Source organism: Heteronotia binoei, chromosome 2, assembly GCF_032191835.1.
Source record: "Heteronotia binoei isolate CCM8104 ecotype False Entrance Well chromosome 2, APGP_CSIRO_Hbin_v1, whole genome shotgun sequence".
In the NCBI taxonomy this organism is placed as follows: Eukaryota; Metazoa; Chordata; class Lepidosauria; order Squamata; family Gekkonidae; genus Heteronotia; species Heteronotia binoei.
In genome coordinates, this window is record NC_083224.1 from 171,728,757 (window position 1) to 171,972,549 (window position 243,793).

The 243,793-nt window shown below is 42.0% G+C and overlaps 4 protein-coding genes and 1 long non-coding RNA gene across 10 annotated transcripts; 4 read left to right on the forward strand and 1 right to left on the reverse strand.

Moving 5' to 3' along the window:
• The first annotated feature begins 9,259 nt into the window (after window positions 1–9,259).
• RABGAP1L (RAB GTPase activating protein 1 like) lies at window positions 9,260–227,921 on the forward strand. 6 transcript variants are annotated; one of them, XM_060232466.1, is made up of 26 exons: window positions 9,260–9,343; window positions 12,903–13,057; window positions 13,704–13,887; window positions 15,246–15,456; window positions 16,189–16,363; window positions 18,759–18,919; window positions 20,457–20,567; window positions 33,269–33,335; window positions 33,832–33,934; window positions 36,114–36,280; window positions 45,369–45,513; window positions 45,802–45,895; window positions 47,140–47,290; window positions 117,167–117,280; window positions 130,171–130,245; window positions 131,676–131,801; window positions 133,000–133,143; window positions 140,949–140,990; window positions 159,550–159,678; window positions 202,633–202,725; window positions 215,823–215,933; window positions 218,249–218,353; window positions 219,949–220,032; window positions 220,456–220,527; window positions 222,486–222,683; window positions 226,437–227,921. In XM_060232466.1, the coding sequence occupies exons 2-26, from the start codon at window positions 12,923–12,925 to the stop codon at window positions 226,617–226,619; spliced, it is 3,180 nt and encodes a 1,059-aa protein (XP_060088449.1). In that variant the 5' UTR covers window positions 9,260–9,343; window positions 12,903–12,922; the 3' UTR covers window positions 226,620–227,921. The 6 variants fall into 6 exon arrangements, with proteins under 6 accessions (XP_060088449.1, XP_060088450.1, XP_060088451.1 ...); XM_060232467.1 differs by lacking the exons at window positions 215,823–215,933; window positions 218,249–218,353; window positions 219,949–220,032; ... (1 more) ...; window positions 222,486–222,683; window positions 226,437–227,921 and adding an exon at window positions 202,957–203,156; XM_060232468.1 differs by lacking the exons at window positions 9,260–9,343; window positions 12,903–13,057; window positions 13,704–13,887; ... (13 more) ...; window positions 133,000–133,143; window positions 140,949–140,990 and adding an exon at window positions 150,639–151,269.
• On the forward strand, window positions 62,879–66,429 carry GPR52 (G protein-coupled receptor 52). The gene has a single exon (XM_060232464.1). It carries the CDS (start codon window positions 64,910–64,912, stop codon window positions 66,002–66,004), a length of 1,095 nt encoding a protein of 364 aa, XP_060088447.1. The 5' UTR covers window positions 62,879–64,909; the 3' UTR covers window positions 66,005–66,429.
• Window positions 215,268–215,751, forward strand: LOC132567690 (uncharacterized). Its single transcript, XR_009555114.1, has 2 exons — window positions 215,268–215,371; window positions 215,610–215,751. It is a non-coding gene; the product is annotated as an uncharacterized LOC132567690 (long non-coding RNA).
• A 3,403-nt stretch (window positions 227,922–231,324) lies between the features above and the next one.
• CACYBP (calcyclin binding protein) lies at window positions 231,325–239,046 on the forward strand. The gene is made up of 6 exons (XM_060232472.1): window positions 231,325–231,794; window positions 235,044–235,239; window positions 236,003–236,099; window positions 236,961–237,060; window positions 237,403–237,497; window positions 238,747–239,046. The coding sequence occupies exons 1-6, from the start codon at window positions 231,786–231,788 to the stop codon at window positions 238,904–238,906; spliced, it is 657 nt and encodes a 218-aa protein (XP_060088455.1). The 5' UTR covers window positions 231,325–231,785; the 3' UTR covers window positions 238,907–239,046.
• Window positions 239,047–240,135: 1,089 nt separating this feature from the next.
• Window positions 240,136–243,549, reverse strand: MRPS14 (mitochondrial ribosomal protein S14). The gene is made up of 3 exons (XM_060232473.1): window positions 243,427–243,549; window positions 241,860–242,018; window positions 240,136–240,549 (listed from the first exon to the last, which is right to left on the reverse strand). Exons 1-3 carry the CDS (start codon window positions 243,463–243,465, stop codon window positions 240,367–240,369), a joined length of 381 nt encoding a protein of 126 aa, XP_060088456.1. The 5' UTR covers window positions 243,466–243,549; the 3' UTR covers window positions 240,136–240,366.
• Window positions 243,550–243,793: the final 244 nt, after the last annotated feature.

Here is a 243,793-nt window from a genome sequence, read left to right on the forward strand (position 1 = left end):
GCAAAGGAGTTCATGTTCCCAGATAAGAGCCCACACACTTAACCACTACACCAAACTGGCTCTATGATTATTCCCAGGGGTTTTTTTGTAGCAGGAACTCCTTTGCATATTAGGCCACACACTCCTGATGTAGCCAGTCTTCCAAGAGCTTACAGGGCTCTTAGTACAGGGCTTCTGTGAGCTCCAGGAGGCTACATCAGGGGTGTGTGGCCTAATACGCAAAGGAGTTCATGCTACAGAAAAAAACCCTGATTATTCCTAAATACCCACTTCTGTGTGCTGTTTCTTATTTGTCTCCATGGCATGCAGAAGAACTAGTGGCAGTGAAACAGCAGGGGCAATGAGTATAGTGGTATTGGAAGAAAACTTTTGCTGAGGTTGGCTAAAGTCCATTTTAGTGTTCATTTAGTGGTGGCAGAGAAACAACACTTAACCATCATTGCAGTCTCACAGTGCTGTTCAGCAATGTTCTTTAGGGAAATGAGAGGCTTTGTACATGTGGACTTGCAGAAACAATTAATGGACCCCCCCAACTGCAAGGATCTTCAATCTTTTTAAGTCTGTGGGCTCATTTGGAATTCTGACACAGCACGGTGGGTGCAGCAACAAAACGACTCTCACAAAATGGTTGCTACAGGAGGCAGAGCCAGGTGCAAAATGATTTCCACAACTTAACTTCAGTAGCGTAGTGTAGAACCTTGGGTTGTGGTGGCAGCTGCTGCCAAAACAACATATTAAAAAAATCCTCATAGCCAATCAGAAGCCTTGCTGAGCAAAAGCCCTGTCTGACCCTACCCACAACCTAAAAACACTTGGGCACCAGAAAAGGTGTCAGCAATATGAGGGACCCCTGCTATACAGTTGTGACCAGTTTGTGAAGCATTTCCTAGGTAAAATTTCTTCTATTTAGTCTGGCTTGGACTGCATATTTATTTATTTATTTATCTATCTGTATCCCACTTTTCTTCCAAATTGGGAGCTTAAGTGACTTATAATACAAAAGAGAAAATGCAGTGGAAGTAAACAATATAAAAACTGGAGGGGAGGCCATACAGAGCATGTCATTCCGGCTTTAATCTCCCTCAGGCGAAGAGCCAAAAGACAAGAGCCCTTTGGCTCAACCATGCCTTGTGAAGCTAGCGGTAGCAATCTTTATAAGGGAAAGCTTGGCTCAATTGCTGTGTGCTGTTAAAAACTGCTCTTCTTGATGATCTGCTCCGTTTGGCCCTAAGAAGCAGTAAGAAGACTGTTATGAGAGAAGTCATCTCTAGATTTAATTGATTTGAGTAATTATTGGCCTATGCAGTCTGTCGTTTTTGAGCAAAGCATATGAAACTGATTATCTGGACCCTTTACTTGATTATGGTATGAAAAGTGCCCTGGCTGATTTACACCAGTCAGCTGGTGATGGAATGTGTTGAACCTATTGGTTCTGCTGGACCTCTCAGTAGTATCAACCATGGTATCTTCCTGGGCCTGAATTGTACTGTCTTGCATTTAGTTTAATCTGTTTTCAGAGGTCATGTCCCAGAAGGGGCTGCTGGAGTATTACTGTTCAAGGCATTGGCATATGGGCTCCCACAAGGTCACAACTACATGAAACTGCTTGGAGAGATCATGCAGAGATTGGGGGCAAAGTGAGGCAAATATGCTGATGTTACACAGCTGTCTGTTTTTCCATCTGAGTAGTACTGAAAGTGTTAGAGGCTGTGAGGGACTGGATGTGAGTGAATAAATTAATATTTACTAATCGTTGATATGGGAATAGGTGCAGAGTGCGTTTTGGAGAGCAGTAGTCTCTTCCTGAAGTAGCAGGTATAAGGTTAGAGAGCTAGTTTGGCGTAGTGGTTAAGTGCACAGACTCTTATCTGGGAGAACCAGGTTTGAGTCCCCACTCCTCTACTTGCAGCTGCTGGAGTGATCTTGGGTCAGTCATAACTCTCTCAAGAGCAGTTCTTGAAAGCTCTCTCAGCTCCACCTACTTCACAGGGTGTCTGTTGTGGGGACGGGAAGGGAAAGGAGATTGTAAACTGCTCTGAGACACTGAGTGAAGGGCGGGGTATAAATCCAATCTCTCTTTCTCTTCTTCCTTGATGCCTCACTGTCCTTTCAAGAGGCAGATGCCAGAAGTTATGAGAGGTGGTATTTTCCAAGTTAGACTGGTTTAGCAGCTGTAGCTGTTCCTGCAGAAGACCAGTCTAGCCTTCATCCTGTGTGTTTTGATAAAACACAGATTAGATAGTTACAACGTGGTCTATCTCCTGGAAATCCCTGGGCCTAAGGAGGCCAAATTTAAAACAACTAGGGAGCTGGCCTTCTCTATAAAAGCGCCCCAATGGTGGAATCAGCTGCCGGGGGAGGTGCGGGCCCTACGGGACCTCAACCAGTTTCGTAGGGCCTGCAAAACTGCCCTCTTCCAAGAAGCCTTTAAGACGTAACCAGAATGAATATTACGCTGCCTGGATAAATAGAGACTGTAGCATTTTTAGCTTATTTTTAAAATTAGTTTATATTTTGTATTTATATTGTTGATTGATTTTATCTGTTATTGTTATACCATGATACTGTATCATGCTCTGTAAGCCACCCTGAGGCTGCCTCGGCGGGGAGGGCGGGGTATAAATAAAAATTTACTTACTTACTTACCTATGTAGGGCTGCTCTTGAGAACAGTTCAGATACTTCAGCTATTGCAAAATACAATAGCTAGGGTCCTTACTGGGACCTGTAAAGAACATACCAAACCTGTTGTGATGCCTACCAGGATCCCAAAAAAATCTGGGATCCCAGCACTGCTATAGATTTTGGAATTGGTTGGGGGTTTTTTTAATCCCCATTTTTCCCCAGGTCCAGTAGACCCGAGAAGAAGAAAAATGGTGGAGAAAATGCACACCCTTGATGGGTTACTTGAGGTGGACTCTAGGTGAATGGTGGTTGATGACCTTCTGAATACTAGACAGGAAAAGCTACCAGGTTTTGTGAATAGTGTTAAATGTTGCCTAATTAAGAGCCCCATGGCGCAGTGGTAAAGCTGCAGTACTGCAGTCGGAGCCCTCTGCTCACGAGTCACGACCTGAGTTCAATTCCAGCGGAAGCTGGTTTAGGTAGCCGGCTCCAGGTTGACTCAGCCTTCCATCCTTCTGAGGTCGGTAAAATGAGTACCCAGCTTGCTGGAGGGAAAGTGTAGATGACTGGGGAAGGCAATGGCAAACCACCCTGTAAAAAGTCTGCCATGAAAACGTGAAAGCAACATCACCCCAGAGTCGAAAACGACTGGTGCTTGCACAGGGGACCACCTTTACCTTTTTAATTAGGGTAAACATGGCTAAGGGGAAGTGAGGCTGGGTCTTGATGAGATAAATCCAAGGTGAGGCAAAGTGTTCTCTGTCCTAAATTAGGCATCTCTCTAGTGTGAGGAGGAAGTTGTTAGCAGGCCAGCCACTCTTCCCACACTTCTAAACTATATATCTAAACGTGTTCCTGGCTGGCATCCATTTTCTGTCATTTTAGGTCAGGCAGTGAATTGCAGCCAGGGCTGAGCCGGCCTGCTCATTAGGCAAACTAGGCGGTTGCTTAGAGCGCCAGGAAGTGGGGGGCACCAGATTGGACTCCCCCTCCCGGTGCCCATGGCAAACACCTATTTTGCCTGCCTGCCTGCCTCCCTCCTCTCTGCCACCACTGCCACCCTCCCTCCCTTCGCAGCGCTGCAAGCCAGTGCCATGCTCTGTCACTGCCCCGCCCCCCCGTGGCTGGTCCTTACTGGCTTTAATGCGGCTGGCATGGCTTCTAATTCTTTGAAGAGCCCGCGAGAGGAGACTTCACTCCCCCTCACTTCCGGTTCCAAAAAGGGGGGGAAGTGAAGTTTCCTCTTGCGGGCTCTTCAAAGGATAAGATACCACGCCAGCTGCATCGAAACCGGTAAGGACCAGCCACAGCACGGGGGGAGGGAGGGGAAATGGAGCACAGCGCTGGGTTGCAGCACCGCAGAGGGAAGGTGGGCGGAAGTGGGAGGGGTAAGAACCAGCCTCAGCAGGAGGACGATGGAGCGCAGCGCTGCCTTGCAGCATGCAAAAGGAAGAAGGGTGGTAGGGGGTGGCAATTGGCAAGGAGCCTGCCTGGGGCACCATGCACCCATGGGCCGGTACTGATTGCAGCATGGCATTTGAGCTGAGGGGTGTGTGTACGTATTTTAGGAAGAGGTTTTTTGGATTTTCTGTCTATAAACTGCCCCCCTCAGCAAGAGAAGTCTGACAGCAGTGCCATGTGAATTTGTATCTGCATATGCACTATTTACTTAGAAAAATTGTACGTTGCCTCTCCAGAGACCTGCTCAAGGCAGCTAGTGTAATACTAGTATGGATGCTAATTTGTTTTAAGTCCCCGGGGGAGCCAACATTAATTGAGAAACATGGTGTAAATAGAAGAAATTATAGCAGAACCAAAAGAAGTCTTATTTGGATAAGGGGTTGTGCTATTTAATACAAAAATCTTGACTAGATTACTTAACTTGATGAGTTAATGTTTGCACAGTCATCCTCATATTCTTTGACTCTAAGAGGCCCTGATCAGGAGAGTTGCAGACTTGCATTAAATTACCAGCAAACCAGACAATAAGTCCATCTTTCCAGGTGTACATCTGCTACGGACAGCAATTCTGTAGGGTCTCAGGCAGAAGTTGTTCACATCCAGGCCTGTAGCCATTGGGAGGGGTTTTTTGGGGGGCAATGCCCCCATGGATAAGCACTGTCCCTGCAATTCCCCCCCCCAAAAAAAAATTATTTTAAAAATGTAAGATGCACTTGGAATTTTCAAAATGATCCTGGACACAGCCAGGGAAGCTTCAGTCTCACTTTCTTTTTTCTGGGCAGGAAATAAATAGGTGTTTTAATATGCAAAATAAAATAAAATTGCAAAAGAGGGAGAGAGAGCTGGAGATCCCCCCCCCCCCCCACGACTCATGTAGATGAGAAAGCCAGTAGAGTCATGAGGGCTGTGGGTGGGCAACCATTCAGCTGGCAGCATCTAACTCTCTTACTTCTCTCTAGCTCTTTTCCCCCTGGCTCCTTTGCACCACAGGACTTCCCAACACCCCCCCCCCCCGACATTTTCTGGCTACACCCCTGTTCATATCACTTGCTACCTGATTCTTTTAAGTGTTACCAGTTACTTTACAAATTCACTGCAAGTATAAAGTTCCCAAAGTCTTAATTCCCTTCCAGCTTTTATTAGGTGCTATTTCATATTTGCAGTGGACTTTATCACTTGTATTTCTGGCAAATTTAACATTAGCCTCCTTGAAGGTTCATTACCTGAGAGATAGTATAAAAAGCTTTTTTACAAAATCTAACTATAAAGGTTGATTTATTCTAGAACATTCCTGTAACTCTGGTGAAATTGATTTGTGTATATCTGTCATAGGTGAAATTCATTTTCCAGGAAAGTGACAAGATGTAAATATAATTGCCTGTTCTCCTAACTGTCTGAAATCTGGCACAGATGATCCTTGATAGTTTCATCTCAGTTGGCTATACAACAAAAAATTCATTAGTAATGTGTTTCCCATTTAACTGAATGGAAACAAAGAACATACTAAACATAACAAATAATGATAATAAAGAACAAAACAAACTGAATGTAAATAGATTTTTGGTGTGTATGCCTCTAGGACGGATGTCATGTAGTACCAATCTGAAGAGCTACATTGGCTGCAGTTTATTTCCAGGCAGAATTCTAATTGCTGGTTATTCTCTTCAAAGCCTTTCATCCTATAGGGTCAAGATATTTGAAGAGAACCCTTCAGCCATATGGCGCTAAGATACCCTGCTTCATTTACCCCACCACTGGAGGTAAGGGTGGTAGTGACTGGAGACTGGGCTACTCACTGGGAATGTTTAACTGCAGACTAGTTCCCTTCTTACAGAAGCTAGCCCTAGCCAGTTATATTTTAGGTGCCAGACAAACATTTTGTTTGCTCAAACATTAGGTAAAGTTGCCTTTTAATACTTGGCTGTTGCTGGTTTCTACTCCTCTTCTTATTGATTTTATAGGGCGTGGGTGGGTGTTAAACTGTCCTACTGCTCTTATTGGGTTATTTCAGCATTGAACTGACTATAATTATTCTATTTGACTTCTTTGATTATTGTTGTTTTTAAAGTTGTGAACCACGTCAGGCATGCCTTATAAAAACATTAAATACATATTTTCTTGTATTTAGGCTACACTGTATTATTTAAAAATAAAATTGCTCTTCTCAGTCCTGCTTTGCCATCTGTAAAGAAACAAAAATGTTGATGGTTTCAAATAAAAGATGCATCAGGAAAGAATAGAAAGAGTGCTAGAAAATTTTTTACTCCATTGATCTGTGGAATACATTTAAAATGAGGCTGAATTTATATTGAAATCTCTACTTAAGTCTTTCAGAGGGAAATCCGAAATATCCTCCTTATTTAAAAGATTATGCAGCTTTGTCCTGTTGCATGTAGCGTGCAGTGAAAGTAGCTGGGCTAAAGTACTACTTTTGTAATCCCAGCTGTTTATGTGGCATCTGGGTATCTGACGAGCTTTGACTCATGAATGTTTACACCCTGGAAAAATTGCATTGGTTTTTCAGATGCCACTGAACTCAAATTATGTGGCATGATGCCATTACATTGGAAGGCTAGCATATGACGTGTCCTTCTAGTAACAGATGAGTTTGTTGTAATTATAATTCCTGCTACACTAGAACATGCCAAATCTTTGCCAGTCCTGTAATTTATAATGCCTTGGAATAATCAGATATTAGTAAAACACTGTTAATGTACTGCCAATTCCTATTACAGACATCTTTTCCGTTATTTATAAAACAGTATTTAAACATTACAAATAGATTTTTTTTCTTTGAACAGCGTGGCTTAACTTGAAGAAGTATGTATGCATATGAAAGCTTACATTCGGAATAAAACTTCATTGGTCTTAAAGGCGCTACTGGACTCCTACTTTGTCTTAAGTTGAATGAGCCTTGATGTTGTTGCTTTGATGCTGTTGAGTCAAAATGTCATTTTAATTTACATTACCTCTGTAGTGTCTTTCCTTATCCATTCAAAAACAAACAAGAAAAACCAACACTCATCTGGTCTGTATAATAATAAATGGAGAAATAAACATCTTGTCTTTCAAAAGATAATTAGTTTGGGGGCAGTTTTTGGGGCGGTGGCTCAGATAAACTAGGTGATCCGGGAATATTACATGTTTTGAGTCTTCTTTCAAATCAATAACTTAACAGACTTGTATGTAATCCTCCTTGGTTGTACATGGCACTTAAATTATAATTTGTGTGTATGAGAGTGCCTATGACAGGAGAGAATACATAACTATGGACTGCTTATCTATAGCATTTATTTATTAGGTTTTGGTCCAAAACACCAGAGTTGTATAAATTGTCCTTTTCCACTTTATCTTCATAATATTCCTGAGTTAAGTTAGGTCTTGTGAAAGACAGTGAGCGCCCCAAGATCATCCAGTTAAATTCATGACATCTTGTTTGAACCAGGGCTTTTAAAGTCATAGTTACACACTGTAACCCCTTGCCAAGCATTGTATGGTGGTAGTTTTCAGAACTAAATCTCAGACCGACTAGGCTTGTTCCAGGTGGAGAGCCCTTTTGCTTCTGGTGCTTCTCTCCGTTTTTGCACAAGCTGCTGTGGAGCTTCAAGTTGGCGCACTGCTTTCCCATAGCAAGCAGGATCCTTACAAGTGGTTTCTGCTTGCTGCAGAAAAGCAGTGTGCCAACTCGCAGCTCTGCGGCAGCTTGTGCGAAACGGAGATAAGTGCTGGGGGCAAAAGGGCTTTCCACCCGGAACAAACCCTAGTCTCAGTGTAAAATGCACAACTGGAGGGAATGTTTTCACATACTCTATGCTTCCTTACTTTAAAACTGTTGCTGACATACTTTTGGGGAGAAAGATAATGTGACTTTTCTGAACCAAATGTTAGTATTCTGTGGGTGTCTGCTTAAAGGGATCTTTTATATAGGCAAATATTGCACCTATCTCAGTGTAAAAATGCACTCATTATTTTCAGTTTTTCACAGAACTTTGTTAGGGATTTTTGCCCTGACCATACAAGAAGGGTGTATGTGGGGAGGGGGGAGGTATTTGTGTAGTTCCTGCATTGTGCAGGAGGTTGGACTAGATGACCCTGGATGTCCCTTCCAACTCTGTGCAAATAAATTCTCTGTGTAAGGTATTAAATGGCAGGCCCTGATAATTAGTGCATTATAAAATGAAATCAGGTATTCATCCAGCTTCACAGGATATGGTAGAAGAAGCAGATGATTGAGCATGGTGTTGTCTGAATGCTGCAAGTGCAGTTTTGTATGGGATTCTTCAGCTCCCCAGTTCAGTTACCAATAAAGATATTTTGGTTAGAATTGTATCTTTATTGAACCTGAAACCATTGCTGAAGATCAAACAGATGCAGAAAATTTAAAAAAAAACCCTTTAATCTATTCTCCCCCTTCAGTAAAACTTCCAGTGTTTTGCTGGAAGGAGATGAGATTATTCTAATTAAGGCTGTGGATTTTAAAAAATTGTATTTTACTAACTGGCTTCCATTGTTTGAGGCATCATGGTTTATTGAGACTAATGAGGTCCATTATATTCTTCTTCTTTTTTGGTCCATTATATTCTATGTATGGATTTTGGAATACATGAACATTCATTCATTCATTCATTTATTTATTATTGATTTATAACTCACCCTTCCTTCAACAGGCTCAGGGTGGGGAACAACAATTAATAAATATACAGAGTTAAAATTAATTCATATAATAAAACAATATTACAATCTTAAAAACAAGTCAAATCCTGCAAATGGTGATATCAGATTGCATCCACTCCTTCCATACATCCCCCAGCTGGTATAAGGCAGATGACATAGCCTTAATGTAGTGGGTCGGTCCAACAGAATGATTTCAGCAGGGCTGCTGCAGCAGGGAGGCCCTGACAAATGTTCACCACCTTAGTTGAAAGCCTGGTGGAACAGCTCTTACAGACTCTGTGGAACTGCAACCATGAGCAAATATTTGGAAGCAATTGGTTTAAGTTGGTCTCTTCTCAACTGCTAATTCTATTAAGCTTTGTTTTGCTTTGTTTTTGGGTAATCTGGACTCTCAGGCAAAAACTGTCTTTTCAAAATTGCAGTTGCATGCTTGAAATGGAAGGTTTTTCACATTTACAACTTCCACATTTATAATTTTGTCATGTTGATCTCATTTCTCAGGTGTTTACCCCCTCTGCTTGATCTTTGGTCTTGTTTGAGCCCTAAGATGGATAGAAGTTGAGGAGTCTCTGCTTCGGCCAGAAGTAGGTTTTCATGGGTTTAACACTGGCTATAGAGTGTTCAATGTTCTTAATCATTTGTAAGTGCGTTGTGTGGCATGTTCAGATGGGGCCTATGGAAAATTTCAAAATCAGTTCTTCTGTACAAGTCTCTGTAAATCTTAGGGACTGTATCTTTATTAGTATTTCTCCCACACCATTGAATGAGGAGAAGCTTTGTGTTCAGTCTCTATTGTGAGGAATAAGGTCTTATCTGTGGTGGTATTTGGATTGTCTTATCCAGAAAGCTCTGATTTTCTTTCTTCCATTGTGAACATATTTCTATATATGGGAGTTTTTCTGTCTATTTGATTATTTATTTAATTTATTTTATTCGATTTTTAGCCCACCCTTCCCGTAGGACAGGCTCAGGGCAGGTTACATCATAAAAACAATCAGCAGTAAAAACAATACAAGACCAATTTAAAATATATAAAATCTAAAACTACGGAGTGACGATAGAGACTAAAATGGCAGGTTCTGCCTCACAGACATAGTCTATTGTCCAGGTCCAAGAAACTATTGCTCATGTTTTGTCTGGATCCAGGCTTTCACAAAACGGAAAGAGTTCAGGGAAGCTGTTTTTCCTTGACTTCCCTCTGTAGGAATGGAAAATGATCAGTAAAATCAGTAAATGTCAGTTTTTTTCATCTTGGTCATTAATTTATCAGGTTTTTTTTTTTAAAGGCCAGTAAAGTTAGCATACCTTGTAAACATAAGGATAAGTCAGGAATCAATTGGTTTCTTCTCAGCTACATCTGTCAGTGGTTCATCCTGGTGCGTTGGAGGAAACTAGTTCTGGTAGCCACGCGGTGGCTACAGATTGCAAAGGAACTATTCTGCTTTACAGTGTCAGAGGTAGTGCAATGAGTCCAGAATTTATCTGGATAATGAAAACAATTTCAGCTGACTTTGCTTTTGAGCCATCTTGTGAACATATTGGGGAAACTTTCCAGTTTATGTTTCCAAATGCAGTGCCCCAACATTTTTCCCTCTCAAGATTAAAGGCACAGTATCTAACAACAGATGTCCTGGCCCCATTCTTCAGTTGCTGAAGGACTTTAATGGTGCATATTACACTTTGTGCTATGATGAAATCACCAATGCAGCTTTTTACAAAGAGTTGCAGGTAGCTGTTAGATACTGGTCATCAACTGAATAAATGATTGTGACCAGGCACCTCCAGACTTTTTTATGGGTTTGGCAACAGCTAAAGTTATTTACCGTAAACTGGATGAAGCTTTGGATTTGGCACAACTGACTAGGTCAAAACTACTCATGCTAAGTAATGATGGGCCAAATGTCAGTAAGGCTGTCACTGAACTTGTGAATGATTATCTTATTTTGACAGAGCGATAGCCTATGGTACATATTGGCACTTGTAATTAATATAGTCCATAATGTATTCTTGAGGGGCATGGCAGAACTGGGAGACAATGCATCAAATTTAATTTTCCTTTTTCATTATTTCATCATGATGGGAGGATTTCACAAAAATTTAAAGAGATCTCAGTATCCCAAATCATCATTTTTTAAAACATGTTTCTTCTAGGTGGTGATCACTAGGGAGTACTGCCACAAGACTGAATGAACAATGGACCAGCAGTTACAAAGTACTTTAAGGACTTTGTTCCTAAAAGTGGTTTGGTGAAATCTTCCACAAAATATAGAAACATAATTAATCAGGGTTTTTTTGTCAGTATTTGGGCAGGTTTTTTTAAAAAATTTTGGTCAGCAAAATCAGTAATTTTGACCCTTTGACTAGCTTCTGGCATCATCTTGGGCCTCACCACTGCTGAGGGTTGGAGTGCACATGAAATATGAGGCACTGCAGCAAGAAGGCTGTTTTTTAATGGAGAAAAATGAGGGTGTGTGAAAAATGGGAGTAGATCCAAGTGGGCAGCCGTGTTGGTCTGAAGCAGTAGAACAAAGCACTAGACAAGTGCACCTTTAAGACCAAAGAAGTTTTATTCAGAATGTAAGCTTTCGTATGCACTAAGCCGACTTCAAATACTCAAATAAGGGATATGGGCTTTTTATCTCATTACATATATTAACCCATCTCCCACTATATTTTAATGTACCCTTTTTTTTCTAATGGCAAACTAGAATGTATTTCTGTTTTAGAACAGTGTATCAGAATAATTTGGTTTTTTGTAATGACATACTCAAACAGGGATATTGATGGTTTATCTTATTACATATATGAACCCATCTTCCACTATATTTTAATGTATTCTTTTTTTCTAATGGCAAACTGTATGAAGTTATAACCTCGTGTGATACTATGCCCTCCATTTAAACCCACAACTAACGAAGCCAGAATGACACCCAGATTTATGGCACTTCACACCTATGACATGTCTGCTTTTTATCACCCTCCACTGTTGTTACAGCTCAGTTAACAATACTAACGAACACAGACCCCAATTTGTGATTCTTTTAATCTGCTGAAAACATTCCCATGATTCTACATACCACCTCACTGCCCACTTATAATTAAGTACTGCTGCTTGCCATTCCAATTTTTTCTGATGAAGTCTGCTTAGAGCATATGAAAGCTTGCATTCTGAATAAAACTTAGTTGGTCTTAAAGGTGCAACTTGTCTACTGCTTTGAAAAATAGGAGGTAAAAGTTATGAGCAACTTTAGCCAATGATCTTTGTAAAATGAATGACATTATATTCACTGTTGTCATCTTCAGAAAGCAAAAGTTTGCCCTTGGGGTGTTATTGTTGCTATTATATTTCAGATTGTTTTGATCTTGACATTCTTGTTTGAGCCAGTCAGGGTGATAGTCCTATAACTGATCACACAGAAAGTACACTCTCAACTGTTTTGTTCATCTTTTTTTTTTTTTTTCATTTGGGTTGTCAAACTGCTAAGCTAATCATATTGCATTTTTTTCCTTACTTGAGCTGTTCCTTCTAGGAAATAGGTACTGTGCAGTTATTAACGTCTGCTGAATGTAGTGTTTTCTGGAATCTTAATATTATTTTGTGTTTTCTGGTTGATCCCTCACAACTCAGGAAATGCATTATTTGCCGAGTTTCTTGTTTTGTAAACACTAAAAATCTGTGTGAAAAAGTTTAAACTATTGATCTTAGCAGAAGAAAAACTGCTATATTAAGACGGTCAATTTGAAAAGCCTTGTTGCTGTTGCACAGTCATGTTTAGGTTGTTTTGCCCTTTGCCAATTCTTCTTTTTTTGTACGTGATCTCCATATATGCCTTTTTATTACTTTCTGTTTTGGTTTTGTTGGTTTTGGTATTATCTGTATGTATATAGCCTTAAATGTATTATACTTCGGAGAGGAGTGTGAATTTGATACCATTCTTAAATTATATAGGGTATTTGTTTATCTTTGGAAACTGTTCAGTGGTTGGGCAGAGTTCTTTGTATTAGCTTTTATCCTGTTGAATTTTCAGTTCATCATTTTGCAATGATTATTTAGGTTTCTTAATACTATAAAAGGATATAAGTTACTTTTAATTCCAGCGGCAACAATGGTATTTTTGCATTTGGTTCTGGTTCATATCACAGGAAGGGATCAGAATTCTGAAATGGAAGTTGGATCTTCATTTGTCGAAGCCAGCCTTTCTTCTGAAAATGTATCAGTACAAAATCATGAAGGATATGTATCGGTTAACAGGCAATCTGAGGATCCGTCTGAAAAAGATGAGAAATTCCATTTGAAGGTAACACTTTCTCATTTTGCATGTAACCAGGAGCTACTTTTAACATCTCCCATGAGTGCCATGATTAGTTTTAAAATGTGCCTGAATTAATTCTAAAATCAGTGTGCGTGATAAAATGGGAAGTGCAGCATTTGGCAATGCATTCTTTTCTTTCAGTTATTATCATGTGCATGCTTGCTTTATCAGGGCAACCATTTATTTAAAATAGTAGGTACCCAAAACCTGTAAACTTGATGTAAGCTCCATGATTAGGTTTTTTAGTTATAACTTTGTGTTAAAATTTTCATTTTATTGGTTGAACATTCACACAGGGTTGAACAAGGTTATATTTATTTATTTCATTTATATCCTGTCTTTCTCCAAAGCAGCTTAACTCATTCTACCTCTCCTCCATTTTATCCTCACAGCAATTCTGTAAGATAGGGTAGGCTGTCTGTGTGTGGCTGTGGGTGTCACCCAGCACGCTTCCATGGCAGATTGAGGATTTGAACCTAGGTCTCCCAGATTCTAGGACAACACCATACTGGATAAACAAACAGGCTACACACACACCACACTGAAGAACAGATTTGTAAATTTCTGGAATATTGTTGCCTACTAAATGGTTTAATTGCAAAAAAAAATGTGTGCATGTGTCTCTAAACAGATGTTTCCAAATGAAGATGAACAAATGGAGAAAGCAACAGAAGAGATACTGAAGGATTCTGATAAGGGTCAGAAATGGGATATTGTTGATTGTGAACATTTGAGCGGTGATTGCAGGCAGTCACCTGAAGATGTTTCTGATAGTCAGTTCTCTATGCATCTTCTGCTTGATCCTTGTACCACAGGTACTTTGAAAACATTTTTTTTTAAAATTAATATCTAGGGGAAAATGTGGCAACCGGAGGTAGAAGTGGGAAAACTAGGAGGTCTGGGTTTCATTGTTCTGTAAGAGAAAATTTGAAATTACCATTTCTACCTAAGCCAACTTCCTTAGTTTTGCATTTCTGTTTTTATGTACATTTTGTTTGTGACTGAAAGGGGCAATGATGGTGCAGGAAACTGCTCTGCATATACTTTCTGTGAACCAGCCCAGTGTAAACTTTCCATGGGTTGACTTTTCATGAAAATGTAGTCAGGTAATGTAGGCAATGTTAATACCTAGAAAAAAACCTTACATAACAATATGCTGTTAAAACAGATAAAATGGCAATACTAAAAGGAAAAGCAAGAACAACGAAACGCCAAGAGCCCTGTGGCACCTTACGTTGCAATAATGTATCAAAAATGGTTCCTCTTTTTGTTTTTCTCTAGCTTCTGAAAGAAAATCCAAACTAAGGCCCCTTAAAGAAAATGATCAGCTTTTGAGCATCCAGAGGAGTTGCTACCAAATACACCTCCTTGATGTTCAGAAATAGTACATGAAAGTAAACAGGAAATATTAGGCACTGATAGTGACAAAGAAGTTGTTCTTAAGAACATAAGAATATAAGAGAAGCCATGCTGGATCAGGCCAATGGCCCATCCAGTCCAACTCTCTGTGTCACACAGTGGCCAAAAAACCCAAGTGCCATCAGGAGTTCCACCAGTGGGGCTAGAAGCGCTCCCACTGTGCCCCCCCAAGCACCAAGAATTCAGAGCATCACTGCCCTGGACAGAGAGTTCCAACAATACACTGTGGCTAGTAGCCACTGATGGACCTCTGCTCTATATGCTTATCCAATCCCCTCTTGAAGCTGCCTATGCTTGTAGCCGCCACCACCTCCTATGGCAGTGAATTCCACGTGTTAATCACCCTTTGGGTGAAGAAGTACTTCCTTTTATCAGTTCTAACCCGACTGCTCAGTAATTTCATTGAATGTCTACGAGTTCTCGTATTGTGAGAAAGGGAGAAAAGTACTTCTTTCTCTACCTTCTCTATCCCATGCATAATCTTGTAAACCTCTATTATGTCTCCCCGCAGTCAACGTTTCTCCAAGGTATATTTCATAAGGTATATTAAACTCTACTGGTTGAAGTAAAACTTGTGTTTGAGAAGTCGTGGAGGCCAGTGCAGGTGCTGCGTTGGAGTAAGCCGTGGTATTGTGCTGGGCTGCATTCCAGTATCCTTCAGGCCTGTTAATGTAGTCAAGATGATTTGTGTACAAATAACTGCTGCAAGGAAGGGAGAAAATGTGGATAACATGTGAATTTCGCTCAATTTCAGAAATTTTACCACCAGGACCGTATTCCCCTACTGTACCCTCAGAAGAAGACAGTGTATTATTTAACAAACTGATGTATCTTGGATATATGAAAGTGGCTGCTCCTCGCAGTGAGCTGGAGGCATTGCATGCCATGGCAGCTTTGAAAAACTCAAGTCATTCACCTTCCCCTGTAACTTTATATGTTCCAAATATTCCTGATGGCTCTGTTAGGTGAGCTTTTATTTTCTGTTGATTCAACAAATGTGCTTATTGTATCATGTTCTTTCCAACATTGATTTCTTATAGTGATTTCCAGCATTGGCAAAACATCAATAATAAACATTAATATAACAGTAATCATTAATTTTAATGTCTGTCTCTCTCTCTCTCAGTATAGTGTGTGTGACTGCATGCCATGTTATCATTCCCCCATTAGTACAGTGGGTGATTGTGTTGTCTTTACTTCTTTTTTGTGTGTGTTCAATGCAAAACAAACCTAGCACAGCTGGAGAGGGAGGGTGAGGCAAAAATATGTTATTTTCTTAGCTTCTTTCTTTAAACTAATTTTAATTATTTGAATTTAAGATATTAAAACTTAAGCCACTGTGAGAGGGAATCTGATATTTTGTAGAACCAACCTTTAAAAATACAGTTGTTTGTACACAGAATGCATATATTTTTAAAAAATCTGTTCTTACACATGAATGGAACTTTAGTTTAGTTACAAGGCTGCTGTGCCATTTTTGGCAAGAACATAAACTATGATTTTTCCAATCAATGTCAACTCTTGAATGGATTTAGAAGACATCTAATTAATACATGATGAATTAAAAGGAAGTTTAAAAGCTTATAAAACTCTCTTAAGCATCTTGAGTAGTTGCTTTTTTGTGTGTATCAAAAATGGTAAGATGTCTTCACCTTGTTGACTTTATAAAGCTCTTTGTCATTTTCCTTCTTGTTTAGGATAATAGATCAGTCCAGTAGTACAGAAATTGCTTCTTTCCCAATCTACAAAGTATTGTTCTGTGTCCGTGGGCAAAATGAGACTCCGGAATGTGACTGCTTTGCATTTACTGAAAGCTCCTCTGGCACTGAAGAGTTTCAGATTCATGTCTTCTCCTGTGAAATTAAGGAGGCAGTGAGTAGAAAGCAGAATTATTATTTTAAATGTTGTAAGGTACACATTTCAAAAACTTAATGAGCATCTCAGAAGATTGGGACAACATTGTAGACTGTTTCATCATCTCCAGTGGAGGGATACCAAAGAGGTTTTATGGAACTTTAGGTTAAATTTGTTTATTGAAGCATAATCTTTCTGAAGCCAAAGACTGCTTCATCAAATGCATGAAGTGAAACTGCAGCGCAGCTAGGTGGGTGTGTAAAAAATGCAGGGGAAAGATGACTGCGCCAAAGATGGAGCAAAAGTGGTGGGGGGAGTATGGTATAATAAATACTTGTTTTATTCAGCTATACTGCCTCTATATATACTCAGTACATTGAATAAAACAACTCTTTTCCCCACTGCACCATTTCTTTTCCTTTGCTGGGTGGATAAAAAACAAAAGCAAAAAATGAACACAGTGGCAAAGAAGATCATGAAATGCAAGAAGCATCAAAAGTGTAACAACCTCCTATATCACATTTAACTGTCACACAGAATAATCTGCAGATTGAGTTCACTTTATGCATGGGATAATGCAGGTTCTAGTCTAGTCCGTGAAGCTTCTTGTTTATTCTGCAGCAGACTAACCAGACAGCTCCATTGAATTCTGTGCAGGATGAATCCTTGTGTTTGGCATCTTTGTACTTACACGTTTCAGAACACAGTTTCCCACTATACTTGAATAAGGACTTCTTTGACTTGTTGTTCTTCAGTCTGGCATGAATGAGCCATACCAGTTTCTATAACTCATGGTTTCTGACAAAACAATCTGGTGCAGTTTACTTGATGTTTGTTATTTTTAACGTAGTCCCTTTACCCAGATCACTGTATAACAGACGAGTCTTATTTTAGACTCAGGAACTTCTAATCATCCCTTATTTGTGAAAGTGGTTTAGCAACTCTGAGTGTAGTCAGCATCCCATCTGGTAGTTTCTACTTTCTGATCAGATGCATCATGAATGGAAACTTCTGATGAGTACTCTAAAAATATACATACTTGGGGCTCCCATGGTCCCACATCCAGATTAATGATCAATCCACACCTGCTTAGTTTCAGCAACACTCTGTCATATGACTGCTTTGTGTGGCATGAACTTTTATGACCCAGATCCCACTTGATCAGAGTATTATGTTTAAAAGGCAGATATGTGTGTGTGTGTGTGTATGTATATATATATATATATATATATATATATATATATATATATATATATATATATATATATATATATATATATATATATATATATATATATGGTGTAAACGCACTGGGAACCACAAACAGTAGAAGGGCAGGGGTGGGATTTGTTTCAAAGAGAGGCCAGAAGGCCTAGTTTCCCAGGGTGAAGATGTGTTTCATTACATTGTAAAATGCAGATGAAAACATAATCTAGTCAAGATTAAAGGATTCAAGCAGAACCATTCCCGGTGATTTAATGAATTAGTACAAGTGAGTTATGTGACTTCAAGCATATTGCGTTCGTAGATGCTGTCTTCCTTTTGAACGTTGCAGAAAGCACTGTGTAAATAATTAGAACTCTTAGGCATTAGTCAATTGATTCTCTTTCCTAGAATTGCCCTTGGTACCAGATGGGGTTCAAAATTCAGAACTCCAGGATTGTAGTTCTCCTCATGCATCCAATAATCTGCTGGGAGATTCAGACTGTGATCATCTGTTTTACTCCTAGTGGACAGGGTCCTCCTGGAAGAACATCATTTTCAATTCAGCATCTTCCATTTTCTACCCTTACAATGAAAAAAAAGGCTATAATTCTTCTTCCCCCCCCTCCCCCGTTTATATTTTCTGTGCCACTAGGCCCCTTCTCCAGTATATTAGATTATCATCCCTTTCTAAAGGATAAGAACACATTTACTATGAAGGCTTTTCTCTGTTTGAAGGCAACTCTGCAGAGGTTGTCTGATTCACTTAACTTTGGGAACACGTAGTCGCTGACAGTCTTTAAACTTCAGAAATCTAGACATTTTAATTACTTGATTCTGTACATAGGCTGTAGCTTAAGAAGCGTTGTGGCAAGACTCCTTAGGACAAAAATGTAACTGGCATTGTTCTCTCTTAAGAAGTTTGACGAATTGCTCAATCTGTTCAGGGTGTTGTGAGCAAATCTAGTCTGCTGTGATTGACAGATGTATCTTTGCTTCCAGTTACTTGCTAGAAGGGGAAGAACTATTAAAAGGGGTTGTAATTTTTATTTAAGAAGAGGTTTTCTGTAGCAAAGGTTATTTTTTTCTAATAGTAATGTAGAATGGTTACTTGTGCTAATATGTTACAACTGTATGTTTTCCTTTGTTTCATAACATTTTTGGTTTATCTGCCCTTCCTCCCTCATGCCAACTTTGAATCCAATTTTAGGTCAGCAGAATTTTGTATAGCTTCTCAACAGCATTCAAACGGTCTTCCAAACAAGCATCAGATCATGTAAAGGATACTATTTTCCCAACTCCGGACAATGATGTATTCATTTTCAATGTTTCTTTGGAAGTCAGAGAAGATGATGGTAAAGGAAACTTCAGGTAATGTATTTATTTATATACATTTTTAATCACACCATTCCTCTAAGGAAATTAGGTGGAGAATGTACTTCTGTGTTCCTCACAGCAACTGCAGTGTGGATTAAGTAAGAGATTGTTAGGATGAGGAACAACTGGTTAAAGGTCACTAGCAAGCTTCATGGCAGAGTGAGGGTTTATACTGGGTCTCTACGATACCAGTCTGATACCCTAGGACAGGGGTGTCAGACTCATTTGTTACGAGGGCCGGATTTGACACAAATGGGATTTGTGGGGCCAAGCCATGCATGTCGTAAAATATAATGCCAAGTAGCGGAGATATAAACTTCATAAAGGATACAGATAAACACAATTAAGGATGTTATTTTTTTAAACTTAACAATACAAACATGCTTGAAACTCTTGATTTTGTTTAAAATGGAAAGGTGGGGGAATAGTGGGATATGGCAATGCAGCTTTTAAAGTAAAACATCAAGAAAAAAGTACAGGGATCACAACAGAAACTAAAAATATAAGTTAAAGATATGAAATGCTCTGAGCTCAGGGAAACGTGAAATGGCTGGGCACTGCAGACTTCTACCATCTGTTCAAATTGACAATGGCTCATCAGTGTAATATCCCCCTTTGGCTGTGGGTTCCCAGGTTAGAATACTCACTAGGCACCAGTTCTTAGATTCATTCAGCAGAGACAAGCTGGCTCAAAGCATCAACTCTTTATTTGCAAGGAGCTTCAACTGGCCATAAACACTACAAAAGTAAAACTGCTTTAGCTCCACTCCATTGAAATACATAGTAACAGAGACAAAGTTGCAAGGAAAGCATGGAATAAATTTTCCATTAAGGTCTCTGGGCCCAGATAGACTAGTCTACCTGGGTTGCAGAGACCTTAATAGAAGATCTATTCCACATTTTCTTTTGCAGCTTTGCAAGCTCAGAAGAGCTTCCAGTTGAAACAGGCAAAGACAAGGCAGAAGGAGCTGGGAACTTCATCAGCAGCCTCAGAGCTTCAAAGGGTGAGGACAGGAGAGGGGAAAAAATTGCCATGGGCCTGATTGAAGCCCTGGATGGGCTGTATGTGACCTGTTGACCAGGAGTTCGACAGCCCTGCCCTAGGCACCATACTGTGCTTGCTGTCTCTTGTAAATGGAAGTAGTGAACAACAGTACGATTATTAGTAATGCAGTTAGTTAAAACTGTTCACTTACGCTTATTTTGCTTAGTTTTTTCCCCCAAGAAAGTGCTCAGAGCAGCAGATATTTCTTTGTGGTATGGTGATTGCTCGGTTTTATAAACAGAATATTCTTCTGGTTTACCTTCAAGATATAGACTTTATTTTATGGGTTTTGGCATTTGTATTCAGGTTTTTTTTTTCCTGAAGTAGATGGAACTGAATTTATCTGTGGTTTTCTAATGACCTTTTTTCTTAATGATGTTTTTGGTTCTGTATCTCTGGTTTTGTTCAGAACTTCACTAGTTTTCGTGACTTCCTTGTTTACGTGTGTTCTTGTGGGATTTCATTCTTATACTTTTTCCCCTTTAGCCCAGTGCCAAAGGATAGAGAGAAATTGTTCTTCAAACTAAAGCAGGGAGTTGAGAAGAAAGTTGTGATCACTGTGCAGCAGATGTCCAACAAAGAATTAGCCATTGAAAGGTAATGATGAAAACTGAATGGAAATATGAAAGTGCTTTGTATTAATATCTTCAGTGCTCTTTAAGTATCTGTAGCAGAGCAAAACTAACAGAACTATGAATGAATAAATCTGCCTTTCTCTCATTCTTTGGAATTCTTTGATTGTGATACTGTTGTTAACTGTGTCATCTCTTAGATTTCTGTGTCACTGCCATGCTAGTTGGGTTAATCGGCTAAAGTGTTGAGCAGAGCAGCCAGTTTGGTGTAGTGGTTAAGTGCGTGGACTCTTATCTGGGAGAACTGGGTTTGATTCCCCACTCCTCCACTTGCACCTGCTGGAATGGCCTTGGGTTAGCCATTGCTATCACAGGGGTTGTCCTTGAAAGGGCAGCTGCTGTGAGAGCCCTCTCAGTCCCACCTACTTTACAGGGAATCTGTTGTGGGGGGGAAAGATATGGGAGATTGTAAGCCGTTCTGAGACTCTGATTCAGAGAGAAGGGCGGGGTATAAATCTGCAATTCTTCTTCTTCTTGTTTGCTTGCCTGTTTCTCCAAGTAGCGGCTGACTATCCAGATCTTCTTCGTGGTCTCTGTGCTTCACACTCATGGGATAGTGCGCCTGCGCCGATCCCCGAATCGGTAACTGAAAAAGCCCGGGATTTTTTCGCGCTCGGCGCCAGTGAGCATGCGCACGCGACCCACTGCGCATGCCCACCAGTGCCCGCGCGACAATCCCGCCAGTTCCTTTCTGACCGCCGCGCTAGAGAGGTTCACTTTCTGCTTTCCCGGTCGGTGAGATTTTTCTTCTCTCGTTTTTTGCCCGTTTCGCTGTGTAAATAGTTCCTTAGTTAGTCATAGTGTATAGTTAGATAGTTAGATAGTGGTTAGTAAAAAAAAAAAAAAAAAAAAAAAGCTTTTTTTTCCGTTTGTCTGGCGGCCTTGCCCCTTGGGGCGCTCCGCTTTCGCTTTCCCCCATTTTTTCTCTCAGTCGTTTTTTAACTGAGAGTTTTTTCTCGGGCGGCTGCTTATGGAAAGTCGCTGGGGGTTTTTCAAGCGCTGTCGTGCTTGCGGCAAGAAGATCGCCCCTCCGGACGGCCATTCCCTTTGCCTGCTGTGCCTTGGAGAAACGCACAGGGTAGAGTCGTGTCCGCATTGCCTTCGGTTCTCTAAACAGACTAGAAAGAACCGCGCGGCTCGATTATCGGCAGCACTGACTGAATCGGCGCTTCGGCCTCATCGACCGATGGAGTCATCGGCACCGAAGTCGACCAACACCCCGGCACAGGAGCTCGCATCGGCCGATGCCGCTCCGATATTGACTTTGGATCTGCCGGAGGAGCGTGGCGCTACAAACCGTTCCCACAAGGGCTCGAGTACGCCCGCTGAGAAACGCCGAGAGGACTCGGGGACCCGAGCTCCTAAGAAGGCGAAGGCGAAGCGCAAGTGACCCCGCACTCCTTCCCCGTCGGGCGATGCATCGACTTCGACAAAATCGTCAAAGTCGGCGCGGGTCTCTCCGATTCGGAGTCCATCAGTCCGTCAGCTGCCGGCGTCGGAGCACGAGCCTGAGATCAACCTCACACAACGGTCCTCATCTTCCGGCTCCCGTCGGCGGTCAATCAGTGATTTGGCGTCGGAGGTGGATGCTTCGGCACCGGTCATAGACCCGCCGTTCAAGCCCCGACAGAGGCGAGAGCGATTTCCCGTTCTCCAGCGCTTCCCGATACCACCATGGGAACAGCGCAGGTGGCAGCCTCCCTACTCCAGATATGAATCCGTTCGTTGGTACCCCGACGAGTATCCGGACTGGGAGCAAGCGTCGGAGTTTTCTTCGATGTCGAGGGTTTTGCATCGATCCCGGAAGGCGTCGGCATCGGTTTCGGTTCCCCCAGACCGTCAGCTGGTTCCGATCGAGACCCCGCTAAGACCACCGCTGACTCAGCTTCCACCTCGAGAGTCGACCCCGATGCTCTCGGAGCACTCTACCCAGCGAGACTCCTCTTCGTCGGAGTCGGAAACTGAAGAGCAGGAGTTGGAACCCTCACCGGGTCCCCAAACGGCGGAAGATCTCCTGATTTCGCCGTCGGAGGATCTTAAGTCTTACGGAGACCTCGTGAGGCGAATTGCTGCTACTCTCAAACTGCCTGTGACTCAGCCGGAGCCTGTAGTGGATGACAACGTATTTGACATCATGCAACGGAACACGTCCACTGCAGTGGCCCTGCCGGTCACCAAGGTGATCCTTCAGGCCATCAAGGAACCTTGGAAGAAGCCTTCTTCGACACCGGTCTCTTCCAAACGGCTGGACCATATGTACAGGGTCCAGGAGGCAGGGGCCGAATTCTTATTTACCCACCCGCGTCCGAACTCGGTGGTGGTCTCATCCTCATCGAAGGCCAGGAAGGTGCATTCCTCCCCGCAGGACAAGGAGGGCAGGAAGATCGACGTAATGGGCCGCAAGGTCTATTCAGCGGGGGCACTCGGCATTAAGGTGGCCAACTACGCTGCATGCATGGCCAGATATCAGTATGCAGTGTGGGAACAGCTCTCCCCCTTCCTCTCCTCTTTAAGCGAGGACAAGAAGACGGCGGCAATGAAATTGCAGAAGGAAGGCCTCGTTGTGGCCAGACAGCAGCTGGCCGCGGCGAAACATATGGTTGAGGCTTCAGCCAAGGCTATTACTTCGGCAGTTTGCATCCGCCGGCACTCCTGGCTCAGGTCAACGGCACTTCATCAGGACACCAAGACCTTTATTGAAGACTTACCCTTTGAGGGTGATGGACTTTTCAGCACCACAACTGACACGGCGCTGCAAGAGTTTGACAAGAGTGTCAAGACGTCTAGGAACTTGGGTGTCCAGTCGTCCTCCAAGTCCCCTAAATCCAAGCAATGGTCCAAACCCTGGTCCAAAAAACCGTACCAAAAGTTCTCCCCGGAGCAGTGGCGTCCTCGTTCTCAACAGCCCGAACGACCATCCTACTCCGGTAACGGCAGAAACCGTTACGGGGGCCAGCCTTCTAATAAGTCTAAAGGGGCCCGGCCACAGAAGCAGGGGGTTTGACTTCCCGCTGGCACGTGTCATCGCTCCCACTGTCGACTCCTCCATCCGTCTACGCCCTTTCCTGCCTGCCTGGGAGTTGATCTCCACAGACAGGTGGGCTCTGTCCATCGTGAAAGAGGGCTACATAATAGAATTTATTCAGACCCCAGACCAGTCCGTGGTAGTTACCACTCCCCCTTCCCCACCTCTGCTGGCGGAGGTGAACAACCTCCTACAGAAACAAGCCATAGAGGAAGTTCCATTGGAGGCCAGGACAGGAGGTTTTTACTCCCGCTACTTCCTGGTCCCCAAACGGGACGGGGGCCTGAGGCCTATCATGGACCTTCGGAGTCTGAACAAATTTATTCGGTACCAGAAGTTCAGAATGGCCACGCTGCAAACAATCCTGCCCCTCATCAATCAAGGGGACTGGATGGCGACCCTGGATCTCAAGGATGCCTATTTTCATGTCAGCATTCATCCTGCGTTCAGGCGTTTCCTAAGGTTTGCCGTGGGTGCTCGGCATTTCCAATTCAGGGCCCTGCCGTTTGGACTGTCTACTGCCCCTCGGGTGTTCACGAAGCTGATGAGTGTGGTGGCTGCCCATCTTCGTCTGCAGGGAGTCGTCGTCTTCCCATACATCGACGACTGGCTTCTTGTGGCGAGGTCGAGGGAGAGTCTAACAACACACATTGCTATCACTCTGCGCCTTCTCGGCACCCTGGGGCTGCAGATCAACCTGGAGAAGTCCCATCTCACTCCTTCAAGGACAGTCCAGTTCATAGGGGCTCTATTGGACACACAGCAGCATCGAGCATTTCTTCCTTCGCAGAGAGCGAAGGACATCATCGATCTGGTACAGCTTCTTCGAAGACGGCAGTGGGGCACAGCCCAGCAGCTCCAGCGGATGCTGGGGTTGATGGCTGCGACGACAAGTGTGCTACGCTTCGCAAGACTGCACATGAGAGGCCTACAGTTATGGTTCTTGCGCCATTTTCGACCTCTCAGAGACTCACCTCGAAAGAGGTTCACCATTCCACTGGGGACTCTCCGCTCACTGCAATGGTGGGGAGTAGAGAGCAACATCTGCCAAGGGGCTCCTTTTCATCTGCCGACCCCTACAGTGACCATCGCTACCGATGCTTCCATGTGGGGGTGGGGAGCTCATCTGGAAGATCTATGTGTGGGAGGCAAGTGGACACCAAAACTGAGCCGGTGCCATATAAACTATCTAGAACTGCTGGCGGTTCACTTCGCCCTTCGATCTTTCCGCCCACTGTTAGCGGGAAAGACTGTGGCATTGCTTACGGACAACACCACTGCCCTGTGCTATATAAACAGACAGGGGGGGACGGTGTCTCGCAGGCTATGCTCGCTGGCGATAGACCTCTGGGAGGAGTGCCTCCAGTGGGACATTTTTGTAAAGGCCACACATCTGCCGGGGGTCCTCAACATACAGGCGGACTCTCTCAGCAGGGGGGGAGCCTCCCCACACGAATGGGAACTGCATTGGAGGTTCCTAGAGCCAGTGTTCCAACTTTGGGGCTACCCGCAGTTGGATGTTTTTGCCACAGCGCAGAACAAGAAATGCCCCTTGTTCTGTGCAAGGGGAGGTGCGGATCCGGCGTCCTTGGGAGACGGACTCCTACTTCGGTGGGAGGGCTGGTTCCTGTACATGTTCCCGCCCTTACCTTTGCTGACGAGGGTGGTTCACAAGCTAGTGCAGGAGAAGCCACGCTGCATCCTAGTGACTCCGTGGTGGCCCCGTCAGAGCTGGTTCTCGATTCTGCTCCAGCAGTCGAGGGGGACCTTTTACCAGTTCCCGGCAGAACCGGACCTGTTGTCGGCCCAGGGCGGGCACGTGCTCCATCACAACGTGCCTCACCTGAAACTGACAGCGTGGTTCATCGACCTCTAGACTTCTCCTCTAGGGTCCAGCAGGTGCTCCAAAGCAGCAGGAAACCTTCCACCCGCGCCTCTTATGAGAGGAAGTGGAAGAAGTTTAGCAAATTTGTGGCTGACTCCCCGTTGCCGCCCGCCTCGGTCGGGCTGTCGGCAATCTTTGAGTTTCTTTTGTCTTTGGTGGACGAGGGACTGGTGTTCTCCTCCATCAAGGTCTACCTAGCAGCTATTTCTGCTTTCCATGATTCGGTTGAGGGTTACACCGTTTTTGCTCACCCGCAGTCAAAAAGATTCATGAAGGGGCTGTTTCGCCTCCATCCCCCTTCTAGATCCCCTCCACAGTTGTGGGACTTGACTTTGGTTCTGGACAAGTTGACTCGCCGTCCTTTTGAACCTATGGCAACGTGTTCCCTGCAACTTTTGTCTTGGAAGACTGCATTTTTGGTTGCCATCACTTCAGCACGTCGTGCGGGGGAGCTCATGGCAATGAGGTGTGACTACCCATACCTTGCCTTTCGGGAGGCTGGGGTTTCTTTGGCTCCGGACATTATGTTCCTCCCGAAAGTGGTTTCCCAGTTTCACCTTGACTTAGAAGTCTGGTTGCCTACCTTTTTCCCTAACCCTTCCTCGGATGAGGAACGCAGGCTGCATGCGTTGGATGTTAAGCGTGCCCTCCTGTTTTATTTGAATCGTTCACGGGGGTTTCGTAAAGATAATCAGCTTTTTGTCTCCTACTCTGCCCCCAAGTTAGGGTCCAAGATTTCGTCTCAAAGACTTTCCAAGTGGCTCACTGAGACGATCAAACTTTGTTATTTGTTGGCTAAGAAGCCTTTACCTGGACCTGTTCGTGGACACTCCACAAGGGCGATGGCCACGTCGGTGGCATTCCTGAAGGGCGTGTCCCTGTCTGATGTCTGCAAGGCGGCTACCTGGTCTTCTCCGCATGCCTTCATGAAGCACTACGCGCTGGACGTGCATGCGCAGCAGAGGACTCGGTTGGGAGCTGTGGTGCTACAAGCTGTTTCTTCGGGCTGACCGTCTTCCCACCTCCAGGTATGCTTGCTTGCTAATCTCCCATGAGTGTGAAGCACAGAGACCACGAAGAAGATAGACAGGTTGCTTACCTGTAACTGTGGATCTTCGAGTGGTCATCTGTGCATTCACACTACCCGCCCTCCTTCCCCGCTGCTGACGGTCTCCTTCCAGCAAGAGGCTCTCGGCGGTCAGGAAGGAACTGGCGGGATTGTCGCGCGGGCGCTGGTGGGCATGCGCAGTGGGTCGCGTGCGCATGCTCACTGGCGCCGAGCGTGAAAAAATCCCGGGCTTTTTCAGTTACCGATTCGGGGATCGGCGCAGGCGCACTATCCCATGAGTGTGAATGCACAGATGACCACTCAAAGATCCACAGTTACAGGTAAGCAACCTGTCTTTCTGGCTGCCCTGTTTCCTTAAGATGCTGTGCAAACACATACACAGTGGAGTCTTCAAAGGAAATGCTTGGATTGGGTGCGAGTAGTTCTTGAGTATAAGAGAAGTGTATGGGAGAGGTGGCTCTGGGTGGATCTGAAGTAGTCTGAGGACTGAAGATGCAGGAGATGGACACTTTAGACAGTGCTGTTGTAGATGTAAAGAAGTCTGGTATGTAGGGGACAGTAATGCAGTAAAAGCAAGTGACAGCTTGCTTTTGGTGTTGTTGGCATCCTCTCTTTGTTGTTGCAATAAATATACTGGGCTAGCCCCTGTACTTAAATCAGTTGAATGAGTTCAAAGATACACGTTTCCTTCCTCTTGTGGCTTTGTGCACTCTCCTCATGGTTTTGCCAGGGGAACCTCCAGAGCATAGGAAGCTGCAATAAGAAGAGTGATTTAGCTGGACTGACCGCTGACTTTTTCTTCCACAAACAGAACTCCAGTTCTAGGCACATAGGAGGGGGGCAGGGAGGCTGATGCCTACTGTTAGAAAATAAGTGCTCCCAAATCACCCAGTGAGCTTCATAGCAACAGCCAGTCCAACATTCAGCAATTTAGAAAGCTCTTTTGCCGTGACTCCGCTTGTGTGACTTAGAATGCCATCCTTGAATGTGTAGCTATGATTAGTAAGATGCAGGTAAATAAACATAATAATAGGTAATAAGTAAATGCTGGCAATGTTAATCCTTCTCAAATGATGTCCTCTCCCATTTAGAGCCAGTTTGGTGTAGTGGTTAAGTGTGCAGACTCTTATCTGGGAGAACTGGGTTTGGCTCGTCCACTTACAGCTGCTGGAATGGGTTAGCCATAGTTATCGCAGGAGTTGTCCTTGAAAGGACAGCTGCTGTGAGAGCCCTCTCAGCCCCACCCACCTTACAGGGTGTCTGTTGTGGGGGGAGAAGATAAAGGAGATTGTAAGCCGCTCTGAGTCTCTGATCTAGAGAGAAGAGTGAGGTATAAATCTGCAGCTTCTTCTTATTTTAAAATTGGATGAGGACTAGGATCCTGGGTTTAAATCCCTGCTCAGAGTGACATTCATTGGGTGATCAAAGGCTAGTTTTTTATTTCAGCATAACCTACCTCACAGGATTCTTGAGAAGATTTTTATTCCTTTTGATGGATTTAGCCAAAGAATTTGAATTATGAAGGGGTCAAGGCAAGCAAGCATGCATGTCAGTATAATCCAACAACTTCTACATTTCTTCCAACCAGTGGCGTACTGAAGGCAGGGCAGTAGGAGTGGTCTGCCCCTGGGTGCAGGCCTTAAGGGAGCGCCCAGAAGCCTGGTCTCCATATCAATTTAAACAAGCCTGGAAACCTTCTGAGAAACTCCCATCTTGCAGCTAAAAATGCTAGACCTGCCCAAGGCTGAGCCAAACGCCCCCTCCACCCCCAGTGCCTGGGTTGTTTTTCACACGTGGCTGTCCATAAGGAGGAATGTGATCTTTCTCTGTATGGAGAGATTGGAGGCCCGTGGCTGCATAGTGAATCATGGCAAATTTGCACTGACTCCAGCAGGCTGCAGGGAGTGAAGGGAACTGCAGCTGCTGCTGTGCCTCTCCCACAACCTGACCTGAATAGGCTGAGCTAAGGAACTGGAGTTTGGCTCCTCTTCTCTCACAGGACCCCTTCAGCTGATCTGGGCAGCTGTCGAAGGGATGGGGAAAGGGCAGCAACCGATCCACAGCCTGAGCCATCATCAACCCCAGTGGCTGAACATTAGGCCATCTGAAATAGCTTTACGCAAACTGAATCAGGTGGTGAAGGAGGAATTGTCTTTACAGATGCTGCACACAGCAGACTTGAGGGGTTATTTACAGCTCGAGATAGAAGGAGAAACTCAAAAGCCCTGCTTGATTCAGGATGCGTGTCCAAGACTAGGCGGTGGTCCATCTAAAGTAAGCTTACTTGGGAAGTAATTGACCTAGAAACCAACTGAGACTTAATTCCAAGAATCTCAGTTGGGTGAGAAGAATTGAGTGCATGAGAGACTGTAGGGATCTTTTCAACTTGAAGCAGGGTGGAATTATAACTAGTTTATCCTCCTATCTAAAAGAAGATGGAGATATTGATTGGGGGTGGCCAGGTACTTTCCTTTGATATCCCGAATATGGCAGGCAATGAAGAAACTCAGTACTGAGGTTTTTCTGTCTTTTCTTTTCAGGGTTGTCAACTGAACAAAATGTCCTGTCACTTTAATAGAGGTTTAATGGGGTGTTGTTTACCAGATGATGTTTTCTATCTTCAGGTCATGAAAAAAATTCAGCTGCCCTTTTCCACATATTAGCCTCTGTTAAAGGGACAGGGTGTTTTTTTCCCCCTCTAGGCTATGAGCAGCTGTAAGCTCACCCCCATATTGGGGAATTTTGTTTTATCTACCATATTTTTTAAACTTTTGAAACAGGCTTTGCAGAGGTCGTGATTTTCCTCTAAATGCAATTTGATAATGTCTGCAGTTTCCTTCCTGCGTAAAAATATTATTTAAAAAATAGTAGATGTAGAGATTTCTGTTTGGGGGGAGGAGGGCGGTCCTGTCGTCTGACTTTTCATATTTTTAGAAGTTTGACTATTCTTTTGCGAAGAGCTCCACATTTTTGAAACTCAAGCATGAGTGGGGGAGAGAAAAGAGTGGCTGTTTTACAGTTCAAAGTAAGAATCCTAAAGGTGTGAGAAGCTGACACTTCCTGCATGTGGGATGTTTTCACGTATTGGTTTACTGGAAAAGTAGCCAGGGCAGGAAAAGACAGATGGCCCTCTGAGGAGCAGAAATGACCACAGTGCAAAAACTCATTTGCTCTGGGCCAGCTCTGTCCAAGTAGTGCTTGGGTTGAAAAGGGAGGGGGGCACCTCTCAATCTCTACTGTCCTGTTCCTGTGAAAAACTCATCTCTTGCAAGCCTGGGGCTACACATGAGGAGGAGCGAAAAGCTGCTGGCTGCTGGTGGGAGACTGGGAGTTGGGGCTACTGGTGGTCCACAGCCTGCAGGGAGGCCAGAGTGCCCAGTGCTGTTCTGACCGCAGCGCAGCGTCTTGACCCTGGGAACAGCAGGCTGCCACTTTCAAAGTCTGCCCAGCTAGGAGCCCTGCTGTATCCAGGGCCCCAGCCACTCTTCTGGAATCTGCCCTCCTCAGACTAGGACCTTTCTGGAGAGAACAGAGCAACTGCCTTCTACTGAAATGCTGGCTTTGTATAGTTTGTACAAAATGTTGATTTTGTGTACTGGAGCCATTGCAGACACTGTGTGTTTATTTCATGCTGAAATGCTGGGTTTGTATAGGTTGTACAAAATATTGATTTTGTATACTAGAGCCATTGCAGAAACTGTGCGTTTATTTCATGATTATTACTGAAAATAATTTTGTTGTGCAGAGAAGGGGTGTGTGTTAAAAATAATCATTTTAGGGTGTCAAATATGTGAGGTACGCCACTGCTTCCAACATTTATTATAGCTTAATTTATTTATGTGCTATAGTAATATTAGAATGAAATACCAAAAAGAAACAACTTTTAAAATTATTTTGCTCCTTGATATTATGGAATATTTGGTACATTTTAAAGATTTAAAGCTACTGTAAGGGTTATCCATGGCACAGAGCGGTAAAGTTGCAGTACTGCAATCTGAACGCTCTGCTCATGACCTGCGTTTGATTCCGGCAGAAGCTGGTTTCAGGTAGCTGGCTCAGGTTAATCAGCCTTCCAGGGTTGGTAAAATGAGTACCCAGTTTCCTGGGGGGAAGTGTTGATGACTGGGGAAGGCAATGGCAAACCACCCCATAAAAAGTCTGCTGTGAAAACGTTGTGAAAGCAACGTCACCCCAGAATCGGAAACGACTGGTGCTTGCACAGGGGACTACCTTTACCTTAAGGGTTATTCAAGTTGTGCTTTTATAAAAAGCTCCACCAGATGGCAACCCTCTCAAGATTTTAAGTAAGGATTCAGTAGAAAGATGAGCAAGTTCTTTAATAATCTTTGAGTGATGTTTTTTCATGGTGTTTGTACAGCTGCACACAAAAATTCTGAGAATATACAGAAACAGCTTTTGAATATTTTAAAGCTTTTGCCAAAAAACTGGTACTCAGGTCGCCTCACCTGAGGATGAATTTTGCCTCTCTATGCATGTTTTCTGACCACCATGTTAGAAACATCTCTGTGAGTGTTGTCTCCCTAAGATTATTAGGCTCTTTTCCTCCTACTTTCCTTAGACTTTCATTTCTTACTAAAGGAGCATCTGGGTCCTTGTCTTATTTCCTTGGGTATCTTTATTTGGTTTGTAGAAGCCAAAAGCAGTTCTTTGGGATATTTTCCTCCTCTTCAGCTTCCCTTTCCCTGTTTTTAATTTAGATTTTCATTGCTATGTTGGAAGAAGTCGGGCATTTGTTCTTATTTTATTCCCACAGGTGATTTTTTTTCAGCCTCATGAAGATGGTGCTCTTTTAATTTTAAAAGCAAGCTTGAGGTTATCACATATCTTGCCCCATATGTGCTGCCAGAGCAGTCTCTTATGTCTCTTTCATATACAATTTTCTTCTTTGACTTTGATGCTTGACTTGCTTAAGCCTGCTGCTGTAGCTTCCTTGTCTTACTGTGCTGTAATTAGCTCCATACCTGTTGGTTCTACTCCTTGCCAAGTTTGTGCTTTCTGAGAGCTGGCAGCCTACTTTTGTGCTGCCATGTCATGCCCCTCTGCTGCATAAAAGGAATTGCTGACTAAAACTAGGCACACCTGGGCAAATGGTCTCAATTATGGAAACATTTGGATTGGTCCTCTGTTCCATTGCTGATCCTGGATGTTTGCTTCTTTCCTTTTGCTTATTCCCAAGCTATGTGCATTCCTACCATTTAGGTCTTCAAGGTTGCTTGCAAATAAGTTTGGGGAAAGCTGGTTTCATTCTTTAGGCAGGACAGGCTTTCTCTTAGAGATCTCCCATGCTAGAGTGTCCAGATTCCTTAATACTATACCTGGTGTCCAAGCTAAAAGCCTGAAGGCAAATATATCATAAGGCATGTGTGAATGGGGTAGCCTCAGTGGGACAAGGAAAGAAGCCTTCCCCTGGAAACACATATTTCTCAGATTGGTCTGAGAGCAGAGCAGATGACTTATAGGCAGGTCAGGGGTGGATGAATCAGGGCTTCTCCTGCCACATAGTTGTCACAGCAGGCTTGATGACAGAAAATGCACAGGAATGGGCATGGGTTACATGTTGTATAAATAGAACTTGCACGGTCTGTGTTTGCACGTAGATAATAGTGTATTTAGTGGAATCAGGCATATAGGGAAAAGACTTAAGATGATCATATTAAATGAAGCTCAAACAATGATCTTGTAGCGGGGAAAGAGGGTTGGTTTAAAAATGCGATAGGAAGGGGCAAAATGTGATGTAAGGGAAAGAAACATACAAAACACAGCACACAGACTTTCAAAGTCAAACAATAATATTTCCTTAACTCGGTTATGTGCACATTACTTAGGCTGTAGTAGGTTCCTCAGAGTATGTACAAATTTTTGTGATCATTCCTCAGCATGTACAGATTCTTGTGGGCATCAGGTTTCATACTGCTTGGAATGGAGGCCGAGAAAGATCCTGAACTCCCAGATATTTCTGAGCAATGGAATCTGACTTAAGACTTGACTAGTTTAGCCAGTTCATTGCAAATCCCCATCTCTGATGGCTGCTGTTACGAATCAGAAAATTATTAAAATTATAGTACCCCTCCCCCCAGGTATCTGTTAATGGCCCTGAACTTCCATGACAAACAGGTGATCTGGCTCATGCTGGTTTGCCTTTGTCCAAAAAAGATTAAGTTTGGCTAGTTGCCCCAGTGTGGAACATTACAGTGTAATAACAATGTATACCCCAAGGTTCCAAGATTCCAGATGCTCTAGATAGCACTCAAGCCCTAGTTATGTTTTAGGGGTTCTTTCCCAGGTTTAGGTCCTAATAAATGCTTGGACAGCCATATGACTTTTTTCACACAAGACCCTGAAAATGTATTAATGTACTTATATGCTGCTATTGTTCTCAGCACTGCTGGCAGAAGTTGTAAAAGAATCCATAAACACAATGTTGGTAGACTCCAAACTGTAGCTAATATCTAGCCTAGCCTTCCAGTAGATTTTCTAGCTGTGTTCGAATACAAGTTAATGTTAGGCCCAGAAAGGGGGCCAGTCATGGTGAAAAGCACCAGTGTCAGTTTATACTGTGAAGTTCTTGTGTTTATATGAAAAATGGTGTTAAGATGTTGTTTATAAAATCCAAGTTTTTTTAAACATTACTTTCTCTTGTATTTACTTTTTAAATATCATTTGCAGATGCTTTGGGATGCTGTTAAGTCCAGGCCGAAATGTCAAAAACAGCGATATGCACTTGCTTGATATGGTAAGAATTCTCTTGTAGAAACTGGGATGGAGGGGCAGGCAATACAGTTCACTTATCTTTTCAAAGGGGGTGCCATTAAGACATCCAGGTATCTGGTAAAACCCACCTGAAAGTTAAGTATCCACTCTTGAACTATGGAATGGAAATGTTTCCTTCTCTAGAAAAGCATGCTTTTGTACGTAAGGGCTAAAACATTATGGCATCTGAAGCATGCATGCTTTTAAGGATGCCTTTCAATTGGCTGTTTTTCCTAGGCTATGTCCCAGTAACAGCTACTGTATTTACTCTTACATCCTTTGTGGAAACGTTGTTTAGTGCTTTACTTCCAGGTTTTATTGCATAAAAGTAAGTCCTTTATTAAAAAGACTTTTTTGCAGTGATCCAAAGGGATGCCTGAACTGCACATAAACATCAGTTATACAATTGGAAATCATATCAGCTATACAATTGGAAATTTCAGATTCAGTTCTGAAGAAGCTAACGTTTGTGTTCTCAGGAATGCATGGGGAAAAGCAACGATGGAAAAGCATATGTTATCACTGGAATGTGGAATCCTAATGTGCCTACCTTTCTAGTCCTGAATGAAGAAACACCTAAGGGTAACTGTGTTCAAAATACTGTTTATTTACTTGGCACTTTATATAGTCACATGATTGCAGGTGAATTAAAGAGTTAATGTAACTTGTTTCTAGGCAGGATTTTCTGTGTTCTAGGTTATGCCACAACATATGCAATATTTGCAGGAAAATTGCAGCACGGGGTGCTCTTCCAGTAAGTTACATTAAATGGAATGAAAGAAATCCTCCTCACAAGCTTATGATAATAAATCCATTACACACATTCTCCTGGAGGGTCCTTTGTATATTAACCTTAGAAGACACTATATTTCTCCTTGTTTGTCAGCCTGTTCTAATTTATGTCCTCATATGAGACGGTTTTCCTGTTTTACCTGCCGATAAGGACCCCCCAAAAACCCTCTAGCATTTGCACATTTTTTTTTTACTCCTTTTGTCTGTTGGGTGACAAATGATTCATAATTGTTCATTGCTCAAGATCTATATATCATAGAGCATTTATTGGATGAAAGGAAAGGATAAGAAAAACAAGGACTATTATGTGAGGGGAAGAGGCACAAGAGGGTAGGGAAAGAGAAAAAGGGGCAGTGGTCAGAGGGAGAGGTATGTTTCTTTTTAAACTGGAGAGGATTCCAACCCTTACAAAAATAGCAGCTAAAGAACAGAATTGGAAGGGTTAGTATTTAGGTGCTGAAGATAATCTGATTTCATCTGAACTGCTCCAGGTCAATTTTACAGGGTAGATGAGGTGATATGTTTTTTAGGTTGGTAAACAAGAAGTTTACTAGTTTTGACTTGAAGTTGCTACTGAGAGGCACAAATAGAAAAGATTCCCTGTTGTATATTGGTTTGTCCTCTTTGTCCACTCTTTTATTCTTTCTAAACATTTTTGTTTTCTAATGCAAAGATATAGAAACATCTTTACATTGGCACACTGTAATGCCCTTGTGACAGTGGAAATGGCAGGACTGTCTTTAAAAACACCAGTTATTAATCACTGATGTAAATGTGATACAAATCAAGTAGAGCCATTATTTAATGTAATGTTATACTGCTCTCTGTACAATAAACTGCAACATTTATTATCCCTTGGATAAGGAATTTAGATGAAACATCTAAGATCCAAAGGATACATTTTCTCTTAAATGGCTCCTTACAGAAGATAACTATCTACGTCGGGGATGGGGAACAGTGACTCTCCAGATGTTTTTTGCCTACAACTCCCAGCAGCCCCAGCCATTGGCCATGGGCTGGGGCTGATGGGAGTTGTAGGCAAAAACATCTGGAGAGCCACTGTTCCCCACCTCTGATCTACATAGTGAAGTTTCTTTCAGCTGCCTTTTTTTTATAAGGGAGAAAAACTTCTCTTAAAGTCAGCAAAAAGTCACCTTTTCAACTAATAAGCATTAGGAATAGGAACAGGTGTGTTTCAGATATTAATTAAACCCTTGCTGGAAGTACCTGTGTTGTAGTTAGAGAATAGTAGGCAGCAAGAGCAGATTGGGATGTGAAATACTAGTGCAGGGGTGTTGAACTAATTTGTTATGACTGGATCTGACATAAGCAAGACCTTATTGGGTCAAGACATGTCAGGTCGGGCCGTATATGTACCTATTTAAGGTTTGGTAGCAGACATATAAACTTTGTGAAGGATACAGGCAAACACAATTAAATTTTTTTTTAAAAAAAACCTTAAAACATGTTTAAAACATTAGCACTCGTTGGTCTTAAAGGTGCTTTCTTTGTATCGCTCCCATGGGATCCAGGGGACTGGGCAAAGGAAGCTCTGGCTCTTTCTTTCCTTCCCCAGGGAACCAGGAGGGGGAGGAGCATCAGCCATTAGACGGAAGAGAGGCTTGGCTCAGTAGCACTGCTTTGCGATTGAGCAAGCCTTGCAAAGCAAGCTGTAATGCAGAAGGAAGAAAGAGAGAGGGAGAAGGAAGCAATGACAGCCAATTGTTCGGGGGGCTGATAGGAGCCCTCTGGGGGCTTGATTTGGCTCCCGGGGCACATGTTTCACATCCCTGCACTAGTAGATCAGCGGTTGGATGAGAACTATATAATTAGAACTGAGAAAAAAACAATGGTAAATAAAAAAGTTTAAAAAGCAATTTTAACCTTTACTTATAGACATTATATAGTGTTACAGTGTTTAATCCTGGGCTCCTGTGTGTAAAACTGAACTTGCTTTTTCATGGAACAGATAAACATGTGTACATGACTGTGGCAGTAGATATGGTGGTCACAGAGGTGATAGAGCCTGTTCGCTTTTTGCTGGAAACGCTTGTACATGTGTATCCTGCCAACCAACGCTTCTGGTATTTCAGCAGAAAAACCTACACAGAAACCTTCTACATGAGATTGAAACAGGTAATTATTTTTCCCTATTAAGTGGGGGTGGGTCTGACTAAGACAGTTCTGAACCATACTTCACTACTTCAGCATTTAGTTTTGTATGGGCAGCCAAAACAAAAGTGCATGGATAATGTGTAAACTATTAATTTGGCTAATAAAAGCTGGCCGAGAGGAGCTACGAGTTCCCCTAAGGGAGATTGTCAACAGATCCCTTCTTGAAGGAACCTTCCTCCAACCTCTAAAAGAGGCAGTGGTTCGCTCCCTTTTAAAAAAGCCATCTCTGGACCCGGCTGAATTGGCTAATTACTGGCTGGTGTCTAACTTGCCATTCTTAGGCAAGATTATTGAAGGGGCTGTGGCAGTGCAGCTTCAGAGTTTTCTGGATTATGCTTCCGTTCTTAATCCTCATCAATCCGGTTTTCGTCCGGGTTACGGGAAGGAGACGGTTCTGATCGCCCTCACAGATGACTTCCAGAGGCACCTGGACAGAGGTGGCTCAGCAGTGCTGGTGCTGTTAGACCTGTTGGTGGCGTTAGACACGGTCGACCATCAGCTACTGACCTATCACCTCACCAATGCTGGGAGTCAGGGGTTGGCCTTGAACTGGCTTTCCTCCTTCCTCCAGGATCAGGGATGGGTGGCTGGTGCTAGGAGACGAACTATCCCGATGACACCCACTTATAGGTGGTGTGCCGCAGGGAGTGGTTCTTTCTCCGATGTTATTTAACATCTACATGTGCCCCCTCGCCCAGGTTGCCCAGAGGTATGGGCTGGGTTGTTACCAGTATGTGGATGACACCCAGCTCTATCTGTTGATGGGCGGCCAGTCTGACTCCACCCTAGAAGATCTGTCTGCAGCATTGCATGCTGTGGCGAGGTGGCTCAGGCTGAGTAGACTGAAATTAAATAGATAGATAGATAGATGAATTTATTGTCATTGTTCTCAACAAAAAGAGAGCAACGAAATGAGGTGCTCTTCCACAAACATACCAACACATCAAACACACATATTCATAAACCATTTAAATACATCTGAAACCATTAAACCATTTAAACCATTAAAACCATTTAAATACATCTAAAACGGATAAACATTCATAAAACCATTAAAACCATTTAAACCATTAAATAAACATTCATAAAACCATTAAACATTCATAAAACCATTAAAACCATTAAAACCATTAAATACATCTAAAACAGATAATCCTTCATAACCCTGCATTTAACCTAACCACAGCACTTGGATAGAAACTGTCCTTAAATCTGTTTGTCCTAGCCTTCAACACTCTATATCGTCTACCTGACGGTAAGATCTCAAAAAGCAAATGGCCCAGATGAGTATGGTCCCTTAGGATCATTTGTATCTTCCTTTTACATGCCATATTATACAGATCCACCAATGAGGGGAGAGAACATCCACAAATCTTTTGTGCTCTTCTCGTCACTCTTTGGTGACGAGACTGATGAAGACTGAGGTCCTGTATCTGAGCTGCCACGGTCCAAGACTGGAGGTCCATTTACCGACCTTTGATGGAGTTCAGCTTACGCTGGCGCCCAAAATTAAAAGCTTAGGGGTGCTCTTGGATTCTTCTTTAACAATGAAAGCCCAAGTAGCTGCCACTGCTAAGTCAGCCTTTTACCATCTGCAGATGTCAAAGCAGTTGGTCCCCTTTCTGGAATGCGCCAACTTGGCAACAGTGATCCATGCGATGGTCACCTTGAGACTTGATTATTGCAATGCTCTCTACATGGGGCTGCCCTTGTCTCTAATCCGGCAACTTCAGCTAGTGCAGAATGCTGTAGCCAGGCTGTTAGTGGGAGTTCCTCCATGGGAGCACATTCAGCCTGTGCTGAAAGCGCTGCACTAGCTACCGATAGGGTACCAGATTTGCTTCAAGGTGTTGGCCATTAGCTTTAAAGATGAGCCCCACTCTGAACGTGGCAGCCCCGTTGCTGCCAGGGAGCATGAGGGTCAAGAGGGAACAGGGCACTGAGCTGAGGATAAGGGGAATGTGCCCTCTTCTTCAGTTGGTGAGTGGGAATCCTTTTGCACCATGGAACCATCCCTGGGCAGGGAGAGAGGGGGAGGGTCTTGGTAGTTGGTGATTCGATCCTTAGGCAAGTAGACAGCTGGGTGGCAAAACCGCGTACTGACCGAATGGTGACTTGCCTGCCTGGTGCGAAGGTAGTGGACATTACGCGTGTAGTAGATAGGCTGATAGACAGTGGGAGACTTAAGGCCAGGACCTCCAAGGTAGCCATCTCAGAAGTGCTACCTGTTCCACGTGCAGGGCTGGAGAGACAGGCACAAATTAGAAGTCTCAGTGTGTGGATGAGATGATGGTGTAAGGAGGAAGGGTTTAAGTTTGTTAGGCACTGGGATGCTTTCTGGAACAAGCGGGAGCTGTACAAAAGAGACGCTCTCCACTTGTCCCCAGATGGAACCAGGCTGCTGGTGCTTAAAATCAAAAAGGTGGCAGAGCAGTTTTTAAACTAAATTTTGGGGGAAAGCCGATAGGAGATGAAATGTCTCTGGTTCGGGAGGACTCCTCTCAAAGAGATGAAGGGTTAGCTGTTACTTTTCTACCGGGTAATGGATCAGAGTTGTCCACTGAGATGGTGACAAACAGAATGGACTGCCTGCCAGAGTCTCGAGGCGGCAGGAGGAAGGTGGCGGGCCTAGCTTGCCTGGGAGATTATAGGTGTTTGTACACAAATGCTAGAAGTCTTCAAAGTAAAATTGGTGAGTTGGAATGTTTAGTGTTGGGAGAAAACATAGACATTGTGGGAATCTCAGAAACTTGGTGGAATGAGGAGAATCAGTGGGACACAGTGATTCCCGGATATAAATTATATCGGAAGGATACGGAGGGAAGGGTTGGAGGTGGGGTGGCTCTGTATGTCAGAGAGGGTATACGGTCCAGTAAGACTGAGGTCAGAGAATTAGATTCCCTTCTAGAAATGCCTTGGGTTGAAATAGAGGGCTCAAAAGGAAATTTAACTATGGGAGTTTGTTATCGCCCACCAAATCAAAAGATAGAGGACGACTATAATATGATGGAAGGCTTAAACATCGTGGCTAGACGTAAAAACTGTGTCGTCATAGGTGATTTTAACTACCCACAGATTGATTGGGTCAATATGTGTTCTGGTCGAGAGAAAAAGATTGAGTTTCTAGATGCTCTCAATGACTGTGCTATGGAGCAGATGGTCTCTGAACCTACCGGGGGTGGGGTGATCCTGGATTTGGTCCTAAGTAATGCCCAAGACTTGGTGAGAGATGTAAAAGTGATTGCACCGCTTGGGAGCAATGACCATAATGTTATTGTTTTCACCATTTGTATAAATAGAGAGTTGCCCCAAAAGACCGCCACAACCACGTTTAACTTTAAAAGGGGTAAATTCTCTGAGATGAGGAGGCATGTGAAGAGGAAACTGAAAGGAAAGGTAAATAGAGTCAAAACCCTTGGGGAAGCTTGGAGGCTATTTAAAACTACAATCTTAGAAGCTCAGATAAAATATATACCACAAGTTAGGAAAGGCACAAACAGGTATAAGAGAAGGCCTGCATGGTTAACAAACAAAGTAATGGAAGCTGTAAAAGGTAAGAAGGACTCCTTTAAGCGGTGGAAAGCTAGTCCAAGTGAGATTAATAAAAGGGAACACAGGCTGTGGCAAATCAAATGCAAGACTGTGATCAGGCAGGCAAAAAGGGACTATGAGGAGCATATTGCAAAAAACATAAAGACCAACAATAAAAATTTCTTCAAATATATTAGAAGCAGGAAACCAGCCAGGGAGGCAGTGGGGCCCTTGGATGACCGAGGGGTCAAAGGGTTACTGAAGGAGGACAGGGAAATGGCTGAGAAGCTGAATGCATTTTTTGCCTCCGTCTTCACTGTGGAAGATGAGAAGTGTTTGCCTGCTCCAGAACCACTTATATTGGAAGGGGTGTTGAAAGACCTGAGTCAGATTGAGGTGACAAGAGAGGAGGTCCTACAACTGATAGACGAATTAAAAACTAATAAGTCACCAGGTCCGGATAGCATACATCCAAGAGTTCTGAAAGAACTCAAAGTTGAACTTGTGGATCTTCTGACAAAAATATGTAATCTTTCATTGAAATCTGCCTCCGTTCCTGAGGACTGGAAGGTAGCAAATGTCACCCCCATCTTTAAAAAGGGTTCCAGAGGAGATCCGGGAAACTACAGGCCAGGCAGTCTGACTTCAATACCAGGAAAGTTGGTAGAAGCCATTAGCAAGGACAGAATGAGTAGGCACATTGATGAACACGAGTTATTGAGGTAGACTCAGCATGGGTTCTGTAGGGAAGATCTTGCCTCACTAACCTGTTACATTTCTTTGAGGGGGTGAACAAACATGTGGACAAAGGAGACCCGATAGATATTGTTTACCTTGACTTCCAGAAAGCTTTTGATAAAGTTCCTCATCAAAGGCTCCTTAATAAGCTTGAGAGTCATGGAGTAAAAGGACAGGTCCTCTTGTGGATCAAAAACTGGCTGAGTAATAGGAAGCAGAGAGTGAGTATAAATGGGCAGTCTTTGCAGTGGAGGACGGTAAGCAGTGGGGTGCCATGCTCTTTAACTTGTTCATAAATGATTTGGAGTTGAGAGTAAGCAGTGAAGTGGCCAAGTTTGCAGATGACACTAAATTGTTCAGATGAGGTTCAATGTGGCCGTGCAAAGTAATGCACATTGGGGCCAAGAACCCCAGCTACAAATACAAGTTGATGGGGTGTGAACTGGCAGAGACTGACCAAGAGAGAGATCTTGGGGTCGTGGTAGATAACTCACTGAAAATGTCAAGACAGTGTGCGATTGCAATAAAAAAGGCCAACGCCATGCTGGGAATTATTAGGAAGGGAATTGAAAACAAATCAGCTAGTATCATAATGCCCCTGTATAAATCGATGGTGCGGTCTCATTGCACTCATACTGTGTGCAATTCTGGTCACCGCACCTCAAAAAGGATATTATAGCATTGGAAAAAGTGCAGAAAAGGGCAACTAGAATGATTAAAGGTTTGGAACACTTTCCTTATGAAGAAAGTTTAAAATGCTTGGGGCTCTTTAGCTTGGAGAAACGTCGACTGCGGGGTGACATGATAGAGGTTTACAAGATTATGCATGGGATGGAGAAGGTAGAGAAAGAAGTACTTTTCTCCCTTTCTCACAATACAAGAACTCGTGGGCATTCAATGAAATTGCTGAGCAGTCAGGTTAGAACGGATAAAAGAAGGTACTTCTTCACCCAAAGGGTGATTAACATGTGGAATTCACTGCCACAGGAGGTGGTAGCAGCTACAAGCATAGCCAGCTTCAAGAGGGGGTTAGATAAAAATATGGAGCAGAGGTCCATCAGTGGCTATTAGCCACAGTTTGTGTGTGTGTGTGTGTGTGTGTATATATATATATAAATTTTTTTTGGCCACTGTGTGATAGTGTGTTGGACTGGATGGGCCATTGGCCTGATCCAACATGGCTTCTCTTTTGTTCTTATGTTCTTAAGCTTCTTTGAGGGATGGTTTGTTGAGATGGTGGTTTTGCTGCCCTATGTCTATATGGTGAATTGAAGCTCTAGTACAAGTCTGGCCTGCTGCTCTCTTCTTGAAATGGCCTCCTATCAAAGCTTGACCTGAGGTGTATACTATGGAAGTAATCAATTGCTGCAAACTGGCAGAGGTGTGTCATATGTGCACAACATTTTTAAGATTCTCATGTGTCTGTGAGTTACTCCCAACAGTCATGAATTGTGCAGTGATCAGAATAGCAGATGAGGATTTGGGAGACTCCCCATTCAAATCTCCCCACTACTGTGAAGCTCACTGGGTGACCTTGAGCTAGTCATGCGCTTTGCAATCTAACCTTACCTCACAGGGTGGTTGTGAGGATAACATGGGGGAAGGGAGAACTATGTTCGCTCATTGGAGGAAGTGCAGCATAAACATTTTATTTATGTTTTAAATAACCTTTGGAAAGAAAAGAATGCCAGTAGTCTCTTCTGACCTCTGGAAAGGTGGTGCCCACTCTGTTGCTCAAAAAGGAAGGACAGCAAGGCAAAGGAGGGAGAGAAAAACCACTCTGATGTTATTTTACTCCCAAAGAAGCACAAAATGGTGGTGCTTTATCAGCTCTTTTATGTTTTGGAAGACTCTGGTATTGACAGTAATATTTCAGCCTTCAAGTATACTATTGGGTACAACTAAGGATGTCATGGTACTACTAAAAACATGATTTTCTATGTGCATTTTGTATATGTAGCAATTTATGTCTATACAAAATTTGACCACATTTATAAAAGGTCAAAGGTAAATCTAATCCCCTGTGCAAGCACCAGTTGTTTTCAACTTTGGGGTGATGTTGCTTTCACAGTGTTTTCATGGCAGACTTTGTTACGGGGTGTTTTGCCATTGCCTTCCCCAGTCAAGCTGGGTACCCATTTTACTGACCTCGGAAGGATGGAAAGTTGAGTCAACCTTGAGCCAGCTACCTGAACCCAGCTTCCGCTGGGACCGAACTCAGGTCATGATCAGAGCTTGGACTGCAGTACTGCAGCTCTGCACCACGGTGCTCTTTGAGAACATTTATAAGAAAGCAAACAACCAAAAAGCTAATTTAAACCCACCAATGACTACAGTGAACTTAAACCCACCAATGACTACTTGAGGGCTGAGGGGCTGAGAAGAGGGTTTTCTGTTCAACTGTGATTAATTTAAAAGAATCCCCCACCCCCATATTCTGATAGGATATCTCTAGGGCAGCACAGTAGAACCACCAACAGCCACAGTGGGGGTTTCTGTATTATCTAGAGATTTCCTAGGAATGCCAACAAATACTATTTTAGAAATTAAAGAAACTCCGTGATAGAGCATGTTTGTTTTAGAGAGTCCGCAGAATGTTGAGAGCAGTTGAGTGAGTTTCACAGGGAAAGGAAAGGAAAACCAGGTGCAGAGCAGACACATAACTGTCCCAAACCCGTTATTGCTTATATTTCCTTGGGTGGGTGGGGAATCCTGGATTCTTTTCACTTTAAATACTCTTGATGCCTTCAAAAATAAGAGACTCCATAGAGGAGGATTCATTAGGATTGATGAGACAGTAATTCAGCCATTCCCAATTCATTACCTCCCCCAAGATCTGTCTTCAGATGCCAGGGACGGTCCATAATAATGTAAAATGGGATGGAATGGTGATTAAAACAATACCTCCTCAACTCCCCTCATGCAGCAAAGGAAGAGAAGATAAAAATAGCACCCTTTCCAAACTGTTGCTTACCTAACTGCAGACCTTAGCACTGTAGAGCTGAGCTGGGTCTTAACACTTCTGCACTATTGAGGAAGGAACTGTTCACTTATTTTGGTCCTTATCTCCATAGTTCCTTAACATTCCTAAGATATATGTTTATAAAACTAAATGCAGTAGTGTTAGTTGAACAACTAATTAGGATTGACTCTGTTCTGGTAATATCTACAGTTCTGAATTCCCATCGATTTTGTTCAAGGAAAGCAGAGTTCTGTGATTTACATTGATTATGGAAATTATGGAAGATGTGTAAATATTCTACCCCTGTAGTCTCTTATATCAGGATGGCTAAACTTGCTTAACGTAAGAACCATATAGAATAAACATCAGATGTTCAAGAGCCGCAAGACGTGCATATCAGATGTTTGAGAACCACAAGACAAGGAGGGAGAGGAGGAAAGAAAGCAATTTTTACTTTAAATACATACTCCAAGCTGCAGACTGTCTTGGCTTTAACGAGAGAAATACCTTTGTCTCCTTTAAAGAGAGAAATGCCTTCTCCAAGCCGGCTGATGGGGTGGTGGTGGCTTTGAGAGCCATGCAATATGTGTGAAAGAGCCACATGTGGCTCCCAAGCCAAAGTTTGACTACCTCTGCTCTATATATTCAACTGCTTACTGAAGATTTTGCTACAAAAGGCACTAAAGCATTGCACCTGGTTATATGAAACTCTCCTCAGCTTGATGAACCACTCAGCTTTCTGAAAGTTTGCCAGTCTTTGCTCTAACCTTTTAATGTCGGTTTTTGCATCCTTAAGGATGAGAGACTTTTGATCTCTAGTTCTAAAAGTGACAGATTCTATACTCAGTATATTCTTTTAAAAATGCAAAAAACACATAACATTCTTCTGTAGAGATTACTGATTCCTCCACTTTACCACCAAGTTTGTGTTCTGCAACGAGTGGTATTACCAGGTTAAAACCTTTTCTTCATGAGAATAAGACATGATAAATATCACATATTCCTTGACACTGCACTTCCAGAATAGCTTATAGACTTGTTTTCTCATTGTCTTCGAAATAATCAGGTGATTTCATGAAGCAGGCTTCTTTTGCTGATGGAGTTAAATTCCAGCAAGTTATACTCCATGCCCTATAAGAGATTCCATTTTTCATGTCAAGTATTTCTTTTGCATTAAATGTAACACTGTGTTCTTTTATTTTTGCACAATCGCTCTTTTGATGCTGAACTGACATTCCTATCAGATTGGAGAAAAGTAACGTCCATTTTTACAAGCTTAGGAAAAAATTGTAAAATGCTGAGGTGTCCTAGAAACCCTGAGCTTAAAGTATACTCTTAACCTTTTCCTCTTGATGACTCTATATTAATATTATTCCTGATACAACCATGTGAAAATGTATGGCGATGGCACTTGGGAATGGGCTATTAGTGATTCTTTTCTTGCTGGTTTTAATCATTTTCCCTTTCTCTTAGAAAATTTAAAACGTATTGATACATTAATGAGTTTAAAGTCTGGTTTTCCTTAACTTTTATACACCCAAGTTTTAATTCAGGAGTGCAACATTTAAGTTTTATAATAAAATGTAATATTAAATATTCAGCAACTAATATCTAAGCACATCGTCTCTGCCTGCAGCCTTTCAGGGAAAAGGCCAAACACATAAATAAAACTGAAGCCCAGCAATTTTTTTTTTTAAAGTATGGGTAGGGGAATGTTGGTGTTCTGTGATTCAACTTGTGAAATCCAAAGCCTACTTTTACAAACTTCATATTCTTGTAATCTTAGTGGCCTGTGCTTGAAATATACTTTCTTATTAGTGCGAAGGGAAGAGTCATGCAAATGCAGGAGATGCAATTTATGAAGTTATGAGTCTGCACCGGGAGTCCGAACGGGATGAAGAATTAGTCAGCTCGTCAAGTGGCGGTGATCAGATATCTCCACAAGAGGATGATGTTGAAGATGGTAAGAGGAAGATTAAATGCAATTCCAGCTTGGAATATAATGCCTCATATTAAATCCTGCTTTTTATAATTATAGCTCAAGTAGGAGAGATGTATTATGTTCTCTCAGTCTATTCTAAATTAAGAAATGACGGCTGTGAGTTTACATTGCTTTTGGCAATTAAGAACTCTGTTCACTATAGCACTGCTCACTGTATTGTTCACCTCTGGCTCTTAAGATGTGCAATGGGGGATCAGTATGTATCATACCATTGACCAGTCTTCTAGCATGTTTTTGTTTGTTCTGCAGAGAGTGATAACGAACTTTCAAGTGGTACTGGTGATGTATCAAAAGATTGCCCTGAGAAGATATTGTATTCCTGGGGAGAGTTACTGGGAAGATGGTAAGAGTTAGTAAGGAGATGATTATCTGCCCTTCGAAAGAGACAATGCAGTAAGAATGCACTAGCTAGAACAATAAAGATAGAAAAACATTTGTCCCATGGATCATATACAGAGGGTAGCTGTGTTGATCTGCAGTAGAACAGCTAGCTTAGAGGCCACTAGCACCTTAAGAGACCAAAAAGATTTTCAGGGCATGAGCTTTCAAAGGGGTGGCTTGACTCATGGTGGGCTCAGTTTGTGGCTCTCCTGCACAGTGGGGTGAGCCAGCAGGCAACTGGTGACTGCATCCTTCAAGGTGCACAGGCTGCTTGGGGGGGTCGGGTGGCAGCAGCGTCAGGAAAACATGACCCTCCCCTTCCCTGGTGGGCCTATGATGGGGCCTGAACTGGGCCTGGAGAAGGGGGAAAGGGATGAACCACTATGAAGGGATGAAGTAGACTGCACCTCCTGGCTGCGTCAGCAGGAGGATGTCTTGCTTGTGGTGGTATCCTTGTGGTGGTATCAGGATAGGGGCAGATCCATTTTAGGAAAACCGGCCTGTGTGTCTGTTTTTCTGCATGTGGGGATCCCCTTAAGGGATCTTGGAGTGAGGGCTTTTAGGGGCATGCCCAGCTTGGGTGCTGCCAGCAGGTTCCCTGGGGCTTGCTGTGTACATACATGCTAGCACGTTGGAGATTCTTTTAAAGATTTTTTTTTTGGTGGAGGGGTGGGGACCTACTTGGTGTACCAGCCCTAGTAAATAAAAGATCGTTGAAAGACTTCAGTCTAGGTCATTCACATGAACTATAGAGCATGATTTTGTTGAAACGAACTGCAGGGTGCTTTTTGGATTGGATAGGATAGGATATTGGATTTATATCTCATCCTTCACTCTGAATCTCAGAGTGGCTTACAATCTCCTTTACCCTCCTCCCCCACAGCAGACATTATGTGAGGTAGGTGGGGCTGAGAGAGCTCTCACAGAAGCTGCCCTTTCAAGTACAGCTTTGCAAGAGCTATGGCTGACCCAAGGCCGTTCCAGCAGCTGCAAGTGGAGGAATGGGGAATCAAACACAGTTCTCTCAGATAAGAGTCTATGCACTTAACCACTACACCAAACTGGCTCTCTTTAAAAAAAAGTTTTCAGAATGGGTTTTCAGCAGCTTCTTCATTCTGTAAATAGGTTGGCCAGGGATGTGTGAGTGTGTATTTCTCAGCCTCTTGTTATTCAGTCAAACAATCTGTCTCTTTTTCTGGGGGTTAGGCACAGTAATCTTGGTGTGCGACCAAAAGGACTGTCTTCATTAGTGAAGAGTGGTGTTCCAGAGGCACTAAGAGCGGAGGTATGGCAACTGCTGGCTGGATGTCATGATAACCAGACAATGCTGGAAAAATACAGAATTCTCATCACAAAGGTCAGTCTTTATTTTAGTTTCCTTTAGTATGTTTGTGTCTGAACGAATAGTTTTTTTATTCTAAAAGATTTATTTGGTATGTAATGTCTTGCTTTAATCAAGAGAGGACTCTAGTTTTTTGCAGTTACATGACAGCTAATATTCTATGCAGCTGCTAAGAATCCTGTTGCTTAACATTAAAGTGCTACAGATTCTAAGAGGTAGCATTGCACATAGTTCTTAGCCATTATCTTTATCTTTATATTTAATTCCGAATGTGGTCTCAGAGTGTGGGTCAAAAAATTCACACAATGGAACAGTAAACAGGTAGGATGGATTCCAAAAAGAAATGGCAAGCTTCCACGTGCCATTTTTGGGTTCCCTAGCACTCTTAGTAAATAACACTGCAGTATGCATCACCTATAGCAGTCAAGGAGGACCTACTGGTAGTAGGTTGGGGGGGGGCAGCTATAGCAACAGTGGCAGGAAAGAGGGGACAGGCAGTGGCAAGGAGGAAGACATGGTAGTGCTGGAAGAGCAACAGGTGATGGTGGGAGGAGCACCATGGGAAGGTTGGGGAGAGGAGAATAAGAGAAGAGGATAAGGTGAAACAAAGGAAGAAATAGGAACGGACAGGGATGGCTTAGGACTTCTTTATCCCTGCAGGTTATTTGCAGGTCCTCTGTTAATTATTTGGTGTGATTATCGTCAGCTGTTAGAATTGCTGTTGATAATTAAGTGAAGCCTTCACATTCAGAAATAGCATGCCCCTAAAAGTGCCTGGTCTGCAGTAGTAGATGTCTTAAGGACATAAGAGAAGCCATGTTGGATCAGGCCAGTGGGCCATCCAGTCCAACACTCTATCACACAGTGGGCAAAAACCAGGTGCCAAAAACCAGAAGCCCTCCCACTGTTGCCTCCCCCAAGCATCAAGAATGCAGAGCATTACTGCCCCAGACATAGTGTTTTATCTATACCTTGCGGCTAGTAGCCACAGATGGATCTCTGCTCTATATGTTTATCCAATCCCCTTTTGAAGCTGTCTATGCTTGTAGTCACCACCTTGCAGAAGTGAATTCCACATGTGAATTACTCTTTGGGTGAATAAGCACTTCCTTTTATCTGTTCTAAGCTAACTCATTAATTTTATAGAGTGCCCAAGAGCTCTTGTATTGTGAAGGAGAAAAGTACTTTCTCTATCCCATGCATAATTTAGCAAACCTTTGTGATGTCACCTCAGTCAAAGCTAAAGAACCCTAACCTCCTTAACCTTTCTTCATAGGGATGTTGTTCCATCCCTAATGCTGTAATATTGTTTTTGATGTGTGGCGACCAGAACTGTACACAGTATATGAGGCCGGCTGCACCATAGATTTATAGGGGTATTATGATACTGGCTGATTTGTTTTCAAATCCGTTCCTAATAATCCCCAGCATAGCATTTGCCCTTTTCATTGCAGTTGTACACTGAGTCAACATTTCCAGTGAGTTATTTACCACAGCTCCCAAGATCTCTCTCCTGGTCAATTACTGCCCATTTGGACCCCATGAATGTATTTTATAGTTAGGATTTTTTGGCTGCATTGTGCATTTCTTTGCAGTTGCCCACACTGGACCTCATTTACTATGTTGATGCCTGATCACCCTCTAGAGTGCCTCATAGTACTCCCTGGTTTTCACTGCCTCTCGTGATTCAGTGTCTTCTGCAAACTTAGCCATTTCATTGCTTACTCCCAACTCCAAATCATTAATGAATAAGTTAAAAAAGCACCAAACCTAGTACCGAGCCCTGCAGTACCCCACTGCTTACTACCTTCCACTGTGAAAACTGCCCATTTATACTCACTCTCTGTTTCCTGTTAATTAACCAGTTTTTAATCCACAAGAGGACTTTTCCTCTTATCATCACTGTTGCTCTGCTTATGAGATTCCAGAAGCATCTCTGCAGTCACTGTTGGGAAAAGAGGTGTGGTTTAGATGGACCTTGGTCTGATACAACAGGTCAGTTCTTGTGGGAAGCTTGCCAAATTTTGGAATGATGGAATTTTGTGAGTCCTTCATTGACTACTTTAGAGATTTAGTTTGGGAAGGCTGTTCTCTGTATGGTTACAGTGCTATCTTTATCTCTGATCAGATGCTTTTGTCTGTTTATTATTATTCTGAAATCCATTTGAGTTGCTGGAACATGTAGTTTTAAAGTTAGAAACAGGGTGCTAAAACTGAGATTTCAAGGTTATTTCACTGACAATAGCAAGCCTATCTCTTGTCTCTATGTAAGGTAGGCATTCAGTGACTGTGAGCATGAATGAAAGAGGCATCTGCTTTTCTCAGTTCCTGATTTTGCATTGGTGTCAGAGTTCTAAAGCTATCTTACTTCTTGACACCCACACTGACAGTTTCCTTTGAGACTGGCAAGAATCTTACTGATGCATGTGAAATGGATTGATGCCAAGTAATGCCGAAGTGTGTGAACTACGTGTCACCATTATTTCCCCTACAGTGGTTTACCTGCTAGCTGGACATTAATGCAGCTATTTTGAGTTTACTTTAAGGCATTTTTCCCTTTTAAAGCCATGGTATTTCATTACATGGATTCTCGATGAATAGCATTGCTTCAGATTGTTAATGTAATCTTCAGGCTAGAACAAGATAAAAACAAGTTGAAACAAACTGGGATTGAAGTTGAGGCAAATAGTCACATTACAGTGGAGTCACCCAGCAGAGAAACACTTTGAGACCATGTTAGCTGAGGACCTGATTAAGAACTGATTTATAGCTCAGTTTCTATAACTTGAGGATGTTAAATCAGGCTGGAGATTTGGGGGAAGATACAGTCAGCTAGGATTTCTGCAGAAATTAGTATTATTCTTCCAAAATCTTTTCTAGTCTGGAGGTAGTTTTAAGCCTCCCTGGAAGAACGGGTTCAGATCATGTGAGCCTTATGCTCTTGAATAATCGTTAGTTTATATTATGGTGGTTCTTTTGCTCTGCATGTTTTTAGGCTTTGGCATCCTAATTAAAATTAGCTTCATTAAGATGATAAAATATGGAATGAAAAAAAAATTATTCCATCACTTAATTTACAGTTGTCAAAATGCTATAAAATTAGTTTTATAAGTTGTCATTTCTGGATGAATTATGTTCATGTTCATTATGCACGTTGGAGATGAAAAGCAGGAACTTAATATTTCATGTGCTGAAAGGGCATTAGGAATGGGTACAGAAGTGTATCTTAAATCACTTTTGATTTACTTTCGATGTACATTAATCTGTTTGAAGCTGCCTATGAATTGTATTGTAACAGAGGATACACACAACTTGTCAGTCTTGTAGCGGTAAGGCCACTCGCCCAATTAGCAAGGTATTGCATTGCAAAGATATTGCTTGATGTAGAGGGTGCTTTCTTTGAAAATTTCTCATTGTTTTCTATTCTTGCAAGTTTTAATTCTCTGCAGTTTCTCAGCAAGGAGGGATGACTTCTGTTTCTGTTGGTGGGCCATGCATGCAGGGTGGCTGCTTAAGGTAGTGGCACATCAGAAGGCATCCTGCTGCATTGTGGCATAAAAGCAAAAGGGACATGTTCCTTAGGAAAGGTGTTGCTCTTCATGCTGCCAACGATGAGAAATGACTGAGGTTTGGGGCAAGATTTTGGATGCAGAGAATAGGAACACGCAGAGGAACAAACATAGAGATAAAAATGCTAGCATGATGTACGTTTCTAGTTTGATATGAATTTGGTTTCTAGTTTGATATGAACAGATATCATTCTGTGCCTGCTGGGCAGGACCAACCCAAATTCCAGCAGTCCCCACACTGTGGGGGAGGTGTCAGCTGTGGTTGGGGTAAATGCTGTAAACTTGGTAGTGCAATTGCACTGTCATGTGTTCTCTTGAAAGCCAGTTCGGTGTAGTGGTTAAGTGTGTGGACTCTTATCTGGGAGAACCATGTTTGATTCCCCACTCCTGCACTTGCACCTGCTGGAATGGCCTTGGGTCAGCCATAGCTCTTGTAGGAGTTGTCCTTGAAAGGGCAGCTGCAGTAAGAGCTCAGCCCCACCTACTTCACAGAGTGTCTGTTGTGGGGGGGAGGTAAAAGGGGATTGTGACTGTTCTAAGACTCTGAGATTCAGAGTATAGGGCAGGATAGAAATCCAATACCATCATCTTCACCATCATCTTCGTCTTCATCATCTTCGTCTTCTTCATCATTGTCTTCATCATCTCCGTCTTCTTCATCTTTGTCTTCATCATCATCTTCGTCTTCTTCATCTTTGTCTTCATCATCATCATCATCTTCATCTTCTTGCTTTGTTTTGAGGGGGTACTCTCAGATTAAAATCACATACTTGGGAAAACTGTTTTGCTTTCTGTGTGGCAGAGAAGATTGATTTAAATCATTGATTTGCATCTACAAAATTAAATCCAAGCTTTAAATCAAAATTTTCTGTTTATTACTTAGAAGCTTCCAGATAAAATTGCACTCATTGGCTGCCCTAGCTATATTTAAAAATAACAAACCCTGACACCTCAGGACATGTTTATTTAATAATTTTTAATAATTTAATTCTTTAGTTTTTTAGAAACTGATATGCAAGCATAAACACAATTTCAACAGGAAGGAAGAGAGTTTAAAAATGAATAGGGCCTGGTTTCCAGTCCTGAAAAATACAAAATGCTCTACAGTTTACAACAGCACTACGGATAAGATTAGAATTTCAATAGCCAATCCATATACAAAGAACCTCCTCAGGAAAGCTCATCCATTCGCATGTCACAGCCTGGGAAGCTCCTACAAGATAATGTCTCAGCCCTACCCCACCTTCCTGAGTAGATATAAATTACTTGCCTACCATCTTCTTCTCACTTTGACCCTGAGAGAAGTCCGGTTTTCTGGGTTATACCTCTGAAATGCCAGTTGCATTTGCTGGCGAAACAGCAGGTCTCACAATGCCAAGACCATAGCCATACAGCCCGGAAAATCTACAATTTGTGATGAACTCCAGCCGTGAAAGCCTTTGACAGCAAACTGATATGCAGTCTATTGGTTATTTTAAATGGTTTAATGCTCATGACTTAAAATAGGGGTTGACAACCTGTAAGTATGATAGTTTTCTTTTTAAAAGGAGAATGTGGTTAGAATCCATACAAAATTCTTCTTTCCGTTGTTTCTTTCTGCTTAAATCCTTTATTATATTACTTCTGTGCCTCATCTCTACTTCACAAAAAGTTAATCATCTCACCTAGAACTGCCGATCTCATTTATAATAAGAGTACTCTGGCAGTGTCAAGTCTTTAACAACCAATTAAAGAGATCAGTTACTTACAAAGCATAAAAAAGGAGAAAAAAGGTCAACAAGATAGATCATGGAATGACACCTGTGGTGCTTCACTAGTTCCTGAATCCCCAGCATGAAGCCAGAGAAGAAATACGTACATTATTGTGCTGCCTGATGATGGACAAAGAAGTTCTCACCACCAATTCCTTGCGTGCAAAGGAAAACAGCCTTTATAGCTTCATTAGAAATTACATGTTTTCATTAAGTTCAGGTTGCATTTCAGACCCAGTTATTTTGAAATATTTTTTATGGTATCTAAAACTTAAAACATCATATTTTTTTTTAAAAAAAATCTGGTTCAATTAATATGTTGATAATTTTTTTAACCCTCCTGGGGTGAGTGCGAGTCATGACTGTAGTACAGATTTCCTGAAATGAATTGAAGTTTGGGGAGGATTCAGATGTTTTACACATAACTGTGTATTTGAGGGTGGTCATGAGTGAGAAATGTGGTGTCTGAAGTGGACTGGTCCTTCGTGTATGTATATTTCCCTGTCACCATTCTGACTCATTCTCTATTCCTGATACTTTCAACTTTTCCCACTTGTTCTCCCCCCATCCCCTCCCCCCCCCAAAAAAAGGTTTGGTAGCACTAGTAATGGCCAGATTTCTGAAACCTTATGTGGAGCTTCAGGATTTTGAATTGGAAATCTGATGCAGCCTCTTTCATATCATATCTTATCTGAATTTGTGTGCATGGGTATGTAGCAAATCTATTTTGTAATAAAAAAAACCCCACCCTTCTTGAAAATCTGAAGATAATTAAATGCAAATAACCAATTTATTATTTTTCTCTTTAGTACTTTGGTGTTTGTATGCTCTATTAAATATCTGTTTCGTTGCGTTGAAAACTAATTGTGTTCTCCAGAGGGAAATGTATTAAAAGAAGAGTATTTGAATTTCTTTTGGAAGCTGAGTCATAGATGTTATATTTCAAATTGGCTGACTTTGGATTTTATTTTTTTACTTTTGACTGCTTTTAAAATTCCAGTTGCCATAACAACTTTGCTACCCCCTTTTTTCTTTTATCAAATCAGTTGCCATAACAGTAAAATTCAGCTTTATGAATGTGACCATTTTTCTTTTTGTCTTTCTTGGTTGGAGGATAGAGGCTGATGTGTGTGAGAGAGAGTGAGAGAGCCCAGTGTGTGTGTGAGAGAGAATGTGGGAGAGACTGGCATGTGTTTGTGTGTGTGTGTGTGTGAGAGAGAGAGAGTGGGAAAGCACAGTGTGTGTGTGAGAGAATGTGCAGAGTGTGTTCACCTGCATTCGCTAGAGAGTGAGCGAGCTTTTTATCCTGTGTTCAGCAATAGTCATACAGGGGTAGCCAGAATTGAATGAGTCCCAAGTTTATGGCAGCATTGGATCTCAAAAGTATATACTGTCTATTTTCAAGCTAGCTTGTAAGCATTGCCCAATAAGAGTTTTCATATGGATTTTCCCAAGGATGGAACTGAAAAATAGCCATTGCCCCTAAGTGAATTTAGTAGATTTCATTAACATGTGTCTAGGGAAACAGGTGAATGCTTTTGTTGTTTGAAAAGCAATAAGTAATTAAATTACATTTTACTTTACTTGGTGGCTTAATATATCACCAAGCTTACAGGTTTTTCCTTCTAGTACAGGGCCTATTTCCTTCTTGTTTTAATATATGAAAAATCCAGGTAATAAGGTTGTTATAGCATTATAAGAACATAAGAATCATAACTTCAATAGTGGTTCTTCAGCTGATTTAATAGAGCCTAGTCCAGTAGTTTCTCCCCAAGGCCCTTCATGTGACCCTGAGCAAATAGGATTCAGACCTAACATTAAGAAATTGAGAGATAGCCGTTAGGCACAATGGTCTCACTGGAGGTATGCATTTGTATTTTTATGCATATATCGTAAATATACCTTTTATAAAGAAAATCCCCTTGTCATATTTTTTTATTTGTGACTTGGGGAGCATTCGACAATAATGTTGTGCATTTTGGCAGGGTACTAAGATTAAGGATCACTCTGTAATCTGGAAGTATTTATTTGGAGCCTCCAAAATAATCATACTTTGTATTGCCTGACTGTGTCTGCTGCTGTTGAAGATGCTGCTGGTTTCATTTTCTCACTGGGTTGCAGCTTTAGGGTCATCTTTGAGTTCTCCCCTTATCCTTTCTTTCCTTATACAAGTGATTGCTGCATATTTCTTTGTTCCCTATATCCTGTGGTCATGACTACATATCCCTCCTCATCTCTCCTTCATGCCTACGTATCTGCTGTCATCTCTCAGTCTCCAACTCCTACCTGAGGGGTGTTTTTTTTGGTCATTCTACTGTCTGTTCCTTTGCCCACTAATACTTGTTACTGGGGCTTTAAACTTTTGATAATCAACACATTTTAGATTTATACTTCTTTGGTTCCATGTACATATATCTAATATGCAGAGGAGCTCCTGCTAGAAAAAGAGCCCTGGCTACAAAGAGTGTGCAATTCTGTTTGGTATGCAAAGAGGGCAGTTGAAAAAAAAATTGACTTTTAGTTCTTAAGTACTTTTTCTTGAATCACTGAATAAATGTCAATCACATAGCTAGAAGCAGAGGTTAAAAGCAAAAAAAGATACCAATAACATTGTCCTTGATAATTTTGCCAGTGGCACTACTAGTTCAACTTTGTTGTTCTGCCAATTATTTCAGCCTATGCCAAGAAACACAACTGTTGAAATACACTTAATTATGTTGCTGTGTGGTGCTACTTGTTTATATTTGCCAGTACACACATTTCCCAAAAAGCTATTGCAATGTAGTAGGAAGCTTTTCAAAGAGATTGTCAGGCACTGATCTCTTGTCTTGCAAAGGTTGTGCTTTTTCTTTTGTTGTCAGATAGTGCAGGCATCTGCCAGATGAAACTAGAAGCCCAGCTTTGTAGCTGCATCACTTTTTGGGGGTGTGTGTCTTTAACTAGCCTTTCTGGGGAAATGTTCATACCGGCTTTAACTGAAGTTTGCTGTTGGATGTGTATTTGATCTGCATGCCTTTTCATGCAGTCCCATGCTCACTGCCTGCTGCTATGTGTGATAAGTAGAGAACAAAGTACAGTCAAAAATTTTATTTAGAACAATTGTGACCAGTAATTGAAAAAGGCTTAGATGGCTTTTGACACAGGTAAAGCAGAGTTTGAAGTTCTGTACCAAACTGAACTATAAAGACAATGGAGGGCTTTTTTTGAGAGGAGATTCTCTTTATACAGTGAGAGCTAAACTGGTCAGATTTCTGAAAACTAAAAGGTGATGACATTCAGGGGGATTAATGACAACCAATGTTTCTTAATGAAATTGCCTAGTTTTTATGCTATGATTTGGCTGTCACCCTGGAAAATGACTGCCATTTTTCAGATATTGCGCTGGAAGTTGATGATTGGTAGGAAGCAAGAGTTTCTTAATTAAATAAAGCACAGAATAAAAAAAAACTGGGTTCCCAAATGTTATACCTCCTTTATGGTGCACCATCTTGGAAAATGGCTTCCCTTCATCCAAGATGGTGACCAGTGTTCCCTCTAAGCTGAGTTACTGTCAGCAAGCTTACAGTTTTTTAGCCTTCCGCTCACCTGTTTTTGTCTTAACTCAGGAAGGATGGCCCCAGAGCAAACTAATGTATGCAGTATCCAAATTGTTTGCTTACAACTTTAATGCCAGTAGCTCACAAAGTAGAATTTTTGCTTACAAGACTTCATAGCTTAGAGGGAACATTTATGGTGACCCAACTGTGAAGTGTAACATTTTACTAGATGATGATGATGATGATGATGATGATAGTGAGAATTTTTTCGTCAGGAAGCATATGGTTGCCACTCCCCCCCCCCCCCCGATGCCTTTGCCAAGTTTCTGGAAGAGTTTTTTGGACTTCTGACCATAATGAGTAGCTGTGATGTTCAGTTGAACTATAAGAACAGAATGTATGGAGATGCTGCTTGGTGTGACAGGCATCCTCAAACAGTTTGCTTCACATCTGTTTAATACATTATCAAATTATAAGAGAAAATATGTGCATGTAAGCGTGAGCATCAGGCCTCAGATTCAGTGGGAGCTCACAGGAGCACAGCTCCTGAACCTTTCTGAGAGTTCCACCTCCTTGTCCATTGAATAGTATGTGCATAACAATCCCTGGATGAGCTCCACCACCTATTCTTCTACAAAATGACCCCGGATGAGCATATTAATATTCTAATGGTTAAATCATACCAATTGGCATCTAATATTGGAAATCAGAAGGTACAGCAACTCCTATGGCTGTAAAACTGTCCAAATTTGTAACTGTAGTTGTCATGTTTTATCTGACAAAGGGAGCTCTGAGTCTTGAAAGCTTATGCCCCCCAAACCATCTTGGTCTTTTGTGTCACTTTCTGGCAAGGAGTTTATATGGAAATGTCTGTGATGAATTTTTGTATGTGTTATATGGTAGATTGGTTATGTTTTCGTAGCAGTTACAGTGAGGTCTGTTTATAATTCTCATAATTCTCTTTGCATTCATTGTAAACAAACTGCATTTTTTAATTGTCTATGCATAGTCGTTTCTGTTCCGCTCATTCCAGCAGCGGTGTGTTACATTCATTGTTCAGATGAAACCTTGTCTCTACCCAGCAATTTCACCACCAGCAGCATCAGCTCTTAGTGTTCAGCCAAAAATATTCATCTGGTTGTAACCTAGAATTCTATTCAGGTAAAAGCAACAATGAAAAATGGTAGGGTTTGAGGTGACAGCTAGAAAATGATCCTAAGGCTTTTAAAGGATGTGGAATGGTAAGCCTGACAACCTCTGACTAAAGACTATCCATAAAGTGTGTTTAACAGAAACAAAAAGATTGCCAGAAAAGAGATGGGGCAGGGTGTTTAAAATCAGCTCCCAGTTTGCAGGAACTGAGCAAGGCTGTTAACAACAGGACATTTTGGAGGCCATTAGCTCATAGGCTCGTCGTAGGTTGGAAGTGACTTGACAGCATTTAATACACACACACATGGGGCTGTGTTGTGTGTGGAGGGATGACAGTGTTCAAAATTGTGATCCTTTTTAATGATGGCCATAGAGTCCTCTTAATTTTCCTTAAAAGTCTGTATGCATGAATCGTAAGACCTGACTTGTTTCTCACAGTTAAAAATCCTGTGTTCATTTCTGCCATCCATGGAATTTCACCACACAGTCATGGTACAGTAATTTTAATAAAGCGCAGCAAGCAAACTCTTTAGTCATGCTGGACTTTTTTTTTTTTTTAAGCCCAGGCATTCAGAGCAAATACTTTTATCACTGGACAGATGTGGATTGATTCAGGTTACAGACTACAACTAGGCATTTACAAGATCCAAAGTTTCCAAGGCATTTCTGCTCTATAAACCAGGTTGTAAGAGGGGGGATGAAATGAAATTAGCACAAATCTCATTTCAGGCTTGCTTCGTATTTCCATTTAACTGAGTGTTTGACTGTTCTTAAAAATATTACAAGGCTGCCCAAAACTCAGTTGTGTGGCTGGGGACCTTGATAGAGGTAATGACCTTGACCTTGTCATAACTTTCAGCCTTGGCAACTGTCAGTTTGCTGTTTCAATGGCACATGTTTATAAACAAAAGGCAGCTAATAGGAGGTACAATAAAATACTTTATTTTTAAATTCTGCAAAGCTGCTGTTAGGTACTCTTCATCAATATTGCAATAATGTGGAATATGAAGAACTGCTGCTGTTAACTCTACAGGCTTCTGACTGAAGATCTCTGGGATAGAATTTACTGTCCTATCAGTAAGAGGTAGTATATCAACCAGGGTCTTTTTTGGTAGAAAAAGCCCAGCAGGAACTCATCTGCATATTAGGGTACACCCCCTGATGTCAAGCCAGCCGAAACTGCATTCCTGCTCAAAAAAAGCCCAATATGAACCTTTTGGACTCTGCCAGAATTGAAAGTAACTATGGGAAAGAAGTAAACTTGAAAACTTAGTTCTTTTGTATCCCTGCTGGTATCTTGTGAGAATAAAATAGAGTGGGGAGGTTTATGTTTTAACAAAAACATAAACCTCTTTGGATCTTCATTTGTGTTGGGGGGGGGGGGAGTGAGGTATGAATGAGGTAAATAAATGAATAAAACAAATCGGGGGAAAATAGCCCTTGCGCTAGCCTTTGCACTATCATTATAGCTGAGTTGTCCCTATTGTCTTCCGTTCTCGTTCAGACCTCTTGGATCTAGCTCCTACCAAGGTCAAGCAGATCCCGCTATCAGTGCTTGCTAACATATTGTGTTGTGTAAAAGGGGTACCAACACAAGGCATTTTGAATTCTGAGCCCCTCTCCCATGTGATGGTAGGAAGTATTGTCAAATCATAGCCAATCTATGGCAGCCCTGGGTTTCTTTGATGGTTTCCCATCCAAGTACTAACCAGGGCCAACCCTGCTTAGTTTCCAAAATGTAACAAGATCAAGCTAAGCTGGGCTGCCCGAGTCAGGGTATCATCCCTGAGAGTCCTCATTTGCTCTGTTTTTCTTTATCAGATAAGGAAGAAAACTCTTGTAGGGAAAAAAAATATTGTTGGCAGAAAACAGTGACTTTGACCAAGTAAGGTAAATTTCAAAAATGTATTTTCTTCAGACTTAGCTCAGCCATATGACTCTATCTTTACTGAGTTAGGCCAAATTGTTGCCATTAGTGTAATTCTTGGCTTCTGTGACCCAAACACAATACTTCAGCAGGCCAGCGATTAATAGACTGTAGCATTAAAGTCTTACCGTTGCCAATTTTCAAGTTTTTCTTGTGTGTTTCTGTACGAGAAGTGTGAGTCACTGTGAACTGTAAAGGCCTTCTCTGTGTGGGCTCAGTGCATTTTGCATCCTGAGCTGTCTTCATCTTGTTGATTCTAAACGTGTATACATGCAAAAAAAAAACAAACCCAACAAAAAATCCTAATATAGGAGCCAGTTTTATTTTTGTTTCTCCACAAACGGTTGAAGAAGATGATGATGATATTGGATTTATATCCTGCCCTCCACTCCAAATCTCAGAGTCTCAGAGTGGCTCACAATCTCCTTTATCTTCCTCCCCCACAACAGACACCCTATAAGGTGGGTGGGGCTGAGAGGGCTCTCACAGCAGCTGCCCTTTCAAGGACAACTCCTGCAATAACTATGGCTGACCCAAGGCCATTTCAGCAGGTGCAAGTGGAGGAGTGGGGAATCAAACCCGGTTCTCCCAGATAAGAGTCCGTACACTTAACCATTACACCAATCTGGCTCTCAATATCCTCTGACCCAAAATATGAGAATATCCTCTGACCCAAAAGGTGCCTGGGTCTTGCTTTCCACCTTGGCTTCATTGTGGTCTTGAGCAGGGCTTTTTTTGTAGCAGGAACTCCTTTTCATATTATGCCCACACCCCTGATGTAGCCAATCCTCCTGGAGTTTACAGTTGACCCTGTACTAAAAGCCCTGTAAGCTCTTTGAGGATTGGCTACTTTAGGGGTGTGTGGCCTAATATGCAAAGGAGTTCCGGCTACAAAAAAAGCCCTGGTCTTGAGGGAGGGAGGTGCGTTCTGTAATCCCTCAGCAGCCTTAGAAGTGGATCTCTGTTGGCTGATGCAGAAGTAGCATCAGTGGGACAGGTCTTTTCTTGTTCTGCTCCCTGCACTCTCCAGCCCAGTTTTTCTTGGGGGTTTTCTTTCCTAGGAGCTTGCGGTCAGTAGTCAGCTTGATATTACTGTCGCCAAATTAAGTAGTATCTTATAATGATGGTGATGATCTAATATTTGTAGTATTGATTGTTTTCAGATTTATTGCTTTGCTGTGAAACTTGCCCTAAAATAAGCCATATCGCATATCATAAGTTTGTGGAGGTTGAAGCATATCATAAACACTGGACAACTATATTGCATGCCTTAAGTGCCTGTCCTGTCTGTCTGTGACTAATGCTTCCCCTTATAGAGCTATGAAAACATTTGTCAGACCATTTTAAAACTTGTTGGTATTCCATCCCCTTCCCAACAAAGGGCAAGGGGATGGGACGGGGTTTGTTGAGCAATACAAGAGCATCAATACACCAGTTCATGCAGGCATGCACTATAGGGTACTGTGCAGGAGGAGGCTTATTTAAAGCACTCTCACGCTGCTCCCCTGCCACCTCTCTTAACCAGTTTAAGCTGTCTTATTCATGCTGTATTGAATGAAATTCTAGACCAGGGGTCCTCAAACTATGGCCCGCGGGCCAGATGCGGCCCGCTGAGGACGTTTATGCGCCCCGCCGGGTTATGGCAAAATCAGACTGCGTTAGCAATGCACACTTCCGGCACTGGGCTGAGGCGGTGGAGACAGAGTGTGAGGTGATACTGAGGTGAGGTGAGTTCCCAGGCCGGGGTGTGTGGTGTGGGGAAGGGAGAGAGATGCAGAAGACGGAGAACTGACGGCCCGCGGCCTTGTACAGTAACGGCAGTTTGGCCCTCCAACAGTCTGAGGGACAGTGAACTGGCCCCCTATTTAAAAAGTTTGAGGACCCCTGTTCTAGACCATCCCTTCAGGTCAGGTCTTTCTGCATAGACAAAGGGGCGTCCATGAGAAAGGAATGATGGGAAGAATCCTGGATGTCCAAGCAGCATTACTCATGCAACTGTATGGATTAGGCAGCTGGGTGCCCAAGCAGCATTGCTTAGGCCACTGTATGGATTCCATGTTTTCTCAAGCCCTTTTAGCACTCAGGTGACTTGCTCAGGGATGTACCAAGTCCCATCAAAGCAAGTAAACCAATCACAATGAAAAAAACTATGACTCTTCTTTTTTCCAAGGCTCACTGAGATACTAGATGTCAGCCATGTGTTGCCTGATGTCTTTGAACCTACCTGTGCTATTGTAGGATACTTTCTGAGAGGCAACTATAGTGTAATATATAAATTAATGAAAATTGAGGTTTCAAAAATAAAACTATATAATATATAGGTAAAAACTATATTAAAATAAATACCCCAAGTTAAAATTGTTGTTAAATATAATTAATAAATAGAGTCAGCAAATGGTGTGAAGTAAAAAGCAGAACAATCAGACTTCCCCAGATGTCTGGCAGAATGTAGGAGGGTTTACCAGGTTCCTGAATAGGAAGGACTAATTCCCTCAGTGGTGATGCCATCACTGAGGAGGCTCTGCTGTGTCTATTTACTGATGTTGTCTCTGAGGAGAAGCCTCCCCTAAAGTATCTTAACTGTCTGGGATTATTTGCTGTTTCAGAGTTGTAAATATGGGATGTTACATTACTATTTAAATAAAATCTGCCTGTTTGTCAGAGGAGGACAAAGCAATTACTTAAAGGCTAGTGGTACCAGGTTTCTTTATTCCTAGGCCTGAATACACATTGCTGGCTGTATATGAATGCTATCACTATTGTAAAAAGAAGCTGCAGTTGTCTTGCATGCTTGTGTTATGTGGCCTGTGCTGACTATTTTACATCTAAATGTCAAAATATAACTATTGTGCAGTTATCCATCTTTAATTTGGTAATCGTAGTACAATGTAATTGCAGTAAAATGAAAGGGGATATTATTAGCAGTAACAAACTGTATAAAATAGGGTTTTGTGATTTGTACTGTTTCAAATTTCTACAAGCCTACTCCCAATTGGTATGCATTTAGGGACTTTAATGAAGCAATTAGTGCTCAGTTGCCTCTGTTCAAATTTTTGAATCTGGATTTCCTGTAAGTGCTGTAAAAATATAAGTAACATTACTAATACATAGTTAATGAGAGATTCATATAAAAGCTGTGGTAAGGCATAATGCATTCTGCATATTTTTTTTTTAAAAACCCGACACTATTCTGAGTAAGGTGAATTAATCAGGGAGTTCAAGCCTTAATTGTAAGTTAATTTTCCGTGAATGGTTATGTATCTAAATGATTTTTACAGCAGTTCTTTATTTTGTGTGTCTTATTGTGACCACATTAGTTATTGAACTTCGCAGGGATGTCAAGAAGAATTTCAGTGTTTAGTAAGCACTGCAGAACAATGTGTGAATGTTTAAAATGTCAAGGAGTTGTTTAACTTCATGAAGGTTTTCACTTATTTTTGAGTTTAATAATTAATAGGTTTGTCTTGCCAGTGAGGATTAGATTACTGCTGACTTCTGTTTAAGTGGCACTGGTTATCATAGTAAAGATAGTTTCTGTGTTGGAGGATACAGAGTTATTCCTGTGAATGTTTTCAGGGTTTGTCAACAGGAGCAAGGTTAACCCCACAAAAACACTTGGTTCCTAAAATCTTCAGTGTATTAATTTGGATTGGTCATTTCCATTGTCTTCCTTGTCATTCTTATTCACGGCTTTCTGTGGAAGGCTCTAAGCCGGGCATTGTGCCTGGCAACTGTTACCTAGTGACAGTTTCAGCTGCAGTAGCCATTGGCTGTGCTTTTGATTGGGGCTGAAGGACCGAGTCACCTTTCTGATGGCAAGTTCTTCTGCATCAGCTAAGGATGAAGAGGAGGGGCAAGCTTAGGTGCAAGCTGTAATAGCACGAGAGAGCATGTGAGAAATAGCAGGAGCATTCTCAAAACAGATCACAGCAAATAGGATTTCTAGGTCTTTACCACAGCATCCGACAGAGCAAATGTATGTGAGAGACTCTGCCTTATTGCTGTGACAAGATAATTTACACGAGACAGTATTAATGCTGAATGGAATGGACGGCTTAGAGAGAAGAAGTGACTAATGGGCAACATTGTGTGGATATTTATAAAAGCACAAGGACAGCTCAGCGTGATGATGAATGTGAGACCTGAAACTTAGAAAAGGATGCTTTCTATCCCGTTGCTGCAGCAGGAACAGAGAAAAATCTTTTCTATGCCTGTGTGAGGAATTCCTTCAGAAGACGCAGCAAGGACTATACAGAAACAGTGAGAACTCAGCACTTTTAAAAAGCCGTTCCGCTGAACATTTACGTAAAATTGGAATGACCTTGGATTGTGATTTTTTACAAAGCTTTGGTCAAATTTGGTCTCCTGCATCTTTACATTATTAAAGAAGCATTTGATTTGGATATGGATGGTTGGTGGGTTGAAAAGCAAGACTGCTGCATATACTGAATGATCCATATAGTAGCCAAATACCTTCTTATTAGTATTGAAAGTGCTTTTGTTTAACCAATGTATGTGGCGTAACTGCAGATATAACGGCTGTGGTCATATGTTTGGCTGATGAGCTACAGTTTTGGAAGCAGATGTTTATCAGTTTAATAGTCTAAAGAAAAGGCATACAGAGCAACTAAAGAAATGAAGCCAGAAGACTACTAGAGGAGTATAAAATTGACAGTCTTTCTTTTTAAGCCAGCATTTCATTAGCTTCACAGAAGACTGTAGATGGAAGTTTATGATCTCATTGTGTCTGAGGCATATGGAAAAATGTGGACATCGTTACAGAGGTGAGAAATGAGATTGGATAGAGCTGTGAACTTCAACAATATTGATCACCCAATGTAGCAGCTGTGGCATTGTTTCTAAAGACAATTATTTAATTTCACCATTCCTGAAAGTAAATGCAGGGCAGATTTGTGTGTTATGACAAACTTGGATTATTCTGCTGATACTTAATTATTGTAATGGATGACACATGTTTCAAACAATTAATTATTGACTGGAACTTTAAAAAACTCATCCATTTGTTGCTTTTCTTTATAATGCACTGCATTGTGAACTAAATGGAGAGCACATCATAAATCGACGTTAAGACATGGCTCGTCAGATGTCCGCTACTGTTCAAACTCATTTCTTCGCTAAATAATGGTGACATTTTTGGCATTAATGTGTATGGAGTTATAATTCCAAAACTGAATGAATTAAGAAGATACGGCATTACTACTTGAAGAGATCCAAAGGGTATGATGTATGTTAGGATGATATTGTTGGAATTTTTGGACTCTTCATTCTTAAACAGAAATTGTTAGGAATTAGTTTTAGAAAAATTATATTGCAGATTGTTTCCATAAGGATTGTTCTTCTTTTTAATTTTTTGAAGCATTTCTCAGGAAAATGCATGTCCAAGATTTTTATCACAGTACTGACATTTTCTTTTCTTTCCTTGTCCCATTTGGTATTTCCACCTTTCCAAAGTATAGCTTGAAGGACATGCTTTGTTTAGAAGTGCCTTGGTTTCCTAAGAAAGAAGTGAACACAGCAAGAAGCAGACTAATGGCCCTTTTGCCTCTTCTCTGCGTTGCAATATTAACTCTTCAGAGGCAGTTCCAAAAACTACTTGGAGAAACTGAGCCACAGAAAGGGATTTAAGTGGTGATTGACGCGTCACTTAATCACTGGAGTTAAGATCATATTGTTATGTAATGCAAACCATGAACCAGTCCATGTGGGTTGAGTGGAAGACTCTGAATACCAGCAGTGGCGTTGTGAATGTATCCGAGCACCACTCTTGCCCATTTGGATTTGGACACTACAGTGCCATTGACATCTGCATTCTTGAGACTATCATTATTGTCTTACTAACATTTTTAATTATTGTGGGTAACTTGACAGTAATTTTTGTCTTTCACTGTGCTCCACTCTTACATCATTACACCACCAGCTATTTTATCCAGACTATGGCATACGCTGATCTCTTTGTTGGGGTTAGCTGCTTGGTTCCTACCTTATCATTGCTTCACTACTCTACAGGTGTCCATGAGTCCTTGACTTGTCAAGTTTTTGGATATGTCATCTCTGTGCTGAAGAGTGTTTCTATGGCCTGCCTTGCTTTCATTAGCGTAGATCGCTACCTTGCTATTACAAAACCACTCTCCTACAACCAGTTGGTCACACCTTGCCGATTAAGAATCTGCATAATTTTGATTTGGCTGTACTCCTGCCTCATCTTCTTGCCTTCTTTTTTTGGCTGGGGAAAGCCAGGTTATCATGGAGACATTTTTAAATGGTGTGCAACCTCGTGGCTTACTAATGCCTATTTCACTGGCTTTATTGTGTGCTTACTATATGCTCCAGCTGCCTTCATAATCTGTTTTACATACTTTCACATATTTAAAATATGCCGGCAGCACACCAAAGAGATTAATGACAGGAGAGCTCGTTTTCCTACAGATGAAGTGGATACTGATGCTGAAACGGGACATAGCCCTGACAGTCGCTATGCTATGGTTTTATTTCGTATAACCAGTGTGTTTTATGTTCTCTGGCTCCCCTACATCATATACTTTATGCTAGAGAGCTCTAGGGTGCTAGAAAATACAGCCCTCTCTTTCTTAACAACATGGCTTGCTATAAGCAATAGTTTTTGTAACTGTGTTATATATAGCCTCTCAAACAGTGTTTTCAGACTGGGACTTTGGAGACTATCAGAGACAGTATGTTCATCTTGTATACGTAAGAAAGACAGCATTGTTCAAGATCCAGTTCCTAGAAAACGTGCTAATTCTTGTTCCATCTAAAGAAAACTGGGACAGTGAATACATCTGATGTTGTGGCTAGGTAGTATTTCATACTTCGGAATGTAGAAATTCAACTTGAATATCTTATTCACTGTAAAATGCATTATGGATTGAAAAGGTGGCTTGTAAGAAAGAGATTTCTCTACTAATGGACTGTGGAAGAGAACTGAAATGGTGACAGGCATACTCTTTATGAAATTGTGGTTTGAGAATGAGTCACTGCTACTTAAGAGGGGAAGCTTCCAGTGGTATGAACTAAGTGTGTCGGAGCTGAAGAACAACTTTACCAACATTGTCAAATTGTCACATATTATATATGTGGATGAATATGTAGTAATTTGTTGTATTTAAGATGCATCTTCTTTAAGAGAGTGGTATCAATGACGTACTTAGTAGATGAAAAATAAATGTTTCAATATAAGACAGCTTTGAACGTGTAGTTTTTGTGTAGTGTGCAAAAACATTTAAATCAGTTAGGATTTTTGCAGTTTAAAGATAACAATGTCCTTGGAGGAAAATAGCTTGATAAATGAAACATACACATGTTCATTTCTCTTTTCTTCTTTGGAAATCCATGCCCTCGTTATTTATGACAGATCCATTCTGTGTTGTCTCCCTTGCACATATCCACTGACCTTGCACTCAGAGTGAGGGTTAGGCCTGGGGACTGCTCATGTCCTTTTTATGCGTAACCTTTGGGCAAAATCCAGGATGTGACTCCTGTTCATCCAGCAGTTGGAATCACAAGGGATTGATTATGTGGTAGGTACATTTTGTGGAAGATTATATCATGTGAGTGAAACAGAAAACTCAAATGAATGAAATGATTCTGCATTTTCTAGTGTATTAAATTAGCACAAATCTATGGTATCTTCTTGTGTTATGCTTTTGCTTTGCAGGTAACATGGAAACAATAACAGCAGCAGGATGGCTTAGCTTCTCAGTAGCACCGTAAAATGAGAGTCTTTAAAAAGCCGGCCTACTAACCTTGTTAACGCTCTGTGTGAATTCCATATGTATATATACTATATATATATATTCTTAAAATGTCAGTTTTGTACTTTGTGCCTAAGGACGTTCACTGCATATTGTTAAACCAAAGTTACTTTAAACTTAGGGCAAATAACATTTTAAATAGGCTTTATAAAAATATTTTTTTGTGAAATGTTAAATAAGTAGTAGAACTTTTTTAAGTGTTCAAAATATTTTAATACTGAACCCAGTCTCCCTATTTACTGGATAATTAGCTGCCTTTTAGGGGACATGCAACTTGGATAGAGAATTCTTTCTGGGCTTCTGTAATGAATTTATGCAGGCTCATGAAATATATTGTATACAGTTCAACCAAAATTAAGTATTTCTGAGTCCCGTTGAGTTCAGTGGGAGAGAGATGTGCAAATGCTTAAATCTTTCCTAGTGAAATCAGTGCTGTTGACAGGTGTTTAGTTTGAGCTGAGTTACATGCATAGTTACTAGTAAAGTATATAAATACTGGTTTGGGTGCCAATTGCTAGTTTCTGGCTGATGGCTGTTGCTTGTATTCCATATACAAAATATTAACTTATCATCTTTTGGTAAAATATATAATGAAATTGTGCTTACATCTTTTCTGTACTTTTGTGGGTGTTGGTATATGACCTCTACTGCTCAGTTGAAAAAAGGAAAGAATTTGAAAGTTCTGAAGCGTGGTATTGTGTTCCAGAGCTGAAACTGGTACACCTTGAGTTTTGGTACGTGTTCTGGTTAGAGTACATTTAAATTGCAAGATGGAAAAAGTATATTTAGATTGCCGGATGAAAAAAGACCAAAGCTTTGTATGGTCTCCTTGGTTACATGTTTAGATCAAGGGATGTCTCATTTCCTTCTGCATAACTGTCTCTGTTCTTTGAATCCAGCGGGAAAGCCTTTGACAGAGAGTTCTTGTGATGCAGAAGGAGTCCTGCAGGTAGAAATGGTATTTTATTTTAGCTTCTAAGTATTCAGGTTTAAGTACTTAACCCTCTTGAAGTGCAGGACATGTTTATTTTTAAACAATCTGGTGTAGTAGGTAGAGTGTGAGATTGGGATCTGGGAGACCCAGGTTCGAATCCCTACTCTGCTTGCTGGGTGACCTTGGGCGAGTCGCACACTCTCGGTCTAACCTACCTCACAAGGTTACTGTGAGGATAAACTGGAGGAGAGGAGAATGGTGGGAAGACCCTTTGGGCCTGCACTGGGGATTAAATAAATCAATTTACTTGTGTGGAGTTTCCTCAACATGGCCTAAGTGGAAATTCTGCAGGCAGGGCCTTATTATTTAACTTACAGTTCTTAGTTATTTTAGAAGCTTTAGAAGTGAATTTGAAATAGTAAATTAGGCTAGGATTAAGTTACAGAGCCCTCATGTGTTTGATCAATTCAGATAGGTATTTGAGAAACTTAAAGGAAATGCAGCATGTAGTTTACTTACTTAAAATGTAAAGGTTCCAACTTTATTTTGAAACTGAAGTGAGAAATTAAGTAAAACCTGTGCTGGTAGCTTTTGAGTTTGTTTTTATATTGTTTCCTTCTAAATTTTATTTGCCTCTGAGCATTTTAATGGAAGAACAGTTTATACATTTTATGAAGAATTTAAAACTTGTTATGACTAACAAAATATTTACAAACAAAAGTCAAATCAAAGTGCTAAATCCACCAGCTGCTATGTGTATTGATTGCATATTTTGGGGGAAGTATTGACTGCTTAATTTGTCCTCAGTGCCCTGCGGTTTAGTGTATACATGTGTCATACTTGGAGCAGATGAATGGTAACTGGTCTCCAAGCAGTGTTTGTTTATGTGCTTTTTCAGGTAGAATCAAATGGAAGCTGGACCAGCAGATAGCCATTGGAATTACTACGTTTTCTTTAAGTGCATTTTTGGTGAGAACGTGGAACAAATGCCCATGGTCTAGGATTTAACTGCAAGTCATGTCTGGATCTGTTGCAAGGGCTTTGTGTCAGATGTGTGCACTTCTGCCTCCCTGCTGAAAACTTAGTTCTCAGGCACTCCGTTTGGGCCGATTTGGATCAGGACCACAGCGTGTGGGGAGATAGAGCTTATCTTAACCCTCTGTACTGTTTTAAAAGCTGAAATAGCCCTAGGGTATCTGCCCCATTTGAGAAATCTGCATTTGGGAATCCCTTACAGTACATGTTTCAGATCAAGAAAATGATGTAGAGGGGAGGTTTTAAACATCCTTTCCATGTACATTATAGTCTCTATATGGATTGGGCCTTTGCATGTCTGGAAATTGAATCTAGTGGGGAGCTTGCAGGTAGAGTTTTGAAGGGTACAAAAGAAACTGTTTTTACTTAGGACTTTTCCCAGTTTTTCTGATAGAAAAATCAGGGAATGTGGGAGAGCACTAAAAAAACCCAACCTCTGCTATTAAATCCCTGCCCCTTTGGAATTCATAAAATTCTTTTTTAGACAAGGCTTTACTCATTCCAGTTGTATTGCATTCATTGCCTCTGTTGGAAAAATTGAGAAACTGGCAAAAACTGAAAGTCCTATGAAACATTTTTTTTCTTTTGGAGATGAATGCAGTATGCTAAAATAGCATACAGTACAGCAGTGTGGAGCATTTTGTTGCTTTAGTGTTGGGTGTATATTACATATTTTAGGTTGGTAAATAGAAACTATAAGAGCCCCGTGGCGCAGAGTGGTGAAGCTGCAGTACTGCAGTCCTAAACTCTGCTCGTGACCTGAGTTTGATCCCGGCAGAAGCTGGGTTCAGGTAGCCGGCTCCAGCTGGACTCAGCCTTTCATCCTTCCAAGGTCAGTAAAATGAATACCCAGCTTGGGGGAAAGTGTAGATGACTGGGGAAGGCAATGGCAAACCACCCCACATAAAGTCTGCCGTGAAAACGTCGTGAAAGCAACGTCACCCCAGAGTCGGAAATGACTGGTGCTTGCACAGGGGACTACCTTTCCCTTTTTAAAAAATAGAAACTAGGTTTAGGTTTGATAAGAAAATTGGAATTGCATATATTTTAGTTTCTTCCAAAATTTATCTTTTTTCAAGAGAGGAAAAAATGTTTCTTTTTCCAGTGTTTTTCTTTTCCCCAAAGAAATGGTTCTTGGAAAAGAAGTTATGTAATTTTTTTCCATCTCTGCTTAGAGATAGAAAGTCCTTGTGGTGAACCTAGACATGGTGGAAGGACTGTGTAGCATGTAGCTGAGCCCCATAAAACCTAGATGTGGAGTCAAGATCGGCTGATTTAGTGGATGATCTGGGCTTGCTCTATATAATTTGTGAAATTTTAGACTCTGACCTTTTGTATGGAATCTTCATGCAATAATACATAGTATTTCCCCCCTAAAAATCCTATAATTAAAGCATGCATTTAACCAGCAATGATCAGAAAAACTCCATAATATCACAAATGAGTAAACTCTGTTCCCAAGTCCCTCTACAGCAGTTATCCTACATTTTTGAACTTGTGGGCACCTTTGGGATTCTGACATAAGGTGATGAGTGCAGCCACAAAATGGCTGCTGTGGGAGACAGAGCCAAGCAGAAACTGTTAGGGAGAGAAGTTTTGTATAACTTGAATACCCGTCTCTCTGAAGCCATCGATGAAATTGCTCCCGTCCCAAATTCGCTCCATGGTATTAGTGGGATGAAGTGGGAGCGACTAGAGCGAGTTTGGCAGTGGTCTCATGACGAAGCTTTAAGAACATCCTGTAGGGCATTTATGAAGTCCTAAGAGATGGTGGTGAAGACTTCTAGAAAAGAATTTTATGCTGTCTCCATTGCATCTGCTAGCTCTTCCCAGCTCAATTATTCAGGATAATTAGATATCTAACCTTTTTTGATGAGAGAACACAAAACATTAGAAATTTGGCTTTTAACTGTGATTCCTTTGTGAGCCTTTTCACAGATAAATCCTTGTCGCTCTGCCATGACGTGCCTGCCAGCATTGATACAGTACATGAACTGGAGGTCCCTTTGGCCCCCTTTTGATTCTGCATTTGAACACCATTTTGGGTCGATGTTGACAGGATTCTAGGTGCTGCTAAGCCCAGCCTCTTAGACCCATGTCTGTTGTGGCTGGTGAAAGCTAGTGGAGATGGAATATAGGACCCTGCTGTATAATCTGTCCCTTAGTTTAGGAGTCTACCCGGGGGAATTAAAAGAGGCAATGCTGATACTGCTCTTAAAGAAGCCATCCCTGAATCTTACTGATTCTTCCTGACCAATCTTGAATATTTCATTTCTGGGCAAGGTAATGGAGAGAGAGGCGGCAGAACAGCTCCAGAACTTCCTAGAGGGTAAAATTGGCCTTAAATCCATTCCAGTCTGGCTTCCACCCTGGCCATGGGATGGAGGCTGCATTGGTTGTTCACAGACAGCTGGACTGAGGTGGGTCAGCGCTGCTGTTATTACCTGATCTGTCAGGTATTACCTGCTGTTATTACCTGATCTACCCAGATCACAAACACTGCCAGACTGGCATTCTTTCAGTTATGCCAGGTCAGACAACTGGCCCCCTTCTTGTCTTGCCCTGACCTGGCCACAGTAATCTATGCAACAGTCACCACTCGGCTAGACTACTGTAACTTGTTCTATGCCAGGCTGCCCTGGAGACTGACCCAGAAGTTACAGCTGGTCCAGAAAGCAGCGACCTGGGTTGTCTCCAAAACACCTTTAACAGCACATATCCAACTGGCACTTTGCCAGGTGTACTGGCTCCAGGTTGAATACAGGATCGGGTTCAAGATTCTGGTACTAACTTTTAAGGCCCTAAACGGTCTGGGTCCAGTGTAGCTTTGGGACTGCATGAGTCTCAGCAGAGAAAAATCTACTGGTGGTCCCTGGCCTAAAACATATCTGGCTGTTCTTGAGCAGAGCCAGGGCTTTTTTGGCCCTGGCTCTGACCTGATGGAACTAGCAACGTCCATGCCCTGTGGAATGTACTACAATTCCACAGGGCTGGTAAGGCATGGATGTTCCATTAGGGTTATTGCTGAGGACAGCAATGGCTCTTACTTAGTCTGGCCCACTTTTCCCTCTCCCCCCTTTGGGAGTTAGGAGGACAAATCTGGTTTATTTAAGGCACCGCCTGGAATGGGTATTAAATGTATTTTATTGTTTTTGTTTTAAATGTGACTATCTTTTAGATGTTGTACACTGCCCTTAGCCCCAAGTATGGGAGAGGGTGGTTTAAAATCAAATTTATAAATAAACAAATTCTGATAAGAACTTTTCAACATTTCAGACAGAAGCTCTGTTTAACAGGGAGCCTTTCAAAACAAACATATTGTGCTGTGATGACCGCGGCCGCCAAATCAACTTAAAAAAATTTGTGTATACAATCAAATCTTCACTGGCTAATGAGAAGCTCTGCTGGACAACAGGCCCACCTGGTCCCTCACACTTTCTAAAAACACTTGGGTGACAGGAAGGGTGCTGACAAGCACCATGGTTTCCGTGGGCACCATGTTGGGGACCCCTGCTCTGCAACTTACCCCTCAGGCTGGCAGGCAGGCCATGTTTTCCTGAGGAGGGTTGTCATCAATACTCCCTCTAAGCTGTGGAGTCTTATGAGCAAAAATTCTACTTCGTAAGCTACTGGCATTAAAGTTGAGAGCTACTGCTTAAACTAGCTTGCTCTGGCGCCATCCTTCCTGAGCTAAGACGTAAATTTGTGAGCTGAAGGCTAAAAAAACTGGGAGTTAGCTCACACTAACTCAGCTTAGAGGGAACACTGGTTGCCATTATTTTTCTAAAAGGCAGCTTTCTGACCTTAATGCCATACTAAGAGGTAACTTTCTGCTGATTTGTTTTAAGCTTTACTATACTGTTTTAAAACTGTATGTCTACCAATCATTTTTTGCATAATCCATTCTGGTAATGTTCTCAGTGAGTCTTGGAATCTGGCTTGATCTGCAGTACCATTTGGGGTAGGGCGGACTGGGTGTTTATATACAAATATGTGTTAAAACTACTTCTTAAAAAGAGTGGGTGATTGAGAACAGAGAATTAGCAAGGGCAGATTTTCATTGCTCCTACTGAGTTCTTTGGTGGCTTCCCCCCCCCCCCCCACAGGGGACAAGTGTGCTCACAAGGGCGTTCTTGGTGTGGGTGGGGGAGGGGAACCACTAGAGGGCAGTGTTATTTGAAAACCGAAATTCCTTTTAACAAATATTGCATACAGAAATTACAGTTCTGATTTCCATCTTCAAAGGACTTAATTGCTACTTTTACAAACTTTAAGAACAAGAGTCACAGTGGAGGTGGTCCTAAGTTTAGACTTCATTGTTATTGAAATCTTCATGAATGATGGATGTTTAATTCACATTGCGAGTATACTGGATTTTTAAACTTGGATGCATAATATCTATTTTAAAATGTCTTTCTCTTTGTTTTATCTATAAACATGAACTCTAAGCTGGTTGCTTATATAATGCTAAGAAAACTAAACACTGGCCAGCTTGGATTTTGAAAGAACACACTATGTTATTCTTGCCAACTTCAGAGCAGTAGAATAGAGATGTAGAACGTTTCTGGAAAATGTGAAGTCTTGGGTAAAAAATGGAAATGTTGTGGAAGATTGAAATATATACAATACGTTCTTGTCACACCTAAATTTATTTATTTCTTTAACAACATAAGATGCATAATTTTAAACTTAGCATATAAAATTGTATTATTTGTCATATTTATGGAATTACTTCTAGTCTTAGTCTTCTACAAACTAATTATACCCAGTATTGGATAGAGAGCTGTAAAATGTTGCATTCTATGCAATCTTCTCATATGTATCTTAAATTCTGTCAACTGATGAGTATGAAAAATAAAACCTGAAATTAGAAGACAAATTTTATAGTAAATAAGAGTGCATTATTCGGAAGAAACAGTCTCATAACAGTCATAGTGGGATTACCAGCATATTTGGATATCTAGTTAATATTTTAATTGAGAGTGCCATGTTTTCAGTGTTAAGTTTATCATTGAACATGTTATGACATCATATTTGTTTGCCAAAATTATTTGCATTTTAAACAAAACTGTTCTTGAAAATGCATTGCATATGCTTACAGTATACATATGAATTATCGATCTATCTAAATCTCAGCATGCCCAAATTTGTGCATACTTAGATCCAGAGACTGGGACTGTGAACAGACAAGACAGATCTTTTGACAACCTGAAAAATCTACTAGGCTTTCAGAAAAATATAAAATCTTAAAACAAAATAAACAAAAATGGGGTGGGAGGAGTTTGAAAAACTCTCAAATAGAAGCATGCCTGTAGCTTTAAGAAACAAATGCCCTCAGGGATCATTGCTAGGCAGCCACAACAATACTGCCAGCCTTTGAGCCTCAGCAGGGTCCATTGCAGGACAGTTTTGGCTGTTGAATAATGACTGATTGGACCCAGTCCTGGCAGCAACCACTATGTGACCTGGTACCATATGTCTTGCATGAACAGAAGTGAGCACCTGGTCCTGGGTAAGTCAACAGTTGCCAGCCCAATGTGGTTTATTGACTAGAGTTTCAGACTGGGATCTGCTGTGGAAACTCACTGGATGACCTAGGGCCACTTGCACACATTCTCAGCTGAACTTGGGTTGTTGTGAGGGGGAAATGGAGGAGAGAATGATATAAGCTGCTTTGGGACCCCATTGTGGAGAAAGGTGAGCTATAAATGAAGTGAATAAGTAATATAGTTGAAAATGGGGACAGCAAAAAAGTTGGTGGGTGGGTGGACAGGATAGGTGGGGATATGGAGGTTGTGAGGGAGAAAAGTGGAATAGGGCATGCAATGAGATACAGGGGGAAACGGAGGGGTGCCACCTGAAAATTCTTGCAGTTCCCCAGCATACAACTGGATCTGTTCTTGTCTCTGGCACTGTACAACTTGGCTGGAGTTTCAGGTAGAGGGTAGAGGCTACAAAGGGGAGGAAAGAAGAGAAAGCTGAAGATGAGAGGGAAAAGGTAGTTTTGACTGGTGGGTTGGAAGAGAGAAGGAAGTAGAGAAAGAAGAAGAGGCCATGTGACTTTTGAAAGAAGAGGAGAGTTGTATCCTATTTTTCTCTATGTTAAAGAGTCCCAAAGCAGCTTACTATCACCTTCCCTTCTTCTCCCCACAACAAGCACCTTGGGAGGTAGGCAGGACTGAGGGAGTCTGAGAGACCTATGACGGACTCAAGGTCACCCAGTAGACTTCATGTGGAGGAGTGGGGGCATCAAACCCAGATCTCCAGAAGGAAAAGAGATAGTGAGAGAAATGGGATGGCCCATGCAAATGCTTAGGGGTACCTCACTTATCATTAACTAATACTGTAAATTGTCTTGCACAAAACTTTTCATGCTATATTTTATGAAGGCGTAAAACCTAATCTCTACCAATAATTTTACTCCTCCCAAAACAGAATTTTTTTTTTCATAGAATTTTTTAAAGTCCCCCAAAGTTCTCAGTTTTTCATTGGGAAAAGGAGGGGGTAGTGGAAATCCTCAGGAAGATAAAAATGACACCCCACCTTCTGGCTCCCTCCCCTCCCCCCCAGGCATTTGTATGTCTACAGGCATAGCCAGTTTCAAGAGGGGGTTAGATAAAAATATGGAGCAGAGGTCCATCAGTGGCTATTAGCCACAGTGTGTATATGTGTGTGTGTATATATAAAAATGATTGGCCACTGTGTGATACAGAATGTTGGACTGGATGGGCCGTTGGCCTGATCCAACATGGCTTCTCTTATGTTCTTACATTAGAAGTATATGGAAGTTATTCTGTTGTCTTCCCTTTGTTTTTTGTTTTTCTGAAAAGAGCCTTAGGAACTTCTTTGAATGTTATATTTGTAGGTGCATATCTAAAATGTGAAGTGTGAATGTGACAAGCACCTGTATCATCATCACCATCTTTCCCTGTTATGAAGACAGGACTGGCTGACTCATTGGCAGACCTGGCTGGCTGGTATATCTAAGGAAGTAGATCTCTCTTCTCCTTGCTTGGTGCCATTGACAGCTGACTGGCCTGTCCTTGGTTTTGAGGTCCCCATTCTGCTCTCCTTGAGCAGTGGAAACTTAGTAAGGTGTTGATTGCTGTTGGAGAAATCCTGCCCGCTGTGCATCCTAATTACTTAAAATGCACTTGAAAGGTGAAGTGAACAAGGAACAGAAACTGGCAACCATCCTAGTTCTAAGGTCTGTATGGAAAAATACTGCAGCAGGCCCGAACACATTTTCTTCAGCTCTGGAAGCCACCTCAAAAATGTAGGCACTAGACTTAGTTTTCAGCCTTTGCAGCTTTATATTTTAATGACCATACATCCTCATTATTGCTGCTATAAAACCTAATCCTAAACTCTTTACAGTTTTGGTCATTTTTAAAAAGTTCTAATGAAAGCGAGGTGTAAATAAATATAGGGTAACCCTGGTTGAGCTAACAAAAAGCTCCAAGAACTATTATGTCCCTGCTGCAGTGATGGTATCGAACCTGTAGTCTGTGTCATATTTGACTGTGAGGCTTATAATGATCATCGTGAAGTACTTCTATTTTCCACAGCCATACCTTTTACCAGTAGTCAAAAACTGCAACTCCTTAAGAATCTTCTTGACAATAAGAACGCTGAGGTTACATACAAATTAGCAAAATATAGCTGGCTTGCCACAAGAATAAGAAAAACTCTAATAATTCAGTCAGGAAATGGCTAAATACCTTTTGCCAATCTGTTCGCTGTAACTGCCATGTTCTGTTATATTTGTAGCAACAGTATTTTATGCCTTTTTAATGTACGATTTTATGGTCATTCAGTTTTAATTTTGTATGATTTTACTGTTTAAATGCTGGCTTAGTCTGGGAATAAACTTTCAACAACTTCTATAAATAAGCTTTGTACTTCTACAGAGAATCACCAGGAGGCTCTTACGGTAGATGACTGATGAAAATACCAGGCAGCACAATGAGACTTCTAGGCACTTTGGCACGTGGGATTTGTCAAGCCCTGCCAATTGCCATTAATTATAACCCTGCTTCCCTTTTCTTTCTTGAGTCTTTCTAATGTGACCATACTTTTACCTTTAGAAGTCACTATAAAGTATGTCTTTATATTTAAATTTTTGTATACTGCTTAGTGAATTTGGGTTTTTATCAATTGATAACAAAGTAGGTGATATGCCAGAAACTTTGATCTCTCTATGTGTGTACATTCCAGATGTGAAAGAATTAGAGAACACCCACTATAACTGTTATGAATATTAAGACTCCAGAGTGTTACTTAACTTGTTCTGAGTTTGACTACTTGTTCATTTGTTTCAGGCTTTGCTTTGGGAGGCTTTGCATATTTGGCACCTGAAGTTTGGATCTGTAAATGTCTAAATAAAAATATTAATGTTCTGACCAGTGAAGGGATTTATTACTGCCAGAAATAACTGAAAATGATAGGAAGCAGTTAAATTGTTTTTATTGGTAGACTTGGTATTGTTGGAGACTTGGTATTGAACTCTTTTGTTAATAGCTCTTCAGCTTGCTCGTAATTTCAGATAATTCTGTATTGTTGTATGTCTTGTATGAAAGAAGCCACATTGGTGAACAGAACTACATAATGTGGTTGTGCCAGGAAAAAAAATTAGGTTGGCTTATTATGAAACACCCACTCACTTTATGAACACTCACTGACTACAAGCCCCAGAATGCTTTGCAGGACACAGCTTGCTCGTAATTTCAGATAATTCTGTATTGTTGTATGTCTTGTATGAAAGAAGCCACATTGGTGAACAGAACTACATAATGTGGTTGTGCCAGGAAAAAAAATTAGGTTGGCTTGTTATGAAACACCCACTCACTTTATGAACACTCACTGACTACAAGCCCCAGAATGCTTTGCAGGACACAGCTGCCTTGGGAGTGTAAGTTAGGACATTAAAGGTAGGATAAGGCCATTTAGATGGGAGGGGGACCGAAAGGCGCATCATTGGCAGGAATATTGTTTAGATTTACTAGAGCTGGGAAATTAAGTTTATCAAGATTTTCTCTCTGGACATTATCAGTTTTAGTCCAGATGGCATCAAAAAGTACTGGAAATTATCCAGCACTTAAGTGCTCCTGTTCTCTAGTTGTTGAGTGATATGTCAAAATAATGACTTTATCAGCAAAGTGTTTGTAGTTAAGAAGTCTTTGATGGTAACTGGTTCACATGTTCTGATAGTATATAAAGGCTGGGTTTCATGCCGTATGTCGCTGCCATGTCAGAGAGCTGAACTCTATGATTCTATGTTTTAGTGATCTTGAAATCTCTTGTTGCATTGTTAGCCACCTTGAGTCTAAGGATATGAGGTGGAACATAAATATTTTAAATGTACTGTTCAATTGCTTTGAACTCTGGAAGGAATTTAGGAAGGATATAGACAACCTGGCACATGTTCAGAGGAGGGCAACAGATGGTGAGGGGTCCGGAGACCAAGTCCTGTGAGGAAAGGTTGAAGGAACTGGGTATGTTTAGCCTGGAGAGGAGATGGCTGAGAGGTGATATGATCATCATCTGAAGGGCAGTCATATAGAGCAGGGGTCCCCAACCAGTACTGGTCTGCGGACTGTTGGCAACTGGGCCACATGAGAGTTGATCTTCCTCCCCACTCCCTCTGTTTGCAAATGAAAGTTGGAGCCGCCTGAGCAGGGTCAGGAGAGCGCTACTATTTTTCTGGGGAAGACTATAGTTTTGTAGATTAACATTCCAGTTTTGTTTTGTGGACTCCCCCACTTCAAGCAGCACTGAGGCATCAGCAACAAAGTATTGCAAGACTGTTAATGTTTTGTTTGTATTTAAAGTAAAAAAATAAAATAAAATGGTGTGCGTGTTGGGCGGGGAGTATTTGTGATTTTCCTAGAAATAGTGTACAATTGTATCATCCCTAAACCATCACTCCCCCCACCCTGTTCTGTGGAAAAATCATCTTCCACAAAACCGGTCCCTGGTGCCAAAAAGCTTGGGGACCACTGAGAGGATGGTGCAGAATTGTTTTCTGTTGCCCCAGGCCCAGAAGGTCAGACCAGAACCAATTGATTGAAATTAATCAAAACAGTTTCCAGCTAAACATTAGGAAGAACTTCCTTACAGTTAGAGCAGTTCCTCAGTGGAACAGGCCTTCTTGGGAGGTGGTGGGCTCTCCTTCCTTGGAGGTTTTCAAACAGAGGCTAGATGGCCATCTAATAGCAGTGCTCATTCTGTGAATTAGGCAGATCATGAGAGGGAGGACAGGAAGCATTGCATCAGTGTTTAATTCTCGTGGCCCTTTCTTACACGCCCAGGGAAATGCTGATTGTCTCTCTGGAGTCAGTCAGCAATTTTTCTCCAGCCCTGTTTGGCAATGATTCCTGGAAGGTTTTTTTTTCATATTCTGGGCGTGGAGCAGGGGTCACTGGGGATGTGTGTGTGTGTGTGTGGGGGGGGGGGTGAAGGTATTTATGAAGTTCTTGCCCTGTGCAGGGGATTGGGCTAGATAACCTTGGAGGTCGCTTCCAACTCTGATTCTATGAATTGAAGAAAAAATACTGAAAATGTCAATGGCATGCTCTAGCAGGCTGTACAGCAGGTCATGCTTTGTCATGGTATTACAGATTCATGGGCAAGTCACAGGCACAATTTTATAGGGAGCAAGCAATACGGAACTGTCCAAGATTGAGATGCTGCACTGGCATTGCTGCTGCATCAGTTTCAAGGCAGGTTCAGCATCTTGCTACATGATCGTTTGTATACCAACTCCACTGCCTATTTCCAGGTGCATACGGCTACAGCCTTGAACTGTTGGACACCTTCATGTCAATTTTTGCTGCCTCCAAGTATGACTGGCTATATGGAGTTCACTGGTTTCTATCAGAGGGGGGAGAGATCAACAACCACTATGAACCAGTACAAATGGCCATACTAGCAATCTGAATTTGGTGAGAGAAGGTCTGGCTGGCAGAGAGAAAGACCCTGAAAATCTGTAAGGTAGTTGAAAACTGAGGGGAGGTCCTTGGGGGATTGAGAAACTAAACATTAGGGAGCCCAGAAGCCATGGAGAAAGAGAGCAGAGTATTACAGTGGTAAAAATATTTCCAATTGTAGGTTTTTCTTGTTCTTATCTTTAAAAAAAAATTTCTAGTTGTAGGGTTTCCTTGTTCTTATCTTTTTAGTAAACTATATGCATGATTGTAGCTTCTGGTGATGCCATGGAAGCTTGTAAAACTATTTTTAGCTCTCCTCCTTCCTGAAATTAATTTTCTTGAAACCTGAGAGAGCTTGTGTCCTTTGAACAAATGTACCTTTGCCTAGCAAGCTGCACACTTTCTTTTTTTGTGCTGTTTTTCTCTATTAGTTGGTTTACTTAGATGAAATCTAATTAAAGAGACAAAAGTAAAAGGGGGGGAAAAGAAGAACAAATACAGATGGCTGATTAATTAGGGGATTACTTTAATTAAACCTGTTGACTGGTGGTTAAATCTGCCAGGTTAGGGATTAAATTGTTGTGATAGGCTGTGTAAGTGTACCTTGTATTAAAACACCTGCCAAGCGTTAACCAAATCTGCTGTGTCTGGAAATTATTGTAGATAAATATGGTACTGTACATTTATATTGCCAGTTAGAGTGATATGGTTTTAAATAAAGAAAATGGTGAACAGTGTACTGAAAATCACTGTGCAGCAACATTGGGGTTCCTAGATTTGGTTTTACAGGTAAAGCAAACTTGCTAGAATTTATAAGATTGCTGGTCTTTTTGTGACTCCATTATTATAATGTTGATTAATACTTTCACTATTTGTAAGCCATCTTGAACCGCTGAGATATAAATATTTTAATAGACAAATAAGTAATATGCTATGCAAGGGGTTACAAGTGCAATACCTGTGTTTTTGTTTGCATTTCCATGCCTGAGCCCAAAAGTCATACTTTGTCCACCCACACTTCGAATACAGAAAAGATGTGCACAGATATAATGTGCATAGCCAACCAGTGATAATGCTACCAAAGTGACACTGCTGTCTTCTTGATTTGCTTCTCATTATGAATTTCCTTTCCCTTCTGTTTGTAATGTTGTGCTGAGGGTTTGATTCTCAGCGGCTAGAGTATATAAAGGCATTGCAGTAGCTGGTTGTCAGAATCTGTGCCATGCCTATTATGTATGCTGCCATATTACCTTGCCAACTTTCTTATTCCAGTCTCTGTAACACATTTATTGTCCTTGAGGAGAGTTGTGAAAACACAAAAACATTCCTTTGTGACTTGTCTGGAGGCCTGGGAACACTCTGCTGCTTCCTCTGGGTACCATCTGAGGGAAGGTGAGAAACGGCCTTCGATAACTCCTTGAGGTCTTCCTGAACTGTGATCTGTTTTGTTTACCTTAGTGAATAACTGCTTTTTTTTGAATGTTTATGCTACAAACCTTTGTGGGAGGGTTTGGGAATTGGGGTTATCTAGGTCTGCATGAATTAGTTACTTTCATTCCTCGCAGTGCTTCTCCAATTAGAAGAGTAGTGTGTTAGTGACAAATCAATACATTTTCACCTATATTCATAAAGAGGAAGTCTATCTGAGTGTTACTTGATAAACCGCACCCCTGTACATCAGCTCAGGGGCAGTATAAAATACAGAAGCTTGTACACACCCCAGCTTTTGATCTTTTGGGGTAAATAATGGTTCTGTTTGAAAAAGAGAGCAAAAGTGCATGTTGTGTGCTTTCTGAACATCATAAACAATTGTTAACTGTGATAAATGCTTTGAAATGATGCCCATAGGCTCAAGCAGTTGGATTCTGTGTAAGTTGAGCATTACCTGCTCCTACTTATTCCCTGGAACAAATATAGGAAAAAGCAACCTGAGTTTTGGGCACTATGTGACACAGTGTTGGACTGGATGGGACATTGGCTTGATCCAGCATGGCCTCTCCTATGATTTTATGTAATATGGAGGTGTCTTAAAAATAAGGCTTAGAATGTGGTGTTCATGCTTACTCACATATAAGTAAGTATAAACCTATTGATGCCGTTCCCCAGACAGAACATTTCTACGTTGTTGGAAGAGTTCAAGTGGTAATTATATCGTAAACTCTAAGAGGGGTTTATTTTGTGTGTGGGAGCGGGGAGGGGAGGTATGAGGGTGGCTTTTTTTTTATTAAGGAAAACCAAGGTATAAACTTGGAGTTCTTAAAGCAGAATTCAGACTTTCCTATGTATTACTAGCTGATATTGGAAATGACATTGATCTAACTTTAAGAAGGATTATTCACTTTAAATGTTCTAAAAATTAAGCTTTTTAAGTAATATGAATACATTTGCTAATGTGCGACTTCAATTAAAGGTGTCTGGCATTTATAAAGTAATCCTGTTTTAAATAAATGAAAAATTTGCTAATCCAATTAATGTTGGTTTAACTTTTTACCGTACTTATTCTATTTAGTGTCATAATAAATCTCTGATATTCTTGTAAATGCTCTGTTCTTTTTATCCTTTGAGAATTTACACAAAAGGAGTGGGGTAGACAGGTGATATTTTTAAACATTTTCAACCTGCATATGAGGGAGGAATATAAATTTTTCTCTGCCCAAATGCAAGGTTTCTTTTAGTTTCTGCTCCTTTTTCATGTTTCATACTTCTTGCTATGATATAATCGACAAGGTTTTCAGTACTTCACGAGTTTTATTAAAATGGTGCTTCAATATATCCCAGCCTAACTAATTCACTCTTTGATGTCAATTTATAAATGGGAATAAATGAATTCAGGACCTTGGACAGTTATGTGGCTGCTTTGAAATAGTAATGCTCAAGAACCCTGGGCTACTGCGGGAGCTTATCATAGTGTTCAGAGTTTTGTCTGCTCTTTTGGACTTGTCCTAGAAGTGTTGGAGCAGTGAGGATCCACTTCATATTAGGGACTCCTTAAGAGGAATGGATATGAGGTTGACAAAGAGGTCTGGACCCATCTTCATCCTCAAGAAGCTGCTCTAATCCAGCTGGCAAGGGGAGAGAAATGAGAGACATGATTATCTCTGAGTTCAGATGGGTTTTGTTTCCCTGGATGAGGGGTGGGATTTTCCCATAGTAAGGGCAGGGCTATTCCACTCCTGCTGGCATACAAATTCTTTTTTTTTTAGTTTATTGAATACATAAAGGATTTTACAGAAGAAAAGCAAAGAAATAAGAGGGGTTCGGGAGCACAATGAAAAGACAAGATCAATATAAGTGCTAATCCAATACAAAGGGAGCAGTACATAATATGCTAGGTATTAAGAATGGAAAAATAGCCTATAATCCATTCAATTAGGCAAAAAAGATTCTTTTCCCCCAAAGAATTCCAAAACCGGGGCCCAAAGTAAATTGTAATTTATAGCCAAATCAGTATCATTACTGAAGAAAGGGTTATCCATTGTCTTTCCCATTACATACTGGTCCCATAACTTATCATACCACATTTCTGTTCTGGGGGTATGTGGTGGTTTCCAGTTTTTAGCAACTGTCATGTGAGCTATTGCCAACATTGTCAAGATTAAAGATTTCTGATCTTTACTCATCAACTTATCTGGCCAGATATCAAATAAAAGAAGTCTAAATTCTACTGGAATGGTTAGGTTGAATATAAGTTTTATTTGCTCTACCACTATGTTCCAAAAAACTGTTGGACATTCCCACCACATATGATATGGGGAGCCTTTAGTTTTACAGTTCTTCCAACAGTCTGGACTTAAGATCCTCGAAATTTTACTCATTGTGACAGGGTTTAAATACCAAAGTGAATACATTTTTAAAAATTGGAGTTGAATACCAATAATTTTAGCCTTGATGGAAGGGGAGTTCCAGTTCATTTCCCAATCGCTTTCATCTAGCCCTTTAGGTAGCATTAAATTCTAGAGTTTAATATAAGAGGGTGGATTTGAGTGAAGAGAGTCAATTCAATAATGATAAATTTTAGAAAGCAAACCTTTCTTGCCTTTGCCCTCCTCTTTAAGAAGGACCTCAAATGGCATAAGTTCATATCTAATAGTTTTTTTCCTCTGAAGAGAGTGGACCAAGTTCTGAACTTGAAGGTATTGGTACCAATTGATACTAACTCCTAATTTTTCTTCTGCATGTTTCGTACTAATAATATTATTTCCTTGAATCCACTCCCCAATTCTATCCAACCCCCTAATCCTCCATGGATGGCTGGAGATAGCCTTTATGAATTGTGGGAACCAATCTTGGTTGAAAAAACTACCTACTGGGGAAATACCCAGCAGTCAACAGCATCTTGGACATACTCATCAGTCTTTAGCAAGGAGCTTGTCCAGTGAAAAGCAGAATTACACTTCAAATCCAAGCGCAGTTTAATCAGTCTATCAAGGCAGCAAATTAAAAAAAGAGGGGCAATTACAGGATTCAGAGTTGGGGCATAGTCCAAAGTTCACGAGGAGGAGGCAGATACAATAAATCACAAGCTAACAGACATGATGAACAGTGCTGAAAGTATAAATTAGAGAATAATGTGTTGCTTCTGCACTAGCCTGTGCCCAGACTGTTGCTTATAACCCACAACCAATCCTTGGTTGAGTTTCTTTACCACAGTTGTAAACCATTACAGTGCACCAGAGTACCTAACTGACCACAGTCTCCCTAATCTGGATCCTGCAGAGACTCATTTGCATTAGCAGGGATTTAACACAATTTAGCTTCCAGTGGGCACTTTGGCACTCAGCCTGCACATTCCTCTTCACTTTTCTAGCACTCCAAGGGCTCAGGTAATGATGGAAGTGATGCTGTCTCTGTGCTGTTTCCACTCTGGTCCCAACCTCAGTGGCTGCAACAGCAGTACACCAGCCTTGGGCTCAAGTTCAGTGGGGTAGGGCGGGATATAAATTGAAATAAATAAATAAATAAATAAAATAAGTTCTGCTTCTGAAAGCGAAGGAACCACTTCCTCTGGTGGAGCACCTATTGTTAGTTGTAAACCTGGGCCTGCCTTAGCCACCACCACCTCAGCTGAGGAGGCTTCTGCATTCAAGTCCACGGCTCCTGGGCAGCCCAGAATCATTAGCACCAAACTGCAGGTTTCTCAGCAGACAGTTCAATGCTGAAAATGGTCTTAGAAAGCCTGGGAGACTCTGTGATGAAGAATAAAATTAGACCGAGTTTAAACCAGCCCAGAGATGCTTGTTTAATTAAATGAAATTGATGGGCATAACCAATCAAAACTCTGAAGTATCAGTATTATAGATTAATTTTGCATAGGCTGAGTCAAACAAAATACTATGTTCGGGAATGCACGAATCAACAGAATCGGGAATGTTCGGGAATGCACGAATCAACTAGCCACCCTGAATAATACTGAACACATCATAAATTGCAAAGGGAGCTACCCTCTAGAATTACAATAGGAAGTAAATTTATTCCAGGAAAAGTCATCATGAATAACAAAAGTTGCACAACGAAACCAAGTAGCATAACAGTAAATGATTTCCATATAAATGAATAAATGAGCATACTTTTAAGTGAAACGCTAAATGAAATCCTGAAGGCTTAACCTTGAGATTGTTTGAAACTTGTTTGAACTAAACATGTTGACCCTACAGATAAAAGTAAATTTAACTTTACCTTAACCATTCCTCAGTGCTTAAGCATCAAACGTCCTCCAGAGAAAGAGTTCAGCACTGCAATTGCATAGCCTGCCAGTGACGAATTCCATTGACTATATCAAGTTGGAGTCTTGTGCTACCACAGCAGAGTCCAAATCATAATATCAGCTTTAGAAACAAAATAACATAGTGATAAGATTTGTGGTATGCCCATGGGACTTTGTTTATTCTGCTGGTTTTTTAGCTTGTCATCTTTGCTGATTAGCTAGTTTCTAGGTTTTAAATTCTGGTTTTATGTAGAACAGTTTTTATCTGTCTTATTGATTATTGTAACCTACCCTGAGCCTGCTGGCAGGGGAGGGCTGAATAGAAGGCTCAAGTACTAAATAAAATAAATAAAACAAAAAGCATTCCCACAAAAACCTTGGCCTCTACGAGCTACCAATTGCAACGCAACTCATTGACAATGCGGTAATGTGTGGGAAATGGAGATTGCTCTTGTGGAATGGTTTGCTTGTAGTGGTCAGTGTTTTTTGCTCTAGTCATTCTTTAACAAAATGAAATATGTACTGCTGCTGTTACTACTGCTACTACTTTTTTCTCTGCTGAATCTACCTCACCCCCACCCCCGGAAATCCAAGGACCTCCATAGAAACATACACAGTGTGGTGACTGGGCATGTAAGGATTCTGCATGTCTTTCCTGAAAGTCTGCTGTGGACCAGATTCTCTCTAGGGCAGTCTGTTCTCACATTCTGTCTAGCAGCAGTCTGTTCTGTGGCATGGCACTCCTGTCTATGGCAGATTGACTCATCCAGAGGGCTATAGGAGGACAAATTCCTCTCTTACCCACATTGGCTGTGCCTCTGTGGCATTAGGCAGGGTTTTGCTAGCATGCTATTCAAGGGAGGCCCAATTTAGTGTTTCACTGTGAAAGGGGGGAGGATTTCCCTCATCCAGTAACTCCATTTTGTTAGGTTTAAGAGAGAAGATCCACCCCTGTCTCTAAGGGTGAGCTACACCAGGTTTCTCTTTCTTTTGAGGGCAGAACAAGGCCTAGGAGCTATCTTGAAATTCACTGCCACAGGAGGTGGTGGCGGCTACAAGCATAGTCAACTTCAAGAGGGGATTGGATAAACATATGGAGCAGAGGTCCATCAGTAGGCACAGCATATTGTTGGAACTCTCTGTCTTGGGCAAGTGATTCTCTGGGAGCGGCAATCAGTATGAGGACTTCTGGTGTCCTGGCCCCACTGATGGACCTCCTGATGGCACCTGCATTTTTTGGCCACTGTGTGACACAGAGTGTTGGACTGGATGGACCATTGGCCTGATTCAACATGGCTTCTCTTATGTTCTTGAGGTTAGAAAACAAGTATGCTCTTTCCTTAGAGCCAGAAATCCATTGAGAGACATGGTTTCCCTTCGTCTCTAGAAGAGGCTAATTCTGAGTGGCAAAGACAAAAGTAGTTCTCCTTCCCTTTCTGAGGTGGAGGGCAGCACCAAAGTAGCACACTGCAGTCTGACTCGCCCCCTTCCCCATCACACTGAGGAGAGGATTAGTGATACTGCAGGTTCAGCAGGCAAGCACCCCTTATGAGACTGCTGTGATTGAGCCTTGCATCTCCATACCTCAGTAAGTATGGCCATGAGTAGCTGCTGAAATGTGAGTTGCCCTGACAATGAGGCTGCCAGAAGTCCCTCCCATGGTTGCCTGTCTCCCATTACCACTTGGTAAGCCCCCACACCATCTCTGTTACAACAGCGGGTCTTTGTGGAGGAGAGGTGAGATATGGGGCAGCTGCCAAGAGGCTTATCTCAGTTCTTATGTGTTGGCATGGTACGGGACATGCTATGTGTAAGGAATGGCCCATTGATCTGGGCTGGATAGTAGAGGAGCTCATCAAGGCACTGGCTCCCTGTTTCTGATGGAAGTGAGCAGAGAGGGTGGGTGTTCAAGCATTCTTGGTGAGTGCACCAAAACAAAACATTTCAAACTTTCTGGAATAACGTGTTGCCCATCTTTTCATTGCTGTGCTCTAGTGGCACTTGTGAGGACATAAGCAGCTTGTACTGGTTGGAGGAGACTTCATAGCCCACCCCCTCACAATTCTGTGCAAATCCCCCATAGTCCTGTTTTCTTTGATTGTATTAAAAGGATAGTAGCTAGAAAGATTCAGGAAGAGGGCATATGAGGTCTCTCTCTCTCTCTGTGATAAGATGTAGGCAGTGGATCATGTGATGTGCTCTTGGTGGTAGCTGGAGGCATTTAGATATCTGTCAGTGAATTTACGGATAAAATGGTGCTTGTCCATTATGTAGACACTCGGTGGTGTCCAAAAAATGAATTTACTTTATGGAGTGATCGACGCTCAGACAGATGGTACATTCAATTGATTCACTAGATGCACCCTGTCCTGGAGAGTAAGAATGCAGCTGTTGTCATGAATGCCTATAGTCAGCGCTGATCTAGTTTAATGCATTTTGTGTGGGACTGTCTTTGAAGAGGACCCCAAAGTTCCAGCTGATTTGCAGTGCAGGAGCATACGTTTTAGGGCAGTGGTCCCTGACATTTTTGAGCCTGCAGGCAAATTCAGAATTCTGACATGGCATGGTGGAAGCTGCAACAAAATGGCTGCTGCAGGAGGTGGAGCCAGCCAGAAAATGATTGACACAGCTTAACTTCAGTAACATAGTGTAGATCCTTGTACTATGGTGGCAGCTGCTGCCAAAGCAACATTTGAAAAAATTCTGCGCAGCAAATCAAATCTCCCAATACTCATTCAGAAGCCTTGCTTGACAAAAGGTGTACGTTGCTCCACTCTTTAAAAATGCTTGGTGGGCACTAGAAAAGGTGTTGGTGGACACCACAGCACCCGCAGTTGCTACATTGAGGAATGCCTGTTTAAGGAGATGCCTGCATTAGGAACACATGTTACTTTATGAGACCTACCAACTGACACTTTGTTCTACGCTAAGTTCAAGATATGACCTTTAGAGCACTCTATGACATCCGCTGGAGAGAAATGGGTGTCTTCACTGCATTACTGCAACGTATCTGCCATCAGTCTATATATCTATATCTATCTGTCTGTTCAATGAAGATGTCTGGATAGTGGAAACCTCTTTCCAGCTGTGTTATATCGAGGCTTTTTGATTACTAGTGAAGACTTACAGTTCAAGCTTGCAGAGTTTTTTCATAGATAGCCTAGACCAGGGGTGGCCAAATTTGCTTAACATAAGAGCCATATAGAATAAGTGTCAGATGTTTGAGAGCTGCAAGACATGAATGTCAGATGTTTGAGGGAAGGAAAGAAAGCAAATGGATGGGGAGAGGAAGGAAGGAGGGAGAGGTGCAACTTTAAATGCCTTCTTCAAGCTGCTGGCTGACATTTTTCTCTTTAAATCCTTCTCCAAGCTGGCTGACGGGGTGATAGAGGCTTCAGGAGCCACACAATATTTGTGTAAGACCCACATGTGGCTCCCAAGCCACAGTTTGGCCACCCCAGGCCTGGACTATTGATATTAACAATAAATGTACTCAGTTTAATTGGTTTGATATGTTTTTGTATGTTTTGTTTTCTGCTCTCAATCGCTTTTTCTACTAGCCCTTGCTGGTAGAAAACCAAGCCATATTAAAATGTAAAGGGAAAGAAGATGCAGCCCAGGTAAATGAGAGAGATTGCTTCAAGTGATCTTACAAGGAGACTGCGAGGATTGCGGCCCTGTTACTTCAGGCTTTTTGTGTCCTGCCGCTTCACCAGAAACCGAAACTTCTCACAAGTTTGCCACTGGGACCAGTGTTCCCTCAGAGTCTTGTGAGCAAAAAGTCTACTTTGTGAGCTACTGGCATTAAAGTTGTGAGCTACTGCATAAATTAGTATGCTCTGGGATCATCCTTCCTGAGCTAAGACAAAAATGTGTAAGCTGGAGGCTAAAAATCTGTGAGCTAGCTCTTGCTAACTCAGCTTAGAGGGAACACTGACTGGCACTTAATAAGTCTTCATGATCTCTCACCTCATTGATGAGCTGCATACTGTGGTTGTTGGGGACCTTATGCTTCTCAGCTATGACCTCCTTGGTTTCCCTCCCTCTCCAGCATGCTAGGGAAAATTTAGTTCTGGATTTGAAGTAAAGAAACCAAAGATCAAAATCTAGAAGTAGCTTGTTACAAGCTTCTCTCCTCTTCCCCTGCTTTCCAAAAGAAAATAACCACTGTGCATATGGCTACCAGCTAAAATCACCACTTCAGTGGGCAGTGTGGGATTTACATCATATTTCATCAATTCCTGAAAGGAGGCTGTATGTACAACTTCCCAGTATGCAAGCTGCGGCAAAGAGATTGTTCTGCAGTTTGCAGTATACATGTCAAATCATTTTAGATTTAAAAAAAAAAGTTTTTATTTAAATCCTGATTACTTAAATCTTCCCGGATGCTCTCTAAGTGTTTTTGTGTATTTTGAGTTCACTTATGTGAGATAAATAACATAATGAGGTCTCCATAGAGATATATTTGTAAATTTAAATGTGCTGAGTTGTATGAGAAGGGCTGAGCACAATCTATTTTGGGGGAAGGTAATTACAGCGTTACTGTAGAGAGGAGTTCTTTAAAAATAGCTGGCCTCAGATGGTGTGGGAGAAAGGTAATTAAGGCATGAATAATAATGATAAATGCTGCTCTTTAACCGCTTCGCGCACAGGCACTCTCCACGAATGACTCTTTCAGCAAATCCCACTGAAATTATGGTGTTGCGCAGTTCCAAGGCACTGTGGTCCAGCCACAGATCTTGGTGGACCGATTCCAGTGGTTTATTCTGTGCCAAAATATAGCTTTCCAGTCAGGGAACCCTGAATGCATGAGGCCAGTTTGCTGCTGATTTTGATTGCTGTTGAGACAGTTGGCAAAAAGGCACAGGCACAATGACCGTAAACCCTTCTGTGTGCTGTTCCTGCTGAGTCCTGGTGGTTCATATATAACAAATCATGGTTTGTTAGAAGACAAATGAATCTGTGGGAGCGTTAGTCATGTACCCTGTCTCTCTTTCTCTTCTTTCCCTGCATAGAGCTGAAAAACCAAATATTTTCACAGCAAAGCACAATTTGTTGTTCGCCTAAACCACAAATTATTTGTTCTCTTCCTTCCAAACCAGGTACACTTTGATCCAGGATTGAAGGGAACAGAACAAACTTATATGTGGTGGAATCAGGGTTATTTTTGTAGCAGGAACTCCTTTGCATATTAGGCCAAACCCCCTTGATGTAGCCAATCCTCCGAGAGTTTACAGGGCTCTTATTGCATGGCCTACTGTAAGCTCTTGGAGGATTGGCAACATCAGGAGTGTGTGGCCTAATATGTAAAGGAGTTCCTGCTACAAAAAAAGTCCTGAGTGGAATGAGTATTTGAACCTGAGTCTCCTATGTCCTGGAATAATATTTTAACGGTTGTGACACTAAGTGCTGTTAATCAGAGATAGGGAACACATTTAAAACTTCCAAGTTTTGTGGAGCCTCTTTGCTTATTTAAAATCTTTGCTTTCATTGTGTACAAACTTGATGTCTTCAGATCTGATAGGCTAAGTGGGGTCAGCCCCCCCCCCCCCGGTTAGTACTTGGATGGGAGACCACCAAAGAAATCCTGGGTTGCTGCACAAAGGTAGGCAACGACAAACCACCTCTGTTTGTCTCTTGCCTTGAAAACCCTATGGAATAACTGTAAGTTGGCTGTGACTTGATGACAGTTTTCACCATCACGAGCAAATCTTTAATTTTCATAGGAAATCTAGATAGAGCTGAAAAAAAGCAAAAAGTTTTAAATTCATTCCACAAAGTAGATGGAATGGGATAGCTTCTGTGTTTGCTCAGCTGACTTTATATCTCAACTTGCCTTAGGATACTTGCTGTACTTTCCTGCATGGCACAGATTGTTTCTGAAGTGCGAAAGGCCTCCTAGATATTGTAGAAAACAGTTTGTGGCATCAGTTATCTCTTTTATTTATTTATTTACTTCGTTAATCATCCAGTTTTCATGCTGAACCTCAGGTTCACCCCCTGAGGCCTGATACATACTGCATTAAAAACATACATGAGTATGGAAGTGAAAATATGGAAAAACTATATCCTGATATAGCCCTGGATACTAAGATGATTCCTATCCTTGCAGTTGATCGTAATTTGCTTGAGCTGGTTTTACATGCTTCTGCTGGGTAATATTCTCTTGACAAAAAGACATGATAATTGGGATGAATCAAATTAGGCCGTTTGTGTTGCTGCAGATTCATAGTGTTTTAATGCAGAGGGATCTTTTGTTTTCTGTGTCTCAGAGAGCATGTTGTGTATACTGGGAAATGCTAGAGCTCTGCAGAATTTTATACAAATTGATGCCACATGAAACTTAACCTATATTCGTTCTGAACAAGTTCTGATTTGTTAATGTTTTTGAGTAGTACTTAATCTTGTTCTCTTCTTTTGCTGCTGCAAAACAAATTTTCGTCGGATTGTCAGTCTCACAACACAGTGTCCAGAACTAGGAATAGTTCTAGATACGCTTTTAAAATATTTTCTTCGTGTGTTCTGGAACCTTTGTTTCTGATAATGCCCCCTTACATTGAAAAGCTAGTTACATTGAAGTTCTAATGTTACAATCAATTAGAGGTTTCCAGGAAAAGAAATGCATCTGAAACAGCTGGAAGTCAGCTGGAGGACTAGAATTAGGTCAGCCTCAAAACAGCTAATTAAAAAGGGTAGCATGTAGAATACACTGCAGCATATTATGTTAATGCTGCTATACAGGTAATACAAGTGGTACTATGCTTGGTTTATCGAGTAGCTTTTTTGGAAACGCTGTAAGTCAGAAGAGTGTAGGCAGGAAGGAGGGATTTCTGCTTCAGAAGTGTTGCTTTTGTTATCCAAGAGAAAAAAGAGGACATTGTGGGTTCTGTCCATCTAAAGAAGGAGTGTCCATCTAAAGAAGGCTCCTATCAGGCCCCCAGGCAACTGGCTGTCATCTGCTTCCTTCTCCTTCTCTCTTGCTTTCTTCTGCATAACAGCTTGCTTTGCCAGGCTTGCTCAATCGCACAGGAGCTACAGAGCAAAACCTCTATTTTCTTCATTGGCTGATTCTCCTCCCTTGGAGAGGAAGGGGGGAAGGCAGAGCTTGTTTTTCTAGGCTTTCTCAACCCCACAGCAGAGCTGCTGAGCTAAGTATCCCTTTTATTGGCTGAGGCTCCTCTCCCAGTCCCCTGGGGAAGGAAGGAAAGCTACAGCTTCCTTTGTCTTGTTCCCTGGATCCCAGGAGAGAAATACAAAGAAAGCACCTTTAAGACTGAGTGCTAACTTTTTAAGCATGTTATAAGGGTTTTTTAAAAAAAAATATATAATTGTGCTTGTCTGTGTCCTTTATAAAGTTTATATCTCTGCTGCTTAATATTAAATAGGTATACACAGAGATTGGCCCAACATGGCCCGGCTCAACAAGGTCTCATTTATGCCCTCATAACAAATAAGTTTGACACCCCTGATCTAAAGTATCTTTGTACAGATTTTTTTTTAACACATGAGAACATTAAAAATTCAAATTTCCGTGAATGTGCCCCTTCATTCTGAAGTAATGCAGTCCATTCTGCCATATCAGCATTCTGTTAGCTCATTCTTTACATCCATTTGTAAAAATCATGCCTGGTTCTATTTAAGATGAGGTAAAAATGGCTTGCCGCAATATCTTCTTTTACAAGTTGAACTTAAAATACCAAAAATATTTATTGGCCATGTTTCTGAGGCTGACATTCTGCACATGAAGGAGGTTGTAGAATTGAGAGTCAGTTCATTTTTACAAGTTGCTCTCTTGTTTTTTGTTTCTTCTGTTTTACCTCAGCCAACTCCCTCTCCTGTAATTTCAAGCTAAAATCTTTCCTAATTTCCTAATTGTAATTTTGCATTCTTCTTTACTGTTGCAGTATCTAGAGCAATTAAGGTTGCTAGCCTTCAGGTGGAGGTGACCAAAGAGAAATCACTGGATTAGTAAATAGAAAATGATCAGTAACAACTGTAATATATTTATGAAAGACTATATAAAAGTTGATAAATAATACATTACTGTGTAGTCACATAGACATAAACACCACGGAGCGACTCTACAACGTTAACAACCACAGTCCGATCATCTGAAGCTTCTCTCTGTTGCAGGAGACTGCTCGGTCCTATTCATCACAAGCATCATCCAATGCAAATGAAATGCAATAGCCAATAAATGTTCTTTGTGTCTTCCTTGTACTAGTGCTAGGTTGTAGACAAGTAGCAGAAGAGGTCATGATTCTACAAGACAGGCTTGCTCAAACACCTGTTTCAGTAGGCTTCCTCAGAGCAGAATACAAGTAGAGTCTCTGAAATCTTTTCTTGTTCAGCTTCTTCTCTGCATGTTCCCTCTTGGCATAATGCTCACACTCTATGAAATCTTTTCCTGCTCAGCTTCTTCTCTTCATAGTCTCTCTCAAACCTTAGATAGGTGGAAGCTGGAGTTCTTCCAGAACTGATCTCCAGTCGAGAGAGAGAGTTCCCCTGGAGGAAATGACTGCTTTAGGGAGTGGGCTGTAAGGGATTACACCCTTCTGAGCTCTTTCCCTTCCTCCAAACACTGCATAATACAACTCCAGTCTAATGCTTTCAAAAGCTGGCTAATACTAGAGAACAGGAAGAAGCTTCTAAACATCTGTATCCTGTAGATCTTTGTGAGAAAGTTTCTTGTGACATGTTTTTCACCTGAAATTTTTCAACTCTACTTTGGAAGAACAATCTGAACTACCTCCACTTCCTTATTTCATGAAGGTGCAACTGCTTTTCACTTAAGTGTGCATAGCCCTACAGGATTATTTGCATACCGTCAGTGATTTCAACAGAAGCTAAAAGTAGTAACTTCTTGTCAAAAATGGTAGCCCTTCTCCTATGGGACAGGAATGATTAAACCACCTAGCAAGAAATATTAAAAGTGGGGGGCAACGCTTTGGGACATAGTATAGAAGCCCCAGTGTGGGCAATGGTCTAATTTCAGAAATGTAGAAAATGTAACTTCAGCATTTAAAATAGAAACTCATGTGATGGTATGTATGCAGTGGTTTTGTGGTATGCATTACAAGTTTGTGTTGCCCCCCAGGGGGGCAGTGATGGTTAGTGATGGTAGTTGGCTGACCTGGCTAGTGTTACATCTCATATTTGGGTTTTTCAAGGTTCCTGAGCTTGCTGATTGTTTCAACCATACTATTGCATTTTAGTGATCGTATTAATCAAAGAAGATCTGCAGAGAAATAGAATGGTTTCCAGTTGGCAAAGGTATCAGACAAGTATGTTTTTATGCTCCTGTCTCTTCAGTCTGTATTCAGAATCATGAGGAATGCTGGATTAGATTTAGAAGAAAGTGAACTGAAAATTGGTGGGAAAAATATTAACAATTTGAGTTACGCAGATGACACCATGTAACTAGAGAAAACAGTGAAGAAACAACTCCTAATGATGGTTAAAAGCAGAAAGTGTCAAAGCAGGAGTACAGCTGAACATCGAGGAGACAAAGCAATGACTGCTGGGGAATTACGCAACTTTTAAGTTTGACAATGAAGAAACCAGAATTGTCAGATTTTCAGTTCCTGGACTCCTTCATCAATCAAAAGGAACACTACAACCAAGAACTCAGAAGGAGATTGAGACTGGGACAGCCATGAAGGTGCTAGAAAAGATTTTTCAGTGTAGATTAGGGTTTCCAGGTCCAATCCAAGAAATATCTTTGGGTGTGGAGCTGGGAGCCAGGGTGTGACAAGCATGATTAAACTCCAAAGGGAATTCTGGAAATCACATTTAAAGGAACCACTCAGCTTGTAAATGCCTTACCTCCATTTGGAAATAATGAAGGATAGGGGCACCTTCTTTTGGGGCTCATAGCATTGGACCCCCTGGTCCAATCTTTTTGAAACTTGGCGGGGGAGGTGTTTTGAGGAGAGGCACCAGATGTCATGCTGAAAATTTGGTGCCTCCACCTAAAAAAAACCAGCCCCCCTCCCGAGCTCCAGATACCCACAGATCCATTTGCCAATTCCCTATGGGAATTGGTTTCCATAGGATATAATGGAGTGCTCAGCAGAAATTTCTACCACCCCCCACTTTGTAATAACCCTGAAGCAGGGGGAGGGCCTCCAAACCAGGGGATCTCCTGCCCCCAACTGGGGATTGGCAACCCTAAGGTCAAGTTAATTCATGCTGTGGTATTCCTTTTTACTATGTATGCATGTGAAAGTTGGACAATGAAGAAAGCCAACAGGAAGAAATCTGACTCATTTGAAATATGGTGTTGGAGGAGAGTTTTGCAGATACCATAGACCAGGAGTGTCAAACTAATTTGTTATGAGGGCCGGATTTGACATAAATGAGACCTTGTTGGGCCGGACAATGTGTAGCAGACATATAAACGTTATAAAGGGCATGGACACACAATTAAAGATCTTTTTTACTTAAAATAAAACATGCTTAAAATATTAGCATGCTTGCAATATTTTGTTTTACAGTCTCTAATAAATGTCACCTCTTGCTATGAATTATTGCATCAAAAACTGCAGACAATGTTTGTGGTGTACCAGTCTTGAATATGTGCTGTTCAAGTGTGCACATCTGTAAGTTGCAAACCTACTTTTGATTCATTGACATTAATACAGACATCTCATGGTCAATGCTTTGAGCCTAAGACCCAGAGGAACATGAAGCAGCTGGGCACTGTGGGAAAAGAGAGGGAGGAGAGGGAAAGGCTGCTTTGCTGCTCTGGCCTGTCCAGAGAGAAACACAAAACGGCGACCAAAAAAAGCAGGCAAGGGAAAATGAAGCAGAGGACAGCCAGTTGCTGGAGGGCCTGATTAGAACCCTCTGTGGGCCTGATTCGGCCCGTGGACCGCATGTTTGACACTCCTGCTATAGACTGCCAAAAAGGCAAATAAATGTCTTCTAGATCAAATCAAGCCTGAACTCTCCCTAGAAGCTAAAATGATGAAAAGAAAGCTATTGTACTTTGGTCGAATTATGGGAAGACAACAGTAACTAGAAAAGACGATAATCCTAGGAAAAGTGGAAGGCAGCAAGAAAATAGAAAGACTCAACAGGAGTTGGATTGACTGAGTCTAGGAAATCATGGCCCCACTGGTGGACCTCCTGAAGGCACCTGTTTTTTTTTTTTTACCACTGTGAGACAGAGTGTTGGACTGAATGGGGCATTGGCCTGATCCAACATGGCTTCTCTTATGTTCTCAGTCTGAAAGGCTGTTAAAGTGGAACATTTGGGGTGTCATTAATTCATAGGGTTGCCAAAAAATTGGAAGCGATTTGATGGCACTTAACATGAAACATAAGGGCATTTCTGAAATCACAAAAATTCTAGGTTATTATTGTTAGTTTACTATAAAGCGGGTGTCTCTTGCCAATCATGAAAGCAACAAAACCAGGCCACCCACAGACAAGGAAGGGATTTCTGTACACACAAAGGGCTCTCCAGATCAGTGTGACTGTAAATTAATACTAAAAATACCCCACCCGAAATAGTCTGTCTTTTAAAAAGCCCAAAATGGTCTGATGAAGATTGAGCATGCTTCAGGAGGCAAGGAATGCTGAGATTGGTTTAGAGGCAAAGGAAAAAGAAACCAGGTGCTGGTAGGAAAATTGGCATGTTAAGTGACCAGGGGATCCACAAGGAATCACACATAGATATCCTACCCCGAGATCTCCCCTTCCAGTCCTCATAAGGGGAGATCTTGGGGTAGGATATCTATGTGTGATTCCTTGTGGATCCCCTGCTTGTTCCCTTCAGTAACAGACCTTATGTTCAATTGGCCAGTAATGATGGCAGCAACTCTGTAACTTGGCAATTGTTGATGCATGCTTAGGCTTCCCGACCCCCCCGCCGTGGCGGGGGACCCCCAAATTTGCAGCCTCTTCCCCCACTCTCAAAAAATCCGGAAGCGGGGTGGGGGGAGAGAGAACATACGTGTAGGCATCATGTTGTTGTAGAGCTTCTGATCCGTTTGTAAAATGTGTGCCCCTTTAAGGCTGCGCAGGAAACAGGAAGAGCTTCATTGGAAAGGGTCAGTAAGTTTCCATGGAGAATGGCCCCTCCCTTTCTTTTGCTTTCGTTTTCACAGCAAGCAAAGTTCTGCAGGAAGAAGATCTAGTAAGTATTTGTGTGTGTGAGAGAGGGAGGGGGCAGGGGATTCCCTGGTTTGGAGGCCCTCCCCCCCTTTAGAAAGCGTGGGGCGGGGAGGGAAATGTCTACTGGGCACTCTATTATTCCCTATGGAGAACGATTCCCATAGGGAATAATAGGGAATTGATCCGTGGGTATTGGGGGCTCTGGGGGGGCTATCTTTTGAGGTAGAGGCACCAGATTTTTAGTATAGCATCTAGTGCCTCTCCCCAAAATACCCCCCAAGTTTCAAAACGATTGGACCAGAGGGTCCAATTCTATGAGCCCCAAAAGATGGTGCCCCTATCCTTAATTATTTCCTTGGAAGAAAGGCATTTAAAAAGGCGTGCTGTCCCTTTAAATGTGATGGCCAGAACTCCCTTGGAGTTCAATTATGCTTGTCACATCCTTGTTCCTGGCTCCACCTCCAATGTCTCCTGGCTCCACCCCTAAAGTCTCCTGGCTCCGCCCCCAAAGTCCCCAGATTTTTCTTTAATTGGACTTGGCAACCCTTTGCATGCTTGGGGGACTGCTAAGTATCTGGAACAAAACTAGTTTCTAATTTTAAAAAAATACTTCCTCTTGAAAGCCTAGTGAGGAGTGAGCATGCTCATTCCTCTCCAGGTAGCATAGAGTGCTGAAATCATTTGCATTACAAGTGGGAAAAGGAGAGCAGAGTGGATTGTGGAAATTGTCTGCTTGAGCCCTTAGTGACTTGGGATATTCTGGAGAAGGGAGGTTTGAGTTGGGGAAGGGGCAGTTTTTCAGCAGCACGCCCTCCCCAGTGCCTCATAGGCTCTCAGTTTGCAGCACTGCAATAAAAAACCCCAACCTTATCTTACTGAAATAGCTAGCTGTGCTTGTTCTGTTATTGTACAATACACAGTCAGTAGATTCTGACTGGTCACAGGTGCATTATAAACCCTTTTTAGATCAGGTTATTAAATTTGGTTTCCAGGGTTTATATTCTGCCAATGCAGAGAGGGTTTTTGTTTTGTTTTTTAATACTGGTGAATATCAAAGCAGCTGTTAATTATAGTGGTAGGAGTTCTACTATTTCACCTCATTATCCCTGTCTTGCACTTTTATTGTCTGTTGCTGCTGGCTGTACAGCACCAGGCCTGGCACCGCTGAACTGTGAACACAATGCTAGCACTGGAATAGAAAAGCAGATGGCAGAATGCTGTATTTATAGCTCATACCAATATGCTTGAGGCGAGTGCTGCTGAATTGGTTATCAGGGATGCTTTCAGTAGTTCAAGGGATGGGGGGAAATCCACTTAAATAACCATTGTGCATTTCTGGTTTTGGAGAAATTGAGGCTAGGAAGATAGATCTAAATATATACACACTAATTTTATTTTGGGGAGAAACCAAACAATTCTCACTTGCCTTTTCCCTATTGTTCTGTTATCAGCTTTTTAAGTTCAGCCAAGTAGCACTATTCATGGCTGAGTTTGAAGTGTACTCTTCTGTGGAAATTCTGCCTCCATAACAACTTAGCTATATTGAATTTTAATTGCACCACACAATGTAAATCTAACTTAAAGTGGAATTGCACCACACAATGTAAATCTAACTAAAAAAGTGGAATTGGGGTTTCTGGCTTTCCCTTGGATCTAATCTGCTTGTAGATGTAAGAAGAAAAACAATTTTTTCCTGCGCGAGATTTTTCAGGATCAGGTATTTTTAAGGTAGAATGGATTGGCTGGGATGCAGAACTCACCTTGAGACTTCTTCCCTCATTGGCTTCTTGTGAATGTTTCATACACTCAAAGTTCTGTTAGGTGTTTGTTTCAGTGCATCTTTATGGGTTTCTATATTGTGAGATCCCAGCTATATAGGCACCATGTAGTAAATGCGGTGATGTAACAAAACTGTGTAATGAGCCAGGTTTTGCTGCCTGATTACATCACTGGGCAAATAAAGCTCTCTTGTTATCCTTAGTCTGTACAGGAAGGCATAGAACAGTGGAATGGCTCTCCATTGGCAGGGAAAGTGGGTCAGTGTTCCCAGTCTTCCTGTGCAGAAAGACATAGCACCCGCATTCAATGTATGGCTGTGTTACATTGGAGCATAGTAGCAATGTGTGTCCAAATGCAAGTGTTTATTCTGCACTTTATTCTCATGGGGATATACTTGCAGGTGTGCTTCTGCATTCGCAGTGTGCTTCAACTAGTTAACATTGTTTGCCTTAAACGGAATGTATTACGTTTTCCATTACACCTGCATTTGCCTGCAGTTCCCTTCTTGTAGAGGAATGTGAAAAAAGCCAGTGAGAAAGGGTGCTTTTCAAAGGTGGTGGTGGAAGAAGGATTTGTGGCATATTCAGTTCTGTGTGCATGTGTGCATGCCTGGAACTCATGGCAACTTCTGGTGACCCCTACTTGGCATAGAGGACGTTCAGAGAAGTGGCTTGATACAGCCTGCCTCTGCCTCCCGGTCCTGGTGTTCTAAGGAGGTCTCCCATCCAAGTACTTGTTAGAGTTGACCCTGCTTAGCTTCTGAGATCTGATGAGATCAGGCTTATTTGGGCTATCCAAATCAGGGCTTTTTCTGCTGAGCAGTATCGTTGCTGAAACATAGCTTACATATTTGTAATACTAGCTAGCATGCATTTACAATTAGATATGAATGTTTAAGGCAGATGCATCCATTTTTGAAAATGAACTAGGGTTCCTGAAAATTAATAAGTAGTGCAGTCTGCTCCCAGAATATGTCTTCAGCTATTTTTATTTATTTTAATTACTTTTGCAGTCTTGCAAAGAATCAGGGGAGGATTACAGTATATAAAGCAGCACTATCAGACAACCAGAGAGAAAGCAATACAATCAGACTAGGACAGGGGCAGCCAAACTTGCTTAAAATAAGAGCCACAAGGAAAAAAATCAGATGTTTGAGAGCTGCAGGACATGAACATCAGATGTTTGAGAGCAGGAAGGCAGGTAGGCAAAAAGATGGGGGAGAGAGGAGAAACGGAGAGCTGGAAATAAAGCAACTTTAATTTTAAATGCATTCTCCAAGCTCCCAGCTGGTTTGGCTTGGAGGAGTGATTTAAAAAGAGAAATGCCTTTTCCAAGTCAGCTAACGGAGCGGTGGTGGCTTTGAGAGGCACACAATATGTGTGAAAAAGCCACATGTGGCTCCCAAGCCACAGTTTGGCCAGGCCTGGACTAGGATTACATAATCAGAACAATGTGAAAAACAAACTAAATCAAAGATATACTATAAACAATACAGGAAGTGGATTGCAAGGTTTAAGACGATGCAGTGAAAGCAGATGGTATGCATGGTAATTATTACAGTGGATTACAGTCCTATTGCCCTCTTGGACTATTCTGTTCTACTACAATTCTAATCTCTTTTTAAAAGCACCCTAATGAGCAGTGCCGTTTCACACATTCTGCAGAATGCTATAAGAGCCTTCCTGACCGCTTCAGGCATGCCATTCCAAAAGGTTAGAGCCACCACTGAGAAATGGACAGCTGCCAATCTTACTGATTTGCAGGGTGGCACTTTTAGAAGGCTTTGCCATCTTGCAAAGGTTGAAAGAAAGCATAATGAGAGAGATGGTTCTGTAGGTATGTGGCTCCAAGGCCACTAAAGACTTTGTAGGTGTGACCAGAACTTTGAATTTAAATTGTTGGTTGATCAGGAACCAATGAATGGACTGTGAGTGGCATCTGTTATACCTAGTGCCTGATAGTAATTGGGTTGTGATGTTTGAACCAACTAGCCAGGGCCATAGCCAGGATTTTAAAAGTTGTGGGGCTTTTTAAAAAGTTGGGGAGGGCATCCTTTCCTATCCACCATGGGGCTTGCTGCTTCTCAGAAACTTTCTGAGATAGGGGCAAAATCTGGAGGCTCTGAAAGTGGCTAAGTCGAGGCAGCCAACCCTAAAACTTTGGAGTCAAGAAGGGACTTGCATGCAAGCAGGATGTTTCCTTCCACTTCCCTTTCCCCCACCCGGCTCTTTGCAGCCAGCAGCTCCATCTGTCCCCCCACCCCTCCCTGGCCCATGCCACATAGCTTCCTCCACCTCCCTCCTCTCCACCTGCTGTTTTTGCTGCTGTGGTGCACTGTGCCCTACTCAGCTGTCCCAGCGCAGGCTGCTGGTGATGATGTTTTGCTGGCTCTGCCATGGCAAAAGAAAGAGGGGAAAAGCAGGCTGCACCCTTGAGGGCCATCTGGAAATCAGGGGGGCCCACCTGAAGTGGGGGCAGTGCCCCCACAGACCCTCCGTGGCTATAGGACTGCAACTAGTGTTTCCAAGATGTCTTTGATGGCATACCTGTGTAGTTCCACTGGAATCTTGACCATGAATAGAAATGGAAGAATGCATTTATTTGGAGAAGTGCATGTTATACCTTAAGTTGTTTGGACATAGAAGATGGGGTCAAGGCTTTACTCTTTTACTTGTTCCTTACATAATGAATTTGCAGGGAGCTACAGTTTGTGGGAGAAATGTAGCTTTCTGGAAATTTGAAGGTATGATGGAAAAGGAAGAAGATTCTTTCCATTCTTATAATGACATTGTTCTAATTCAGTGATGGCCAAGCTTGCTTAACATAAGAACCACATAGAATAAATGTCAGTTATTTGAGAGCTGCAAGACATGAACAAATATTACATACATATCTTTATTAAAACTCTTAATGCTTTCTTTGCATAGAAAGATAAAATGCATATGCATATGCATGCACTTTACAACACCACTATATTAGGAGACTTTTTAAAAACAAAAGCTGGAAATAACAGTCTCCATAAGACCAGCCTGGCGGAAAGGTTAGGGAATTATTTTTTGGCACCAGTAGGAGAAGGAAGGAAAGGAAAGGTCCTCTGTGCAAGCACCAGTCATTTCCAACTCTGGGGTGACATTGCTTTCACAACGTTTTCATGACAGACTTTTTATGGGGTGATTTGTCATTGCCTTCCCCAGTCATCTACACTTTCCCCCCAGCAAGCTGGGTACTCATTTTACCGACCTCGGAAGGATGGAAGGCTGAGTCAACCTCGAGCCAGCTACCTGAAAACCCAACTTCCACCGGGGATCGAACTCAGGTTGTGAGCAGAGCTTAGGACTGCAGTACTGCAGCTTTAACACTCTACACCACGAGAAGGAAACAACCATATAAATCATGGTTCTGATGCTATGTACACTTACTTGAGAGTAAGCCTGCATTATGTTCCTCTTCATCCTCCAGGAGCCATGCAATAAGTGTGAAAGAGCTGCAAGTGGCTCCAGAGCCACAGTTTGGCCACCCCTAATCTAATTAGACCATCAAAGAACCACCCAGGATCTAAACCTGGAGCAGAACCCTGAGGGTCAACAGTGTAAGATACAGAATGAGAACAATGTAAGATACAGAATGTGCCAAAAGAAGGAGATTCAGCAGATATCCTTTCCTCATTCATCCAAAAGTGTTTTGTTTGTGTGTTTTGTTTGCTTCTTCTTGTTGTAGTCCTTTGATGCCAGATCTCATTTCTGAGGAATCCTTTGACCCTCAGTAGAAACTGTGGAGGTACAGAGCTTACATTGGCAAGGGGATATATTTGTGGCATGAGTATATACTCTTGGGACTTTAGGCATTTGTATCCTGACCCCTTCAAGGGCCAAGAAGCAATGGGGTCAAGAGCCCAGAGAACCAGTGTGATGTTGTGCAGTTAAGTGCATGGACTCTAATCTTGGAGAACTGGGTTTGATTCCCCACTCCTCCACATGCGCCTGCTGAGTGACCTTGGATTACTCACGATTCTTTAAAGAGCTGCTCTCTCAAGAGCAGTTCTTGAAAGAGCTCTCTCAGCCCCACCTGTCTCATGGGGTGTCTGTTGTAGGGAGGGGAAGGGAAAGGAGATTGTAAGCTGCTCTGAGACTCTTAAGAGAAGGGCGAGGTAGAAATCCAATTTCTTCTCTTCTTCTTTAGGTTGGACATAGAGTACTAATTCAAATCTGTGGTGTTGATGCACATTTGGGTTTTTTTAGTCATATGGGACTTGTGACAGGAAATGGACAGAGAAGGGGGGAAATACTTTTCTTTCTCTTTTATTCTCCATTTGTATTTGGGTGGAATGTAACAACATACACTGCATGTTACTTTCAGTAACAACTGAAAGGGGAGTGGGTGTCTACATTTACTTAGAACAGTTCTGCAGTGCCTCTCTAGAGAACCAGTTTGAGTTGACATGGTTAATTCTGTTACCTGACTTAGCTCAAGTAATTTTTAGTTGTATGTAAAATATGGATGAAATGTTTACCATACAGGCTTTTGTTCATTTAGCTGTACAAAAGAATGGAAGCAGAGAAACATTTTAAGTAGTCACAAACAATGATAGCTGTAGTATTGCTTGGATTTATTTATTTATTTATTTAGCTGCTGAATGTTTTTCATCATGGAGAGAAAGCTAAACGGGGTTGCCTTTTAAAAAACTGTTCTACATAAATGTCGCCAATTTATAATACATGTCTAGGATTTTTGTTTCTAAGCAAGCAAAACAAATCTATACTTTTGACTTTAAAAAACAGTGAATGTTAACAACTCTTCACTACCTTTTATTAAGTGAATAAATAATTCCATGGATTGTGACAGTTTCCTGAAAGAAGAGAGAATTATGCAGTCTGCTAATTAGTTATGTGTCCAGTTCAGCATCTTTAGTTTTTAACTAACATTTTAAGCCATCTGTTGCCTGTTAATGTAGAACATTCTTCATACGTAGTATATAGAGTTTTGCAATCAGTCACAGTTAACTTCAGGTTTGGCATTTTATGTAGCATATCTAGCTTTGGATAAAGGTGAATTCTCAGAGGGAGGATCCCATTTATTTTCATTCTGTTTTTCTTGTTTTCAGTTGACTTATAAACCATTGAGGAAATATGTTTGGATGCAGATATTTAATGACAACATGGACCATGAAAATATTTGTAATGTGTTTAAATAGTTAATGTAAATGAGTTGGTTTTAGTGCTGCAAAACCCAGATGGCAATATTTAGCTTCTGCTACTCAATGAACTGGAAGGGCCTAGAATTCTTACTTAGGATTCCTGCTGAAATTTGTTTTGGGGGCTTAAGAGTGTTAGTTTACATGCTTACATACAGATGTTAATGAAAATTGGCGATGAATATTGTTATTATTTATTGAATTTATGAATAACCCAATCTGCAGGGCTCGGGTATTGGTACAGTATTGGTAAATGTACAGTATTGGTAAAAGCATACACAAGATAAAACATATTTTAAAACAGATGGTGAATATTGGTTAATCCTATTTCAAACTGCTGGCTGCTTTGCAAGCAGGGGGAAGAGGCAAAACAGATATAGAGAGAGGAAGAGGAGAAGGAGGAGGAGAAAGTCAGCCAAGATGGAAACCATTGCTGTCCTCAACCAAAAGCCCAGTGGAACATCTGTGCCTTGCAGGCCCTGCAGAATTGCATAAGGTCCTGCAGGGCCCTGATGGTATTTGGCAGAGAGTTCCACCAGGTTGGGGTCAGGACCAAAAAGGACCTGGCTCTGGTTGAGGAGAGCCATATGTCTTTGGGGGCCAGGGACCACCAGCAGGTTGCTGTCTGAAGAGTGTAATGCTCTCCCAGGGACATATGTATTAGCACTGATGAAGCTTTAATACATTCATAAGCTAGGTTCTAGCATGTTGACGGCCGATACTGGTGAACTCCCTAACATTAAATATATTTGTATGCTGCCTCTTCAAGAGTCCTGCTCAAACAGGCTTATAATTAAAAACCACAGCATAACCCTCCCGCCAAGCCACTAGACATAAGCTACATAAAGAACTATCTATAAAACAGAAGCAGACCATTAAAAAGCTGCTAAGATAACCCCCCTAATTAAAAAAAGCCTGTATAAATAAAGATGTATTTTAGTCTGGTGCCTAATAAAAAATTGCAATAGATACCAGGCAAATCTCATAGGGGAGAGCATTCCAAACAGAAGGTACCACTCCAGCAAATGCTACTCACCTCATTTCTGAAGGTGGGGGCACAAAGTGCAGGGCTTGAGACACAGATCTTAGTCATCATGATAGAGAGTAGGGGAGGAGATGGTGCTTCAGGTAGCCTGGCCTCAAGCCATTTAGGGCCTTAAAGGTAAGACTCAGCACCTTGAATTGTGCCTGGAAACAGATTAGCAACCAGTGCAGATCTTTCAGCGCAGGGGTGATATAATCTCTGTGTCACCCCACCTGATCCAGGCCTTTCTCTTTATATTATTTAGCTATTTTTACCAAAGAACAAGTTCTTCAGTCTGGAAGGTTATGAACCACCTCACCACCCATATCTTCAGTGCCGGCTCAAAGGCACATGGTGCCCCAGGCAGGTGCGCCCCCCCCCCCCCCGGGCATGCTTGCCACGACGACGCTGAGCCAAACCGGCTTCAAGGTCTGCATGTGTTTTGAAGAGACCCACTGGAGGAAGCTTCTCTCTGCTCCTTTCCAGAACCAGAAGTGAGGGGGGTGGAGAAGCTTCCTTCCTTCCTTCAAAACATGCACAGACCTCAAAGCCGGTATGGCTCAGCATTGCGGCAAGCTTTGGGGGTGGGGTGGGTGGGAGCATGACGAAAGAGAGGGAGCTGGCGGTGGGTGACAGGGTGAGCTTCTTGGGGGTCGGCAGGAGCGCGGCGGAAGGGGGGAAGCTGGCAGGCAGGGGGAGGGAAGCAAACTAGACGGTTGTCTTTGGTACCGGGAAGTGAGCGAGCTGACCCTGCATACCTTCAAAGGCAACGTTGATTTCTTTTACTTTTATTTTATTTTTACACATAGGACTCCTTAATTCTTAATCAGCAATTACAGTAGATACCAGTCAGGACCCCCTTTTTGCCTGGATCCCATAGAATTTGCCATGTGTTTTATGTGTGGGTGAGAACACAGGAGTCAAGAGTAACAAAGAATTTTGTTAACTTGGTAAACATGACATTTAATGCCTTCCCACTCTCGTATATTAAGTGACACAAGTTACCAGAACTGGGAGGTGCTTTGTGCTTAATTGGTTACAAAATAAGTGCTTGAAGAGTTTTAGGATTAGAAACAATAACCAGACAAGCTATAACACTTCATTGTTATTATGTAGAAATAGAAAACATAGCTTGCCAGCCAAAAGCAGGGATCCAGACTCACCTGAGTTCCATTTGTGATGGCACCAGGGGAGGAGTAAGAGTGGGGGGGGGGGGCAGACATTTCTACACCCTTTTGCTGGGTGGATAGCTCCCTGCCTGTTCAAGATACCTCCTGTTCCTTCTCCCTCCTAAACTCAGCTCCCCCTTTTTCGATTGGACATTGGCCATTAAACTCTCTCAGGTTCTCCCCTCGCCCTAGCCCCCGCTCCAGCATTCCGTTTAGCCTTTCATATTTGATAGATCTGAGGTGGGTGGGAAAGAAGAGAGGGTGGAAACTTCACACTCTGTAACTGGCATTTGACAGTAGCTTGGCTACTGCATTTTGAACCAATTGAAGTTTCTGAACTGATTCCAAAGGCAGTCTCACGTAGAGCACACTACAGGAATCTAACCTGGATGCGATCTGAACATGGGTCCCTGTGGCAAATCACACTTTCTGAAGTACCTGGAACTCGTAAGAAGTGATGTGGGCCATGGAGGAGACCTTATCCTCCAACTGTAGACCAAAATCAGTAGCTGCCCAAGTTATGAACCTAATTTTTCAGGGAAAGTGCAGCCCCCTCCAGGAGAGGTTGGCAGCCTGGTTTCACAGTTTCTGAATAGTTTCCCTTTTGACCAATAGCACATCAGTATAATCTGAAATAGCAAGTTGCATAAGTTACATATATGAATTCATATGAAGCTGCCTTATACTGAATCAGACCATTGATCCATCAGGGTCAGTATTGTCTACTCAAACTGGCAGTGGCTCTCCAGGATCTCAGACAGGTTTTTCACATCACCTGCTGTCTGACCCTTTAACTGAAGATGCTGGGGATTGAAGCTGGGACCTTCTACGTGCCAAGTAGATGCTGTACCACTGAGCCTCAATGTGAGGTTTCTCTGATGCTTCTCTGATGAATGCAGAAAAAGCTTTTATTGAAAGTTCAGGAGCAGACACTTGGCAAGGGTATCCTTGCCAGAACTGGCTTAAACTATCTGAGTACATATTTTTACAGAGACATAATGGTTCTAAGTTGCACGCCCAAAGTTCACGCCCTACACATATTTAAAAAGATGCCCAAGTCTTTATGTTCAGTTCAAAGTTAGTTTTCTGCAGGCAGGAGCATCTGCCTGTGCCAGTCCAGCCTGTTGCCTTGGATACCAGATAACAACATTCCTTGAAGAAACATTCTAAAGCCGATGCTCCTACCAGTTCTCTCCTATAGCTAACAATATTAAAACTATAAAATAAAGTCTGGTTATATGGTGATTACAAGATGAATAAAATACATGGGGATTACATGCCAAGGAATATGGATATAACGATTAAATGAATAAATGAACAAACAGAATAATAACAACATACAATATGAAATAGAATTACCGGTAATAAGCAAGGAAATCAATACTAGAATATGTGATTAATGAGCAAGGAAAACAATACTGGAAACTAAGAACTCATGTAAGGAGACTATCCTGACATAACAGAGCACACCACAGGACCTGTGATCAATGAGCAAAGAAAGCAATACTGGAAACTAAGAACTCATGTCAGGAGTCCATCCTGACACACAACACCCCCCCACCCCGAGATATGGCTTCTTATTTCCAAATTTATGGCTAAAAACTTAGCTTGTATAAAATAAAAATCAGTACTCAATTTTCTTTAAATAATTTGTGTAGATTCTACTGAGTTGTTTCAGTATGGCTTTTCATGTGGAGATCATGCTGGGATGGAAACAGAATGGGTCAAAACAAGTGTTCTTCCATGAGCTCATGAAATGGTGCTTCTTTTAATCCAATCCCCTGCATGGACTGTGAACATAAAATAGTTCAATTTTATTTCTTCACATTAGAATTGGTGTTACATTTTTTGAATGATCAATAAAGGATTTTGCTGGTTTACAACTTTACTGTGTGACCTTAAATGTGTCCATTATTATCTGGGAGTTCTATTAATATCATGTCCTTATTTCACACTGATGGGTTTTATTATGCTATTGTATGTACTATAAGATTCAGTGTCAAGTCTTCCTCCTTTGGTCTGTCCATTATTGATGAGGTGAGCACTTTGACAGATTTGTTTGTAATGAATAATTCCAAAGGTAGAAAAAAAGCCTCCCTGCGAATTAAACATTTTTGCCTATTTGTGGTGCTCCATTTTCAAGCAGAAGTACGTATTTTGAAATATAACATGTTGCATTGTATTCTCTGTTAAACTGTATTATTAATTACTAGCTTTTTTGTAGCTATAACAGATACAGATCAAGCAAGACTGTTGCCTATACTGAACAGGTTAATATTCAGGATGTGGAAGAGGGCTTTTCAGTTGTGCAGAATTCTTCTTCAGGTGTCAGTTTTCAGGAAACAGGAAACAACTGCACATTTTGCTTCATGTCATTTCAGTTAAACTGAGTACAGTATATGTTAAAACAATAAGTGTCTGATCTTCACAGGATTATACTGTGGATTTGTCACCTGAGTTACTTGTCTAAGCCTATGGAAATCAATTGACTTAGAGCAGGGGTCCTCAACCCCTGGACCACGGACCAGTCCCGGTCCATGGCCTGTTAGTAATCGGGCTGTGGAGTGAGGCAGAGGCACTGCCACCACCCTTTTTACCCGCCGAGTCTTAGGCAGATGAAAGAGGCAGCACAGCCAAACTCCAAAGCACCACCTCTTTCATTTGCTTGGGTCCTGGGTGGAAGGGGCAGTGACCTTCACCTACCCCTTGTTTAAAGACCCTCATGGAGGGCAAGGACTGGGCAGAGGGCTGTTGGAGCAAGAATCTACATAAACCCAGTCTGACAGCTACAGTATGACAGCTGGTGATCTAGCTGCCAGGCTAGGTCACAGTGACCTGATCAGCAGACCGGCTTGAGCCGGCAGAAGCCAAGTGATGCAATCTGCTGAGTCAGCACGGCCAGGATTGGCTGCTTGGACTATATATGATCTGTGTGTGCATCACACAGCTCTCTCCCTGTGAGATGGTGGTTAGGCGAAGCACTTTGTCCGTGGAGGTGATATTGTATAGACTGCACAAGAGAGCACTTGTCGTGTATATATGTTAATACACCTTTTGGCACTAGTTGCACGTGTCTGCCTGATTTTCTTTCCTGAAGCCCTGTGTCGGGCAAGTCATCTCCCTCACTCTGCTACTCCCGCTCCGACAGGGTTATGGGCCCAGGGCGGTTCCGCTGCGCGGAGGAGAGAGTTGAGAGTTGAGCTGACTGTGAGTTTGGAAAGAGCCGGAGGCGAGGAACGCCGGTGAAGGACACAGAAGCACCACCGTTCTCTGTTTGAGAGCCAGAGGGACGTCGGCAGCCAGCTGTGAGGAGGAGTCGGCACGATGGCTCAGCAACAGCTTGGAGTAGCCGTTGAGAAGCTCACCTCAGCCAACTACGCGGTGTGGAGCCTGAGAATGCAACACTACCTCAAGCGTGAAGGGCAATGGCTGTTCGTGAGTAACCCCCCTGCTGACTTATCTCCTGCCGAGACTGTGTTATCGGATAAGGCACTGGCCAACATAGTGCTATCTATAGGAGATGACCAGCTGGTTTATGTGCGAGGGAAGGACACTCCCAAGGCTGCCTGGGACGCGTTGAGTGCGGTGCATGTTAGCACCACTGCTGGTTCCCTCATGGCCTTGACAAGGAGGATGTTCCGCACCGTTATGCCGGCTGGAGGGTGTGTGAAAGATCACATCAAACGGCTAACGGACTGTTTCGTTGAGCTGGAGGCAAGAGGCAAGACTGTAGCTCCAGACGACAGAGTGTACATTTTGCTGTCGTCGTTGCCACCTGAGTACACTCCCCTGATAACTTCTCTGGAGACGGTGGACGTAGCGACCCTGACCATGGAATACGTCTGTGCCCACCTGCTTGACTTCCAAGAGAGAATTGCGGCCGTGAGCTGTCCGGGGGTGTCGGCCAGGCAGCGTGCTGTTATCGGTGTGTCCGGGAAGACAGCCAAGAATGAGCCAGCTTTTGCTGCTGGCAGGCGTCCGAAGGTGGAGGAAGTGGAGCCGACTGCGTTTGCAGTCCGTCGCTGCTATGGATGCGGGTCGTCGCAGCACCTGCTCCGAGCTTGCCCTGAGAGGGAGAAGAGGCGGGGGCGTGTGCGGCGAGAGCGGAGGACCGCCAGCCCGTGTGAGGAAGCAACCCGGCTGGTCACGTCTGCAGTAGAGAGCACAGGGTCTGCTTGGATTTTAGACTCCGGGGCAACGAGCCATCTCTGCTGCGAGAAGGAGTTGTTGAAAAACATTGACAGTCCTGAGCATAAGTATGTGAGATTGGCTGATGGGACCACTGCCAATTCTGTTTGCTCAGGCAATGTGGAATTTCCTGCACTGAAATGTATGTTGCAAAATGTGTTGTATGTACCCTCACTGCAGTCTAACCTGTTGAGTGTTAGCACACTGTTTGACCAGGGATACCAGGTGAGATTTGAGAAAACCTGCTGCAAAATCCTGTGAGGTGGGGGAAAGTTGCTTGTGACAGGAAAGAGGGAAGGTAAACTGTATGTGGTCCAGAGTGATTGTGCCCAGGTGGCTCAGGTGTCGAATGAGCCTGTGCACAATAATTGTATACATTTGCTCCATAGGAGACTCGGGCACTGCGGATTTAGGGCGTTAAAGAAAACCCTGGAGCTTGTGCCTAGTTTGAAAGTAAATCCTTGCAAATGTTACTTGGATTGCCAGGTCTGCAAGAAGACCAAAAGCAAGGCGTGTGCTGTTGCTAAAGAAAGCTCAAGGGAAAGCACACGAGCCCTGGAACTAGTCCATTTAGACGTTATTGGCCCATTGCCAAAGAGTCTGTCGGGGAGGAGATACTGCTTGGTGGCCACCGACGACCACACGAGGTACGCGTGGGTTTTCACCATGGTGCATAAGTCTGAGGTGTATAAGACATTCACCAAGTGGGTCAAAGCAGTGGAGAGACAATTAGGGGTTAATCTCCTGGCTGTACAAACCGACAGAGGGGGGGAATTCTTATCTAACCAGATGAAACGTTGGCTGGAGAACAAGGGCATTGCCCACCGTCTGACGAACCCAGCAACGCCCCAAGAACATGGGCTATCCGAGCGAACAGGCGCCGTGTTACAAACATTAATGCACAGCATGCTCGAGGATGCAAAGCTGCCAATTCGTTATTGGGCGGAAGCGATGCATTGCTCGGCATACGTACATAATAGGGTTTGGTGTAAGCCTGTAAATGATTTGCCTTATAAGCGGCTATATAACCACTGCCCAGATTTGAGCTTTCTGAGGGTATTTGGAACCCAAGCCTGGGTGAATATTCCTCTGAAACATAGAAGGAAAGGAGGTGACCGGGCAGTGAGCCTAACCTTTCTGGGCTACCAGCCAGAAACCAAATCATATCGCTTTTGTGATAAGCGGGCGAAGCTAACCTTTAGTAGGTCCGCTGGATTTAGTGAGTCCAGCTGGGCAAGATTGCACTCTACGGAAAGAGACCTGGGAATGCTGCCAAGTACTGATAAGAATGTTGGAGCGCAGCCCAGAAACCCAGCCCAGGAGGTGGCACCCAGTGGGGCTGGAGAAGGTGAGCCGAATCCTGGCACAGGGCCACGGGTGTCGGCTAGAGCCACAAAAGGCATCCCTCCTGCTAGATACGGGTTCCCAAGTGCAAACCAAGTCAGCCCCCCTGAACCTGAAACATACGAGGAGGTGCTGAAGCTAGATAGTAAAGAAAGGCTAGCATGGTTTGCCGCAATGCAGAAGGAATATGATTCCTTGCTGAAAAACAGAGTGTTTACTGAGGTGCTAAGGCCGGGCAACCGGAACATTATCTCCTGTAGGTGGACCTACCGGTTAAAGAAAGACGCAAATGGAGCCGTGCAACGAAAGGCCAGGTTAGTGGCCAGAGGGTTCAGCCAAAGGAAGGGATTGGATTATCAGCAAGTGTTTGCCCCCACTTTAAAAGCTGAAACCCTCAGGGCAGCATTGTGTAAGGCTGGAAGTACGGGGCAACAAGCCCATCACTTTGACTTCGAGACAGCCTATTTGAACTCCCCCTTAGACCAGGAGCTGTTTATGGAACAAATCCCCGGTTTTGATGGTGGGAGTGGTGTGTTAAAACTGAACAAAGCCTTGTATGGTTTGAAACAAGCCGGACACGCATGGTACAAGTGTTTGAAGTCAGCATTAATGAAAGTAGGATTCAACCAGCATCTGGCAGACCCTTGCATGTTTAGCAGGGTGGTGGGAGAGTCCAGAATGATAGTCCTCATCTTTGTGGACGATCTGATTGTCTTAGTGGACTCCAACCAACAATTAGCATGGTTTCAAGAAACAGCCAGTAAGCTGTTCACTATCAAGCACCTGGGGCCAGTGAGCTACTACCTAGGGGTGGAAATAGCGAGGAGGGCCGATGGTTGTTTTGAACTGTCCCAGAGCAACAAAGTGAGAGCGCTGCTAGCTCAGTATGGTATGAACGAAGCTAGCAGTGTGCAAACACCCATGACCACAGGTTATAGCAAGGAACCTGAAGGTGAGATATTCAAGAATGTACCATTATACCAGTCCCTGATCGGGTCCTTATTGCACCTAGCGTGCTGGACCAGGCCAGATATCAGCTATGCGGTACATATATTGTGCCAGAAAAATGCTGAACCCCACCACAAAGATTGGGTGGCGGCTAAAAGAGTACTACGTTACCTCAGCGGCACAATAGAACGTAAGCTATCCCTCAGAGTAGGAGAAAAACCTGAACTACGCGCCTATGCTGACGCAAGCTGGGGGGACCGGCCCAAGGCAAAATCAACCACAGGAATTGGAATATTTCTGGGAGATGCCCTAGTAGTATGGAAAGCCACCAAGCAGACCCTGGTGGCATGTAGCACGTGTGAGGCAGAGTACGGTGCCATAAACGAATGTGTACTTAACCTAGAGTGGGCAGTACAACTGATGAGGGACTTCAGCATACCTGTAAATTTGCCAGTTTCAGTATATACTGACAACTCAGCAGCCAAAGAACTGACGGAGAACCAAGCTGCTCGAGGGAAAAGCAAGCATATACTTATCAGGTACCAAAATGTGAAGGAAGCAGCGGCTAAAAACCTCATAAAAATAATAAAGTGTACATCGGATGAGAATGCCGCTGATATATTCACGAAATGTTTAACTGCAAGTGAACATGAAAACTGTATAAAGTGTTTGGGTATACTGGGTTTAGATAGATTAGGAGGTGTGTTGGAGCAAGAATCTACATAAACCCAGTCTGACAGCTACAGTATGACAGCTGGTGATCTAGCTGCCAGGCTAGGTCACAGTGACCTGATCAGCAGACCGGCTTGAGCCGGCAGAAGCCAAGTGATGCAATCTGCTGAGTCAGCACGGCCAGGATTGGCTGCTTGGACTATATATGATCTGTGTGTGCATCACACAGCTCTCTCCCTGTGAGATGGTGGTTAGGCGAAGCACTTTGTCCGTGGAGGTGATATTGTATAGACTGCACAAGAGAGCACTTGTCGTGTATATATGTTAATACACCTTTTGGCACTAGTTGCACGTGTCTGCCTGATTTTCTTTCCTGAAGCCCTGTGTCGGGCAAGTCATCTCCCTCACTCTGCTACTCCCGCTCCGACAAGGGCAGCCTGGGACAGCAAAAACCACAGCACCCCCACCAGTCTGTGGAAAAATTGCCTTCCACAAAACTGATATCTGATGCCAGAAAGGTTGGGGGCCACTGGCTTACAGTGAAGTAATTGCGTGGAATTGCACTGCATGTCACATAGCTGCTGCCCCATGTAAGGATTATGAGGTTTAACTGCAGGGTAAGAGTCAAGAGACCAAACTTTGTTCTCATTTATGATTGTTAGAATATCTTGTTTTTACTTCAGTTGTCCCTGTTAGATAACAGAGATAATTTGCTATTTGTGTCCCCAAAATGTACTTAATATTGGTACCTGCTTGTGTTTTTGTTCCTTCTGTGCAAGAATGGGTTCTCCCACCAGTGACCTGCTGGTCTTGTCTGGATCTCCCTTAGCTCCATGAGTTAAGCCTCTGAAATTTTCTGAGGACATGCTTGATTCTGAGCCTGGAGCTTTTTACACCAAGTACATACTATAGTGGTGGAACTATGCAGAATGCTAATTTCTTCCATCTTGACTCTCAGGTCATCCTCAGCACCCTTCCTTCCTTTTTGCCTGTAGTTCTTTCATTCTGCATTTTCAATGATGGTGCTTTGAAATGTGCATGGCTCTACATTCTGGAGTCTCTCTTTTTTTATGCATGTTGTCCTTTTAAGCTTTGTAAGTCCCAAAGATTAATTACAGGGTTTAAAGTAGAGGTGGGAATCCTTTGGAATGTGTTCAAATATTTACTAAAATAATTATGCCCTGCCAATTCAGACACTTCCACATAGGTTTATTTTCACTGTGTGCATAACTGTCAGAAAATATAATATGAAGGATTGTGTTGTACAAAATTACGCAGATAGAAAAACACTGATTTATTGGTCTCAGTTTGCATAAAAACAAAGATAATCAGGAGTTCAAGTATGTCACAAATGATACCTGTTAAAACCAGCTAATCTAAAAACCAGAGCTAAGGACTCCACATTGTGACCCCCCCATATATCTCCTTCCATGCAGATGGTGTCTCTTTGGCCCCAGAGTAATCTCTGAGTTCCATCTCTTTGCAGTCATTGTACTAGCTACCTTTTATCCACATCCAGTCTTTGAGTGTCAACTGCATACCCTGGATATCTGCCAGGCCTCTTCTTTCTATCTGCATCAAACATGCAACACTCGAAAATCACCCTCCTTATTTGTGTCATATGCCACCAGGACTCTGGGGTGCAGGATCTCCTCCCAATGCCTATCAAAAAGGATTGTAGAGACCACTAAGCTTTGTTACTTACTGGCAAAATCTCCCCTCCCAGGACCTGTTTGTGCTCACTCTACCGGGGCCCTAGTGGCCTCGACTACCTTCCTCAAGGGAGTTCCTCTACTGGACACCTGGAGAGTTGCTACTTGGGCAAGACCACACACATTCATGAGGGACTATGCTCTGGATATTTGAAGTACACAAGGAGCTTCCGTGGGCCAAGCAGTGTTACAGGCAGCAACCTCCTCCAGATAGGTCTTGACTCATGCTTGCTAATCTCCCATCAGTTTGAAGCACAGAGACCACAAAGAAGATAAACAGGTTGCTTACCTGTAACTGATGATCTTTGAGTGATCATCTGTGCATTCATACTACCCGCCCTCCTTCCCCAATGCTGTAGGTCCTCCTCTAGGGGCTTTCATTGGTCAGAAGGAACTGGCAGGATCCTTGTGCCCTGGTAAGGAACCTGTTTTTGTGGAAAGGAACCTGTTTTTGGGGGGCCTGCCTTCTAACAGGCTTTCTCTGGGTATCATTCTGGCTTTGTTAATCTGTTTTGTGACTTCATCAGGTGGATATTTTAGTTACCAAAAGGTTTGTTGTAGATCCCTCAGATTAAAATTTCTGTCTGCAGGATTAGAACAGATACAGTTGTACCATAGTGTAGAGCCTGGCTGTACAGAACAGGTATTAGGATGGTAGCTGGATGCATGTAGATATGTTTGTCAATCAGTAGGTTTCCAGTATAAGGTGGTGTCTACACGTCTCCCATGTATTTGTACAGCAAACTGATTTCTTTAATAATTTCAGAGTATCCAGCAATTAGCTTTTCTCCCACAGCTCATATCGTAGAAATATTAAGATCACACTGGGTGCTGACTTCTTAGATTGCCTGGAAATTATTCTAGTTTATTAAAGAAATCAAGGAGTTAATGTCTAATTATGACACTTTAATAACAGGGATCTGGACTTTATAAGTCATTGATGGACTTGTTAGCTAGGATTACTGTCATGTTTTAGATCCAGGTAGTCCAGTTTACTCTCAGATTAGGAAAAATACTCTATATATATTTGTCTCCTGCTAAAGGCATTGTTGTTGTGAATTCTTACTACTTTGTTTTAGATGAAGGTTATATTCAGTAATTTGCCAAAATCATAATTGGACACCAGTTTTTTTTCTAAGATACCTCATAAAAGAGCATTGATTGATATATTTGTGCTTATGAGTGCAAGAATCATGCCTTCAGTATCTTATTAAACCACTAATCGTTTCCTGCATTTTAAAATGGTACATTAATTTTCTAAATCCTATCCTGCAATGGTGGTCAACTGATTATGGCAGTGGAAGTTTTGTTTGTGGGGGAGGGATGTCAGAGACTTGTTCCCAAGATGCATTGACAATATTTTACACTCACTGATTTACTTGTTCTTTAAATATGTTATGCTTTGTCTCATTTTGCAGGAATCTCCCCAGGAAAGTGTCATTACTCGAGACATTCATCGTACATTTCCAGCACATGACTATTTTAAAGATACAGGAGGAGATGGGCAGGAATCTCTTTACAAGATCTGTAAGGTATGGCCAGAGTTGTTTGTAATTAGGTATCACGGATGTGGTTTTTGTGACGATACAATGAGTTAAAAGGTAGGCAGAATAACCTTAGTTACCAGATTTGTCTTTCAAGCCTTATTTTTGCCTCTCTCTTTTTTGGCCTTTACAGGGGATTTTTGTTTACAGATGCCATGTTACAGTAACTCCCATTTCAAAGTCAAATATTCTTTCCCAGTCACCTTTTCTGTTCTCTTCTGTCCATAATGGGAAAAAGTTATTCCTTTGAACCTGGTAAGAATGCTCCCATGATCCTTCCCTGATGGAATGTTACTAGCTTCCAGGTGATTCCCTGAGAGGTCACTGATTACCTACAGGTTTTGGTGTCAGAGGAGAATTTACTTTGTTCTCTTGGTTAGTGCATTAACATATGAATTGGTGTCTTCCTTACCTGGCAGCCTGAAGGCTAGCTAGAGAAACCTGAGTAGCAACCTTCTGCCTATCTGGTTTTTAGTTAACCTCTCAACCTAAACAGAGTTCAAATTAAAAATGTAGCTGCAAAGTTGTAATTTTTATTGATACTTGTGGCTAAGATTTCATTCACCACAGGATTACCAGGGGTGTATGTATCTTGGACCGACTGTGTGTTTGTGCACACCTATATGTAGACATGCACGTCAGCAAGATCTAGAATGAATTTTTTTTTTAAGCCATGGGGAAAAAACCCTTCTTTTCCAGGATTTTGATTTTTTTTGTGTAGGAAAACTTTAAAATGTGATTATAAAATGAGATCCTAAGATTGTCTGGCAGCTAGAAGCTCTAGATCTTTTAGTGTTAATGCAGCACTAGGAGGTTTGCCCCTGTTATTCCTTGGAGGTCACCCATCCAAATACTAGAAAGGGCCAACCTTGCTTAGCTTCTGAGATCTGATGGGGTCAGGCTAGCCTGGGTTATTTCGAAGCTGAGTGTCTAGAAATGCAACATGTAAGACTGAATATAACAACTAATGACAGTTGTGATGAGCTATCTGAAATTGTATAAGGAACTTGTTGAATTCTTTGAAATCTCTTTTCGGTGGCTAAGTCAGCTGTTCAGAACCTTTTAAAAAATAATCCTACTTTTATTACCATAATATATAGTAAGATTAATTTTTTGCTCAGTGTATTATGGAATAATACTGGTGACCTACTTTCATCCTTGCATGTGTCTTCAAAGGTGTTTTGCTACAGGAAACCAAAATAATTGGCAAAACTAGTTGTCTTAGCTGCTTGTACTGCTGAGACTGCAGTGCACAATTTAATTTGAGACATGTTGATATTTCACATTTTCTAGCTAAAGCAACTTGTGTTTAGCAGGGAAACAACTGCTGTGATGTTATTAGAAAGATGTTAATATATGGGCTCAGTATCCCAGCTGATTCAATTTAATACTTTGTCAAAACAAAACACCCTTCCCTGAAACAATCTCATCTAGAAGTGTGTAAAAAACAAACAAAAACAACCTAGTATTTTTTGGGGGGTTGGGTATGTTGATCCCCCTAAAAATATTGATATTTCCTGATATCCCCAAATTCAGTGTTTGGATTCAGGAAACATCCAGGATTCCTGAATTTTTTTCAGCTCCATTATAGTCCGTGGTCTCTATAGCATAGGGTATAATGGATAATCAATCCTGGGGTATCTGGGGCTCGGGGGTGTGGTCTGTTTTTTGAGGTAGAGGCATCAGATTTGCAGCATTGCTGGTGGTGCCTCTCTTCAAACCACCCCCCCTTTTCAAAAAGATTGTTAATACCTTAAATTGAAAGGTCAAATTGATTTCCATTTAAAGAAATGGCAAAATGTCTGTTATCCTGTATAGCTGAGGTGTGCGCATTTCAGTTTAAACAACAGTCCAACCAGTGTGTTTACAATTGTAGGGGAGTACAAATATAACTGATCTAGCCCCTGTAATCCATGCTCTAGGCTAGATTACTAGTCATCTCTAGGCTGGATTACTGTAACTCGCTCTATGTTGGCCTACCCTTGAGGCTGACCCAGAAACTCCCAATTGGTGCAGGACACATAGCGCAGGTCTTTACTGGGACACCATGGACAGCATATATCCATCTTACGTTGTGTGAGCTGCACTGGCTTCCAGTGAGTACTGGATCAGCTTCAAGTTCTTGGTATTGACCTTTAAAGACGTAAACAGTTAGGGACTTATGTATCTTCAGGACTGCCTCTCCTGGTATAACCCTAGAAGAGCTCTGCAGATCAAAATCTACTGACCACTGCTGGCCTGAGAAACATTTAATTTAATTTGCGATTTATAACCCGCCCTATCCCACAAAGATGGTCTAATCTGGTTGTTCTTGGCCAGAGCCAAGGACCTTTTCTGCCCTGGCTCCAACCGGGTGGCATTCTCTGCCTTATAACATCCATGCTCTTTGAGACTTGCTAAGTTCCGCAGGACTTTTTTCACCAAGCGTTCACTTGAGGACAGCAGTGGTTCCATCCTGGCACTCCCTCTCTCTCCTGTAAGATAGTGATGCTATTGGCTTTTGAGCCATCTTCTGTTTGCTACTGGCTTTGGATTTGTTTTTAAGTGATGTTTTATGCCTCTGTTGTACACCACTCTAAGCTTAGCTTGCCAGGAAAGGGGCTGTTGAAAAATCTAATAAAATAAAATAAAAAACTTGTATCTTACAACTTTCTCTATGTTACTGACATGTATTGCATTTTAACATTGCAAATTTATATATGAAGAAGCCATGTCTTCTGTATTCAGTAAGTTTAGTCCTGGAGAAGGATTCATAGGATTGCAGCTTTAATTGTATGATGACTTAGAACCTCAACATGTATTTTTTCATCATGTAAATCATGAACTTGCCTGGCAGGTAAAAAGAAAATTCCCTTGGGTATGCTAATTGTTGTGTCTACCATCTTCTTGAGCTCAGAGAAAAATAAAGCAGTGTATTGAAAAAGGTGGTCTAATTCTTAGTACTCATTCTTTTATTCTACACTCCTTGTTTTTAGCTATAAGAGCCAAAAGACAAACATTTGACTCCAGAATGTTTCCTGATTTAAAAAAACCCAAAAACCCAGCCCCAAACCTAAAAAGCACTGAAGGCAATTAAGTGGTGAGGTAGTAAATGCTTGTATTGAAAGTTTGTACATTTGTTTAAAAATAACTGCAGCTATTATTATGTAACTGTTGCCCTCAGTGGGGAGTACCACGCATTGTCAATCACTTGTAACAAAAATGTTCATCGGTCTTAAGAATTCTTTTTTTTTGTACAAGGAAAATGGTAAAAGCATTCGGAATGGAAAACAAATGACTAAGCGATCTCAGTAAGGATGTGTTGATAGGCCCTTTTCTTCTCTGCGTAACCTAACCATGCCTACACACATGCAGGAGAATACATGTACTCCTAATTAGGGTCTCTGTTCAAATTAACAAATATACACAGGTCCAGCTCCTGTCTCTCTTCAAGATAAGATTATTTATTTCCTCATTTTAATACATGCAGATGCAATTTACAGTGCAGCCACGCAGAGCAACCACAAAATCCCCCAGCTCCTAAATATCCCATTGTATATCATATCCTGAAAAGAAAAGAGAATGTAAAGGAAAGTCTGGGTTAGGAGACAAGAGAAAGAACAGCACCAGCTTTGGCATCTCCCTGTGAGTCAAATACAGATCTAGCAAAGGCTTCTAGGAATTCCCAGTCTGCTTTTGCCCTGTGTACTTTCTCATAGGCGTTTTATAGCAGGTCTGCTCTGTGGCACGTCAGCTGCCACAAAAGCAGAGGCTGTCATTAGCAAAAGTGGAATGATCAGCAAGGAGCAATAGCTGTTAATTGACTTCTCTTTTAAAGGTAAAGGCTGACTTTTTATTTAATAAAATGCTTCAAGGATAGTGAGCCAGAAAAGGGCAACGAGAATAATTAAAGGTTTGGAACACTTTGCCTATGAAGAAAGATTAAAACGCTTGGGGCTCTTTAGCTTGGAGAAACGTCGACTGCGGGGTGACATGATAGAGGTTTACAAGATTATGCATGGGATGGAGAAAGTAGAGAAATATTTTCGGTCCATAAGGCGCTCCGGACCATAGGATGCACCTTCCTCCTGGGGGGCGATCCGCTGCCTCTGCCTCCGATCCGGCACTTCCCCCGCGCCTGCCTGCCTGGCTCCATCTTTTTCAGGCAAGCGCTGGGATCGCTCCACTTGGCCCCACCGCAAACCCAGCGCTTTGCAAGCGCCGGCTGCGGAGGGGGCAGCGTGCTTCCTCCTTGTCTGTCTGCCTGGCTCCACCTCTGATGTTTAAAGCAAGCGCTGGGATCGCTCCCTCCGCCCTCCGATCCCAGCGCTTGCTTTAAACATCAGAGGTGGAGCCTGGCAGACAGACAAGGAGGAAGCATGCTGCCCTCTCCACAGCCGGCGCTCGCGAAGCGCTGGGTTTGCGGAGGGGGCGGGTGCTTCCTCTTTGCCTGTGTGCCTGGCTTCATCTGTGATGTTCAAAGCAAGCTCTGGGATCGGAGGGTGGAGGGAGCGATCCCAGCGCTTGCTTTAAGCATCAGAGGTGGAGCCAGGCAGACAGACAAGGAGGAAGCACGCTGCCCCCTCCGCAGCCGGTGCTTGCGAAGCGCTGGGTTTGCGGTGGGGCCACGTGGAGCAATCCCAGCGCTTGCCTGAAGAAGATGGAGCCAGGCAGGCAGGCGCGGGGGAAGCGGCGGATCGGAGGCAGAGGCAGCGGATCGCTCCCCCTGAAGGTACGTACCTTCTGACCATAAGACGCACACACTTTCCCCCCCAATTTTTTTTTGGGGGGGGAAAGTGCGTCTTATGGTCCGAAAAATACGGTAAGTACCTTTCTCCCTTTTTCACAATACAAGAACTCATGGGCATTCAATGAAATTGCTGAGCAGTCAGATTAGAACGGATAAAAGGAAGTACTTCTTCACCCAAAGGGTGATTAACATGTGCAGTTCACTGCCACAGGAGGTGGTGGCGGCTGCAAGCATAGCCAGCTTCAAGAGGGAATTGGATAAAAATATGGAGCAGAGGTCCATCAGTGGCTATTAGCCACAGCATATTATTGGAACTGTGTGGGGCAGTGATGCTCCGTATTCTTGGTGCTGGTGGGGGGCAAAGTGGAAGGGCTTCTAACCCCACTTGTGAACCTCCTGATGGCACTTGGGTTTTCTTTGGCCACTGTGGGACACAGAGTGTTGGACTGGATGGGCCATTGGCCTGATCCAACATGATTTCTCTTATATTCTTATGAGCCCCGGTGGGGGTCTGGCTTTGAGAATGCTGGATTAGGACTGAGGGGAATTGTATTCAAATCTGCACTTGGTGATGAAGCAGCTTGGGTGACCTTGAGCCAGTTGCTTGCACTCAGTTTCTTAACATACAGCGTTGTGAGGATGAAACTGGAGGAGAGGAGAAAGATGTGGATCCTCCTGAGATGGGATTAAAATAACGATACAAATAAGGACAGGTGGGATTAAAATAACGATACAAATAAGCCTGTAAGCTGAATGATGGACAAACGAGGCACAAAACCAAGTAAATTTAAGAGACAAAATACACTTTTATTGAAAACATTTGTAACCCCACTCATAGAGTTCTCATAATAGCTCACCTGATTTCCATAAAAATACAATAAAATGATAACTCAACAGTAATGAAATGCTGTCAATACTAAAAATACAAGGAACTCACTGACAGCACAGTAGCAGTAACTATAGCAACAGTAAAGATGAGGAGAACATAAAGATTACCTGTTGCCACAAAGGCCTGGGAAAATAAAAATTGTCTTCATGCGGTATCTGAAGACCTGATACAGGTGAGGGGGATGTAGGAAGGGAGCTGTCAGTCTCATCTCAGAAAATGGGGGCCCGCCAAACAGAGCTTCTAAAGATCTCTGGAGTGCTATAATTGTACCTTCTTGCAATTAATGTAATTTTTAGTGATCTTCCATTAATTATGTGCATGTTATGTGCTGTCAAATCACTTCCAACTTGAGGGGATCCTTTAAATTAATGATGCTCAAAATGTCCTATCATTAGGCATCCTTAAATCAATATCACATGCCAGTATCACATAAATTATAGAGTCTTTTCTTTCTGTTGATTCAGAACTTGTACTTAGCAAGTAAGGAGAACAGTAAACAGGTTGGCGTTTTGGTTTTTTGTGAGGGATCATATTTGAGATGATGGAATATCATGGGCCGTGAAGATTTCCTTTGCAGTAGCTTGGAAGCAAGTATAGTTTAAAACAGCAGTTCTCTTGTAGCTTGGCTTGAAGTCCCTCCAGTGAATCTGCTGCCTTATGTAACTGAAATGGCCAGTCAGTTTGCGTGTGTATGAATCACCTGAAGTTGCTGAAAATCAGAAACAGCTTTTGGATATTCTTTTCTTTATTCTGCCGAGGCCTCCTTTTCTTGTAAACATTAATATGGAAGTCCAGATATGTTCTTTGTGAGGCACAGCTGGATTTGCAGCAAGGACATTTGTTAAGGCATTGCAGTGACAGTTCATGAACTTTGTTGCATAAGGCTGTGTATGGGGACAAGTGTAGCTCTCCCAAGGTGTAACTGAAGTTTGGATCCTAAAGAATTGCAAGTGGAACAAACTATGCAGAAACCTACACAAAAGAAGGGATAGGATTCCTTCCAGTTTCCCTTTGTGGCTGCAGCTTCTCTCACTACCACTGCGCTGCATCTCATATCGTTCCTTAAAGAGTTGATGCACTTACGTTTCTCCCACAAAAGATTTGAAAATGTATGAGAAGGAAATGCTCAGGATGACTCAGTCCTTGGACATAGAATTGGCCACCTCAGATAATCACTCTAAACATAACATATTGGGTTGGCTGTATTCTGACTCTCCATATCATTCCCAATGCTAGAAGGCCTTCTAGAAAACATCCAAGAGTTATAGCAAAACTGGCCTCCATTCCAGCCACACGGAAAGTTTTTATAGGATCAGGCAGGGCCCAAAGACCTTAATGGAAAATCCATTCCATATTTTCCTTGCAACTTTGTGCTGCAATGTGTTTCAGTGGGGTGGAGCTCTGTTTAGGTGTTCCTTTCCAGTGTTCCTATGGCCAACTGAAGCTGTTGCTTTCTGGAGTTGCATCCTTGCAAATAAAGGGTTGATGCTTTGAGCCAGCTTGTCTTTGCTGAATGGACCTGAGAACTGGTGCCCTAGTGAGTACTCTAAACATGGAACCAACAGCCAAAGGGGGATATTATACTGGAGAGCCATAGCCAGTGTCAGTAGATCTGGTGTGTGGGGGGAGAAGCTTACAATGCCCAGCCATTTCATGTTTTTCTAGACTCAGAGCATTTTATATTTTTTAGTTTCTCCTGTGGTCCTTGTGCTTTTTCTTGATGTTTTATTTTCAAAATTGCACTGTCAAATCCTAGTATTCCCCCACTGTCAAATCCTAGTATTCCATTTTATTTCTGCTAAAGGCACACTGAAATAATTCTGCTTTGCACTTTTTTAAGCAATTCAAAATGTTTATTATAATATTAATTAACCATATATATAAAATATTATTCATATACTGCTTTGCACTTTTTACAGAAGAAAGAAAGTGTAGGAATTTACCATAGCATATCTGGCAAACTGTTCCATAGTGTGGGTGCAGCCACTGAAAGAGAGTGCATATGGGCTCAGTGGACTTTCCAAACAGAGGAGACTATCAGAAGGGAGGCTCATGATCACCTTGGTTATTGTAGGAGATCAGATGTAAAAGTTTTGCATCCAGTCCATCATTTTAGTTGTCTTTCTCCCTGCTTGATAGGAGGCTTGTTCTCTAGGAGAGCAAAGGGGAAGTGCTTCTTGTTCATATCTTGTTTTGCTTTCATAAACAGCTATTTAATACTAAGTACCAGGACTTTTTTTTGTAACAGGAACTCCTTTGCATATTAGGCTGCACCCTCCTGATGTAGCCAATCCTCTAAGAGCTTACGGGGCTCTTAGTACAGGGCCTACTGTAAGCTCTTGGAGGGTTGGCTACATCAGGGGGGTTTGGCCTAATATGCAAAGGAGTTCCTGCTACAAAAAAAGCCCTGCTAAGTATCTATTACTATTCATTCTTTCGAAGGCCACTCCTTGGTTTTCCTGTCAGTTTGAAGGCAAAAGGAAGTGCTGGGTCTTGGTTGAGGAGATTCATTTGTTCTAGCAAGACAGAAGGGGCAACTGGTGGTTTTATAGGACACCATATAGTTAACTGTCATTTTAGATCAAGTTTTTTACTCAGTCGGTAGGGAAAGTTATAAATAGCTTTTCTTCTGAGAGAATGCATTGGGCTAGCCAGATGGTTTTGATTACATATGCCACATGATATTTAAAAGTAATAATTTCAAGCAAACCAGATAAGAAAGGAGATGAGTAAGAGTGAGCATGTGCCCCCTCCCTTTTTAGTACCATACTGATATTTTAAATGCTTGTCATCAGTATGGTGTTAACAGTGGAAGAAATAATAGTCTGTGCAAAATTATGAACAAATATTGGCTGTCATAATGTAAGAAAAGGAGAATTGCTGAAGGCCTCTCAAAACTCTTTATTTTTGTTCTGGTACTGTTGGATGAAAATCTGTTATATACCATAATTCAAATACAGATTAAGATTTTAGGCAGTACAATTCAAGTAGAGGAATCTTTCATCTTTATCTGCTGATAATATCTCAGGACCACCTTTGGAAGAAGACTGCTTCACTTAGTTGTTAAAATTGCATTCAAGTAGAGTCAGGAATAGAAATGGTATAACAGTGTCTTGGCGCTGTTGACCCTGGCTTTAGTCCAGACCCATCAAACCCCTTTGGAGACCTGGGAGAACCCACAGCAACAAACCCCACTATCCCTATGGGGCCCGAACTCACTCCAAGACATCCCACAGATTCCCTGTCTCATCAGCTGGTAAAGTCACTGATGGCCCACTTACTGTTCCCAGGACAGAAGAGAGTACAGGAGGCGCCTCCTTGGGCAGAGAGCATTGGACTCTGCAGATAAGAATTTACTGGTGGTGCCTGGTCTGAGAGACATTTGGCTGTCCTTGACCAAAACCAGGGTATTTTCTGCCCTGGCTCCAACCTAGTGGAACTCTCTGCCAAACAACATCTATGCCCTGTGGGACTTATTGCAGTTCCGCAATAGAAATTTAATATAATAAATTAATAATAGATACCATTGTACTGTCTCCTGTTTCTTCTGTCCCTGTCACAATTTTTTTTAGGATTTGGAGGAGTGATCATAATGCTGCTTCTCCCCAAGGCATCTCAATGAACTAAACTTTGAGGCATTTTAGAGATGAATGCAGAGGTGTTGAACTCATTTGTTATGAGGGCCTGATCTGACATAAATGAGACCTTGTTGGGCTGGGCCACATGTGTCATAAAATGTAATGCCAGGTAGCAGAGATATAAACTTTATAAAGGACACAGACAAACACAATTAAAGATTTTTTAAAAAAACTTAAAATAGAATATGCTTAAAACATTAGTACTCTTGCAATATTTTATTTAACGGTTTATGATAACTGGCACCTCTTGCTCTGAATTATTGCTTCAAAATCTGGAGACAATGCCTGTGCTGTAGCAGTCTTATGATGTTCACATGTTCTGGTATGTATCTGTAATTTGCAAACCTACTTTTGATATATTGACATTCATTACAGAAATCTCATGGTCAATGTTTTGAGCTTAAGACCCAGAGGAAAACATGAAATGGCAGGGCACTGTGAGCTTTTGTATGTAAGTTGCTTCATGGGCTGGTCATGAACATACGAAGGCACCATGACACAGACTGAGAGCTATGTGTGTGTCTACAAAACTTCCCCAGAGAAATAACTACAACTCCTATGAGGCAGTGCAACAGCCATGTATAGTGATCAGTGTAAGCCTTGTTATCTGCGAAGCTTAGGTTAAAAATCTCCAGTCTACAGAAGAAATGTGCTCGGTGAACTTGGTCTGGATGCATACTTTCAGCCTAATCCACCTCACAGGCTAGTTATTTCTCATCTAAGTAGTTCACATTGCTTTCCTACTGAGAGAGACTGGATCATGAGGACATGAATATAGTGAAAAGGGAAAGGGGAATCCAGTTGCACCCAGGAAAGCCCTGGCATAGTGATTCAACAAAACACACACACTCTGTATCAAAGCAAAAAGCTCATACCTTGAATAAAACTTTGTAGGCCTTAAATGTTCTTTGTATCTCTCCTGTGTGATCAAGGGAACTGGACAAAGGAAGCTCTTTCTCTTTCTCTCCCCTCCCCCCCAGGATGAAGAGGGGGAGGAGCCTCAGGAGAAGGAAGAGAGGGTTGGCTCAGTAGCTCTGCTGTGCAATTGAGAGAGCCTGGCAAAGGAAGTTCTTCCCCCCTTCCTCCCCATGAGAGGAGCCTCAGCCAATAGAGAAAATAGAAGCTTTGCTCTGTAGCTCCTGTGTGATTGAGCAAGCCTGGCAAAGCAAGCTGTGACCCAGAAGGAAGCAAGATGGAGAGAGACTGATGCAGACCTGCTTGCAGGCCTGATAGGAGACCTCTGGGGACCTGATCCATTCCACAGGCCACATGTTTGACACCCTGTCCTGGACTGATGGGTTTACAATAGCATAAGTTTTTGTGGGTCAGAGCTCACTCTTGCCTTTTGTTCAGTTTTGCATTTTGCTGAAATGGACTAATAAAGCAACCACTGTAGAACAAGGTCACTGTATTTATTTACGAGATTGAAATATCATTACTCCGCTCCAAAAGAGTATTGTCCAAAGCAGTTTATGTAGAAATTATAGCAGGATTACCTCAATATAACAGAATAAGCAAGATAACAATAAAAAGGCACAGAAAATTTTGTACATACAATTTTAGAGTCAGAGCTAAGTCTCTCCAAATTAGGAAGCAACAATTTTGTCTCCGGTGTGTTCCTGGAAGTACCTGTTTGAATCATGTACTACATGTTTGCTCAAGTACCTAGCCACCAAGACTGTGTAACTGGCTAAATATGTTGTGTGAATGGGTTTGTTTCCAGTACTTCTAGGAAAAAATGAGAGGAAGCCTTTTGGCTGATGAAGAACATTTAATGTATGTGTGGTAAAATGCATGACACTTCCCTAGTTGATTCTACCACTTGCTTGGATTAAGAAGTCTATGTAGATGGTATTGTCAGGGAGGACTTGTTAATATAATGGATGCTATGAAAACAGTGTTTGTGTGGGAGAGCTTGATCCAACATGGCTTCTCTTATGTTCTTGTGTGGAAGAGCTTGTGTTGTATCATTTTGAGAATGGTGGAGGTGTTTTGATATTGCCATTGGTACCCACCATAGATCTGTACAATTTTTCCAGCCCAGTGTGGGCTCTGGTCATAGTGGCTTTGCTGGCTTTTGGGGTGTTTCAGGAAAAGCTGAATCACACACATATTCGACATATTTATTGCTTTAACTGTTGTTCCCCTTTAACTGGATCTATACAGCTGTTGACCCTGTATACTTTGCTTGCTGTTCCTGTTTTGTTTTGAAATGTCTTTATCATGTTATATGCTAATTTGCTTTTCATCCCTCTCTATAAATTTAAATGGTTTTCTTCCATTGCATTCTATCTGAAGTAGTGTGCTTGCACCTGAAAGCTCATAAAATTTCATTGGTCTCAAAGAAGAAGACATTGGATTTATATCCCACCCTCCACTCCAAATCTCAGAGTGGCTCACAATCTCCTTTATCTTCCTCTCCCACAACAGACACCCTGTGAGGTGGGTGGGGCTGAGAGGGCTCTCACAGCAGCTGCCCTTTCAAGGACAACCTCTGCCAGAGCTATGGCTGACCCAAGGCCATTCCAGCAGATGCAAGTGGAGGAGTCGGGAATCAAACCTAGTTCTCCCAGATAAGAGTCCGCACACTTAACCACTACACGAAAGGTGCCACCAGACTTTAACTGAATTCCATGTTAGTCTCTGAATGTGTACGACTGTTGTGGGTGCCTGTTGGTTCATCTGTTGAAGTTATATATACTGGGATATTTATAATCCACCTTTTCTCAGAAGGCCCAGGGTTGTGACTGAATCTAAGTAACACCCTGCTGGCTAATCAGTGTATGGTTTTAAACTGCATTAAATTTTACTGGGAAGTAGACAAATGCAGCAGTGCAAAGTGCTGCTTGAGGTGCACCTGAATGAACTCTTGACTTTTCTTTGAATAGCAGCTCCCTGTGCTATATGACAAATGCCTCTTGACATCCTTCCAAGTTTCACAATTGCTCTTCTGTGTTTCAGACACAGCCTGCTTGTACTTCAGGAGGATGGTATTAAAGAAAGGCAAGTCTGAAGACTGATATGATAGAGCTACCCAAATTATGACCACGGAGATAGATCAACATGGTAGCTGTGTTTGTCTGTCTGTAGCGGTAGAAAAGAGTAAGAGTCCAGTAGCATCTTAAAGACTAACAAAATTGGTGGCAGGGTATGAGCTTTCATGAGTCATGGCTCACTACTTCAGATACAGCTGGAATGTGAGTCCATCTGACCTATATATTGAAAGTGGAGTGATTTTAGATGCCAAATGACATTAGCAGGCAAATGACAATAGAAGGTTGATTGGGTTAGGTCTATTGTCATTTGCCTGCTAATGTCATTTCATGTCTGAAATCACTCTACTTTCCAATATATGACAGTGGAGTTGGTCTCTTTCTTCCTTTCATATTTTTATCTTCCCTTTCCTTCCTGCAGACCTAGTTCTGTGGTTTTCCATTTTATCTTAAAGACAACCATGTGAAATGGGCTAAGCCTTGTGACTGGCTCAGGTGTTGATTCATGAGCCTCATGTTTCAGCATAGATTTGAACCCAGGTCTTGCTGCTCCAACCATTGCATCTGCGTGGGCTCTTAATTTAATTATTCACTAATCTGATCAAACTTATCCTTTTTTTTTGTTTCAGGCATATTCAGTATATGATGAAGAAATCGGTTACTGTCAGGGTCATTCCTTTCTCGTTGCTGTTCTTCTGCTTCATGTGAGTATATCACAGCATGAACCTTTAAACATAGCGAGTCAAACTGTTCACTTGACCCCATATGCGAAGATAAATATAGCTTGCTCTCTTCCTTTAGCTCCCTAGAGCATCCTCCTCCTATTTAATTGTGTGGCTCCCGTCAAGATAATCTTTTCGTTGGAGGTAAAGGTATAAGAGGTCAAGGAAAAAAACCCACTGGAAACATTGGGGAGCATAAGAGTCCCCTCCCCACACACTTTTCCCATGGAAAAACTGGAACTGTTGAGAAACTTTTAAAAATACTCCAATAAAATGTTTTCTCTTTTGAAAGGAATTAAATGTTAAGATAAGAGTTTAAGTACTCAAAATGATTTCTCAGAATTAAGTATTACTCAGTTTTTTATGTAAAAAGATGATATAAAAGGCATTAAACAATTGTTGTGCATTATATAGACTGAGGCTTGGATTCACTGTGCAAGCAGAAACATAAACAGCACAGTTCTATCCATGGTAGATAAGGTTGGCAGGAAACAGCACATCACCTTTGCAGGTGTGGAGTAAGGGAGGGTAAATTCTGAGTAATTGTTACAAAAATCCTGTGTCTCACTGGTGGTACGCATCACCACTGATCGAGAACCACTGCTGTGATTTGTTCTTAACTTCGTTCAGCACAAACACAGAGTGCCATATTTGTCACTGAAAAGTTGAGTGTTGTTAACTAAGTATCCAGATCCAAGCATAGCTGTCAACAGTGTTCAAATAATAAATATTTGTTACAAAATTTATGTGTTTTTTTTTTTCATTTTCATCATTTATATTTTCCTACTTCACCGTTTATATTTTCCTGCTTCTCAGGTGCCATAAGCTAAAATATACATGCTTACGTATAATAGGATGTGGCAGTTTACACCTTTTACTTCGGCATATTTGTAGTTTTATATTTACAAAACTAAGGCATTTGTATTTTTTAAATCCATAAATATGTCAGATAATACAGACTTAATATATTTACAAAATCATGAATGAGCCATTCTACATTTGTAAAGGAGTCAAGTTTTGATAAGAAAGTAAGTAGTATGTATATATCGATTACCCTTGGAATTTCTATCTTTCTCTCCTGCAGGCACCCCCCTCCCTTTCTTGCCTCCATGCCTTCTGATTTTCTGAATTGTTTTATAAACAAGCCAGCTGAATTGCATTCCGCAATAACAACAGAATTATATTGTAGATGAAATATAGATGCCTGTTCTGTTTAGACCATGCCTTATGGGATAATGGAATGCGCTTTGCAAGAAAAGCCTGCCATGTTTCAGAAGTCCAAATGCAGTATTTTATGTTGGTTATTATTACATTCCTCCTTGCATGTATTCTTTCAAATAGAAGGAGTGCAAGGGCTAATTTATAAATCTTTTGTGGGGACCCTTCTACGTTGATTAATGGTCTTCCTGCAGATGCCCGAAGAGCAAGCCTTTTGTGTATTGGTGAAGATCATGTATGACTATGGCCTACGGGATCTATACAAAAACAACTTAGAAGATCTTCGCAGCAAATTTTATCAGCTGGAGAGGCTTATACAGGTAGGGCCAGGAGCAGGACTTTGTTTTTGCAATATAAAGAACAGACCTCTGCAATTACATGCATATATAATTGTGGAATCTTACCTTTTGTAGCTCTCTAATATACACAGCTGTCTAATGCATTTATTGGATGTGCTTATAAAAACATTAGTTGGTTACCTAGTGTTAGTATAATCAACATATTTTCATTAAGTGATACAAAATCTGCATAAACTTTATACTGAAGATTGCTTTCATATGTAGTTTCTTCTTAACCAAAACTTTTCCTTTCTAAATAAGAAAACATACATTTTTAAAGTTATTTGGTTTCTTCTTAACCAAAATTTTTCCTTTCTAAATAAGAAATCATACATTTTTAAAGTTGTTTGGTTTCTATTTGTGTAAATATCCTTTATTCCCTAAGAGTGGGATTTCCTTATCTATATTCTTCTCCAAGAGGATTGTTACATGACTCCATCCATTCCCAATTCTGATGCTTACTGTGTCTGTGGTCTCCAAGTGGAACCACTTGCATTAGGAAACAGAGAAGAATCTCAGTTCAGTACATGTATCCTGTTGATTTATTTGTAAACATTTTGATCCTTTCTCCCAATATCAATCCATGTGGTAATTTTGAATTCTTTGGTTTATGTGGTAATTTGGTTTATGTGGTAATTTCTCTCCTCAGATCAATACCTATTGACCATTCGCTCTTGTAGGGGGGATTGCTAGATCAGCCATTAACCAGTTTGAGAATATTTTTGTCCTGCTTTGTGGAATAGCCTTTCTGAAGATGTTGGAAAGGCTCCTGTGCTGTTGAGATGTTGCAAACCGTGTAAGGGGTGTGTGTGTGTGGCTGGGGGTGGGGCAATATTCAGGAGGGCTATTGGTAACTCCTAAATATTTCTGAAGCACTCTGTAGTTTTTATCAATTTGTTACTATTTTTAGAAACTCTGAATTGTATGCTTATTATTATTATCCACCTTGAATCTGGTGTTTGGAGAAAGTCTGGTTAAAAATGCTCTAAAAATAAATGTGGAGGGGTAGCTACACTTGCATTATCTGTATAAAATAGATGCTGATGTTAAATGGCAGGCTGGCATTTGGAAGTGGAGTATCGTGGAGGCCTGAATAGAAATGCTTTTTAAATTAATGCATCAGGGGGCAGAAGTTTTACTTCAGTGTTTTTTTTTCCCCCTTGTTGCACCTCTTCTTTAGGAGCAGCTGCCTGATCTGTATAGCCATTTCTTGGAGCTGAACTTGGAAGCTCATATGTATGCATCCCAGTGGTTTCTCACTCTTTTCACTGCCAAGTTCCCCCTCTGCATGGTCTTCCACATAATTGATTTACTCCTCTGTGAGGTAAGATAAAACCGTCTTCTCTCAGGAAAGTCTAGCTCTCAATGAATTGTGCCTCATTTCTTTGGTTTATTTTTATTCTGTTGGACAGCAGGGAAGACCACTAACTTCCCCTATTAGATGGGAATGCTCCTATGCATTATTCCACTGCCTAAGAATAATGTGGATTTCTCTGCCACCTCCCTAACAGTCTTTGAAAGATATTTATTATACAAAAGACATTAGTGTGGAAACCCTTTTCAGGAATGATTTGTGGAGCACATCAGTGATTAAAGGCTATTTCACCACTATAAAATTTATTTGACAGATGACAGATAATCTTTAAAATATGTTTTGACTGCCTTAAGGTGAAATACTAGTAGACTTTGTGTTTGCTTCATACTGTTTTGCTCTCTGCTGAATGTTCATGCTGAAAACATAATTTGTCACTGTGGTTTATTGACTTGAATGGTCTTAGGTGTAACTCTATTTAAGACTGCACTCATAGTATCTCAGATTAAGATTAGTTGAGAATTGCATTTACATCTATTGATCACCTTCTTTATTCCTGTTTGCCCTGGAGCTTCTCAAGCTCCTGGCTGAGTGCCAGCATGGTGTACTGGGTGGTTAATAGGATGGATTAGCATCTGGCAGGCCAGGTTCAAATCTCCACTCTGATATGGAAGCTCACTGGGTGATTTTGGGCGAATTGCACTCTCTCAGCCCTAACCTACCTCACAGGATGGTGGATGAAGGATTAAAATGAAAGGGGGAGAATGTTGATAGGTATTTGTGGTAGTTATCTGATTGTTACTATTCTGCTGCATCAGAACTGCATACATAACTGTTATGTAGCTGCAGCTTTCATGTCCGTAAATGTGATAAGGACTGATTGGCTTTTAAATATGATCAAAGTTTGATTCCTGGCTGCTACTTGGGTATTTTGAATGACTCCCTTGCGGGTCTTTATCTTGACAGTTAAGTTGGGTAAAGGTAGTCCCCTGTACAAGCACCAGTTGTTTTCAACTCTGGGGGGACGTTGCTTTCACAACATTTTCACAGCAGACTTTTTACGGGGTGGTTTGCCATTGCCTTCCCCAGTCATCTACATTTTACCCCCAGCAAATTGGGTACTCATTTTACCGACCTCGGAAGGATGGAAGGCTGAGTCAACCTGGAGCCGGCTACCTGAACCAGCTTCCGCTGGGATCGAACTCAGGTCGTGAGCAGAGGGCTCCGACTTCAGTACTGCAGCTTTACCACTCTGCGCCACAGAGCTCTTTGTTGGGTAGATGTCTATAATTCCCAGGCAATATGCAGTGCCATCTGCTGTTTTAAAAGACTTTAAACAGATAGGTAAGAACACAGATTCAGAATTTGATTTAAAAAATATGTTACATCGGGAAACTGAGTTTTATAGTAAGAATGCTTCGATATTTGATTTTTTTTTTTTTTAAAAGCATTGATGAGCATACTGTGTTCCTTATTTATGAGAGAGTAGGGCCACACAGGATGCTACATGCTTTTATGTTGAAAATGTAGATATACTGGTGCTTGCAGCCACATTTAAACATAGGATGTTATAATGAGGAGATCTCAGTTCTAAATTCTGTTTGGTGCTCTGCCTCTGATTGACCTATCAAGTACATAAAAATGACTGCAGAATGATCACCGTATGCTGTAAATATATTTTGAAAATTTGTTCAGTATCATTCTCTTGTGGAGATTCCTGTGATGTATGGATCAGTTGCAGAGTTGAACAGAAATGTTCCAAAATGAGTGTCCCAGACTGAAAAATTGAAGTGAGAATGGCCATTTGACCTCAGTATATGTGCGTTGAGACTTCTGAGGCATCCTGCAGTAATTGACTTGCAGGATGCACCAGAAATCTCCTGAAAGCATCCTCTAGTGGAAGCATCGCCTCCTAGCATCCTTCCTAGGCCTTAACAGATGCTTATGCCAATTCATGTTGATCATTGATCACTGTTGGCCAGCTATACAGTGAAGAGTTTTGCTCATGTGTGTCCTCGCTTTTTGCTCATGTACAGCTCTTCCACTTACAAGCTTACCAAAACCGTTCTTCTCAGACCAACAATACGCCCTCTAAGCTGTGGAGTCTTGTGAGCAAAAATTCTATTTTGTGAGCTACTGGCATTAAAATTGTGAGCTACTGTATAAATCAGTTTGCTCTGGGACTATCTTTCCGAGCTAAGACAACAATGTGTGAGATGGAGGCTTAAAAACTGTGAGCTAGCTCACACTAACTCAGCTTAGAGGGAACACGGCTTGACACGTGACATTTGGGGGGGGGTATGTCCTTTGATTTGTTGCTTGTCTTAGTGTTATTGTTTTTGGTTGCATTTTCAAAGAAGAAAGAAGTGGTTTAGAGCTGTGTTGATTCAAAAGCAAAATCCAAAATGAAGAACACGATCCATGTAATCTTATTAGGACCAACCAAAAGAACAGAAGACTGTGTGAGCTTTCAAGTTCACCAGAACGTTTCATCAGATGGGATGTTTAAAAAATGAAAACACAAATTGGTGTCAGGGTGAAGCAGATGTTAATCTAAAAGTGCAACTTCTAAAACAAGTAAGCAAATATGCTGTATATAAAACCTAATTTATCTGAGTGGCCTGAGTGTCTTGTTTCAATTTTCATCTGTCTTTATCAGCTCCAAAAGGAGACATGGTGTTTTATATGAATATTTATATATTGTTATATGAAAAATTACTTATTTCCTCCCTACCGTTTTTTAAAGAGTTCCCTTTTAGAATTGGTAAATTAAGAAACATCAAAACATATATTTATTAAGGTATTTATGCCCTTACAATTATTATTGTCTCTTCAGTTTTATTCTTTTGACAACAACCCCGTGAGATAGGTTATGCTAAGAGACACTGACTGGCTCATGGCTACCTGGCAAGCCTCCATGATAGAGTGGGGGATTCAAACCTGGCTCTTTTGGATCCTCATTGGCATTTTAACAATCTATCCAAACTCTCTAATTTTTTGAGCTTTTTGCATGAACTTTTTTCATGGCTGAATTAATCGTTTATATGCATTTACTTTGATACTTCGTCATACTTGTTTTCATGTCCCTAGAGTCAGTATAACAATTAATGCTAAAGATAGCGTTGTTGCATCTCAAGAGTTTTGTTCATCATGTATGAACCAGAATCAGTTTGAGAGAACAGTTTTCTACAGACAGACCATTGATCTCCCCCTTCCCCCAGTTTATATATTGCATAACTGTTTCTTTTTCACATTCCTGATCTTTATAACATTTTTGTTTAATAGCATTAAACCACTACTGTTCTGATTGGTTAACTTTGCTTAACAATTGGCATATAGACTGATATTCCTGAGTTTTATTTAATATATTTCGTTTTCCTCAAGCCCCATCTTTTCCATGATTCCTTTGGCTTAGTTTCATAAATACAGGGAGAGAGCTAAGAATTACATTTATGTAACTGCATTTGGTCCCATTCATTTCTTATTTTTCTGTTTCTTTCTCTTCCCTTTGTCTGTTGTCTTCCCTGCTGGTTTCAGTTTGTATGCCCTTACAGAATTTTTACAATTCCACTGCCTGTTGTGTGCTTATGAAATGCTATAAAGTGTACAGTCATGGCACAGTATAAATTAATACATATTCATGTATTTGCCATTCTTCTCAGTAGTTTTTCCTTCATTCTTCACATTTTCTCTTCCCTTTTGGCACGTGGTTTCCTTACTATATTTCCTGGTTTGGTTTGGTTTTTTTGCAAAACAGTAGTTTACCTTGGCATCTGAATTGTCAGACTTTGCCTCCAAACAGCAAGTGCTCTTCAAACTGTGGTTTCAAAATTGTGATTTGGAGATGAGGTGCTACCCATAGTTTCCCAGTTTGGATATTAGGGCAAACTCTGGTAACTGGGAATCTACATGTACAGGGAAGGATGTGGAAAAGCTCAGGTTCAATGGGGTGTTTAGGCGCAGTAGCCCCAATCACCGAACTGTAATCTGTTTAGTCTCTCGTTTACACATAGCATTTCATTTCTTAAAGTGGTTGCTACTGTCTTATGAATCTGTAAATCTGGTTTTGACTTTAATTATTGCGACAATTCTGACATCTAGTGGATGAAATACAGTTTGCTTACAGTATTTACGATGGGCAACAATCCAGTGTCCTTCTGTACTTATGCAAATAAATAGAACTAAAGCATGTTTAACTTTGTTCTAAACTGGGACAAGTTTGTTCTAAACTGGGATTCTGTCCCCTCTTGGCCTCTTCTAGAAGTAGTAATGCATGCCTTGGATTATAAATAGTACTAGAGAGTAGTGCTTTAACTTTGAATTGTTGCTATTCTGATTCTGTGAAAGCTAATGTTTGTAGGATAATTTTAAAGGTTATGACTTTAAATATAAATGTTAATTCATTTAACAGCGGTGGGTGAGGCCAGCCCCAACATGGCAGATTTTTCTCTGTCTGGATTCTAGAATTCTGAGAGCACATCAAATGCAATTGAAACCCTTGAAAGATCTGTCAGTCACTTCAGTGAACATTTAGCTTAATCAACTTTGTTCACTTTGCTAGGTCTGATCATTAGCGAAAGGCATACTTACTTGTAAATATCTACACAGCAAAACCATCTATCAACAAAAATGGAGTTGTGCATATCTTCTTTCTGAGTGTTATGAGAAAAAGATGATTGACAGCAATGAAAAAGAGGAACATCTAGTAATTAAAGAAACAGTGTTATTATTATTATTATTTATTTGATTTAATTAATCACTCCATCCTGGCCAAGGCCAGGCTCTGGACAATGTACATCAGATAAAAATACATAAAATAAAACAATATTTAAGTCAATACAGTAAAAGAATAAAAATTCCAATCCCCAATGGCATTTTACTAATTATGTTCACTTCCTTCAGACTGTTGGGGCACGTGGGGTGAGTGGGAAGGCGGAACACTTCTGGAAGGGGAGTTGACAAGAAGATAGACAACCAATTATTACTGTCTGCTGTCAAAAGCATCTATTGAAAGCCTGGTGGAACATCTCTGCCTTACAGGCCCTGCAGAATTGTAGCAGATCCCACAGGTTCCGGACATCATCTGGCAGAGATTTCCACCAGTACCACTTGCATCTCCTGTAACTTTTCTCAGATCTGTTTCAGGACTTACCGTATGTTAATATTGACCTTTTTTGACTGTGTATGACGGAAGGCATTGTTTACCCCTCTAAACCTGGATCACACTAGAGTTTCTTTTTCTGGAAGAACAGCAAGTAGATTCTTGAGTCCCACATGAAAAACCCCTGGCAAAATAAAAGATTTTATAGCAGTGTGAATGTTTGAGCTTAAGATGTCCAACAGAATTACCTGTCACAAAGAAAAATAAAATTAGTGCACAACTGTGCTTAAAATACAATTGTTTTCTTTCTGACATAAAAACAGGTTATATGTAAGAGACATTCCTTTTCTCCTGCTGAAGTGGCTACAAGTGCCTCTTCTGCGGAGCTCAGCTAGCATGCTCTATTGTGCATAAAATCCTCCCATCTTTACAATTTGTGTTAAAATGACATCACTACAATCAGTTTAATGCTAATTAATTCTCTTCGCTTTATAACTAACAATCTGTAAAAACTGTTATAGTTCCCACTGGTAGCTTATTTAAGTTACCATTTCTAAGCCACACTTAAAACACAGAATTAACTATGGAACCTCCTGATTAAAGAGAAGGGATTATTACCTGAAATATGGTCAAAATGTAAACGAGGAATGTTCCTGCACGTCTAGGGGTTCCGTTTCCCTTCTGCAATGACTACCTCTTCTGGTAAGCTCAGCTAGCTGTGAAGGCTGATCAGGAAGCCTCCACCCTGCAGCATGGGTGGCCACAACTGTTCATCTTTGCAGCCATCCAAGGAAACCTGGATTTTGGGGTGGGGGAATGCCCCCTTATAGGCCTGTGGTCCATTTTGGCTCTCTGCAGTTTGCCAGCAGAAAGTACCCTCTCAGGGCCAATCTAGATGTAACAGCAGCCATGGGGCCCACCTATAGCTACTGACTCCATTTTACAGAATAATTTAACCTAAAAATCACCTCTCAAATGGTGTTGGTGGCAATGGGTTGGCCCTGTAACCACCATCACATTTAGTTTGTCGTCAGCATTGATAAATAAATCTGTAAGGATAATATGCTGTGATGGACTGTGCTGTAAAATCTTATAAGTGCTGTGTAAATATGTGAAGGAATGTGAAAGGTTATTGCCTCAAAGAGCCGGAGAACCTTGAGTAATAGGTTGCTCAAAAGGATTTGATTGGTTAGCATCCATTGAGAAGAAAGATTTGGTAACTTACTGTGAAATTCAGTTTTTAGCTCTGAGAACTGGAACAGTTGAGCCCTGAGTGAGGAGAGTTTAAGACTGACTGAGCAAAGTTTAACACTGATTGAGGGGTGGGAGGTTGGCAAGGAGGAGTGGGAGGATTGGTAAAGACCCCCTCATTCATGCCAGAAAAACAGATAGATCTTCTACTTAAAGAAGTGATTCCCTGCCCAGTTTGAAGCGGAGATAGCTCAAAGAGTGGAGTGATCCCTGGTGTGTTCAGTGAACAAATCTGGGTACTTGGTAGTGTATCCCTGCCTTCTGAAACTTGCAGAGTTAGTGAAACTCAAGAAATTGAACTGGAGTGTTTAGGAAACACTGAACCCATCTTTAAGATTCTGAGACTGTGTGAAACGTTTTAAACTCTCACTTGCAGGAAACATATGGATGTGAAATTACTAAGTTTCCTCAGAGTTCATTATTTCACCTGACCTTTTCTCATCTACGTTGAATTAAATATTTTGTTTATTTTTGAATCTTTAAAGCTTATCATGTGCCATTTCAGGGGGTAATCTTGTCTCTTTCCTCAAATTCCTGGGTTGAGCCAGCATCAGAAGATAATACCTGGACAGGGTTGGACAGCCATAAATCTTTTCAAAAGAAGAAAATAGATAAAGGGGCTGCCCAGCCAGAAAGGAGGAAAAAACAGAGGGAAAAATCTTGCATCGGAGTGAGGGAATGGGGCCAGGTTGCCATATATATGCTTTTTAGTTCTAACTCCTAACTGAGATAGCTGTCATGTGAAATCATATAGTCTCTGGTTGTACATACAGGCATGAATGCCTAGGACAACCTGGAGAATGCAAGGGAGTCCCTTGTGGGTTCTACAGGAGCTTCATAGCCCCTAAAAATAATAAATGTATGTGTTATGGGGATGTGCTCTTCCTGAGTCCTACATAGGGTGTTGGGCACCTGGCCCATAAAATGAGCCTCCCCTGTTTCCTCAACATGAAATTTGGACATGAAGAGGAAAGGATTTTAATCTTATGCCTGTGTACTAGTTTGAACATTTGTAGTCATTTTGTAGTCATATCGTTTTTAATTAATCGGGGGAGTAAAAAGGTAAAGGTAGTCCCCTGTGCAAGCTCCAGTCATTTTTTACTCTGGGGTGACGTTGTTTTCACGGCAGACTTTTACGGGGTGGTTTGCCATTGCCTTCCCCAGAAACCTGGGTGCTCATTTTACCGACCTCAGAAGGATGGAAGGCTGAGTCAATCTGGACCCAGCTACCTCCCAGCTTCCACTGGGATCGAACTCAGGTCGTGAGCAGAGGGCTCTGACTGCAGTACTGCAGCTTTACCACTCTGCGCCACAGGGCTCTTCGGGGGAGTACTGCCATTAATATTTATGTTTTATATTTATATTTCTTTACATATTTATATTTTTGAATATTTAATTTCTAGTATTGGCTTAAATGTTTTATAAGCAGGATTGAAACTAATAGTTGTTCTGTCTCTTTTTAAAGGGTCTGAATGTAATTTTTAATGTAGCACTGGCTCTCCTAAAGGTAAGCAGTTTCTTTACTCGGAAACATTAACCTGCAAAAACTTGACATGTGTCTGTTGTCCATTTGTAGTTCATTAATAACCTAAAAGGGGTAAAAAAACCTGCTGTGTTCCAAAACAGAAAAGCTTCTTGGCACGGTCATCTGGAGGTAGTTCTTATTCACCACAGCTGAGCAGACAAAAGCCTATTTATAAGCCTGCCCACCAAGTTCATAGATAAAGACTGGATTCATTCCAGACTGTCCAGCACCATCCTCACTTCTCTAAGCTCTTGGGTAGGGAAAGAGGATGAGAAAAGTGTTGCTTGTTCTGAGGAAGGGTGATTATGCATCCATGAAGCCTTGTTCCTTTCATGACCAAGTCTATTATAGCATGTTCCAGTGGCTTCAAAAGCTTTAAACCTATGTAGGCCTGTTGCTACAGGAGGGCCTGTGGGGGCCCTGCCCCCTGACTTCTTGTCAGGTGCCCCTGACCTTCCTCCTTCCCCTTGCCATGGGGGTGAAAGCTAAGGGGCTGGGGGACTCCCCCTCCCCATGATTTAAATTGTTCAGGAGGGGAACCTAGGAGCAGCCGCTGCTCCTCCCATCCCCTTAAATGGTGTGAGAGGGGCAGCGGCTGCTCCTGGGTACCCCTCCTGTGCAATTTAAATCACTGGGGAGAGAGGGGGTGACCCCAGCTTTAACCCCTGTGGCCCCTCAAACTGTGGTGGCAGTGGAGGGGTAGGAGGGAAGGTCAGGCACCCTGAGTTGGGCGCCCTGAATCACAGCAAAGGCAGCCAAGGGAGGGAAGCCATTAAGTGCCCTTTGACTTTTTTTTACATGCCCCCCAACTTTTAAAATCCTTGCTATTGGCCTGAATCTTAGTAGCAACCAGCCAAAATTTGGAAAGGACCCAGTCTCCCATTAATCAGTGTTCCTCTTCAGCAGACTGTTGAATTCAAAATAAGACTTATCAGCTTTGCTCAAAGCTCATTGAAGACAGATACTTTCCGAGAGGTCTGGGCACAACCAGTATCTGACCATTGGCAATGAAAGTTTCCCAGAGCTTCTGGCAATAAGTTCATCCGCTCTCTGAACTGCATGTCACTTCTAACATAACCTCATTCTCTTGGCCATAAAATATCTCCTGAGTGCAAGGGCTATTGAGCCATTCTCAGTGGGCCAACATCTGTCTGTATTTACTTGATTTTTTTCACAATACAGCCCCACCCAGATGGAGACACTCAAGCACTTTTTTACTTCAAGTATTTGTTGCACAGTGAAGAAATAGTAATTAATCTGGATGGTAGAAGTCTTCTGAAACATCAGTTGATACCATCTGCATATACTTACTTCAACCACTCAGTCACTTCTTCCAGTTTGCCTATTTTTTTATTTAAAGTACTGTATGCCACTTTTCCACCTGATCAGCGTTATAAAGGCAGCACACATAAAAACTTTACAACATTTGAACACTTAAAAACACTATTTAAAATTATGAAATAAATAAAAACACGCAGCCCTGACCTGGACAGCCCAGGAAAGCCTGATCTTGTCAGTTCTTAGAAGCTAAGCAGGGTTGATTGTGGTTAGCACTTGGATGGGAGACTAGTCTTGAAATACCCAGTCGAGAGGACAGAGGCAGGCTTTCATCCACCTCTCCGAATATCCTCCAGGCCCTCAGTTGGGATCAGTCACCAGAGGTTGACATGACTTCCAGGTGCAGATAAACACACACACACCCCTAAAATGCACAAAAATACAAAATAAATAAATAAAATGCAAACAACATCAAAACCAGGGAAGAGGGCTAATAAGCATTATTGGGGGTATGCCAGACAAAGCAAAAAAAAAAAATCTTCACTTAGTGTTGGAAAACACTACTAGTGGGAGACAGATTTAGTTTCATGGGGAGGGAGTTCCAGAATTGTGGTACTGTGACTGAGAAAACCCTTTCTCAGGTCATCTGGATTCAGATGGCAGGGGCAACACCAAAGCAGGGCCTCTGAAGAACATCTTGGTTCCAGGCCATAAAAGGCTTTAAAGGTTAATACCAGCATCTTGAACGGAGCCTGGAAGCAAATTGGAAGCCAGTGTAGGTGGAACAAGAATGGGGTTATATAGTCCCTGTGACCCATTCTTGTTAATAATCTGGCTGCAGCATTCTGTACCAATTTACGAAAGTCTTCCAAGTGTAATTATACAATCCTAGTTCACAAAGACAGAGATATTGATGTCCAAGTACCCTAATTGGTGACTCAGTGGTAGAGCATCTGCTTGGGAAGCAGAAAGTCCCAGCCTCCCAGGTTCAATCCCCGGCATCTCCAACTGAAAAGGGTTCAGGCAAATTGGTGTGAAAAACCTCAGGTTGAGTCCCTGGAGAGCCGCTGCCAGTCTGAGTAGACAATACTGACTTTGATGGACCGAGGGTCTGATTCAGTATAAAGCAGCTTCATATGTCCATTGAATAGCTTCAATTTCAAAAGTAGTTGCTGCTCAATCTCTAAACTGTGTCCATGCTGTAGTTCTCTTGAGAATGGCTCCTGGACCTGGAAAGTGTAAGTCCAAGTGGCAAAAGGAGGCACCATGGTGCTTGAGATAATTCCCCAAGTAGATCCTGAAATTGCAACCTTTTTGGCCCGTACAGGATATCTGGATGACTTCTGTTCTGTGTTCTGACCCCAGCCTTTGACTGGTCTCCCCAAGAGTCAAGACTTACTCTGCAAATGGTCACTGAGTAGGCTTGCCAATCTACAGGTCCCAGCGGGGGTTCTACTGCTTTCCCAGGCTCTTTCCCGCCTTCAGTCAGCTGGCCGGCAGGGGGAAGCCCCTCCCCCACAGCCACCATGTTACTTTCCACCTCCGGAGGCTTCAGTCTCCGATTGAAAGGCTTCCTCTTGGGATGGTGTGTCTTTGAAGAAGTTTGCAGCAACTCGTGAGTAGAGATGCCAATCCCTCACTTCAGAATCGCCAGAAACTGGGGCGGGGGAAGGGAAATGTCTGCTGGGCACTTCATTATTCCCTATGTGGAGCTCGATTCTCATAGGGTATAATGGGGAATTGATCTGGAGGTAATGGGAGCTCTGGGGGGGCTGTTTTTTGAGACAGATGCACCAAATTTTCAGTATAGCATCTAGTGCCTCTCCCCAAAATACTCCCCAAGTTTCAAAATGTTTGGACCAGGGGGTCCAATTCTATGAGCCCCAAAAGAAGGTGTCCCTATCAGTTATTTCCTGTGGAAGGAAGGCATTTAAAAAGGTGTGCTGTCCCTTTAAATGTGATGGCCAGAACTCCCTTGGAGTTCAATTATGCTTGTCACACCCTTGCTCCTGGCTCCGCCTCCAATATCTCCTGGTTCCACCCCCCAAAGTCTCCTGGCTCCACCCCCGAAGTCCCCAGGTATTTCTTGAATTGGACTTGGCAACCCTATCACTGAGCAGGGTCTGGGCTTCAGGACTAGTCTGTTTCTAGGGCACAGGAGCTGTCAGGATCTGGAGCAGACAGAGTCTGGAGCCAGATCTCGTGGGCAAAGATAGTGGCCTTGTGAACCAGTTGATCAAGCAAGGCTAGCTTTCCAGGCCATGGCTTAAGTCGGCTGGAATGCAACTGAGTCCAGGTATATTGACGGCAGCTGCTTGGAGTTCCAGAGGTGTCTCTGCACACCGGCCAGGAAGCTGCAAGGATTCAGTGCACTGCTCTGTGTTCAGCCAGCCTAGCAGTTTGCCTCCTTTGTGCCACTTTGGCCTGGACCCTCTGCTGCTAGCATTCCTGCAGACCAGAAGATAACCCTGAGGAGTGATAGGACTGGACTCAAGTCCTGCATGTCAGAGGCCTGGAGACAATCTGTGGGGCTGGTGAAGAGGTTTCCCTTGCAGATTTTGGCAAGGTGGAGTCTGGTGTCGAGGAGGCATCATCTACGGGTGGCTCTGTAATGAAGAAGAAAAAGATATTGGATATGTATCCCACCCTTCACTCTGAATCTCAGAGTGGCTCACAATCTCCTTTACCTTCCCCTCCACAACAGACACCCTGTGAGGTAGGTGGGGCTGAGAGAGCTCTCCCAAAAGCTGCTGTCATGATCCTGGGCCTAGTGAGGCCTGCAGGCTCCAGAGAAGCCTGCCTAGGCGTTACAAAAGAGCCTACATTTCCTATGATCCCTCCTGCCCCTCTGATTGAGTGGCCAGGTTTTGGAGGGAAACTGGCCCAGAGAGGGGTGGGGCTGGGAGGAGAACATAAAAGGGTCAAGCCCAGGCAGGGTGTGTTCTTTTCTTGGAAGGCTGAGCTGGAGGTAGGCTGTAGCCTGGAGAGCTTGCAGCAGGGGAAAGACCCTTACCCAAGGGGCTAAATGTTGATATTAGAGTAGGGACTGTATAGATAGATGCATTAGGGCATTTGTTTATTTTCCCTTCACCCTTTTACTGGTTAATGCACCTTGTTAATTTATATTGCACTGAAATAAACCTTTTTGTTGTTCACCCTGTCTGGTTTTCATGCCTATTATTTGGCCTAAGCTACAGGAGGCCTATAGGGCTTGGGAGGGAACTCTGGGCCTTCTCAAAGGGATCTGTTAACCTAGAGTGGTGGCAGCAATTGGTAATACCCCCCTGAGTTGTGACAGCTGCCCTTTCAAGGACAGCTTTGCGGAAGCTATGGCTGACCCAAGACCATTTCAGCAGCTGCAAGAGGAGGAGTGGGGATTCAAACCCAGTTCTCCCAGATAAGAGTCTGTGCACTTAACAACTGCACCTAACGGGGCCCCTCCCTAGTCCCTCTAGTCCGCCTCAGGCACTGACCTTCACTCCTCCCAGGGATTCCAAATCAGAATCACTGAGTGGGCTGTAGGGAGGTCATAACATTCTGTCTCTTGGTGTCTTCATAAGGAAGGTTCATGTGAACGGTGCGGGGGGATTACCTCCAAAGAGGCCCAGATATTTCCCCTTTAAGACACAGCTGCTTTTGCAAGCAAGTGAAATGCCTGGCGTGGAATGGAATTCTGCTTCTGAGACTTCCCAACGTTTATGGGCAGTTTTTCAGGGGGACTCTGTTGTGTGCAGTGGTAAGGATAGTATGGAACATCAGCCTGTTAGATCATGGCCAATTGTAAAGAATTTTTTTAAAAGAAGACCTTAATGTGATTAAAATAGTAACAAGAGAATCTACATTTAATAAACCATGCTAATAAAAAGTTGGCTCCTGTGGAAGAAATTCGTATATAAAAAGTCTTCTCTTGTTTTTAGAAGATGAAGCCATGAACCTCTTTGGACACTGATTTCCATAAATACTAGAACTTGAGGGCATCCAATGATGCTGATGGGCAGTAGGTTCCCTGAATCCCAGAGCCGGGAAGCAGCATCAGGGGAAGGCTTCTGCCCAGGCCCATAGCTACAGAGGGGCCCCGTGGGGGTCCTACCCCCTGAGTTCCAGCCAGCCAGGGGGCCTGACTTTGCATTGCACCTCCTACTGCTCTTGCCGCTGCCACCTCCCTCCCTTCCATCCCCTCTACGATTCAAATCATGTGCGGGAGGGGCAGCAGGACTCAGAGCAGCCCCCAGCGTCCCCACAATTTAAAGGGCCTGCTGATCAGCTGATCAGTGGGGGCTTTAAATCTCCTGGGAAGTCAGGGGCTGCTCTGAGTCCTGCTGCAACCCTCTTGCATGTAATTTGAATTGTAGCAGGGATGGAAGGCAGGGAGGCAGCAGGGGGGAGGGAAGGCAATGTGGTGGGGAGACTGTGGGGTGGCTGGCAAGCAACTAGTGATTTGGAGAGGCGGGGCAGGGGCTGGGGGAGCGGCTGAGAGAGGGGTGGGAAAGGAAGGCCGTGGGCCAGCTGTGGGGAGGGGGGAGGCCATGGGGCGGCAAGCTAGCAACCTTTCTCAAGTGGTGGCAGTGGGAGGGAACGACATGGGGTTGGGGATGCCAAGTGCCCCCTGAAAAAATGAAAGCCCCCCCCCCCCCCAATTGTTGAAATCCTGGCTACTGGGCTTCTTCTGCCTCTTTTCCCTGTTGTTGGCTGTCCAGAGGAACTGGTTGAGCACTTTGTGAGACAGGAAGCTGGATAAGATGGATGTTGGTCTTCCAGCAGGGCTCTTCTAATGCTCTTATGTCCTCATTTAAAGCATCCCAACCAATTTCCATGCCAAAATCAGGCCAAAAGACCAACTGTAACTGGTCGGGAATATGAGCAGAGGTGCTTCCTGAGGCATACATGGCTAACAACAACTATTCCATGGAAAAAGTCAATGATACCAAAACAGTTCCCAGGAAGACTTCTATGCGACATTTCTCCTATGCTTAGATTTTCTAAAGTACAAATGAGTCAGGAATCAAGAGAAACCAGGATCGTTGCCTATGTACTGAAAAGGGAGTTTTATTTTAGCAATATGTGCTCCCTGCTTTCCTGAGCACTGAGAAGTACCAGAAGCAATGCCACTGGTTTATTATTTTTTTTTGCATGAGAGAACCCTGGATACTTGTGGCATCTGTGTGATGGTTGCTTTATTTCATAAGTCAAACACCAATAGAGGCAGAGAGGCACCCCTACAAGACTGAAGATTTGTGGCCCCATTATTAGATTATCAGAAATCCTGCACGCCAAGGAGCTTTGCCTACAGCCATTGCACAGCACTGCTTGCCTCCAGATTCAAAAGTGTAAACTGCTATTTTGGATGCATTCATCTCCCAGGCACTGATCACAAACCCCATTCCTGTGGAGGAATTGCTCATTCAGGAAACATCTACAGCTATTAAGGAACATTACAGTTCTTTTCTATCAAGTCCCTTGCTCCCATCTGGAGTTAGATTAGGGAAAGCTGTGGTGGTAGACTCATTCACAGTTCAGACAGCAAACACACAACCTTTTCTTTTTAGAAAGTGTACAATCCAGTTTAATATGCTAGCTGCACTGGGAAAAAAATGTGTGCTGAGTTCACTGTGGAATAGACGTTTTTTTCTGATTTAAAAACTTTGCAATCATGTATTTTCCTGTATGATCCATAAACAAATTGGCAAACACAGTGACTTCCTGTATCCACTCACAATGGTGATGTTGTACCAAGAGGCAGTTGCTCACTGTAGGTTTCTTGTATATTTCTATTACAGCAGCTCATGCTAAGTCACTTCTTTAAAAAAGCAGTGTTGTGATTTTGCGCATAGACTCAGAGCATAACTACATGATCCACTATTTTTGAGTCCACCCTGGGTCCATTCAAGTAAACATGAGGCTTTTTTTCTGGGGGAAAGTGGCAGAACGGAGTTCAGGAACCTCTTTGTGGAAACAGAAGTCTCAAAAAATGTTTGAAAGTTAATGAGGAGCACCCACGTGTTTCTCCATTTCCCTCCTGAGAGTTCCAGCACCTCTTTTTTCAGAAAAAAAGCCCTGAGCAAACACATACTTGACATTTCTAGCTGAAACTTAGATTCTCGGGCTCTTGGAGGTCATTTCAGGTTGACAAAAGGTGCATGTACAGGGGTTATATCTGTTCTACCCACATTCTAAACTCCCAATCTAAATCAACATCCATGCAGCTGAGAATCCATGTTTCAACTGGAAGCTCTCAGTGTATGTCTGCTTGATGGGTCTTTGAAACATACCCCTAGTTAGGTTAAGGGTTCCTAACATTAAGCCCGTGGAGACTTTGGGATTTCTGGGAGGGGTTAATAGATGCCACCACAAAATGCCTGCCATGAGGGGGCAATTATGGAAGGTTGGGAGCTTGGAAGCCCAGTATCCTCCTGTGATGGGACCACCTCCTGCTCCAGTGTGGTTTATTTATTATTTATTTAAATGTTCAATTTTTACACCACCCAATTTCCTGTAAGCAGGGCTCAGGACAGTGTACCATGACAGTTAAACATGACTTGTTAAAATATTAAAATTGCAATGAAATTTCAGTATCAATTTATTCAGATGGCAGTCAGACTAACACCTTGCAGGAGGGAAAGGGGTAAGAGTGCCAGCCAGATGGGCATCCTTGCTGTCCTCAGTTGCAGAAACCCAGCTGTTTGGGGGAAGAAGCAGATGAGCACCAGGAAATGTATTGGTGGATGCCATCGCACTGGGGATTACTGAATTAGGCCCTCAGAGGATTTGGTAAAATTGTGTCTGGGTGTACTGCTGCAAATGTGGACATCATGCAAAATTCCCAGTAGTCAGAAAGCTAGCTGATCAGGGAGAAGGACTCTTGCATAACATTCTCTTTGACATGCTACTTTTCTAAATGCAGGTGGGTTTTATACAGACGAGCCCCCATGCAGTTGGAAGTGGTGCAGACCAAGTACAGGTTTTCCACCTGAGTGAGAACCAGTGTTCCTCTAAGCTGAGTTAGCATGAACTAGCTCACAGATTTTTAGCCTCCAGCTCACACATTTTTATATTAGCTCAGGAAAAATGGCCCCAGAGCACAATAATTTATGCAGTAGCTCACAACTTCCATGCCAGTAGCTCACAACTTTAATACCAGTAGCTCACAAGACACTGCAGCATAGAGGGAACATTGATGAGAACTAGAGCTAGGTGAGGGGAGTTTGGGAGAGGTGTTGTCTGCTGTATATATGCAGCTAGCAACCATGCATTTATTTGAATGATGGCAAATGTATAGAAATCAAGAAGAATATCCAAGAGCAGAGGCAAATGACCTGTGCTCCCAGGCACATTTAAAGTAGTCATGTGGCAATGTGGGTGGGTAAAACGCAACTCATGGACTATATACGTGCTACAGGCATTTCATGTGTAATTAGAAACATCACAGCTATAAACTGGGTGCATTCTCACACACACGCTAAATAACGTCCCTTGCAATTGGATTTTTTACTCTGTAAGAATAGCAAAATCCACTTGCAAATAGTCGCCGTGTGAAAGCACTCACTGTGTTGCCTCCAGAATGACTGTCAGGTGCTCTTATTAAGATTTTCAGATTGTTGAGCTTTTCACCTGTGAAGGCTTAGCAGTTTTGGGGGATGGGGATGTGAAATGCTTTCCATGCAAGTGTACCTGCAGAGACGAATATCTAGATAAGTATTCTGTCGTAAATTCAGTAGTCCTTTCATGCTGAGAAACTCCCTGATTTCCTTCATGACACTTCCCAGTCAGTATTATCCCCCACATGCTGATTTTATATATTTAAAGCCATTTCCTTAAGTCACTGCAGACCTTCCCATGTCCTGTAGCTTTGAAGCTTCCCACCTCGGAGATTGCCATAAAGAGAGCTGATATGCAGGCTGTGCTGTTTCAGCTTATCATGCTTCATCAGCACTCTGCCGCTTTTCTTCTTACATCCATGCAATAACTGGGTGGGATTGCCTGGGTCTCCCCTCCCTTCTTCCCTCTCCTCCCTTCTCTTCTCCCCCCCCCCCACTTCCGTATGCTTAAAAAGGATTGAAATCATTATTTGAAAGCAGAAATGAATGGTAGCCAGTATTTTGCTTGGCCGTCAGCACAGCATCCTCCAGGCGCGGGGAGTTCTGAGGCTATGCTTCCGTGTGTCTGTGCATTTGGGCAACTGTCAGACTAATGGAGATGGAAGGTGGAATGAGAGGGGGAGCTCATCTATCCAAGAGCTCACTATTGGCTTCTTATTACGGCATTCTCCCCTGAGACACCCTCTGCATGCTCATTCACCTACCTCCGCCTCTCCCTCTCCCCCCTTCCTTTTCCTACCCTTCATTACTGATTCACAGCGAGAGGCGGCAGCAGCAGCCCAGCCACGCTTGTCACGAATCAGGGATTGCAATGAGCTCATCCTTTTTCTCTTTGCTGCTTTACAACTGGCCTGGCTTTATTGCTCTTACGGCTGCTTCGGTCTACTCTCATATATGTTCACAGGCAAGCTGGGCCATCTCAGCCTTTTCTTACACTGCATCATTTTCTGCCATTTTCCCCGTATTCAGGCATTCGTAGATCCATGTCTTTTCTCGGTTTGCATTTTTGGTCTACTTTGGAATGCTGTTGGAACCAGTGTTTTTCCCCACTTTTCTTGGCAAAGATGTTTTTCTTCTTTTGAGACCCTACCTTGATGGCGTCTGCTGTAGACAGTTTGAGTGCATATAAGACCTAAAGCTGGCTCCCATAGTACCACGGTGTGAATTTGTGGCTTCAGGGAACAGTGTTTCTCACTCTGGATACTTGCTGTTTTTTGCTGATGGAAGAAGGGGTGCCTTGCCCAGCCCCAGCTCCCAAGCTTGCGCCACCCATCAGAAAGTCCCAAGATATACATGATGAGAGAAGCAAGCTTGTGAATGAGTATGCCTGTCGAGTGCTGGAACTTCTGGGGATGGGGCATCGCCTCTTTGTGCCTCGGCTTCTTGCGGTGAGATCTTGTTTTCTTCAGATTAATGCATGGTAATTCTGCCATCCTCTTTCCCATTCCAGCTGCCTCCAAGGGTTCCATTGCATATGGTGGTTGCATCAGGATTTCCCTGGTTTACCCAGTACATTTAAGAAGTAATGTCTCTGGCTGCCTTTCTTATGGGCATTGGGCAAGGAGGGACTGAATTGGATTCCCTTCAGAGTCTTAAACAGCCACTCCTCTGTTGGCCAGCAGTGTCACAGTTGGATCTAATTTCAAAAAGGATTTTCTAAGCCCTCTGATTTTTGTTTTCTTTCAAATGGCATGATTTTGTAAGCCGAAAGACTATTGCTAATTGCAAATGCATTCCAACCACTTAAAACTTGGTGTCTTTCTCGATGCTATAACTAGTTTCTTTAATGTTGGTAAGCAGCAGTCATACACACACACGCTTTGTATTATATATATGCACTGTGAGAGTATGGCTAGAAACAAGAGAATAACTTTGTATCTGTGTACTAAATGGTTTAAAGGTGTTGCTGTCCATTAAAATAAATGCATCTTGTTGCTGCCTGGACTTCATTTACATTGCTTAGTACGGTGGTAAATATGGAGCTCTTCAGCAACAGGCAAGAAATACAGGTTTGAGTGATCCAAACTTATCACTAAAACTCTTTTAGTACCACAAGTATTCTAGGCTTTCCTTACTTAATAGACCACCAAAATGCCATCAGATCATTTGAGCATTTAGCAAAAGTCAGGAGAGGCCAAAACCAAAAACCTGTTTCTGATAGTATTGTGATATACTGTATGCCTAGGACTCCAGAACATTTCAGTTCCTTTTATTCTGTGAATTTATAGCTCATCGTAAACCTAGGAGTCATGATAGGTATCATCCGGGCCTTATTTCATGCAGTCATTTTCAGAAGAAGGCTGAGGTGTTGTGGTTCTATATGTACCTCCTCTTTTATATGCTGAAAATGTCGAAGAATCTGTTTATCCACAGGTGTCGTCAGCCCAATTTATGCTAGGTTAAAAAGGTTTCACTGTGTGCAAATTACTCCTCTTAAAAAACATGCAGACAGATTCCGAAAAGCAGATATGGTGGTAGATACCTGTGGGTGGATTTTGTCGTTTTCTTGTTTACCTCAATAGCTTTCCTCTACTAATCCCATTGCTTTTATTCACATTTAAAAGTAGTATTTAATTCTGTGTTTTTCATCCAATACATTGCAAATCTGATAGGTGGATTTTGATAATCTTCATAAGAATTGCCTTATTGTATCAGGCGAAGTGTAATCTAGTCAAGTGACCAACCCAACAGACGCCTTACTAAGCTCACCAGCAGGGCAGGGCTTTCCTCTGCCACTGTGTCTGTCTCCAGCATCTCCTGTTAAGCAGTGTCAAAGGTATATTTCCCTGGACACAGATTGCTGTTGAAAGAACTGTCCTCTGCTATGTTGTCTTGTTTTCTTTCCCCCCACAGAGCTCTAAAGCTAGTGGCTAAGTATTCTCTATGTTGTATGAAGAAGTACATTATTTTGCCCCCTGAAGCAACAACCAGTCAGTTTCATACCAGTCTGTTTCTTGTATTATCTTTGTTGATACCATCCATAGTTTGGTAGGTTTCTGTGATAGCTTCTGTGAAGCTGCCTTATGCAGACTTTGATGCATCTAAACCAGTATTGTGTATTCTGAGAGGCAGCAACCCTCCAAGGTCCTAAGCCAAGGTCTTTTGCATCCTTTGCTATCTGATCTTTTTACTTGGAAGATAAGATGCTCAGAATTGAATCTTGGATCTTTTGCCATGAAGATATTGCTCTTCCTTCATCCCTCTGCCTCCTTCATAGGGAACTTTATACCAAACCTTAAACGTTTGACTCTTTCTTTTCTGTACCTTTTCCAGAGCAGTAGACAGAATTATAAACCAGCCACACTTGCATGTTATATAATTCTGTTATGGTATGTAGGGTTTATTTTTAGCAGCAGTTTTGCTGAAGTCCATAATTCCTTGGCAATTTGTAATTTTTGCATTTAATATAATCCCTTGGGTTAAATTTTGATTAGAATCCTAGCTGGAGAACACCCCCCCCCACTTCCAGCTGACTGCTGTTTTGATGAGGCAGGAAGAAGGAAGGTCCTTGAATCTCATCTTACTTTCTTGATGCCCATTTCATCATCCAGAATTATTTGATGCTGTCTGTAAACTTAGCTTCTTTCCTGCTCACCCCTGACTCCAAATCGTTTATCAATAAATTAACATTTATTATATTTTTATTCTACCCTCGCTGAAGTTTATGGGTTAGAAAGAGACCAGTTGCTGCTCTCAAATGTGAAAACTGGGTTATTTCTGCCATAAAAGTTCTGCATACGTAGTCTACCAGAGCACTCCCATATTTGGTGACACACTCCAGGAAGAGGTTGCACAGTCTGACATACTAGATTAAGCATTTTCTTCCATTCCTTATATCGAGCAGCCATATGGCTCCTATGCAGATTTCCCCTTCCTCACAAGTCTTTGCAGATCTGCACTTAAAGCAACACATAAAAGAAATATCAATGCCTCATGCTCCACTGGACTTGCATTTTTAAATTTTGAGTATATGACCAAACATGCACAAGATGTGCTGTCTTGATACCACATCTGCAGTATTGCAAATGGTCCAAAGTTAGAAATCTTTCTATGACGTAAGCAATGGCTGGCGCCAGCAGAGTCATTAGCATGATTTTCTGGATCCCCTCGGAGTCCGTATGTGTTTAGTATCAAAGTTCAGTCACCAAATTTAAATTGTCTGTATAGGATGAAGAGGAGCTGTTTCTTTATCCCCAAATTCAGTCTCCCTCTGCATTCTGTTTAAAAACTCACAAATTACTGTTGCATATATTCTGCATAGTGGAGCTTTTTAATGTATTTATATCCTAATGAAGGGCAGTGTCCTTTCACTCTGTGTGCAGAAGGTGTTGGTCTCATGCATTCATTGCTGTGTTGTTTCTGATAGCATTCTAGAGTGGTGGGACCCATGTGGAGCTCACTTGCTTCCAGGGAAGTGGAAGGTGACAGACTATTGCCTGGATTAAGCCTGGATTAAGGAAGAAGATGAGCCATAGTGGAGCTCTAGTGCTGCTGGGGCTCGCTCTCTTTCTGGCAGGGACAGTAGTGGGGTGGGTCTGAGACAGGGGTGGCCAAATTGTGGCTCTTTCACACATAAGCCACCACTACCTTATTTGCTGGCTTAGAGATGACATTTAAAGTTAAAGTTGCTTTCTTACCACCTCTCTTATTTGCCCTTCCTTCCTTCCTTCCTTCCTTCCTTCCTTCCTTCCTTCCTTCCTTCCTTCCTTCCTTCCTTCCTTCCTTCCTTCCTTCCTTCCTTCCTTCCTTCCTTCCTTCTCTCAAACACCTGATGTTTATGTCTTGTGGCTCTCAAACATCTGGCGTTAATTCTATGTGGCTCTTACATTAAGCATGTTTGGCCACCCCAGTCTGAGAAGTGATGTTGATTAGTGTTAAATCATACCTGTTGCTGCATCCTATATTGCAGCCACCCTCAAATTCTGGAGTACCAAGTAGCCTGTTAGGTTGCTTGTGTGGCCCCACTGGTGGACCCCCTGATGGCACCTGGGTTTTGGCCACTTTGTGACACAGAGTGTTGGACTGAATGGGCCACTGTCTTGATCCAACATGGCTACTCTTATGTCCTTGTATTCTAAATCTGCCTTGCTCATGGTACTTGTTCACATATTTTAAGTAATGCAAACTTTTTAAAATTCTCTTTCACCTTTGGCTTCTCATCTGTTTTTAGTAATTTTAAGAGTTTCATCAGTTATCTATTGAAGCTTTCTATTTCTTTTGGCTATAGGAATAGTCTGTGCATTCTTCCTTGATACTATCTCTGTTTTCAACTGATGGTTCTCTGGATCACATTCATTTGAACTTAGTAATGCAAATCTGTTCTTTTCACGGTCTTTAATCTCTTCAGGAATGTTGTTTAGTTTGAATTTTGGCATTGGTGTTTTTCTTCAGCTTTATTTTGATTTTCTGTATTAATGATTAATTGCCTGTACACAGCCACCTCCTGGTCTTGTTTTGGCAGAACAAATAGAATTTCTCCATCTTCTGGTTCCACTGATGTAATCTATTTGATTTCTGTATCAGCCCTTTGGGGATGTCCACATATACAATTGTCTGGTTGGTTGCCTGAACCATGTATGCACAGTAAACAACTTGTCTTTACAGAATTCTATGAACAGCTTTCCTGCTTCATTTCATATTCCTATCTCAAATTTTCTGACAATATTTGATTCTATGTTGTTTCCCATTTTTGCATTCCAGCCACCATGATTATCAGCACATCTTTTTTTAGGTTGTAGTCAATTTCATCCTGGATACTTGCTTAAAGGCTTCAGTTTCTTTGGCATCTGTAGTTGGAGTGTAAACTTGACTGATGTTTATGCTGTCAGGCTTTCCATGAAGAGGCTTTCCATATTATTCAGTCAGACTTTGCATTGTAGCCTCTGACTGCTTCTGCTACACTATCACTATCAGGGCAACTCATTTTCTTCTGTGCTTGTTATTTCCAAAGTAAAATGCTTTGTAATGTTTTGACTGGAAGTGTTTCAGTCCAGTCCACTTTAGTTCTCTGATTGCCAGGACTGCGGTGTTTAAATGTTCCATTTCTCATTCTACAAATTTTGAATTTCCCATTGATTTATACTTGTCAAGTTCAATATTCCTATTATATGTGTCAAACAGCTCTGGACTTTCCTTTTGCATCCGTTCACATCAGCAACTGAATGTCATTTTGGCTTTAGTTCAGCTGTGTCATTAAGAACTGTGCTATCTGTTCTTGTCCTTTGCTCTTCCTCAGTAATTAATTGAGTGCCATCTGACCGGGGTGGGGCTGTCTTCCAGCACTGTGTTTTCTTTCCTTTTGGATAGTCTCATCACAGGGTTTCCAAGGCAAGAGATGATCAGAAGTGGTTTACCATTGCCAGTTTGGTGTAGTGGTTAAGTGTGCGGACTCTTATCTGGGAGAAGCAGGTTTGATTCCCCACTCCTCCACTTACAGCTGCTGGAATGGTCTTGGGATAGCCATAGCTGTTGCAGGAGTAGTCCTTGAATGGGCAGCTGCTGTGAGAGTCCTCTCAGCCCCACTCACCTCACAGGGTGTCTTTTGCGGGGGGAGAAGATATAGGAGATTGCAAGCCACTCTGAGTCTCTGATTCAGAGGGAAGGGCAACGTATAAATCTGCAGTCTTCTTTTTCTTCGTCTTCTTTGCAGTACTAACCAGGGCTAGCTGAAGTGGCAGTGCCAATGTCTGTGAAAGATCCTCTGCCATTGTCACCTCCTACTGCTGCTGCTGCCAAGTAGCTACCCTTCAAGGATTCATCTGTGCCCATCACCACTGGAACTGCCTGTCCTCTCTTGCTGATGTGGCCACTGATCTCTGAAGGGGGTGGATGCATCTTAGTCTGGTGTCTCAATTGTGACCATTCCGCCTTGTGTGACTCTACTAGGTGTTTCACCTCTTTACGGAGTCTAAACTCTTTATAATTTTGCTCTCAGTTTCAGAGATACACACAGACCCCCTCACCATGTTAAGGTGTGTGTCCAGGAGGGGAATTTCTGAACTACAGCATGGTTATTCAAGTACTGCTACTGTTGAACTTTAAAAAGTGCTTCTCAAAGAAATAATGGCTTATTGTGAAAACAAAAAAATAGCTTTTCCTATTGTCATAGCACGTCTGCAGTTCATTCTAGCCTGATTCATTGAGAACAGCAGAGCAGGTGGTTTGGAGCGTTGTGGTGGAAAGTAATGTCACTTCACTGTGCTGCTGGAACATGTGGGTGGATGGACCATTCTTCCCCATCAGCAGCAAATATTTTCCTCCAAAGACTCTCCATGTTATCAAAGATTTCAGGTTTTCACGGCTGGTAACATCATTAGGGTTTGTAGAATCTTTCGGGATCAAGTGCCGTGTTCTACTGGAGAAAGTTTTCCTTCCAGACGTTTCGTTCTCAGCTGCGGAGAACATCCTCAGTGGCGTTGCAGCCGGAGCAGGCGCTCAGATCTTCTTGGCTGCTGTGCATTGAGTGGGGCCAGGGCTGCTGGAGAGCTGCTATTTCTAGGCTGGAGGGGGTGTGATGAAAGGGTAATTAGTTTGTGGATGTGCCCATTGTTTGGTGGGGCTTCCTGGAAGGGTAATGATAAGGAAACTGGCTGTTGAATGTGACCATTGTTCCGTGTTAATTGCTGGGAGGGTTGGAAGGGGTTTGAAGATAAGGAAGATGGTTGTTGACTGTGCTGATTGCTCTGTGGAATTTGCTGGTTGTTCTGAGACTTTCTGCAATTTATAGTCTGTAGGGTGTTTTGCAGAGCTAGGTACCAAGATTGGTGGATGAAAATGCCTTCTTCCTTTCTGTTAAAATTGTGCTGGTGTTTGTAAATCTCAATAGCTTCTCTGTTCAGGCGGGTATGATAATGTGAGACCGTAGAAAGGACTTCAGTTCTTTCAAAGTGGATGACATGGTCTCCTTCTTGAAGTGCATGTTCAGCTACAGCTGATTTTTCTGGCTGAAACAAGCGACAGTGTCTCTTGTGTTCGGTGAGATGGGTGTTGATACTGCGTTGGGTAGTGCCAATGTAGACTGCACCACAGGAGCAGGGTATTTTGTAGACTCCAGGGGTTGAAAGTGGATCTCTCATATCTTTGGCCGAGCGCAGCATGTGGCGGATCTTTCATCACACCCCCTCCAGCCTAGAAATAGCAGCTCTCCAGCAGCCCTGGCCCCACTCAATGCACAGCAGCCAAGAAGGTCTGAGCGCCTGCTCCGGCTGCAACGCCACTGAGGATGTTCTCTGCAGCTGAGAACGAATCGTCTGGAAGGAAAACTTTCTCCAGTAGAACACGGCACTTGATCCCGAAAGATTCTACAAACCCTAACTCTCCATGTTCTTTTCCATCACTACTTTTGAAACATGGAAATACAGAGTTGAAGCATCGGCTCCCATGTTTAATATTTCAAATGAGAGATGCTAGTTAAGAACATAAGAGAAGCCATGTTGGATCAGGTCAGTGGCCCATCCAGTCCAGCACTCTGTCACACAGTGGCCAAAAAACAAAAAAAACAGGTGCCATCAGGAGGCCCACCAGTGGGACGAGAACACTAGAACTGTGGCAGTGAATTCCATGTGTTAATTACTCTTTGGTGAACAAGTACTTCCTTTTATCTATTCTAACCTGACTGTTCAGCAATTTCATTGAGTGCCCATGCGTTCTTGTATTGTGAGAAAGGGAGAAAAGTACTACTTTCTCTGTCTTCTCTATCCCATGCATAATCTTGTAAACCTCTATCACAGGGGTTGCCAATGGTAGCTCTCTAGATGTTTTTTTGCCTTCAAGTCCAATCAGCCCCAGCCATTGGCCATTTTGGCTGGGGCTGATGGGAGTTGTAGGCAAAAAGCATCTGGAGAGCTACCGTTGGCCATCCCTGCCCTATCATGTCACCTGTGGTTTCTCCAAGCTAAAGAGCCTCCAAGTGTTTTAACCTCCAAGCTAAAGAGCCCCAAGCATTTTAACCCTTCTTTTAAGCTCTCCTAAAACTCTGGTTGCTAAATGTTTCTTGAAAAGCCCAAATATGTGGGGATGTACTGTGGGTACTCACATAGTTGAAGACACTCTTACAATTTCACATATTCAGTGGTTCTGAAAAACAACTGTGGTTGACAAAAAGCCTTCTGGAAGTTAGTTTTGTATGTTGATTTGACTCAGGAATACTCAGTTTGAATGTAATAGAAATTATGTTGGTTTTTATGGTATTGTCTTCAAGCTCAAGTTTTTGTAGACATTGCTTACCTTTACTCATGGATAACTTCCTGATTATTAAATGTGGAAGCTATTTGCTGCATTGTTCTGTCATGTTTGAAGCTTTGCAAAGCCATAACAACAGCAGAAAAATCTGCTTGGTACTGGAAACCAAAGGTAATAGTCAGAACTAATTCCCTTCTGTTTTTTCTTTGCAAATTTTTATTTTGATGACATTTGCCAGATTATTGTTAGGTATAGAAGAATAAGTAGTCAAGTCAAATCCAGTTGTTAAGTCTTGTTGCTCTTTCTGTGGTTTCTTTGAATGAGCTGTCACATTCAAAGAACAGAGATATTTTTCTTCTTCTAGATTAGGGGCTTGTTCACATAATTTTGTGTGGAATATATTCAACAGATTACAAATTCAGACCAGAAGAGTCCTAGTATGACTGTGTTCTCTGCTTATAGTGGTTTTTCACTGTGTTTCATTGTAGACTTCCAAGGAGGACCTCCTTCAAGCTGATTTTGAAGGGGCTTTGAAGTTCTTTAGGGTACAGCTGCCCAAAAGGTATCGAGCTGAAGAGAATGCTAGACGGCTTATGGAACAGGCCTGCAACGTAAAGGTAAGAGTGTTCTTATTTGTCTTCAGATAAGAAACAGTCAATCTTAAGAGTGGATATTTGGATTTAAGAAACATGATGAAGGTTGGGTGTTTTGGTAGGGGGAATGTGATGTATGTGTCTTTAAGAAGGAGGGTCTCCATCCCATTGTGCTGTATTTAATTTGTTTTGAGTGGGATGGCCCTGGCCAGAGCTACATGGTGTTTGCTGTTGGCTCTCCTTTCCTGGTGTCTCATCTTTGCCAATAACCGGGTGTTGTTGTTTGTAGCTTCTGAGGTGTCCAGCTATCGAACACTACAGGGGGAATACATCGAGGTTCTTCTTATTCCCTGAACTCTTCCTCTTCCTCTCAGACACAGTGTGCTTTGCAAGGCTTTTTTTCTACTGGAGCTCCCAGGAGCAGAGCTCTGACTGGACTGGCCAGGGCTCCAGCTTGCCTGTCCCGCCATGCGACAGGCAAGTGTTCTCAGGCCAGGTGGTGTGGCCTAATATGCAAATGAGCTCCTGCTGGGCTTTTTCTACAAAAAAAGCACTGGTGCTTTGAATAATAACCTGTTAGAATTAGAAATCAGTTTGTAATAGACAAAACCTTCATTTGTTGAACTGCATTCTATACTACACAAGCCCATTGATGATGATTGCTGGAGTGTAACATTGTCTGAATAGAAGCTTCTTGCTGAATATCTGGAAGATTAGCAGATTTGGGATTGCTGAACATTTGGAAGAGAGAGTTTTACATGGAGCCTATGGTTATGAAATGTGCTTCACAAAAATCAGCATGAGGCTGTTCTCAGTTGTGGGACATCACAGTGAAATGGGCAAATTTTGTTTTCCTTTATGTCTGTCCTGGATTGACTAAGATGATCATAAGACAATGGTGTATACGGTACAAGCTGATTGTTTAAAGACTCAAACAGAATGCTCAGATAATCTTGCTTTTCCCATTTATCTTCCAAAATAAACCCAGTTGAATGTTAACAGCACTGATATTATTTAGTTATGCATAAAACCAGTGTAATTGTTCAGTTTACCTTACTAGAACATTTGTTTATTTCCTGTAGTGAATATGATCAAACACTGTATTTTCTGCTGTGATTTTATGGTGAAAGAATGGCTGTTCGAATATACTTTTTGCTACCAGTACCTTTGTTTATTATCTTTGCAGCAACTAGACTTCAAGATTTCAATAGCTTAATGTTACTGTTAGGACTGAGAGATTGAATACAGGACAGTTTGCAGGCCTCTTGCTTGCCTGAGGGAGGTGTTCTCCTCATTACTCATTTTTGGAATAGTGACCCTGCTTCTGTTATCTGCATGTATCAGAAGCCACATTTTCAAATCTAATCCTGGCAGATGTGGTGGAGTCAAAGGAATATTTTATATAACTTTGCAGGAGCTTGTATTGGCACCTTCGGAATGAAAACTGTGCCTGAATGAAAGATGGAGCACCAGGGGATGTCAACAAAGCTGTCTCTTTAGCATAACTATGGCTGCCATTATTCCAAAAACAATGTTCTCCGTTAGACCTTTCTGAACTATATGCTTCTTTTTCTGGGTATTACTCATTGTGCTCAATTATGTTTTTCAGACTGTGATATGAATCTTAACCTTTCTGACCAAGAAAAAGAGTATTCATATCATTGTTAATATTCTGCCCTGCAGCGTAAATGGATTTTGCAGGCTATGCTGCCTTAGCTATTATTGCTAAATCATTTATCAGTTTAATAGTTCTCCTTCACAATGAAATGGCTACAAATGTAATTTATACATTATGTTGTGGAAAAGGCAAACGGAGAACAGCAGAAATTAAGATGGTGATTGTTGGAAGTCTGCTGGATTGCACAAGCTTCCAGTTTGGCCAATGATACATCTGTTAACCCTGTAATAGAAGACATAGAATCAATTCTTCCAAGGTCAGGAAGGATTTTATTTGGACTTTTTGTTTCATGTAATGATTGGCAAAATAGTGGAAAGGATTTTCAGGCTTGCTTGTATGTTTGTGGCAGAGTGTTCTGGATGTATGTTTTGTTCTTTGGGTTGTTACCTGTCCAAACATTTGGATGTGGCCTAGAAATAAATACAAATTAAGTGAAAAGTACAAAATCATTAGAGAGAGATTTGCTTCCAACTTGATAGGAAATGCTTCTGTGGCAATGTAGTATATCTTACCAAATGTCGTTCACTTTGTTGTATTATCCTTGTACTATTATCTTTGGCTTGCAAAGTCTTGATGTTGGAGTTAGAAAGGCCATGTTTTTATTTTTCACTTTATTTGAATGTTAAAGCTTTCTGTCTAGAAAGGGTAAATTATTTGCACATAGTATATGCTAGCAGGACAACCTGCTAGTTCATAGATCTGAACTTTTTGTTAATCATAGAAACATATTTTTCCTTTGGGAATGTTATATGTATTTGATCAGTCTTTGGGTCACATGTTATCATATTTGTAAACAAAAAAATAATATTCACTGTATCAGTTCACTTAAAGAATTGGTTTTGTCTCAGTGTGAGGCTGTCTGAAGACTTCATTTGCTCAGAAGTGTCTCATGAACAATGTACTCCACTGATACCACTCCCAGTTTTTCAAGACAATTCCTATGACTGCAGCATCTGAAAAATGTGCCATGGCAATAATGGAAATTGCCACTGTGAACTGGTGACAGTATCTGTTGAGATGCCAGTTCAAATATTGAGATTTATTGCCATTACCAGAAATATTACCAGCCAGTGGAAAAGTACAAAATAGATGAATTTAAACATCTGAGGGGGAGAGCATCTTAGCATGGTTCCCATTTCCCTGCTTATGGTGGGAGGCCTCCAAGTAATTGTGGCACCAGTGTTCATCTGATTGGCAGGCAGAAACTATGGCCAAAAAGAGGGCATGATTGCCCTGGTAATAATAATTTAAAAATAAGGCCTCATCTTCTTACTGGAAGTTCTAGAGTACCTGACAATTCCTAGAGCTTACCCAGGAGTTATAAAGGTAGCTCTAGGAATCATCAGAAAATCCTGGGATGCTGTTCTCTCCCCCTATCCTGCCATAGTCCTTCTGCTGGTGGCCAGGCACTGCCCTATAGTGTGGTGTTTCCCACCAATCTGTCAGAGAAACTGGTCTTAATTGCAGACTCCCTGTCTCGGGGGGGCGTCACCCTACTTTTCTGTTTACTTCCTGCCTAGAAGAGGATTGCAGAAACAGTAGAAACTGAGTAGCACAAATACATGTAATCTTAAAGACACAGTACAGTGTGGTCCTGTGTCTTTAAGATTGCATGTATTTGTGCTACTCAGTTTCTACTGTTTTTCCTTATCCATACTGAGTATCCACTTTTTTGTATCATAGAAGAGGATTGCAGGCATTTACAGGAGCTCTGCATTCTCTGCTAATGATATTGATTTCTTCCTAATTCTGTTCCTGAATTTTGAGCCTGTCTCTTCAATCAACGCAGTGTTCTCTCTGCCATCTGCCTTCCTCTGCCTTTCTCAAGAGGAAAAAAGGGGAAAGCAAAAGTAAGAGCTCTGCAGCCTTAACACAGCCGTAGTGGAAGCACAGTGCATATACAGCCACCGATGGCTTACTCTCCTCTCTGAAGGGCAGAGGTTCCCTTCACTTCCAGAGGATGGAAGCTGGGATCAGCCCTTTCTCTCACCTCAGATACAGTTGCTGTGATGCTGCCAGGGATACTTAGTAGGAAACACGGGCTTGGGGAGAGCAGTGCAGGATGCCAAGGATGAGTGGAAGAGGATCTTTTTTGGCAAGAAAATCCCTGAAACAAAGAAGCTTAGAACAGCACTGGATCACCGATGTCATCTGCCACAGGTCAAAGTGGCATGTTTCTCAGAGGCACAGAAGGCTCACATGTGAGGGAGCCTAAAGGCTCGGGGACTTTTACAGCACCTTAGCAACTGCCCCATCTCCCATGCTGCCAGACCTCTCTGGAAGGTAAGATGGGGGAATCCATGTTGCTACTGGCAGGTGCAACACCAGCATCCTGTAGAGGGCACAAGTGGTTTAGATCTCAGTCTCATGTTCCTCCCTTTCCCTTCTCCACACACTTTCCCCTTCAGGAGCAGAAATGCCAAGAGTAACCTGCTAAGCCGAAGTTGGGCATCAAGCCAGACTCCAACCTTCTAGGCAGTACAAGTCTGTGCCATCACAAATAAAATAAATAAATAAAAATCACGCATCCTTAGGCGACAGTTCTCTGAGCAGGAATATGATTGCCAAACCATGGGAACTTGGTTTTTCTGGCTCTCACCGGGGAGGAAGAGGGGAGACATCTGAGGAAGATAAGTGGTTCTTGAGTAGCTAGAATCTCTCAAAATGATTATCAGAATTTATTGTCCAAGGCCACCCTTGTCCTAGACCAGTGGTGTCCAAACTTGCTTAACATAAGAGCCACACAGGATAAACATCAGATGTTTGAAAGCCGCAAGACATGAACTTCAGATGTTTGAGAGCCATAAGGCATGAACATCAATGTTTGAGAGCAGGCAGGCAAGCAGGAAGGAAGGAAGGCAAATAGATGGGTGGAGGGGGGAGAGGTGGAAAGAAAGCAACTTTTTCTTTAAATGCATTCTCCAAGCTGCTGGTTGGCTTGGCTTGCCTTGGAGAAGTGATTTAAAGAGACAAATGCCATATGCAATCTGGCTGACAGGGTGGGTGGGAGCTTTGGGAGCCACAAAATATGTATGAAAGAGCCACATGTGGTTCCCAAGTCACAGTTTGGCCACACCTGTCCTGGATCTAGCCAAGGATGAGGGCAATCCCATGGCTAAATCTAAAGGAGCTAATAAGAAAGAAAAGAAGAAAAAGAATTTCACTTTACTAAATGGAGGTTGTGTTAGAAGCCCTTTATGTCTTACAGATTATATTGACAGACACACCTATTGTAATTGTTCTTTCAAGAGCTCTCATGGGGGGGTGGAAGGGTGTGGGTGACGGGGTGAACCACGGAGGAGAGTGGCGGGTGGTGGGACTTTGCTTAGGGCACTGCACACCCTAAGGCCACCCCTGATTTCCTGTACAGGTGGCTGCCATTTTTATAATATACAGGAAGCACAAGTAAACAATCTCTCACATGTCCAATAAAATACAGTTTTATTAATTTATATTAACCATTGAAGTTTATACATTTACTGCATTCTTTTATTTACTATTTGAGAAATATTTACAAAGGCCATAAACGTCTCTTCCCTCCAACCCCCCCCCCCCCCCACCTTCTGAATATTGCTGGAATTACTCTTTTTGTTTGCCGCAGGAATATTGTCTGATGAAGGGAGCTTTTGCCTCTTGAAAGCCTGAAAACCTTGTTGATCTCTAAGGTGCTCCTGGACTCACACCTAAGTGTTCTGCTGCAGACCAACACAGCTACCCTCTGAAACTCTTTTTAAGGCTATGTGTTATTGCTGTAGCTTCTCAATATTCCCTTTAATGTCCTTGCTAATATTGCTATTTATATGGCTGTAAATAAAAAAAGTATTGTCAGATCTTAGCCAATGAAAAGCTACCAAATTCCTCAGCAGACTAGATTTAAATTTAATTTCTTTAAATTTATTTTCTCATGCCTGTAATCCAGCCTCCACATACATGTCAGTTTAATTCAACCTCTCTACCTTGTACGTGCCCACATCTGGGATTGTGTTTATGCTGATCATAAACCACCTAGATCTTCAGGAAAGCTCTAGATCACTGGGTCAACCTTTCCAGACCCAGGGCCTAAACACATTGCATGAAGTCAGACTGGAGTCATGGAAGGAGATGCTTGACCTTCGTGGTTTTAAAAGGAATCCTTTCCACTTCTGAGTGACCTTGTCTTGCTGTCCTGGTGCGCCTTTCAGCATGCATGCAAAGAGAGACAGAAAGTGTGTCACTTCTCTGTATGTATGCATTCTAGCTGCAGATGCTGCCATAAAGCATAAAAATTGCAGTTCTGTAGGGGTCTGCAGCTAAGCAGACGGGTCTCCATGAACTATCTGAGAACCCGATCTATGAGCCGAAGAGCTGTGTTCTAGTAATCTGCTCCTCCTCCTTCCCATTCAATTCCTATTTAACTTCTACAGAAGCATTAGGAAGAAGATGTATTATCTGGCTTGCAGGAAGTCTCTGTGAAAGAAAGCTATTTCCTTTTTCAAGATTATTTCTTAGGCTAGATGCTAAGTCTCTTGCAAATCAGGTTTAATTCCTATCCCCCCACCCCGTTACATTATGTCACCCCAAGCACTCTTCATATGTTCTCAGCAGTAAAGAGCAAAATTGCCATCTGCCATGCAAGCCAGTCCTGTCCCTCCCACCACTTTTGCTAATTAAAAGAGTCCAGTGTCCTACGAGCACAGAATTGCTTGAGGACTGGGTATGTTTAGCCCTAATATATATTGAGAGAAATCTTTTACCCTCCTCCAAGGAGCAAGATTTGCTTACCATAAGTTATTTAATAACTAAGTCTTGATTCTGATGCTTATTTAGAATATGGTTGGAAGATCTGATTTACCAGAGAAGGCCTTAGACCAGGGGTGTCAGACATGAGACCCAGGGGCCAAATCAGGCCCCCGGAGGGCTCCTATCAGACCCCCAAGCAACTGGCTGCCATCTGCTTTCTTCTCCCTCTCTCTCTTGCTTCCTTCTGCATCACAGCTTGCTTTGCCAGGCTCGCTCAATTACACAGGCGCTACAGAGCAAAGCCTCTATTTTCTCCAATGGCTGAGGCTCCTCCCCCTCCTGGTCCCCTGGGGAAGGAAGGAAAGAGCCAGAGCTTCCTTTGCCCAGTTCCCTGGATCCCATGGGAGAGATACAAAGAAAGCACCTTTAAGACCAATGAGCGCTAATGTTTTGAGCATGTTTTATTTTAAGAGTTTTTGAAAAATATTTAATTGTGTTTGTCTGTTTCTTTATAAAGTTTATATATCAGCTACCTAATCTTAAATAGGTACACACACAACCCAGCCTGACGAGGTCTCATTTATGTCTGATCCGGTCCTTATAACAAATGAGTTTGACACCCCTGCCATAGACCATATAAATAATTTCTAGCACATATAACGTTATTGATTTAGTGAAACTTCACAGATCCGCCACAGAGTTAATCTTTTGGCATCTTGGGACCAGATGGCTGCCATTCTGTGCTGAATGGCATTGTATCATACCTGAAGAGAGTATTTGCAACTTGACTGTTCAGTCCAGATTGCTGCATACTATTGCTAAAAGAATTCCCTTTTCTGTGTCGCTTTCTTTCAGGCAAACTGAAAATATGCATAATCGGTGTCTGAAGAAGCAGGCTTTCACATGCAGCACTCAGTGCTTGATTTGCCTGTCCTGGGTAGGGTCCAATTCAGATGGAAAAGGATATGATAAGCTCTGCCTGTAAGATAACAAGGCTTAGTCATCAATAGCCCTGATACAAAAGATGGCAAATGTACATTTGATACATTTCCTTGCATTAACAAGGGCAAGGGCTTTATCCATCATGGCCCTGACCTGGTTGGAATGCTCTGTCTGAGGAGACTTGTGCCCTGCGGGACTTCTCTGTGTTTGGCAAGGTGAATGAATGAAAGAAAGTTTATTTGCCGTCAAAGACCATTAATCCTAATAGTACATTCGTATTTAAGACCAAATAAATTAATTCCAGCACATAAAATCTGCTATTTCTGCAAAGTGTGTAAGACAGTTATTCCACCAGGCAGTCCGCTAATGTCATTTTGGTAGGCCATACCAACAACGCTGTTGATTTTTTAATCCCAAAAGCTATGTACTGCATGTTAATCGGATTTTATTGAAATTACAGTTTTATTATTGTTTTGGCATTGTACTGTTACATTGTTAACCGCCCTGATCCCCATTCTGGAAGAGTGATAGGATAAAAGTCTAATAAAACAAATAAATAATAAATAAGCATCTTTTTTTTTGCCATCAAGTCATAGATGGTTTATGGCAGGGATGGCCAAATTTGCTTAACAGAAGAGCCACATAGAGTAAATGTCAGATGTTTGAGAGCCACAAGACACGAATGTCAGATGTCTGAGAGAAGGAAGGAAGGCAGATGGGTGGAGGGAGGGAGAGGTGGAAAGAAAGCAACTTTAACTTAATGCCTTCTCCAATCCAGCTGACAGGGCAGTGGGGGCTTCAAGAGCCGCACAACAAGTGTAAAAGAGCCATAAGTGGCTCCTGAACCACAGTTTGCCCTATGGTGACCTCATAGGGTTTTCAAGGCAAGTGATATCCCGAGGTGGTTTGCCATTGCCTGGCCCTGCATAGGGACTCTGAGATTTCTTCCATCCAAATACTAAGCAGGGCTGGCAAGATCTGACAAGATCGAGTGAATCTGGGCCATCCAGGTCATTTAGCCTACCTGCCTACAAAAGCTAACTTGTAATCTTGTTACTGTGGTAATTAGTGTCTTTGTGATGTATATAATCCTGCTGTTCGCTTGCCTTGACATCCAGAAAGAGTTATCCTACTGCTTTGCAGCATCAGGGGACAAGCAGTCACTTGGTTTCATTCCTAGAATATGGATTGCTTAGATGGCTGAAAGCCTCCCTCCCACCTCTGCTAAGTAGAAAGTCAGAAAATTCTGGCAGCTACATGTCTTCTCCCAACAGTAAGCCTTGCCGTTGTTTCATTCTGTGTCTGTTTCTGTTTGCAGAAAACAGGGAATCCAAAGCATGCAAGAGCCATAGAGAGGCTGAGAATTTACTTCAGAAAAATAGCTTTGGTGTCAGATAATTGCTCATTTTTAAAAATTTTAATATTTAAAAGGAACTCACAATAGGTGGTATTAAAGCTTATTTTATAACTATTAGCCATCCAACAATCTTGGTACTCTTGAATCATATATATGTAGTCTAACAGGAGAGTTTTCACATTTTCCTAGGCCTGCATTAGAATCACTTAATTTTGCTCTGTCATCAAGCACACATTGTTTTGCTTTCTCTTTCTGTTATTTTTAATTAGATATTTCTGGTGTGTTAAGCATATTTGGTGTCAAAAAACAATTGTGAGGAGTAAGAGACTGGCTTGAGACAAAACAGCAGGTCAGGAAACAGCACTATGTGAACTAAAGGCAATAGGAGAGAGGGATTCTGAGTCAACAACACACAGTTGCCGTTGCGACAAGCATGAAGATATGTACATGACCTGTCCATGCTGTAATGGTTTGATTCCCCCAAAGGCAGCTCTGGAATGATTGTGGTTTAGTTACTGAAAGTCGTGAACAGTTCATCAGCACATGGAGTTGATCAAAGTGGACCTGATTTTAATAACTGGATGGATTCTACCCCTATTGCATCAGTCAGTGAAACAAAAAGTTTTTTAGAATATTCATACTCCGCTTTTCCTTATGACTTAAGCTTGCATCTTCTAACCGTAAGGAGCCTTCCTCTAAACTTTGCGGTTCTTCCGTTGGAGGAAGACCCACTTATGTTGGAGGAAGGCTCCTTAGAGGAAGGTTACTTGGAGGGTTGCTGGATCCACCCTACCATTTTAAGTTCTTATCCTGCAAATCTTACAAAGTCTGCTCTGGGATTTTGTGAATATATCCTAAGACAACTTCATTTTCTGATTGTGGCCATCTTATCTGATTAAGCTAATAAGTGTTGCCATTGAAATGGTACCTTCTCATTTTACATTAAATATCTCTGTTCTCTAGAAAACCTGCCAATTTTGTGCTATTTTAGCTGCATAGTGGACTGTTGCTTAGCAGTTGCCAAAATAATAAATGGCACCATATCTAGCCACTGGCTTGTAGCAACATCTTATTTATTTTTGCTTTTCTAAACCAAAATTCAAAATACCATTTAATTGTTCATATAGAGAAAAAGTTTCTAAGCTGACACCTTGCATACAAGGCCACCTTTCTGCTTTCAGGAAGGTTGTTGGAAGAACTGAGTCAAATAGTGGAAGTTCTAGGACTAATGGACAAATTAAAAGTCTGGGCAGCATTTACTAAAGGGTTCTAAAGGAACTTCGATGTAAAATAACGTCTCTTAACAAAATAATGCAACTATTTATGTATTTTGGAATATCTGGTTGCTACTTTCCCAAATAACTGCTTAAGGCAGATAATAAAACAACAAAAAAGTGCACGCTCAAACAGTAGATAAATAAAACAATAAAAATTCAGTAAAACTATCATCAATATATATATAAAATAAGCCAGTAAAAACCGACAGCATATAATCAAGTAATAAAAACATCAAAAAGATAATGAAAATTAGACCACTAATGATGGAATAAAACTTGGGTTAAAAGTCAAGGTGAGCAGAAATACTTTAGTAATGAAACCAGTCAGTCAGCAAGTGGATTACAAAATATGATGACATTTGGGGCTAATGACAGACACCTGATAATGCAACATAATTCAGTGGGACTGGGACTGAAGAGGTGAACAACCCTGCCCCCCCCCCATTAACAGAGGTTATCTCCCAAGGTTTTTGTAGGTGCTGGAACCTTGAATTGAGCCCACTACCTGCTTGGTAAGAAATCTGTAGAAAGGGAATGATATGCAGATTTTGTTTGCCATCTGGTTGTAGCCGGGCACTGTGTTTTGTATGAATTGGCATTTTTAAGGGCAGACCCATGTAAACCATGTTACAGTATTCTAGCCTCAAGGTAACTGTATTATGGATCCATCTGGCCAGATCAGCACAGTCAAGGTAGGGGGGCCATCTTTTGTGCTAAGTGGAGTTGGTAGGACATCTCTGTTGCAGCTGCATCAGCTTGCTGCTCCAGCAGTAAAGCTGGGTCCAGAGTCGCCTGTCCCTAAACCAAGTCGCCGAATGAAAGTTTAATACGGTCAAAGACCAATCAATTAAATACAAATAACTTAATAAGATACAGTCAGGCAATAGTAAAATGGGAATAAAACATACACAGTATAAAATATAATTAGGCAATACTATAATGAGAATAAAACATAGACAGTATAAAATATAATTTCCTCCCCAAAACACTGATTAAATTCCAGAACCAAGGCGTTCAATTGGGTATTCCCCTTAAGAATTGCTTCCGGAGACTTATGGCTCGCGAAGCAAACTTTGCCACACATAAAGTGGTTCCTTTGTTCCTATCAGCCAATAATCTGTCTAGCTGAAATCTAATATTTCTTCCAGGGACACTGGCACAGATCGGGAGTATATACTCGGCCCTAATATGCTGATATAATTTACATTGGAATAGTACATGCTCCCTATCTTCCGGTTTATTGTCCCCACAAATACACAGTCTCTCCTCGTATAATTGTCCTGTGTATCTGCCTTCAATAATAGCTGACGGTAACATATCAAATCTGAGAAGAGTAAATGCTCTCCTATACTCTGCTTTGTCAAGATTTTGCAAGTATGGCATCAGTGTTATTTTATGTAACTCCTCTATTCCTGGTAAATAGCCTTTAAGCTGATTCAGATCATGCTGTCTTTCAACATCCAAGATCCTCTGTTTAAGAAAGGGTTTAACCAGATTATGCTCCATATTGAGCAAAAATTGTTTAGATAGTCCATAATAGCCCAACTTGGACTCCATTTCTCTGATCCACAGAGGAACAAATGAATCTCTTACTATCAGCCCCGCCAAACTGGTGGGCTGAATCATTAATTTGTACCAGTAGAGAATAGCAGCAATCCACAATCTTGCTTTCACTGTAACCATACCCGTTTCTACTCTGATAAGTGAGTTGGGAGCACATGGAGGGACTTGTAGTATATGCCTAAGGAATAAACCAAGTCAGTGAGAAACAATTGACCCCATCGAAAGTGGGGAGCCTTATGTCCTTCAGGGCCTTAGCATTGTCTGTCTTGTCAGGATTGAGTTTCAGCTTGTTCACCTTTAGACGTTTAGCTACATCTGTTCAGAGGCTCTACAGCATGACCATGGGATTTGGATAAAGAAGCATTTGTTCATAAGTGATCTGGAAAGAGGAGCAAAGTTGCAGAGGGTGGTAAGAGCCAAAGTAGATAGTGAAGAACTCCAAAAGAATCTCCCTAGATACAGAAGAGCTACTGGAAAACAAAATAATGCTAGGAAAAGTTGAAGGCAGCAGAAAAAGAGGAAGACCCGACACGAGATGGATTGACTCAATTAAGGAAGCCACGGCCCTTAGTTTTCAAGAACTGAGCATTAACAATAGGACATTTTGGAGGTCATTAGTTCATAGGGTCGCCATAAGTCAGAAGCGACTTGACAGCACTTACACCCAGAGATTGGGTCAAATTAGGTTCAGTATCAGTGTAAAGTGATGCACATTAGGGAACAAAATTCTAATTTTACATACATTGATGGGGTCTGAACTGATAGTAACTCAGCAGGAAAGAGTACTTGGTTATGGTGGATAGCTTGATGAAAATGTTAGTATGGAGGAGTGGTGAAAAAGGCACATTCTATGCTAAAGATTTCCAGGGAAAGGCTGGCATTGTAGGGTTGTTAGTTAGCCCTATAGTGTAGCCAAATTTGAATTACTGTGTACAGTTCTGGTTGCTGTAGTGTTGGAGAAGAAAACCAGTATGATCAAGGAGTTGCAGCATGAGGAAAGGCTAAGGAGTTTGGTGATTTTTAGTTTAGAGAGGAGGAGGAGGGGGAGGATATTGGATTTATATCCCACCCTTCACTTGGAGTCTCAGAACGGCTTACAATCTCATTTCCCCTCCCCACAACAGACACCTGTGATGTAGGTGGGGCTGAGAGAGCTCTCAAAGAACTGCTCTTGAGCTGAACAGCTCTGAAAGAGTTATGATTGACCCAAGGTCACTCCAGCAGCTGCACATGGAAGAGTGTGGAAGAGATGACTAAAGGGGAAAGATGACAGAGGTTGACAGAATTATGCATAGAGTGAAAAAAGGAGTTAGAGTGAACTTCATTTTCATAATTCTAGGGTTTCCGTAGCTCCCAACGAAGTTGATGGACAATATATTCAGGACAGATCAAAGAAAGTACTTCTACACCTAAAGTAATTAATTTGGAAAATTCTCTGCCATAGGATGTAGTGATGGTCACTACTAGTTTAATTGGCTTCAAAAGTGGGTTAGACAAAGTTCATATAGAATGAGTCCATCAGTGGTGGTTAGCCATGGTGACTGCAGGTTTGGAGGCAGTCCTACAAGCATCCTATTGCTTAAGTACTCTGCTTTTATCTGCTTTTATCTTCCTCAGCTTTTATCTGTGTAACTGGTGACTGAATAAATATTTACCAGAAACAGCAAGCCAGAAATACCAAGTCACAGTTCAGCCCACAGTTCGCACCCCATTAGGGCTTTGTTTTGCTAAGGTATTACAAAGAGAGAATGTAGAGCTTCTCTTAGAATGTGTGGGCAAGTGTGTTTTTGATGCTCTTTGTTCCATTAGGTAGCACTGTAGGATTTAAGTGGACTGGTATTGCTGGGGTGGGCGGTTGGGTGGAAGGAGGTAGAATAGGGTTTTTTTAATGTTGCTTTTTCAGTATAAAAGCTATACCAGTTCCCTTGTGCTTAAATGGCTCAGTTTAGCCTCTACTAGATTAAATAAATCAGGATATATATATATATATATATATATATATATATATATATATATATATATATATATATATATATATATATATATATATATATATATATATATATATATATATATGAGTTTGTTAGCAGGGGGAGTTAATCTACCCCCTCCCTATCTGCATAATTCCAGGTACTGTCCCCAAGCCCATCTCACCTCTGGCAAGTGAGTTGAACTGTGAGGAAAATGCTTGCCCAACCAAGTGGGTTGAATTGAAGAGGGAGTGGTTTCCCTTGCCACATGACCTTTTTTGATTAGACTCTCCCCATGTGATGGAGGAACACCCACTTCCTTCTTTTGCTTTAGCAAACTCCATGTTGTGGGATCCAAAGAGACAGAAGTTCTCTCTTACTTACCTTAAGTCAACACATAGTAAACCTCATAGTAACACACAGTCAACACATAGTTAACGTCACACTCAAGCAAGAGAATAGCTTTCAGTTTCATCTTAAACTGTGCAGAATACCAACTAGTTTTGTTAGTCATAATTTCACAATGGAAAAAATTGTCATAATACACCTTGGTTTCTGGTTGAGGAAGCCGCAGCTCACCTCTCTGGCCTGAGCCCTTCAGATTGAGGTGAGAGATAAAAGGACTTAAGCCATTAGAAAAAAATCCACCTTGCATTTCCCTTGCATCCCATGTATCTTTGCTTGGAGAATTCTTTTGCTAAATCTCTCTCCACACATACTTCCTGATCTACACTGTTGGGAATTAAATGGAAACCTTTGAAATGCAAGAGGGATTCTCTCTGGTAGTTCTTAAGTACAGTTGATTGGAAATAGCAGTTCAGGCCTTAAAGTGTTAAGTTTAAGACAGACAGACATAACATATTTAGAATAAACAAACAGTCTGCACACAAAACAGGGAAGATTTCTATTTGCAGGGCTGTCATTCCAGTTCCAGAACACTTCAGGGGTTGTCATTCCAGTTGCCAAACACTTCTGCTTCTGTTACAAGATTATGCATGGGATAGAGAACGTAGAGAAAGAAGTATTTTTCTCCCTTTCTCACAATACGAGAACTTGTGGACATTCAATGAAATTGCTGAGCAGTCAGGCTAAAACGGATAAAAGGAAGTACTTCTTCACCCAAAGGATGATTAACACATGGAATTCATTGCCACAGGAGGTGGTGGCGGCTGCAAGCATAGCCAGCTTCAAGAGGAGATTGGATAAATATATGGAGCAGAGGTCCATCAGTGGCTATTAGCCACAGCATATTGTTGGAACTCTCTTTCTGGGGCAGTGATGCTCTGTATTCTTGGTGCTTGGGGGGCAACAATATGAAGGTTTCTAGTATCCTGGTCTCACTGATGCACTTCCTGATGGCATCTGGGCTTTTTTTGGGGGGGGGGGCACTGTGTGACACTGAGTGTTGGACTGGATGAGCCATTGGCCTGATCCAACATGGCTTCTCTTATGTTCATATCCAGGGACTCTCAGTCCTAAAGCAGTCTGTCTGGGTCCAGAGATCCTAACTGTAAACCCATTCCACATTTTCATTACTGCTTTTGTGTGCTGTAATGTATTTCAATGGAGCCCATGCGCGTCAATTGGCATTCCTAGCTCCTATTATATCTACTAGGCATTTCAGCATCTCCCATTGTTCCCAGTGAACAATCCTGTTATTCATTTTAGTACGTCCCTAAATCGGGCTGTCTTAGATTATTTACTTTGATATTGGCTATGCTAGGCTTACCACATAGCCACATAGTTCTGCTGGGATTCCCTGGTTCTGCATTGGTTCTATTGGGTTTGTTGGTTCTGTTTCCATTGGGAGGCTTTTGGGCGGTGGTTGCTATGCTTGCTGTTATGTCTTTGGCTATTCTTTGCCCTGGAGAAGACATGGCAACCTCCCTTAGGAAACAAGATGGCTGGGGACACCTTAATCAGGGACCCAATTCACTTGAAATCTGGGGGTTATTGAAAGCTATAGTTTTGTTCAATTATGCTTCTATAACTCTTCTGTCTACTTTATTATATTATAGTTTGGAAAAAGTAGAAAAAGAAAAGAAAGGACAGGCACCAGCAGCTCCTCGGAAATTTTGGTGCCAGTTGTTTTAAAAAAACAGCCCCTCCTCCAGCCCCCTGGAAAAATCTCCCATAGAGAATAATGAAGTCAAATAATACTGGAATCCTCCCCCCCCCCAAAACAACAACAACAACAACACCCAGATCTGAATACCAAACCAGTATTTGGTAACCAAATAACCAGGAATACCAATATTTTTCAACTCCTTGATATCCAGATCCAAAAAAATCTATCTTTTTTGTGGTGCACATCCCTCCGTCAAGGCACTGGTTTCCACAGCTTTATTGAGATCTGCTGGAAGCACGAGATGGAGCTATGTGTCATCCACAGCATATCGGTGGCAACTCAGCCCAATAAATCACTTCTAACTTACCCTTCAACTGTTATTGCTACTGCTTTACATTAGCATACTACAGTGATACTACATCAGTAGCCCAAGGGAGTGGTTCATGATGTGTTTCCTTCACTTTGAACTTTTATCTATGATCTCAAGCATCTGAACTTAACCAGGCATTTTTTGTTACAGTCCTAAAATAACCATTCACTCTAAGCTTGACATGATGTCACTATCTATCTGTCAAGGTGGGATGTGGGTTTTCAGCCAACTGCCAACAGTTAAGGCAAAAGCAGAACTTCAGAGAAAACAATACAAGCTCCATTAATCCACAGTTTTCACACCAATGGCTTTGTAGCCGTGTAGGAAACAACAAGTCCTCATTACATCGAGAAGGGATTGTAAAAATATTGCATTATGACTACAATCTATCGAACAGAAGCCTATATAAAAGTCTCTTTAAATTGCTCTCAAATAACACATCAGGTGTAAAGCAAGAAGTAAATTTCATATAGACTTCATGGCACCGATGTGTCCACACTCCATAGATTAATGGAAAAATAAAGCAACACACGGACCATTAAGACAAGGCACATACAGTTCCAAGCCATCAAGACAGAATTTCATTGCCCACAATGCAAACATTTGTTCTGTGCATTCTATCACCGTTTCGGCTCAAACTAGTTTTGCCAGTTTTCATAGCGCTTCAAACTCAACCATGGAAATGGCAAGAACAGCCCCAGAAGCATACAATAAACTTGTGTCCATAGCTTTCTGACTGTCTCAGCACCCATTAGATAGTATTCATGATAAAGAGGTGTTTTAAGGTTACGTTATTGTTTTAGCTAGTGGAAGGAGACATGTACATTCACATGTGGTCATGAAACTCTTCAAGAATACAAACGAAAAGTGTAGAACAGCAATCTCAAAAGTCAAATGCCTTCCAGAACAATTTTTAAAAAAAGTTTTGCATCTTCTCCTGAAAGAGATTGGATAGGAACAAAACTGCACCTCATCTGGGAGGGCAATAGATGAGGCTGATTAGACAGGGGTCCCCAGTCTTCTTGAGTTTACAGGCACCTTTGGAATGCTGACAGACCAGTGGGTGCAACCATAAAATGGCTGTCACAGCAGGTGGGACTATATCTATAATAGTAACTCTAATATTTCAAGCACAAGCTCTAAACATGATGAAGTAACACAAAGTATTTTCTTGCTTATACTTCTTTCCTTCAGTCAGGCACTAAACATCCCTATGTTGAGGTGGCAGTTGCTGCCAAAGCAATTTTTTAAAAGTTGCACAGTAAATCAGATTTTCAATGGCCATTCAGAAGCCCAGTTGACCAAACACCCCAACTGGGTCCTTCCCACTTCCTAAAAACACTTGATAGGCACCAGAAAAGGTGTTGGTGGGCACTATGGCACCATGATGGAGACACATGCACTAACAATTCTCTTGGAAGACACAAGTGCCCCCCCCTCGTAATTAGATAACTATTGCTATATAGCCCCATATTTGGCAGGCTGCCAACCAATGCTCCCTTTAAGCTGTGGAGTCTTGTGAGCAAAAATTCTACTTTGTGAGCTACTGAATAAGTTAGTTTGCTCTGGGGCCATTTTTCCTGAGCTAAGACAAAAATGTGTAAGCCAGAGGCTACAAAACTGGGAGCTGGCTCACACTAACTCAGCTTAGAGGGAACACTGCTGCCGACCTTGATACAGCTCACAGAATTTTAAGGTAATTTAAGTATTCTGCCAAACTTTCTTAGCTGCACAATGCAATTTAAAATATACACATAAAATATAATAAATACCCTGATGTGGAATGGTATGGTATCACCCAGTCTCATCAGATCTCAGAAGCTAAGCAGGATCAGTACCTGCATGGGAGACCACCAAGAAAGGCAATGGTAAATCACCCCTGCTTCTTATCTGCCTTGCTAGCCCCTTGCTGGGACTGCAATAAATTGGTTGCAACTTGATGGCAAAAACATATAAACACCCTACATTTTGTAACAATTTCAATCTCTTCTCTCAGTTAAAATAAAAACTAATTTAACTGCATTTGCAAGTATTGCAAGGGCACCTCTGTGTGTACAGCTGTTGTGCAAATATGCAGGGAAAGTGTGTGCAAGTCAAAGTAGCAGGCAAAACAGAATAAAGTAGCTGGCAAAATGGAAAACACACAGTACTTACAAATCTTCTTGCAAGTTCTTTCACAAATTTATAAGCTTGTAAAGAAAACATTTTAGATGCTGAATACCACAGTTGAAGTGACAACAGAGGTCAAGGAAATGAAAAATGCTGAGGCAGGATTTTTTTCTAGAAAGCTGGTCACTCTATAATTATATTCCTTTAGATAAACATCTATGAAACATTGTATGAGAGAAGAGATGGTTTCTTCAGCACATGGAATATTTTTCTATTTTTCTCATTGTACAGTTCTTAAAGTAAATGTATATAAAATCCACATTGCTCAGAGCTTTCTAAGTATAAAATAGTTCAGGAGGGAAGGAAAGGAAAGGTCCCCTGTGCAAGCACCAGTCGTTTCCGACTCTGGGGTGACATTGCTTTCACAACATTTTCACAGCAGACTTTTTATGGGATGGTTTGCCATTGCCTTCCCCAGTCTTTTACACTTTCCCCCCCAGCAAGCTTGGTACTCATTTTACCAACCTCGGAAAGATGGAAGGCTGAGTCAACCTCGAGCCGGCTACCTGAACCAGCTTCTGCTAGAATCGAACTCAGGTCATGAGCAGAGTAAGCCCCCATGAATAAACGTACTAGTCTACTTAGAATACTGCTCTCTGGACATGGGAGTGGAGATAAGTACTGTGGGCAAGAATACAGTGGTTTTCTGTATTAGCATCCTGTTTTCTGGTTTACTGTATTAGTGAACACAGTCACTGATTAAAAACACATGGACAAATGGTGTCAGCTTTAAATTTACAGAAGTCTATATAAATCAGGGCTTTTTTGTAGCAGGAACTCCTTTGCATATTAGGCCACGTACCCCTGATGTAGCCAATCCTCCAAGAGCTTACAGGGCTCTTAGTACAGGGCCTACTGTAAGGTCCAGGAGGATTGGTTACATCAGGGGTGTGTGGCCTAATATGCAAAGGAGTTCCTGCTACAAAAAAAGCCCTGATATAAGTTCATCTAGCATAGGATAATTGGAAGGAAGATTATGTTAAACCCTGTCTCCTAATACCTTATAATGTGATTCATGAGACATGGATGTGTGGAATCTGGCATTCCTTATCTTTGTTCTTTGCCTCTGTCCCAGACTGAAGTGTCCTTTTAACTAAAACAGGGGCTTGAAGGTTGCTGCAGCACATGCCCTGCTTAAATGTAATTTTATCCCTCCCTGGCAGCACAGCCTGGCAGGAAAGGTGGAATCATGGGAAGTCCCATTCCTTACCTCCTCCTACAACAGGTGTCTTTTTGTCTGTTCACCTCACATAAGCGCATTATCTCCTGCCCAGGGTGAGTCACACTGAGAGAGAAAGCTGCAAAGGCAGGAAGAACCGCTTTCACTTATAGCAGCCGTTTTTTTTGTGCGGGTTTTTTGTTACGAGGAAGTTGAAGCCAAACTGGAGAGGAAAGTATTTGTTGAAGAGGTTCCCAGGATCTGATAAAGTTTTTAGAAAAATAGAGAGAAGGCTTAACAATATGAGGTAGGAATTTTATCCACTGATGTCCAAGAAGAATGGTTTGTTGTGTTTACTCTTTAGAGCTGAACTACCTCTGCTGGGAAAACAAGTAAAGCTACAACCTAGCCTTAGCAGCACAAAACTGCATTCATGCAAGTTTCAAATCAAATTGATTTTTCTGCATACTTTGGGGTTTATATTTAACCTGCACATTTGTTCAGAAGCTGTTGTAAGCATAAGGACTTCTTCAGGCTTTGCATTATGCTTGCCTTAAGCCTATTAAAATTCTGTGCTGTTTCCTAGCAATATGTCATTTCACCCCTCCCTTATGAAAGTGGATGTTTTTTCATCCTTATCTGTGATCAACTTCTCCGTTCAATGGACCTGTTACTGTTGGAAAATATACATGTAGTCTTCTAGAGAGTGTGACACACAAAGAAAATAGGGCAAAGAGAAGAGGAAAGTTGATGATATATTTTATTCTGAAAAATAAGCATGTGACAATTTACGAACAACAGCTTGTACTAGGAAATGCCAAACGATTTTTTTTTTGCAGTGTCTGAAATGTACTCTCATGTGTGATAAATGCATATTTCTGTCATTTTATACATCTTGGATCTTCTGTTGCTGAAACAAAATGTTATAGGAAGAGGCAAAAATGTAATGTATGTAAGAAAAGAGCATGAATTTGGGTTTTTTTGTTCTTTGTTAATCTCAGAAGATTGCTTTTTTAAATTAAGAAGACTGTTTTTCATTGTGAAGATGAATTTTGTACTTGGTGAATTCTGGGGGCATGGATTTTTACATAGCTTTGCAAGTCTTCATAAAACTGTAGGTCAATATACTAATTTTTTTTAGGCTTTCTGCCATCTTTTGCACAACACTTACTATTGATAAAGTTACTGTTAAGGTGGATGGCATTTTACTAGTCTGAAATTACCAGATCCTGTTTGCATTTTGAAAACTGCAGGAGGATTCACACACCTGCAAATGATAATTTGGATTCCTATTCTTTTGTTTTTTTCAACAAGAATGCGCATTTTTTTTTAAGTAAACATTTGGATAAGACTTCATCATGTTGTGTGATCTAGCATATTGGACTTATCAGGAAAACTAGTTATTGTAATCTTACATCTACGTGAGATGGTTTTGAGACAGGAGTCACACAGACTGACGGAGCCACTGTATTTCTGTTTTATGTCTGTATAATTCCAAGAGAAAAGAAAGAAGCTCATTGGCAGAACAGATCTGCCGGAGAAGCAGCATTTTCCCTGGGTGTCTGATAAGATCCTCTGAAACATTCCAAGGATGGCAGAATTTTCATTTGTTAGTTCCTTCTGTGGAAATCCCTAAAGCAAGTCTTTGTAAGAAACTGAGTCTTCCACTGAAAATACATTTGTCATGAAATACAGCATTTAAAAGAAAAGTATGATGGGAAATACAAGAAGAATTTCCATTGTCAACTGAAATTTCAAATAGATACTTCACTGCTTTTTTTTAATAAAACCAGATTCATATTGGTAAAAGACTTTTAAATTGAAGACTACCATAAAGAATGGTCTTTATATTTTCTGAACTTACGAACAGGTGCTTAAAACTGGACTTCTGCTGCAAAGATCAAAGAGACTCCTAGAGGAAAGCAGTACACTGAAGCTGATCTGATTGGCTGCTGTGGATGTGTGTGGTTCCCCCCCTCCCTCCGTTCCTTGTGCGATACTCCACCCCGTTAGTCTCTTCAGGTGGGTGTGAGCAACCGGCACAGAGCTGAGCGAATTCTCTGTCGTTTGATACTACTGAGCCTGTTGCTGACCCCTGTTAACAGAGAGCCTGCAGACAAAATGATGGAAGAGATTTCCATTGTGGTGGCCTACAACTCCCATGTTTTTAGCCAGCTGTACGATGAGGATTTTCTGGCCAGCTTGGTGGCAATCAGCAAACCCAAATGTGTGGTAGGTGTCCAATTTGTGAAATATTATAGACTCCAGTTTATTGTTACTGTCTGTAGGAGGGTGTTAACGCCTTGCTCTGCCTTCTTTTAGCCCTCATGATGTAGTTCCCTGTGTATATTGTTATGACACTCTCACAAATATTATTCTCTCATGCACCAGTGAGAATAATCCTATGTGGCCCGTTGCTATTCACTGGAAAGCTGGTTTGCTCAACCTTGGAGTTGCTACACTAAACAGATTTTGCTGCCTCGAGGCAGCTGTTTGTGTCCATGCCTGGCCTTGCTTAACCCGTAGGACTGGTAAGCTTAAATTTCCAGTTTATACAGAATACCCTTGCACCCTTTTGTTTTACTTAGAATTTGTGTTTATTGAAGCGAGGAGAAAGGCAGAAAGGGCAGTGTGAGCAGCCGCAGTTACACTGTCTTCAGTCCTTTAGGGATGGGAACTCATGAAAAAAGGTTGCCTTTGAAAGGAGGAGGTAGCATTCATATGTAATACTTGGTATTTCATAGAATCAAATACAGACTGGCTATTGTCTTGCTTGTGCAAGAACTGAGTAGCTTTACTCTGGGGAATTTTAATTCTCAGTTTATCCGCAGAAACTTTGTTTAAAATGGTGTAATCCGGTGCAATCCAGAATCAAAGTACATTCCATTTGAAAGCTTTTACTGCTGTATCAGCCTCAGTATAATACAGATATCTGAGGTATGGACCTGTAGTTAGCTCACACAATTCTTCTGTTGACCGCTGACATAGAATGTACACTCCCTAAACAAATATTATACAGTGCTTGAGTACATAATGTCCACAGAGTTTATTTTGAATTCTTTCTTTCCTAAAGGGATAAAACAAGATCCAACAAGTGTTAATAGAGGATTTTGGGTCTCTGTATGTTCTTTCAATGCCTTGTACTTTTGCACTGCACCAGCACTGATTTCTGAGTGAATTTCTCTAACACTGGTCTGTCCCCTGATGGCTGGTTGTGGCCTCCTGGGAAGTCATTGTAGTTGTGCTAACACACCAGTCAACAAGCAATTTGACATGCCATATTGTTATTGTTTGGTTGGTATTTCATTCTCCTTCAGCCCTGTCAAGCTTCTGTTACCTGTTCTCTCTTCATGTAAAGCTCCCTACATAATACAGCCATCACAACGTTCTCCCCAAGCCCCCTTCCTACACCTGTGGAAAAGGTAAAGGTGTATTTCCTTAAACTGTTGCTTAATTTTAAATTGTGCTTTGAATTGTGTTATAATGACCCAGTGATGGTGAGGAACAATAATGCATATCACCCCTTCCTTTGGGAAGGGGATCCCAGAGATTGAAATTGAATAGGGTTGCCAATCCCCAGATGGGGGGCACAGGATCCCCCAGTTTGGAGGCCCTCCTCCCACTTTAGGGCGGGGGAGGAAAGCAGCGGGGGGAGGGAAATGTCTGTTGGGTACATCATTATTCCCTATGGAGACCAATTCCCATAGGGTATAATGGAGAATTGATCTGTGGGTATCTAGGGCTCCGGGGGGGGGGCTGTTTTTTGAGGTAGAGGCACCAAATTTGCAGCATAGCATCCAGTGCCTCTCACCAAACACCCTCCAAGTTTCAAAAAGATTGGACTGGGGGGCTCCAGTTCTATGAGCCCCAAAAGAAGGTGCCCCTATCTTTCATTATTTCCAAAGAAGGGAAGGCATTTAAAAGGTGTGCGGTCCCTTTAAATAGGATGGCCAGAACTCCCTTTGGAATTCCATTATGCTTGTCACAACCTTGCTCCTGACTCCACCCCCAACGTCTCACTGGCTCCACCCCCAATGTCTCACTGGCTCCACCCCCGAAGTCTCCTGGCTCCACCCTCAAAGTCCCCAGATATTTCTTGAATTGGACTTGGCAACCCTAAAACTGAGTGGTGACCATGCCTTGCCAAGCAGAAACCAACACTGTGATGGCAAGTCATCAGTTTTGGGCTGTTTTCACATCAGCAAACTAACACAGATAAATGACTGGCTAGATTTCTGTCTCACCCCCATTATTCCCTTCCTGTCTTTCCTCTCTGACAAACCTATTACAAGAGTCCTACATCAGTGTGTGTGTGTGTATGAGAGAGAGAGAGACTGAGAGAGAGTAAGTGAAAAACAGGGTTGTCCCAGTGCATCAGAACTGTCCAATTACTGTGATTTATGTTGAAATTGTGATTCAGACTTAAAGCCTCATATGTGCTCATCTGTTGAAGGCTTTTGGTTTCATGGCTGATTTATGCTGGCCATTGGTTTTGTCTCCTGGAATCATATTAGTGCTGGATAATAGGAAGACCTTGATAGGAAAGGCTTTATTAAATAATGAAGTTTTTACAGTATGTAGACTAATAAAATAGTAATATATGTAATACAATATTTGCACAAACCAGAAATAGATATGTAATATAATATCAGCATTTATTGTACTTTAGAATGTTGAAGTGCCATTTCAATACCCCTCAACAATCCTAAAATAGATTGGTTATATTAACCTAATTTTGCGATATGGTTGTCTAAAGCCACCTAGTGACTTTGTGGCTGAAAGGAGACTTGGAGGGGGATTTTCTGGCTCATAGCTTATACCCGTTGCTGTTGCGCTACACCAGTTGGATATAATTTTCAATGATGAAGTGATGTGCACTTCTGTTCTATATATTAAAAACTGCATAAAATATCAAATCAGGCAGATCCAATCTCTCATTGCCCATAGTGCAAAAGAAAAATATTTTTTATTTTCCTTGAAACATTTCTGAAGATGCCAGAAAAATAGTTAGCCTTCCATTCTTAATCTGCAGAATATTTTTGTTAATATTTAGACTCTGTCCAACTTTTCGGCTGCCTCGACTGTATTTTAATATCTTGCAGTTTCACCATCTAGCATTGCCAGTTCTGAGAATTCTCCCACACAGTACAGGACAGCCTACCTCTCGCCCAGAATCTCCTTGCAGAAGCTTCCACTCAATGTTTGCCCACTCAAAGTCACACACCACACAAATACATTGTAGACTACTCTGATTGTTGCTGTTAATGACAACACAGGCATTTCTATAATGCAAGGGCTCATACTGTGATGTAGTGAAAGAAATTGTGAGATTTGTAGTGTCTGGTTTATGTTAAGGTTTGCAATGTAAGTGCGGGAAAGGGATGAAACAAGCAAACATTTATAGAACTAAAAGATATTATTAACCTCCTCCCCACCCCCCACCCCCCAAAAAAAATTGGAAATCCAGCCACCCGAAGGGCACAAATGGTAACCTCCAGAAGAATGCTGCATATATAAAAGCCCTTTCGTCTGGGCAAAATGGAGCTCTCCTATTGGTTGGGACTGCAGTGCTTCAACCTTTGGTCCATCAAATGATCAATCAAGAGTACTTGCATGCCATTGGTTGAGCCCACTCCTCTCTCCTGCCCAAGTAGTTGTTGATAATCAGCCAAGCTGATTCTGTCAGTAAAAGGCAACCAACCTTGGTTCTGGCAGTTTCTGGCTCTACTTACTCTCCCATTGGCTAAGCTGCCCGTCACACTGCTTTGCAAAAGAAAGAAACCCTTTCCTTGATTGGCAGAGGGGGGAGGAGGGAAAGAGCCAGAGAAAGCCTTCTTTTGATTGCTTGATGGCTCCACCTCCTCTTCCTCTGGAAAGGAAACAGACAGAGAGACTCATTGAGAACTCATTGGGCTGCCATTGGTGGGAAATTGGGCTGCCATTGGGTGGGAAATTCATGAAGTCAGAGGCCATGTCAGCTTTCCTGTCACTCCCTCTTTCCTCTCCTCAGCCTGGGGAAGCTGCTAGCCAGAGGCTGTTGCTAGGCAACCAAAGTTCTATCATTAAACGGAGAGGCCTCAGTTTAATATAATGCCATAGACTCCACACTCCAAAGCATTTATTTTCTCCAGGGGGAAAGAAATCTGTTGTCTAGAGTTCAGTTGTGATTTCAGGAGATCTTCAGGCTCCACTTGGAGGTTGGCTACCATAGGTCTGGCAGCACCCTCTGGGTGACCTGATGCCATCTAACTGGCATGATTTAACTAGGCCTGGCTGCTTGCTCCTGTTCAGAAGCAACCCTCCTATGACAGCCAGTGTGACTTAGAAGTTGCCAACTCCAGGTTGGGAGGTTCCTGAAGATTTAAGGGGTGGAGCTTGGAGAGGGTGGGTCAGAGGAGGGGTGGGACCTCAGACAGGTACAATGCCATAGACTCCACCCTCCAAATCAGTCATTTCTTCCTGAGGAAACGCTGTTGCCAATCTCCAGATGAGGCCTGAAGATCACTCAGAATTACAACTGCACTCCAAATGGCGGACATCAACTCCATTTGAGGTGTGTGTGGGAGGGGGGGGTAGTGAATGCCTTCACTTGTGTGGGAAGACAGTGTGTGATGGGCACTCACTTAGAGCCTCTTTCTAGAGCCTGTTGTATTTTTTTCCACAGCAGGCCTTATTTCTAGTAGTAAGATAGTTGCCATTAAAATAAAAGTGAAAATTCCTGATAATCATGTATCAGACTTGCTGTCAAAAACATTTACTTTGGCAAACAATTCTAATACTTTCTCAGTGTGAAACATATTTCAGGATAGTGTATCATTCATTTTTTATGAACTGGAATTCAATCCAACCCAATGTATATATAGACTGTTAGGTCTTATCTATTGCAAATTCACTTTGCAGACTCTGGCCAGCGGTATGTTGTTTAAAAGGAATATGTCAGATTATTCAGTTCTAATGAAAGTCTCTGCTGACTGGGTAAAGGAGAAGAGGAGGAAGATCCTGGGAATATTTTCAAATAAAGCAAGCAAGGGAAGGCCTCAAAGTGAGGAGAAGGAATCTTATGCTTGATCACAATATTGTTTGCCTCCTTGAACTGGAGCTTTGAGGAGGAACATCCAAATCCAAAACCAGAGCAATCTGAACTGAGATCCTTTCAGTAGACATTTCTACATAAATGTATTGTTCCTTGGCCTTTTAAATACTTTGTCCCCCCCACACACGCACACCTGAACACGCACCATGTGCCTGTTGTTGCTGTGCCAGTTTCAAGCCAGCTTTTCTTTTTGTTTTCTCAGACTACGATGTTTCCAAGAACAACACATCCAGTTCATTTTTAGTAGAGTCTGTGGAGTTTGCTTTGTTCCTAAACTTCTGAGCACATTGCATCATTCCTTTTACTGGCCACCCCACCCCTGTTTCCACTTCTTCTGAGCAGACTCAGTTCTCCTTCCATTTTTTTTTTAAATGCAGTGTTCATATGTGCACCCTCCTGAGTTATTTCCTTAAATTTGGAAGGTGCTGCCTGAGTGGATACTTTTGCTATTAACAGTAATGTTTGTGTTTCCAGAGGGGTTGTTTAGGTTTGATTTTTATGTGCACAGTCATCCTTTTAAGTTTGCCAGAAAGAACAATGCATGATCCCATCAGTGGGATCTGGTGGCAAGCAATGGTGGGGCAGGGTCATCACCACCACTACAAATCACAAAATAAAGGATCCATCCACAGCAAAAGAGAAGAGAGTGCAGGAAAGTATATAGAAGGAAAGGGAAACAGGAGAGAGATTAGCCTACCTAGGGCTTTTTTTGTCAGAAACCCCCCCCCCAGCATTGACTCATTTGCATATTAGGCCACACCCACTGATGCTAAGCCAGCCGGAACTGTGTTCCTGAGCATTCCTGCTTTAAAAAAAACAAAATAAAAACTGAACCCTCCAAAACCACTAAGGGAGACTTTCATTCCTGGAATGCAGAATATCCTCTCAGAATGGTGCTGCTCTTCTTTCTGTCCAGGGATAAGCAGAGCTTTCTGTTTGCTAGGGAGCACTGGAGCAGAATTGGCATGTGTGTGTGTGTGAGAGAGATACTGATGGTAAAGGCACAGAGCAGGTAGGAGGATGATGAGCTGCGCAGGAGAGGTTTTTGCACGTGGAAAAACAAAAGCAGGGGTGATGTGTCACCAGGGCTGCCCCTGCCACTAGGCAAACTAGGTGATGGCCTAGGTCACCAGCCTTCTGGGGGCACCACATTGGGTGCCCCCATGTGACTTGTTAACATTATCAGTGTGAGGTGTGGGCCAGAAATTAGCCTTGCCAAGGGTGCTAGACAGTCTAGGACTGGTCCTGTGAATTGCAGAACTGGTGGCAATGAAAACACCGACCAAGGACTAAAGTGATCTTTCATTGGCTCCAGTGCACTTGGGAAAGCCTGGCAAACTTTGAAAACCTAGAGGGGGGGAGGATACAGAGGAAAGCTTATATTATGGAGTCAACTTATGAAATGCCTTCAGCTCAAGGAGTGGTTAAAACCAGGAAAATATAGAGCAAAGTGTTTAGTGTGGAGGGGCCTAGTAAGAAACACTAGTCCTAAGAATGTTTCTTTCTTTGGCCAGAGTATCAATGTGGCTGGATCTTTTGGTGACTAATAGGGCCATCCTAAGCAGGCAGAACTTTGACTGTCTTAGAAGGTTGCAAATAAGTAGGTGAATATGAAGCAAGGCTCAGCTGCTCTCCGGAATGCCTCAGTAAGTGTGATGGGATTAGACGTAGTTCCACTCACTCTGCTGGTTCCGTAAGTTTCTTAAATGAAGTTTGGTCTGACTTGTTTTATTTTATAAATACTGTGTCTGCAGTGGTTCTGCTGAAACCTTAAGATTAATGGTTTCCAGGGGTAACACACCAGTCAGCCAGCTGGAGATTTAACTAAATGATCCAGTGTGTAATCCTGGTAGCGGTGTGTTTGTGGGAATCAAGCAAGGCAGGGAAACAGACAGCATTTCATTGAGGGAAGTGCCTCATGTTGTGGTCATGATCCAAAACATGTTGACTGTCCCTTGCATATCCAGCAAGAAGCTCATCCATCCCAGCCTCGGGAGGGAGAATAAAAACCAAAGCAGAGGCAGCTTAGCAACAGTATACATGGGTTATCCCATATTATCCTTGTAAACAGCCATGTGAGGTAGGTTTGGCAAAGACAGTGGCTTGTAAAGGTTCCTTTGTATGTTTTTTTCTTAAATTTGTGTGACTTTATCTTTTCTGTAGAGATAAGCTTACACCACTATGTATTTTTATCATAGTATTGGGTTTTACCTTTTGATAAACAATGGTTTAATTCATTTCTTACACCTGTGCCCCCCCCCCCCCCCTTTCAGCCACACGTGGCTTCCCAAACAGCTTATATATAGAGCCTGGGATAAGTAGGAGAATCTGGCAAGGTGGTACTTTTTGTTCTTGTTATTTCTTGTATTTAGTATTATTCTTGCTGTAGTGTGCATTGCTAGTTTATTCCTCCTTACTCGTTTTAAATTAAAGTCAAACAGAACTTCATCATACACAATTAGCGCAGTGAGGATTACAGGGATTTGCCTCTCTGTGAAAGAAGTTTCATCAAGTACTGCGGCTTCAGTTAGGGGAGGGTAGAGCACTGAGAAACTGATGCCAGTCAGTTGCTGGAGATTATTGTTGGATGAGTGTCTTCTCTTTCTCTCATTTCCAGCCTACAGGTGGCTTCTAACTCCTGGGCTCTGTGGAATCTCTGCCCAGTGATAAGGTCTTTTATTTGGGAAGCTTGCCCAGCAAAAACCAACACAATGGATGGATTTACTAGGATGGGGTCCAGCTGAAAGTACAGTTGTGCAAGATCATCAGAGAAATTCATGCAAGATCATCCCTAATCGTTTGCTTCAGTACAAGTGGTTTTGTGGTGGTGGTGGTTGTTTTTTTTACTGTAGGGGTCATCTCCACAATCTTGTGCTGGCTTGTAAATTTACATATATCAGTAAAGGGAAATAATGATTGGAGGGATTACACAGATTACATGATTGGTTTCATCCCAAGTGGTACGCTTTGATACTGGACCAAGCACATGGTGGGGGGGGGGGAAGGTCCCCCATTGGAAGATCCTGCTTATTTTATTTGAAACATAGTTTTAGTTTTCCATCTAAAATTACCCCCCTGTATGCTTGAACAAGAACAAAAGAATAAAACATTCTGATAACAGAACTGATAAAATGCAAGTATTGTGTGGTAGATAAAATAAGATGACTTTTTACATGTTACCTTGTGCTCCTTGGTGTGATGTTAGCTAACCACCACTAAGTATTTGTTGTGATAGCTTTGCAGTATATTAGGCTTCCGTTGAGCATTCTAGTTCAAAACCGATAAGTTGGTGAAATCATTTTTATGCCTAGTGCAGCTACAATTCTATAATGGAAGGTGAGAATGTGACATATATGACACAAGACAACTTTTGCCCATTTGCTCTGAGCTGGGGGATGGCAAGCAGAGGTTCTCAAATTCTGACATCTGGATCATGGCCGTGATCTCTCTCTTTCACTTATTCATGGAAATTAAGACATACAAGAGGCAGTTTTCTTCCCAACAGAGACCCAAAGTGATTTATAGCATTGTTCGCCTCTCTTCCAGTTTATCCTTATAGCAATCACCTTGTGAGGTAGCTTAAACTGAGAGAGAGTAACGGGCCCAAGCTCACCAGGTGAGCCTCCATAGCAGAGTAGGGATTCAAACCTGGGTCTCCCTGATTCATGTCAGATACTCTATTTATTACTTGAAAGATATATGGGCTCTGTCTACAGCAGGGATGCCCTGCCCAAACTTTTTTTTTTAAATCCTCCTTTGAACAACAAACAAGATCAAGGAAGAAAAACCTCAGCATCCAGCAACTAAATAGAATTTTTTAAAAAAAATATATGCAGAGACAAAAATACAACAACAGCGGTGGCAGATCTACACATATGTTACTATCTAAAAACAAATCTATATGCCATGTGTTCAGATGATAGAGTCCTAAGGCCCTCAATCCATTGATTTACTGGAGGTGGGCTTTTATCTTTTCAGCGTTGTAATACGTCTCTTAGCCATAGTAAGGGCACAGAGGGTCCACTTTCGTTGACCATTGGTTAGCCTCCATGAGATGGGCAGATAGTTTTAAAAGTACATAAGCATCCACAAAAATCAATGGACATTCTAATACAAAATGGATCTGTGTAATAATGTTTTCCCGGAAAAACCCAATGACTGAACACACCCAAAGCATATGTTAAGTGAAATGTCCTGTGAATTACAACACCAATTAGGCATTTTATGTAATCCTTTGCTGAAGAGTCATTATGGTCTCCTGTATATCCTAAACATAATTTTTTGCTGAATTAAGTTGCAACTTAAGATCCATGGAGAGAGCAGGTATAAATTTTAAGGCCGTATTCCATTGCTTCAGCAAATAGGGTGATCCAGCTCCTTATTCCATTCATTCCTGGTTCGTTCTCTCTCTCTCTCTCTCTCTCTCTCTCTCTCTCTCTATATATATATATATATATATAATGCCTATTAATTAACATCAAATATTTATAAACATATATTGTAGATTGTATTTTCTGCATCAATTCAATTAAGAGTTTCCGGAAACAAATGGGACTGAGACAATGCCTCAAGGCCATATTTAGATACCAACAAATGCTGCAAGTGTAAATAATGCCATTCAGTAGAAGCTGACAAATAATCCTCAGCTGAGAAGATGAGAAAAAGTCATCATTATAGTTTTACCTATTGGTCCAGTGTAAAAATCCCCATATAGGCTAAGACCCTCCATTAAAAAAAATTCTCCCCAATGTTTAAGTCTGGATTGGCCTGTAGAGTTAATCTAGTGATACCCAACCTTGTAGAGCCTGTGGGCCCTCTTGGAATTTTGAGAACAGGTAGTAGGTGCATCTTAAATGGTTCTGAAGTATCTCCTGCTCCAGTGAAGTAGAGGGAAGCTATGATTGGCTCTGTACTTTGGGGAAGAAGTAAGTGGGTGTCAGGAAACACCATGGCATCCATGGGTACCGCACTGAGGAGGGCAGATCTGTGCAGTAACTACTGGTGGTTATGTTTACATAAGAAATATAATCTTCTGCTAACTATTCATTCTAGGTAAAGATAATGCTGGTTCAAACTATGTTGTTAGGAAAGAAGTATAAGATTGAAACTAGCATCCCTGAAGCCATTTTTCTGTAGAAAAAGGGCTGGCCTTTTCACTAGGCAGCCTAGGCAGCTGCCTGGGGCCTGGCCCTAGCAAGGGTGCTTGTGTGGGCTTTGGGAGGGCACTGGTTGGCCCTCCCACCCGCTCTTGCCTCCGTGTTGAGGGAAATGCCAGCAAAAGTGGCAGGGAGAAGCCGTGCACCTGTGCTGCAGAGCGTGCTGTGAGGCTGCCTGTCACTCCACTGGCTGTGTCAGACCCAGCAGCGGAGCTAAGGCAGCCTCACAGCGTGTTCCGAAGCAAAAGTGCGTGGCTGCTCCCTGTTGCTTTTGGAGGGGGCAGGGTGCCCTGCCTAGGGTGCTGTCCCACCAAGAGCCACTGCTGTGTAGGAAAACAATAACACTTTATTTACAGTCTTTCATATTCTTGTTACTAATTACTGTCTTATATGCTTTAGATTAATAGTGGTAACATTGTGTGAATGTAGTGCTCCTGGCACTATGAGAATAAATGTGGTGTATTGTGATTCCATTTCTTGGTAGCAAGCTTATTAAGGCATTAATCTCTCAAATACCAATTCTGCTAAGAAAAGATCATGTTATGAACTTCCAATTTAAAGGGGTACTCTTTAGTACAGAAGTAGCATGCCTCTGCTGAGAGCAAGTAATAATTGCTGCCAGGTGCTCTCAATACCATATGCTTGTGTGGCACCCAGTTTACTTTACAGTGTAACCCCAAAAGCAGGTCCTTGGATCAGCACAGTTCATTTCCTTTGGTAGAGGTCTATCCTCTGGGATTGCTGAAGCACAGAGAGCTTTCAGAACAATAACTGAATATAGACAGACAGATTCATTTAAGCCCTACTTTTCTCCCCAGTGGAGACCCAAATGTGCTTAATACATTCTCCCCTTCTCTATTCTCACAACAACCCTGCCAAGTAAGTTTGTCTGACTGGCCCAAGAACAAAGTAGGAGTCAAGTTTCACCTTTAAGACCAAGTTTTATTCAGAATGTAAACTTTCATGTGCTGTAAGCACACTTCATCAGACGAGGTATTCTAAATAAAGCTTTGTTGGTCTTAAAGGTGAAACTTGACTCCTACTTTGTTCTACTGCTTCAAACCAACATGGCTGCCCACTTGGATCTGACTGGCTCAAGGTCATCCAGAAATCTTCCACAGCGGGCTGGGAATTTGTGCTTGGCTCTCCACAATCCTATTCAGCACTGATTGCTACACCAGACTGACTTTTGTAGTCAGAGAGCAATAGCTGCTTTGCTAAGCAACTTCTTCAGTGTTCCTTTGTTGTACAGGGCAATGTGAATCTATGAAAAGAGAGTTTGCTTATGGTTTGGTTTAATGGAATGGCATGCAATATGAAACCATTTACTAATATAGATCCAAGTTTACTTATATGATTTACTAATAGGATGGAAACAGGCTATCTGCGGAACCAGGGAGGGAATCAAAAGGATGGACAAAGTTGGTGGTCTTATTTTGGAGTCCATCTGTGGTAACAGTTGGGGTCCCAACAAGTCCTGCTTCCTCTCCTACCTCTTTTTTGTTCCTCTCTTTTAATGCGGAATTTTAAACCTCTGGGTAGGACATACTGATATAAAAAGGATCTCTTAGGCTAGAATGCCACTTTAGGTTCTGATGGATGGAGACAGAGGGTGGTGTGCAGGGGAAAGGTCAGAGTCAGGTTCAGAGGCCTGCTGATGTATTTTCTTGAGAAATAATAGCATGTAGTGAAGAACAGAAGAAAAAGGGAAGGGAAGCCTTCCTCCTCTGCCTGTTCCTCTGCCCTTGGGTTGTATTTTTCAAGCGCATCTTTGGGAGAGATGTGCAATAGCAACATGGTATTCATTCCATGTTATAGCTCTGGCATGAGGCATGGGACTGAGGTTTTGCAGCTGCTGTGCACAGGAGAGGTTTTTGAGGAGGCTGATGCTGTGCTGTGGCATTGGACTCCTGGGATTGGACTCCTTCCTGCTGTATTGAAGACAGCAATGAGAGATGCAGAGGCAACCTGAAGAACTGAAGCAGAATGCCTTACAAGGCATAAATACAGTTCCTGGGATCTCCTTTTCTGCTGTGAAAGGGATTGCCGTTGTATCTTGTGACATGTGCTTTGTGATGTTCAGGAGAGTAATCTTTGTTATGAAACAGTAGAATGTAGTCTTGCTTTGTTTTCAAGACACAAAATGTTTGTTTTCTAAAGTGACAGCTTTGACTTTTTAATCTTACCTATTCAGGAAATTGTATTTAAATAAACACAAATGCCTGTTTGCAATATTATTTTTTGAAACAGATTTTTCACAAAACCACTGTTTGTTTCTTGTACTTCTGAACTTCTGCCTTTTGAGCATTATTTCAGCCTCTCTGTGTTGCTCAAAGTAAAATGTTAATTGTGTTAAAAATCTAATAATAACAAAAGTGAGTTACCTTACACTTAATATCTGTGATGACCGCTAATTCATAAATGGCAAGGATGAAAAAATTCACCAAGATCCCGTGTTATGCCATGGTTAGAGCGGTGGTACTCATCACACAGCTTGTGGAGAGCCACATTTGCAATCACCACAAACCAGAAGAGCCACAAGACTCTGTATGCCACCCCACCAAACGCACACATTCAGTAAGGGTGCTTTCACATGATGTTGAGAAGTAAATTAGGTGGACAAGAGCAAGGAAATACATGTCCTTTTGTTTTACCTAGACTTGGAGCAACACCAATTGGCAGGCAACTTTTATTACTTTTTATGGCTATCCAGACCAAATGGCCCTCTAATTTGTTACACTGTTTTGCCATGTGATCCTAGCTTTGTATCAGTTTGCATTCTTAACCCACCAACTACATGTATTTCAGCCTACTGCACCTTATTGCCTCGTCTGAAGAAGGGTGCTTTTAGCACACGTAAGCTTACGTTCTGAATAAAACTTTGGTCTTAAAGGTGCTGCTTAACTCCTGCTTTGTTCTATAATCTTTTTAATTACCAGAATAACTCTGTGCATGTAAGGTGGTCTGTCCCTTCCATAGTTGAGCTATAGCCACCCTTTGCATATCTGGAGTGCAGGGAAGGACTCGCAGTCAAATTCCTGACACAAAGCATTATGCAGGCTTTCAGGTTCTCCAGAAAACTTTCATTAGGCCGGATGTGGAAAGATAAATGCTTTCTTATGTTTTAAAGTGTCCTTCATGTTGAATTCTAGTATTGCAAGGATGGGGTGGTTAAAGACTGACTCTGTTCTGAGTACCAATCCCAATATCTTGGGATCCCAGGCTTGGAGATCTCCTGCTGTTTCAACTGCTCTACAGACAATAGATATCAGTTCTGGAGAAAATGGCTGCTTTGGAGGGTGGGCTTTATGGCATTGTACACTGCTAAGGTCCCTCCCCTAACCCCACCCTCCCCAGGCTCCAGCCCCAAAGTCTCCAGTTATTACCCAACCCAGAACTGGCAACCCTTGCTCACTTTCCTGAAATGTGAGACAGGGGGTGGTGTTCAGAAGAGCCACAGGTGGGTTAGAGAGTTGGAAATCAAAGTCCTACTGTGCTTGAAATCTCACCTTGGACTAATCAGTCTGCTTCAACCTAACCTATTATACAAGAGTGTTGGCGAAAACAAACTGGAGATGGGGAGAACAGTCTATAGCACCTTTAGATCTGTCAAGGAAGGGTAAGATGAAAATATGGGAGTCCTACAGACATCTAAAATCTTTTGTTTTCTAGCCTTGAGAACGAATGTATATGTGAGTACAAATGTACAAGAAGATAAATTGTGATAGAGGGCTATTTTTAATGTGCGCTGGCAAAAAGAAGATTAGTAGTGATACATGTTAGAGACAGATACAGTGTAGCGCAAGCTTCTGTAGATAACTAGTTCCTTTATCAGATGCATGAAGACGCTTTGGAGCCATTTTCTCAGTCCATTCAACAAAACGCATAGTTAGAGCTTGCCGGTCTCAAGTCAGTGCTAATAAGGATGCCAGCCTCCAGGTGGGAGGTGGGGATCCCCAGAATTACAACTAGTCTGCAGACTTCGAAGATTTGTTCCCCTGGAGAAAATGGATGCTTTGGAGGGTGGACTCCATGGTATTGTACTCAATTGAGGTCCCTGTCCTCTCAAAGCTTCACCCCCAAATTTCTAGGAGTTTCCCAACCTGGCTCTGGCAACCCTTACCCCCCCCCCAATCCCCCACCAGTGGCCGGGGGAACTTGGCAACCCTAAGATAGCATGAAGTGGTAACAATGGTGGCATGATTTGCTAGGTGATGAGAGCAATTATAGCAAGTCGTGTTTGTACCTCAGAGATATCATGTATCTTAGCTATACCAGCATTTTAAAAATTTTGGTGCGAGGACCTTGCAGGTATGTGAGCATACTCCAGGCAGATGAAGGGTGAGCCCCTCCCACATCCATCCAGCTAACATGAAACAGAGCCCCCTCAGTTTTCTAGGAATGGTGTCAGGGACTCCCATTGCAGAGAAAGGGTATGGAATCAGCTTCTTCCCCTCCCAACCAAAAAAAGATGGGGGGGTGGTCCATGATCTCATAGAATTGCCAACAGTCCCAGTCTCCTTGCTTCTAGATTACTACTAGCCAGAAAACTTATGTTTGATTGCTGGAAACCAGTAATTTAGCCCCTAGGAATTCTAACTGAGTGGTACCAAGGAAGTACAATCCTAATTCAGTTTATCACAGTTACTGCAGGTATAAAATTGAACTGTCAGAAAGATTTATACCCAGAGCTGCAAACAGTGAATGGGGGTGGTGAGGGAGGTATTACTGAGAGAGCCAGAAGTTCCAGTTTCCTTGGAGAAGGTGTGTTTTATTGCGTAGTTAAACACAGATGAAAACAAGATCCAGTCAAATGAGTAAAACAATCCATTCACGAGTGGGTGTGGACCACTCCCAGTTTTGGTCAATTTGGCAAAGTAAGATGAATCCAGATAGAGTACATAAACCTGTTAGGAGGAACGATTTCTGTTTGAAGTGAGCTAACCATCCCCAGTATCTACTTATTCCAGGACTGATAATATCAAACTTGCATATGAATAACAGTTTAGAAGCTTCTCTGGAGTCTCCCTTTGAAACTTTCTGCTGAATACTGCAACCTTGATTCATTGATTGAATGCCCTGAAAGATCAAAATGCACACCCTTTGGTTTCCCAGTGTTTCCATTTTTAAGGGTGACTTTCTGTCAATTCAATTTTTTTGTGTAGAGACTGCCCAAGTTGGCTAATATAAATGGCAGAAGAACACAGCTAGCACATGAACAGACTTCCTTGGGAGGTGGGGGGGGCTCTCCTTCCTTGGAGGTTTTTAAACAGAGGCCATCTGACAGCAATGCAGATCCTGTGAATTTGGGGGGGGGGGGAGGTATTTGTTAATTTCCTGCATTATGGAGGGGGTTGGACTAGATGATCTTGGAGGTCCCTTCCAACTCTATGATTCTATGATACCACTTTAGATGATATGCTGTTGAATGAGGCCTTCAAAGTACAGGTGACATGAGTCCTTGTGGCAGTGTCACTTTGGATTTGGAGATGCCTTGGCAAAGCCAGAGAGTTCACTGACGAAAGCAGGGAGTCTTTCATTCCTCAACCCCTTCCCTTATTCATAACTTCTGTTGTGTTGAAATTCAGTGTGATAAAAAGATGGAAAAGTCTATAAAAGCACTTTATGAAATTCAAACATGGTATTCATTTAATAACTTTTTGCCATTTATTACCATGTGTCATAGTACATCGTTAAGTGTTATTTTAAAATCAGAAGCTGCTTATTTATTGATATTATCTCATTGTAAACCTTTTATTTACTAGTGCAGGGGTTTTTTTGCCTTTGGTTGCATATTCTTCTAGTGCCATCAGTACTAATATGGATATACACAGTTTTTGTTATGTTTTCTTGAAGTCAGACACACTTTATTCAATTCAATCCCAAGTGAGTGTGCATAAGAATGCAAATAGGTTGCCTTTACAGTAATTTAAATGGATGTGCATAGTACAAAAACTTTGGTGCAAGTACTTTTCTGCAATGCTGGAATAGTGGTGAGAGTGCAAGAAGAAGAAGAAGATAGAAATTGGATTTATATCCCGCCCTCCACTCCGAATTTCAGAGTCTCAAAGTGGCTCACAATCTCCTTTATCTTCTTCCCCCATAACAGACACCCTGTGAGGTGGGTGGGGCTGAAAGGGCTCTCACAGCAGCTGCCCTTTCAAGGACAACCTCTGCCAGAGCTGTGGCTGACCCAAGGCTATTCCAGCAGGTGCAAGTGGAGGAGTGGGGAATCAAACCCAGTTCTCCTAGATAAGAGTCCTCACGCTTAACCACTACACCAAACTGGCTCCCTCCAAACAAAAGCTATCTCTAGAAATAAAGGCTATCCTTAATATTGTTTTGTTCCTTATTACAGTGACACATAAAACAGCCCCCCATACCAAATAAACAAGTGTGCCTTAACTCTCACCCTCACTAATTAGAATAGTCTCACCATGAATCAGCTAAATATTTGATCAATCTGCCAACTAAGCTGGTTAGAGGTTGCAGCCTACTTTGTGCATTGCATCAGTTATTGTTTTTTTTTTCCTTTCCATGAGATTCATGCAGGGATTTGTGGAGAGGAGAGTCTGATTTCTTATTTTGAGACACAGTCCAGAGGAGAGTCTGATATCTTTTTTGAGGCACAGTCCAGTGTGGATTTGTGTTGTGCAGTGCCACAAGACAACAAACAGTTCCCACTTGTACTGCCCCATTTATGAAGAAAAGAGGTTCTTTTTAGGTTTTATGTTGTATACGCACTTGGGAAGGGTGTATAGAGTCTGCTAGATTTCAAGTGTATAGAAAAGAATATTTTTTGGGAAAAAAAATTATATACACACACACGCATGCGCGCGCACACCCACACCCCTCCGCAAAAGAAAAAGCCCGTCTTTAAGGCCAGGGCTTAAAATGTAGTTAAGACCTGACAGTTCATGCAAGTTCCTTATGCTGTCTTGTTCAGCTTCTTTTCCAGGGTGGAAGGGTTGAGCATAGGTTCAGTCTTGGCAGTGGAAAGAAAATGTCCCAATAATGAAAAGTTCACTCCCGTGGAATGGTAACTGTGGCTTTCTTTAGCAACATACAATTTTTGTCTCTTCAGCTGGTAATATTTGAGTGGTTTGTATTTCTGCACTAGATGTGTCCCTGGAGTCCATTTGAATGCAGATGGGTTCCTGAAAAGGGCAGGATAATTTTTTTTGATAGTATGTACTTTACTGCACTGTACATTGCATTTGCTCAAGCTGCTGCTTCTTTAATATTCAGACAATAACAAGAAAAATGCAAGCAGCATTAACTTTTACTAAGCTGCCTATATTCTACATGTGTAGAGATGATGATGTTCAGTTTAGCAGGCCTAAGTCAGTCTTTGGATATACTGAATCTGCTGTTAGAAAACCACATTATCTTTTATCTCTTCCAGATTTGTAGGTGAAATAATGGAGGGGGAGGAGTGCATCTTGCCACAGTGATGGACTTCTATTTACTTGTTTGTATTGTCTGCTTAGAGGGAGGCATGTAGTAGTACATGTAGTACAGAATGGATGATTTTGCATAAGCAAAATAGCAGAACTACATTGCATTTGGAATAGCAGTGGTATAAACTTACATAGCGTGTAACTATCTACTAAAACATATGACACAGCCCACCATTTAGCTTCAGATGAGAGTTGACATGTGACTTGAAGAATAACTGACTAAGGAAAACCTGTGGCTGTTGCTATTAGCCACAGCGTATTGTTGGAACGCTGTCTGGGGCAGTGATGCTCTGTATTCTTGGTGCTTGTGGGGGAGGCACAATGGGAGGGCATCTAGTGTCCTGGCCCCACTGATGGACCTCCTGATGGCATCTGGGTTTTTTGGCCACTGTGTGACACAGAGTGTTGGACTGGATGAGCCATTGGCCTGATCCAACATAGCTTCTCTTATGTTCTTATGCTTGTGTTTTTGGAACTGTATGGTCAGTGCCAGTGATGTGGTTCCTTCTCAGCTCAAATGTTGTCTTCTCTCTGAACTCTGGTAAAGTTTATTTGCTGAAACCATATTAGTGCAACCAGTAAATCCCAGTTTTACTAAAACACCACTACAGCTGTTCCAGAACTGTACTGGGGACTTGGCTCTTTGTTCCTGTGGGGACCTTATGCTTAATTAAGCTTCCTAGAAGAGGATTTTTGCATTGACTTTTGTGTCATGTTTAGTATATCAGTTCTGCAGATTAAATTTCTTGTAGTTTAATAAAGTGGTGAATGGGTCTGTTGTGTGCCATCAAAATTCTACTGTGTTTTTCCACCCCTCCTCTGAATAGAGTAGTTATTTGTGTAGCTTAAAACCTAATATGCTTTGAAGCTAATAACTTTTCCAGCAAAGAATGACAGAGGTATCTGCAAAAATATGGGGGGGGGGGTGTTGATCAGGCTAGCGATGATATTTGTACATTAATTATACTTAATTGTGGACTGGATGAAGGTGTGTTCTTTCATTCTCATGTAATTGGCTGTGTTCTGTGTAAAACATGCCAACAACTAGAACAAACTGACAAAGTAATAATTTGTAACTTGAGACAATATGCTGTATATGATTTGCTTCTAGTAGTTCTGAGCAGATGAATAGAATCTGAGATATGTTTTTCGTATCACAAGATAATTTCAAAAATTGTGTTTTTTTAAAAAAATAATTAATAATGATTTACTATGGGGGGTTAACTAGAATGCCCATTTTAAGGAGAATTAGGGATAGAAAAATCGTATACTCTCCTGCCTTTGTTGTACAAACAAACTTAGTATTAGGAGTAATAAAACAGTCTCTGAGTTCATGCACTCATAGTAGACATGCAATCCTCAAACTATGCCTTCAGAATAAGAATTGAATACAAATCTTTGATTGATTTCCCACGAGCTTTGCTCCGCCCCCAGGCTTCTGTTTTCCTTGGAGAAAGTGATAGATTTCCCACTAGTTGCTCCACAGGCGCATTCTGAGCCACTGCAGCCTCCAATTCTCCGGGTGGCAACATAATCCTGAAAAAAACAGCATCTAAAAATGGCACAGGGAACTGGAGGTTGCCACGGCTCAAAATGCACCCATGGAGCAACTGATGGGAAATTGATTACTTGATCGAGAGGAGGGGGGGACAGAAGCCTCAGGGCGGAGCAACACTAGTGGGAAACTGGTCTTTCTTTTTGTGGCTTTAGCTACTATCCAGTGTAAGTGTAAAAAACCCGCAAGGAAAGTGTTGCTGTTCGTTTAACAACTCTTGTTTTTCTAACACCTCTCTATGTAGCCCCATATCTTGGGAGTCTTTGGCCTCACTTGCTTTGATGGCAACAGTTTTCTCCTCAGTTCACATTCTCTCCCTATATTCCTTTTGTCATCTTGTTTCTGTTGATGGACTCACAGAGTACCACTGAACACAAGATGTATGCTTTTAAGGGTATCCTAGCAACTAACCATTCTGGAGTCTGCTGTTTCCCTGAGCACGATCAAAGGAAGAATCACATCAGTACAGCAAGTCAGTAACAGAAAGGCATTCTGGTCTTCGGTTCTTAAAAATATAAGTTTGAATTTGGAATGTGTTAGCAATAGCTTTAGAAAACAAATGTACAAAGGGAAGAGAGAAGGATCTGGGCAGGCATAACTCCCTATCTTCCATGACAGATAATTAAATAATGAAAAATATTTTAAGTTGAATCATTTTGCCAGAGAATTGACGGTTCTGGGATGTCGATGTTGTTTGCACCTTGATTAAATAAGAGTGTCCTGTGTGTTTGGGACAGGTGCTTCTCCACCCTTTCTTTCCTATTCTTCATTCACTATCTACCTGTTATAAAGAATGGAAGTTATTGAAATCTCATTGGAGGAAATTGGCAGAGAGGAATACTATGAAACAGCAAACATTCTGTTAAAACTGCTGTTTTCCCAGCCCTTCTCCCCAAGAGCTAGCTTTCAACTTTTGAATACATAGAGGGTAGAGGCAAAGCAGGTTTCAGTTCCTGACCCCCACATGTTCGCACAAATTTCTGCATAGACCTTGCGTGTATATGACTCTCTCCAGGGGACCAGAGGCCCTAGAAGAGTTGGCTTCTTGATTTTATGTTTTATATGCACACTGTTGTACATGTGTAGGCTAGGGACTATACAAACATTCACTCAGATTTGTGGAAGGCAAATGTGAGGCCTTTCTGTACCCTCTCCCTAATGCATTCAAGTATATATTTACACAGGGCTAATAGAAAATATGTCAGCAGAATGATGCTTGAACCAGGGGCCATGTTTATCCTGGCATTTACTTCCTGCTATAAGAGGCACCAGGGCTGTTGAGCAGAGAGGGGGAAGCTATAGGCAGTTCCAGCCAGGATATTCATATATCCTCTTGACATGTGAAGTCAGGTGATACTAGCACCCATCATGTGCCTTCTGTCAGTTTGAGCACCTTCTTCCTAAGGGGAACTACATGGTTAATTATTTGCACACAGGCTATCAGCCATCTTCAAGTCCATGCACCTGTAGCCTTTATTTTTTTTTTTTGCCTGCTGAGACCTCTGTCTGCTGAGTATTTGGAAGTGATATCTGAGACTTCCTTACAGGGAACGGTAGATAGGATAGGTATACAACTTGGCTTTGCACCCAGCCTTCTTGAGTGGCAGCAGGACCAAGGACTTTGATCCAAACTAGATGTTTCTGCAGGCGCAAGAATTCCCGCTTACAAAGCACAATTCTCCTGCCTCTTCAGGGATCAGGGACCAGGAGCAAGATTTTAAGGTGGGCTGCCACGTGAGGGGGAATCATACGCTGTGACTGGAAATCATTGTACCTGAGGAAACCTTAATCTGAGTCGAACCTAATGTCTTCAATATGCTCTGTTGCTCACTAATAATTCTTTCTGAACTCTGTGTTGCTCATTTTATGGTCCCAAAAGACATACAGTGTTATGGAGGCAGACACATGATTAATCCTTCTTTGTCTGTGCTGCCAGTCTTACAACCAGAGCAGCTGAATCCTGTGGTGGGGGCCCTAGGTGCACTCATTTTATTAGAGGAGGCAGGCATTCAAGAGGGTGTTGGAATGAAGAACTCCACTGCCCTACATACCTGGAAGTGTTACTCAGCTAGAAGGCAATTTTAAGGAGGACACCTGGATTATCATGGGTGGCAAGATCCACCATTCTTCTTGTGTTGGCTGTTTGATTGTCACTATCCCATAGCTCTGTCCCTGGGGAAGAACAGGGCTGCCACAATGCTGCTGGTCATGGGAACAATATTTGTTATGCCCCTTTAGGGGCAGTCCACATATACAGTTTCAGTCTACATGTTGCCTTAAGTATGGATGCCTTGACAACCTTTGACTTGTTCATGTTACAGGTTTGCTGAAATTCAGTCCAGATCTCCTATTCCTCTCTCTCTCTCTGTGTTTTGATGCAACATCTTGTTTCTCCCCTCTCTTGACACTACTTGCATGGTTTTCTTTATCCTCACTTTATAGGTGCCCACAAAGAAACTGAAGAAATATGAGAGAGAGTATCAGATGATGCGAGAGAACCAGCTGCAACAGGAGGACCCTCTGGACAGATACAAGGTAATGAGGTACAAAGTATGCTGTCCTTTGGCTCAGTCACAGGAAAACAAACTACAGTTGTAGGTTAAAGACTGAATATATATATAGTACTAGTATGCTGCATATTGTAACTCATTAAAAATGGTTCCATTCAGGCACTTCACAGTTATTTGAAACATACATTTATAGTTTATTTAAAACCATTAAATGGGCACCTTGAAGCAGCCACATATAATGCTTTTATTCTTTCAGTTTATGTGTTTTTAGGTAACTGCTCTACAGTTGAGCTTTTCTGGGAAACTCCATGGGATGCAGAGAAAAACAGAGTGATTCTCCACTACTGACACACAAAGGAGAGAGTGCCTTTTGCTTTAAACAAAGCTGCAGGGAGCGTGGGGGCGGGGTCTACTACCCACAAACACATTTTGGAAGGTGGATGCTTCCAAGACCGGCAGAATAATTTTCTCTTTGTGTAATGCAAAACTTTCAGAAGCTTTGTTGGTGTTTGTGGCTGTTTTGATCCACAGAATGAGAGGCAGAATATGTGAATTTAGATCTAGTTGTTCAGTCACAATAAGCAAAGATAAAGTGAAAATCACTAGTAGGGTGAAGAAGCTTTATATATTTTTTTTATTATCTGCGCTCCGAGGTAGAGTACCTCAGAATGCAAGCTTGGAAGTCCAAGATGCAAATTTCACCCACAGCCATAAAATTTCACCTTCAGCCATAAACAAATTCAGTCATAAACTTACTGGGCAGCATAGGCAAGCCATTATTTTCCCAGATTTGGTTTTCCCATTTGTAATATGCTGATGCTCACACTTGCCCACCTTACAGGGCTGTTGTAAGGATTCTTGAGACAATGTTATGTGGACTGCTTTGAATACTTGAAATATGCCATTTAGATGTTAGATATTAGTTTGGAGGCTTTTATTTGTTCTAAAACATTAACTAATCTATTAAAATATTTCCCCAGTTTTTGTCACTATGGTCCTAATCCATATTTGGATTCCTAATTAGTTGATAAAAATACAAATCTACATTATCCATTATTTACTGAAATAAATAAATGGGACCCTCAAATGACATGAAAAGCAAAAGTTTTTATTACATTGATCTGAAGTGTAATGGGATTTTAGAATAATTGCAAGACAGTTTGACAGATATAAACAGTTGTCTATTAGTTGAGTTAAAAGCATTGATCAGAATTACTGGTACTATATGTTTCCACTGTTATTCAGGAGGGCCCCTCTGCTATATAGATACATTGAACAGCAGCCCATTTTTATACACTTGGATTTATTCAAGAGGCTTGACTATTTCAGATTAACTCTAAGCAACAGAAGAATACATGGTTTTATTCTTCCCTGCTTGTAACTCCTACAGATCCACAGAAGTTTTTCATTTTCTTTTAAACTAAATTAGTGAAAATGCTGAATGACTGGAAATGAGGTGAAAAGTTTGTGTTTTTTTAAAGTCATAGTATTCTCTGCTATGCTCACTTGATGTGGCCATATTATAAAAACGTATTTGGAGGCCTTCTTTAGGTTTTTCTACACTGAATGGTAATAGTTTCAGAATAGTCCTCTGCAACAAATCTAGCAGAGCATTTGCCTAGTTTATAAACAGGGAAGGAAATTGGCTCAAGGAAGTATCCAGTATGGCAGTTGTCTGCAGTGTGGCACAATAGGTATGAAAAATATTTCAGTATTTGTCACTAATCATATATAGTTTTATGTAATATATATATTGCCACCTTGAGAGTTCTAGGGAAGCCACGTTAGTGGTCTGTAAATTTTAAAACACATAACATAAAATAAAAGTGAGTCCTGTATTAAAAGGTGGATCTGAAAAACTTAATGGCTGCTGTTTTTCAGTATTGTTTTGAAATTACAGTAGTGTATTTATTATTATGGTTGACTGATGACTAGTTCTGAAAGTTGAAGAATCATACTGTACAGAAAAGTTCTTATGGCATGGTGACATGTTCTTGCATTAATGAAAAATCCCCCTTCAAGTCACATGATTATTAATCTTACTGGCTCATTATTCTTGTAATGGAAAAGTCCTGTTGCCTTTATAAGAGCTAGACAAGCTACTAATGAAATATCCAACTAAAGTTAGTCACACTTAAGCCCTGTGAAATTCAAAGCTGTAACTAATGTAATCCAAGTGATTTCAGTAAGACTCAGGCATGACAAACGTTAGTAAATTAAACAAAAATCCAGTAGCACTAACCACAATTATTTCAAAATGAGCGTTTGTAAGTTAGCCTTGAACTGTGTCCATTGCAGCCCTGGAGGAAAATATGTTGCACTTACCTGGAGGAAAATAGGTTTGCACTTGGTGTAAACACAACTAAGATCAGGCTTTTAGAAGCTGAACAAGTGGGAACCCACAAGGACTTGTGTGAGGCATCTCATTCCCCCCTCTCCCACTATTTCCTCTTTCCCTTTCCTGAAAGCCCCCGCAGACTCTCCCCTTTTCCTGCTTCCTTCTCTCTTTAGGGTTGCCAGCTCCAGGTTGGGAAATTCCTGGAAATCTGGGGGTAGAGCTTTGGGAGACAAGGTTTGGGGAGGAAAGTGACTTCAGGAGGGTATAATGTCATGGAATCCATTCTCCAAAGCAGCCATTTTCTTCAGGGGAATTGATCTCTTGTCGTCCAGAGATCTATTTTAATTCCAGGTGATCTCCAGCCACCACCTGGAAGCTGGCAACCTGAGTTTTCTTGGAAGAAATGGCTGGTTTGAAAGATGGGATCTGTGGCATTATAACCCTCTGAAGTCCCTCCCCACCCCAAAACCCATCCTCAGCAGGCTTCACCCCCCCAATCCCCAGGTGTTTCCTAACTTGGAGTTGGTAACTCTATCTTCTTCCCACCCAACAGCCAGCCTTTCTTTATCTGTCCCTCTATCTTAAGCTTTCCCTCCCACCACCAGCAGCCTCTGCCTAGGAAAACTGTTGGTCCAGGTGTATGATGCTGGCCTCCATATTCTCTCCCCTTCCCCTGCCTTATTCTCTCCTTCTCATCCATTCATACACCTTTTATTTATCTCCCATATCCAGCTATATTTATTATTTATTCAGCTTTACTGCATCTTTCTCCACAATGGGGAACAAAGCAGCTCACATAATTATCCTCTTCCCTTTTTTATCTGCACAGGTAGATTAGGCTGAAAGTATATGACTGTTCTAGAGGCGTCCCTTGAGTTTCCACAGCAAGATGGAGATTTGAACCTGGGTCTCCCAGACCCTGCTCTGAAGCTCTAACTGCTTCACTACACTGGCTTTCAGATAGGGTGACTGCTGTTGAAGCAAGTAGCCAAGCCTAGTTGAATCATACAAGTTGGGTGCTATCACATCACCCAGAGATTGCTTCCAGAATTTTTGCTCACAAGATTCCACAGCTTAGAGGGAACGTTGATTACAACTGAACTCCAGACGACAGAAACTGGTTCCCCTGAAGAAAATGGCTGCTTTGGAGGATGGATTCTGTGGCATTGTATCTACCTGAAGCCTCTCCTTCCCTCAACCCTGCCAGTTTGGTGTAGTGGTTAAGTGTGCGGAATCTTATCTGAGAAAGCCGGGTTTGATTCCCCACTCCTCCACTTGCAGCTGCTGGAATGGCCTTGGGTCAGCCATGGCTCTTGCCAGGGCTTTTTTTGTAGCAGGAACTCTTTTGCATATTAGGCCACACACCCCTGATGTAGCCAATCCTCCTGGAGCTTACAGTAGGCCCGGTACTAAGAGCCCTGTAAGCTCTTGGAGGATTGGCTACATCAGGGGTGTGTGCCCTAATATGCAAAGGAGTTCCTGCTACAAAAAAAGCCCTGGCTCTCGCAGGAGTTGTCCTTGAAAGGGCAGCTTCTGTGAGATCTCTCTCAGCCCCTCCTACCTCACAGGGTGTCTGTTGTGGGGGAAGAAGATAAAGGAGATTGTAAACTGCTCTGAGACTCTGATTCAGAGAGAAGGGCGGGGTATAAATCTACTGTCATCTTCTTCTTTCCTCATACTACTTCAAAATCTCCAGAAATTTCTCAACATGTAGCCAGCAACCTTAACTAGGCCTGGTCCCAATGATTATTCCTTCACAGGCTAAAACAGGCCTTGAGAGAACCCTTCCCTCTCCCCTCCCTTTTACTGGCAGAACCAAAACTAGGATCTGTGGTTGCCTAGCAACAGCTGCTGAGGGACTCCATTGCTTAATGCTACAGGGACTCCTTTTATCATTTGGGGATTTTTTAAATGCATTTTTTTAAGATTTCATATTTTTCTGCAAACATTGTTTTCTTTTCAGCTTTGCAGAAATAACTGTCTTGCCCATTCACAGCTCCGGTCATCTGATTTAAGTATCCAAAGATTTAGCCAACTTCTGATTTAAGTATCCAAAGATTTAGCCAACTTCGCTATTAGTATATCGATTTGTCTACTTTAAATTGTCTACCTCCATACAGACTTAATGTGTAACTTCAAGGACAATGGATAATATGAAGTTCTTGACCAAACAAATTATATGCATCAAAATTGTGCATAGGTTGCAACAGAAATGTGTATGTGTGTTTGTTTAGAAGTCATGCTAAATTAAACTGGACTTACTTCCAAATAAGTGTGCAGAAGATCCCACCTCAGAGCCCGCCAATCATTAAATTCTGGATTCTGCTACATTGAAAGGTCATGACAAATCTCTTTGCTCATGATGGGCGCATAAACCCTGCTTGTTGCCATGGTTTCACATTCTCCTCCCTCACAGGGTATGGTTGGAAGGCTTCAGTTGAAATCCAGTTTGCTGGGCCCCACAAACCAGGATTCTAAACTGGGATTAAACTGTAGTTTAGAATCCTAGTTTGTGGGGAGGACACCAAATTGACCAGGTACCTGTCTTGGTGCATCACAGCTAACTGGAGTTTGGCTAAACAGCTTTTTGAAACCAGGAAATCCTGAGTCATGTTCCGTATGCGAGGGAACGAGACCATATGAGCATGGACACAGGCCAGATCCATACCCATCATGAACAGAGGGTTTTTTTTATGATCCCTTAATGCAGTTTACTTATATGCTTGCTTGCAGTACTGACAAACCAATACAGCAGAAAGGAAATAGTGAGAAACAGCAGTTAGAATAATTGAGAAATGTATGTATTATGCAACATTATTTTTTTCTCACAATGAGTAGTGAAGTAATAATTGATTGCAAAGAAATATTTCAGTTATAATGGAAGTTCAGATATTTTCTTAGTAATGTATGTGTGTAAAGTACCATCCAATCACAGCCGATTTATAGGAACCCCATAGGGTTTTCAAGGCAAGAAACTAAGAGAGTTAGTTTGCCATTGCTTTCCTCTGTGTAGTGACCCAGGAATTTCTTGGTGGTCTCCCATCTAAATACTAACTAAGTCTGACCCTGCTTAGCTTCCAAGATCTGACTAGTTTGGGCTGGCCAGGGCCATACAGGTCATGGTGCCTTAGTAATATTACATTAGAAATTGTTTCATATTAGCCATCTCAATGCTTAATTTACTAAGACAATATGGGAAGAAAAATTACTGAATATCTTTAAAACAGCCTAAGTTTAACTGAAAGTAAATTAGAAATTTGCCAAGTTAAGGAATAGGATTCGGCAGAAGAAAACCCTGCATTAAAGAAAAAAGTAGGGAAAGAATATTCCCAGCCTCAATGAATTATATAGCTGTATTACAGTGGAAGTGAATGTTGGTGAATGTTGACAGACCGGGGCCCAGGAAATGTTTTTCTCAAACACATCATTGAATATTGACAATCATCTGAAAGTGTTAAGCTCCAAAAATGGGGGAGATAGATGTTTACAGACAAGGACGATATTTATCTGGAATTGTCAGCATTCACCAGATTTTGGATATTATGCTATAAAATATGTATTATGAAATAACCTGAGAATATTTGAGGGTATTAGCAGTCTTCAAGAACTTACTACCCCCGCCAAAAAAAAAAAGTCAGAAAGAAAAATGAAAAATGGCATGCATGCAGAAGGCAGGGGTTGGATCCAAAGAACTGAGTGGCACTCCACTGGCAGAACAGTGCCTCTTCCCTTCTTTTGCAGCCTCCAGAAAACTGCTCCCGGGGAAAGCATTTTTATTTGCAGCATGCAGAGAAGGCATATCTAAAGTGGGCTTTGGCTCCCAGATGGGAAACTTTTGAGTCCAGCCTCCTTTTACTGACTTGGTGGCAAAAGAATTCAATCTGTTCAATAAAATCATTGTGAGATTTAAGCATGCACAGCTCATGCAGGAAATTATGCTTGGTTTGAGAAACTTTCCACAGGAAACGGTGGAAAAGAGCAGCAAAGCATCATTGTAGATAAAAGGATTTCCAGCCCTTCCTGTCACACAAAATTAAGTCTATGAAACCATTTTTTTGCACCTAGTAATTTTTGCCTTATCCAGTAATGTGTCAGGTTCTTTCTTCTATGTTATGAAGTTGTGCACTTAACAGTGTGGGTGTCTATTTTTTTAAGAAATCCTTTGAATAAATGACATGTCAGCCTCATGCGACCATTAGTGCAAGCTGCTTTTGAAACTCTCCTCAGTTTCAAAAATGGCCTTTTCACATCACCTGTTTAAGAAACAGAAGTTGAAAGCCCCTGCTGGTGCCCAGAGTTAGCAATGTCTTGCATTTTAGAAGGTAGACTGTTCTGAGGCCAACTTCTCTGCTTACTTTACCTTCTAGCATCCTCTATAAAGTGAAGCAGGAAGCGACTTCTAACAAGCAAATCAGTGACTCCACTTAGAGCACTCTGGTTGTGCCTCAGAGGGCAGAGATGCTCATAGCTTAATTAAGGATAGCTGCTTATGAAGGCTCTGGAACATAGGTTTTGGGAGGCAGCGTCTTCAGAAATGGCAAATCCAGAACCAGAAGTTGTCATCCTTCCATGGAATGTACTTAGTATAGATCTGTGACTAAAACAACCAAGAAGCACAATGAGTGATCTAAATATTTCCCCCCTCTATGCTCTGGGTCATTTGCCAAGCTCTGCAAATGTGATTGTGAGGCCTGTTTTGCTAATAGAAAGGCTGGATATTCTACAATTTGACATCTGGAGCTTAAGAGAGGATGCCTAGCTCCCTCCATGCAAGTATACTGTCTATTCTATTAGCATTGGGTACCCCACCTGAATCTGCCCTTATTATAACTTCAGGGTTTGAATTTTTTAAACAGTTTTTCACAGTGAAAACTTGACAGTTTCTACTGCTAATATTTGTGTTTATTATTCCCTTTACATTATGCAACTAATCATAAAATTGCTAAATTATATTAATTAAGTCGATTCTAAAACCAGCTGTTATCTGGTAAAGTAGGCTACTGCAAAGCAAGTTCCATCCATAATTATTCAGTTAGCCTTCAAGGTGCAACAATGGTTGTTGTTTGTTTGCTGCTACAGACTGAAAGTCTGTTAGAATTATATGCGAGTGGCTGATTTTTCAGGAGATGCTAGTCAAGAAACCAGTTGTCTTCTCTGAAAGGTATCAGGTAGGAACTGAGAACCTATGTGAGATTATAGATCCTTTTCCAGGAATTGGAATATTGCAAGTTTTGATTTGCCAGTTCACATAGGAGTAGCTGGAGCTGTCCACTGATGTGTTATTGCGGAAAGGAGTATGAAACAGCCATTTTAAAGAACCATAACAATAAGCCAAAACAGCACATAATAGTAACACAATGCATAATGGAAAAATGGAATAATGGAATGGAAGAAGTAATTAGAGAGACCTCTCTTGGTGCTTATGCCAGTGTAGCTCCTGTGACATTAGAAAAGTGCTGTGCCACAGGGCTAGGCAAAATGACGGCTTCTTGGATAACTGCGCTCTGACCAGCTGTGGACCCCCAAGGAATAGTGAGGGAAGGGAAATTTGGAAATCCCATCCTAACCCCTAATCTCCTTCCTAGGAGTATCTAAAACTGACAGGGATATGAGCAGGCTGATTTCTCCTCCCCTTCCTTTTTCCCTTCATTGACACTTACCTATGCTCAATATTATGCCCCTTGCAAAACATATTTACTCTTCATTTTGGGGGTGGGGAGGTGGTCATTTACAGTATCATCCCCCCCTCCCGCAATCGTGGCCCCTTAAGTTGATAGAGCTCTCTCCTTTGTCTATGGGTGACCTGAATTGGCCACATAGGGGGCAGACCATTAACAATTAGAATGATGGGGGGGGGGTGAAATCAAAAAGCCAGAGGAGGGATATTTAACCGTTTGCCTGTCTCCCATTTTTCTGCTCCAGATCTCTCTCACCCACCCTCCATTTACGTGTCTCTTCACAGGATTTGAAACATTTTTGTCCTCACAAACACGTTTGAAATCTTTCAGTCAAAGAAACTGTTGAGAGGACACTGTTTAGAATGCAGAACTGAACGACAAGGAAGGCGTAGGCATTCCTTCTTTGCTTTCACCCTCCATCCGTGCTTAGGGTTGCCAGCCTCCAGGTGGGATCTTGAGGTCTCCCATAATTGGGAGCCACTCGCGGGAAGGGCGGGATATAAATCATGAATAAATAAAATAAATAAAATAATTACAGTTGATCTCCGGACTACAGAGATCAGTTCCTCTTCAGAAAATGGCAGTTTTGGGTAGTGGACTCTGTGGTCTTATATCCCACCAAGGTTCCTTCCCTCCCAGGCTCCATCCCCCAAATCTCCAGGAGTTGGCATCCGTTGCTGCTTTTCTTTTTTAAAAAGGGAATTGGATGTCTAATATAGACATTTACATGTAATGACCTCTTCATTTGGGGCACCATTTGTGAGAAGGTGGCACACTCTTGAACAGTTCAGGCTCTTGAAGATGCTCAAGACATACAAGTTGACATACAGTTCTTGGGGTTTTTAAATTGGAGAACGAGCTGTGTTTCAGGTTACATATTAAAATTATATACATGAGCTTGCAGAAGACAATAGGAAAAACTGATTAGAAAATACTCTTAATTTGATTTAGTATGCTTTCTAGTGTGGTAGAGTGGAGGATAAATTGGATTCAGTTCTCAGAGATGATTGGTTTGTTTCATTTCACTGGAGCTCACACAGGAGGATTTAGTGCCCTGTGCCCTGTAGCTGGATTTCCTGACTTGGAATCAAAATGTCTTGGGCTAGCCCTCTGCAGCCCACTTAATTCTGAGGAACTTACTTTGGCTTAATTGGGTTAGGGATTGGCATATCAGTCTGTTTTGGTTGTTCAGAATATGGAGAACCCAGTAATTTCTAATGTGCCAGGGCATTTCTGCTGATTTCTTGAATGAAGGATAAGAAGGAAAATAGTGGTTGTTAAGTGCCATTTTTTCTTTTCAAGAACTGACTCTCTGGAAGAGTTGTCTTTTTAAATTACGCCTAGCAACAGACAACACAGTGGAAAAAACTGTGTGCTCCATAAAATTCCTAGGCTAACTTTAGCTTTTACAACCTAGTGATGCAGATGGTTTTCAGTCATTTGTCTTGCATTTATACTTTCTCTTTGGGACTGATTCCATACCAGCTGACATACAGGAATCTGACACTATTCCTCTTATTCCTGTTATCCTTCTGCCCTTCCTTTAAGGAGCTGAGGGTGATATAGGTGGTGGCCCTCCCCCATGTTATCTTCTCAACAACTTTGAGGTGTTTCAAGATCATATCAATTCAAAGGGGGGGGGGGTGGAGACCTGCTCTCAAGTCTAACCATACCCACCACGCTAGTATACTGTTCTCATTTTTAAACTTAATATTTATTCTTTTTTACTCGCTTTTAAAAATATCCTCTTATTAAAGAAGGTCATTGTGCAAATATCTGCTCTGTTGCAATGAAATATGACAATGAAGATGTTTGGCAAGGTGCTTGACACATTGAGTCATACTGGGCTTTAGGAACAACAATGAAATCAGCTTGTCTAATCAGCCTAATATGTCCATCTTGCATGCTGGAAAGGGATGGTTGAGGGTGGAGTTTAGGGCATTACCAGCTTTCCTAAGTTGGAACTTGCCTTCTGGCTTCAAACTTCTTTCCAGCTGCTTTAATAGCTTGAAATTGGAATAAGTTGCTGATTTTTTTAAAAAAAGAACCAAGTCAACTTCCACTCCACCGCAGCAGAACTGACAACTTGAGACTTTATTTACTTCCTGATTTTTGCTTGCTGGTATTTAAAGTTCACTGGATTACCTCCCCCATCTCTCTCTCTCTCTCTCAAATTTATATATATGATTGAAAACAGTAGTTGCCCTGTGACTTTGGTGGAGGTAAGTTTGATCTATGTGTATCTTGTTGTATTTTATATAGTCCTCTCTGTTTGGGGAATGCAGTGTCCTCCTGAGCAGCTGAAAACAAGAGTCTCCCCCACTGCATGCCGTCTCATTGCTGCTGCAAAGACCTACAAGTTGGGTCTTTGGGGTGTAACAGTTACAGTCAGTAGGGTTATAGCGGTGTGGGGCATTGCTAGAGGAAGTCTTTGTTTACATCTAAGGCTAGGCTTGCCTGGATATGAAAGTCTGCTTCCAGAGTGTGTTATACCTAAAATTGAATCTGAAATTTCCCTAGAGGCCACAAAAACGATCCTGCTTGTTCCCTATTATGCATAATAACTTAGTGCCTTTTCCTCTGAGATTCTCAGTGTTTCTCAGGATTTAAGTGTTCTGTTTGTTGCTTCCAGGAGAAGGGCTGAGTCTAATATGACAATATTATCTCTTGCAAGAAGTGAAGAACTATATTAGAATTGGTTCCTAGACTTTTTATTTAGAGAACAAAGAGGGAAACAGCAGCTTGATAGAGACTATCAGGTAGAAAACAGGAACATACTAGACTTCCGAACTTGCATTGCAGTCGTTTCCTGTAATAGATAAGAAACGTTAGTGTTTAAATTTGGCAAACAGTTTTATGACAAGTGGGGAGGACACTGCACTTCCTTCCATACTGCTTGCTTGCCCACTTGTCTGTGATGATAAAGCCAGGGTCTCCAGCTCACATGTGTGCTTCTTGCTTTGCGGACACCAAAGCTTTTGGCGAGCACATAGCAAAAGATATAGAGCAAACACAGTTGTTTAGGCTGGGCAGCTGTCTTGGAAAGCTGCAAAAAAAAATTAAAAAAACCAATTAGTTGTCTTTCTACCAGCTTACTTCAAGATGTACCCATAGTCATTTACACTGAATTTAGTCTGGTGGTTTTGTTTCTTTCTTTTTAAATCTGAGCAGAAGAGTTACCAAGTTGAATCCTTTTTCTGTCTCCCACTTTGGTGGAATGGTAGGATAACCTATCCTTCAAAGACATCAAGGCAGCATGACATAACCCCCCCCCCCCAGTTTTATCCTTGCAACACTTTTATGAGGTAGGTTAGGCTGAATGGCCCAAGAGCATCAATTGAGTTTTAGGACTGAAAGGTGGAGGGGATTTGAACCCGGGTCTCCCTGATCTAGGGAGTGCACTACTACATTGTGTTGGCTCTCCTTTTCTGCCCTGTCAGCTAGCTTCATTGAAGGAACTAGTCTATCTTTTGCACTATAGTAAAAAATACAGAACTTGTGGCTTCCTTGTACACAGAAGTAGTTATTTCACATGTAGTGCAGCATACCTACATACTGAGTTACACCTTACACATATCTGAAGTTCTCGTGTTGGTTCCAGATACTACAATTGTACTTCTTCCAGCATATTATGCTGGGAATGGCTGTAGCGCCATTCCTTTGCAGTCTGAGTATAAATGTAGTGAATCTAGAACTTTGATATTCCTTTTAATGACATGAAACCTCTTGTTTCAAATGTGCTTTCTTCCGAGTTGCTCAGAGGTATTGTTGTTGGATCATTCATGAGTTGTAAGAGCTCTATGAGAGGGAAAAGATCACTTCCAGTCATAATTTCAGCATTAAGACTGTGCCAAAACTAAGTGGCAAACCAAACATAATAACTATATATGAAAATTAGGAAATAGAAAGTGGGAGACAGAATTTAAGAAATTTGTTTGGAATCCTGATTGGGATGTTTAAAGACAGTCTCTGTATGAGGGAAATAAGTCTGCCTATCAGTTTCTCTGAATTTTCAGCTTTTCTTTTTCTTTAAAAAAAAAACTTCACTAAAAAGTCATTAAAAAAATTCCATTATAGAGAATTTGAGTCTTAGGTGAGCATAGCTTTCACACTTTTGTTTATATAGTTTCTGGCTTCCACACAATTCTGCTTTGGTATTTAGCTACAGCTACCCATGTAGGACAATCAATAGTGTATATTTATGCAGCTGCTACAGTTCATCCCTCATAATTATATTCTGATTTCCGTCGTGTCCCCCCCCCCCCGGTGTCCTGGCATTTACAGATTTATTTAGGAAATTAATTTCTTTACTTTTCTGCACAATGGGGATCCAAAGCAACTTACAGACACATCAAAAAAAATTATAAAGTACAAAATTAGCTAGTGCATCCATGTCCAGTGATTTCCATTTCCTTTGGATTGTGCTTCAGCAGACATGCTGCTTTTCCATTTGTATCCCCTCTCAACGGATTTCATGTTGCATACACATGAATTTCAGAAATAGCTAAAAGAACGTGTACAAATCATTCAAGTTTATTTAATTTGAAAGTAGGAGTTAATAAGATACAGTTCACTGGGATGTTTAAAAGGCATAAGACAAAAAGAGCCAGATTAAATTTTCGTAATCATTGCCACCTTAACACTGTATCTTGCATGTTAGATTTTATCCTCAGCCCATTTTCTTCTAATGATTATCTCAAAGTGTGGGATAGATTTTTTCCTCTCTTCTGCAAGAAAGGTGTGGAATAGATTTTTCTTTCTCTTTCTCACTGTGTTCCTTGAGCCTCACACTTAAATAACCACCTATAGCATAGCATTACAGGAACTGAAGTGGCAATACTAATTCCTGAGGTACACTTGAAGGAGTGATGTGTTTTCCTTTCACCTAAACAGGACAGGTCAGATGAGGTTTTGAAACTGCTGCACTGCTGGCTTAATTCACTCTTGAAGCAGCTTAAAGGAGCAATCTTGTCCTCCTTGTATCACTCGCTCTCTTCTGAGTTTTGCACAACCAAATAAATTTCACTTCTCTCCATCTTGCTCAGTATTGGCTAACTTCCCTTCTCTCCCCCCCCCCCCCTTGGTCTCTTTCTTTTTTTCCCGCAGAAGGAGAACCGCAGGCTTCAGGAAGCCAGCATGAGGCTTGAGCAAGAGAATGATGACCTTGCGCATGAACTTGTAACAAGCAAAATCGCTCTACGAAATGACTTGGACCAGGTGAAAAAAGCCTCTCTCCTCAACCGAGCATCAGCTGAACTCCTGTGCAGGAAGCAACTGGAGTGCAGAGCTCAAAGCAATAATTATGGTCCCCAAGATTTTTGGCATCCATGAGCTGCTAGGTTGGAGGGAGGAGAGGGAGTTGGTTATAATGGTAAACAGGATGTCGTTGTGCTGTCTGGGTGCCACCGCAAATATATAATAATTACTCCCTGTTTAATTGCTGATTGGATAGAGCAGATGTTTAGGTTGGAAAATGTTAGCAATAAGGGGCAGAATATAAGTTTGCAAGCAGTTTTGTAAGCCAGAACCAGAATATAATTTTGAGCACCATTTTTGTCAGAGAGAGAGAAGTACTTCAGAGCTGTGGTAGAGTATGGAGCAGAGCTTTGAAGCACATGAGAAAAGTCTCTTTGGGCTGTGTGCATATTGCCTTCTACCTTCTGGGATCCTTGTAAAAATTAAACAATGGGTGAACAGTGTTTATGCCTATAGGAAAACATTTTATAAGTATAAGCAAGGCTTTTTGCAAAGAAAAAGCCCAGCATGAACTAATTTGCATATTAGCCCACACCCCCTGATGTCACCATGGTTTCACACAGGGCTTTTTGCGTAGAGAAGGCCCGGAAGGAACTAATTTGCATATTAGGCCACACAGCCCTGACACCAAGCTAGCCGGAACTGCGTTCCTGCTATTAAAAGATAAAGAAGCCCTGAGTATAAATTATTATCGCTGTTACCTGCAGGCTGAATAATATTCTTTTGTGTGCAGCTCTGTGCACCCCCCCCCCCGCTATTGTTAACTTAGGAGAAAAGTATATGCTTCTGTACATTCAATTTCAATGTGTGCTGGTTCCCCAGTAAGTGATTTTTGTCAGAAGGGAATTCCATGAATTTCCTTGCACCCAGATTAAAGAGAAGAACAGTATCATAATAGGGGCATGAGAGAGGGTCTGCTGTAGCCAGGAGTCTTTTGTCAAGTCCAGGAATTTTGTAACTATTCAGTAACAAGTCTATTTGTTAGCTTCCTATCTATGAAACTTGGTTTAAGCTCAGAGGAATGATATCTCTGTAAAGAAAGGGATTAGATCTATGCTATATGAAGTTTGTGAAAGGAGAATCTTGTAAAAAGACTAGCATGTTCCATCAATACAAATGGCACCTGTGTAATTTCCCAGTGTGTAACTGTTAACTGCAGATGAAGAAGTGGGAATTCTGTCTCCTGGTCCAGTGTTTCTGTTCACAAAAGTACATCCTGATGTTTGATGTTCGTTATTGATTGAAGAACTGGACTGTAAAGGATCAGTTCTCTCCACACAGAAACATACACATGGCTACAGCTTTCCGCACATCATTAAGGGAGCCTGCCTTCCAGCTTGGAAAGGATGACTCCTTACTAAGGTTGAGCTAATTGGATCACTGTGGATGATTGCAAAATATAATTAGATTGGGCGTTAGCAATCTAAACAGTATCACCACTCCCTCTGACTGCTCATCAGATCAAATCCATTCTAGTGGACTTCCAGGGAGCAGTGTGACCAAGCTAGAGTCAGCCTCAGTACTGGCACAGAGATCACTTTTTAAATGCTTTGATCATTGTTGAGAGTGTACAAGTCTCCAGTACCAGGCTTAGAAAAGACAGTCAGAAACTTAAGTACTTGGGCTCATTTTTGCTTGCCTTCTGGGCTCTGTGTCTTGATCCAGGTACTCATGACGGCTAGCCTTAAATGTCTGGGGTGGCCAAATGTCTGAGCAGGGGTGGCCAAACTGTGGCTCTTGAAGCCCCCACCATCCCTCAGCTGACTTGGAGATGGTTTTGTCTCTTTAAATCACTTTTCCACATCCAGCCAGCTAGAAGCTTGGAGAACGCATTTAAAGTTAACGTTGCTTTCTTTCCACTTCTCCCTCCCCCTCCATTCTATTTGCCTGTCTGCCTTCCTGTCTTGCAGCTCTCAAGCATCTGACATTCATGTCTTGTGGCTCTCAAACGTCTGACATTTATTCTGTGTACCTCTGACATTAAGCAAGTTTGGCCACCCCTGCTCCAGAGTCTGCTGTCTCCATATTGCTGGAGTGGAAAAGTGGGTAAAGGAAGAGCAGGGGGTGAGGCAAGCCGTAGGCCATTCCTTCTTACATCTCCACCCTTAGAGTTCTGTTTTGGTGAAGTTCACAAACTGCTATGGAAGATCTTTGGACTGAATGCCAAGGAGCAGAGAAGGATTAGATTCTAAATGAGATGGATGCATGGGCGTCTGCTCATCTGTTCATCCCCAAGTGTCGGTCTTGTAAAGCTGAGCCCTTCCTTAAATTCTCAGGCTGAAGACAAGGCGGATGTTCTGAACAAGGAATTGCTACTTACAAAGCAGAAACTAGTGGAGACTGAAGAGGAGAAACGGAAACAGGAAGAAGAAACAGCCCAGGTAGAACTCTTCCTCAATGTGCGTGTGGGATTTTAGCAATCTGTGTGCAAAGCACTTAAATGTGTAATGCATCAGTGGGAAAAATAGAATGGTAGCTAAACATATATCAAAGAGCTAGACAGTCACATCACAGGTCCCCACTACAAAACAAGGTGATCTCAGCAGGCTGCTGCTTTGGGGAGTTTGCATGTTGGAAAGATACTAGCGATTCAGGGGAGATAATCCATTGAGAATATATGGAAATGCTTTTTTTGCAGATTCCATTCACTGCAATGAGGCTTCCCCTGGAGAAGTTCCCGGGGGATTGTGCCTCATGTTAACAAGAGGAAGTGCCTTTTGGGAATGTTTGAGTCAAACTTGTGCTTGAAGCTGGTTTCTTTGGTTTGTCTGAAGAGTATGAAGCCATACACATTTCAGTTGCCTGCAAAAAGGTTAATACACAAGATCACTTCTATTCCAGAAACAAACAGACAACGTGTCTTGAACTGTGGAGCTGTGCAGCTCCAGTACGCAGTTTCATACTCTGTGATTAGAATCATTACTGCGCGCACACTCAGAAAGGAGGGGATAGATATGCCTCTAGTTTTGACTACATAAACAGGTGAATAAATAATGGTACTAGTTTTACACATGTAACCTCAAAACGCTTCAGGGACATAGCAGTCTTGGATTAGCAGATCTACTCGCCTACTCCAGAAGTGTACTTCTCTTTGGGGATATGGCAGGGACCTTGAAATGGGATTAGGGCCTTCCTGAGATTTCATTTCCATCATGCTCTGTGACTTTTGAGAATTGGGAAAAGCACTCTGCTTGCTTTCGTACCCTTAGCTTGAATTATAAGACCATCGTGCTACTCCATCCTGTTAATAGGGTCTTTGGAGGGTCTGGTGTAGGCCATCCCTAGTCCTAGAGAACAAAATGTATAACTGGAGGTGGGAAAGCCTGTTTGACGAGAACTTCCAGATTTTTTCCCTACAATTGTAGTTGAAGACCAGAGAGCCCCGTGGCACAGAGTGGTAAAGCTGCAGTACTGCAGTCGAAGCTCTGCTCACAACCTGAGTTCGATCCCAGCAGAAGCTGGATTCAGGTAGCCGGCTTAAGATTGACTCAGCCTTCCATCCTTCCAAGGTTGGTAAAATGAGTACCCAGCTTGCTGGGGGGAAAGCGTAGATGACTGGGGAAGGCAATGGCAAACCAACCCGTAAAAAGTCTTTCGTGAAAACGTTGTGAAAGCAACGTCACCCCAGAGTCGGAAACGACTGGTGCTTGCACAGGGGACTACCTTTACCTTTTAGTTGAAGACCATTCTGTGCCATGATTACTGCATTTGGGTGGAAAGTATTGCATTGTGTATCACAATCTGGAGGACATAATTTACAGTATTACCCAAATGAGAAATTGCTATGCCCTCAAAAATGATCAGGCTTGACCTAGGAATTAAGATTTCTTGCAAAGACTTCCTAAGAAGTGGGAATTTGTAATATACAACAGTAGCTGTATTGTAGATTAAAGATGTGTTCAAGAGAAGGATTGTTTGCTTGATCGCTGAGACATTTGTTCACTCTTAGTATTAATGCTTTCTCTCCTATGTGTAGCTGAAAGAAATCTTCAGAAAACAGCTGGAGAAGGCAGAATCTGAAATAAAGAAGACTGCTGCCATTATTGCAGAATATAAACAAGTAACATGTTTTGATTTGCTTATTAATCTTTCAACTGACCTTCCGAGTATGTTTAACCTTGTGAAGAATAACTCTGGGTTAGAGTATTTATACTGTTTACAAGCAGCTTTACAAATTACAATCTTCCAATTTCCAAGGATAAAAATGTAAGCCACCTCCCAGCACAATCCAGTAAAAGGCATGTTTTCTCCATTACTCATGTCTGTTGGCCTTAAGTTTTAAGCCAATTATAATTGGTTTGTCACATCCTTTGCCTCATTAAAGGCGCATATCCTCAGTGCTGATTTGTAGAGTTTAATAATCAGCCTTGCATATATTCCTTAAGTGATCTGTCAGCAAATTATTGCCTTGTGTCGATGCCTTGTGTGTTCAGATTCCTTTTTCTTTGAAAAGGAAAGCAAGTATCTTGTTATTTCTTCCTAGATTTGTTCCCAGCTGAGTAGCAGGCTGGAGAAACAGCAGACTGCCAGTAAAGAGGAACTGGAGGTTGTGAAGGTAATAACATGTCACTAACACGGAAAAGTCAGACGTTGTTGACAATTGTCCTGATACAAGTTGGTAAACTGGCTTTCATAGGCGGTCAAGGTAGAGTTCCAGAATCAACCACTGGCATGTAACAGAAATACATTTGAGGGTCTATAGAGGATGTACATGAGCTACTTAATTTGAGAGACGACATTCAGGAGCTCTTTCCTATAGTATCATACCATGATGGAGGCAAGGGCCAGTGGTTGCCTCCTTAACATACCACTATGATAATTATACTTATCTTACATTGGGATGTTCAGGCTTTCCACTGGTGAGCTTCCCTACCTTTTACAGTTGTAGAGATGCAAGTGTGGCTGGTCGCAGTGCTGCAGAGTTTTGTAAAGTTGCACCTGCTTTAAACTGTCCATTCATATCCTAAAGCTGAAAGACTGACCATCTCCCTACGTTGGCCTTGGTAGATCTATGATATTTCCTTTAATGCTGCAACAGCAAAAGCCATTTGTATTCTCTCATAGATTAAAATGGTGGCGTTCCATCTAATTCTCAAGAAAGAGGAAGCAACAGTTTCCAAATTCCCCAGCATCTTTCTTTTTCTGGGGCCAACAGGGTAGTGCAGTCTCATTTGTTGATAGTCTTCTCTATGAGTTTTAGTATCTCGTCCATAAAAGGTTTCTCACAGAGCTGTTCTGCCACAGCAGGCTCAAGCTCACTCTGTCCCATTTTTATTAAGTATAGCAGGGAAATGATTGTGAACTAATAACTCTTCCGTAGCATTACTTGCCCTAAAAAGAAAGTGTGAAATTGCTGGGGGGTTTTATCGTTGCCTTTTCTGGAATAGGGATCCAAAAGAGAATCTAGGAGAGCTAGAGGAGAAGTGGGTGATGACCAGGCATGGCGCTTTCAGTAGTGGCAGCCACCTGTGATACTAGCCTGGTGCCTACTCTATTTTTCTTGAGATGCCAGGTCCAAATACTACTTTTTTCACCCAAGCTCTTAACTAAGGGGTTGATCTTTTAAATTGTTTTTTTATGCACTGTTTCTAGCCTCAAGACTTTGTGAGGAACATTTATACTGCTTAATGTTTTATGCTGTTTTATGCTTTTGTGGGAGAGGTGGTGCTAATCTAGGCTCCAGGTTTTAATGCTTGGTATATTTCAATGGGTTTTTGTTTTTAAGATTTTCTCTTGTTTTGTGAAGCAAATTAATGCCTGTGATGAAATGGTAGCCAGTGACATAGAAAGGCCCTGTACTCCTGGCTGCTCTGGAAGATGGCAGAATTGCTCTCTCTTTGTTTATTAACAGAGGAGAGGAGAGGGGTAGAATTGCCCCTTGCATTCTGTGCTGGCTTAAAGTGAAACCTGAACTGAGTGTACCCCATTGACATTCTCATTCCTTGCCCTTGTTAGGCAGAGGATAGCTCAGTTCTCACCTCAGTGTGCAGTATCAATCTGGGGTAACCTCCTTCTCCTAGCTGGCCCTGTCACTGGACAGAAAAGCAACCAAACTCCTCCCACCCCCGCCACTTAGAAATGTGTGATCTTGCTGTTCAAAATATGTGCATTTGGGACAAATTTATATTAATAATCAAAATTACAAGTAGCCTTGTCAAGAGGTCTGGATGGAGGAACACAACGATTTATTAAGCATTAACCCTCCCCCCATTATATTTGATTTAATAATAAATAAAAGCAAACACAAGTCATGTAATGGAGTAACTTGTGACAAATGGCATTCTGGAAAGGTGATGTTGAAGGGACTCAGAAAGTATGGCAAGAAAAAGCAGTGTGTCCTATACCTCATCATTAAAGAGGTTTCTGAGAGTTGACATGCAGTGGTCTCTGAATACGAGGTCAGTTCCGGATGACGTCGTTATTGTGCCATCTTGGATATGGGTGATACCCTATGGGCCAAGCAGACTCACATGGGAAAACCATCAAGTATAACAACAACTGGATCTATTGCAGGGCAAGGTGATGGCATGCAAACACTGCAGTGAAATCTTCAGTAAAGAAGGGACTCTGAAAGCACCTGTTGTACCTAGAGAAAGCCAAGGGATGGAAACAGATGATGAAAAGGATGCCCTTAAGAAACAGCTGAGAGAGATGGAACTGGACCTGGCACAGACCAAACTACAACTTGTGGAGGCCAAATGCAAAATACAGGTGACGTGATCACTCTTAATAGGCTGAGAATGTCATAGAATAGGGGCTACCTCTGCATTCCTCAGTTTGCCATACAGTGAGTGACACATCTGCCACCCCTCTAGCTGCACTGCAAAGACAAATGGCTGTCACTTTTTATTTGGATGCCATTATGAACAATGTGACCTTCTTTTGTGGCATCCTGTAACAAGACAGCAAACCACTGCATTTTGAGAACACACTCCTTTTTTGCAGTAGGGAAAAGCTGCTCTTACACCCCAGCATGTACAGACTGTAAGGTGGAGGGAGAAGGTTTTCAAAATGCTCCATATTTTAAGGGTTTGGACTCCTGGTCAGAATTGTTTCAGAGATTATTATCAAAGAACAGCCTTCTTAGCTAGCGACCGAACCACTGATTCTGTTCAGATGCAACACAAAACCACTGATTATTTCAGATATGGTTTGTTTTTGAAGCCAGGATTCAGCTCACAGACTATCACTGAGTCATCTTGACAAATCCTGGTTGTAAAGCCTCTGTCCTTTCCTGCATCTTTCCTGCAAAGGCCCATCTGTGGTCCCAGCATGCTCTGTAACTCCAGCTGAAGGTCAAAGCTTCAATGCAGTCACCAAATCATTTATAATTGGTTGGCATCACTGTGGGTTTGGATAAGCTGTCAGCAGAGAAGGCATTAAGATTAAACAATCCTACATTCAACAAGAGTGTGAAACCATTCTGTTGCTTTACAATGATTAATAGTGTCGTTTTCAAAGGTTTCCAAATGATCCACTATTTCTTCTGTACAATATGCACCAGCAAATCTTTTCCCCAAGTTCTTATATAGAGAGAAGCTGATATCCATCCTTTTTATTACAATATAATCTATTCTGTGCTATAATTGCTCAAAGAGCTATTTCTTCTTTTATTTGAGTATCATTTCCAAGTTTGCCAGATAACTACCTTAACGTAGTGAAGGAAGTGTATCTTACTAAGCAGTTTTGTGATATGTTTATTTTGCCATTCATGTTGATAATTCCTCTGACAAAGCTGCTTCCTGTATCCTTGCCTGAAACTTTAATCTCTGTCTTGGGATTCCTTCATATACCGCTTCTTGATCTTGCCTTGCCCAACTGTTGCTCTGACCTCTGAGTCATGGAGGACCCTCTGCCTGACTGCTACATACAATCCACCTTCCTTGCACTCTACCTCTTGCTCTTTCTGTGACATTCAGACTGTTTGAGAATCACTGGCCCTCTCAGAAGCTTTGTCTCATCTTCTCCCTTTCAGTCACTTCTGCTCACTCTTTGGAATCTGCAGTTTGAACCTTCAAGCTCATCTTTGTCCTTGATTCTCAACTCATTTCCTCCAGCTTCCCAAACCAAACTATTCATCCTTCTCATCCCCAGCTCTGTCTCACTCCATTCAGTAGTCTCCACGGGACACTGCTGAAGGCAACTAGAGTTGGCTGATTCTGTCTGTTCTAGACTTGTCCTTTCCTCTAACTTGTGTGTGTTAAAGTAACTTCTGACTTGTTGACCTTATGAATTTATGGCCTCAGAATGTCCTATCAGTAGCAACCTTGCTGGGGTCTTGTAACCCAAGAGTCATGGCTTTCATCTCATGTTGGGTCTTCCTCTTTCTATGGTGCCTTCAACTTTTCCTTGCATTGTCTTTTCCAGTGACTCTTGTCTTCTCATAACGAAACCAAAAGTATGGTACCCTCAGTTTGGTAATTTTAGCTTCTAGAGGGAGTTCAGGGTTTGATCCAGAACCCACTTATTTTTTTGGTGGTCCACAATATCATTAAAATTCTCCTCCAACACCAGATTTCAAATGAATCAACTTTGTTCCTGTCAGCTTTCTTCATTGTCCAACTTCCACACTCATACATAGTAATTCCAAATACTATGGTATGGATTATATTGATCTTGGTCACCAGCAATACATCCTTACACATAAGGATTTTTTCTAGCTCCTTCATGGCTGCCCTTCCTGGTCTCAGTCTTCTTCTAATTTCTTGGATGATGATTGAGCCAAGGAATGGAAAATCTTTAACAGTTTCAATTTCTTCATTGTCAACCTTAAAGTTGTATAATTGCTCATTACAGCTTGCAGGGCTGGCACTTGGGAGTAGGCCAAGTAGTCAGCTGCTTAGGGCGCCACTTGGCCTAGGAGGTGCCATGAGGCACCCCGTCTCCCCACACCCTGCGCCACTGCCGACCTTTGCTGGGGTCTCAGGAGACTTGGGAGGCCGCAGCAAAGTGGGGGGGCAGGGCAGCAAGCATGATGCAAGCACGCCCCCTGCCCTGCTGGACTTCGCTGAGGTGTATCAAGGCTTGGGAGGCCTCGGCAAAGTCAAGGGGTGGGGGATGACAGTGACATCATTGTGATGTCATCGGCACACAAAAATAACAATGGGGGCGAAGAATCGGGTTCGGCCTAGGGGCACAGGCACCCCTAGCACTGGGCCTAACAGCTTGATGTTCACTTTCTTGCACTTTGTGCTTTAATTTTCATCAGTAGTCATTTCAGGTCTTCAAACCAGAGGTGGTTTGCCATTGCATACACTGCATAGCAATTCTGGACTTCCTTGGTGGTCTTCCATGCAAATAGTAACCAGGACTGACCTTGCTTAGCTTTTTAGATTTAACCAAATTGGTCTAGCCTAGGCCAGGTCCTGTTACTTTCTACTTTCTTGCTTCCTACTCAAGGTTTTCTCCCCTTGTTTAATGATCATATTGGTAAGATCTACTCTGTTCTCTCTCCTTTTCACCAGTTTTCTTTTGTCTTACTTCATTTTCCTCTGTCCCTCTCCCCCCACTAATGAACTACTTCCAATGACCTCGTCCAATTCCTTCATGTGCTCTGTTGATCCTGTCCCTTCCTGGTTGTCAACTCCCCTGTAAGCATCCCTTGTTTTCAGTACATAATCAAGCCCTGCCTCTGGCTTCTTCCCTCTTGCATTCTAACATGGTACTCTTTCCCTTGTTCTCAAAAAGCTATCAGTTCACCAGTCTCTCCCTTTTACCACCTACACTTCCTTCAGTGTTTTGCATCCATACTCATAGAGGACCAGACTCCTTGACTCAACTTTTCGTTGGCAATTCCTTCCTTGTGTTTGACCAAAATTGGCCTTTTTATGCAGGATTACATTGAGCTGTGCTGTTGTCTATTCTGATGCTTGGTTTAAAGGTATAACCATCTAAATATACCTCAGCAGTGTTTAAACCGGGCTCACTCAGGCTTCAATACATTCTTTTTTACTTGGGATTAAACCAGTGTACACATTAGTGGATATGTGGACCTGAATTGGGTGGAAAGACAACATAGAAATGTTTTAAATCATTAAATGGAAGTACTCTGTTAAGATGTTCTAATTCACAGAAAAATGTTGCTTGGTTTTCTGTCATCGACAAATAGTGGATTTTGGTTTTTTTAGTAGCATTACTTGTCAATCTACAGAGAGGGTTTTTTGCCATGATAATCTTTATAAGTATTGACTCTAAATTCCTTTGTTGACAATAACGTACTTGTTTTATTGTGTACAACATTGCCCATCATGCTCATAATGCAGAAGAAAACACTGCATTATTGTACAAAGAGTAACCCAAATAGATGTTGTTCTGTTTATAACTTCGGTAATGCACGGTTCTAAATAAATGTATCTTATTAAAGTTAGACAGAATCATCAGTTAACGTAACTGATTTGGATACAAACAACTCCGAAGTTTATGCTGCTTTATTTTATGGACTGTTTACCTCTTCTCCCCCCTTAGGAACTGGAGCACCAGAGAGGAGCTCTTATGAGTGAAATCCAAGCAGCCAAAAACTCTTGGTTTAGCAAAACCCTGAACTCTATCAAAACTGCAACTGGCACACAGCCACCCTCACCCCCGCAGCAGCAGCAGCAGCCACCACCACCTCTGATGCCATCCTTGCCCAAAGAGGGGAGCACATAGTTGGAGCCAGATTCCAAGCACAAGAGCACAATGAACAAAGCAGCTGCAGCGCCTTCAAGGTTTCCTCCCAAGGCACCTTGGGGGTGGGGGGAGAAGGGGGGGGGGTGAGGCAGAGAGCCACCCTTGAAACATATTCCTTCGGTGTCTTTCATTTGTTCCAATGTGGCCCTTTCTCAAGGGAAGTTATTTAAAGAATCCTGTTCTTAAGTGGAATATTTCTTTCCTAGTTGCCTTGCCCAAAACAACATTCCCCAATATCTTCATAATTGACACGTTATTTTGTACGCTTAGGTGTTAAAAGATGAATAATTCAAAACTAAGTGTTTAGTATGTTGCTAAAAATTATTCAGAATTATTTTCTACCTTGTATAGAGGGGATTTTGTTTTTTCCGTTAGAGGAAAAGAGAAGGGTGGGAGGGCAGGGTGACATAACAAAGGAAAAAAGCACACCATCATGACACCAGACAGAGGACTGATGTCTCAGATCTGTCTCAGAGGTTTACATCTGTTATTAAATTCTGCAGCCATGCGCCTACTCTTTTAAGACTTGGGTCTCAAGCCATGTCTGCAAGTGGAACAACAGTAATATTTTTTAAAGAGTCTTGTGAAGCTACTAAATGAGGTCATAAAATTGTCTCCTTCAACGCTGCCTTTACTTTAAGAATTCTGTAAGTTATTTCATAACGTTATAACTAAAGGAGAAGATTTTCTGCATTCTCTTTTGCCAAGAAGCAGACGTGGGGCACAGTTCTCTAGGAAGTTCCTCCCATACCTTTACAATGAACTGGGGGTTTGTAGAGAACTTCCTGGTGTATCATTGCACTCCTTGTGCTCTTGCACAACTCCCAGTAATTTCCACGGGACGGGCAAGAAACAGGAGACATTCCTGATAAAATGTGTCCAAAACATTTACATGAACGATGATCCACAGTCTTGACCGGTTGGGCAAACTTTTCAGATGATTCCTGTACCTGTCTGGAAACCATAATTGTTTTATATCTTTCTAAAGTGCAAACAAGGCATTTGTTACATTTTTGAATTTGAACATAAAATGTTTATAGAAATGCTTATTTCATGGAGAATTAAACTATTGCTTAAATTGATGGAAATATTTTTTTTATTATATTTAACATGTATAATGATGTCTCATAAGTCAGCATCACTACTGGACAAGAAGTTAGTTGTGTATTTGGTTTTCATGTTAAGAAAGTTGTTCTAGGGACTTCGTCCTGTTCTGATTTTAATCCAGATTAATGCAATAGCCTCTTGGTTGTTCTGTATAATAAAGTTTAAAGATGCTCACTTTGTATTTCATTATCAGTTGATTTGCAAATAGTTTCAAATGCAACAACAGAGCAAAGCTTGATTTTGATCAGCTCTTGGCTGCAGCAGTTTCACAGGCTGCCTATGCTAACTTTTGCCACTGTTAAAAAATAGCATCCAGTTTGTGGAACCTCAAGTGGGTACAGATCAGCCTACCAGTTCACGATTCTACCACCTCATTCTGCTACAGGCCACATAGGCAAAGGGAGCAAATGGGCAGGTGTTTTTGTTTATTTAATTTAAAATATTTGTAGTCCCTCCTTTCACCAAGATGTGTGACCCAAGACTGCTAACCCAGTAGAACCAGCACATCATATTATAGAAACAACTAGAACTAGCAAAGATTTTTTTAGAGACCAACAGAGACTGCTGCCCTTCAAGGACACCTCAAAAATGTCAAAGCATTTATCTCTAGAGGAGCCAAAGTCTCTTCTAAAAGAGTTATCTGGAACTGTGTACAAGAAATTATTTCTTCTGGGAGACTATTCTTCAGTTTCACAGCAGCTGAAGAGGTCTGCAGGCAGGCAGTGGCAGGACATATGGAGTGCTGGAACAACCAAAAGGCATTCTTGCACTGAGCAAAGGTGCTGCATGGGCTCATGCATGTAGTGTTGACTGCCAAGAGGATGTGTAGTTTCTTTGTGATGGGCCATTTCATCTGCACCCACTTGACTATTCACTTCCTTGCATTTAAGAGACCTGACCTTCCACAAAGACACACATACACCCCTGTGAGGGAGCCAGTCAGTGCCTGCTTGGGAGGGCGACCACTTGAAATTTCTCCCCAGTCACACAGAAATCCTGTCAGACTTCTCAAATATTGGCACCAGACAGTTTTAAAATTCAAAAACACCAAAAATATTTATTAGATTACACAAAGGCAAGGGAGAGGGATAAAAATAATACTGATAAGAACTAATCAATACCAAAGAATCAGTTGGCAGACAGATGGTTGGCAGATAATGAAGTCTCAATCCCAGAGATTGGTCAGGCTGAGGTAAAATATATATTTAAATAACACTGGCAGAAGATCTTTTAAAACAACAACAGGCAGGCTTCAGAATCCTACTAGATTCTACTTCAGGCAGGCTGTGCCTTCTGGGCACTCAGAATGTTCTGTTCAAATAGCCCTGTTCTGTGGCTACTTAAAATCATAAAATTAACAAACTGACTCACTCTTGACACAGACACAGAATTCCTGATTGGTGCCAGTTAATTCTCCCTCACAGACACTCCACACTTGCCTCCAGGACTCACACCTGGGGTGTCTCAGCTACTACTAGTTTCCTGGTCTGAGTCTTGGGTAACCCTGCTGACCACCAGAATCCAGTTCTCCCTTTAGTGTGTCTTTTAGTGATCTTAGTTTGTACACAGGAGACTGCCTGTGTTGGCAGATCTCCCTCAGAGAGTTTCCTTCATATAAGGGCTTGGTTTTTCTCCCTCCGGGCCTCAGACACTCTCTCTCAGGCAGCAGCTTAACCTAGCTGTCTCCCACAAGGAGCCCAGCCTCACTGGCTGTTCTCAGCCCCTTGTCCAGTTGCTCTCACATAACTGACTGGCCTAAGCCCACTGTCTTTCACTTCAGACTCCTTCTCTGAAGACTCCCTGGCTAAGACTCAAATCCTGAGGTGTTTTTTGCTGCTAAGCAAGCCTACTTTTGTTACTTTTTCATTGCTAGGGCAACGTTCCGGCCAATCACTGCAAGCCTGTTCCTCAGCAACAGGCTAAGTTCCTGAGTCCGTCACAACCCCCCATGGTGCTGAGGCCTGAGCATGGGGACTAGCAGCTAGGAGACCCAGGTTCATAAGTCTCATTCTGCTATCAAAATTCCTGGGTGACTTTGGGCCAGTCACTCAGCCACACATACTCTGCACAGTTGCCAGAACAAAAATATAGATGAGAACAGGGCAATAGGCAGTGGGGGTGGGGGGGTACAGGGGTGGAACCCCCTATAGAATCTGTAGTACCCCCACACAATCTTCCTGTTCACTGAAATGGCAGATTAGGAAAGACTGGTTGGAGATGGTGCAGATTCTATAGGGAGCACTGCCCCTGTGCCATCCTGCTGGCTATGGCCCTGGATGGGAAGGAAACACTACTTGTAAATTGCTTTGGGACTCCTAGAAAATAAAAATGATGCAACAGTCTTTAAGGTGGTTCAAGGCTTCTGTTTATCTTAGCCTCCTACTATACCTCTGCTCAGCACAAACACTCATCACCTTCCCTCACCCCAATAGCTATATTTCTTGTCTCTTCCCATGGCTTTCCAAGCAAAGTTCTCACCATGCACCCCCTTGCACAATTAACCCTACTGTGCCCCTCCCTCTAGTCCTTATACCCTCTCCCCCGTTCCATTCTGGCATTCCTACATCTCTCTAAGGTCTGTTTCCATCAGCAGCTCCCCACCCACCACCTTCACCCATAATGGCTTCCTCCTCCCTAAGGGCTGTTTCTCTAGCATTGCAGACAGGGGTGGCTCTAGGGCGAATAGCGCCCTAGGCAGGCGTCCCCCCCCCCACCCCGGGCACTCCGCTTGCCTACCCACCGCCGCTAAAAGCGGCAGCGCTCCGCTCGCTCCCTTCCCTCTGCTCACCGTGGCTAAAAGTAAGTTCTGTCGACTTTGCAGCCCGTGCCTGCATGTTTTGTTAATAGACAAGTGTGAGCTGCAAAGCTGGCAGAGCTTACTTTTAGCCACGGCGAGCAGGGAGAAGTGCTAGCGGCGGCCCAGAGGGGGCTAGCAGCGGCCGCGGCGAGGAGGAGGGAGGCAAGCTAAGCACTTGCTTGGGGCACTGGAGGGGGGGACGAGAGCCCAATTTGCCGCCTCTTGGCACCCTAGACAAGCACCTAGTTTGCCTAGTAGGCGAGCCGGCCCTGACTGCAGAGGAGAAAAAGCGAGAGAGGCGGTCAGAGATGCTGATGGTGAAGGAACCTGCTGCTACTGCTTATGCACACTGATGGGAGCGGCTTTCATGGGGTTTGGACCTTTTGCTGTGGGTAGGAGGCGTCACTGAGGTGCCTGATCCTACCCGCCTTACAAGAGGGCAGCCTTGCAACATCCTAGAATTGGAAGGGGTGCAGTTATGGTTGGCGGATATGTATTAGGAGCTGCATATCTCAGTCCCTGTTTCTTTTCCCTCTAGCACGAGGAAAAGGTAAAACTGCGGTCTTTAACTACGAGAGTCGCTTCATACGCAACTCTTGGGTGTCAGGGGCGCTGCAGAATTGAGTACAGCCATCCTGGCCTCTGGCTGCACTTGACTAGCCAAGATTACATCACAGAGTGTCGCTGTGCCCTTCTAGTGAGAGTCGCAACTTAAGGACGTCTTCCCGTTGAACCTCTGACCCCTGAGCGTGCTGCTCTAGCCACATCTTCCAGCTCTATGGAGGAAAAGAGAAAACGGAAATCTGAAGCGGATTACAAAACCCAATGCAAATATCTTTACAATACTTCCGGTTCCCAATCGACAGCTTGGTAACAACTGCCGACCGGGACTAAACGTTCGGAGGGTGCAGCGGCTGCCTTCGAATGGTAACCGGAAGAAAAGGTTGCGTTGGATGTTTAGCCGTTTTCCTGCCTCTGCCGGAGGGGAAGGAAAAAAGCAATAACGCAGAGCGAGAGCGCGCGCCCGAGCCGGCGACGCGCGGGGTGCCCAAGCTGCTGACACGCAAGAGGCGGTGTCTCGCGAAAGCTGGAGAGGAGGAGGGGGCGCTGAGGGGGCCGCTCGCGACGTTGCTAGGAGTGGGACCGCGCCTGCGTACATTTCTCCTCAGGAGAAAGGCGATTCGGGGAGAGCGCGCACAAGGCCGGGTGGGAGCGCTCGTGTGCCTCTGGAGAGCCGCAACATGGAGGAGGTGAGGATGAGGCGAAGGGGCCATCACTCGATGTGCCCTTACTGGGATTCATGGGTGGCTGGGAGGAATATACATGGGAGAAAATGGGCCCCTCTGATCGTAATGAAATGGCTTTATATATAATTTTCTAAAGTAGTAAAAAATGACCTTTATGCACCCGAAAATAACAGAAACATGGGATTCGGGGGGGGGGGGGGGGGTCCATGGTTTCTGTTGACCGCTTCTCCAGTGAAGGGTCCCGAATGAAAGAAAGAAACAGTCTGCCTGTGTTGTTTGGTAGCGTGTGTAGATGGACAACCAGATCTTCTACTACTTAATAACTGGTCCAATTTCTCTATATCCTCTTCAAAGAAATCTTTAATAATTACGTAAGCTTCTAACAGCTGCCAAAACCACCACTGTACACAATTGGAAAAGCTCCATTAATATGTCACTTTATCTTTGGCTCACCAAGGTGTGGGACCATATCGTGATGGATAAAATTTCGACTGGCTTGAATCAGTCTGACCCATATCAGTCATACTCTATATAGCAATATGGCTCCCAGTTCTAGAGAAACTTGACAATGACTCAGCCTACTGCCTATATTAACACCACTACTAAACACAAGGTATATAAGGACATCGTGTTACTCTGATTAGTTTTTATTGAGTCTAGGCTATTAAAGGCTTATTAACTATCAAATCTGATGTTATACTGTTTTATAATCTGATTGATTCCCCTTATTTTTGCTGTTTTCTTTGCTTTAGGAATATGCTATTTGAATTTGAGGGGGTGGGGTTATTATATTCATTTATTTAATTGGTTTTTATTTTATTGAATAGATATATAAATGTAAATTATTTGTGCTTCTATACCTGTACCTCCTTCATTGTAAACTGAATAGTATTATTATTTGACGAAACTCATGTATACTGTATTTGGAAGCCGAATCTCTTTAATAAAATTGTTTTTCATTAAAAAAAAAGAGAGATTTGATGCCAGATAGTGTCAACTCACAGTCCCAGACAATAACTCACTTTGTCAGGTACAAATGAGAAGGAAGACCTGGTAGGTCTTCACTGTCATTTGTATTTGACAAAGTCAGCTTTACTCCAGGAAGCTTGTACACTGGAAAACAGTAGATCCAGGTGGGCAGCCCTGTTGGTCTGAAGCAATAGAACAAAGTTGGAGTCCAATAGTAGTAGTACCTTTAAGATCAACAAAGTTTTATTCAGATTGTAAGCTTTCATGTGCATGCAGTGCCAGATTAAACCCTTTAAAGGCCCCTAGTCGAAATCTTGGGGGCCTCGCAAATTATCTCCTAATACGTTTTTAATTTTACCAACCAACGATTTTAATAAACCAGTCTTATTACCCAAAACAAACATTAACAACCAGGGAAAACCTGGGTGGGGGGGAACCAGCCCGGGGCACCTAAAGGTGTGGGGGCCCATAGGTTGGTGCTTACTTGGCCTATTTGTTAATCTGGCCCTGTGTGCATGCACACGTCATCAAATGAACTTACATTCTGAATAAAACTTTGTTGGTCTTAAAGGTGCTACTGGACTTTAACTTTGTTCTACTGGAAAACGTTGTTCTTAGGGGTGCTGTTGGATCTGGAGAATAGTATCATTCAGCTATGAAGTTAAGCATGGTTGATGAAGAATGCATTGTGGCCCATTACTTGGCAGCTTCATGTGTCAGGTGCCCAAAGAACTAACTTCAAGTCTACCCCTTGGCTACTTGTGTCTTAGCTTCTGTGTTGATGGATGTAGAAGCAAGCTGATAGACCCAGGACAGGTGCAGATCCCACAATAAGAGATCATTTGTTGGTGGCATATTCATGATAATTTCATACAGTGGTGTGGCTTGACTGCTTTTGGCAAGTGTGTTATACAGCTACAACAGGAAGAGCAGAGATGATAGTTCTCTGCTATTTGCAATTCATGTTCAATTGCATTGATTCCAGTCAGCTGTGGCTTCTTTGTAAGATCCAAAGTGGGACTTTGGTAGTGTTTGCCTTTTGATCAAGGCCTGTATGCTACAGGTCTAACTGTATTGGGATGAGATTGATAATCTGTGAATTCTCAGGGGAGCCATGGGAAGTGGAGGCGGGTTAGGAGGATTGGGATGTGTATAATTGTACGTGCGGGAGAAAGTAGCAAGACAGGATCAATAAAAGTATTTCCCACACTGGCCAGTGTCTGAATGATGTCAGCGAACTCCCATGGGTGAGCATTACCTCTTTATTAACAAATAAATGTAGCAGGTAGAGTGTGAGGCTTAGTCTGTGATCCTCACATCTTGCTGAAAATTAAGGCCAATAATGATAAAATGGGACTAGCTTCTTTTCTGCCATTCTAAACTCCTGGTTTAGTTGCCACTATTTTGGTATAGTGATTACTGAAGATTGTGGAGCTGGCATGAGAAAGACTAGCATTCGTGCCTGCTTACCCATCAAGCTGACTGGGTGATCTTGTGTGACTATTCTTAGCTTAACCAACCTCACAGGTTTGTTGCAAGGATAAAATAGGGTCTTCTTGTGCTGCCTGAGCTTTGTGGCAAAAGGTTAGGATATGGGTTACCAAAAGACAGCCCAGTATTTTAACAGGACTGGTTTCCTAAAGCTTATTTTAGGCTAGGCTTGGCTTTGTCTTCCTTGTTAAATAGACCCAAAGTTCTTCTTTTTGAAAACATTAAGCTTAGTCTATTCACTAAGCAAGAGTAGAAGTGATAATTATCCCAGGCTAAAATTATCCCAGGGCTGATGCTTGAACTCTGAAAACACAAAGTGATGCAACACCCATGTTCAAAGAGATGTGAAAGTATTGCCCTCCCTCCAAAAAAACCCTATGAAATTCATCTATGAAAGAGCCTGTTGTAAGTATTAAAACCACATGGCTGCAGGTCTTTTCAGATGCTACTAACACAACTAACCCAATAGACTGGATCCCTTGGACTTATTGCACTAGCAGAGGCACTTTCCTCTGATGAAAGAATCCTTCTGACGATGCGAGACACTTCCCCCCGCAGCAGAATACTGTTTCATCTAGACATTGCCTCACCTAGAGGAATGGATCCAGTGGATCAAAAGCAATGTATATAGTGCATGGGAAGCGGCTGCTCAGATAAATGTGAGATTTGCTGGGAAAGTAACTGCAGTCTGAACAATTCTGAGTGATCCTGTTTCTTTGTAAGCGAAGGAACTACTCTTGGCTACCAAAGCAATCAGTATGTAACGTATTTGTGCATTTCTGCTTTATCTAGCTACAGAAAGATTTGGAGGAGGTGAAAGAGCTTCTGAAAAAAGCATCAAGGAAGAGAATTTATGACGTCTTGCTAGCTGAAAAGAATAAACTAGAGAAAGAAATCAAAAACCAACCACCACCTAAACTAAAAGCAGAGATCTCTGAAGAGGAAAGGCAGCCACCCACAGGCTACACAGTGAAAATCAACAATTATGGTAGGCTAGTTTTATGTACCCTCTTAATTAATTAAAATGGAACTATATGTGTGTGTCTGGCTAGGATTTGAGAAACCTGGGTTCAAATATGAACCCTGCCATGAAGTCCACTGGGCCAGTGTCTCAGTTTAACGTAGCTCACAGGGTTGTGAGATAGAACAGGGAGGGCTGAAAATGATGCATGCCTCCCTTGGAGGAAGGGCAAGATAAAAATGTAGTGAGGTATATAAAATATGCATATAAAATAGTCCTAAAAAGCTTTCTGGGTCCATGTACACTGGAGTCCTTTGATTTCAGTGGAAGTAACTCTCGTAGAAATATGCCCATTTAACCTCCCTGCTCATATGGAAGTGCCCAGTCTGATGTTTTTACACGGTCACATGATGGTTTAGTCTCTCCCCCCCCCCCCCCCCCCCGGGTCACGACCAGCAATGATGCCAGCATGCCACAGAACTCTTTATACTTATGGCTGCTTCTAACTTGCCCTCAATCACCTAGCCTCCTTTCCATTCTTATGTATTCACCTAACATCATAAGAGACGCTGATGCAAAATGGCCTGAATGTGTGACAACTGTAACATAATAGCTGCAGTTATATAAAAACCATGATCAGCCACATATCTGTGTATACATCTGGATATTTTAATGCCTAGTGAAGTTTTTAAAAGCTCAATTAAGGAGTGAAAGGATAAGGTTTTTCTTTGTCTTGAGAAAGCATTTTGAAATTTTATCACATAATGTGGCTTTCTTGTTACCTTTTCAGCTTGGGATCAGTCAGAGAAATTTGTGAAAATCTACATCACTCTAAGTGGAGTACAGCATCTCTCAGCTGAGAATGTGCAAGTCAGCTTCACAGAAAGGTGGGTTTTGTACCAGAGGCCAGACAGAAAGCAGAATGGCTTTTTTGGCATGGTCTCCTCTGCATTTTGTTACCATGCAGACATTTTCTTTCAAGGGGTGGACACTCTGATATGCTTGGGTTTCTCTTCCCAGTCTCTGAAGGCAGGAGATTGATTGCACTCTCCCCATCTCCGAGGAGGAGCCCACCCTCAGTCCTTTTCCTGCCTCTGCCTGAGAGAGCGGTAGAGAGCAGCAGCAGGATGCTGTGTGGGGATCACCTCTCCCACACGCAGCCAGCTAGGTGACCTTGGGTCAGTCGCAGTTCTCTCAAGAGCGTTCTCAAAAGGGCTCTCAGTCCCACCTACCTCACAGGGTGTCAGTTGTGCGGAGAGGAAGGGAAAGAGATTGTAAGCCGCTCTGAGTGAAGGGCGGGGTATAAATCCAATCTCCTCCCCTTCCTCCAGTGTTCCGTTTCAGGAGCTCTGTAATTCCAAGTGTTAGACTTGTTTTTTAACGATCTGGTGGTACTACATGTGTGAATATGAATAAAAGGGTTGTTCTCAGTTTCTGCATCAGGGCCAAGTACATTGTTCAAGATCACATGAAATGAGTGAGAGTCCTGTTGATTATAACTTTTTGGAGCCAGGGTTGTGGAGTGATGTAGGCATCAGAGAGCTAGAAGAGGTTCTGTATCTGAAGTCTTCGTTATTCCATATAAGAGAATATTCACTGTGACATATCCAAGACAGATAGCCCTCATGTCTTATTGAGACCTTATCTTCCAAATATTGATAAACTAGCTTTTAACATCAAAGCTGTACAAGTTATTCTCTATTTATAGACCCATGTCTATGCAGTGCTAAATCTTATTTTCTTTCCAGATCATTTGATCTATTTGTGAAGAATCTGAATGGCAAGAACTACTCCATGACATTCAATAACCTTCTGAAACCAATTTCTGTGGAGAACAGCTCACGAAAGGTCTGTACATCTCATGTAATACATGTTAATAGTGGTCATAGTGTCCCATGATTATGGGCCAAGGGACTGTTACTTCTACTGGTATCAGAGGGTGGGCTATAGAGCAGAGCAGCCTTAGCACTAGGCAGTTGCTGGAGTGGGAGGAAGGTAGTGCCCTCTCCAGTATCTATATCACCTACTTTTGTTGTTCTGTAATTGTCACTGCACACACATTTTTTCGATTGTTCAAGTACAGCTTTTCTGGAGTTTGTAACAGATTTCAATTAATGTCCCACTTAATTATTCCCTTAGTATCTCCCACTTTTTTGAAAATCTGAAGCACAGTATCCCTTCTCACTGCAGATCAAAACTGATATGGTCCTGATATTATGCAAGAAGAAGCAAGAGGAAAAATGGGAGTGTCTAACTAAAGTTGAAAAAGAGACAAAGGAGAAGGAGTAAGTGTCTATTCTGTTCTTTGGGTTATACACTGAAGAGTAAATAAACAGCTGACATTTGTTGATCCATGTTTGGCAGTGAGCAGTCTGGGAACAGTACATTCTACAGCATCACTACAGTTGCATAAATGTAAGTTGAATGTGTCCATCACACTAGGAGGACATATATGAAATACATAGAAGTTCTTGAAGCTGAGAATTAGTGATTGCAGGAACAAACGTACCATCTGCATATCTTTTCAGCTAAGGAGTATTTCTGATACAGTAATTCAGGTCAAAAAACTTATTTATTTTTATATACTCTGCTTTTCTCCCCTGTGGGGCCCAAACTAGGTTACATTTTGCCCTCACAACTCTGTAAGGTACAGTAGGCTGAGTGTGAGAGTGGCCAAAAGCCAGCCAACTTCCATGGAAGAGTATGAGTTCTAACCTACGTCTCGCAGATCCTACTCCAACTCTGTAACCATTGTACTGTGTTGGCTCTTCTTTCCTAAACAAGTTCCATTTTCAGTATTGAATGTAGTCCTGTACCATTCTAAACTGAAGCAAGTAGAGCTTTTCTTACCTACTTGCACAGTTTTTATCACACCTGTTCAGCCACAGCAGCAGCCAGATCTGGCCTTAGTATTTTAAATGTGATCTCCACTGCATTCTTACACTAAATATTACTGTTTGAAATGCCTTGCCTAAGACTGCCTGGACAAGAAGTTAGTTAACCTTCCTGTCTCCCCTCAAGTTAAACAATTTGAAGCCTCTTCCAACTCAGTCTTAATAACACAGAAGTAAATTCTACTGCTACCAGTGGGATTTCCAAGTATGCATTGAGGATTGCAGCTTTTAGTCATGCTAAAGGAGGCTCACCTCCTGTTTTCTTGTCTTAAAAGTCCTCCAACTTTGTTACAAAGTAAGACAGAAACGTCCCCTGTGCAAGCACCAGTCGTTTCTGACTCTGGGGTGACACTGCTTTCACAACGTTTTCACAGCAGACCTTTTTGCCATTGCCTTCCCCGGTCATTACACTTTCCCATCAAGCTGGGTACTCATTTTACTGACCTCGGAAGGATGGAAGGCTGAGTCAACCTCGACCCGGCTACCTGAAAACCCAGCTTCCTCCGGGGATCAAACTCAGGTCGTGAGCAGAGCTTAGGAGTGCAGTACTGCAGCTTTAACACTCTGCGTTACAGGGCTCTTAATACAAAGTAAGACACAGTTGGACTAATTGGTGTCAACTGTTACATATTTGTTTTAGGAAAGCATCATATGACACATCAGATCCGAGTGAGGGACTGATGAATCTCCTGAAAAAGATGTATGCTGAAGGTGATGACGAGATGAAAAGAACCATCAATAAAGCCTGGGTGGAGAGCAGAGAAAAGCAAGCCAAAGAGGATATGCCACTAGATATTTGAACAAATGGTGGGTTTTCTATATGGGGCTTCCGATGTGCCACCGAGATCAGAAAAAGCATGTTTACACAACCTTCCAAGAAAAAACAGTGCTCTGCATTTCCGGTTGGAGAAATAAAATAAAACATACTATAAAGAATCTCCTTCAGGTGTTTTGCCCTGCTTCCTTAAGACCTTCAGTGCTTTTGTGAAACTGGCAAAATAACTACCATTTATGTCTCTTTGTGTTGTCTGCATCAGTACTCAACCTCCTGTTCCATCTGTATCCTCCCCTTCTACCATCATGGAATCCAAGTTAGGCTGCCATCTAGGCACCAAGCAGTCCTAGACAAATAGCAAGGCTACCGAGACATATTCCTTCCATATTGCCCTCTGCCACACCAGGTTAAAGAGAGGCAACTGGCTGTTTAATTTGGAAGGGGCTTGGTTCATGAGAGGTATGTGAGGTTGCAAGCTGCTGCTTGCCTTAGCTAAGCTGATCTTACTAGTCATGGATTGAAGGAGCATGTCCTAGGTCTGCTAAGCAAAGAGGTTTCTAGAAAGATGTTATTTGAGATTGAATCTGTTCCTTGTTTTAATTCAAAGAAGCCAACTCTTCATAGATGGCACACCATGGGAAGAGTCAGTTGAGCAAGTCAGTGTAACAGTTGAAATAACATCAAAAAACAAAACCTGCAGCCTCTTTAAAGCACTCTAGTTATATTTTTGGGAGCCATACAGGCACATTAAGTGTGCAATTTGTGCATAGGGGGAATCGTGTCTACTTAACCTGCTCCCTGTACACATTCATTGTACCTTCTGAAAAGAGCCTCAGTATATATTAACTGCAGAATCTGCCTTTTGAAGGCCATCAGACTGGAGAAAGCTTACGCATGTACTGTTTGTGGACAGACACACACTCACAATTTATAAAGCATGTGCAATCCAACTACCCTTCCCCCAAATACGTATGTACAGTCCTATAAAATCCAGTCAGTGCACTTGTGTTCTTAAAAGTGTGATAGTACAATCCCTCAGATTTCTATTTTGCTACCTGTTCCCCTTGCCTTTTTCTGTAGCCTCTTTAATTTTAATTTATATCTCACCCTATCCTGAAAGCGGTCAGCTGTAGTAACAGAATCCCACATGAGTTTCATAATATGTGGCACTGCTTTTCAGTTTTGTTACAATACAACCACCTGCATGTGTTTAAAAGAAAGTACTTTGTAAGAAGTGCAAGGAATGAACAGAAATTTGATCAGTCTGGATATACTTTCATGGTTTTTTAAAATATCTAACCGCAGGTTAACCAGTGACCTGACAAACTCCAAGTAGGCTCATCTTCTGTACAGCACTTTTCTTCCCATCTTCCCCTTGTGCCACCCCTCATATCAAAACCTTCAGTACAATAAATCTTAAAAGAGTTGAAACAGAGCTCAGGGTTTTTTTTCCTTCCCTTGGTTATGAATACCCTTGGCAAGGTTTCACCACATTGCTCTTTGTATCCCAGAGAGCTGAGCATGGTCAGCTAGGTGGCGGAAAACTATTCGGCTGAGCCTCCAGCGCCGCACCACAGCTCGTGGCCGGGAGGTAACCACACACCGATTGCGAATCCTCACAGGGCAGCTGTCTCGAGGCAGGGCAGCAATCTCTTTATCTGCCATTTCCTGTAACAAACAAAAAAACAACATGTATCAAATGTTTTGGAGTTCTTGTGCTGCACATAGCTATTCACCATGATATTTTGATCTTTTAAAAGTCTGGCCTCACAGAAAGGAAAAATTATGGCAGTACCCATAGTTCCACCACTAATGTGGCATGCATCATGAAGCCACCAAATCTCTATTAGTGAAAAGGATAACTGCAAGACGCAATCAGGCTTTGACTTCCCCAAGACCTGTAGCAGTATGCAAGCCTGTTAGGAGTAAACCGTGGATTTCTATCCTGCAACATGCAAAACTATGTGTGGATTTTGCTAAACAGATACACCTTGTGTGTCAAAATTCTTCCATGCAGTTACAAACCTATATAACCCACCCCAGTGATTAATCTCTAGGGTTTCTGCTTTGTGTTCCTTTGAACTTTGTATTGTTTCAGACCACCAGGACTACCCACCTGAATCTAACAACTCATATAGTCACCTGTAACAAGATGGTGGTCACTTCTGTATTTCATACGAATGGCTATGTAACAGCAACCGCCAAGAGCCCACTACTGTCCATCAGGAAACAGCCTGCCTTATCCCCTTGTTTTCAGAAGCAATAGCAAAAACTTTCCCACCTAACGGGCAGCAGCCTCCTCTCCAACTACTGACAGCAAAAAGGGGCAGACAGACATCTGCTGGATCTGCTGACTTCTTAGGGATGTACTGGCTGCTACTCCCTGCTTCCAGCAGTTACTTGTCTGCCTGTCTCAGCAGCAGGCTTGTCCAGGGTAAGAGACTGCTGCTGGCTTCCTGTCTCTGCCAATCATTCACTTCTCTCTGTCCAAGAGCAGCAGTAGCTGTCCCTAGCAGCTATTACAACCCACTTGGGAGGGAGACGGTAGGGGTCTGCAAGCAGATAATAGTTAAAGATTGGATTCTGGCAGCGAGAAGCAACCCAGAAACCTTAAAAGCACTTGGAGAACATCACAGTTTACACATGCCTTTTCAATGTAAAAGAGGAGTGAATGGTTGTGGGGAACAAGCCCCCATTTTATGAACTATACTACAACATGATGATTTACTGTAACCATGGGATTTCCAAACCACTGGATATTTTTTACATATATCATCAATGCTTTACTATATGTATTTGCATGTTATTGAATATCTGCTGTGATGGAGCCTTTGATTAAGATTCTGGAAATAGGATAAAGTGACAAAATAATGGATTCATAGCAGCAGATTTAAGAGATACAGGAACCTTATTCATAATCTACTGTTCATCATATGAAACAATTTTTAAAAGCTTTCATGTGCTCAAGTCTTTCTTACCTGGAGTTCTTTCGGTAAAATAGTGTTTTTCCTAAGAGCATTTAGACATAATCTCTGATCTGCGTATTCATAGGCCATCTTCCTTCTCCTAACATCACGTAACATTCTCCAGTCCACATAATGACTCCGTACTTGCCCAAGGCAAGACAAGGGGGAGATCTATTAATAAAAGAAAATCACATCCAACGTTTGCCACTTCTTGCGTCTGAGGCACAATATGTCCAGATACAGTATAACACATTATTCATAAAAGCTCATTTTCCTTTATTCTTTTTTGCTGATATTTTGAGCAAAGCCAGCCTTAACTGTACTACTCACAGGTAAAATTTAGTAATCCACTGTAGCCAGCTTGCCTGCCCACATAGATTTCTTGGTGACTTAGGGTTTGAAATGGGGAAAACTGCCTGAAGTTGATTTATACAAACCACTAGTATTTCCTCTAAACTGAATAAGTGTGAGCTAGCTCACAGATCTTTAGCCTCTGACTCACACATTTTTGTCTTAGCTCAGGAAAAATGGGCCCAGAGTACACTAATTTATGCAGTAGCTCACAACTTTAATATCAGTAGTTCACAAAGTAGAATTTTTGCTCACAATACACTGCAGCTTAGAGGGAACATTGCTAACCACATAGAATCCCAGTATTCAGCTTTATCCCGTGAGTTTTGTGTAATATGCCTGGGAGTCATGGGATAAAATCTTAGCTCTCTCACTGCTTTACAAACAGGCCAATAGTGATCCACCTCTATTTCTGAAACAGAAACTTGCAGCATCCAGGTGGAGTTATGTGAAATGAGAAGACTGTTGAAGCCAGTAACAAGAAATATAGTTCAACAAGTGCCATTACTGAGGAATGACAATTCATGTTCAAATATAGTTCCAGTTCAGCTCATCAAACTATATCAATTCCTTGCTATTGTATATTCTTTTCCAAGTATTGCAATAATCATTCCTCACATATCAGACTCTTCACTGCAGCACCATATTTTATCAACATTGTAATTCTTCCTTATTTGTTTTACTTAACTGCGCGGGGGGGGGGGGGCGAGTATTTCTGCCACATGTTCACCCAGATCTAAATATTTCCTATACTCCATTTCATTATCCTCTGACTCTACGATCCCTCTGCAGCCTCATCTCTGGTATCTCATTCATTTTTAAGCCCCCAACGCTATCAAAAACCATGAAACAGGGCACTGCTCCAGGTTTCGACAGCTAAAAAAAATGGTTATTTATGAATAGTTAAATCCAATGTTTTATAAAGCACAGATTAATAAAAGAGGCACCCTTTATGGGGAAACATTCTACACATGCACAAAAGCACGTTACTTATAACTTTAAAAAGACCCCTTCTTGCTCTGCACGCATTCATAATCACTGCGCTTTCACTAACTGGAAACTAAGCAAAGGCAACTCTGAGCGTACAAACACCTCGCCTCCATTTCCCCTCACCCCGGCTTTAAAGCCTTTTATTTCCCCTCGCTCCACAAGCTCCGAATCACACTCAGGCTGCTACAGAAAAAAAAGAGACCGGGAGGAGAAAGAAAAGGCGACAGCCCGTTCTGACCTGAGGAGACACCATCCGCATAACCAGAGCTACCGCCATGTCTACCCCACAATGCTACGCGCCAACGGCGACACCACCTACAATCACGCATGCGCGTCCACCTGAACGTGTACGGTGGAATACGCATGCGCGGAATGGTTGACGGAGGTTAGAATCCATGCGTATAAACCGAGAAGGGATTTTGGCGGCAAAATAAGAGTTCACGGTTGGGAAGAATGTAAGGGAAGGGGCTTCAGGTTTGTTAGCGGGAAAGAAAAGAAGGACCTGACGCTAGCCCATCCACGAATTGTGAACTTTGACAGCATTTTTACTTCTTCCCCTGCTTTTGCGAAGTACAGGAAGCGTTGTTTAAAGTTCTCAGGAAATT

Bases quoted from the DNA above. Each gene is read 5' to 3' on its own strand.
- RABGAP1L (XM_060232466.1), top strand. From the start codon at position 12,923: ATGGAAGTTGGATCTTCATTTGTCGAAGCCAGCCTTTCTTCTGAAAAT. The intron at 20,568-33,268 runs GTAATGATGAAA...TATCATTTGCAG, and splicing joins AAAGAATTAGCCATTGAAAG to ATGCTTTGGGATGCTGTTAA. The intron at 215,934-218,248 runs GTGAAAAAAGCC...TTAAATTCTCAG, and splicing joins TACGAAATGACTTGGACCAG to GCTGAAGACAAGGCGGATGT.
- GPR52 (XM_060232464.1), top strand. From the start codon at position 64,910: ATGCAAACCATGAACCAGTCCATGTGGGTTGAGTGGAAGACTCTGAAT.
- CACYBP (XM_060232472.1), top strand. The intron at 237,061-237,402 runs GTCTGTACATCT...TTCTCACTGCAG, and splicing joins TGGAGAACAGCTCACGAAAG to ATCAAAACTGATATGGTCCT. The intron at 237,498-238,746 runs GTAAGTGTCTAT...TATTTGTTTTAG, and splicing joins AAAGAGACAAAGGAGAAGGA to GAAAGCATCATATGACACAT.
- MRPS14 (XM_060232473.1), bottom strand. From the start codon at position 243,465: ATGGCGGTAGCTCTGGTTATGCGGATGGTGTCTCCTCAG. The intron at 242,019-243,426 runs GTCAGAACGGGC...TTTTATTAATAG, and splicing joins TGCGGATGGTGTCTCCTCAG to ATCTCCCCCTTGTCTTGCCT. The intron at 240,550-241,859 runs GTAAGAAAGACT...TGTTTGTTACAG, and splicing joins TTTTACCGAAAGAACTCCAG to GAAATGGCAGATAAAGAGAT.